The following is a 288,358-nucleotide window of genomic DNA, read 5'->3' on the forward strand; positions in this document are numbered from 1 at the left end:
TCCACAGCATTTATAATTTGTATATATTAACATATATTACCCATTTATATTTATTATATATTATATAATATATGCAATACATATTATGGACACATGTATGTTAATAAATGCTAGAGGATATTCATTTGAAACTAAAGGAATGACACAAAAGTTTAGATGTATTGAAATCATGTGGGCTTTTTTCCTGTATTTTTTACCTGTGGTTTTAATTTATAATTTTAATTGAGATTCAACCCTACTTTGGGGTTGAACAGTTAAAACTGTATTGATTTCCTATTTTTATGGTCTTAAAACATGAAAAAAATTCTCAATTTTACCTCTGTCTCTCATTACACTCAGTTTACACTAGTGGGTGTTCTGCCATTTCTTTCTTATGTCCAGTCAGCACAGTTACACAGTCAAGGTTGGAAGGTGGGTCACATGAAGAAATTAATGGTGGTTTTATAAAATACAACTGACTGATAGACTTCTAGGGCCATTGTTATTGAGTATGTTATTCCGTGAACTGATACCTCAGAATGCACAAACATCATTCCTAGTTTGGCATGTATGGTGTAAGTAGAATGCCTCTGGTAACGTTAGGTTGTAAAAAGTTTCAGGTGCATAAAGACAACAGTAAATGTATTATTTATTGGCTAATAAAAGCAATAATCCAACTTTTCATCTTAAGAAGCTAGAAAAGGAAGAACCAAATAAAGCCAAAGTATAGAAAGAAAATAATTAGGGTAGGAGCAGAAACCAGTAAAATACAATACAGACAAATGATAAAGAAAAATCAATGAAATCAAAAGCAGATTCTTTGAATATTAATGGAGGCAATCAACCGAGACTTATCAAGAAAAGGCAATGAAGGCACAAGCTGCTAATATCAGGAAAGAAACAAGGAGCATAACTACATGTACTGAATTCTTCAAAATTACAATTAAGGGCCTATTACAAGCATTTTTTTGTTAATAAATTTGACCACTTGGGAGAAATGAACGGAGTTCTTAAAATCCATAAATTAGCAAACCTGTCACCAGAAGAAACAGAAAACTAAATAGCCTTATGCTTGTTAAATAAATTATATTTACCATTAAAAACTAAGGGGAATTTCAATTCATTGATGGATTCTAGAAAATAATTTTAAGGAAGGAATGATAATTATCCTACCAAAAGTCTTTCAAAACTTAGAAGAAAAGGGAGCATGTAGTAGCCTTATTTTGCATTAAAACAAAAACTAGGCAAGAAAAGAAATTTATACACCAAACTTGAACATAGACACAGAAATCCTTAACAAGAATATTAGGAAGTCAAGTCCATTTATATATTAAAAATGTAAGCAAGATGACCAAGTAATATTTATCCTGGAAATGCGAAGATTGTTGAACTTTTGAAAATCAATGTCATCTACCACATTAAAACCATACAGGAGAAAATCCATGTAATTATCTCCGCAGATAATTATAACAACAGCAAAAGCATCTGACGAATGTCCACTTCATTCTTTTTCTTTTTCTTTTATTGTGGTTTAGTTGATTTATAATCCCACTTCATTCTTAACAAACAATTTTACACAAATTGCTAATGGAAGGCATTTTTCTTAATCTGTGGAAGGATACCTACAGAAAACTTAAAAAAAAAAATTTAAAACCATTATAAACTTACAGAAAAGTTTGAGGTACTTCACAATGAACTTTTCCATGAATCATTTGTGCATGAGAAGCCAAGCTGATGACTGTCGTCCTCAAACAGCTGAGTGTTTTTCATGCATGCTAGGAGGCTTTCCTATGCTGTTACAACACAATCATCAGAATCAAGAAATAGATACTAAATTACTACGATGCAATCTTCAGAGCCCATTCAAGATCAACCAGTTGCCCCGTTAATACCTTTTATAGCAAAATGATCCAGTTCGGAATCACATGCATTAAGAATCCCTATCTCTTCAGCTTCCTTCAGTTTGGGATACTTTCTAAGTCTTTTCTGACTTTGATGACCTTGGCACTTTTAAATATTTCAGGGCTGTTATGTTGTATTTGAAGTCTCTCAGTTGGAATTTGTCTGATGTTTCCTTGTGATTACATTCAGGTCATGCATCTTTGTTAGAAATGTCATCAAACGGTTACAATGTTCTTCTCAATGTACTGTATCATAGGACATGCTATTTTGATTAATTTCAGTATTTAATTTATTCATATTGATCACTTGATTAAGGTGGTATCTGCCAGCTGTGCTGTGTTCAGTTACCTCTCCATAATTAGTATTTTGTTGGGAATGTACCTAAAATCTATGCAAAGATACCATTTGTGATTAACCGTTTCATTAATTAATTGATCAATTAATATGCATTAACTCATATTTTCTTTTTTTTTTTTTCCATGGGTTGTAGTTCATTATTGTCATTATTCATTTTTAGGCTCAAAGATTTTCCAGAATTGGGCAGTGCAAACACATTCCGGCTGGATTCTGTGTCTCTCTGACACATCTCCATCATTCTTTAAACACTTCCATTTCTCTGACACAAGATAGTTCAATTGCATCCTACACTCCCTTGACCGTTTCAAGAATCAACTCTTTTTCAAAGGACCCATGGTTCCTTTCAGTTTGAAAATTATACGTAGAATCTAAGTTCTGGGTGTAGGAGATGCTGATTGCTATCAGGCTGTCGCTGTTCCTAGGACAGAACTTGGGAATAAATGTACATGCATGTATACGTGTAGGTATACAGAAAATAAGTATACGTTACAGTCTATGATGTACACAGTAAATGAACGTAAATACAGTACATGCACGTATGCACGTGTATGTATGCATTTGTACTCATCTAGACAGTTTGAAAGTCATTAGTTTACACGTACATGTTCAATTGCAATCTCACACCACAGGGATTATTTCTCCCTGTCTTAATATTTGTAAGTCCCATCTTGAACAGAGGGAAGCCTGGCTTCCATTATCCTTAATATATTTACTCATTTGATCCTTGCCCCACTATATAACCTTGTTGCCGCCACTCCCCCCACTCCCTGCACACGCTCTCTTCTCCCTGTCCGGGTTCTGAATCCCCATTCTGGGCCATCCCAGAGTGTGGATACTTTCCTGAAGCTCCGAGTTCCCATGACAGGTCGCCCCAGCACATGGATGCCCACGTCATCTTCTGCCCTTGCACAGCGCTATGGTGGCTTCCTATCCCTGCTTGGGCTCTGATTCCAGGCTGGCCCCCTTGTGTGGGTGCCCTTCTCGTTCTGCCTGGGCTCAGACTCTCACACAGGGTAGTCCCCATGCCTGGACACTCTCTTACCCTCTGAGACCCTTACTGCCACATTAGGCCAACCTCCACTGGGATGTGGCGTCACCTTACCTTGGCTCTAATGTCAAACACAAGCTGCTTTGTCCACATCACTGCCTTCCTAGTCTCGCATGGGCTCTGACACCCATGCCAGCCTGTCCTTTCCCAGGGATACGCTCCTTCCTTTCGCTTTGGCTGTGACATCCAAACTCAGCCTTCTGCTCAGAAAGATGCCTTTTTTTCTGTGCACTTGAGCAATGAAACCTCAGGCCCTCCTCACACTGCCTGGGCTCTGACCCCTGAGGCCAGAGTCCTGGAGGCTCCTCATTCCATCCCGGATGCAACCTTGTGCTACCCTACTCTTAAGACTGAATTTTTCACAGAGGTGCCAAAAAAAAAAAAAAAAAAAAAAAAAAAAAAAAGGAAAAGGGAAGAAGGTAGCAAGAACAAAAGAAAAGTAAGAGGAAGATGTCAACACCATGGTTAATGGTAAAAAACCAACAGACAAATCTGAGCATTTTCCCCTAATATTGGAGTAAAGCAATGGTGTCCACTCTCATCATTTCTACTCCACATTGTACGGGAGGTCTCTGTCAGTGCTGCAAGGCAAGAAAAAGAAATAAAGAGTATCCATACAGGAGAGGAAGAGGCAAAACTCTCTATATTCAGAGATTATATGCTGATTTTCTTGGTATAATCCCAAGGAATCTACAAAAAATCTTATTAAAATAATTGTACATTGAGTAAGTTTGTAGGATGTAATGTCAATATATTAAAATTAGTTATACTTTATTTTATTTTATTGGGTTATAGTCAATTTACATTGTTGTGTCAATTTCCAGCGTGGAGCACAATCTTTCAGTTATACATGAACATACATATATTCATTGTCACATTCTTTTTCACCGTGAACTACCACAGGATCTTGTATATATTTCCCTGTGCCACACAGTATAGTCCTGTTTATCTATTCTATGTATACCTGTCAGTATCTACAAATCTCGAACTCCCAGTCTGTCCCTTCCCACCCCCTCCCCACTGGCAACCACAAATTTGTGTTCTATGTCTATGAGTCTGTTTCTCTTTTGTAAAATCAGTTATATTTCTGTATACTACCCACAAACAATTGGACAATGAAGTATTAAAAATAGCATTTATAACAGGTTAAAATATGAAATACTTAGGGATATATTTAATGAATGAAATGTAAGGCCTTGCACAGAAATCTACAAAGTATTTCTGAGAAAAATTAATGATCTAAATAAATGGAGACATACAGAGTTTTCACAGATTGGAGGAATCAATATTGCTAAGAGGTCAATTTCCTCTAAATTTATGTATAGGTTTTATGTAAGACAAATTAAAATCCCATGAAGCTTCTTTATAGAAATTGAAAAGATCATTCTAAAATGTCTATAAAAATGCAAAACCCTAAAATAGTCAAAAACATTTTTAAAGAAGAAGAGCAGAGTTGGATAAATTATTATATCTGTTTTCAATATTTACAGCTACATTAATCAGAACAATATGGAGTTGGTGACAGAATACATGTATAGGTCAATGAAAAAGAGTAAATAAAACAGCCCCCAAACATACCCATACACATGAGGGCAACGGATTTTCAACAAAAATCTGAGTTACTCAATGGGGGAAAGAATATTTTTCAACAAATTGTGTTGAAACAACTGGACATCCACATAGAAGAAAAGAACCTTGACCCTTACTCAAACTGTCCATAAAAATTAGCTATAAGCATATCAAAGATTTAAATATGAATGCTAACTTTTTAAGGAAAACATAGAGAAAATCTTAACTCTCAATCAAGTGAAGTTGTCTTAGGTAGAATACCAAAATTCTGACCCATAAAAGAGAAAGACTGATAAGATGAACTTCATCTAAACTCAATTCTTCTTTCCTTTGAAAGACACTATCAAAGAAAGCAAACAGAAAGGCCACAGGTGGGAGAAAATATTCACATTACATACATTTGACAAAGGATTTGTATCTAGACTATGTAAAGAATTCATATCTCAATTTAAAAAAGACTAAGAATGCAATTTAAAATGGGAAAAATCTTTTATTTTCAAAAAGAAGGTATGAGAGGCCAGTATGCCAATGAAATACAGTTATTTATCATGAGGAAAATGCAAAGTAAAACCACATGAGATACCACTGTCTGCCCACTGGGACTGAGGAGGGTGGTGGTGTGGAGCAGCCACAATTCATATGCGTTGCTGATGAAATTTAAAATCCTTCAATTACTTTGGAAGAAATTTTAGCAGTTTCTTATAAAGCTGAACATGCCCTTTGCCACACAATTCAGCCATTCACTCTTGGGTATTGACCTAAGAGAAATGAAGCCATATGTCCACACTTTTTATTCAAAATAGCCCAAACTAGAAAGGTCTGCTGATAGATGAATGGGTAAACAAACTGTGGAATAGCCACACAATGGAATACTACTCAGCGAGTAAAAAGAAACAAACTATGGATGGATGTCAGAAAAATTATACTGAAGGAAAGAAGCCAGCCATACAATAACACATACTGGATATTTCCACTTGCATGAAATGTTGAACAGGACAAAAATATTTGTAATGACAGAAGTGAGGTCTGCACTTGTCTGGACCTGGAATGGCAAATAGGCTAAAGGATCAGGGGGGAGTTTTGGGAATGATGAAAATGTACACTGCTCTATACATTTTTCAAGAAACATCTAAGTATACATTTAAGTTTTTATTTCGTGTGCTATACTTCAAATTGAGATATTTTTAAAGAGTTTTAAAATCTATTGTCAGAAACTTGGATATTGTTTAAAAAGACAACTTGATTCTCTGTAAGTAAGAAGCAACTATGATTAAAACAGTTTGGTGACAGGCATTTGGGTCAGCCCGAATGCAGAGACACGGACGAGGCAAAGTGATCACGTGATGCTCTTCATCTGTCTCCTTCCTTTCTTCTTCCCACCTTGAGGACCCCCAATGGTTATTCTAGCCTGTTTAAAATCACTTCGTTAGGAACAAGATGGCATTTGTCTCCTTTTCCTTTTGATGTGACAATTTACCCATTGTGGGACTCCTAAAGCCTTTTTTTCTCTTTCTGTAACATAAATGAAAGTAAGAACTACATCAATAATTTCCTGCTGATTTGGCTAACACATTAGCACCATGTATGAAAATATTCTTGGTTTCAGGAATCCTGGCAAAGGAGTGGAAAGATGGGGGTACCTGGGGTTCAATGCTCATCCAACCTTCCAAGGCGGCTGTGGGAAGAGCTGAGACAGGAGGGCGGCCAAGGGTTGCATGCCCAACTTTTTTGGCCCATGTAGGTGCAAACTGGCCAGCAACTTTGATGAGCCACATGGCCTTATGTATCTTGATTATACCAGTGTACACTTACCACAATGTTTCTCTTTGACTTCACCTTCATATTATAAAAAAGACTGCCTTTTAGGTGACAGTAACAATTTGCCAATGGGTGGATGACTTAGTCTTGGCAAAATTTACATGCCATTGCTTTACTAGGGTGTGTAATGTTGATGAAAACAGGAGTGAAGGGAAAGGGGATCCAGGTGTGGAAGGAGAGGAAAAAAGAGAGGAATTATTACAGCAGCTCAGGACATTTCTTAGGGGGAACTGGAGGAGGAATCATTTATTTCCTGGCTCCCTTCTTCCATTCATCAAAGGCTCACCCCTTGGATAGCTAACTCGACTGCAATTTCAGATTGCTCATTTGCGAATACTCAGGTCCTGTTGCATTTGGACCTCATTGCCAACCGAGAAGCCTGAAGGTGAGAGCTGAGAGACAAGCTATGTGGACAGGAGGTGAGGGGTGTGGATTTGTTCCCGTGCAAAGCTGATCAGAGCTCTTGCAGAACTGCATGCTGAAGCAGCAACTGGAATTAAAAAATAAGGCAAGAGACTCAGGGTGGTTGAAGCCAAGATCTGAGGTGGCACGTGGTTGGATACTAACATTTGTAATGTGGTTTTCAAGTTTTAGAATACACAAGATAATAACAAGGGGGATCATTCTTGCTATGTTGTTGGCTTTACTCAAACACCTTATTCTCCTTGTGTATTTTCTATAGCTGTGATCCTCAACAGGGCATTTCTCTAAAAGAGGCACATGCAAACAGGAGAAATAGACTGAAACATGAATGTGGAGGGGAAGGTATGATAATACAGATCTAGTTTTCCTGATAATTCCATTGTACATTAACAGGACACAGAATACAAAGTAGTTGCAAACAGACTTTTCCAGGAAATAATTAGGGAGCTATATTTATCTCTTAATCTATCTTAATATCAACCTTTCAGGTTTCTGTGGTCATATTTTCTGTTCCAAAAATAAAATTGCTGACTTTTTAAAAAAGGCAATGGTATTTAAAATTAATGCCAGAAATATGCCAACTTGAGAACCAGGGTCTAGATTTAGATATTTACCTATATAAAGCCTTGATAATAGAAAAGAAAACCTTGAGCTTCGTACAAAAAATTAGTCAATACAGAGAAGCAGTTATCTATTATTAACCATTCATTAGGCCCTGGAATGGCCCAACGAAGTCTATTAAGCAGAAAGTGAACTTGATTTATAAGTTTTCTTGGCTGACCACAGGTAAGAATGTGTAACCACTTTCCTCAATACTAGAAGTCTGTAGCACAGAAAAACTTTGAGGATCATTCACTAACGAAAAACAGACAACCTAAGGCCATGGGTGAGCAAGTACCCTCAGGTACACAGTGGTGACACACAGCGCAGGGTGGACTGTGGTGGCATCAGTCTGTTTCTTGACCAAGGTGCCAGAGGTCTTCTAAAATGAGGACCAAAGGATGGGGGCCGGTCACAGTGTTAACGAGATTTCTTGTGTTATAGTAAGAACCACGGACAGCTCCAGATTGCATCAGAAAAGACACGTTACTCTCCCATCCCCGGGATGGTAGCCCAGGGTCTCCAACTCTGATTTGGACTCCAGTTTACTGATGATAAAGTGTGCATATTCAGGCCTCTCTAACATTCATCATAAATGGATTTATGTGAGTAGGGAGGGCCCAGTGCTCACGTGAAATGTTCAGGGGGTGAGGGTGAGAGACATAGTTTAAGGAATCAATTTTAAAAATGGTTTTAAATTGCATCAATAATTAATGGGGCCGCCATGCAAGGGGCTGGATGATGGGTCAGGCGGGAAAGCCCGTGGGTGGGGGCAGGGGCGGGGATCCCCCCCATCGCTGTTGGAATGCTCGGCGACTGTAGGGGAGAGCGGATCCCACCCGGGTTAGGTCGGAGGAGCAGCGCCATGTGCTCCGGGCTCCGGGCTCTCCTGCTGCTCATCTGGCTCTCCTGGACCCTGGGGACGCGAGGCTCAGAGTCCCGCAGGTGAGGTAGGGGCTTCCCTCGGGCCCGGCAGCCTCCCTCCCGGCTGCTGCGCGCAGTCCCCCGGGAAGAGGCGCTCAGCAGCATCTCCGGGCTCGGCCTCCGCCGCAGCTGGGCGGGGGTCGTAGTGAAGGAGTCGGCCGGAGAGGGGGCGGGGGGAAGCGGCTAGCGTTTCCTCCGCGGTCGCTGCCCGCGTCGCCGTCGGCGACGATCGCCTTCGTCCCGGAGCGCCAGGAGCCCAGAGCTGGCTGCGCGGCCGACCCCCGGCCCTGCCGCGCGTCGCGCAGCCGCGGCTCCTGCCTGCCGTCCCCCGCCGGGCTCCGGGTCCCGCTCCGCCGCCGCCGAGGTCGGGAGGGGGCGCGGAGGGCGGGGGCCACGCGCCGCGGCGAGCGCGGGGGCGGGAGGACCGGGGTGCGCGGCGCGGCGGGCTCGGCCTCCGGCTCGCCCTGCCTCCTCCCCCTCCCCGCGCGCCCGCGCACGCCGCTCCTCCTCCTCCCCTCCCCCTGCGCCCTCCTCCGCTCGGGGCCAGCGCGACGGCGGCGGCGGCGGCGGCAGCAGCAGGAGCAGCCCCGGCTGCGGGTCGCGACGGCGGCGGGGCGCCCCCTCCCCCGTGCCGGGGCGCGGCGGAGGGATGTGGGGCTTTGCGGGAGGAAGGCTTTTCGGCATCTTCTCGGCCCCGGTGCTGGTGGCGGTGGTGTGCTGCGCCCAGAGGTAGGGTCGCGGGTGGCTTGACGGGAAGCGGGCCGGGCGGCGGGCAGCGCGCGCGGCTGTGCACGCCGGGCGCTGGCGGGTGAGCTGCCGCTTGACCCGGCTCTCTTTTGCCCCCCGCCTCCCCCGCAGCGTGAACGATCCCGGGAACATGTCCTTTGTGAAGGAGACGGTGGACAAGCTGTTGAAAGGCTACGACATTCGCCTAAGACCCGACTTTGGGGGTAAGTAGGGTGTGCGCGGCCGCTGCGGGAAGCGCGACCCGCCGCGCCGGCGGCCTGGGTGGAGGAGGGAGGCGGGGGCCGCTTCCGCTGAGCTGCGGCGCGGTGGGGAGGGGGGCCCTTCGCCTGCGCCCCCTCCTCGGGTAGCCCCCGTCCTCAGAGCCGCCCGCAGCCCGTGCCCGAGCCCGGCTGACCCTCGTGTCGTGCGCTTCCCGCAGGTCCCCCGGTCTGCGTGGGGATGAACATCGACATCGCCAGCATAGACATGGTTTCCGAAGTCAACATGGTGAGTGCCTGCCCTCCCCCGGGCTGCCCCCAAGCCCCTGCCCGGCCGTCTGGGCCCACCGGCGTCCACAGAACCGGGCCAGAGGCCTCCTCTGCCGGGCCGAGCTTGCCGGGCCCGCAGCGGGAGCGGCGCTCTTGGGCGCCGGCCTCCTGCTCGCGCGGCTCCCTCCGCCCGCCTCGGGTGCGCGGGGGGCGTCGTTGGCGTCGGAGCGGCGCGGAGGGCGCACCCTTCCTGCCATAGGAAGGGGTCCTGGGCTCCTGGGAGGCAGGGCTTTCGCCGCCGCCCTGGCGCTCGCAGCTCCGCCCGCGGTCTGCCCCCTGATCCCGGATGCCTGGGTGCCGTCTCGCCTGCTTAGCAACAGGCGCTGGGGAGCGGGGGAGGCGAGGAGAGTTGTGGGGGTGGCTCATGTTCTAGGAAAGAGGTGCTTTAGGGTTCCTGTGTCGTCTTTTGGAAAGAGATGCTGGCCGCTGGAGAGAACGATGGACGGTGGTCTGCGTGTTCCGGGGGGTCTCGGGTCAGTTTCCTTGGTGTCAGCGGCTTTTCCGAGGGCAAGCGCGTGGCAGTGGAGGCCGGACCCCACTCCGCCAGCCCCTGTCGGGGATGCTCACGGCCGGGGGCTCTGGGCGCTGGAGGGCCTGTGCGGCCAGCGGGCTCGCCCTGCCTAGAGAGTCGAAGGCTGGGGAACCGAGTGTCACTTGGGGCTCTGGTGATGCTCACGGGATTCAGTACTCTGACCTGTGGAAAGCGGAGGTCCGCGTCCCGAGGTGCGAAGTGGGTGTCGCGGGCTTTTTCGCTCAGGATCCTGTAGGACAGCAGGGACCCCTTTCATTTGTTAATTGAGCTGAAATACCGTGGGATTTGGAAACAGGTTTAATTTTCCGTTGAGTGACACTTTCTAAATTGTTAAGAATGAGCATTTGGAAACAGTATTTTTGGGAAGGAATCATTTTGCAACTTTTCCTTCCGAGATAACAGCACCGAGGATATAATGAGGCATGAGATAGAGCCGACAGATGTCTCAAGTCTGGTGAACGTCAGAGTCACAGGAGCAAACTTGTCTTACATGTGTGTTGCCAGGCTCTGATTCCCTTCCAGCGGTGTGGAGTGGAATCTTGGGGTCTCTGCATCGAAAACTAGCACTTCAGAGGATTTTGAAATAGGTATTTTGTAGACAGCATTTTGAGAAACATTGCAGTAACTTAGAAATGTGGATGTTTGCAAATGAACTAAGACTGCAATTTTCAATACAGTGTTTCACAAGACGTACTTAAAAGTATATACTACTGTGGATTTTGTAGGAAGAAGTCTGACTACGTGAAACTATTTTTTATCAATTTTTCACTCTTAACCCAAAGATTTTAAAATTATAATGTGTGATTTTAAAAAATACCTTTCTTTCATTGTGTATCACTCAGGACATTTATATACAAGGCTTCAAAATAATAAAATCGTTAGCAAGAAACACAGAAGGAATATGTCTATGTAAAAACATCATGTGTACTTACTTCTTTGTAGTTTTATAAAAATACTGTCAAAAGTATGTTTTTTATAATCATAAGGAAACAAAGTAAATATATTCAAGATCTACTCTGTAATCTGTGATTTTCTTAATTGGGAACTTCACATACTATAGAGAAGACAGTTTTTGTATGGAAGTTAATTGGATATTTAGTGGATTTTTATGTCAAAAATTATTGGATGTGAAACGAAGGAGAAAATATACTGATGTGGCGCTTTAAGAACTCTCTACAACAGTAAAACAACCAGGGGAATGAGGGGAATGTCTTGTTGCAGACCATGGCACATTTTCTTTGAATTAATTTTTAAACGTGTTGAGTTGTGTAGGCATCACGCTGATACTTAGCACCTTTAAAAACTTCATCAATAGTTGCCCAATTCATGCACTGTGAACTGAGGGGCCCCGATTTTCTCTGGACCCAATAACAGACAAATTGAAGATACAATAAAGATTATTGAATAATCTTTAAAGTGCACATCCCAAAGCCAATAATTATGCTAATGTAGACATAGTATACTTGTATGCATTGTTTTTTTGCATTCTTAAGACGGTAATTTTTGTGGTTCCCTAAACATAGGTTTATTATAAACGAAAGTTAGGGGTTGATGGGATTGGAGGTTGGATACTGTTGGACAGATGGGCTGACTGGCATTTGAAAAATTTTCCACAAGTGGATTGGGAAACTCAGTCGCTAGAAAAATCTGATTTCCTGTAACTCATGATCAGGATCATAGCTCATGATCATACCTGTGATATCTGATCTATTTTATGTTAAAGGAACTGTGACTATAGCAATGGTTTAGTATTAGAGGTAACATTTTATAGGGAAAGGACGGAGAGTATGTGAGCATAAGGTTAAACCCGTTACTTAGTCATGTTGCTTAAAAACAATAAATTATACTTATGAGCCCCCTTAATCACTTGTCACTAGTTGCACAAAACTAAGTGTTGTTAGGTTATGAGACTAAATAAGAATGATCTTGCTTTAAGGATGTTGTAGCTAGTAGCGGAGATATCTCAAGTAGTTGTAACAAAAGTAGGTAAGTTGACAAGTTTATACTGTAGAGCACAGGGAACTGTATTCCATATCTTGTAGTAACTTACGGTTAAAAAGAATATGAAAATGAATACATGTATGTTCCTATATGACTGAAGTGTTGTGCTGTACACCAGAAACTGACACAGCATTGTAAACTGACTATACTTCAGTAAAAATACGTTAAAAAAAACTAAATCAAAGTTAAAAAAAAAAAAAAAAGACAAAAGTGGGTAAGTCCCAATAGAGGAACAAAAGAAAGGAGCAAGGCCAAAGAGAGAACGGGAAGGAGGAGGAGAGGGAGGCGATGAGGGCAGAGAGAGAGGGGTACTATATTGAGATTACTTCTGACAGGGAACGCATGTCCTCATGAAGGACATTAAGAAATGATCTTTAAGTTGGTTGGGTGAGTAGGGGAAATTAGAATTGTAACTGACACAGATGGAGGAGGATGGTCAGGGTTAGGGAAGAAATTGGCAAAGCTCTGGATGGGTAATAAACAGGGTAAGAGATTGTGAAAGAGAGACTCATGGGACGAGAGTGGAGAAGCAGGTCGAGCCGCTGTTCGCCTGCCCTTCTCCGCCTGGCCAAGGGCTTCAGACGCTCACTTTCACACATTAAGGAGCCCATAAATATTTTTAAGCAGGTGACTGACATGATTGAAGATGTGGTTTAGGACAAATGTTTTTGCTAAGATGTCAATTTAGACAGAGGAGTGAGGAGGATGAGGTAGAAGATCCAAGTTTACAAGAGAATTAAAGAGAAATACTCACGCAATGCTGTTCTTTGACATTTTCTTCTTAAATTTTCATAGATATATTTTTGAAAACAGATTTAGTAAAGTAAGTAAAAATCTGCTAATATTTGAAATAAAAGTATGTAAAGTGTGTATCTCAAGGTGGGACAGATATGTGCTTGTTGGTGAGCATTTTGGGGTGAATGGAAAGAATACTGTTACTTTTCTCTTGAAACAATAATAAAGCAATATCTTTACTAGTGGTGCATATAGTGCACCAAAGATGCCTCCAAAGAAAGCTTCTGACCTCAAAGAACTAAATGAATGGATACATTGTGTGCATCCATGTATATGTCATCACGCATTTAGTGCTTTGTATTGACAATCTAAGAACGGATTTTAGTATTTTAATATTTAACAGTATTTTGCTATGTTTCACTGATAATGGTGATAGTCTACATTTCCATTTTTCCTAATCTTCTGATTTTTCTTTTCATGCACTTATTTTTTTTTTAAATTAGCTGACTTGACAGCAATCAAATAAAAACCATTTTCTTTTACATAACTTCCCTTGTTCTCATAGGTCTTGTTTTAAAATTTCAGACAGTCTTTTAAAACTATGCATGGTTAAGTAATTATTGAGATTTAGTCTCCATATTTCTTCAAGTGAGATTGTAAAAGAACATGAAAGAACACGGTGTCTAACTGAAAACTTTTAGACGCATGTGTGATGATTCCGGTGCTTAGCACTGGTCCAAGTGTGTAATAAACACGTGTTGAATAGACAGATGGTGCGATGACTGAGTGGACAAAAATTATTGAAAATATAGGAAGCATAAGGAAATACTAAAAGTATAAAGCAATGAGAAAGTTTTAATTAAAAAATAATATTTTTACTGAGAGATAATGAAGTAGTCTTGTAACTCTTTAAAGACAAATTAATTAAAAAATAAAAACAATATTTTAAAGTACTCATGAGTTCTTTCTCATTTGAATTCTTCTAATAAGCCATTGTTTGATTCTTTAATTCAGAGGGAAGGTACACATAATTTTTATTTAATTAACTATAAAGTATTGAGGATATAAGACTAGACTCAAACTCTAGTGATACAAATACTGATTTTCTATGATTTAACTTGTACATTGTTATTACTTTATACTTAATTAATTTATTAAAATTAGCTCCTAATGAAAATGTAACTGCAGGATTATTTTTGCCTGATTTCATGCATAAATTCTTGTCTTTTTTTTTGGTTGTGAGTTCACTTTAGATAACATAAAATGTGTGTCTTTAGTTACTATGAGAGGTCCCTTATGCTTGTTGTATTGTATTCCTTTGTCATTTGTTGCATTTCTTCTTATAAAATCCACTGTTTTTTTTTTTACGGTCTCCAAGTAAGATAAGTGTGGTACATCAGAACATAGTTTGAGCACATCTCAACAAGCAGCTTTGGCGTTGCATCCCTGTAAATCGGATGCAGTCTTACCCATGCACACACATCTAAACATTTGCACTCATTTTGTCTTTCCCCTTTTCAGAACAGTAGGAAAGAGGAGAGGGCTGTCTTGGCTAGAACGAGTTGGAATTAGCTGGAGAATTCAGCTTGGAGGCATTTTTGATCAAACTTATGGTCATCGGCTCCCCTCTGGGTTGCTCAGCCGTTAGTGAATGCTGAAGCAGTCCCCGGTCCAGCACCTGGCCAGGTGCTTGGGCAAAGGAGCTGAATCCCAGGAGTCCAGGGCGTGTGCAGAGAAGAGCCTGATGGGATGGGGAGTTTGGGGTGCCGTTTCCAGGTTGACAGCAACATCTAGCCTTAGGCACGTCACTTAACACTTGGTAATTCAGTCCCAGGCTTCCCAGATGCCCTCGGCATCTCCGCAGAATTGCCAGAGCGTAGCACCCGGGGCTTATTAGCTTGACAGAAAACTGAGGTAAAGACACCCACATAGCCCCGGCCACACAAGCCCGTGTTAGAAAGCCGTCCTTAGCTGGTTTCTCCTCCAGGGGCTCTGGCAGCTCCGAGAGTCTGCATGCGAGTTGTTACGAGCATTTGAAAGGTTGGAAATGTGCTAATGCTCTTATTACCAAGTAAGCTGCGGGATGACTCAGCAGAGGGGAAAAAGTGCTTCTCTGACCCAGTTGGGTTTGGAAAACTGCTTACACGGAAGGCACTCCAGGGGTAAGGTCCAGCGAGCGCGCTGGCATTGGGTCCCAGGTTGCCGCGTTTGGGAGGTGAGGCTGGTTACTGAGGACACCGCTTTCCCCTGGCAGTGTGTTTTGTGCCTAAGTTATGATCAGGCCTCCGTGCTGGGGCGCTGGTAAGCAAGCGTGTAATGCTTCAGTCGGACGAGAACAGTCCCTTACGTAACACGCTCCTTATGAAGGGTGGTTTGTCTTTAATATTTGAAGGAATGGTATGGAGAACGCAGAGGGAATGCTTTTTGTCTTTCCCCTCAGGGAAGTTATAAAGCTTCTGTTGCTACATCTCTTAAAAGATCTTTCTTATACATGTTGTCCTTTTGAGACTAACCTCTTCCTTGAGCCTGGGCCAGGCTCAGCAATCATGTGTTGTATTGCACATAGAAGTATTTGGTTTGAATTGATGGCACAAAGCTGTTTCTTTACATAGTAAAAACGTTATGATTTTTACCAGTAAAGCAGTATGAATTCAATATTTGACTTTGTACAGTCTGATGTCTGTAATAGTGTTTCTTTTCTTCCCTTGGTAACAGAACCTTCCTTTCTCCCATGGGTTCTGTGCTGGATCGTACATACCGTCATTGTGTTTTGAAGCCCACTAAACATTTGGTCTGAATAAATAAAGCTGGTTAACCATTCAGAATGTCTGAAATGTTTTGGGAACACATGTTGATGTGTAACTTAGGGAGATGACAGCTAACCAGAGTCTTCTGTCATTTTGCAAACCTGACAGTCAACTTGCTGAAGTAGATACTGGAGGTAGGTGATCGTCTCATCCCTATTTTTTGGGTGAGAAAAGAGTTTCAGGGACTTGGTCCTACTCCTTCCTTTTGTCTGCTCCGTATGCTGCGGGGCAGTGCAAACCACGCTCTGTGAGGGCCCCTGCGACTTTCACTGCTGCCCCACTTGAATATTCCTATTTTACTTTTTGAGGAACTTTTAGTCTCTCCTTGTAATGTTGCCAAAAGAGCGGCCCCCATCCCTGACGAGCCGAATAACCCAGAGACAAAGTCTTGGAGCTTAGAAGAAAAGCAGCCTTACTGCTTTGCCGGGCAAAGGGGCCTCGCAGCAGGCTGGGGCCTTCAGAACTGTGAGCCCCTCTTGGGGACGGGGACGGGTAACTGCACAGCCATCGCTCAAATAGCAAAGCATGGGTAACGATCAACAGAATTACTTTCTTCTCATAAGACTCAGAGTGGGGCATGGTGTCTCCAGGCGACCAGGTCTGTAGAGGCGAGTGGTTGTCACTCTTTCCATCTCTTTATCTTGTAAGCACCCAAGGCTTGGTCTTTAATTCAGGCTATTTTGTAAGGTGACAGTCCTGTGACCTTCTCCTTGGAGAACGACTCAGAGACCTGGCATGATTATTACTTTCGGTTATTGGAATAAAGTAGAAACAGATCAATAGCTTTAGTGTTAACAGTGGGCCTGGAGCTGTGAGTAGCAACCTGTCGGTCAGGTTTGTTGACCGTCCTAAGGGCGAGCATAAGGATAAGCCATCTGTTAGCCTAAGAGCAGCCATTTTATTAATTCTCCTTCAGCAACACTATCAAAGTACTAAATATGAGCCTGGTGTGCTTGTTTGCTTAGAATCTTTCTTCTGCATTTTTCTCCCCCTTAGACTGTAAGCTCCGTGAGCCAGGTCTGTGTCCAGGAGCAGCCCTTCGTGGTGCCTGATGGGGTCATTCTTCGTATATTTTCTTTCAACCAGTGTCTAATTATTCACTGGTTCAGTGATTTTGGCTGAAAGAAAATGTATGAACAAAGAATGAATGAATGAATGAATGAATGAATGAATGAATATATAAGTGCATGAATAAATAGGTAGCTTGCCAGTGAAATATTTTTATAGCCCAGAATTTCGGCTCATGACCAAGAAGAACCTTTTACAGGCTAAACATGTTGTATATGTTTTTTACTTTAGGGGACTTAATTTGATTTTCCTTTAGGAAATTTGGGTAATTGTACACAGTGTCATACCATCAGCTGTCAAGTATTCCGTAGCTGAGAGCTTCGACGCGAATTTCGAAGCAGAAAGGAGGGAGGTATTGCCTTGGTCCTGTGACGTGCGGCCTGTGTAAGGGTTAGTGTGGGTAATTTTGTTTCTTGAGACTTTCAAATTATTTTTTATTAGGTAATCATATTTCATAACAGCTGTCTAGGCATACAAATACGTATATACAACTTTCTAACGTGTAAATAAAAGGTAGCAGTTTAGTATATCTGCTTGAATTCATATTATTCAAAACATTGCCAAAAATGTTTATTAAAAAAATCAGTAAAATTGTTTAACATGTTCTAAAAATTTTGCGGTGTGTGTATATAAACATTTTCAAGCTTGCTTTACCAAAAAAGAGTGCAATTTATATCCAGGTGTTCATAGTGACTTTCAAAAGGAGTTTAAAAGGGGGAGGAAAGAAGGTGGCCTTGCCTGGTATTAACTAAGCATCGAGTGAGGCGCGCCTGCCGGTGCCTCGGGGCGCGCGGAGCTTACGTCTTACTGGGACTGTGTGTGGGTTGGGCTGTTCCATGCGACGGGGACGTTTCGTTGGTCCTTATCCCGGATCCTTGGGGCTCTGCTGTCCCCTTCTAGCGGCCGCTCAGCGGTGCGGCTTGTTTGCCAGCTTTCCAGCCCCGGTCACGTCCGGGCCGCTTCTGCCAGCCGTGAAGAAGACTCTCGCGCTGCAGAATGTGGAAGACAAAGGCTACAGTCGGCCTCACCGCTTGGCAGTTTGCGCAGTCCCGTCAGTGCCAGGCAGAGCCAGCGCCCGGCCTGCGTGGCGGGGGATGTGAGGGCCCCGCACTCCCCGGGGGCCGGGGGCCTGCCTCAGGGAATAAGCGGTTCCCTCGTGGGGGCGTCTGTGGGGCCCGGAACATTAACCACGCTTTACACACGAGGATTCCTGTGAACTCGTCACAGAAAAAACATCTGAATTAGGGGAAGCGGTGTCATTTGCGTGGTCTAGACCAGGGGGTCCAACGGAGAGACCAAGGAGCCTCGTGTGGGGCTGGGGTGGTCGCAGGGCTCACGCAGCAAGCGTGCTCCGAGCACGTTTCTCATCGTTGGTGTGGTCGCTGCTCTGCCTTTCCAAGGCGGTGTGCACGCTAGGAAACGCACGGGGCAACTCAGTGTATGAGGATCAGGATTGAATGCGCTGCATCCATTTTATGGAGTGTTTTTTTCCTCCCCTCTGTTTTAAGAGGGGAAGGTAGTTATGTTTATTTATTTATTTATATTTGGAGGCGGGACTGGGGATTGAACCCATGACTCGGGCGTGCTGAGCGCACGCCCTACCCCTGAGCTATGCCCTCCCCCTGCGCTGTGTTCCTTTGATGCCCTTCAACATTCTGCGGATAATTCGTTGGTGTGAGGGTGTATTTGACTGTGCCATTGAATGAGTGTTCATTTCTCAGTTTTTCCTTTGTTTCGGCCCTGGGCACCAGAATTCCCTGTGAGAGTGGGATTTCCTGTGGTATGGGCTTTGTTGAAGGGAGTGCTGTTCTGGAGCAGGTCCGTACATCTGTGGCCCATAATCAAAGTGTTTCCACTCCAGCTATATCAGAGATTATGTTAAAGATGTAAAAATCGGTTTCTTTGCTGCAGGAATTATCAAACCCTTTAATATGCTAATGAGTTCTGTAAATCTTCGTGAGAGGGGTGAAGACGTTAACATTTAAAATTTATGTCTGGGGGTTTTTCTCTTTGGGAGGAGAAGGTGGACCTTGTTAACAGAAGTTTATTCACTGTTCATAAGGTCCATCATCCTTACTACTAACGAAGTTTCCTGTGGAACATTGTTTAGGAGATGGGGGCCTAACCCACTGAATTAGAATGATCTTTAATATGGAGTTCAAGTCCCCAGGAATGATGATAGCTGAGAAAATTATTGCATTAATAAAGCCTCTTTTGGGGACCATGTCCACAGCACAGAAGACACAATTTTGACTAAAAAAAAAATCTACCAGTGCAAATGGGAATGGGTAATATTTTCTGAAAATGCAGATTAAGCCTCAATTATAGTTAGGTAAAAAACACAGAGATTTTCTCCTACAATAATACTCTGTCACGTTGAAGAAAGGCCTGTGAGTTTCAAGCCTCCTTGTGTTCTTGTTAAGTAGGACAAGACTAAATGATACAGAGACAGAGATGGTTGTGTTGAGCAAGGGAAAACGCAAGAAAGGCTATTGGGCCAACAGCAGTGGGTTAATTCTGAGAACAAAATACGGCTCCTTGAGGTGACTGGGCTTGACCAGCAGCTTCCAGATGGTGGCCTTGGAAGGCTGGAGTTCCTTCTTGGGGCTGTGGCAGTGAGAACGATGCTGCGTCCCACTAGGGAGGGTTGACGCCTGTCTTTGAATGTATTACATTGTGTAACCAGATATTTATTATAATCTGCAGTATGTGTTATGTATACTATATATTATGTAATTTAGTTGTCCCTACTTATCTGTGAAACAAGATTCTCTTTAAAAATAAGATTTTCTCAATTAAAAAAAGAGCAATTAAAAAAAAGATTTTCTTTGGTTGAAAGGTTTTCTCATCCCTGGGAGTAAGTCATCTCTAAAATTCCCCATATGAATGACCCTCTACAGTCCTACGAAGAGGTTATACGTGTCCATGGGTGGTCAGTGACAGCAGCCCGCAGGGCAGATACATTTTCTGGACTGTTCCAGAGCTGCAGGAATATTACACAGGGCAGCGCTGCTCAGCCCTGCAGAGGCCCCACGGGGGCGCTGGGCTTGGCTGGTGGTCATGGGTGAGTAAACCAGAGTCCATCCAGAAATGTAAAGAGACTCAGAAATGTTAATTGATTGTAAGGGTAGTAGGTTTCTTTTTTTGTTTGTTTGCTTGTTTGTTGTTTCTGGCATTTGGAAGCACAGAAAGCTGGTTTTTAAAAAGGAGAGTTTTCACTTTGGCACTACTGTGTGTCTGTAGACCCTTTTCTCCTGTGCTGTGCTTTGTTTATCATGAAGCTGTCTTGTCTCAAAGTCTATCTAAAGATAGATGGGAGAGCTACTCTCTGAACTTGAGATGTTACTTTATTATAGTGAACTGTTAGGAATTTTTAATTATCTAGGTGATCTCCTCAGTACTCCAGGCTGCTTTACCTTTAGAGACCAGAGCGTCAGAAACTTGCAGAGCAGTGAAAAGAGCTGGTTGTCAGAACACTCAGATCCCAGAAGGGTTTGCATTAACTTTGGCAAGTCATTCAGACTCAGTGGTCCTCAGTCTGATCATCTTTTTAACAAGTATGTTAAGAATGGATTCTCTAAGCTGCCTTCTGGCTGAGTTCTCTGGTTTCTTAGGGTCTGTGAGCAGTTAGAAACATAAGGGACGTTCTGTTTGCCTTCCACTGACCACTGCTTCCTGTTGTTTGATGCTGCTTGGGGTTTAATTGGTGATCCAAGTGATGGTCAGCTGGCAGCTTGCAGCTTCATATTCAAAGCGTGGCCAGTGGGAAACTCAGGGCGCATCTTCCCAAGCTACCCGTGCTGTGCGCTTTGAGCTGGGGTGCGTTGTACAGGAACAGGGAGGCTGAAAGCCTGTACCCATGCTCATTAATTTTTGGATTTCACACACGGCGATGTTCACTTTTTTGGGGGTCTTAATTTAGCCTTACTAATTGATGAGTGAAAACTGTAATGGGCTGTTAAAATGCTCCTGTCATATCCAAAGCGTGACCTTTCCATTATCACCTAAGACACATAACTCAATCTAGCAATGTCAGTTAATGCTGCTGGATACCAAATTGTCCATATTCAGATTAAAAAAAAATGCTATGTGGATTTAATGCATGCAACAGTTTTGAAGCTTCTGGGGGTATTTCGGTGAGATAATTTTAATACTGTTTGAGTTCATAATCCAGTTGGCAAGGAGGAGGATGTGGGCTGAGTCACAGTCATGTGCACTGTGCTCTCAGTCCGATGGGGATGATAAGCCGACATTTAGTGAAGACAATTTTAAGCGTAGACCTCCAAGGTGGTTGCATATTGTGGCATCTCTACAAAAAATGAAGTTTTACCACCGTCTACCTCTTTCTTGATCCTTCATCTCACTCAGAACGAAATGATTCTACATAAAATGCGAGCAAGTAAACCTGGGTGGATATAGGAATAAACCTTGGGGTCACCTGAGCTAGAAATTGCAAAATGAGATACGTAAACTTGTTTAATTTTGTTCTGAACGAGGCAAAACGTGGACATGCAAGTCATTATGTAATTAGGAAACGACCTGTTTAGGATGATACAAATCCAAGAGGAAAGAGTGACTCAAACTTGGATGTAATCCATGACCAAAAAGTTACTAATGATTTCAAAGTGTTTGCTTCCTCTTTGTTTGCTGGAGGTGAAAAAGGGCTAATTATGGATTGTTGCATCTGGTTAGGAGAAATTGTAGCGCAGTCTAAAGACGGTAAATAAGTTATGCCTAGTGTAGCACTTTGAAACCGTGTGTCTGCAGTGGTAGCCTCACACGTAGATGCTTTTGAGATTAAAAAAAAAATGCTATGTGAATTTTCCCCCCTTTTTCTCTCCCAGAGCAATGGGGTATGGCAGGTGGTCTGAACCAGCAAAGTTCAGACATAAAAGTGGGAGACACTTTGTGCCAAGTGTCACTGATTTAGCACCTTGGGGAGCACCAGCTCCGAGGATCAGTGGGAGGGGGCGGGTCCTGGGCATCAGCTGGTTTACTGAGATGAAGGAGAAAAGGTCAAATGGGAGCGGGGGTCGATGTCCGTCACTGTCTCTCTGCTGCCCACCTGAATGAAATTTTCTCCCCTTAGGAGGTGAGAAGTGGGGGTTTTACCTACCAGTTTCCCTCTTCATTTATCCTTCAGGAATTTTGATGTTACAATTTAGATGCCCCCAAGCGCCAATTTGGTTCAGTGACTTTCCCCCTTTTATTATAGCTTTCCATTTTTAAAACTATTAAGGAAAAACCTTGTCTTCCCCAACATACTTCAGAGGAAAGTGGAATGAAATTTAAGGCTGACAGGAAAGCAGGCATCTATTAATTGACATCCAATTTCCTGATATGTCAACCTTTGCTGAAGACTGTACTGGATTATGCAATAACGTGCAAACAGAAAATTGGAATTTGCTCATGCTACAGTATTAATAGAAACTGTCATTTAATGAGAGGAAGCTCGCACATCACACATCAGCCTCAATATTACTGAACTATTTTCTGTGTGGTGTTTCTGCGTAAGTGTGAGTGTTTCTAGAACACACTTTGTTGAAGATTTTTTTGTTACTACCTACATTATGATAAAAATTACAATCATCACAGAACCCTGAAATATAAAAGAAAACATGGTAGAATTTCATCACACTGATAGTCGAACCTGCTGCAGTGGTAGAAAACGGGAGGGTAAGGGGCTGATTTTGTGAATATATGGGGCAAAGCACTGTTTCTAGTGCTTCGGAGCGAGGTGAACATCTAACTCACACTTACTCTAATGGGTTAGTCCAAAGTAAGCTGTGTACGTAGATTTTCAAAATTCCAGGCTTATCGAAGAAACTTGCATTTGTCAGTCAGCTCTGCAGCTAGTTGGAGAGAGGCCAAGCAATGAACTTTTCCTTTTTTATATTTCTCAAAATAACTGATATCACTTAATGATTCCTCTTGGCTTTCATAACTTGATCTTTTTGGTTGACCTGTTCATGTGCCGTCTCCTTCATTCTAAGCACTTGAGATTTAAGAGGTGACGTAACTGGTATGAAACTGCTCTCATAACCAAAAACAAAACAAAACAAAAAAAACGCTCAGCATCGTACAACCAAATGACAGCAATTGGGGCTTTATCACGTTTCTCCGGATCTGGCACACCTGGTCACACTTTGCCTCTGTCCCCCCAGCCTTGAAGCTCTGGCAAGCACTCCGTGCCACACGAAGGGGTCACAGAAACTCCCGAAGAGGGTGCCTGACTGAAGTCCAGGAGTGAGTGGGTCAAGGAGTATGTGGAGCGTGAATAGTCACCAGCCTGTTCTGATATGGGGGGCCCGTGGCAGCGAAGGTGGGGTCGAGGACAGGGTTGGTGCTGGGAGTGTTCCAAACAGGAGGAAGATGAAAAGCCCTAGATGGAGTGGAGGAGACTTCAGGGAGTTCTGGGTGGGATTAAAATAGCAAAAAAGGGTAAAATTGGTACAAGAAACTGGATTTTTGATTCCTTACATACTTGGGATACTGGGGCATTTGGCCACGTTTGACTGGAAAGTAGGTATATGACACTCTGTAGTGGGCAAAAGGAGATTAAATTGTTTACTTCTGCTCTTCTTCCATTTTCCTTTGAGAAACATGGAACCACTGAGGGCGGTTGAGTCCCTGAAGTGGCGCCCCCCACCCTCCTGGTGGCGGCCACCTCAGGTACAGACACCAAGGGGGTTTACCACCTGCCAGGAACTTGTGCTGAGGCCCCAGGTGTTTTCAGCGCTGCGGGTCTTCCCAGATGCCTGGATGCTCTTATCAGATGTGATGGGAGGCCGGCCAGCAGGGAGGAGAGCCCTTCAGTGAGAAGCAGTGCAGAAAGTCCCCCTCATGCGGCCGGGAGCTCGTAGAGGACCTCAGCACCCATGGAGCTTTCTGCGTAACACGTGGGACTCCGTGTTGACTCTCCGTGTTCTTTATCACTGGGTCAGGGCAGGCGTGTTCTCTGAAAAGAAGACCCTTGTAGCTATGGAAGACAGGATGAGTTTCTGTTGGGAACACGGGTACTCACTGCATCTTAACTGCTTCCATAAAATTTAAAAAAAACCATTATTTGCCCACTAAGAAAATTTAGAATATATAGAAAAATACATTTCGTTGTATTTTTTTTCCCATGCACATGTAACACGTATGGACTATTTTTGACACACTGTACATAAGTTACTATCATGCTTTTCTGTGTAGCTTTATGTTACAGGCACTTTCATGCTGTTCAACATATTCTACAGATCTTTTAAGCATTGTATGGTATTTCCTTGCATGGCTGAATAATATATTTTACTTAATATTTTCCTTTTGGCTATTTAGGCTACTTGCTCTGATTTGTTAGACTAAGTAGCATTTTGATGAATATCCTTGTAAATAGCATTTTGATGAATATCCTTTTGTGTAAATTATTATGTATTCTTTCCTTGAGAAACATTTCATTAAGTAGGATTACTGAATCGAATAGTATGAATATTTTTAAGGTGTTTGATGCACATAACCAAGTAGCTTTCATGAAAGGATCTCTTGATTTGGGCTCCCAATGATTTGTCTAAAAAATGTTTTATAGCTAATATTCTAGAATAAGTATTTTTTGGTGAATGGAAACAGAACTATAGCTTACAGACTATTAGAATTTAAAGCTAAAACTGAGTTCAACTCCAAAACCGTTCTTAACTTTACCATTACTCCAGTACAATCTCACCCAACAAGAAAAACATACAAAGAATTTGGCTTTCTACTAATATCGACTTCGTCTTAATTTCATATTTGGTATCCTGATATATGTGGAAGGCACAGCACAAGTTCACGTCACCGTTTTGGACAAATTAGAATTAATTCTAATTCCCCAAATAACTTTTACACTAGAATACTAGAATTTTCTCAGAAATCAGTCGTAGGAAGGTGGGAAAAAATTCATTGTTAGGGGCTTTGAAGTCACAGTTGACAGTTTTTATCTGGAGGCCCACAGTATCAGATTCTACCAAGACGTTTAAAATTCAATTTAGCCCTGTGTTGAATCTCAGTCCCCCAGGCGGAGCCCCGAGTGTGGGGTTGTATGAGTAACATTTCAGGGGATTATTTTCCATAGAGTTCACGAGGAAAAAAATCAGATATTAAAAATGACCTGCAGTTTGGTCTATTGATGCAGAGAAAAAAAAATTAAGTGATCATTAACATTTAATTGAAAGGGGAGTTTAAATGAATTTGGACTTTCCCACATCGATTATGAGGTGAATGGATAACCATTTTTCCTCACCAGCCTGGTTTTTAATCTTGCCATCATGTCCAGAAATAGCGTCTTGGTGAAAGCCATTCAGAAACAACCTTGTATTTCCTCAAAATTTTCCCCTATGCCTGAGCTTTATTTTATCTTATTTTATTTTTCCTTATTTTATGTTAATCCATTCTGTTTTACTCTATTTTGCAGTACTTTATTTTATTTTTTTACATCAAGGTCACACATTTGACCAAAGAAGCCATTTTGCCTTTGAGAAGACTCTTTCCACTGATCCACCGGCCTTTCTTTCCCTTCCTTCTGTTCTGGCAGAAATTTCAGGTTCCTTCCTCCATAAGCACTGGTTCTGCGCTCATCCTAGACACCAGAGAAACCTGTTTCCCGTCTCTGCGGCCTTGTAACCTCAGCCTGCCCTTCACAGCCACGTGGGTCAGAGTGCCACGAGCCTACCCACGTCTCCCAGTCAGTATCTTATTATTGACTCTTCTTGTCTTCACCACCCAGAGCATTCTCTCTCCCGATGGCCTCCATTCTCACGTCCCATCTTTCCTCGGAGTTGCTGAAACCACAGTTCGTCTCCCGCAGAGGATTAGGGCAGGATGCAGGGGCCCCTGCCCCCTTGTGTCTTTTTCAGAGGAAGATGTTTCTCCTCCTGTCACAGTTCGCTCTTGCCATCTGAGCTCTGCACTTAGGCCCACAGTCCCTTTCTCCTTTGCAACCTGCCTTCCTCCGTTAGGCTCTTTCCTGTAGCCTTCCTCTGGGGGAGAGACAGTATCTGCATGCGAAAGAGACACTCCACGCCCTTCCCTTGACTCGGCTCCCCTACCTGTTGAATTCTCTTTTCCAGATTTTCCTTGACCATGTATTTCTGGATTCTATTTCTGGGATGAGTATCCTCACTGGCAGGTGCTGGGGACTGTGTGTGTGTAAAATGTGCTCAGGGACCACTCTTGTATATCGTTTCATGCTTGGCTAGGCCTCCTGAATTGTGGTTTTCCACTGTGTTACTCAATCCTGAAAGATCATTTTCATCTCTTTCCTCATTCTCTTGTATTGTCTTGCCCAGTAATTTTGGTAATATATTGAAGATTCCTTCCCCCCACCCCATGACCCTAGTGTGGAGCCCTCAAATGCAGAGATCTGTGATCTGCCTTAAGTCTGCGAATCTCCTGTGTTCTGGTTCTGCTTGCACAACGTGATCACTCTGTTCTGCCTGTCCTTTCCAGGATGGGAGCCCTTACTGGTTCCAGAATGTCTGCTGAGTATAGTAAAAGAGTTAATGCCCATCATGACAGGAATGCTAAGCTTCAGGACCCGCTCCGGGACCTGGGGGCAAAGTGCCTGTGGGCTGTGTCAGTGGACACCTGCTCAGCCCTGAGGGAAGAGAGTGAGGAGGAGATCTGGAGCTTCTCAGCACAAGTCAGAGCCTTTGCCATGGGGTTAGTAACAGGGGCAAGATTTAGGGTTCTTATGAGAAAGTTCAAGAACAAAAGAAATGATGATCTGGAGTATGCACTCTGAGCTGGGAGGGAGGGCAGGACACTGGGGCCCTCGCAGAGTCTAAGAGCTGGGTTCGTGGCAAAGCTCTTACCTTGATGAGGCCGATTGGCCCTAAGTTTATCCACCTTCAGTTTATTCTGATGTTCAGCACAATGTTAGCGTATTTATTTTTCTTTGCTCTTCTGTTGGTCTCAAATTGTTTCACCTGTAGGTTTCCTCCCATTGCCATGTTGTAGCTTCCTTTGCCTCCATGTATTGCATACTGCCAGCCATAAATAGATGTGTTAACAATGAGTGTTGATAGCGATTCTGTTCTGATGGTGGAGATGGCCAGAGGCCGCAAAGGACCTCTTCTCTCCAAGGAAACCATCACTGTGAAGAAGGCTGTGGGCGAACGTGGAACCATTAAAAACCCTCATTAAAGGGAGCACACAGTGAGTGGTGAGGGCGTCCTTGTGGAACTGTGAGAGTCCGCAGGACACACGTCCGTGGACTTCTCTCGCCTCAAGTCATCACTCTTACCCTAGGTAACTGCATGGCTAACGAGGAGACTTGGAAGGAAGAGATGGAAAGAAAGAGTGGGTGTTTTGCTAGAGGCTCTTGGTCTGCTAGTTAAATAACGGTGTTGTTGATTTTTAAAAAATCTTTAACAGCATGCTTTTCTATATAGAAAATTGTATTTCTTGGGAGGAGCAAGGATGCTTATCTAAGCTAAATGTTTGTTTTTAACATGTACTCTTTCTCCTTGCCCAGTACCAGTTAGAAGTCAGGTTAGGTCGCCTATCAGTACATTAGGGATAGAGAGAAAGTTTTCTGAGTGTGGTACAAGAGCATAGCTTTTATTCCCCCCAAAATAAAAATCTGTAATTAGCTAGAAATGGAACAGATTTGACAGTTTGAAACCTAGAGAAGTTGGGGGTGAGAGTCATGCTTTGACCAAATTTCATTTACTGGATCAACAGCAGCACAGACCACTCAAGGAAGGTGGTCATGAGTTGGATACCTCAGTGAGTTTTTTTCAAGGAGCTTTGAGATTATTGGGATATGATGAAAATTAGGAGCCAAACATAAAATTCCAAATTTGGAGGAGGAGGTGGAGAGGTGGTTAGTTTAAGATCCTTTCTCTCATGACCTTCCAAGCTTCTAGAGCTATTTTACACTGAAGGGAACCTGATCACTGCTCTGTTATTGCCGTTGGGCCTGGTTCCAGGAGTTGGAAGCCATAGACTTTGGAACAGTGCACCTTTCCAGCTGCAATTGTTCTGGATACATTCTGGTACATTTCTAGTTTGAATTTCCACATTGTTGCCAGTGTTGTCAGTTGATATTTAAAAGGTTATTACGATATTTTAAATATTTGATTAACATGAGTTGTAAACTGTGGTTTGTTAAGGAAAGAAAGGAAGGAATCCCATGAATTCTAGATAGTTTTATCACTTTTTCAAATTTGCTAAAACGAAAAATACAAATGCTCAGATTTTGGAGAACTCTTACAGGAATGCATTATGTAAGTTTGAACCTTAGTAGTTCATGAATCTTCCATAACCTAGAAGGATTTCGAAAAACTAGAGATTTCATATTCCCAGCTGCTAGTTACATTTTATAATACATAATTTTAAAGGGAAAAAAGAGCCATATGCTTCATCATTCTGTGTTGAATTTAAGAAAAAAAATTGATCTATTGTAGTGAAGTCTGAAAATAAGTAAGTTTCAGAAAAGTTTTATAATTCATAATATTCCTGAGCTTCAGTACGTTCTTAGCAAAAGCCTTCTTTCCTTTTTCAGCCACTCTGAGCAACATTATTTTTGGCCTCTTCATGTTTCTAGCCCACCTGACAGGTGTCCATAGGTCACATCTCTGGCAGTTCCCTGCCATTCATGAGGTAAGCATTTCATGAAATTCTATTTCCTTAACTCAAGAGAGCCATTCAACTCTAAGACAGCTCCTTATGTTAACTTTTTTCCTCATAATCCACAATAGCTTATTTAAATCTGCTGTAAATTCCACATTTTAGTTAATCCTGAATTCACTTGTCTCTGTGTTCAGCCTGCATCTGATTATGTAATTGGGCATGCTGCAAAGATAGGTACCACTCCAGCTGGTCCCTCCACTGGGTACAAAGCAGAGCAATTTTTAACAGCATCATGTATATTTTTCATAAGGAAATAAGTTGACATTCCCATTTTGTCATGTAGTTTCCCAGTCTAGGTTGGAAGTTGCTGTTCTCTGAGCAGTTTCATCTAGAAAACATTTGAAGAGTGGTGTCGAGGCCGTCAGGGGGGCCTCAGGCATAGGGTTCTGCTGCTAATTGAGGGCTTGGGTTGGGTGGAAAATCAACAGCCACCGATGATTGAAAACCTCATTTTAGCAAGTAGTTTCAACTTCTTCTTTCACTGGACCTCTTCCAGTTTTGCTGACAAGTAGCAAAATGGACTGATTTTGAATTCTAGCTCCTTTTATTTCCTTGCCTTCTTTCTGGTGGAGGTGCTAATAAGCAAGAATGCAACTAAAAGACATGAAAACAGAAGGGAAGAATTGAGTGAAACTTGTTTAAAAACCTTTAAACAGATTTATAATTCCAGCCAAGATGGAGCAGCCTTGTTCCTCCTAGTCTTCCTTCTCAGCAACTGAAAACCCTGGTCATGACACAAAAGGCAAACACAGAAAAGTTCTGAAGGTTGAAAGAAGGTCTTGCGCATGGACCTCAGGACATGGGCAGTGGCTTGGTGTTGAGTCCCCTAGGTTTTTTTTTTTTTTTGCCTTTCATGTATTCCAGAGAGTGGATTGGAAAGTCTGCTGCCAACAAATCAGACAGAGAAAATAAATTCCAAAAATGCTTCTTAGCCAAACGATCAGGAAAAGGATGGCCTAAGAGAAACAGAAACTTTTTGATAATAAGTACCCTCGTTCAGACAAATACTAGTAAAAAACCACATACCTCCCTCTCCACGGTGCCAGCAGGGTCAAACTGGGGGTAGCCATCCACCCACTGCCCAGTAAAACAGGTGGCTGTGCTGCTTGGAGGCAGAAGAACTGAACATCGCCGCAATCAACGGGGTGTGATTGACATTTCAGGAACACTTTATGCAACAACAGAATACACATTCTTTTCAAGTGCCCACAGAGCATTGCCCAGTGTAAATCATGTTCTGAGTCATGAGACAAACCTCAGCATATTTAAAGGCATTCACATCATGCAGTGTACGTTTTCTAACCATAATGGAATCAAAGTAAAAATCAGTGCAGGAAAACAACAGGAAAATCTCCAAATACTTGGAAATTGAACAATAAACTTTTAAATAATCCAGGAGTCCAAGAGGATTTCTCAAAGGAGATAAAATACATAATACTGGGTGAAAAAAAATGCAGCATATCAAAATGTTTTGAACACAGTTAAAGCAGTGCTGAAATAGAAAGTTATAACAATAAGTGCTTACATTAAAGAAAGAAGGGCTCTCAAATCTAAGCCTTAAAAGCAAGAAAAGGCAGATCAAAATAAGCCCAAACCAAGGAGATGTGAGGATATTGTAAAGACAAGAGCAGAAATAAATGAAATTGAAAACAAGAGAACAGCAGAGAAAAATTAATCAAATAAAAGGTTGGATTAAAAAAATTAATTAAATTGATAAATCTTGGACAAGAATAACAAGAAAACACAAATTACCCGTATCAGGAATTAAGTGGGAGTTATCATTATACATCCTGCACTCATTTAATGGAAAATAAGGGAATAGTACAAACAGCTTTCTTTGCACGTATAAATTTAACAACCTAGGAAAAAAAGACCAGTTTCTTAAAAATCATAAATTATTAAAACATACCCCAAATGAATTAGATAATCTGCACATTCCATTAATGTCTAAAGAAATTGAATTTGTAATTAGAGGTTCCCAAACAAGAAACCTCTGGGCCCAAATAATTTCACTGTAGAATTCTATAGTACATTTGAAGAAGAACTAAATACCAGTAGTACACAATCTCCTCTGGAAAACAGAAGAGGAGAGAACAGGTCCTGACTCATTTTGTAAAGCCATGATTGCCCTGATACCAAGCCAGGGAAATACAGCACACAAAGGGAAAGTAAAGAACAGAATCTCTCAAGAACATTGGCACAGAAATCTTGAATGAAATACTTGCACATCAAATCCAGCAGTGTATGACAGGAGTTCTACACCACGGCCAAGTGTCATTTATTCTAGGCATATAAGGCTGGCTCAGTAATCAAAAATCAATACCATGTCAATAAGCTAAATGGAAAAAAAAACCATATAAAATTGACATGTTATATCAATAGAGACACAAAAGACACCAGAGAAATACAATACTCATTCATGCTAAAAACGTTCAGCAGACTAAAAATAGATAATTTCTTTAACCTATAAAGAGAATCTACAAAAAATCTGTAGCTGTCATCATGTTTAATACTGAATGACTGAATCTTCCTCCCCAAATCAGGAATGAGACAAAAATGTCCGTCCACTCTCACCTTTCTTATTCTAGCCACTTCAGTAAAGCAAGAAAGAAAAGAAAAGGCATATAGGAAGAAACATATTCTTGTTACTAGATGACACCATTATCTATGTAGAAAATCTCAAGGAATATACATAAAAAATCCTGAAACTAGTAAGTGAATTCAGCAAGGTTGTAGGATATGAGGCCACGAAAGTCAGTCGTATATCCATATAGTAATAGCAAACATGGAAACTGGGATTAAAATAAAAACACAGTAACAGTCAAAATCACTCCAAGAAAATGAAACATTTAAGCATAAACTTAATAAAACAGGCAAAGATCCTATGTGCTAAAAATTACCAGATACTGATGAAAGAACTGAAAGATCTAAGTAAGTGGGGGAATACATTATTTGATAAATTGGAAGACTCATCATAGGAAGACGTTGGTTCAAACTGATGTGTAGGTTTTATATTTTTCCTATCAGAATCCCAGAAGGATTTTTGTAGACATAGACAAACTTACTCTGAACCATATACGAAAGGCACAGGTGTAAGTAGAGCTAAATAAAATTATCTTCGAGTGGGAGAGGGTGTAGCTCCAGTGGTAGAGCACATGGTTATTGTGCACAAGGTCCTGGGTTCAATCCCCAGTACCTCCTCCAAAAATAAATAAGTAAACCTGATTATGACCCCCCCCCCCAAATTTTAAAAAATTATCTTCAAAAAGAAGAAAACAGTGGGAGGGAAGACTATACAGTGATTATGTTTACTCTGTAAGCACAAGTCAGTGGGTTTTGGTGGCAGGAGAGGCATAAAGATCAGAGGAATAGAACAGTGAGTCCAGAAATAGACCCACACGCGCACCCATACATTTTTAACAGGGACTCAAAAGCAAGTTGGTGGAAGAAAGATGATCTTTTCAACAGTGGTGATGGAGCAAATGAACTTTGACCTAAACCTCAGACATACATAAAAATTCACATAAAATGGACTTTAGAAGAACACATAGAACATCCTTAGGCTCTGGGGTGAGGGGAGGAGTTCTTAGACTTCACACCAAAAGCATGATTCATAAAAGGAAAAATACTGATAAATTGGACCTCACCAAAATTAAACCATTTGCTCTGCAAAAAGATTCTGTGAAGAAGATGGAAGGACAAGCTACATATGTAGAAAATGTCTGCAAGCCATGTATTTGGCAGAAGACTTGGCTCTAGAGGATATAAATTAGAAGTTAGAAAACAAATAAGCCATAAGATAAGCACGTGAAAAGATGTTCAACGTTTAAACTTCTATCAGGATGGCTATAATTTTAAAAATAAGTGACAGGATCCAATACTGGCTAGCACATATGGCCAACCGAGTCACTCATACTGTTCCTGAGTCCAAGCTCATACTGTTCCTGAGTCCAAGCTCATACTGCTCACCGCACAACAGGCCAATAAACTGAGAGACAAGTTGTTGGGGCTAGAAAATAGTGATTTTATTTGGAAAGCTATCAGGCTGAGATGATGATGATGGACTAGTGTCCAAAGAATCATCTTCCCCAAGTCAGAATTCAGGCTCCTTTTATACTGAAAAGGGGAGGGAACATGACTGGTTGTTGCAAACTTCTTGGTGCCGGAATCCTTTGTTCGTCCTGCTGTCCACATGGGTCAGGTCACGGTGTCCCTGCAAACCTCCAACAGGACAAATGTTCTTCTCTGTTCTGCTACATTTTCTCTCTATATGAATGGAAATGCGTTACACCCTTAAAGGTCAGAGCCTCCAGAACGGGCTCTCCTGTCTTTTTCAGGCTCTAGGCAACATTCTTGTACAAAAGTTGCGAAACCAGCTTGACTAAGCACAGGAAACAGAGCACAGGGTTAAAGCTAAAGAAACAGATCTAATAATGAAGTCAGGTTTGTTCTTTCCTTTTAGAATTCCCCACTGCCAATGTCTACTCCACAATCTTGTGGGAAAAGAGGCAACAACTGTATTGGCTACTTCCTTCTGAACAGGGCCGTTGAGGGGGTGACCATGGCATGGAATTGATCAGCCTTGGGCAGGGAACTTTCCGTAGAATCTTTAGGCATTGGTACAATCCTCTTTCTTTCTTTATCTACAACTTCTTAAACCTGATGAAAATCCATTAGTACTTTGTTGAACTTGGGATTTTTGTTCCAGTTCCCAATACATATCTGTTAATTTTACCTTTCCAGCTGGGCTGTAATTACCTAGATTCCTGTGCTGTTTATTTGGATAAGATTAACAAATAGGTTAGCCCTTCTCCAGCTACAATGAAATTATAATCTCAGTGCTTATCTTTTTGAAAGAGCAGCCTTAATTGTAAGGGTTCACAATTCCGTTGCTCCCCTGGGCCTCACAGGAGTTGGGTCATTTGCTGATGACAGCGGTGCTGCTTTAGAACAAGTGTGATGGATCCATAGCTTTACCCCAGCCAACCTGACAGATGAGGGGATGGTAGGTAATACTGCGTGTGGTCCTGTCCACTTTGCAGTCAGCTGATGCTCAGGTCTTAAGCAGGACTTGGTCTCTGGGTCAGAAAGGATGTCAGGCTACTTCAGTTGGACAGGCAGACCTGTTGGAGGCAAACTCATGAACAGAGGTTAGTAGGGTGCCCAAATTTTAACATAATTGGCAACTGCTAGGTCTTTTTGAGCATTTAGAGATTTTCCTGCCTGGGGAAGACACTTGAAATGGCCTGCCATTCAGTATTTCAAAGGGGCTTAATTTTAGCCTGCTTCTGGGAGCCACTCTGATACATCACAGGGCAACTGGCAAGGTCTAACTAATCCCAAGTTAAATTAGTCTCTGGCCATATTTGAGCAATACTCCTCTTTAAGGTATGATTCGTTTTCTTGGTTTTCCCTGTTGACCGTGGTCTCCGGGATGAATGTAGTTTCCAGTTAACTTGCACTACTTCAGACCCTTGCTGGGCTCTGCTGGAGACAAAGGCGGGCCTGTTGTCGCTCTGGAGGGTGTCAGGCACCCCGCAGATCGGGGGTGATTTCCCTAAGGAGGGCCTGAACCACCTGGGAGGCTCTTTCTGTCTGGGTGGGATATGCCTCCACCTCTCTTGAAAAAGTGTCCACACACCAGTAGCAGGTACCTGAAACTTCCTGCAGCTCAAGGCATTTGAGTAAACTCCATTTGCCCCTCCTCTGCAGGGCAGGCTCCTCTGTGTGGAGTCCCCATCTGGGGGCGTCTGATGGCAGTCTTTGGGTTATTTTTAGCACAAATCTTGCAACTCTGAGCGACTGGCTGGATGGTCTTAGTGGGTTAGGCCCTTCTGTGTACTTCTGGATCCGTCGTACGGTGGCAGCTCTCCCGTAACGGGTCCTGGTATGAACGTGCCGCAGCATGGTGCCCAGGAGAGCCTCGGGGAGCAAGGCAGGTCCTAGTGCACTGCGTTTCCAGCCAGGTGAGCTGTGGTCAAGAGTGAAGCCCCACTCTTTGCCTTCTCTCTGTCCTTTTCTGAATACACCAGCTGGTGTCATGACAAGTCAGTCTGTGGGAAAAGTGATCCTCTCATGACTTGGTGTTTGCCCTGGCAAATCATCCGCCTACTGGAGTAAAAGTCCTTCAGCCAATGTTAAGTTCCCAAGGTCTCTAGCCTTGGAATTCCCCAAACAAGGTAGGGGAATTCTTCAGTTCTTGAGACAGGGCCGTCCAAGCCGTCCAAGCTGGCCGGCCTGTGTCTCCGGATCCTGCCATTCAGAAGCAAATAGTTGCTGTGATTCTTCTGCAATAGGAATGCAGGGAAAAAAGCATCTTTTCAAGCCCCAAACTGAGAACCAGCCATATTTCCTGGCATAGTTGTGAGCATAGGGTGTCGTTTAGGCACCGAAGAGTGTAAGTCGTGGACAACTTCATTAATAGCCTTCAAGTCTTGGACAGAGCGGTCTTCTGCTGAGTTTGGCTTTTTGATCAGAATAGGGGTTGTAGACGGGGACCGACAAGGTGTAGTCAGTCCTGGTTTCAAAAAATTTTCGAGAATTGGAATTCCCTTTTGGGCCTCTTGCATCAGAGGATACTATTTTAGATTAAGTGTCCTAACATCCTTTTTTATTGGGTTATGGCCATGTGTTTTTGGCCTTCCCTGGCGTGCCATCCGCCTGCACTTCTGGCCTCACTTTTCCTAGACCTCCCGAGGGGAGGAGCACCGTCTCCTTTTCTGCGGTTTCCATGGGCGCCAACTGTAGACTTAAGCATGTTCTGGTGGGACCCTGATGTCAAGCTGCTCTGATGAAGAAGTTATCTGAGCATTCAGCTGGTGAAGGACAGTCCCCAAAGAGCAACTGGGCACCAAGGCAGATGTGCGAAACTGTGTTTTCAGGTTGAGGCCCCCAGTCAGCACTGCGGAGGTTGTAAGAAGGAATGCTTTCGTATTTCTCCGGAGAGTCTTGTGATCAGGGTGGTCTGGCATGCTTTCCATGCCACTTCGGTGTTTACCACGGAGTACGTTTTCCCCGCATCCATCAGAAGGTCAGTCAGCTCCTTCCCACTGTCCGTTTTACCCAGGGTTTCTGTGAGGAAATTGGAATTGGGGGCTGAAGTCCAAGGGAGCCCCCAGGCCTTTTTATTCATGAGTGTTCCTCTCTTTCTACCATGTGAGAGGCTCCAGTCTTTCTTTTATTATTTTCCTAGATCAGACTCATCATTAGGTGAAATGTACACGCTGAGGGGTACCAACCGTAGAACTGTGTATCAAATAAATGGCACCTCGTAGGCAAAGGATTGATACAAAAAGCCACCTAAAGGAGGCCCTAACATTAGTCCCAGGCCAGGAAAACGTCTCAAGACATCCCAATACTTGAGCCACGTTATTTGGAAAAGGCTTTGCAAGGATGGAAGATGCAATTACTGCTGCTTCCATTACTCTCGCTAGAAAACACATAGCAGTAAACACTGGTCCTGCTGAAACTGGGTCCAATACACCAAAGAGAACTGTAACTCCTCCTGAGACACACATGAATTTTGCTACAAACATAAATTTTGCTCCAATATGTACAAGGTATTTTCCAAATACCAAAGATTCCAGAAGTTACAAAACAAACAAACCCCCATAATGTCCAAAGATTATACCAGTAACTGTATTGCTGGCTTCTTTCTTTTCAGCCTTCTTGGGAAAAAAGGGTCCAAGGATGGAATAGCGCATCACGGAACCTAAGTTAATGGGAGCTGCTGGCATCAGTACAAACCTCTGTGCTGCCTGGGTGTCTCCCTTGCGTTTCCTGGAGGGTTATCACCTCTTGATTTGCAAGACTGGGGCAGATCCTAGGAGCATTTAGCATCCTACTGTGACCAAGTTTCCAAAAACCAGAAGCCACTTCCTTATATGTGGCATCTTGTCACAGAGCAGGCCCAGTGGGGGTGAGGAGCCAGTGCAGGACAGGGCCAAGCCCGGGAAGGCCAGTCCCGCATATCCAGCTGGTAAATTAAACTCCGAAACAGAGAGGGGCGGCGTAGGACCAAGGAAGCCGAAGCATGAGCTGAGCGGGGTGATGATGAAGGATGTAAGGGCCACCTTGGGCAGAGCGCTGAGTTTCCAGAATGAGCGTTTCCTTGTTGTTTAACATTTTAAAAGCAGTATCTGCCAGATGAGACAGGTTCATTCCAAATGCACCGTCTAATTTTACCATTCTAGCGTTTTCAGGAGCCTTGGGATCTGCTGAAGACCTGATAAATCCTTTCCAAAATTTGGAGTTTTGGTTTTTGCCGAATTTCTTTAATTTTGTTAAATTCAACCTGCTGGCTGTTTGCACGTAGGTCCTCTATGGGCTAATGGTGTAGGGGAAATTGTTTTGTGCCTGAAGTGTTTCCTGGTCCAAACTGGGTGCCCTGTCAGGTCTTAGATGGTAACACCAAGGTCCTTGGCCCCAGGAACTAACACAGGATTTTCTAATTGATCCCTGTGAGGGGGGGGAGCCAAGCCAACTGCTTCCCGAGCCCCGGTGTTGGGCACTGGGACAGCTGGCTCAGCTGGACAAGTGAGGATTTGCAGTAACATATCCTAACTCTGGTTTTTCTTATTTTCCCTGATGTAATGGCACAAATGCTTGCATGTAGGGGATTTCACCATTCTTATCTGCTTTGTCACAAAATATCTATAATTGCAGGATTGTTTAGAGCCCTTCCAAGGTCACCATTCCTCAGCATTTTATTGTAAAACTAAATAGCAACGGATCCTCTCTAACCGTTTTGCCTTGGCATCAACCAACCGGGCTGAACCCTGGGCTACGGCTTTTGCTGACTTTAGGAACTAAGTGCAGCCTTCCTGTCACGTTCTCAGAAAAGAACGTGTGTGTGTGTGTGTGTTTGTGTGTGTGTGTGTTCCTTTCCTCCATTTGACATTAGTAAAAGTTTTAAATATCACGAAACTGTCTTCACTGCAAATGGAGAACTGCTACCAAAACAAATGAAATGAAAAACCCAGAGGACAAAGAGAAAACCCTAAATAAACCCTCAGGCTTGGTCTTGGGGGTTCACATACACCAATACCATGATTAACACAGCAAGAGTGGCGGTATGTGGAGATGACCTGCACAAACCCCCTGTGGAGGCCTGGACAGGTTCCGTGGCCACACATTGTCCGTCTTCCTCTTAGGCGTGGCTGCATAGCTGTAATCAGACCACTTGTCCAAAATGCGCCTCAGAGGACTTTCTTTAGGGATAGTTGAAACACTCCCTATTTTTTAAAGACAGAAACGCAAGGCAAACAAAACACAAATGATGCACACACATGCTAGCATCCAAAGAAACAAAGGAACCGCTTCACAAATCTGGTATGTCCAGCAATTATTTCCTCTCTCCTATAGGGTACCACACTCAAATACAGAACAAACTGACTTATTCTGGAGGGAAAAAAAGCCCCAAAGGGAGAGGAATACAATTTCTGGCTGTGTACACCAGAGCGACTGACTCTGTGTACGGAGCCCGGGGACTCCCAGATGTCGACTCCTTGCTCCAGCTGCCAAGCGCTGGGGCAGCCGGGGCCACTCTGCGGAGTTCTGAAGGGCGGATACTCAGGACAGGTGGCCCCAACAGCTGCTAGAGCCTTACCCCAAGTTCCCCAAGGGGCCGGCTGGCCACGAGCAGCACGACAACGCTCCGGGCCAGCTCACCAAAATCTGTTACAAAGTCCAAGCTAGTGTTGCTGGCTGCACAAAAGGGCAGTAAATTGAGAGACGAGTTGTTTGGGTGAGGACTAGTGACTTTATTTGGAAAGCTAGCAGATGGAGAAGATGATGGACTAGTGTCCAAAGAACCATCTTACCTATCAAAATTCAGGCTCCTTTTATATTGAAAAGGGGAGGGGGTGCGACTGGTTGTTGCAAACTTCTTGGTGCCAGAATCCTTTGTTCTTGCTGCTGTCCACGTAGGTCAGGTCATGATGTCCCTGTAAACCTCCAACAGGATAAATGTTCTCTGTTCTGCAACTTTTTATCTCTACATGAATGGAAACGTGTTACACCTGTAAAGGTCAGAGCCCTGAGAATGGGCTGTCCTGTCGATTTGAGGTCATACACGGCATTCCTTTACAGAAGGTGCAGAGCCAGCCTAAGTACGGGAAACAGCGCGCAGGGTTAGAGCTGAAGGAACAGGTCTGATGAGAACGTCCTCCCTGTTACAGCGCACAGCTGGTGGGACTATAGAGAGGTACAGCCACTCCGGAAAATAAGTTGACAGTTTATTATCAAATTAAATATGCAGTTATGACACAACCCTGAAGTTGCATTCTTTGGCAAGTATCCAGAGGAATGAAAACCTGTAAACACAGAAAAACCTGTAAATGAATATCCATAGCAGCTTCATATGTAATAGCCCCAAACTAGAGACGTGCCAGGTACACGGGAAGGGGTGGAATGGTTAAACAAACTGTTCCACACTGTGGAGCACTCTTCAGCGGTAAAAAGGAGTGAACTGTTGATGCACGCAGCTTAGATGGACCTCATGAAGTTTGTGTTTTTGAAAAAGCCGAGTCTCGAAGGGTTACACACTGATTTTATTTACATAACAATTTTGAAACAAGTTGCAGAGAAAGGGATCAGATTCGTGGTTGCCAGTGGTTAGAGATGGAGAGAGAAGGGTGGTGGTGGGTGTGGCTATAAAGGGGAAGCTGGAGGGAGGTGTTTGACCATGGGACACATCTGTATCTTAATTGTGGTTACACAAGTCTCCACATATGATACAATTGCACAGAACTGTAACCACCACCCCCGCCCCCCAACACGCACACACACACACATGATGAGTGTTTATAAACCTGGTGAAATCTGAGTGAGGTCTGTGGGTTGTACTCATGTTCTTGGTTTTGCTATTACACGATAGTTATGCCAGATGGTGGCACCTTTGGGGGAAACTGAGTGATGGGTACATGGCACCTTCTAGTACATTTTTTTCCAATTTCCTATCAATCTGTAGTTATTTCAAAATAAAACATTTAAAAATTCTGAAAACTTACATGTGTACATCTGTATGCCTAAAAATATACACATGTAAATACACGCAATAAATGAAATGTTATTTGAAAATATAATTTGAGAATTGAAAATACAGGTTTCAAAGTCATGAGCTTGATACTGGTAATTCACATCTTAATGAAAGTTTCTGGTATTGTTGAGTTACGTTGAAAGTAATTTCCACTGTCGCTGATAACTATGTTTATTTCAGTAAGGAAGCATAGTTTAGACTAAGAAACAACACGCAGTGGAAAGAAATGGGAGTCACAACAGCAGTTAAATGCCCATACAGCCTGTCAGGTTTTCTAAGCGGACTCTCGGAGAATTGTCATGCTTGATCTTAGCATTAAGTGCAGTTACTAAATGCTGGAGAGGCCGTGGAGAAAAGGGAACCCTTCTACCCTGTGGGTGGGAATGCAGTTTGCTGCAGCCACTGTGGAAAACAGCATGGAGAGTCCTCAAAAACTAAAAATAGACTTACCGTATGACCCAGCAATCCCACTCCTGGGTGTGTATCTGGAGGGAACTCTAATAAGAAAAGGTAACATGCACCCCAGTGTCCACAGCAGCACTATTTACAATAGCCAAGACATGGAAACAGCCTAAATGTCTATCAACAGATGACTGGATAAAGAAGTTGTGGTATATTTATACAACAGAATACTCCTCAACCATAAAAAAGAATAAAATAATGCCATTTGCAGCAACATGGATGGACCTAGAGATCATCATTCTAAGTGAAGAAAGCCAGAAGAGAAAGAAAAATACCATATGATGTCACTCATATGGAATCTAAAAAAGAAAAAAGAAAAAGAAGACATGAATAAACTTATTTACAAAACAGAAACAGACTCGCAGACATAGTAAACTTATGGTTACCGGGGGGAAGGGGATGGGAAGGGGTAAATTTGGGAGTCTGAAATTTGCAAATGTTAACTGCTATATATAAAAATAGATAAACAACAAATTTCTTCTGTACAGCACAGGGAACTATATTCAATATCTTGTACTAACCTTTAGTGAAAAAATATGAAAACAAATATATGTCTATATGCATCACTGGGACATTGTGCCGTACACTAGAAATTGACACATTATAACTGACTTCAATAAAAAATTAAAAAAAATTAAGGAAATAAAACACTTTCAATACTGAAAAAAAAGGTGGTTACTAAATGGCTGAGCCCTAATCGGTACTGAGATGAGTGGAGAAGAGAATGTGGGCTGTGCTACTGTTCTTTGCCCCCTCAGAAAACCTCCGCTGTGTAGCCGTTTCTGCTCAGGTTGTGCTGAGCGTTGCTGGTAATTATACTGGGAGACAGTCTCAGACACACTGGAGGGGGAATTAAGTCCACAGGACTTTTGGACTTAATTCTTCTGGAGACCAGCACCATTTCCCACCAGATTCCTAATTAGTAAGTATAACCTCCTTCCTACTTAGGGGCAAGAGTGGAGAAAGGCCTTTGTTTCAAAGACACCTGAGCTGTACTTAGGTGCAGTGTGGAGTGCATGTGCACTGCTGTCCGCAGGAGGATGTGCAGTCGGTCATCGCTGGTAGTGACCCAGCCACTGGTTCAGAGTGGAGGTGGGCATGGTACAAGGTCAGTGTTCATCAGGAGGAGTGAATTGGTAGAGAATCATTGTAAGGCCAGAAAATGCCCTTTTCCTATTAAGGCTGTCACGTTGCATTTTGCTTAGCAGCGAAACAGAAAAGCTAAGAATGTGATGTTCACTTTTCCCACAGTTTTGAACTTTTCCGTTCTGACATGCAATATTCATAGCACTAATGAACACTGGGAACACTGAGTTACATACTTGCACCTCTCTGAATCAGAAAACACTGTAATAATACTGGTCATTGAGCAGCTGCAGCTATAAAGGTACAAGATTATACAGGTAAACCCTAACAGCCATCTTCCATTGAAGGAAACAGAGTTTGATTTCTTCAACCACATAGCTTTCATGGAGCCAGGATTCAGCCCCAACCTGAAATCTTTCTACTGTGGAACTGAATGCCTTTTGGGGTACAGAGCCTTGGATTAAGGGTCGTGGGAGGAATGGGGATGAGAGCAAAAGGAAAGGGCTATCCATCCCATGGTCCACATGGGACCATTTGTTTTTGAGGAAAATAGAGACCAATGACAATGTAATGATGGGATGGAAAGGCTTAACATTATATAGATCTTACTCATTCTCAAGTCAATATGTAATGAAAATAAAATCTCAGTTATAATCTGGCAATATAATTTGGTAAGAACATGATAAATTGATAAAGTTCAAGTAGCAGAATAAATGGGTGAGAGTAACAATAACCGACTGGGATTAATTATCAGAACTTTCCTTATGAGGTTTTTAAAAAGCAAAATAAAATGAGGTGAATTACAGCAAGGACGATGTAGTAAATCCACGGAAGAGAAGGGGAAATCCAATTGAAGACACATTCATTTTTGGGAAATGATGTTTCAAACCAGTGGTGAAAGGCTAATCTATTTAAGCTTTGGGGTAAAAATGTTTGATACTTGGTTTTCTACCTCATGCCATTTCTAAAATATCCTCCTGAAAAAGGTGTGCACATTTTAAAAAACAAACAAACAAAAATGTGTGAGACTATTTGGACTACATTTTAAGTTACAATCCTAGGTTAGTAAAGTTTTTTTTTTTTTAACAATACGTCAAGACTAGACACTATAAAGAAAACACTTGAAACTAAAAATTTGGTGAAATGTGGATAATACTCATGGCAAATGGTAAATGTCCATTGTATTAAAAGGACACACAGACTTGGAAGACATCAGAGAGCCAATTTTGGTAAATGATCCAACAGACAAACTAGAATCACGGGTGCCCATAGTGTAATGGAGAGGCAGGCAATACGGCTGACACTCTTGGGGAGATGCAAGTAATTTAATTAAATAACATTAGTAAGGCTGTAGGGAAGGGTTCTTCTGAGCACTTGTAGGAATGCATGATGGTACATTGGATAAGGGCCAATTTGGCATGATACAGCGTATTTTAAAACTTGCATACTTTTAACCGAGAAATTGCGTCAGGGAATTTCCCTGTGGAAACATTTGTTTACATGATACAAAGATAATTGCACTATTGTTTAGAATAGTGAGAAACTGGTAAGTAACTAAATGCTCCTAGTAGGGGAGGCTGGTTAAAAAAGGGTGGTTACTTTCAGATGGTTGAATACTGTGAAACCCATGAAAGAATGAGGTGGTCCATCCACATGGTGTGAGCCACAAACAGTTGCAAAACGGTGTGCATTGTATGAATCTAAATTTGGCAAAAAATACATATGTACATTGGACATAGCCAGGAAGGATTTTCATCAATTATGCTATGTGTTTCATTTAACTTTTTTGGAGAGTGTCAGGGAGAAGGGATTATAGGATACTTTCATTAAAATTTTTTTTCTAGTTTTATGGCTAAAAGGATGTTTTTCCTTAGTGGAGACTGAAAGTGCTGGGCAGCAGACTCTGGTGGGTCTCTGCCTCAGTGTTTGGTAACTCTTGTGCCCAGCGGAATGGCTGCAGTATTTATTCTCCTTCCTTCTCTGTCAAGAATCCTCAGAAATCACTGCAAGCAAGTGTTCCTTGTGTTACAGGGAATTCAGGTCAGTTCATCCAAGGCTTAGGCACTTTTCCTTTTGACCTTAAGCTTGGCACTGCAAGAAATAAAAGATAAATAAAAGAAGTAGCAAGAAGTGAAGACCATATATGTGGTGCTTGCTCTGTGCCAGGTACTTGCATAAAGTTCTGGTGTGCACACCCCCACCCCGCCCTCAGCCCCAAGAAGTAAGTGCTGCTTTCATCCTGCCCTTTTACAGGTGAAGACACGCGGGCATCCATGAGTTTCATATTGTCCAGAGCTGTAGGCAGGTGGGATTCAGACTCGGAGTCTGTGCTCCTGACCTCTCCTACTACCCCCACCCTCCACGTCCCTCCAGGAACGCACATCTGCGTGTCCAGGAACCTGGGAAGATTCCTTATAGATTATCATCCACTGGGAGGCTTTGAGAGGGGACGAAGGCACTGTTAGTAACCGTTCCCGGGCAGGCGGGCGGGAGCCAGGGCTGCCCTGTGAAAAGCGGGACTGCTGATCACCGTCATCAGTGGGGTGTGTCTCGTGCTGTGCTGTGTAGATCAGAAAGTGCCCTGCTCAGGAGGTGTTCGGGAGACGGAGAGCAGAGCCGGTCATAGGAAAAGGGGGGGTGCTTTGTGGGACACCCTCAGGCAGCAGCGAGGTTTTCCGCTCAGAGGGCACAGGGAGCGGTAGGGGTGGAGCAGCCAGGGTGCCGCAGAGGAGAGATGGGAGACGGACCTTGGGAGGGGACATCTGATGCACGTGGCTCCTTTGACCTGACCTTACACTGTTTCTCCTGCTAGGAACATGGGCTGGTCCTCAGGTTTCCAATGCAGCGCCCCCGTTATCTGCTAGGAGCCTTCTTGGGCCTTGACAGACCAGTGTGCTTTCCCATTTGTGGTGACTCACACTGAGGCCACCCCACCCGGCGCCCTAGCTGGTCGGTCTGCACTGTCCACGCTCACGGCTCGCTGACTGTCTCTGCCCTGGGGAGCAGAGATTACGGTGTCGTGCCCCTGGCCTGCAGCTCGAGCCCAGAACCTGGACATTAAGGGTGGTGGATGTCATTTGGTCAGTCCCAGGAAGCTACTGAACGCTGTGTGAGCGAGGGAGTGAAGACAGCAAAACTGACCTGTAGGAAGGTGTTTCGTTGGCGAGGTGATTGAATACAGGGGAGTCCTGCACTAGTGAACTCAGCTACAAAGCAGAACCAGACTCGCACACATGGTAGGCGATCTGATGGTTGCCGGGGGAAAGGGGGTGGGAAGGGATAAATTTTGGGAGTTTGAGATTTGCAAATGTTAGCCACTACATACTAAAACAGATTTAAAAAATTTCTTCTGTATAGCACAGGGAACTCTATTCAATATTTTGTAATAACCTTTAAAGAAAAAGAATATGAAAAACAAATACATGTGTATGTATGCATACTGAGACATTATGCTGCACAACAGAAGTTGACACATTGTAACTGACTGTACTTCTGTAACTGACTGTACAATTAAAAAAAAAAAAGGGGGAGTCCTGGGGACAGGGGCAGGTGTTGAAGCTGGAGGCAGTGAGGTCTGTGTTCAGATGAACATGGGCTGGAGGACAGCTCCTGTGTGCATCCCCTTCTATTTTTCTGAAGATTAAGAATAGATCTTTTTTAACCTCTTTTTCCCCTTTTTAATAAATTCCTCTTCATCTCTTTCTAATAAATCCCCATGCTCCACTTTTCCAAGTTTATGGTCTACACACACCAAATATTTATTACTGAGAAGTACCTGGTTGGTGCGAAAAGGCGGCTCTGTTCTGCTGCTCTGGTCTCGCCTGCACCCTGACTGTCCAGTTGGCACAGAACAGTGAATAAACTAATGCATTCATTCACTCAACAAATATTGATTGAGCACCTGCTAACCTCATAATAGATTTCTGATTTCCCAGCAAAAGAGTGGAACCACCAAATACTGTAAATGAGTAATTTCTGTCCATAGGATAAAGCTGTCTTGGTTTTCTTTTAAAGTTAACTCTTCCTTCCGCTTGTCCCCCTGACACAGACGCACACGAGAGGATGTTGTACCCAGAGCTGTATTTGTCTGGTCAGGTGCCCTTGTTGTCTGAGGACCCGCGTGTGGGGCTTTCTGTGGGCCGTGCTCTTGTTGAGTGTGACCCAATTGGTCACACTGGGTGCCCCCTGCCTCCCAGCGTCACTGGCAACCAGCACAGGGCACTGAGCAGCTGGGCCTCCTAGGCCACTGTGTTGCGTCCCTAAGCCCAGATCTGAGTTCCTGTCTTTGACAAGGGCCTCTTATGGAGGAAGTTAAAATTAGATTAATTACCATTAGCAAAGAATCTTGTATGTACTCAGTACATCCGAGGTCCTTCCTCCCCCTTCGTTCCTCTTCCTGGCACCGTCAGATGTGAAAACGCACCCTCTTACTCTATCGCTGAAGCCTTTGAATTTTATTAAGATACGTGGCTCATCTTTCATGGGTAAAGCCATCCCACCATCGGGATGTGATAGCTCAGGGAGTCGGGAAGCTTCGGGAAGCTTCGGGGGAGGAGGGGAGAGAGCCCTGGGCTCCTTGGAGAGCGAGACAGCCTCTCTCTGTCCCCTCCACACAGCTGCATTTGTCTGGGAGGGACTCCGAGGTGGGGTGGGAGCGGAGGGAGGAGGTGCCAGGAGGGTGATGTGAGGAGTGGGTACCAGGCAGCGGAGGCTCTCGGTGCCCTGGGGGGGCCGGAGCGCTCACCGCGGGCTTCCGGTTCTCTCCCTCCCCACGGTGTGTATTGGTTAGTGGGTCTGTTTAAGAAATTAGCCTAAAAAGGAATGATAGTTCTCACTGGGGACGGGGCAGGGACAAGGGCCCAGCTGGTGGGGTGACCACCCTGTACAGTTTGTGAGTATAAGACCCTGTGAAAAGTCGGTATCTTTGTCTAGTTATTTCACTTCCAGCAGTTTACGACAAAGAAATACTCGGAAACTTAGACAGAACTCCTGCCACATTCTAGTTTTAATAGAACAAGCAGAAACAAGCCAAATGTCCAGTAAGCAGAGTGTAAATAAATGATAGTACACATTGAAATAGTGTAATATTATATAGTAATAAAAATAAGTGTTTTCAAAACTATTTCCTGATGGAATAATATTCATGTAACATTAAGTAAAACGTGGGATATGAAACTGAATAAAATGTATGAACAGAATAATCCCAATTTTAAGAGATCAATGGATCTGTCTATCTTCATCCTGCAGTCAATCAAAATACTGGTGTTAGCAGGTGATGAGAACTGACCAGAAGAATCTCATCCCATTAGCCTGCAAGATTCATCTTTATCTTCAGTTTTCATCTCAATGAAAACATTTACATTGACTTAGCCAGCGAAACAGAATCTGTGTCTGTTTCCAAACACTGAAATGCTTGATTTTGCCGTCCTCTCAGTTTCCGTATCCAGCCTTATTTTGCACAGTGGTTCTTTTTCCCCTGGGCTGTCAAGTCATCCCTGCACTGGAGGTCCCAGCTTCTGAAGCGACAACGGAAATCACGCGGACAACCTGTTATTTTTATCATCAGACCTTCCACCAGGAAGCGCGCGCCGGTGGCCTCAGCTGTGTGTTTAGTGGGAACGACCGCGGAGGGCTTCGCTCCTCGTCCGGGGGAGAGCGTGTCAGTGTGACACAGCCAGTTCGAGGGCAGTGACAGCCCTGGGAGGCCTGGTGGTGACACAGGAGGCTAAGCGAGGAGATCAAGAAGATCACACCCAGAGGGAAAAGGGGGCACTTTGACAGCTGGAGAACGCGCCCTCTCCAGCCCGAGCCCCGAGAGCCCCGGGAGCGAGTGTGCCTGTGTGTCTGGGGTGTGCCGCGCAGCTGCTTCCTCCGGCCCACCCTCCTCTCCAGCTCGGGGCCTGTTGTCACTGAGTTCTCCAGTCCTCCAGTCAGCGTCCCCTGGGCACCTGCCACCTGCCAGTCTGTGATGTCGCGGTGGAAACACATACTGAGCAGCTGATCACTCTGCCTTAGGTCCCAAAGCTGTCCTGTGCACTTGACCCCCGACTTGCAGCTGTTGGCCTTAACAAGGAGGAATTGGCCTTCCTCCCAGGGGCCAGGGCTTTCCTGGGTGGACTGGCGTGGGCACATGCTTCAGTTACCCTCTGGGTGGGAGACGGCAGGTGGGAACACTTGGCTAACAATGTTCAGAGGGAGCAGTTCTCAAGACAGCGGTTCCTGGCATGCTCTGTTATTTCCTTCCCTGGAAACTAACTGTTGATCAAGGAACTTCCATTACACCTCATTTTAAAACAACGTATGTTATGCCTTATAATTTATCATGCGGCTGAATAGTGTATTTCTCTTGCCTGATACTGATGGAGGAATAACTGTAATTCCGCTGAGGATACTGGCTTATAGGTAAGTGGCTTCTATGCTTTTAAGGGTCTTCATACATTTTGGATGTCTTTGTGTTAATGAATACTTAGATCTATTCATCTGTTGATCAGTCTACCTGAAGTTGGTTTTTTCCTTAAAATCAACTAAAATTCTGTGTTGACCTCATTCTCGATACACATCAGTTCCCCATTTTAGCCACTTTGTGGCAAAGACAGAGGTTCCATCAGCTCTAAGAACACAGCTCAGTGGTGTGTGGGCTCGGAGCTGTCCTGCCCGTCTCTTCCGTGTTTGCTTGGTTTTGCTGAATTCTGACATAAGGTCTTAGCCGTTAGGATTACTGGTTGCAACATTTCCTGCAGACGTAGAAATACGCAGTGTCCAGAATATACATATGAGAAGAAAAAGGGCGTTAGGTTATGAGCTTCGTTCTGCTGCTTTGGTGCTTTTACAGGCGGGCGTGTAAATAGTCATCACGCTGGCCTGCGTGTATGTTGAAGGCAACTGTGGGCTTGTGTCTACCCTGCTCCCCAGACGTGTCCCCAGAAGGATCCACTGAGGTGAAAATCAACCCCTGTCTAAACTCCACAGTGATGTCTGGGGAGCCAGCAAAGCTCAGAAGGGTTTTATTCAACTTGAGCATTCAGCCAGGATGTTACTCTGATCAGAGCTGGGTACAGTGAAAAAGAATCATCTTCTCCCTGGAGGGAAGAAGTCCTTTGAAAACTTGAGTTGAAGTGAGAGGCTTGCCGTAGCGAGCACTGCTTGTTGGTATGAATCCAACAGTTTGTTTTTTCTTTGCTGTTTCTTTTTGTTTTGTTATTGTTGTTCAATGATTTCCTTCATTTTTTTATTTAGTAGTTCACAGTTTCCTACAAATAATGGCATTTTTAAAACAAAGTGGAAAAAGAAAGAAAGCAAGTAGAAGCGCGAAACCAATGTTGATCGCAAACGTAACTTTGGGATGAAAACAGTGTTACTGGTTTGTCCAGAAGTTTTAAAAAAGAGAAACTGCATCGTTCACATTAGTGGTGCTCAAAATAAAAGGGACTGAGCAAGAAGAGCCAAAAGGGTCACACCAAGAAGGCTAAGTGCTGAGCCCAAATTTTATACACGAGTGCTGGACGAGAGTGATGTGCCACTTTCTTTTGTAAGTGCTGTGCGTGTGTGAGTTCGTTTATTGCTTACAGACGTCCTAGGAGGAAAGTGTATTTTTATCAGCCCTTTTTTTAATCAGTGAGGAGACAGAGGGGCCACTGGGTAGAGTAATTTGTGCCACAGATGGAGGATTTAAGTTCAGGCATTCTGAGCTCTGCATATTTCTTCTTAACCTTCTGTATGAAGTCTTCTCATGAAGTCATTTACTAATACATGTATAAAACTGAGGCAAAAGTTTCAAAAAAATAAAACGGGCTTCAGGTGTAAAGGAAGGGCCGTGATCATGGATGTTGACTGTGAGTGACAGAAAAGTGGCCTCAGCCCCCGGCCACCTGCCGTTGGCACTCTGGTGGCCTCAGCTCGGGGTCCTCTGCTCTACAGTGGGCTTGCAGGGTGCTGGCAGCGCCCTGCGTGTGCGCGTGAGTGTGCGCTGGGGACGTGGGGTTTTCATCCTGTAAATCTTACTGTTCCGGATGCTCCTCATCACTGAATCAGTGGGTGTTTGGGTTTCAGGCAATAGGACGTCACCAACCGAAGACAAATGTACTTATTTTCCCAGCTTGGGCTGTCAAAGCAAATATTTCATAGACATCTCAGGAATTCAGTGGGCCTGAAAGCTCGGGTTTTTCTGATTTGTTTTGGGGTATCTTGGTGTCCCTTCCCTAAGTACGGAGAAAATGCTCTTTTCGCTGGGTAGGGTTGGCCATTTCTGTGTTCATTTGACACATTTATTTTACGATGTTTGGTGAATGCCTTTTAGGTGCCAGGCCTTGGTCTAGGTTTCCATCTAGGGTTATGTCGGGGAATAAAGTCAAGTTCCCGCCATGTTGTCGCTGACAGCCCGCGGAGACACGGACCACAGGCAGACATGTGAGTGGGGGCCTGAGTGTCCTCTGGGAACTCCCACAGGCGGCCGTCAGGGGAGGCCCCGCTTTGTGGGTACAGTTTGTGCATCTGGAAGGAGTGAGGGAGCAAGTCATGCCTGGAGGAAGGACACTTTGGGCAGAGGGGACGGAAGGTGTAAAACGTTTGCTGGACAGAAGAAAGCAGAAACATCCATTTTGGGCCCAAGGGGTTGTGGGGGAGAAATGAGGTTTTTAGGGAAGTGGAGAGTGCCCCGCTCACACACAGGGTGCTTTGGGGCCCGGTCCCCGGGCACCAGTCACCCTGATGGCTTCTTCTGCAGGAGCCGTATGCAGAGGTGGCAGGCTTCCAGGAACCCCGACCACTAGCTTGGGGCCTGTGTCCGACAAGGCACAGGAAGGATGGGTCAGGGGGCTGTCGGTGATGGTGCATCAGTGAGCCGCCGTCGTGCTCCCTGGTCTGCCTAGGTCTCTGTGCCCTGAGGAGGGGAGTGTCGGGGAGGGGCCCTCAGGGCAGGACTGTGAGACCGAGGGCCCCAGGCTTGTTGCCTACACGTCACTTCCGAAGCTGCAGGCGGCTGCGCTCCGCGGTCTGCAGGCTGGGAGCAGGGCAGTCCGAGCGCCCTGTGCAGCCAGAACCACCGAGAAGGTGGGGACCCTGTGCTGTCCATCCCCGCCTCCCCCCGCTGCTGGGCCAGCGGAACCTCTAGGAGAAGACCTAGAGCAGCAGGGGAGACCTCAAAGACTAGATTTTTTAAAAAGAGAATGTAAGTATGTCTCTTATAGGTAACTCACGGAAGGAGAGTTGCCTCACTCACGTACACTCAGTGTTAGAGGTGTTTCTGTGACACCCAAAGTGCGGACCTTCTTGAGGAAGTTCACACAGGAAGCTACGTTTTCATTGCACATTTCCGTGTTGTGTGAGCAAATGTGTATAACCAGATGTATTTAATTGCTTAGCACAAAGCCTGGCCTATATAAAGGGCTAAAATAAAAGTCACCTGCTGGTGTGATACGGGCTGCTGCGTCTAGAAAGGGCCAGAGGCATTTTGAAACGTGGCACACGAATGGAAATGTGAGAGTCCTTTGAATTTGAAAGATTCGGAACAGTCCTAAAGCACCTGTGTAGTGAGATCTGAAATAAATTAATGGTGACTCTTCTAGACTACTATCAGAGCCTTTTTGAAAATTTTTGTTAATATAAACTGATCTTTTTCTTATGAATACCTTGCACTGCCAGTGTGTGCGATTGGCCAAGGTGGGCACCTACTCACAGGTTCCTGGTCTCTTCTCTCCACACCTGCAGTCGACTACACTTCCCAGCCTCTCATGGTGTTAGGTGTGACCTTGTGCTTGAGTCCCAGTGGAAGGAAGCCCCTTCTGGCTGTGGTCCATCTGGACCCCGGGTACATGCTGGGGTGGAGACAGTGCCCAGGCTAATCTTGGAAGCCATGTATTTGACAGACTGTCCATATACTTGGGGACCCAGATGAGGGGAGGAGACCACTTGCCCAGTGCTGTCACACAGGAAGAATTGTATTTTGGTGGTGTTTAGGTTTGGGGTCTCGTTGATACAGCTTACCTAACTAGTTCACCTAACCTAATGTAAGCGGGATATGGTACACCGTTTGACAGAGCCCCCCTCATCTGTTCCCTCATAAGAATATCTCTCTTTTCTATTTAAATTTTATCTTTAAATACGTGGTTGAGGAGGGTAAGACTCAATCTAGCTAACTTTGGAAAACTGTGTTTTGACTGAAGACTCTTAAGGCAGTAACAACTCTACTCAAGCATTGTATTTTAGTTACTACAAATATCGTACTTTACTTTTTCACAGATGTATGGGCTAGACTTTCTGAAACTGCATATTAAAAAAATTTTTTTTAACTTGAAGTACGGTCAGTTACAATGTGTCAGTTTCTGGTGTACAGCACAGTGTCCCAGTCATACATACATATATTCCTTTTCATATTCTATGTGTGTTATAATTTTGAAGAAATAAGTAAATATATTGTGAATACTGAAGGCCAGGTTTCTTGTTGTCATAGAAAAGAATGATAGATGAGGACAAGGAAGACTAGAATGAGCCCCTGTGATCTATGAACACTTGGGTTTTAATATACACGCAGAGAGAGAGGTGCAGGAATGGATGCAGATGTGGGGGACGTGGTTGTGTGTGTGCGCGGGAGTGTCCCAGCTCTGTCCACTGAGAGCCCAAGAGGAACACCTTAGTAGCAGTGAGCACACCCAGCTGCCAGATCTTGGTTTCTAAATATTCTCAGATAAAATAAACCAGTATTCCTTGGACTGATTGCAAGGCTGGGGCAGGGAAAGTGCAAGATGAATGTAGAACGATTTGTATCCTGGTGAGTAAGAAAGTGCTGAAAAGTGGTGGGGACCTATTGAAAAAACATGGGAGCCAAGTTGAAGGGTCTTCCAGTGGCCAAATCTGGGGCAATTTGACCACCAAAGAACAGGCATGGATATAACCTGCAGGATAGGAGTCGCCCATAGAATAAGGTACCCATGAGTTCACATTGGTGCAAATAAATAATCTAATAAATAAAAGTATAAGTAAGTAAATAAATAAGGGAGGAAGGGTGGCTCTTCCATACTGTACAGTGATGGATTTAGAAAATTACCCCTTGGTAAGCATCATAGCAGCAACTGGTTTAGGCAGGAGTGACCTATGCATGCTCAAGTTAGTGGGAGAAATTTTAATGAGGAACAATATTTGTATCATCTCAAAGTGTCTCCTTACAAGATACTTTGTAATTACAAAAGGAAATAAATTTTTTTTTTTTTGAGACAAGGAATAGCAACTTTATTTGGGAAGCCAGCAGACTGAGGAGATGGTGGACTAGTGTCCCAGAGAACCATCTTGCCTGAGTTGGAATTCAGTCTTCTTTTATACTAAAAGGAGAAGGAGTAAATTCAAACATTTCTTGTTTCCAGTGAACCTCTGAGGGGATGCTTAACTTAGTGATGAAAGTTAACCTCTCCGGCAGTGGCACAAATACACATCCCCTGTCTCCTGGTATGATGCACTGAAAAGAGTGTGGCATTGCTTCTATGACCTTTTTTTTTTTTAAATTGATGTGTAGTCAGTTACAATGTATCAATTTCTGGTGTGCAGCACAGTGTCCCAGTCATGCATATATAGACGTATATTCGTTTTCATATTCTTTGCCATTAGAGGTTATTACAAGATAGTGAATATAGTTCCCTGTGCTCTCTTCTGTGATATTCTTGCCTGAAGCACATGACCTGAACTGAATCATGAGGAGACATCAGACAAACCCAAATTACAGATACTCTACAAGCTACCTTGCCCACTCCTCAAAGTGTCAAAATTGTGAAAGGCAAAGAAAGAGGGAGGAAGTGTTCAAGAATCAAGAGACGAAGGAACCAGAAGATAACAAGGTGCAGCGTGTGATCCTGGTTTGGATCCTGGCCCAGAGAGGGACATTGGTGGATTTGTAGCTAGAATGTGAGTAAGGTCAGCAAGTGGAAGTACCATTGTTGATTTCCTGGTTTTGGTCATTTTACTCTGGTTTTGTATGATGTTAACAGGGAGCTGGGCAAATGTTATATGGGAAATTTTTTGTACTACTTTTGCAATGTTGTAAGTCTGAAAGTATTTGAAATAACTTGACATGAAGAATTAAAAACCTTAAGAAATTAGAAATAATTCCTATGTAAGCGTCATTACCAGTTGCTTGCTATGAGGTAAAGCTCTTTTCTGTTTTGGAGGCATGAGCTTGTCTGAACATCTCATGTGGTACCAGCAAAGACGGCTGAAGTTACAGCCACTAACAACTTTGCCAGGAAAATATACTCTCAGTTGAAACTCTTCACAAGCCTGCAAGAATCCAGACTTACTTGTGTATGTGTGCAACCTAAAAGCTGAGAGTTGTGTTATATTCGGTGGACTTTCTGAGGACTCAAGCCTAGGAGGTGGCCTCTCGGGTTGCTCGCAGACACTGTTCCAAAGCGGCAAGATAGAAGCCAGGGTGCATGAGTTTTTGCAAAAACCAGGTAGTCAGAACATCAAAAGATAACTGTTAATGAAAGAAAACCAGATATTTCAAGTTCAGGAATTTAGTGCTTTTCTATGTGTGGGAGGGTCTGGGCTCATGAAGATCATTCCTTTGAGATGCACCCAGTATCTAGGGCCAGTGTCCTGTTCTTTCCCATCCTGAGTCCCTCAGGGGGCACTGCTGGGGGTGGCAGCAGAGGCTGGGCTGCCTGCTTGTCTGCATCCTGAGTTTCCTCCACTCACTGTTGGAGGTGGAGGTAGTGGCTGATGATTTGAGGGCCACAGCGCCCTTTATTTACTGATTGGCTGGGAATACTTTTCATTCACATAACCAATTCATTCTACAGATATCTGCTGAATGTTTGTCCTGGACAGAGTGAGAGGCACTGGAAGGGACAGGGGTGAATAGAGACGGGCATCTGTCCTCAAGGAGGTTACACTTTACCAGTTGCATTCGGCAGGTCGCAGCCAACTTCAACACTGTGTTGTGCACTAACCGCGCCCAGGTAGCCTGGTGGGGGAGGGGGTGGGGGAAGCCCTTGATGCTGTCAGATTCCTTCTGCAAGCAGAAGAGAAAGGGTTGCAGAACAAGTGTCATTTCAGGGGGATGGGCAGAATGTGCCCTGGGAGAGGCGTGTTCTCCGTAAGGAGCTCTGCATAAATAAACACAAATACAAAAGCTTGGCTTGTTGGAGAGTAGCCAGGAGAGCAGAGTGATTAACACGTGGACTGGGGCAGCAGACGAAACGTGAGAAAACCAAAAACACAGGAGGGTGTTTCCAGCTTGTGAGATGTGCTGCTGGGGCATCTGCTCATACCTTATGGCTAACAAGTTTGTTTCTGACATTCTTTCTTATTGAAAAGAAATGCAGAGGGGAACACTGGTGCTGTTCTTGGATATTGGTGTCTTTTCTGTTTTCAAATTATCAGTTGGAGCTTGTGAATGAAAAATACTGCCAGCCATATCAATAAACAAAGAATGCTGCGGCCAGAAAGTCATCAGCCACTACTGCCACCCCTGACAGTGAGTGGAGGGAACTCAGGATGCAAACAAGCAGGCAGCCTGGCCTCTGCTGCCACCCCCAGTGGTGCCCCCTGAGGGACGGGAAAGAACAGAACACTGGCCCTGTTACTGAGTCCAAACTTGTTCTGCTCGCTACACGACAGGCCAATAAATCAGGAGATGAGGTGCTGGGGCAAGGAATAGTGACTTTATTTGGAAAACTAGTAGACTGAGAAGATGGCAGATGAATGTCTTAGAGAACCATCTTCCCCAAGTCATAATACAGGCTCCTTTTATACTAAAAAGGGGAGGGGGTGTGGTTGGTTGTTGCAGACTTCTTGGTGTAGGAATTGTTTGTTCCTGCATCTGTCCGTGCGGGTCAGGTCCTGGTGCCCCTGCAAAACCTCTAACCAAAAAAATGTTATTTTCTATTCTTCAGCTTGTTATCTTTATATATGTGCAAAAGTGTTAATATCCTTAAAGGCCAGAGCCTTGAGAATAGGCTCTCCTGCATATTTCAGGCTGAAGGCAACATTTCTTTAACAAAGGTGCAGAGCTAGCAAGACTGAGCCTAGAAGACAGGGCGCAGGGTTAAAGCCAAAGGAACAGATCTAATATGGGGTCAGATTTGTTCTTTTCTGTTGCAGCCCTAGACAGCTAGGTGTGTCTCAAAGGAAATTTCAATGAGCTCAGACCTTTGCACCTTCCCATACCTAGAAAGTGCTAAATTCTTTATTGAGCTGTCTGGTTTTCTTTAGTTAACAGTGATCTTTTAATGTTCTGACTGCCTGATCTTTGTTGTAAAACTCCTATACATCCTGGCTCCTCCCCTGCCCCTTCGGAGCAGTCCCTCAGAGCGGACCTGAGAGGCTGTCCTCCCCAGGCTGAGTCCTCAGAAGCGTCCGCCAAATAAAACATAACTCTCAGCTTTTAGGCTGTGCATTTATTTCAGTCAACACTTTAGGAACCGTGGGCACTGGTTTGCCACATGGGCAGGAAGAGAGAGTAGTCATAACCTTGGTCCCCAGGGTCCTGGGAACAGTGACCATGGCTGGAGGCGGGGGGTGTGTCTGTGCTGGCCACCTCCATGCCCGTGTGTGTTCAGCTTTGTGTCTGCACGTGGGTAGGGATAATTATTTGCTTAAGTTAAACCTGAGAAGCTCATTCTTTGCCAAATTACAGCCGAGGAATGCCAAAACGTGGGATTTCTTAGTGTGAGAACAGCTACCCTCGGCAGGGATTGTATTCCAAGACACTCTACTTAACCAGGATGCGGAATTACGAAGAATGTCTACACCAAAGCAGGATACAGCGTTCCAAAGAGTCACATAATTTTATTATAGGAAAAGGTAAACGATGTGTATAAGGCTGTTCAAAGCACACATAATTTTATATCGCGACCTTGCAGAGATGCTAATGATAATACTAGTTTGACAGATTTCTTCTGCACGTTGAGTTTCCTGTGAGTTTCCCTTGCTCCGGTTCCTGTGAATTCAGGACTCCTCCCTCCCCTTAGTACTGTGCTTATCTTGGGCAGAACTTGAAATGCTCTCAGTGGAAGTACAAAGGCCCTTTTTTGAGTGACATTTTGGAAGCCGCTTGCTAAGTCTTAGGGTTGAGCGCTTTTGTATTATTATTAAAATGAAGTCACCTTCCAGGGAATTGAATGCTAAAATCTAAAATGCTGTGAAGCTGGTAGTCCCCTGAGGCAAAGCAGTGGGAGCAGAAAGGCAGTAGGATCAGGCTGAGTGAGGAGCCCAGGGGTGCAGGCGCAGCCGGTTCTGACACACGGGGGAAAATACCAAAAGCAAGCCCTTTGGCTCTACGAACCACATTTGAATGAACAGAGGCAGAAACCCCGAGTCCTCCGACTGTCTTCCTAGTTAGCCATTGTATTTCTGAATGAATAACTTTGCCTTGGGCTTTAGTTTCCACGCCTGTAAAATCAAAAGGGTTGCCAAGATGATGTGTAAAGACGTTGCCAACCTTGAAGTTCTGTCAGATGTGAGGGCTGAACGTCAGAGTTCAGTGAATGAATTGCCTTGGAATTTTCCCCTGCAACCCAAATCACAAGAAAGGAAGGTGCGAGGCCACTTTAAATTGTCACAGCTCATCTTGTAGTTTATATTCTACCTTGAGTGCCTTTTTCACCAAGACTCCGATTGACCCGGAAGGAGAACCAGCCAGAAGTCCACGGAGTCCTGAAATCTTTTAGTCCTGGGTTCTCAAATTCTGGTTATAAACAAGGAATCCAGTCAGTCACCCTTCTGCCTCCACGGTGTTGCCTGGATCTGCAGTGCCCTCAGCTTTCTTAGAGCTGATCCCGGTCGCCCCATCCACCCCCCGACTCGCAGCCCATTTCAGTGAGGTCCGGGGTGGGACCTTAGCCTGGTTGAAAGCCTGCTGGCTACTAGTGTTGAGAGGACTCCTTTCCTCAATGGGGTAAACTGAGCCAAGGGAGAAAGAAGTTAGATGGAGGAGTGTGGAAGATTTGATATCTGGGGCCTGCATACGCTGGGGCTTCATTAGAAAATAACTGCATTCCGATTTGAAGAATGCAGACCTCTTTTCTGAGTGATACTGAGTAGAGGCAGCTTGGGGTAGAGCTGTGGGTTTGTCAGAGCAGGCAGGTAGCTAGACATGAGCCGAGAAAGGGGGACGCAGGCCAAGTGGTAGGAATTTGGCAGAAAGAAGGGGCATGGGGGCTAAATGCAGAAACCCTACATCATGTAAGCACCAGGGGTCCCTGGGCAGAGAAAGAAAAGCAGGAACCTCTGGGCTGATAAGTGGTCACAGGTTTTGGGGTGACAGGTGGCCTGGAGGCCAACAAAAAAAGTGGGAAAAGGCAGGAATCTCCAGTGTCTGAATGTAAACTTTGCTCATTATGCCCTCATTACAATACAGTTAGCCTTGCAGATCAGAAGTACCCATCATGCACCGACGCCGTGACACTTCTGATCCAGCCTAAATAAGGACAAAAATCCCTCCTCCCTTCAGGAAATTGGAGCTGGGGTGGAAATCAGGGGACACGACCCCAAACCCTTCCTTCCCCAGTGAGTATTCCACCCATTCAGTTTTATACTCTATGGAACAAACTTGCCAAAGGAACTCAGGGCAGCCGCTCACCTGAGCCTGCCCACTTAAGAGTGTACTATCTAGATGTCCCTTAATAAATCCTCACTTTACTTTCTTAACGTCCGCATCTTGTCTCTGAATTCTTTCTGGGATGGGACAAGAACCTGGACACCGGTTACATCTACCCACAGCAGTTGGAAAGCTCATCTGTGAGCCTGCAGGAAGTGCTAATTGAACTCCGGCTGTGGGCGCCAGGCTTCTGCAGCGTTCATTCTGAGACATTCCCTTAAAACCCTCTGGGATGTGGAGGGCCCAGCCGACATCTGCCAGTTTGGCTTTTCTTGGTGTCTCAGCAAAATCGCTGAGGAGCCTTGAGTAATTAGACTGAGGAGCCCAAGAAGGGTTGCTGTGAACACATGGGGTGTGGACCCTCGAACCCAACCTTCAAGAGGGTTAGGATTTCTGGCCCCACCTATTGGGTCCAGCTGCTCAAGCACACGCGCGTCCACTTGGCCTCAGGAGTGCTGGTGGAGACTTCCTGATGGATGCAAGGAGAATGAAGCCCTTGAAAACAAACTGTTCCCTCTCCATTCAACATTTCAACTTTTGAGTTTTTTTTTTTTTTTAAATTTTTCCTGTTAGGATCTGGTTTGAATCCCACTTTTGAGTGCTTTGTTTGACTCAGTGATGAAACTGACATTCTTTGAACGCTTTATGATAAAAGAAAGCAAATAGATTCTTTGGAACGCCAGCATGACTTGACTCTGGGTTTATAGGTTTCATGTTTCAGTCTTTATTCCCAGCTTCTTTTTCAGTTTCTGATTTTTGAAGAATCTTTCTTCCTTTTGAAATAACTGGGAGATTCTCTGGGACTGTGTACTTAGCTGTCTGTCTGTGTGTAAAAAGGGTTAGGAAGAAATACTATAAAAATTCATGAATCGGAGAACTCTCATTCTTAAGAAAAAGTATTTGTGGTTTGAGGGAACCCTGATACCTTTTGGGTTGGGGGAGGGGAAAAGAGATTGAAAAGTTGCTAAGTAAAAAAAATATTTCTCTCTGGGTCCCTCAATACTGTGAAATAAATGCCAGCTCACTGTCATCTGGTCTCTGAGTCACAGCGCCCTGTGTTCCCATTACACGGTGAGGACCCCAGATTCTGTCATGTGTGTGATTGCAGTGGTAATCTGATAGCCAGGAGGTAAGTAATGACCAGGGCAGCTGACACTGGGTACAGACAGTGCAGAGTCTGATGATCCACTGGGCTGGGGAATCGTTGACTTTGGTTAGGGTATTAACTGTTGAATTGGATTTTGCTTTTAACCGCTTCTCTTCTCATTCTGACCATCTTCATTTCTTGAACTGGTTTGTGAAGTTAGTAATCAGGACCCGCCTTCCTGAGACTATCTGTGTCCAGACGGATAACCTGACGTATTTCACGACGGAGACAGCTGTCAGTATGGGGTAATAAGATGCAGTATGGGAATCATACGTTTACTCCTTCAGGCAATTTAAAACAGCGTTTGGAAGAAAGTAAATATTCGTTATCTAATGTTGTCAGTCATTCAAGGTTGGAGTAGTTTAAATTTAGCTTTTACATCCCGATGTTGCAAAATGAGGCATATTGAAATGTGACAAAAATTTGATATGAACAGTTTTCATAATACTCGACCATTGCTCGAATACGCACGCCATGGGTTTTCACATAACGGTCTCATGCCTGATTAGAAGTGTGAAATTGGAAGCAAGTACACGGAGTTTGTGGAGGGAGCCAACCTGAGTTCCTAGAAGGGTCCCCATACCTGTTGGTGGGGGTGTAGTGTCCTCGAATAGCCTGCACCCAGCAGGGTTGGTCCTTGGCTCCCTCTGGGGTCTGTTCTGCATTTGTGCTGCCCCCACCCCCGGACCCCAGCTCTATGCTGCATGCTGCGCCCACAAAGACCATGAGCCACTAGAGAGGAGGCGAGAGTCTGTGCCGCCAGGAGCCCGAATGGCATGTTTGGGGACTCGGGTGGGCTGGTCCGCGAGTGGTAGAAGAATTTACCAAAGGCAAAGGATGAGAAAGGGAAGAGTTCACTAGGTTACATTGCTGTAGACAGCAGCAGACCCCACAGGTGAGAGATGCCCATGTGAGCCCCGAGGGTCGGTGTTGGGGTCTTTTATGGGTAAGGGGTTGGTGAACACAGTGGGTTGGGGGCTGTGTGCGTGCACACGTCTTATTGGTTGTAGGTGAGGTAAGAGACTTAGGGTCTGAGAAGGGACAGTGGGGTTTGGGTTTATGACTCTGATCAAGAGCTGAAGCAAGCCAGCCTGAGCAGTTGCGAGACGAGGCATTACCTAGGGCCATTGTTAGTTCGTTAGGGCTAACATGCCCAGTAAGGAATACACTTTATCTGTTGAGGGATCACAGGCAGACTTCTGAGAGCCCAGGAATGGGGATGGTTGGACTTCGAGGGACACCAGTTGGCCCCACATGGTACATGGGGGGGCCGCACAGGAGGGACCACCTGGCACACCTGGGAGGTGGGTTCACGGGAAGTGGAAGGAGGGCCTGGGAGCGCCGTGGTGCTGATGGCTGGGTGGGGGCTCTAGGAGTGTATGGCTGCGTCTGTAAATAGGATCACGGGTCATGAGCATCCTTTTACCTGCTTTTTCTTCCTCGGGGCAGTTTCCACCTCCAGTCCAACTGGCACTAACACCCCCATTCAGGGGAAGAGGGTCAGCCTGTGGCATTTAGTTGCTGAAAGCTATTCTGCAGTTCCAGTCCCCTGCGGGCCTGGGAGAAAAATCAATCACAGCTTATGTTTCTATGATGACTTTTCTATTTCCTTCTGAGAGTAAGGGTATTGATTGACTTTCTTGTAGCACGGGTTGGGTGGATTTGCAGTAGGAGGTGTGGGGAATTCCTGCAAAGCTCAGTTTCCCATTCTACTCGAAAACCAGCCTCTACTTTCACAGTGGTTTGGCTTGTATTCTTACCATGGCTTGCTCCCTGTGGATTTTGCTTTTTGTGTCTGGAAGATGTGGCAAGTTTGGGCATTTAGAGCAATCTCTGGACCGTCAAGGTCATGTTCTATAGATTATAAACGATTGGCAGTAAAGCACGCTGGTATGCCAGGCCATGGACATTTTTTCATAGTTTACCGACAAAGACATCCACTTTGCATACAAGGCAACAAAAGATGAGATTCAGGCTTTGAAGACATTCAGAGTAATCCACTCGCTGTCAGTATATTACACATGATTCCAGGACCAAGAGACCAACCCATGTACATTAGCAACATCCTCTAGAGTCTCACTGTCAACAGCATACATGGTCTGCGTGCTCAGGACTGGTAGGAGAACTGAGTTTACAAACGGTGACTGTTTCACCATTTGTTCAGTGTAATTACCGGTGGTAAGTCATAGCCTCCTGGCTCCACACTTGGCACATTCATGACTTATTGTCATAACGTGGCATCTCTGTGAGAGTCTTATTACACTGTGTGGGTTTTCTTGCCTCTGTCTTCTGCGAGGCAGCCCATCCCACACACAAATGCAGGAGGATCCTCTCTGACTGTCATTATCTGTCGCCCTGTTCTCTGCTTGGTTCTTTGAGAGGCTTCTAAGGACCCTCCACACTCAAGTTTGACTTTGCAGTGTAGAGGACGAAAAATTTCCCCTTCTAAGTTTTGTGGCTGGTCTAATAATTAAATTGATGTAACACAGCCTAACAGGAGAAAAACATTTAATTTCCTATGTACAGAATTCCCACAAAGATATGAGACTTGAAAGCAGTCGGCCAGTGGAGGCTTCTCTGCCTCCTGAGCCAAGGAAACGGATGGGCTCTGGGCTTCACGGGAAGACGAGATGGACAGGTGTTTGGTGGACAGAGTTTGCCCTGCCGTGCAGTTGTCTCTCAGGGGAAAAAGCTGTCTCTAGAGGTAGCCCTCTTCCTGGTACAGACCCCTTTTCAGCTCTCTCAGGCAGTTTAAAGGGGACGTTAAAAGCGTTTCCTGACTTCAGCTCAAAATAATCCACCTGCCGAAGTGGCATATTCTGGGGTTGGTTTTTCTGCATCCTCTCAGCAGCTCAGCAGTGGTGGCTTCAGACAGTTGTTTTTATCTGCCCTTCTTCAGACCTTTCTGACCGCCTGTCTGTTTATTAACCAGCTCAGGTCTCCTGCATTCTGTCCTGCCTACGTCCCTCAGTGCTGGTCCGGGAGAGTGATGGCCTCTCCCCAGGCCACATCCCCCTCATCTTTCAGGTCACTCACACCTAGTCTCCTACAGGCTCCCCCGTCAGCCCTCCACCGGCTTTTTGCTGTCCTGTCTGCACGCCGTCAGCGCATCTAAATTTAACCAGAACTCTGTTTTTCATACCTGACGGCTGTGTGGCTTCGTAACTTTTCACATGCTGCTTTTTTGGGATGTGTTTTATCTCCCCTTGAGGCAAGTGATGGTTCCCTTTCTCTGTTCCTGGTGTGTTCTCCATGGGTTCAGATTTGTCCTGGACAAATGTTTGTCAAACTTCGGTGCACCAGCGACCGTCTCGAGTGACTTCATCGCTCACCACGTTGTCTGTACTAACAACAGTGCTGATAGCAGCCATCGAGAGCTGCTGGGGGATTGTTGTATTTCACACACTGGACTCAGCAGTTTGCAAGTATCATCTCATTTAATCAACACAATGAGAGTCTTCAGGACGATAGGCAGGTCTGTTCTGAAGCCGGGACTGTGTGTGAAGAAACTGAGGCTGAGGAGTTCCATAAGCTGCCCAGGATCATGCATCGGAATATTGCCAGCAGCTCCCTGGACGGCGTTCCCACGTGTTGCAGGGAAGGGCACAGCTGCCACGGTTTGCATTGCTGGCCTGTGTCAGGATTTCCTTCTGTCTGCGGTGCTCCCCCAGCCTCCCCAGCGAGCCAGCCTTGCAGGGCACTTCAGGCCTGTCATCAGCAGATGCCTGGACCTTTCCGCTGTACTTCTGTCCTGTTTTTGGCTAATTCACTTGATTTTTTTTTCCTGAGGCACAGCATGCCTGCAGGGAAGAGGTAAGGTGGACACATCTGGTGAGAGATTGAGGAAGGCGCACTTGCACAGGAGCGCCTGTCACCAGGGTCCCATCAGAGCGCCCTCAGCCGCGCCCACCACCTGATGGAAACTAGGGTTGGGGGGGGCGCGGCTTTTCCTGGAGCTCCTGCACCCCTGCCCCTGCCCAGGGTTAGTTCTGCCCTGAAGCGGCCACCACGTGAAGCCCTCTCTTGGAGACCCGTTTTGGTGCTCCCCTCAGGTATCCACCCACACACCCTACAGACCCTCAGTCAGAGCCTGTTCATGGCACTGCGGACCAGACCATGTCTCACTGCTGATCCACAGCCACTTGCTTCCCCTTCCACCGTCCCCTCTGCCACACAGAACCTTCTTCGTGCCACCTACCCGCGTTCCGGAGATGACCTTGCGTCTCACATCAGGAAGAGTAATGAAAAGGCTTTTGGGAGGGAGTCCCCATGGGTGTCCTCACGGCTTCACCGCCCTTCCTCTGCAAACATGCCTTCACCCAAGCAAGCCCTGCTCCTGCTCTCAGTGCTGCAACCCTCCCTCGGCTGCTCTCTGGAACTGAGCACCTCCCGTCTCCCAGCCAGAGTCATCCGGGACCGTTCCCCACTCATGCCCCCAAGGCCGGTTCGCCTCCAGCCACAGAGCCCTTTCTCTGCGCCCCACCCCATGACTCTCAGTGGTCTCCTCCTGTGGTCCTGTTCAAATCCAAACTTGATCTGCTTGCTGCACGACAGGCCAATAAATTGGGAGATGAGGTGTTGGAGCAAGGAATAGTAACTTTATTCAGAAAGCTGGCAGACCGAGAGGACGGCAGACTAATGTATTGGAGAGCTGTCCTACTCAAGACAGTATTCAGGCTCCTTTTATACTGAAAAGGGGAGGGGGTGTGGTTGTTTGTTGCAAACTTCTTCCTGTAGGAATTCTTTGTTCTTGCAGCTGCCCATATGGGTCAGGCCATGGTGCTCCTGTAAAACCTCTAACACAACAAACATGATTTTCTATTCTGCAGCTTATCTTTATAGGAGGGCAAAAGTGTTAATACCCTTAAAGGTCAGAGCCTTGAGAACAGGCTCTTCTGTGTATTTCAGGCTAAAGGCAACATTGCTTTAACAAAGGTGCGAGCTGGCAAGATTGAGCCTAGAAGATGGGGCCCAGGGTTAAAGCCAAAGGAACAGATCTAATATGGGGTCAGATTTGTTCTTTTCTGTTATAGGAGTTTAGCGCCCTGGCCCTGGTGTGACTTCCTTTGTGTTTCCCAGCCAGTATGGCCTGCAGTATAGCCTGCAGGGCATGGCTTCCTCTGCCCCCTGCCCACCTCCTCCAGTCGTGCTGGGGGCTCTTTGTGCTCGTCTTCATGTGTGGAACCTCCTCCCTAGCCTTCCCGAGCTCAGTGCCCGCCCTCTGCCATCCTTCCCTGGCTTTTCAAGGTCACAGGCACTCTAATAACATCACTAAGGGATAGTGCACGCCCCTCGTCCCGAGGGCCAGATTCCCATTCTAAACAACTCCTGGGGGGTTGAGTGCTTCAAGTCTGAAATGTCTGGGACAGAGCTCTTGAATCAGTGGTGTCTGGCTTCCTCCCTCTGCAGAGAAACCTGCAGAGTGCCGCCCACCACATCTGTACAGATGCGTTTTCTGCCGACCTGTCTTCCCCCACGGCATCCGGGCTGGCCTCTTTCTTCCCCTGTTGTTCCCTCTCCTCGCATGGTAGCTGGAGTGACTTGGAAATTAAGCACTATATTCCCCATTTAAATTCCTCTGATCCTTTATGTCCCCCTGGCCCTGCTCTCTGTCCCCTTCCCTGTCCTGCCCTTCTGTCCGCCTCCTCCACAGACCCAGTACTCTGACCTCCTGGACATCCTGACATTCCACTGGTGCATTAAGCTCTGTGTCCCTCGGCCCTTGACACGTGTCTCCTTGCCCCCTGTCTGTCCCCTGTCTGCTAGGGGCAAGAGCTTTCTCAGTATTCAAATCTATAATCAGATGCCTCCTCATCAGAAAGCCTCCCCTGTATTGAAAACAGCTGCTCCCCTCCATTCTGGTCCCTCAGAGAGTGTCCAGGTTACCTTATTTAATTATTTGTCTGTTTCTTTATATTCTCTCCCCCATTAGAATCTAAGCTTCACCGGGACAGGTGCTTTCTGTTGCTGCCTGCGGCCATGAGAAAGGAAAGGTCTTTCTCTGCACTTGCCCTGGTCGGAGCAGCCCCACCTGCTGCCCGCTGTCTCGCCCTGTGCCTGGCGCCGGTGGGCGCGCTTGCCCTGGCACTGCCCCACCTGCACTGTATCGAGCAGGGGTTAGCGGACCAGGTATAATAGAAAAGAACAAATCCAACTCTATTTTTGATCTGTTCCTTTAGCTTTAACCACTCTGCCCTGTTTTCTAGGCTTACTCTTGCTAGCTCTTCACTCATGTAAAGATAACTTGTTAGTTGCAGAATAGAGAATATTTGTTTTGTTGGAGGTTTTGCAGGAGCACCATGAGCTGGCCCATGTGGACAGCTGCAGGAACAAAGGATTCCTACACCAAGAAGTTTGCAACAACCAACTGCAACCCCTCTCCTATTTTTTTTTTTTTCCTTAATGTATAAAAGGAGCCTGTATTCTGACTGGAGCAGGATGATTCTCCAAGACATCAGTCTGCCATCCTCTTGGTCTGCCGGCTTTCTGAATAAAGTCGCTATTCCTCGCCCCAACACCTCGTCTCCCAATTTATTGGCCTGTAGTGCGGGGAGCAGAACGAGTTTGGACTCGGTAGCACGGTGAGCTTCCTGCCATCCCGGGCTTTGCTCTCTGCTTCTGCGGCCTGATTTCTTTGGGAGCCAGTAGGGATAGGACTTGCTTCTTGGAAATAACTCTCGTGTAGAACAATCCATTTTCGTCTTTGTTTAGATTACAACTCTAGAAGAAGAACATAGTTCTTTTTTTAATTTTCTTCTATGGAACGTCTCTGGGAATAGTATTTAAAGCATTTTCTTGGGGATCTCTGACCTGGCTGTGCATTGCATCATTGTCCAGGGATGCTCTTTTCCTCTCCTCCTCTGCAGCCTTTTCATTCAGTGTGACTCATGACCCCATTGTTATGCTGAAACTCTTCATACTGAAGCTGCACAAAACCACATACTTGTCTAAACTCTTCATGCGAAAATTGCCCAAAATCAGGAGATCTAAAGGGCAGTACCCACACTGCATCAGACAGAGACCCCTTGCAGCATCTGACACCTCAGTCTGTGGCAGTGAACCCCCAATTCCATCTGCAGGGGACAAGTGTGTCTTTCTCCACGTGGCTGTGTTGGAAGCATCTCAAATTTCACCATTCCCAGTAGCGAATGCATCTCCGAAATGGATGAAATAATGGAGGAAACTGTAGGCCTGCCGTTCCCATCACCCAAGACAAACGGGTTCATCCCTGACCCCAGCTCCCCCTCAGCCTGGACCTCTAGTTAGACATTCACTCTGATGGACTCAGCATCCTTGATACTTAAGTCTCTCTCCTGTTTCTCATCCTGAATGCCACTGTTTTAATTCAACATCTTGGCAATTTTCACTTGGACTTTTGTGGCCTTGCCCTTACTGAGTTCTCTGTTTCTGATCTTACCATCGATCCCCTAGGCTGACAGTATGACATTCCTTTAATACAAATCTTCTCTCCTAACTTCCTGACAAGAATATTTGTCGAAGCACACCTGTCCTGCTTCTCTATTAAGAACCTCATCCACAGCATTCAGTGCAAATATTTTCTCCATGAAGACCCTCTGGCTTCCATAGATACTTTCTTCCATGATCCCATAGCATCTGGTACGTTTTTGTTAAAAATAGGTACCATATGTTTGCAATCATGCATTCCTGTGCTCCTTTCTCCTTGACTGTGTGAGTCCTTCTAGGATGGAAAGCACATCCCGATTTTTCTTGGCATTTGCACGTTGCCTGGTGCAGAGCTGCAGCCTCAGCGCTGCTTCTTAAATACGAGTCCTCTTTTCCATTGGAAGTTGCACCCCCCCCGACTCACTGAAGGTACAGGAGGGCGGGTGGGAGGCTGAGATTCCCTTTTTTTTTTCAGGTAGAGATCTGGCTTCAAGAATCTCGATGAATAAATGTAAGAGTAAACCCAGCATTCTCTTCCTCCTGGAAAACCCTGTGGATGGCTCCACCTGGCTCATTGCTCTTACTTTCAGGTCTCTGTGTGCGTCATATTTATGTTTCTTCTACTTGTGCATTTGTTCTTATTTTCTACTTGTTTTAATTTGGTTTTTTTAAAAATTTTATTTTAAATGAACACCGATGTCACTATAAAAGGAGCAAACCTTTTTTCTTCCTAACTGCAGTTTGTCCATTTCTTTGTGCACAGTAGATGCTAAATGAATGCTTGGTAGAAGGGATGAACATGTTACCCAGTCATACTGTGCCATAAAATAAAAAGGAACAGAAAAAAAAAAAAGCCGTAAGTGAATATTATCTGGCTTCATGAAAAATAACTGCTAAGTATGAATTTCCAAGGCAAGTCTTCTAGGCTTTTTTGACACTGCTGTATGGAGCACTCTTGTGGGAAAAGCTGATGAGTAAGTAATCTGTGCTGCCTGAGTGGCTGCTTCCCACACAGTGGATGCTTTCCATGGCTGGTGCCCGGCTCACTTTTTGAGCTGAGACTCCCTGAGGTGTGAAGGTGGGTAGAGCCTGGGTGACATCTGATGCATTTTTTGGATTGAAATGCATTAACACTGAGTGGAGTAGGGCATTTTTGTTTTGTTTGGTTTTGTTTAACATCTTTTGTTGTTGTGGGGAAACCAAGTACTTTATCTGTCCATCCCTTACTTTTTTTGGGTATGTTTTTAAAAACTCCATTGAGAATGTAACTGACCTACCTAAACTGCATACACTTAAATTACACCATGTAATGAGCTCTTACGCGTACACTTGTGGAACCATCACCACAGTTAAGGAAATGAACAATCCATTCCCCGCAAAAGGTTCCTTGGGCTCCTTGGTATCCCCTTCCTTCCAGGCTCCCACCCCTATGCCCCATCTATACTGATGGGTATTTTCTAGAACGTTACATACATAACTCATATAGTGTGTACTCTTATTTGTCTGGATTTTATTACTTAGCATAATTTTTTGAGATTTATTCATAGTAAAGTGTGTATCAATAGTTTTTTTTGGTTTTATTGCTGTAAGTATTCTGTGGAAGTGTTTTTATCCATTCACCTATTGATGGCTATTTTGGCTCTTTCCAGGTTTGATTATTAAAGAAAAAGGGCTGTTACGAACATTCTTTCACATCTTTTGCTGTATCCATCTCTATTTCTTATTTTTGGACGCTGTCATTAATGGAGGTTTTTTTAAACTGCAGTCTCCAATTGACTGTTGCTAGTATGTAGAAATGAAGGTGGTTTTTGTGTATTGCCCTTGCATCCTGCAATCCTGTTAAACTCATTTGTTACTTCTAGTAGCTTTTCTGTAGATCCCAGTGGATTTTCTAGATAGGCAATCATATCACCTGCAAATAAAGAGAGTGTTACCTTATCCTTCCAATCTGGATGCTTTTTATTTCTTTTTCTCGCCTTATTACACTGGCTAGAATCTCTTGTTCAGTGTTGGTAAGGTGTAAGAATACTAATCTTGTCTTTTTCCTGATTTTTAAAAGGAGAGTGGTTCGTCTTTTTACCATCAATTATAATGTTTATAGTCAGTGTTCATAGATACTGTTTATTAGGTTGAAGAAGTTTTCCTGCAGTCCTAGTTTGCTGAGTTTTTTCAATGAGGAATTGATATTGAAATTTAGAACTAAGAATTGTTTCCTCTGTATCTATGGGGATGATAGTATGATTTTTCTTTTGTTAATATGTTGAATTACATTGATCAGTTTAAAAAATTACCTTAGATTGCTGAGATAAACTCAACTAGATCAAAGTATATTATCATTTTCACATGCAGTTGGATTTGATTTTTTAAGAATTTCACATGAAGTTTCAACGTGGATATTGATCTGTAGTTTTTTTGTGATTTCTCTGTCAGATTTGGGTATCAGTGTAATTTTGACCTTAAAAAACAAGCTGGGAAGCACTATTTACTTGTCAGTTTTCTGGAATCATTTGTATAGTATTCATATTAACCATTTTGGGTTTGGTAAGGTTTACAACTGAAAATAGAACCTTTGTGGGGAAATTTTACCTAACAATTTAATTTCCTTAATAGGTGTAGGGTTTCTCATGTTATCTGTTGTTTCTTGAATGAGCTTTGGTAGGTTACGTCTCCAAAGAATTTGACTGTTTCATCTGAGTTGTAGAATATCAGCATGAATTTGTTTGTAACATTCCCTTGTCTTTTTTTAAACACATGCAGACCCTGAAATGATGTCACCTCACTCATTTCTGATACTGATAATCTTTGCTTTCTCTGTTTGTTGGTTGGTTTTTCTTTGTCTGATAAAGACTGATTGACCTTAAAGAACCAGGTTTTGGTTTTATTGATTTTTCTATATTGGTTTTTTTCTATTTCATTGATTTCTAGTCTAATCTTTATTATTTCTTTATTCTACCTCCTTTGATCTCATTTTTTTTTTTCAGTTTTAGAAGGTAGAAATAAAGGTCATTAGTTTGAAAACTTACTTTCTAAAAATAGACATTCAGTGTTACAACTTTCTTAAGTGCTTTAGTAGTACCTGCAGTTCTGGTATGTTATGTTTTCATTTTCGCTCAGTTCAAAAAGCTTCATTACACTCTATTTTTTCTTTTCCTTTTCCCTCTGTAGTTTCTACTTCTATGTCCTCAGATTCATGGATCCTTTCTCCTGCAGTGTCTAGTCTGCAGTTACTCCCATCTATGTCTGTATATTTTATCACAGATACTGTAGTTTTCATTTCTGAAAGTTCAGTCTTTTTTGTATCCTTCACGTCTCCTTTTGAGTATATAATAGAATTATAACAACTTTTTAAATGTCCTTGTACCTTTTTTGTAAGTTCTGAGTCTGTCCCTGTTTGATTAATTGAGATTTCCTCATTATGGGTTATATTTTCATGCTTTTTAATGTATTTTATGTATTTTCATGGCTGGTAGTTACTGTTTGGATGTAAGATATTGTGCATTTTCACTTGCTGAGTGCTAGATAGTTTTTGTCTTTCTATAAAAATTCTTGGACTTTGTTTTGGGACACAGTTAAGTTTTTGAAAACAGCTGTATCTTTCGGAGTCTTGCTTTTACTTTTGATCAGCCAGGACTGGAGCGTAGCTCAGTCTAGGTTTAATTATTCCCCATTACGGAGGCAAGACCTTACGAGCACCTCATGTCGTACCCCAGGGAATCTTGTCCTGGTGGGAGCAGGCACGACTCCTTCCTAGCTCTGGAAGTTTCTTTTTAAGCCCTGACCAATGTTCATCTGAATATTTGTATTCCTGCTTCTCAATTGGCTTTTTAATCTGTTGATTTCCTTTTTCAACTGTTTTGATAGATTTGCTTAATGTAAACTCAGAAACTCATCACCCTGTATGAAGAATGACATTCTTGTTTTCCTTTGCTTTATTAAAATTTTGGCTATTTAATCTAAATTCGGTAGTTATGTTACTATTATAGAGATTCAATACAGCTCACTCAAAGATAAATGATACGTATTTTTTTTTGTTATGATGGTGGCGGTGGTTGAATCAGATTTACTACGTCAGCTTTCTTTTTCACAGTCCTCAAAACTCACATTTTAAGAGACGAAGTTTCTGACAGCTGACTCTCAAGAGAATAAACGTGCGTCTGTTGGACACAGGCGAAGTGGGAGTTTGGGGGAGATCTAGGGGAATGGCAATGATGAGCTTGAAAGAGGGAGGATTAGCCCCATGAATACCTTTTCCCCCTCCCGTTAGGCCCTCTCTTCACTTTTCTCTTCCTTTCCCTTTCATTCTTCTGCTGTTATACTTCTTCTCTTGATTATATCTATTTTTCTTCAGTTAAAAAATTTTTCTCTATTCTATTTTTATCTTTTTGCATAAGACTCTTTTAAGCTTTTTTCTTGTTGTGGATTGCTTCTCACTCTGCTTTTATATTCAGAGAACAGTCCCCTATAAATGTGTTATAATTGTAATTCCCTGAGTGTGGTCACATAGCGACCAATTGAATTCTAATAGATTTCACTCTGATATTCACAACCAGCTTGCAAGCGGAATGGAAGGCTATGCCATAGAGAATAGATACTTCTTTTTACCAAGAAACAAGCCGCAGTAGTCCCAGCCCTTACCTTCGTGCAGCATATGGGTATATACTCTTGTGTTTTCTCTGGGTTTCTGATTCCCAGAGGCAAATAGGCTAATGACATTAGTCACGTCAGCCCATCTGTCCCCCTCTCCTTCTGGGGTACAATCAGTTGACATTTCTTTGGCAGTCAGAGAGGCTAACCTGGCAGCCTGCTTTGCATCTGTCTTTTCTGCAGATTGCACGGGGGCTGTTTCGGCCCCTTTGCTGGGCGTGATTCATGGAGGCTGGCTTAGCTGAGGAGCTGGGGCTCCTGATCAGCGCTAAGGTGGGGAGGGAGGTGGGGTGAATGAAGTGCCAGATGATTTCCAAGTCCTTTCTCAGATCTGTCATGCAAAGAAAAAAACAAGCATTTGATGGCACCTACCTTGATCACGGCCCTGAATCTGACAGGAGTAACAGTGGAGATGGGGATTCAGTTGTAAGGAGAGCATTGTTACTCAGCCTTCAAGGAGCTTATATTTAGGGCCAATTTTCTTTAGCTAGCTTCTGCATGATTTACCAACTCATTGACTTGAAAACTGCTTGTACTGGGAGTGGGGTGAGATATCTCAGTCTCTGTTTGCAACCCAAGGGAACAGATTGAACTTTCTGCATCCCCTCTCTGAAACTGGGTGGTGGGGAGTGGAGGGTCCTGGAGTGGAAGTGAGAACTGACACGTTTGCTTCCTGCTTCCTGTTTTATCTGAGGTCCTGCTTCTCCATAGGATTTGAGACGTGCGGGAGAAAGTGTGCTGGACAGCTGGGTCTTCACGGAAATGCAGAGGGAGACAGGCCACTTCTGAGTGCTCAGGCGTTGGGAAGTTAGTTGACTAATAAGCAGATCACGCTGTATTGACTTTGCATCTTTCCCAAGATTTTCATTCTCAGGCAGAAGGCCAATAGTATGATTTTCTAAAAAAGCATATGTAAGTAACGTTTATTTCCAAGGAATTCAGAGAAGAATCACATTAATAGCGATAAATGCTTACACTTCTAGAACAGACCATTATTTATCCTATTTCAGTAGGATAACGCATTTCTTCAGAAGTATTTTTCCCAACCTTGTGCTTACAGATAATTGAATTTTTAGAATCACGCTTCCCATGCAGTGAGCATTCTGAAGGCTCTGTGGGGGCCTGGAAACTGCAAGGCCACCTGTTTCCAAAACATTGTATATCACAGAGATGCTTACAATTGTATGTGGGTTTGGGTAGGAATATATTTTAAGTGCATGTTTTGTTGTCTTGTCTCTTTTTCAATCCCCCCAAATTGGTTTTCTTACTTATGTCAACATTCCCTCAGATTCATTACTTGGTGCCAGCTCTGGGGTGCGATGTTATTGCGTAGTCAGATTTAGTCTGATAGACCTAAAGATCTCCGTGGTCAGATTCTCCATGTGCATGGTTTTCTGGAGAGTGTTTTGACAGCTAAGTCTCCCATCATCTGTGGTGTTCAGGCCCTGTTGATCGTACTGTGAACTTTGGTGGGACCCTCCGCAAGGTTCTGAGTGTGACGAATGGGCTGTCCTGCCACAAAGCAGTGTGAGTCTGCAACATTTGCTGGAGAGATGAGAGTCTGATTGCCTAGAGCCTTGCAGAGACAAGTCCCCATGTAGATTCAGGTAAGTGTTGATCCAGCGTGCGATGAGAGTCCATTCTGACTCAGTACATGGGGTCATGCCATGCATGATAGACATGCACAAACCCAAAGAATGCACCATTTACCTTATCAACTGGTATTAGCCTGTGGAAAGGAGTCTGGGGAGTGAGGGAAGGAGGGGTGTCCACAACTCAGGCTTTGAAAAGTTTGCTGTGGGGAGAAACCTCAGATAATATAAAATTTCCACTTCAGGGAGAAATAATACAAGCTCAAACACCGTTGCATTTTGTTTTTGTTTGCTTGCTTTTGTCTGTTGTCTGGGCTTCCCTAGAGACTCCTCCTTAGATAGAGTCCGAGCCTTTCAGTTCTTTGAGCTGTGATCCCTCATTATTATGCAGGAGCCCTGCTCCCGTGGCAGTAAGAAGCATTCCATAGCTTGTGAGTGCATCTCAGTCTTCTCATGGCCTGTGGCCCCTAGGCTGTGACCTCAAGTGCTTCTCAGCCTTTTTCTCCCCCTTAAGTGAAACAGGAAGGCTGGAGGGGCTTGAAGGGTGGTTTACCCTTCTCTCACATTGGCTGGGCTCTGGTAAAATGGTTTTCCTCGAGGACAGGCCTTTGTTAAGGGGAAAAGGGCACTCTGCATATTTCAGAATGGTTTCTGTTCCCTTCCCCTTGCCTGAAGCTCAAGGGAATTTTTCTGTGGTTGTCACCCTGCAGGCCTGATGGGGCTCCTGGTGGTAAAAACTCACCAGAGTACGGGAGCTCTCCTGAGTGGGTCCCCAAGAGTTTTTAATTCTCAAGGTAGTCCCTGTCCAGTCTCTGGCAGGTAGGCAGTGAGCTCGTTGCTGGCCACAGCGGTGGTTTCTACTCCCACGAGCTGTGATTCTCTGTGTCTTATCTTTCTGTTTCTCCCATTTCCAAGCAGCAGTTTGCCCTGTGACCTCAATTCTCAGAAGAATCTCAAAAGAGTGGTTGAATTTCAGTGTGGTCAGCTTTTTTCTCCTTGTGAGAACAGGAATGACAACTTCCAGGCTCTTTAATGCTGGACTGGAAGCCAAAAGCTCCCAGTAGGTTCTAGGGTCTCCCAGACGTGTTGCAGGAGTGTGGCTCCAGTGGGCTCCCCTTCCCAGGCCAACAAAGGCACCAGAAGCACCTGTGGATTTAGCACGATCCATATAGTAGGAATGACCTTCCCTTTCCTTCTGTGTGTTTCCTATTCCTATTTCAGTTTTCTTGAGAACGTTTGGAATACCAGGCTAGCTTGGGGTTCTAGCCTGTATCTACCACTAGTCAGCTGAGTGAACTGAGGCAACCCAGTAACCAAACTGCCTTTGGTTCCCTCACCTGTGAAAGCAGTTTCGGATACATGTTTTCTCCTGATTGTTGTGAGGATCAGAAAACAAACAAAAACAAACAGAAAACCAGTGTGCTGGTGCTTTTTAAAACTGAGAAATCTTAGGCTGTGAATTTCTCTGTGCTGCCTTATTTTGGCCAAGTGGAACTATCATGGCCTTAGCTCTTCAATATTTGAAATGTATGTGCATTTGGGGACAAGCAAGACTTTCCTGTGCAGCCCTGGTCTTCTTGGTCTCCCTTTGTAGTACATAGTTTTATGTGATCTAATAGTTCTTCTTAAGTTTAGAGTCTAAATCCTTTGCTCCATAGGAAAAAATTTAACCAAAATAAAATAAAATAAAATAAAATAAAATAATAAATAAATGAACTTTACTCAAATTGGAACCATTAAAAATGAGTTGAATAACATGAGATTCCTTACTTTGATTCTGCACAGTTGTGATTCACAAAGCACCACGTACACTTTTATACTTCTCCATTACCAAAGTATTACTGAGTCCAAACTCCTGCTCCCGCATGACAGGACAGTAAATCAGGAGATGAGGTGTTGGGGCAAGGAATAGCTACTTTATTCAGAAAGCTGGCAGACCGAGAAGATGGCAGACAAATGTGTTGGAGAACCGTCCTACTCAAGTCAGAATTCAGGCTCCTTTTATGCTAAAAGGGGAGGGGGTGTGGTTGGTTGTTGCAAACTTCTTGGTGTAGGAATTCTTTGTTCCTGCAGCTGTCCATGTGGGCCAGGTCATGTGCTCCTGTAAAACCTCTAACCAAACAAATACTACTTTCTATTCTGCAACTTGTTATCTTTAATAAGTGCAAAAGTGTTAATATCCTCAAAGGTCAGAGCCCTGAGACTAGACTCTCCTGTCTATTTCAGGCTAAAGGCAACATTCTTTTACAAATGGCACAGAACCAGCAAGACTGAGCCTAGAAGACAGGGCACAGGGTTAAAGCCAAAGGAACAGATCTAATGTGGAGTCAGATTTGTTCTTTTCTGTTACAAAAGCAGTATATATAATGTGGAAAAGATCTTCAAGTTTTTTTTTTTTTCTGTATCTTCATTGAAAAAGCTATTGCCAGAATTACATGTGAACCTGGTGACTAAAGTAAACATGCATATATCCTTCCCCGTGACCCTACATAACCGTCAGCCACATACGATGCAGAACGTAAGTCTTCAACTGCTTCCAGTGCAAAAGTCAGGAATTATTATCGTAATTGGATGCCATTCTGCTCTAACCTAGAGTCCAGCGCTTTCCTGAGTCTTGGAGGGATAGAAAACAATGTTTGGATTATAAAGACTTTTGTTCCACCAAATACTTTTCCCTGAATATTTCACAGGAATATAAAGGAGAGCTTCGTGATGTTCAAGCATGGGGACTGTTATACCTGAAGAGATTCTTGCTTTTCTCACTATCACTGGACCCTTTGCTCCATCACATCGCCTGGGCCAGTGTGTGGTGCACAGCGGCCACTGTCTTAGATGAAGCTGTGAGCTTCCAGGAGGCACAGGGAGTAGCCCAAGGGTCAGCATGAGGCAGTCAGGGACCCAGGGCTGCGTCCTTCCATCACATCTCCTGTTAAGGAAATGGTAGTATTTTGTCATAAATTAAAAGTGGAACTAAAAAATGGATATAACTCAGGCGGTATATACTTAATAAGATATGCTTCATTATATGATGCTTGGTATTTTTTTCATGACAGAATACTTGCTCAGATACTAATGTGCTCAAGTGTCAGTTCCTTGTAGTAAACTTGTGTTAGGAAGGGAATCTAGATTTTCATAGCCTCTGAGAATAGAAATCAGTGGTAACACTAGCGGACAATGAAGGGTGTTTAATTGCTCCTTATAACCTTCCTCTTGCACTCCTTCCACTTGACCTCTGTTTTTATTGACGTATCATCAGTTTACAATGTTGTGTCAATTTCTGGTGTACAGCATAATGTTTCAATTGTACATGAACATACGTATATTCCCTTTCATATTCTTTTTCATTACAGGTTACTGTAAGATATTGAATATAGTTCTTCATGCTATACAGAAGACATTTGTTTATTTTATATATAATAGTTAATATTTGCAAATCTTGAACTCCCACTTTATCCCTTCTTACCCTCTCTACTCCTTGGTAACCATAGATTGTTTACTATGTCTGTGAGTGTGTTTCTGTTTTGTAAATAAGTTTATTCATGTTTTCTTTTTTCTTTTTTTTTAGATTCCACATAAGAGTGATATCATATGTTATTTTTCTTTCTGTTTCTGACTTACTTCACTTAGAATGACAATCTTTGGGTCCATCCATGTTGCTGCAAATGGCATTGTTTTATTCTTTTTCGTGGCCGAGTAGTATTCCATTGTACAAATATACCACAGCTTCTTCATTTGACCTCTTATTTCTCTTTAATGTGAAAGTATATTTCAGTTGGACACTCTCACCTGCACTATGATAAACCAGAATGGGATTGTCTCTGAGAGGAAGGCAAAGAGGATACCTGGGACTTGAGGTCAGTCAGTATGGAGTTGGCCAGTGAGGAAAGTATTCAAGCAGAGGTTGGAGATGGGACCATAATGATCTCTTGAGTAATTTACAACTCTAATTTTTTATAGTTATATTCTCTTTACTCCAATTCACTGCAGACTGATTTGTAACAAACCACTGGGAAGAATCAGTAAATTCTGATTGTAACCATTTGGGCAGATAAGTAACAGAATTCCATGTAATTTCTCTTTCATAGAGTTTAGGTCATTGAACAGTCTGGGCTTGGATTCTGTCTCCATCCCTTCTCCCGAAACCCTGTGGTCACTCACTTCTTCTGTTGTCCTCCCCTTCCTGGGAAGCCCCCAGCCTGCTGAGCTAGCTGCTTGTGTACAGATGATGTAGTGCATGGCCGTGACACCTGGTGGGGCACAGGCGCCCCCAGGGACACAGCCACGTGAGTTCCTCTAGTCCCTTTCGCCTTCTGTTGCTCTGGCTTCTGTCTTCCTTCCTCCCTCTTTGCCTATTTCAGATGCTCTTTCCTTCTCTGTTAGGAACATGTGTAACTAAATCATCCCTTGCCTTGTGTTGTCATGAAACTCACATATAAGACAAGAAAGAAAATGGGGAAACCCATGACAGAGGGACACAAAGGCTGTGTGAGTAAATAGAAAAGCAGGGCAAAACCCAAAGGGCAGGGCAAGCTCTTCGGGCCTCAGTACCAGCTGAGAAGGTGCCTGTTATCTAACCAGGGCTGAGGCATTTCTGGAGAAAGAAGGAGGGGAGGGAAGGAGGAAGGGTAGAGAGTGGAGGGAGGAAGTAAAGACCCTCAGGGAGCAGGGAGGGGCTGGGTGATCTGGAGTGGAGAGAGTCTTCAGAACACACGCAGCTGGTCGGCTCTCTCGTGCCCTGTCTGGTGTGATCCCGTGTGTGATGGTGAGACTTTTTGTGTGATGCTTCATACCAGAGAGCAGAATGCTCATCCCCTCTGCTCATCTCTCAGGGAAGTTGGCCACCTGGTCAGCACTGTGTCCCTGTGTTTGTGCTGACACCAGTGGGCCAGTGCTGGGATCAGAGGATGATTTCTCCTTGGCTCAAGGCATGACCTGACTATTCCTCAAGAAACCATTTTTTTCTTCGTTGCCTAGAATGAAAATGATTAAATTTTCTTCCAATTGATTGTCCCGAAGTCTTGGTAGCTGCTTTCGTACAAGGGTTTCAGTGAATTCTCATTTTCTACTGAAATATGGGGAGAACAAACAGGAGTTGAAATCTCGGTCAACTTTTTTAAAGAAAGAAGAGTCTAGGAGTGTGACTCCTGCTTTAGAGTGTGGTAAGAAAATGAGGCTTAAGTAGACCTGAAAATAAAGCAGGAGCTAACATTTTATTACATGCTTGTGCTTGCAGTGCTGTCAACAGCTCAGCTTCATCCCAGGTAATGGGGCTTTATGCCGTCTAGACAGTTTAAGTTGTCTGATCATGTAAACCTTTTTAGGATTCTTTGAATATTAAAACATTCAGCATCAGAGGCCGACCATCAGTGGTTACTTTTATGTATCATCAAACATTTCATGCTCCTTGAAAGTGACTGATGTTTTTCCTGACCCATTGAACACATACAGTGAACGTGGTTCATGACAGATTTTAACCGAAATGACTGAAATCTGGACTGGACTAAGCATTCACTTGGAAGCTTCATCACAGAAACTCCTCAAATGACACGAGTGGCATATCTATGGCACTTGGTCTGTTAATTCCCTCAGCAGGGTCTTCTACTTCTCTGATTGTCTCATGCCCATTTCCCAAAGAAACACCAAGCAGAAACAGACGATGGCAAAACCAGCCTTGTCCTGGGGGCTGGGAAGCTTAGTCTGCTACCTAGCATCACACGTCAGACAAACACGCCTACTGAGATGTGCGCTGGGCGTGGCTGGATTGGTTCATGGAGCTCCCACTTCCTTCTGCTTGTCTGATTGACCACGTGGCTGATGTCTGTCCCGGGCCCAGCATTAGAGTTTGACCACCAAGATATGCAGGGGAAAAATGTATTGGGTGCATCTATCCCTGTCTTTGAACTATGCCATGTGTTAGTTTTAATTTATGATAATTAGCGATGGATTTTGAGTTTTTCACTTAAATAACCAGTCTTGTAGTCATTATGTAATAGAGAAAATGTCATTGTGTTACTGAGTCCAAACTCGTTCTGCTCGCCGCATGACAGGCCAATGAATCGGCAGACGAGGTGTTGGGGCAAGGAATTGAGATTTTATTTGGAAAGCCAGCAGACTGAGAAGATGGCAGACTAATGTCCTGGAGAACCATCCTCCCCCAGTCAGAATTCAGGCTCCTTTTATACTAAAAAGGGGAGGGAGTGTGGTTGGTTGCTGCAAACTTCTTGGTGTAGGAATTCTTTGTTCTTGCAGCTGTCCACTTGGGTCAGGCCATGGTGCCCCTGCAAAACCTCCAGCAAAACAAATGTTATTCCCTATTCTGCAACTTGTCATCTTTATATAAGTGCAAGAGTGTTAATATTCTTAAAGGTCAGAGCCTTGAGAACAGACTCCTGTATATTTCAGGCTAAAGGCAACATTGTTTTACAAAAGGTGCAGAGCTGGCAAGACTGAGCCTGAAAAACAGGGTGCAGGGTTAAAGCCAAAGGAACAGATCTAATGTGGAGTCAGATTTGTTCTTTTCTGTTACAATTGCCAGGTGTAGTTTCTTTGATTTTTTGACTCAAGATGATAATGTCATTAAGTCAGCCAGGCTTCCTCAGTAGTGGCTTGCCCTCTGGACACCAAAAGAATGTTCTGTGAGGATGAAAGTGATGTGAAGATTTGGTAACTTGTAACCTAGTAAATATTGAAATAATATGTGTTTATTCTAGGTAATTATTTGGTTTGAAGCAGGATTTCTTCTTTAAATACACATTCTCTAATGATGTGAAAAGAACATCCATCAGGGAAACATTTATTAAAATTCTGTCAGCAGGTGTAATTAGACAGGACCAGACATCCTACAGGATGGCAGTAGCAAATCTGTATGGGAAATGGAAGACGTGTCACACTTGTCTGTCAGACTTTTAACAATTAAATGTATCCCCCAAAAATAGGATGCGATGGTTGTAAATATTTTATGTTGTATATTTTCCCAGCATTCTGAGAAAAAATTGGGAAGGAAGAGAAGAGGAGAGGAAGGAGGGAAGGAGGAAGGGACGGAAAGGGGAAGGGTGAAGGAGAGAAAACACAAAGACTGAAGGAGAATGATGTGTGTGCGCCAGGTCCCTCCTGTTTGGGACACAGCATTGCAACTTTTTTCTTTCTCTGATAGCACTCGTGATTTCTTTTTCCCCTTTTGTCAAGAGGGAGTTGCTTCTGTTAGCAGTTAGTTGTATGAACGAGTTCATTTAATAAAGCACTTTGGAACTTGAAAATCGTCACTGAATTCTCAGTCCTACATATATATAAAATTAATTTTTTCAAAAGGTAGCATTGGTAAATTTCTTGTGAAGTAGCTTCAAAATAAATGATGAAAGTTAGGCTGCAGGAGGGAGGTGAGTGCCGTGACGTGGCTGGGACAGCCACCCAGCAGCCAGGAGCCTGCATCCCCTGCACCCAGTTCCACAGGGGCTGCCTGCAGGGTCCCTCCAGCGCAGCCCTGCGGTGCCCTGGGGCCGGGAGAGCTGCCTGGCCATCGGGTCTCTGGCTCTTTTGCTGAGGTGATCCATCCCACCTCAGCACTTTCCTGGGTGCACTGCTGTGGGTGAAGGAACTTCCGCTTAGTGCAGAAGAGTAACACTCCAGGCAGAGCTTTAGGAACCGTATTCTTTCCAGAGTAGCCTGCATGTGGTATGCCGTGCAGGGGCCCCCGGGCGGTCCCCGGGCCGAGCGCCGGGTGTCCAGCAGCAGGAGCGTGCCAGCGCCCCGACGGTGCAGGAGCTCGCGTCTCCCGGCGTGATGCCAGGGCAGCGGGGGCGGCCTTGCTGGCGTCTTACCCTGACTTTAACAAAATCCTTTGATCTGTGGTATGTTTTCACGAGCTATTCAGCTATTATCAAATTAAACGTTAAAGCCAAAGTGTGGCCATATAAACATCTTGGAGCAGTCACCATCTATGCTTTGTGAAAAAAAAATCTACTTTTTTAAAATTGAGGTATAGTTGATTTACAGTGTTGTGTTTCTGGTGTACAGCATAGTGATTCAGTTATATATATACACATAAATATTCTTTTTTTAATGTGGCTTATTACAGGATACTAAATGCAGTTCCCTGTGCTATGCCTGTGTAAGACCTTATTTATCTATTTTATATGTATATATATCCTAATTTATCCCTCCCTCATGCCCTTTCCCTTTTGGTAATCATAAATTTGTTTTCTATGTCCTTTGAGTCTGTTTCTGTTTTGTCCTATTTTAGATTTCACATATAAGTGATATCATATGGTATTTGTTTTTCTCTACCTGATTTATTTCACTTAGTATGACAATCTCTAGATCCATCCCTATTGCTGCAAACGGCATTATTTTATTCTTTTTATGGCTAAGTAGTATTCCATTGTTTATATATACATATATACACATATATATTCTTTTCTGTGTGGTTTATTACAGGACAGACACACACACACACACATACAACTGAATACTACTCAGCCATAAAATACACTCAACTTCTTTTTCCAGTCATCTGTTGATGGAATCAAGGTTGCCTCTGTGTCTTGTCTATTGTAAACAGTGCTGCTATGAACAATGAGGTATATGTATCTTTTCAAATTAGAGTTTTCTCCAGATATGTGCCCAGGAGTGTGTTTGCAGGATCACACATGGTAACTCTGTTTTTAGTTTTTTAAGGAACCTCCATACTGTTTTCCACAATGGCTGCCCCAATTACATCCCCACCAACAGTGCAGGAGGGGTCCCTTTTCTCCTCACCCTCTCCAGCGTTCGTCAGCATCTACTCTTAACTTGTAATCGAAGTTGCATGTCTTTTAGGGCTTTAGACGTAGTGATACACTTCATACTTTGTTATTTATCAATATAAACACTCTTGCTGAGGTTCCTGGAATATTCCCCACGACAGTGCGAACGTGAGACTCTCCTGAAAACTACAGTGGCTTCTCATCCTTGCTTGTTGTTGAAAATCTGCTATTTTTGCATCTTGTCTTTTTTCAAAATAGTGATGGTCTTCCTTTGCTACGGCATTCACTCACGGTTTAGGAACACGAGAACCACCATGCTTCCTGAGAAATGGTGGGTCCAACCCAGTATCCCAGCCAACAGCCAACACTGGCGGGTCTTTCATAGCAACGACCTTGGCAAGTTAGAAGTCTCTTCCTGTTACCTCGAGCTCCCTTTAATAATTTATTATTATTTCAGAATAATAACTTTTTATTATTTATTATTTCAGAAATTCATTGCAACTATTCTTGAACCTCATTACTTGTTTCATTCTGAGTGACCTCTTGAGATAACTTTCCCTGTTTGTTACCTAATACTGCTTAACATTTTCCCTAAATTATGTCTTTTAGACTCATATTCAGTGGTAGCACATGGCCAGGTATTTTCAGAATGTAGAAAACAAACCGAAGTTCACTTTCCCCTTGAAATTGTGCTCTTAGTGACCTGGATCAGAACTTTTTATCTTTCACCATTTAATTCAATAACCATTCATGCACCCCTTCCTCGTCTGCCATTGTCCCATCCTTTGATGGACTGGTTAACTTCTGGGTCTCCAGTTTCCATAATACTGGCTTTCTTGCCTTGGCTCCCCTAGAAGCAGACTCTGAACTGAAGATCCAGGCGCAAGTGCTTTTCTTGGGAAGCTGGCAAAGGAGGGGCGGTGATGTAGGGAGGGGAAGGCGGCCCACGAGCCTTATTATTCATCCACTCACCACCGAGGGTGACTGGAGCGTAATCCTCCGGGAGAGGGTGGGAAAAGGTGCTCACTCCTGCTTTACACTGCCTCACCCAAGTGAAGCGGGAGACGCAGAGTGCACGGTGGGGCGCTGCCCGGTGGCTGCGGGAAGCTTGTTACAAGGAATAAATCCACCATCGTGTGGGAAATACTTTGAGTAAATAGGCCCTGGTACATGGTAAAGCTGTTGATACCTGCTGGCGAGTCTGATTACTTATTATGAAGTTCTGTGATAGCTATTTCTAAGTGCAGCCCACATTGACTGAATGCCAGCTGTAGGCTGACACGCCGTTACATCCAAGAGAAGCCCATGGATGGTCCCATGGTCTCGCTAAGCTCATAGTGTGGTGGGGAGGTGGGCATGTGAGGAGACCAGAGTGGTCGGTGCCAGGACACGGGCGGGACAGGGGGCCCAGCATTCTGTGTGAGTGATGGACGAGGGCCTCACCTAGACCAGGGCTACAGAGGAAGGACTGCTCAGGGCTCCCCAGGGGAGGCAGACCACTGGCCAGGCTGAGGAAGGGCATACAGGGCTTCCGCAGGACACGTGTGCAGGTGTGGGAAAGGTGGCTTTTGTCATCGCGCAGTGAATTTAGAATACTGAAGAAAAGGGCCAGCTTCAAGGGCATGCAGTCTGTTATCATTTGAACCCCATGCTTGGAAGGGCTCCACACTTGGTTTTAAGGCTCTGCTCTCACCATCCTGAAATTCTTCATAGTTTTTGAACAATATTTCAGTTTTCTGTAGGTCCTGTGAGTCCTGCAGAAGAGTGTTAAGTCTGGGACAGATCATTAAAGGTCTTAGGATTCTGCTGTGGTGGTGAACTTTATGTGTCAACAGGACTGGGTGAGGAGGTGCCCAGATATTTGGTCAGACATGGTTCTGGGTGTGTCTGTGAGGGTGTTTCTGGTTGAGATTAACATTTGAATCTGAAGCTCAGTGAAACAGATTGCCCTCCCCAGTGTGGGTGGGCCTCATTCCATCAGTTGAAGGTCAGAATCGAACAGAAGGGCTTACCCTGCTTTGAGTCGGGGGAATTTCTCCTGCCAGACTGTTGGCTCTGCTTTAGACTCCAGCCTGCTGGCCTTCAGGCTGGAACTACGTCAGCAGCTCTCCTGGGCTCAGCTCTGTAATCACATGGGCCAGTTCTTTATAATCCCCTGTCTCTGCCTTTCTGTCTTGGTTTCTGTATCTATCTGTCTCCTGTTATTTCTCCAGAGAGCCCTGAGTAATACGTCTGCAGAAATGTTTCTAGTTTTCTGTAGTGAATGTCGAGCTATTTAAGTTTGTTTTTTTTTTTTTTTTTGATATAGGAAAGTGACAGGTACCCTAGAGAATAATCCAGAACCCAGAAAGGATGGATTTCACCGGGAAGAGGCTGGTGCATTTGTCCAGAAGAGAGGTGACGAGTGGTGGGAAAGGAAAGGCGTGCAGCTGGGAAGTCACTTGATGTGCAAGTTTAAGACAGCAGGCCTGAGTAAGGAGGAGAGGAGCTAAAACCCCCTCCACCAAGAAAATGTGGACTCCAGAGTCCTGGTGCTTCTGCCTTCCCACACTTGAGCATTTCCTTCCCTACCCCAGTCATTTTCCTTCTCCTCACCTGCACTGCCTCCAGCGACATTTTCTTATTCCTGCCACGTGGCCACCTAGCATCCAGGTACGGGTGGCAGTGTCGGGGAGGAGGGAGCAGATGGTCTGTTGAGTCCCGTTTTCCATCCTGCTGGGTGGGTCGAGGCTTGCATGCCCATTTCTGAGTGCAGAAAACATTAAGGTCTTCAGCATTTCTAGCTTCCTTTCCCAGGTTGCAAAATGAGAACTTGGAGCCATTCCTTTAGTAAATAACTACATTAACTTAGACTTGCGAGCACCGGAGTGCCACCTACTGCATCTTTGTTTTCTTAAATCCCACTCCCGAAGGTTCTGCTGTGGTTATTCCCACTAATTGGACCTTGTACTCCCCATGGCAACTTGGGAGCATCTGCAAACTCGGAGATGGACTTGTGCCCTCCTCCTCAGCTCGGGACGCGTCAGCAACCATCTCCCTGCCTCCCCACAGACTTCTTCCCACTTACGGGTCTCTACTCAGAGACACGCAGCTTTACTTCAAGCCTTTCCATCAGCCAGTTCGCTACTCACAAGTGCCTCGTTTTATACGGTCTTACGGTGGGTTCATTTGCTTCAGTCGGGATGGAGAAAGCTGTAAAGTCTAAATACATTAGAAGTATCGGGTTTCCTCCTTTTTTCAGACTCCAAGAGACAAGGGTGGCACCACGTCTTCTCACACAGACTAAGTTGCCAGGTCTTGTTTCCCGCGACACTCATCTTCCTGTACAGACGTCAGCGGGAGGTTGTTCATCTCGTTGATTCATTTATTCCACAGACACTGTAGCGTGTTGACCCCGTGTCAGGAGCTGGCCTGGGGCTGGCAAAAGGGCAGGGAGCAGACCGCCGTGGCCACTGTCATTCTGCAACTCCACCGGTGAGAACTGGCGACGCGGGATCGCTGGAGCTCCGGGTGGGCTGAGTCAGGCCTGAGCTGACCCTGACCCTCGGTCGTTTAGAGGAAGGTCTAGTTCAGATAGGCTGTTTGCATTCTTATTATTTTGTAATAGAGGGAATCTCAACAGAAAAGCCCTTAGAAACCACTTCCCGCAAAGCTCCAGCATTGGTAGGTCGTGGCCATGTGGACCCAGCAGTATTTCTTTTAAAAAAAATTTTTATTTTATTTGAGTTATAGTCAGTTTACAATGTGTCAAATTTCTGGTGGACAGCACAATTCTTCAGGCATATATGAACATACGTATATTCATTTTCATGTTCTTTTTCACCATAAGCAACTACAAGATACTGAATATATTCCCCTGTGCTATACAGTATAAACTTGTTTATCTGTTCTGTATATACCAGTCTTATCTGCAAATCCTGAACTCCCAGTTTATCCCTTCCCACCCCTCCCCCCTATTCTATGTCCCAGCAGTATTTCTTGGGGTGGCTTGCACCCCGCTGGCCTGGGAGCCCCTTTGGAAGCTGAGGGGGGAGCCTGCACCCCTCCTCCCTGACTCTTTCCTGAATGTGTGCCCACTACCCAGGGAACCTGCTGGGTCAGTGCCCCCTGGGGTTCAGGTGGCAGTGTTGCGGGAAGCTGACGTCAGATGAGCTGCTCCCAGGGCTGTGGGCCAGCCTGCTGGGTCTCTGCTCACGGAGGGCCGTGGGAGGCTGGCAGGCGTGTGCACCGGCCAGTCATGGGCCTGGTCTGAAGGGTGTCACCCACTTTGAGCAGGGGAATGTCCTCCCACCTCGTATCTGACAATGCCAGCTCCTCCAGGTGTCGGAGCATAATCCTGATAGTACAAATCTGTCACTCTCACATCCACGGAGGTGCAGGGTGGGGCCTTCCTCAGGCTTCCCTGCTAGTTAGGAGCAAAGCTGGGACCCAGCCTCACAGCCCCCTTGCAGCTTTGGGCTCCTGTGGGCAGAAGAGCAAGTTTCTAGAACATGGAATTGATTGATGCTGCTGCACTCAGGTAGGAGCTGGGAGTCGTCTGGGAGGCAGTCGGCTGCAGGAGGTTACGTGGTAGGTTGGGTCCCTCCTCCTTTTGTCCCAGGCCCTGCCCCTGTTTCATATGCTCCATTGTAAGACTTTATCTGCTTTCTGCCAGCAAATGATAATTGGCATTTTCTCCAAAACAACAGGAGAAGGGGTGTGTTTCCCTGGGAGTGGGAAGGGGAGGCGTGGATGGAAACGCCCCTTCCAGGACTGAATAGGAACCTTACTGTGCACATTGTCGATGTGAAGGTGGAGGCAGGCTTTCGTGCACACGGGTGAGTCATCACCAGCCGAGTGGTAGGAGAGAAGTGTAAGAAGCCAAAGTTTAGGTATTCGCGTCACACGTTATACAGATGGAACCGTGGGTGACGTATTTGAGCCGGTGATTTAGTGACCGTCCTCAGGAAAAGCACAAGGTCTCAGAAAGTGCTCAGAGAAAACCGAAGCGAGGTAGCAAGGAATTCTGATGTTCAAAGAGATTTCTCCAGGTGCTGTGGCGGTTTTATAACAAACGTGCTTTGACGTCACTGGAAATAACGTTTCCCCAGTTGCACAGCCAGGGGATGCCTGACGCTGATCAGAACCAACATCAACTTCTGGTTTCTGTTTTGTTCACGTGGGACGTTACCTGTATCCTGACATTTGCAAACGTAAACGTGGATATTAATCTGTGCTCCGGAATAGCTGAGACAAAAGGGCTTTCTCAGGGGTCCTGACTTCTCAGATGCTCAGCATGGCCACAGGGTCCGTGGAGACATGTTGCTGGTCAAATGGAGCAACTTGGAGCTGACATATGCGCGCTTCCCGTATGGGGAGTCGATGTTGGTTGGGTGTTATTTATGTTCGTAATGATCTGATTCTGAGGAGAGATGGGCGTTTAGAAACTTACATTGATTTTCTCCCTGAAGAAGTAATGGGCAGATACAGCCTCCCATCACCTGAATCCACCCAGGGTGCGCAGACCTTGCAAGTCTAGTTTCTGGACCAAGTGGAGGATGAGGGATCCACAGGATGGAGAACGGCTAATCTTAGAAATACCGATGGTTGGCTGGTTGGTTGATTTCGACTGGCTCCAAGATTTAAGGCTGTTCCCGGAGGCCTGAAGGGACCACGCCTCACTCTCCACACCTCACCGCCCCGGTCCTAAAGCCAGGCACCCCATCCTCACGTCGTCGGTGGGGGTGATAATCCCGGCCACTTCTCGAACGTTCCTCTGTCCAGTTGAAGGAAAGGTCTGAGTCAGTGGCTAACGAAGTCAGCTGCTAGTATGTGGTTTGTTCTTGACTCAGCCTGACTGGCTTTGCTTTTAACCTGTAGTGCTGTGAATGAGGGAAAGAACAAGCACAGGGGATTTTAGTTTGGATAGGAAGCATCCTCTCTGCCAGAAGGCACGTTGCACGGGGAGGTTGAGTCGACCTACGTGTGACCCTCTGTCCACAGCAGAGCCGCATCATTACCTCCGGCAGGGTCGGTCCCATGGCAAGGCGTTGTGGCTCTGGGTTGTGCATAGTGCAGCCCCTGACTGATGGCTCTTTCCCGGGGAGGGCTCAGTTCCACTATGGTGCTCCGAAGGTGGTAGGAAGGATGAAGTGCCTGAAAGCCATGTCTCAGGGCTTTCTCCAGAGACACAGAACCCATAGGAGGGGTACATACATACAGAGAGGTTTAGTTTAAGCAGCTGGCCTATGTGATTGTGGAGGCTGGTGAGTCTAAAATCTGTGTGTGGGCAGCAGGCTGGAGACCCAGAGAAGCTGATGCTGCAGCTTGAGTCCAGAGGCCATCTGGAGGCAGAATAACTTCCTCTTAGGAGGACCGCTGTCTTTTCTCTTACTACCTTCAACTGATTTCACCAGGCCCACCACACTTCAGAGGGTCACCCGCTTTACTCAGAGTCATCTGACTTAAATGTTAATCCCATCAGAAAAATGCCTTCTCTGCAACATCAAGACTGATGTCTGACCAAGAGTCTGGGCAACTTAGCCAAGTTGACCCAGAATCAACCATCACACCATGTTATGAAAGGAATGGAGGACAAGGCTAAGAAAGCTAACTGTCACTCATACATGGAATCTAAAAAAAAAAAAAAAAAAAAAGACACAAATGAACTTACTTACAAAACAGAGACAGGCTCATAGTCATAGAAAACAAACTTATGGTTACCAGGGGGAAAGTGGTGGGGAGGGATAAATTGGAAATTCGAGATTTGCAGATACACACTACTATACATAAAAAAGACAAACAACAAGGAACTACTGTACAGCACAGAGAACTATATTCAATATCTTGTAATGCCCTATAATGAAAAAGAATTTGAAAAGGAATGTATATATGTAACTGAATCACTATGCTGTACACCAGAAATAAACACAACATTGTAAATTGACTATACTTCAATTAAAAAAAGCGAGAGAGAGGGAAAAAAGAATGAAGATGACTGGCCCCTGGGTCAGGGCCTGTTTTCTCCACCCTTTGAAGGGCATCTTGGAGACCGAGAAGCTCTGTTTGTGCTGGGGGTGCTCTGGAGTGAAGAACCAGGCAGGACAGGTACTGGCCCTAGAGCGGATGTTGGTCTGAGGCTGGGAAGGGTTCTCTGCCCTGGGCCCTGGACAAGGCACTCTTCCTCGTCTCGGGAAGCTTTCTGGAAGCAGTTAGAGTGGCTCTGGGCTTTTGTGGAGGGAACTGTGTGAGGCTCTGGGTGGTCCGCAAGCCACTTCTACTGTTTGAAGAATACTTTAAGATTTTGTGGTCATCAGAAGGTCAATTAGGTCTTTCCCAAACAGACTCGAGTCGGTGTACCATGCAGCCACGCAAAGGAGGTAAGTAGGTCAGACCTGGATCTGAAAATGGCACGGTGAGGCGAGGTGGGGGCAAGCAGGGTGAGTGTACCATAGTCACGACGTCATATGGCGTGTGCTTAGCCAGGTCAGAGTGAAATCCTAACACGTACGTGTGAATTCTCAGGAGCCAGGGAGTGCATTTCTCACTGTGTTAGTCTGATAGCCCAGAGAGGGTGTTTTAGAAATGTGCTGTCAGCCAGCAGCTATCCTAATGAGCTCAGAAAACACGATTTCAGTGGACGGTGTGGCCACCGTGGTTAGTAAGTAAGGGGCTTGGAAGCCGTTACCGGAAGGCAGGGGACTTTCCCATGTGCAAGAGTTTCTGTGGTCATTTCTGTTATTCAGACTGTGGGAGATAAGTCGTCACACCCCATGTCCTGTGCAGTAGTGCTGGTTTCATCGCCAAGGATGCAGAAAGTGCCTGGCAAGGATGGATGCTAGCCTCTGGGTGGGTCCTTTGTGAGGGGTCCTGCTGCGACGGAGAAACCAGCTCGGTGGAGCTGCCGTCCTCTGCTTTCAAGTCAAGGCTCAGTCGCTGTGCGTGTGAACTCATACCAGCATTTCATGGGTTTTCACTTAGGGAAATTTGACAGTGAGCCCTGGGCTCATCTAGTTCTTGACCTTGACCTTGGCCTCAGCGAGCCACAGTTCCACTTGGGAAAGAGAGCAGCACAAGTGCCCAGACGCCCTAGAACTGGCCCTGGGCTGCCAGGAACCAGGGCTCCTGCAGAGCCGGTCCCCTGGAGTGCCCTCCTGGCCCCGCCGTGAGCGTGGTCTGAGGCCACGGCCACCCCAGGGTGAATATAGCACCTCGGTGCATCCCTTCTACGCTCCCTCTCTCTCCCCTCCCCACCTCTGTCTGCCTGTCTGCCTGTCTGCCTGCCTGTCTGTCTGTCTCTGTCTGCTTCTCTTGTCTTTTTCTTCTCAAATAAAAGGAGGGAAGGCACGGACCTGAGCAGGGTGTGGCCAGGATCCCAACACTCCGCAGTCAATTCATTGTCAATGCCCCGAGATCATAATGCCGGATGCAGTAACATCCCCAAGAGGGCGAAGGAGGTACCAGACTGTGAACTGATTCATTTAAAAGAAGAAGTTGTCAGCAGGCTGAGCACTGACAGCCACATGGCTAGCTCCTTCTCTCCCTACGATCAACCTTCCTGGGAGTCAGATCGTAATGGAACCACTGCTTTGGGAGATGAAGCAACCAAAAGAATTGGGTGGGTCTCACGCTCACGTCTTTCGAGAGCCTGAGTTTGCTGGACGTCCATTCTAGGGCTGGCTTTGCCAAGCCTTGCCTTAACTCTAACTCTGCTCACACTTTTGTTCTGGGCTGCCCTTTGTTTTTGTCTTTAGATGTGTTAATAGCATCTCTCTGGGATGCTCTGGGAGAGCCAACCCTAGTGCTTGATTGGAAAGCAAATTCTGACCTGCCCATTTACGGATGGTCGTTAAGGCTGGTAGATACTTTTTCCCGACACCCTAGTCGCCCTCCTGGTGTGCTGACATCTGGGTGAGGTTTGGAGGACATGGTTCCTCTAATTTTCAGATACTTCTGAGAACCTCATCATAGCCCTCAAATACTCACAAATAAAAAGAAAACAAACCATTAATTATTAAAGTGGTTCCATGAATCAGCTTCAAAGTAAGTCAGGAAGATCGAGCGCAGAGAGAGAGAGCGCAGAAAAAGGCGATGCTCTGTATTAACGTGTCGTTGCCATGTTGGGTCACTTTACTACAAATTGCCTTTTTACTCCCTTGGCATAAAGAAAGGAAACTGTTTCTACCTTTCCTTCCTTCTTCTGGGTCCCAGGAAATTGGGTGGGTGTTGTGACTTCCAGTTTGAGCCTTGGAATTCAGGAGAATGTGTAAGAGGTCTCTCACGTTTCCGGGGAGAAAGCCCCTTTCCTGGGCTGGGGAATGGCCAGGAGGCGGCCCGAGCACGTGGCTTCATGTTCTGGGGGATTTTCTGTATCCCAGAAAATGCACTTTTAGGAAAGGCTCTGATAAACACACTGTCACCAAGGTGTCAGCGAATGAGAAGACTTAAAAAGTCATTGATTGTAAGTAAACAAGCAGTAATTGTATTGTCCCTTTTGTGGCTAATGCATCTAAGTAATCCGTGTTTGAAATAAGCTAAAGGAATGGGGTTCTGCTGGGAGTTCGGGCGTCTTCCAGTGAGGTCGGGGGGTATTTCGAGGGCAGAATGGCCTTTCTAGCCCTGAAACCACAGCTGTTTCCTACCAAGCCCCTTGAAGGAAGAGCCTTCCCTTGTAGGTGTGTTAGATGAGGCTGAAAAAAAAGTAGTCTAGAGACCAAAGAGCCAGCTGGGCTAAAAGGAGTGGCTGTGGCTCCCTGCAGAGCTGACTCGGTTAGGGCAGAGGCCCTCCCGGCACAGGGCCCGGACCTGGACCACCACGTGTGCTGAGGGGGCCAGCCTGGCTGGAGTGGCCATGAGCCAGTTACTCAGTTCCTGTTATTTAGATCCGAAACTGCATCTTTAATCAAAGTCACTATATAAATGTAAAAAATATTTCTTAAGAGCAAAAACCCATCCATTAGAAGAAAAAATATTTAAGTATAGTATTTGGTATAATGTGGACATCTTAACCATTTATTTCATCTTTTAATTATTATTGTTCAATTGGGGCTAGTTGTGCCTACATCTGTGAGTAGAGAGCGTGAATGTGAGGTGTACATGATGGTATTAACACATTTTGTTACAGTTGTTGGAGATGTTCGATTATGGAGAATTTGGGAGAGTGTGCCTAAGATACCGAGAGAGAATAGCTCACCAAATCTAAGTTTGTTTTATTTTTATTTTAATAGGCTGAGCTTAAGACCCCTTTCTGGTAACGCATTGAACACTTCTAAAGGGATGGCAGGTAGGGGTGTGTGTGTGTGTGCGCACACACAGACACAGTGCCTTGAGTCTCTCTGGTCTATCCAGATAGTTTGGAAAACCTACCAGGTTCTACACAGTTGCAGGGTTGCCTCTGCCAACCTGGGCAGGTGAGCTCTCGGGACCCCGTCCACTCCGATCTCATCAGATGGACAGGTAGTGGCTGTGAGTCAGGCTTGCCAGGAGCAGAGCCAGAAATGAGAGAACAGTGAGACCTAAGGGTATCTTCAGAAACTGAATTTTGTGTAATTCAATCAAGTACTGGTCCAAAGTGAACTCAAGTTCTGCTTAAACAGAATGGGTGGGAACAGGTTCTAAAGAATTCATTATTTACCCAACCAGAAGCTTTGAGAGGTGCCCTCCGTAAGTGGTATAATTAATTGTCTTGATTCTTTTTTTTAAATAAAAATTAACTGTATCTTCTCAAAGATGCTTTCCATACTGTATTTATGCTTAAAGATTCTTTTCTTAAAGATGCTTTTCATACTGTCTACTTATGCTGATCTCTCTTAAAGCTCACAGACACACCCCACATATGCCCGTGCACACGCGCACGCACACACACCACATACCACATACGCCCGTGAACACGCGCACCCCCCCCCCCCCCCCCACCAGGCACGCAGGCAGGCAGGCAGGCACAGGAGAAGCCTCAGGGGCTTCAGGGTCTCCTGATCCCTCAGCTGCTTCCTGACTGAGTGGCATCTTCGCGGAGGCCCAGGTAGGTGAAGGCTTCTGCTCTGGAATAGGGCACGGCGCTGAGTCAAACAAAAGCTTTGGTTTTACACGCTGCAAAGGATCTGTAACATCTTTGTTGTTGTTGTTCAGAAAACTGGGGAAGAAGAAATGTTGTTCAGAAAACTGCTGTAAGAACTCAAGTCCTTAATCTCAACTGGACCCAGGGCTCTCGAGTGTAATTGAATATTCAGTGCCTCATTTAGAGACGCCGGGGCTCCTGGGATTTCTGAAAGCACAAGTAATTATTTCCCAGGAAGGCTCACATAAGCTCAACCCTACCTATTCCGTGAAAACAAAGCCGGGGCGTGGTTACCTCTGTGGCAGCTTGGTTCCATTTAGTACATTATGCCCTTGACCTCTGGAAGGATCAGTGCACCGTCTAAGAGCCGCCCCTTCCCTTGTGCAGGAGTGCAGCGTTGGGCCCCTCCAGCTCGCCCTCCTGGAAGCTGGGACTCCTCCGGCGGAAGCCCTGCCCGTAATCGTGCAGCTGCGCCCTGGTTCTCATTTCACTATTTTAGGTCCTCACTTGAGCACATTTCGTCAGTTCTCTGCTCAGCATCGTCCCCCCAGAGGAGCCTCGTCACGTCACTCTGTCCCCTCCCAAGGCTCTGGTTTTCTTGACAACGGTCTCTGTCACCGCACGGTGCATGTGTGTATTTTTAGTTCATTCGTTCAGAATTTCAGCGCCAGCAGAGCAGAATCTGAGTATGTTCCTTCCTGCCATGCCCACAGGATTGACAACGGTGTCTCGGGACGCGCTGACAAACCAAAATGCTGAACTGAATGCACGACTGAGTGAGTGGACACATTCACGTACCCATCCCTGAAACTGATTCGGCCTTTGCTGCCCACTAACATGTTTTACATATTAACAGTGTTATGAATATGTGTCTTTGAGAGAGGACCTAGATAAACTATGGTTAAGACGAAAGATAAAAATAGAGAAAGAAGTATGCTTTCACGTGGAGTTTTCCCTGTAATAGGTCATTAATTACCTTGTCACCTACTGTCCTGTATCCCCGGAAGTAAAGCTTTGGACGGAGTGTGTAACACGTTGGTGCATTTCTAGATTTATTGCTATGTGCTGGGTGGGGCAGAGCGTCCCCTCCCGTCGAGGACCCACGGTCTGGCGTGTGCACAGAGCTGTCTGATTTGCCCTGGGTGAGGATGCTTCCTGTGACTTCCATGGCGGCCGCTTTCATGGGCATCCTGCGTGGTGTCTTTGCTTCTGCCTTCTCTAGGAATTGAGGCATCGTGAGACTGATGGTGGCTCTGAGCACCAGTCAGCTCTGATCGTCCTAGTACTCCGGGTGCCTTAGGGGGACGAAGCAGCGTTTCGGGTGAACCAGTAAGAATGTTAAGCAACAGAGATAAGTAAGGTACCTGCAAGAACTCACTTCCCTAAGAGACAGCGTGAGGAGACAGCGTGAAATCCACTATTCCCTCTTCTAATGATTTACAAGAACCTTGTCACCAGTTTGCCTGCATCCACCCAACAAAAAAGAAAAGAAACCATTTACAGTTTGAACTTTTTTCTAATATTATAGATGTTGAGTTTGAGAAGTTAGTTGAGTATCAGTGCCCCGATCCAGTGCCCAGCTTGGTTTTTTTTTGTTTTTTTGTTTTTTTTTTTTCAGAATGAGAATTAATCCCAGGGAGAGTAGCCCTGGGAAAACACCATATGAGGTCCATTTTCAGCTCAGTTATGAATTAGTCTGATTTTAGCTTGAAGTGCAAAGTCTACCATTTTGTGTATTTTTAGGCATGTAAAAATGACAAGTGCTTAGACTTTGTATGTGTGTGGACTAGAGTTCAGGACGCCGTGAGCCAATTGTTTGCTGAATTCTAAGAGAACCTCTTTTTCTCTTCCTCCTTCTTTTCCCTTGAGTGTGTCTCTCTCTCAGCTCATTTTATCGTTCTTTCTCCCACCACTTAATTTTCATAAGCATCAGTGGTCGTGCTGTGGGGTCAGGGGTTCTTCCCACTGTGACAACTTCACGTGGAAAATGGAGAGTGAGGCCAAGAAAAAATTAAGTGGCCCTGTTTACAGTGTAAAGCATCCAGAGAACAGGAGGGAGGGGAAAGAAAACTGCACAAAAGGAGAGAAAACGTTAGTGACACGCAGGATGCAGTGTAAACATTCTTCATTTTTCTTGGTATCATCCATCCTTCCCACAGGGGCAGCATTTGTTGATAGGGATCAGAGTGAATTAAGAAATTTGCGGCTATGAGAATGAAAACTGACATTCTTCCTGTAGATGAAGTAAAACCAAACTCTTCTAGGAAGTGACTATGAAACCCGAGTTCCTGACACAGGATTTGCCCGGAGCCACCCCCACCTGTTCCGGGGGCCTTCGGGAGGGGGAGGCGGACCTGGGCGTCTCCTTCCAAACATCTCATTTCAGTTTTCTAATAGCAAAAAGGTAAGTGGAAAACATGCCAACCATAAAATTGACTAAATACAGTAAAGGCACTCTGAGACTCCAGCCGTAAAGCCAACCCAAATTAATCAAATTAGAAATGTTTAAGTCTTCAATACGAATCCCCGTAAAGCACCCGGCGTTTGTAAAGCCCATGTCCCTGTCACAAAGCCTGTGGCACTCTCGATGCAAGGTTAGAGAGCTCTGAAAACGGCAGAGAAAAGGTGCCGCCCTCCCCGAGAGAGCCTCTTCCAGCAGGGCTGGTTCAGGCTCTGAACTCGGGGGCATGTGTCCCTAACTCAGCGCTCACTCCACGTCCGCCGGCTTCCCCGGTACAGCACGTCCGGGGCCGCAGAACTCCCTGGACAGGGCGCTTTATTTTACTGTGAGTCTGTGAGGTGCTCACGTAGCATGATGAGCTCTGTTTATTTCAAACTTAGTGATGGAATTTTTCTTGAATTTATTTTCTTACGGAAACATTTTAAGAGATACCGAGAATCTGAAGGGGAGAGTGATTGATCATTTGCATCTTGTTCTGGGGACATTTTTAGAAATACAGTCCCTTCTTTTTCTTGATGAGCATGATTTGGGGGAACTACTGTATTGTCTTTATACATCTCAGCATCGCTTCCTTCATTATGTGACGTTGGCCTCACCCCTCAACAGGCAAGTATCTCGTAGAGGGGTAGAGAATGGTCTTTGGGGGCAAAAGCAAGGGCTGCAAAGGGAGGAAGGAAGTCCACTAAGAGACAGGAGAGCCCTGCTGCAAACAGCCGCCGTCTCCAGAAACTCACCCAAGTTCAAAGTCAGGCTGTGCCCCGATTCTGCACTCACTGATTCCATCAAATGTCTCAAAACTGTTTCTCCTCATAAATTTCTCAGTATCAATATTATCATCCTTTTAAATCTCAGCATTTTACTTTCCTTATGTCCGTATTTATTGGAGCTGGAGGTGTGGAAAACACAGTCACAGAGTCTGTCTTGACTTCGGCACAGTTTGGGGCGTTGGTGTGTTTTCACTTGAGCCCCGAGGTGTCACCACATGGCAGGGCTTGTCTTCAGCCCTCTGTCTCCTGCTCTTCTCAGTTCTGCTGTCTTCCCATGACATCCTCCAAACCCTCTGTGCCTGAGCCCCTCGGAGGGGACTGGTGACACGGGGCAGGTGCCCCAGACCCAGTCCTTTCTCTTTCCCTGAACTGCCCCTCCTGCTGCGGCTCCATCGCTCCGCCACCTCCCCGCCCGCCTCTTCTTCCCGCTGGAGATTCGGCCCTTCACCTCCTGGGCATCCCTGCCTGCCTTCTTCCTGCTGTCCCCACCCTCCTCTGCTTCCCAGCTGCAGCAATGACTGAAGTTAGTCTTTTCATGCTTAAAATAAAAATGAAAGAAAAGATGATCGTTCTTGACTGAGAGTTTCTCAGATATTTCCTTTTTGTTTTGTTTTATAGAAATATAGTTGATTTACAGTGTTCTGTTAGTTTCTGCTGTACAGCACAGTGATTCAGTTATACATACATATATTTTCCTTTTCATGGTCGTTTCCATTATAGGTGACTACAGGGTATTGAATGTAGTTCCCTGTGCTGTACAGTAGGGCCGTGCTGTTTATCTCGTTTACCTACAGTAGTTAGTATCTGCAAATCCCAAACTCCCAGTTTATCTTCCACTTCCTCTTTCTCCCTAGTAACCGTAAGTTTGTCTGTTTCTGTTTTGGAAATAAGTTCATTTGTGTCTTTTCAGATTCTTTTTCATTATAGGCCGTTACAAGATATTGAATATAGTTCTGCATGCTATACAGTAGGACCTCGCTGTTTCTCTCTCAAATACTAATTTGTGCAAGTGTTGCCCATATTTTCTGAGCCCTGGCTGCATGTGACGCACGTGCTAAACAATACCGAAAGAGGCTGAAGAGACAGAAAGCAGTTCATACTCAGGGTGCCTGGAATCCGCGAGATCGTCCTCAGTTAGAACCAACATGTGCAGGGGAGTTCTGCTCCAGGCTTTCTTGCTGTCTCCCGTCATCAGTAAAGGCTCCCGGCCGTCGGTGTTCAGGGGTTTGACGTTGGCAAATGATGATTGTTGAGGGGTCATTTGTTGTCGTCTGTGTCATAACTGACTTCGCTCTTACCCTACACTTTCTGGTAAGTTTGCACGGTCAGTCTGGAAGTTTGGGGTCGATTCATGAAACTGTGTGTGAAAAATCAACACGAATTGAATCTTTCTGCCCCAGATAAAATCTTCAGAAAGATGAGGCATTTGAGAGTCACGTCATATTAGGCTGGAAGTTTTAAAAAACCTTTTCCATTAAAGGTTATTACAAGATATTGAATATAGTTCCCTGTGCTCTACAGAAGATATTTGTTTTTAATCTATTTTTATATATAGTAGTTAACATTTGCAAAAGTCTCACACTCCTAAATTTACCCCTTTCCCCCAGTAACCATAAGATTGTTTACTTTGTCTGTGAGTCTGTTTCTGTTTTGTAGATGAGTTCATTAGTGTCTTTTTTCTTTTCTTTTTTTTAGAGTCCACATATAAGTAATAATCATAGTATTTTTCTTCCTCTTTCTGGCTTACTTCACTTACATGACGATCTCCAGGTCCATCCATGTTGCTGCAAATGGCATTATTTTATTCTTTGTTATGGCTGAGTAGGATTCCATTGTATAAATAGACCACATCTTCTTTATCTAAAAATGAGTTTTGTGATAAGCTTGCAGAAGTCTACTTACATAGACTCAGTTTAGATAGCATTTTGAAGTTTTTTGGACTAATGCCCATCTCCCCGAGGAACTCTAAGGAGGGGAGCATGGGGCTGTAGGAGAGCCTAGACTTAACCGTGCTTCCAAGTGTAACGTAAAAACTCTAAGAACACGTTGACTTGATGCTGTGAACTTGCTCCAGTCCCTCGTGGATTCTCGTCCTGGGCTGGGCCTGGTTGGTCTCTCCCGGCTGTTGGCCGTGTGGTCCAGGGCATCTGTCCCCGCTGGGCCCCAGTTCCTCTGGCACAGGGTGAGCAGGTGAGGTAGGGGCTGAGCCCCTCTCTGGAAGCGCTGTGTTGTGTTTGGACATTCATGCCGATGGCATCTTGTGTGGCACCAGGACCCTCTGGGGAGAATGGCAGCTGGATCTAGGGAGGGGCATCGCAGGAAAGGTACTTGACCCGAAGGAGAGGGGTCAGGGTGAAGGGTGGAAGATCCTGGGACAAGTCAGACCTCTTATAGGGACGTGCTGCTGGGTGGTTGTGGGAAAAAAGGCAAATATGGTGTGAAAACAGAAAAGAAGTCTTGGGCTAAGATTTAAGAAGATAAGAGACAACGTGAGGGGAGAGGGTATAGCTCAAGTGGTAGAGCACGTGCTTAGCATGTATGAGGTCTTGGGTTCAATCCCCAGTGCCTCCATTAAAAATAAATAAACCTAATTACCTGCCCCCCCGACAAAAAAAGTAATAAAATAATACAAAACAAACAAACAAACAAAAAAGCACAAACAGATTTTAAAAAAAAGAGACAGTGTCAAAGTGAGGGACATTGTCATGTCAGAATAGGAGTCCTGAAGGAGGGCAAGTTTGAAATAAACAGAAAGAGAGCGCTCTCTAGAAACTCTTGGGAAGAGGCTATGTGGGTCCTGAGAACATTGTGGAACCCCATCTTCTCCAGGGAAGGCGGGGTGATTCCCCAACAATGAAGGAAGTAATGTGATAAGTCAGCATTTACGGACACCCACCCCAACAGATGTCGCGCTGGGTGCTTTGGATGGGTTATGTGACTGAATGCTGACGGTAAATCAGTGGGGAAGGGACAGTTTTGATCCCCAATAAACAAATGAGGAAATTGAAGTTTGGGGATGCCACCTACCTAGGAATGTGCAGACAGGATTTGAATCCACATTGAGAATCACTGTCTTAGACCCTAGCACAAAGAATTAAAATAAGACTGTTTAGCGGGGTGGGTGTAGCTCAGTGGTAGAGCACATACTTAGCATGCATGAGGTCCTGGGTTCAATCCCCAGTGCCGCCATTAAAAATAAATAAACCTAATTACCCTCCCCCAAATAAATAAATAAAATAAGACTGTTGAACCAAATGGTTAGTGGAGATCACACTTTTAATAATGAAGAGAATATAATGTAGATTTAAGAATTTGAAATAAACCAGATAAAATCATACATTTTTTTAAAAGAGGAATGATGCAGTTTACACTAGGCAGTGCTGACCTCCTATCTTCGGGGGTCTACACATTCCAGGGGTAGCTGTGTCATGTTGCAGTCATTTACCATCCCTATCAGGTCCCTCATGGGGACTCTGCCCTCTGTCCGGTCATCGCATTCGAGCAGTTATGGCACAAGGAAGCAGGTGAAAGTCCTGGGGTGTGATACACCCCAGAGCTTCCTAGAGACGGGAGGACCCTGGTGCAGACACCCTGGTCTCCAGAAATCCTAGGAGGCGGCCCTGCTTCACAGCTCTCTCCTCCGGCTCTGGTGCTGGGGACTTTGGCTCCAATCCTGCCTCTGTTCTGACCTAGTGTGAAACCTGCAACTCTCCCCCTCCACTTTCTTTCATTATAAAATGCAAATACGTGCTGTTTTTGGAGGCTGCTGTAAGGGACTGTTCATGAAACACAGAGCAGTGTGCTTACAGTAAGACCTTATCCCATGATTTTCACACCAAAAGCGTCTAAAAATCCACAAATGGTGCTCTGGGGAGGGGACAAAAGCATGTGTTCTTATCCTGTGAAGGTCATTTTCAGAGGACGGGGACTGTCCTTGGCCTCCCTGGGAGGGGCTGAGAGGCGTGTTCTGAACTGGAGGTGGTGTGTGGAAGTAGTGAGCCCTGGTCCTCTTGCCCGCTGCTCCTGGGCCCTGAAGGGACTGGCCCTGTGTCTCCTCCTAACATGGCTTCCGTTTGAGGGCAGCCTGGCATCTAAGTTTTTCCTGGGACCATGGAATACTGTCTCTGCCAAACCTACTCTCCTTCCGGGAAGTGGGGCACCCTCGGCACAGGGTCCCCTAGGTGCCTCTCCCCTATAGGTGACCCCAGTCCCAGAGAGATTGCAAGTCTTGTAGACAAGGGAGCTTAGGAGTCCCCAAGACCTGCCCCCCTAGTTGCCTGCTTCCTGGTGCCATCTTTGCCATGTAATACTGATTAATGAGAGAACTCACATCTGTCAGGCTCTCTGTGGCTTGCAGACCACTTCCCACCCCTCTCCATTTGCCTTTTGCTTCTAAACTCCCTCGTGGAAAACGGCAGGTGGCCCACGACCTGCCTGTAATGGGGGTGCCTCCCTCAGCCCCTCCCCACTTCCTGCACAAACCTGAGTACCTTCAGCCCTGCACACGGGAGAAGCCCGGCGGGGCGGCTGGTGAGGGGAGACTCCATCAGCTCTAACAAATTACTTTTCAAAAAGAGTCGTGATAAAAATATTCACTTCTTACTTCCCATCTGCCAGGTAATAGAAATAAACCACTCAGTCACTGCCTTAAGAGTTGTGTGCCTGCAAGTAATACAGTGCTGGGGTAGAGCAGGGGATTCACGCTCTCAGCTGAGCAATTCATTTTCCCCTGAAACCTAAAAATTGCATCACACTTGGATAGATTTTGAAGAGTTTCACAGAAGCCGTTTTTCAGTACTATTGTCCTAGGTAAGCACGCTTTCTGTTAGGCACAGGCTTCAGGGTGAAAAGCAACAGCGTGTGTGTGTGTGTGTGTGTGTGTGTCTGTGTGTGCACACCCACGCACACGGGCGCTTGATAGAATGACAGTCCTGAGGTTCTGAGTTTCAGCTTTGAATTCACTGAAATAGGGAAAGGTTTTATGCTTGTAAACATTTGGCACAGTGGTTTCCTGTACCTGTGACACTGCCTTTTTTTTCTTCTTTTTTTCCAACTTTATTGAGGAATATTTGGCAAATAAAATATACATATATATATATATATATATATTTTTTTTTACAAGTTTGTTTGATTGGTTTTTGTACTGAGTTAATAGTCAGTTTACCATGTTGTGTCAATTCTGGTGCACAGCACGGTGCTTCAGTCACACATGAACATACATACATTCATTTTCATATTCTTTCTCACCGTGAGGATGCTCCCCCATTTTAACACGCACACATACCTTTTATCATTCTCATCTACTGAAAATAGCCATGTTTTTGTTTTTAGTATATATAGCCTTGTAACTTATCCTAATGCTGTCCACATAAAGTAGTTCCTTGGCACTTTCAGAAAGAAAAAAAAAAAAAGAAAACCTGCGTGGCAGTCAGATGAGGTTTTGGAGATGAGGAAGCCACGTCCCAGAAGGAATAAGGGACGGACCTGTCAGAAGTCCCCTGCCCCCCAGGTGCGTGTTGGCGCGAGTGTTCAGGGCTCTTTGTGACCCTCACCACCCCCTTCCAGCACCTTGTTTCCTAGGCTCCCTTTTGCTGTATGGGACGCAGAAGGCCACGGTAGCTGGAATACGGGGTCAGTATTAAAGTGCGGGTGTTCATCCTAAGACTGCTGCTACTTAGAAGCCACTTCCGTCCTCGAATCCCAGGCCTTTAATTTTATGTGTACAGCCAGCCTCTCAGGAGCAGTTGGCCTAACCTGTACTACCGTTAAAGGTTTCTATTAAGTTTCTGTTTTCTGTTTATAAAATGGGAAGACTTAATTCTGTGGTCTTTAAGATTTCTTCCCACACTGGGAGGTAACTACCCAGAGTGACCGAATTTATAAATGGAGACAAGATTTCCAGTTCTGGCCGAGATCGGGCAGCCCCAGCCCTCCAAGCTCCTGACTCTCACAGCTAAATCGCTAAACGTCATACACCGAGGCATGGAAAGACAGGGAAGGAAGAAAGAGAAAGAAGGCAGACTGCTTTGGACCTCAGTACTGGCTGTTTCGCAGTGGTGAGTTCCCGGGGTTTTTCTGTCTCTGGTGTATCCTGGATGCAGCACTGGAGAAGGCTGTAACCTGGGAGCATCCATGGACAAGGAGATAAAGTCTGTCCCCAGGCAGAGGACCAGGAAAAGGTGGCCTAACAGAACAGGAAATGTTTTGACAGCCCCTACCCTCATCCAGCCAATCAGCAGCGGGAAAACTGTCTTTCTGTTCCCCTCAAACTTGCAGGGACACTGGGGCTAGCTCGGGAGGTACCCGTCCCTACGCCTGGGATAGCAGAGCAGGCAGGCAACATCACTCGGGTTCCTTGCGAGGACTGATCAGCAGTCCACCCCTCGCTGGGCAGAGCAGACTGAGTGCTCCGAGTTCCTGTCAGGACGCGGTTGGCAGGGCTCAGCAGAGATCTGAGCCCAGGCTCCCCAGTGGGGTAGGGCCAGCAAGATCTGACAGGGGGCTAAACCTGCACCCTGACCTGGTAGCAACGAAATTCGCAAGGCAGTTTGACAGGCCGATAAGCAGGCAGCTGCTTCCTGCAGCGGCGGGGCTCAGCGAGACCCAAGCATCCGTTCCCATGTAGCAGCAGGAGGGCCGAATGAGGGGCTGTGAGGTGGAAACGATGGGTTCTCTGCTTCCCACCCTCTGTCATCACCTGCACCTTCGTCTCCACCAGCAACAGCACGAGCAAGGCAAGACTAGGCAGCCTGTCCCTCACTCCACCCGAGCCTGCAGGAGGGCAAGCCTCTAACCATCCTAACTCCAGGTGCAATGTGGTGGCAATGTGGTGGTTCAGGATGGAGCTAGTCTTCCCCACCCCACCCTAGGCCCCTGGGTCAGTGGGGCTGCCGGGAAATGAGTTTCCAAGCTACCTGCCAGCAGGGAGGTGACTCAGCCACCCATTTCCCCCTTCTCCCTGGACTCAGTGCCCAGCAAGGAGTAGGTGTTTTCACTGGGAAGGTGTTGGCAGGTCTAGGAAGAAGCTGAATTTATACCCACACGTCTGCAGGGAGGTGTCCTGAGTCAGAGAATGAGGCCAGGCAGAAACTCCTGCTGGGTAGGGCAGGTGGGGCTCCCCGGGGAGTTGAGCATCCAGTCCACCAGGACATGCCACACCTAAACAGGTGACTGCTTGTTATAAACCAAGATAGAGTGGAGCCCAGAGTTTCGCAACATAATATCCAAAATGCCCATTATGCAATTGAAAGTCACCAGGAAAATGACAGCTCAAATGAGAAGAGACAGCTGATGCCAATACGAAGAAGAATCAGATGTTGGAATTTTCTGACAATGCTTGTAAAGCATCAGTCATAAAAATGCTTCCGGGAGCAACTGTAATCAGTCTTGAAACAAGTGAAAACATAGAAAATCTCAGCAATTAAATAGAAGATATAAAAATAATCAAAGGAAAATTGTAGAACTGAAAAATACAATAAATGAAATTAAAAAAAAACCTCACTAGATGAGAGACTGGATATGGCAGAGAGAGGAATCAATGGACTCAAAGACAAATCAATAGACATTACCCAATCTGATAACAGAGAAAAAACAGACTGAAAACAAAACAAAACAAACCAGAACTGTGTTGGGGGTAACCACAAAAGACCTAAAAAGTGCATCACCAGAGTCCTGGAAGAAATGAGAAAATGTGGGGCTGAAAAGTTTAAAAATACAATGGCTGGAAATTTCCCCAAATTTGGCAAAAGTCATACACCAGCAGATTCAGGAAGCTTTGTGGATTATGACAGGATAAACCCAAAGAAATCCTGCCAAAAAAAAAATCATAATCAAACTTCTGAAAGGAAAAGAAAAATCTGAAAGCAGCCAGAGAGAAACGACATGTTACCTACAGGAAAACGGCATTTTTTTTTAATTAAGATATTTTAAAAATGATACAGCTTAGTGATAGAGTACATGCTTAGTGTGCACGAGGTCCTGGGTTCAATCCTTAGTACTTTTGTTAACAAAAACAAAAACAAAAACCCCCAAACAACCTAATTGCCTTCTCCCATGAAAAAAATAAAATTTGTTAAAAAGTTGAATAGTTTATTATTAAACTGCTCTTATTTTCCTGCAAGGCTGTTGCATCACTGTATAAAATAGCACCAGCAAACACAGTACATTGCAAAATTAAGATAGTGTCGTTCCTCATCCGACACTGTCCAGCTAACAAAAACTTCTCTGCAGCCAGTTATTTCCTCCTGGATGACAACGAATATCTTGTGTGAAACCGTGGAAGACAGGACATGGCACAGCAGTTTTCAAGTGCTGAAAGAAATGTCAGCTGTAAATTCTCTATCCAGCAAACATATCCTGGAGGAATGAAGAGAAAATAAAGATATTCTAAAGTAAAAAATAAAAGAATTTGTCCCCAGGCGACCTACCCACAAAGAATACTGAAAAGAAATTCTCTAAAACAAAGAAGTGATAACAGGAGGTTGGTGCATCAGGGAGGAGGATAGAACAGTGGACTGAGTTAATTAATGGGAAAGACAACATGCTGTCCTTCTCTTCATGAGGTTTTAAAACTGTGTTTGAAAATAGAAACAAAAATTATAGCGTCATCTGATGTGGTGCTCAATGAAATGTAGAGGAAATTCTTAAGATATTTCTATTTTAAAAGATTGAATGGTAAAAGGACCTAAATAAATGTAAGATGTTCATACTTTGCTCCAAGGAGTAAAATACTGATGCTCATTGACCCCGATGTTACATACATATATGAAAAAGACCTAAAGTAAACACTAAATTGCTATACTGAGAAAAATAATCAAAAGCATGGTAGATAAAATCAGACCAGACTTCTAAAACGAAAGACTTAAGATGGCAAGAAAAGGGAAATAAGATTAAAAAATGGAACAAACGAACAGAAAACAAGAAGCGAATTGTCAGACTTCAGCTCTAGTCGATCAATATTTACCTGAAATATAACAGGTCTAAACATGTCAGTTGAAAGACAACGATTGTCAGAGTGGATAAAATACATAATCCAAATATGGTACATACTTTCTACAAGAGTTCACGTCAAACGTAGCATAGGTAGGTCGAAAGTAAAATGTCAGGAAAAATGTATCATGTAAGCAATAATTTTATTTTTATTAACATTTTTAATGGTACACATTGATTTTTATAGGCTGTGTTTACCATTGACTTAGTCTAAAGCCTGTGTTTCTTCCAGTTTTATTAATATAACTGACATACGGCACTGTGTAAGTTTAAGGTGTACGGCATAATGATTTGACTTACATCGCGACGTAATTAGTTTAGTGAAAATCCATCATCTCATGTAGATACAAAATTAAAGAAAAAGACAAAAATGTTTTTTCCTTCTCATGAGAACTCTTAATGATTTCCTCTCTTAACAGCTTTCATGTGTAACATGCAGCACATGTTTTCATGCCACACATCACATCACTAGTTTTTATTTATCTTATAACTGAAAGTTTGTACCTTTTGACCACTTTCCCCTCTCCTCACCCCCACCTCTGATGACCACAAATCTGATCTCTTTTTCTATAAGTTTGTTTTTCTGTAGCATAACCTACAGCTACACAGTACTTCCTTGTGGACAACATAGTGATTCAGTATTTTTGTATATTAAAGAATGGTCTCCAGGATAAGTTAGTTACCGTCTGTCACCATACAGCCACACGCGTTACTTCCACGTCTTGGTTATTGTGTAGTATGCTGCAGTGAACACAGGGGTGTATATATCTTTTGGAATTAGTGTTTCTGTTTTCTTTGGAAAAATGCCCAGGAGTGGAATTTTTGGATCACAGGCTAGTTCTGTTTTTAATTTTTTGAGGAACCTCGCTACTGTTTTCCACAGTGGCTGCACCAGTTTATATTCTCACCAGCAGTGCACGAGGTCCCCTTTCTCCACATCCTCGCCAACACTTGTTATCTGATGATAGCCATTCTGACAGGCGGGATGTGGTCTCAGTGTGGTTTTGATTTGCATTTCCCTAATGCCCTAATGATTAGTGATGTTGATCCTCTTTTCATCTGTCTCTTGGTCATCTATATGTCCTCTTTGAAAAAATGTGTATTCAGATCCTCTGTCCATTTTTTAATTGGGTTGTTTGTGGGGTTATTGTTACTATTTTTTTGATACTGAGTTGTGTGAGTCCTCTGCTTGTTTTGGATATTAACCCCTCATTAGATATGTCATTTACAGTTATCTCCTCCCGGTCAGGAGGCGGCCTTTTTGTATTGTTCATAGTTTCCTTTCATGTGCAAAAACCTGTCAGTTTGATGTAGTCCTTTTTTTTTTTCACTTTTGTTTCCCCCTTCTAAGGAGATAAAACAAAACAAAACAAAATACTAAAACTGAAGTTAAACAGCATTCTCTAAATTTTCTTATAAGAATTTTGTGGTTTCAGGTGTTACATTTTGGTCTTTAAAATCCATTTTGACTTTATTTTTGCACACAGTGTGAAAAAATGTTCTTTTTTATTTAAATTTTTTATTGAAGTAGAGTTGATTTACAATGTTGTGTTAGTTTTCTGGTATACAGCTTAGTGATTCAGTTATACATATATGTTCTTTTTAGTATTCTTTTGCATTATAGGTTATTGCAAGATAGTGAATATATTTCCCTGTGCTATACAGTAGGTCCTTGTCGTTTATCTATTTTATATATAGTAGTTTGTATCTACTAACCCCAAACTCCTAATTTATTTCTCCTCCTCCTTTTCCCCTTTGTTAACCATAAGTTTGTTTTCTGTGTCTGTTTTGTAATGTTTCTATGTTTTTTGTAATGTTTCTGTGTCTTTTTGTTTTGTAAATAAGTTCATTTGTGTCATTTTTGTTTTTTTTTAGATTCCACATGTAAGTGATATCATATGATATTTGTCTTTGACTTACGTCACTTAGTGTGATAATCTCTTAAGTCCATCCATGTTGCTGCAAATGGCATTATTTCATTCTTTTTAATGGCTGAGTAGTGTTCCAATGTATAATTATACCACATCTTTTTTTATCCAGTCATCTGTTGATGGACATTTAGGTTGTTTCTGTGTCTTGGCTGTTGTAAATAGTGTTGCTGTGAACACTGGGGTGCATGGATCTTTTCAAATTAGAGTTCCCTCCAGATATATGCCCAAGTGTGAGACTGCTGGATCATATAGTAAGTCTATTTTTAGGTTTTTGAGGAATCTCCATTCTGTTTTCCATAATGGCTGCACCAAACTACACTCCTACCAGCAATGTAGGAGGGTTCCCTTTTCTCCATACCCTCTCCAGCATTTATCATCTGTGGACTTTTAAATGATGGCCATTGTGACTGATGTGAGATTATACCTCATTGTAGTTTTGATTTGCACTTCTCTGATAATTAGTGATACTGAGCATTTTCTTCATGTGCCTATTGGCCATTTGTATGTCTTATTGAAGAATTGCTTGTTTAGATCTTTTGCCCATTTTTGGATTGGGTTGTTTGTTTTTCTGTTATTAAGGTCTGTGAGCTGTTTGTATATTCTGGAAATTAAGCCTTTGTTAGTCACATCATCTGCAATTATTTTCTCTTGTTCTGTAGGTTGTCTTTTCATTTTGCTTATGGTTTCCTTTGCTGTGCAAAAGCTCATGAGTTTAATTAGGTCCCATTTGTTTATTTTTGCTTTTATTTCTATTGCCTGGCTAGACTGACCTAAGGGAGCATTAACCAAAAAGAAACCAACCTAATACAAAAGAAAATTATCAAACCATAAAAAGAAAAACAAAAAGAAAGGAGCAGAGTAGAAATATCAAATCAACTGGAAAACAAAGGTTAAAATGCAATAAACATGTATCTGTCAACAATTACCATAAATGTCAATGGACTAAATGCTCCAAACAAAATACATAGAGTAGTAGACTGGTTTATGAAACAGGAGCTTACAATATGCTGCCTACAAGACACACACTTTAAGATGAAGGACACATAAATTGAAAGTTAGTGGATGGAAAAAGATATTTCATGCAAATGTAAATTACAAGAAAGCAGGAGTAGCAATACTAATTTCAGACAAAACAGACTTTAAAAAAAGACCATAAACAAAGATAATGCAGGACACTATATAATGATCAAAGGAGCAATATAAGAAGAAGATATTTCACTCATTAACATATATACACCCAATAAAGGAGCATCTAAATATATAAAACAAATACTAATAGACATAAAGGGAGAAATTGATGGGAACACAATAATAGTAGGAAACTTTAACACCCCACTAACATCACTGGACAGGTCTTCCTGACAGAAAACCAGTAAGGCATGGAGATTCTAAATGACACAATAGAACAGTTGGACTTGGTTGATATTTTTAGGACATTACATCCCCAAAAAAGAGAATATACATTCTTTTCAAGTGCTCGTGGAGCATTCTCTAGGGTAGACTATATACTCAGACAGAAAAAGAAGCCTCAACAAATTTAAGGGAGTAGAAATTGTTTCAAGCATCTTTTCTGACCACAGTGGCATGAAAGTAGAAATCAACCATGGAAAAAACAAACGAGAAAATAACGACGACATGGAGACTAAATAATATGCTACTAAGGAACCAATGGGTCAATGATGGAATCAAAGAAGAATTTAAAAAATACCTTGAGACAAACAACAATGAAAATACAAAGACACAAAATCTAATGGGATGCAGGAGAAAGCAGTCCTAAGAGGGAAATTCATGGCAATATAGACCTGCCATTTTTTGACCGACTTGTTCGGTTTTTTTGTTGTTGTCGTTGAGTTGTATGAGCTGTTTGTATATTCTGGAAATTAAGCCCCTATCAGTCACCTAGTTTGCAAATATTTTCTTTTGGCTCGCAGGTTGTCTTTTTGTTTTGTTTATGGTTTCCTTTGTTGTGCAAAAAGCTTATAATTAGGTACCATTTGGGTTTTTTTGCTTTTAGTTCTATTGGCTTGGTAGACTGACTTAGGAAAACATTGCTACAATTTATGCCAGAGAATGTTTTGCCTTTGTTTATTCTAGATTTATGGTGTCCTGTCTTATATTTAAGTCTTTAAATCATTTTAAGTTTATTTTTTGTGTGTGGTATGAGGGAGTGTTCTAACTTCACTGATTTACACGTGACTGTCCAGCTCCCCCAACACCACTTGCCGAAGATACTATCCATTGGCTATTCTTGCCTCCTTTGTCAAAGATTCATTGACCATGGGTGTGTAGGTTTACTTCTTAGTTCTCTACTCTGTTGCATATGTCTGTTTATGTGCCAGTACCATGCTGTTTTAATTACTCTAGCTCTGTAGTATTGTCTGAGGTCTGGGAAGGCTATTTCTCCAGCTGCATTCTTTTTTCAGTATTGCTTTGGCAATTCTGGGTGTCTTGTGAATCCATATAAAAGTTAGGATTATCTGTTCAAGTTCAGTAAAAAATATCCTGAGTAATTTGATAAATCTGTAGATTGCTTTTGATAGATAGTATGGCCATTTTAACAATATTAATTTTCTAATCCAAGAACATGGGATGTCTTCCCATTCCTTTAAGTCCTCTTTAATTTCCTTTTTCAGTGTTTTATAGTTCTCAGCATGTAAGTCTTGCACGTCCTTGGCCAGGTTTATTCCGAAGTAATTTTTGGGGGGCATACGATTTTATAAGGGATCCTTTTTTTTACTTTCCTTCTTGATATTTCATTGTTAGTCTAAAGAAATGCAGCAGGTTTTTGTATGTTAACCTTGTTTGGAGGCTGCTGGCCTCTGTTGGGTCATGCTGGGACCCAGGGCTGCTTGCTGGGGAGTCCGGGGGAAGGTTGGAGCTGGTGCCAGCTCCCTGGTGAGGGCAGCTGGGCTCCGATGGGACTGGCTGCTTGGCCTGGGGGTGGGGGGTGTTCCTGAGACTGGTGCCGACCATCTGGTGGGTGGTGTTGATCCCGGTCCTAAGAGTCTAGAGGAAGAATTCCAAAATGGCGGTTGCCCACACCAGTGTCCTCGTGGCAGAACAAGCTCCTAAAAATGACTGTAGCTGGCACGTGTGTCCCCAGAGGCAGCCCAGGTGCCTCCTGCCTTTTTGGGAGGCTCTCCAAGGTCAGGAAGTGGGTTTGAACCAGGGATTTTTTTCAAATTACTGCCTCTGTGGGTAGGTATCCCAGTGTGTGAGATTTTTGCATGTGCCCTTTAAGAGTGGAGCCTCTGTTTCCCAGAGCCCTCCTGCTCTCCCGTCTGCTTGCACCACTGGCTTTCAAGCCAGATGCTCTCTGTGCTTGTCTTCCCGTTGCAGGCCCCTCGGGCGGGGGAGCCTGCTGGGGGCCGGCCCCCGTGCCCACTGGGGAGGTCTGCTGCCGTGGTGGGTACCCCCCGGTTGTGGTGCCCCCCGGTTGTGGGTACCCCCCGGTTGTGGGTTGCCTTCTGATGGGAGCGGGTCTTGACTGCTCCGCGTCTCTGTCCCTCCTTCCTGTTGTGTTGTGGTTCCTTCTTTATATCTTCAGTTGTGGGATATCTTTTCTTTTAGTCTTTAGGTTGTTTTCATCAATAGTTCCTCTGTAAATAGCTGAAATTTTGGTGTGCCCGTGGGAGGAGGTAAGCGCAGGGGCTTCCTTTTCCTCCGTCCGGGCCACTTCCCTGTGCAAACAATAATTATAAAAACGCAGACTTGCCTGTGTTAATAATGTTGATGCTTTCTGGGGTAATAGAGACATGTATTTTCTTTTTGGTGAAATGTGGATGAAGATTAAAGGGCATCAGTAAATCACCCGGGGAGATATATTTTTAATGAAGACACATCCTTTAATGTACTTCACAAGTTCTGAAGCCTCTGCTCATGCAAAGGGGTCATGTTTTGATAATTATTAAGGATGTCTTCTGATTAAAGTTAAGAAACAGTGGAGATGAGTTGACTACATAAGTTGTTGATTTAAAATATCGATGTTGTCATAAAGAAGACACGATTTAGGGGCGTATATTAGTCAGTTTGACGAACTCGTCTGAATTTACTTGAAACCTCAACGTCTATTATATAATCAATGCTTTTCATGTAGTTTGTGGCAGTTGGCAAGTACACGTTAGGTGTGACAACTAAATTAAGAGCTTAGCACCAAATGAGCTAATTCCGCGCCCAGCACGAGCACCTGGTGGATGCATTTCAGGCTGCTCCGTGCAGGTCTAGGCTCGCACTCTGCACATTCTCCACCCTGATGGATGAGCAGCTTTTCCTGTGGTGCCTGCTGCCTCTTCATGGAGTAGCCCTTTCCCATCCGCACCCTGATCTTTTCTGCATCCCTCGTGCACCTCCATCACCACACCCTGGACTAGTGTCGCATGTGCGTGCTGTAGGCACACCCTGGCTGTTTCTGTCTGCACTGCCCGTGGGCCTTGCAGTGCACCTGGCCCGGACTGAGTGCTGAATAAATGTTGCTGCCTGACCAGTGTTTAGGATGGTTGAAAGGGGTGATCTGTGCAGACATCTAGAAGGCTCCTGCAATACAGGTGCTCAAGATTAAAAAGAAACCCTAATTTGGTTTGGATCTGAGGCTTCACTTTACTGTGTCTTACTTAAAAATATATCAAGGCGATGCACAGAATTATGTGTGTGTGACACTTTTCTCCACTGCCTGAGGATTCAGCTGATCACCAGGTTCCTTCACTGTGATAATCTCAAACTACTTAGCCTACCTGTTTTTCACCTGCACTGATTGTCAGTGAGGCAATATTCCTCTAAGGGCTTTTCTGCTTGCTTACTCACATCGTGTGGTCACGCTGGCATTTCATCTGGACATCATAGCAGACGTGCGTGGTGGGTGTCGCCGGCTTTATCTCGCTTTGCGAGTTATGAAACTGGTGCTCCCAAGGGTGGGGACTTTTATGGCTAAAAAAGGCAGAACTAGACCTGGAACTCTCAGGTGGTCTCAGTACTGGGTGCGTTCCTCAAAATATCCCATGAAATTTGACTGCTGCTTGGAATTTCGCCAGATGTTGGGAATAGTTCTTACTGTCAGAGCTTTTTGGGCAGTTGCCAGCTGCTTTGCATTCTAAATTTGGCAACTAGTAACTCTGATATATTTATCCTCTTTATGGAAGTTCAGAGGAGCGAGATGAGGAAATTGACTTGGGATTTCAGAATTCCCTCACCATCTGAGGCCAGGTGGCTTTAACCACAATGTAACAAAACTGCTTACGACACTTACTCAGTTGCTGTGGACATGATCACATGTCTTGTCATCAGCTAGGTGTTGGGAGGGTCCTAGGCCACCCATGTGCTGAGATGTACCTTCTCCCTCCTGAGGGTCAGGTCTCCTGTCAGTTGCTGCTCCCTGAAGGGTGCGTTTTAAAGAGATTCCATCTTCTTTCCCCACAAGGCTGGCAAAACACTTCCTGAGACCCTCCGCACGTGCCGCCCTCCCTGTCGTCTCCTGCATGCACAGCAACGCCGGGGGCCGTGGCTCTCTCCTCCGGGGACTGCCCGGTTGTCTGTAGAAGCCCGTGCTGCTTCCGTTGCTGGTGAACCGCTGTCTTGACAAAGAGGATTTATACCCCTTCCTCATGTCCGTCTTCCTCTTTCCGCTCTTTCTCTCCTCAAACTACCAGGTGAACGTGTTGGAAGATGTGACACTTGAGTCAGTGTTGTTAACAATGAAGTTTGAAGATGATCAGCTTTTCATTTCAACATCATCGTGATACATAAATTGTTTTTAATTCGCTGTAATTTTTCAAACAGCAAATGAACCTTAAACAAACTAAAGAAGGGTGTCTTTTGAAACCTGTAATAGGGGACCCTTCACATCACTTCATCTGGCAGTGCTCCCCCTAGATGCACCTTTCTCCAAATCTCAGGCTGTTGAAGGCATGATGAAACCCGTACCCCAAGTTGTAAGGGCAAAATCCAGTGGGTGTTAATTTCGCTAAGTGGGAAAGTAAAAAATACATTCCAGGGGCAGGAATGGAATTGCTTGAGGGAACAGTTTGATCAATTTATTGGGGTGTCGTTATTCTCGCCTATGACCTGGTGTCCAAATCGGTGTTCTATGACTTTCTTTGTTGCTGAATTCTAGTTTTCAGTTGTAAACAGAGCAGTCCTGGAGATGTTTAAGATCAAAACAGCCAATCTCCATTTGAATTGCCAGTCAGTAGGGGAGAGGAAGACTCAGCGTTAGTTCACAGATGCGTGAGGACTTGCACAGGCAGCAGCATGCGAAACAAAGAATACATAGAGTGTCTGAGCATTTACGGTTGTTGTGTCATAAGTAACTTAATAAAACTGCATGAAACTCGGATGTCTAAGAACTAGAGATTACCTTCTGTTCCTCGCGTGTTTGCTGTGGACATTTTAATGAGATCACCTGTAGACAGCAACCAAGTGTCTGGGACATACCGTGTTCTCGTTAATACTCCCTTTGCTGGCCGTTAGCTCACTGTCTCCATCTGGGATTTTCCTCACGGTTGGATATATGGGTGGCTAGCTTGTCACCTAACACCCATCCCCATTTCTTCCCAGACAGGTCTGAGGTCTAGGGCAAGTTCTTCAAAGGTTAGCGTTTCATTGTCAAAATCACTTTGGATAATACTCTGCAATTGGGATTCACGTTGGAGAATTATAAACCACTGACTATCAGTTTTCTCTGAAACCATCTAAAAATTAGTGAGGAAAGAGAAGCCTTAACAGCTCAAAGGGGAGGAACGTATAGTTATTGAGTAAGGCACAAAATAAGATGTGCCTATCCACAGAAGACAAAAGGTCAACCACAGAGGACGTCCAAGCTGCTGGTCATAAACCCACTCCTGCCCATGGCAAACGCAGCACCTGGGGTATGTGTTAAGGTGAAGAGAGAAGTAATTCCTTCTCTAAGAGCACAGTGAAAAAGCTTAGAATGTACCAGAGGCTATGGATCCCCCACGAGAAGGGACTGTGTTCCCCTTCTGTCTAAATGCAAAAGGGAGGGTGTTGCTCTCTGCTCTGAGACCAGAGCTCCTAATGGCAGTCTCATTATCAGTGTGTGTTGTGTCCTGTCATGTGCTGGGAGCCAGATTGCAAGGATCTCAAAACCCAGACAACAATTCTTTCTGAAAATTCCGTGCTCAAGGATATCCAGAGTAAAATTAACAAAGGTTAACTGTGCTTAAGGACCTTAAAGAAAAATCTTACGTTGGCAGCAAACATAAATCAAGCCTCTGAGCTTTTCTGAGAGAAGTGCTTTTTCTGAGTCATTTAATTCTAATAGACAATATTTGTTACATAAGTTTATTAAGAAGAATGAACTGAGTTTTACTTCTCGTACTAACGCCAGGACACAGTTTATACTTTCGGAGCTGGGAGCGATAGGAGAGATGGACAGATGGCCGCCTCATTTTACAGACGCGGGAAGGTGCAGCCCAGGTGGGTGAGTCACTTAGTAACGGCAGAGTGGAGGCCTGGTTCACTGGAAGCCCCTGCCACGCTGTCTCAGGAGAGGCAGGCTTCCACAGGCCGCTGTGTGTGCTGTCTGCTCAAACACGCAAGTCAGAAGATGCAAGGAAGACACCACAGATGGAAGGCTGACTTGCCAAAATACGTCAGTTGGAGGTTAAATAACTGTCAGAGACAAAGAGTGCCATGGTAAGAATCACCCCAAATCTGAAGAGAAATCCAGGTAAAGGGCACATTTTGTCTACTCAACAGGTGACACAACTTATGTATAATTGATAATCCAGAAATTGCAAATGAAAACAACATTGGGCTTTATTTGGGGTCTAAGAAGCCAACACAAACTGCAGGTGCCCGAGTGGCGAGGCCAGGCTTTGCAGAATGGCCCCAACAGCTTCATGGGTACCCATGCTGGGCGGGTTTCTCCACATAAGCATAACTGGAAAATGTACATTCACTTCCACTGTGTATCCCACAGAGCAGTCGGTAGTGTGGACGCCTGTCTTTGTGTCTGTAAGGGTACTCATCACCATGTTATTTATAACACTTACAAAGGGGCGCAGGTTAAGTCAACTCTGATGCAGCCATATAAAGTTACCAACCTCACGTTCAGCTGTTCACCTTCAAAGGCCAGTCCACGAGAGGCAAGGGTCAGGAGAAAGGAAAGCTGCTTTAATCGGAAAGCCAGCAGTCTGGGGGAAAGGCGGACTCATGTCCCCAAAAACCAACTCTGAAGACTCTGTCAGTCGTGACAGGTTTTAAAGGGAAAAAATGGGGGGGGGGGGGAAGAATCTAAGTTAATCATTGAGGCAGAAGGCTAGGCTCTGTGTCATTTTCCATGGTGTGCAGGCTGGCTGGTTCCGCAGGCTCTTTCTTCAGATGTTGTCGCGTCCTTCCGTGGGCTGCCTGCAGGATTGTGAGGGGGTCCTGGGGGCAGAGCACTAGTCACTCTAACTGCTGAATTCTTCATTCCTGCTTCTTTTCCTCCAGGGGAAGAGTCAACAGGTTGGAGAGGCGCGGCGTGCATTCAGTAAATGTCGCTTGGGGCCCTCGTTCTAATAATTAGGTTCTTTCAAGCTTAGAGGGAAGCAGAAATGGGCAGACAGGAAAGGGGAGAAGAGCTGCTTTTAATAATAGTTTGCGAATGTAATAAAGTGATCTTCAAAGAATTCTGAATGCAGAAAGATGTTCAAAGTACAGTTTGACATGAAATGAAGCACATAGCACCAAATTCAGTGCAAGCGTGCTCTCAGTTATATTACATGGATCCATGTGTGCAGCATAGAAATGTAAGGCGGTTCACCCCAAAATTAATAGTAGGTATCTTAAGAGAGCAGGGATTTTGTCTTCTTTATTTTTTTCAAATGTTCTACAACAAATAGGAAGTATCTTTTATAGCCAGAAAGAAGAATATACTTACTTAAAAACAAGTTACACAGGTAAATTAAATTCAGACCCATTTTTAGAATGTATTGATTTGCCACAAATTTAAAAACGTTGGAGTCGCCAAACCCCATGTGCTCACGGCACGCCTTCTGCTGCTCCCATGAGACGGCCGTCCGTCTCACACCTCATACTGCTGTTATTACGAGGTGTTCTCTGCATCTGGGATTTATTGTTTGAACATTCCACTAGTTTATTAGTTTTAATAACTGTTATAGTCATGATCTGATTAAATGTTTTTTCAAGCTGCTTCCTACATTTTTCTTAAGCCTTGAAAAGAGGAATTTATCTAAATTCAAGTACCACAATTTATTCCTTCTCAGCTTCTATATACTTCTTATCAAAAAAAAAAAAAAAAAAAAAAGGCTGATGAGTAACATTTTTTCAGTGTACCAAGAGCCTGACATACATGGTTTTCTCTAGTCCTCATGTGATCGTCTTTTAAAGTTGAGGAAAGGTAGGCGCGAGAGGTTTTGTCTTCAAACTTTCTCTCCCGCCCTTTCATGCTTACTGCCATCCGTTTCCAAGTTTCTGTATCCTGGAACCAGAACAAATAAGTGTAAAAAATTATTTTAATTGTCACTATATAATGATTAGATTTACCCTCCATTTAGGATCCAGCTCAGTGATCTAGGAACTTGTGAAGCTGTGTGCCTTAGGTCCTCAACCCATGGATTGGAGGTGACTTAAGAATTTTCATCTAAGACACCTGCACCCCAGTGTTCACAGCAGCACTATTGACAATAGCAAGACATGGAAGCAACCTCAATGTCCATCCATAGATGACTGGATAAAGAAAATATGGTATATTTATACAATGGAATACTTACTCAGTGACAAAAAAAATTAACGTAACGCCATTTGCAGCACCATAGATGGACCTGGAGATGTCATTGTAAGTGAAGTAGGCCAGAAACAGGAAGAAAAATACCATCTGAGATTGCTCATATGCAGAATCTTAAAAAAAAAAAGAAAAGAAAAGAAAAAAAGAGGACACTAATGAGTTCATTATGAACTCATCTACCAAAGAGAAACAGACTTGCAGACATAGTAACCAATTTTATGGTTACTAGGGGAAAGAGGGTGGGATGGGATCAATTTGGGAGTGAGATTTGCAAAGGTTAACCACTATATATAAAAGCAGATTAAAAAAAACCAATTTCTTCTGGATAGCACAGGGAACTATATTCAATATCTTGTAATAACCTTTAATTAAAAGGAATATGAAAATGAAAAAAATTAGTTTTTATCTAGGCTAATGTTCACCTTTCTATTGACTGTTGACCCTCACAAAAAGCTTACAACTTCAATTTATATATTTCTATAAATACATTTATATTTTAGCATGTTTATATTAGACATAAATGTACATATTTATGGAGTTATGGGGATATCTATTTCTATGGAATCACCCAGTGGAAATTCTGGCGACTTTCTTTTGGTCGCATGGGTCATTTTCTTGGTCTCTGGGAAGGTGGCAGCCTTGGGAGCAGTAACACCACGCGTAAGAATTATTTCCTTTTATAGTCTACTTGCTGTTTTTGTTGTCTCCCTCCTTAGGTAAGAATGAGCTCTAATTGCCAACATTTATTCAGTTGGAAGCCAATAAAGGGAATTTTTAAATAAGGTTTTTGTGTAGTTCTGAAGATACTTAAATATTTTCACGAGTCGATACACCCTCTGATTTTTATCAACAGTAGCTGAATGCAGAGGGCTTATACCCATCCTGATGGAAAAGGAACTGTTTCCATTTACTTGTGAAGACAGAGGGCTCCTGACAGTTCACTTCTTCCCTTGCATCATTGTACAAAAGCAGTGCACGAATGTCAGTAAAATTAGATGAAGCACAAAGTGCTATTTGCTCTATATGTTTCTAACTAAATGCACTGATTACAGGAAAATATGTTCACATTGTTGCCAGAACTGCTCCAGGTCTTTGCTCAAAACCTGCCAACACCTTTAGCAGGAGTTAACAGAAATCTTTTAAGTTAGTGGGTCCAGGGTTAAGAAAGGAAACAACAGACAAAAAAAAAAAAAAAAAAAAAAAAAAAAAAAGAAAAAAAAAGGAAGGAAGGAAGGAGATGGAACCAGCAGCTGGGACCAAGATGAGGACAAATCTGACCTGAGGCAGACCCTGAGTCTCATTATGCACTGATTTTACTACATTAGCATATTAAAGGACACACCCACCGGTAGCCAAGACCAGACTCTAAGGACCAAAGGATAAACAGGGCTGGTACCCTATGCCCTCGGTGGGTTGGTGGGGAGCCTGGAGCCCCGCCCCTTCTCCCATAGACTAATGCATACACCTCCCCATCATTAGCCTCACTCCTCCTCCCTTTGTCTTTACTCTGTACAATTAACTCCCTCTCCCCAGGTGGGTGAGAAGTTGATCTGTGAACTTAGTTCTCCCTTCTCCATCCTTCGGCCAGTGGCTAAAGCTTGCACTGCGTGGATCTCAGCTTCGCTTCTGGGGTCCTTATTTGGTTGCTCAGTCGGAGATGGAAAAGCAGTCCTATCCCGCCCAGGGAGCCTCCCCAGGACTAGGGCCCGGCAGCGTCCATCTGACTTTATTCGGTAATAACAGCTCCTGTGGGTTGGGGGCGGTGGGCAGCAGTTACCCACAGCACAGCTGCCGGTGTCCCAGTTGGAATCCATGTCTTCATTTATTTATTTATTTTTGTGGCTGCAGCTTCCTCATTAAATGTCCTAAAAATTGGCAGCACCTCCTCCCAGGACTGATGTATGTGGAGAGAGAGTGGATGGCTGTGGTGCTAAGAAATCTACAGGACCCTTTCTCTCTGCAGATTAATTTTGTGACCTCGCCCTGCTTTGAAATTCACTCCTCTGTGATGAGACATAATACAGTCATTGAAGATACAAATTACCATAGCTGGGTGACCGGAGCATGGGGCCAGGTGGATTTGGGAGATTTCCTGAGGCTCAGGAAAGACAGGCAGAGCCTGTGAACTGTGCTGCCGGGGGTGACTGCTGCCAGCTGGGGAAGGGGTGGCCGGGCCAAGGCCAGTGCCCTGCAGGTGGGCTTGCCCAGGCCAGCCCCCCCCATATGCAGTATTGGGGGCGGGGCACCTAGTGAGCCCCTGGCTGAAATCAGCTAGTGAGCAGAAGGCTCTGGGATGAAATGGTGAGGCGAAGAGACAGAAAATAAAGATGGCTCTAGAGAAAAGCCTGGATAAGGAGCAAGTGACAGTTCTCACACTGGATCTGATTTATCAGATATGTATTTGGCCTGCCTCAAGCCCTCTGGCTCTCCACTGGGAATTTGAATCTCCTTTGCTGGATATCAAGTTGTAAGCAGATCTGCTAGGCTTTGCTGACAGATCCTGCGCGCTCACTGCGAGTGCCTGCGACAGGCTTCCTCTGGCATGCTGGCCTTCTCCGTGGGCAGCATGGCTTTGTGGAAGGACCAGGGCTGGAGCCAGAATGGGGGTGCCACTCAGAAGGTGTCGCTGGGGCCTCAGTTTCCCCAGCTTAAGAAGTGAGTGCCTTGAACAAGATACTGTGAATGAAGAAAGTCACCTGCCATGTCAGTAAAGTCATCAGCCGCTGCTGCCACCCCCGACGGTGCCCCTGAGGGACTGAGGATGGGAAAGAACAGGACACCGGCCCTCAATAGCTCGGTGCGTCTCGAAGGAATGACTTCCATGAGCTCAGACCTTTGCACCTTCCCACACATAGAAAAGCTCTAAGTTCTTTAACTTGAGGTGTCTTGTTTTCTTTAAGTAACAGTAATCTTTTGATGTTCCGACTACCTGGTCTTTATTGCAGAAACTCTTATACAGCCTGATTCCTCCCCTACCTCTTCGGAGCAGTCCCTCAGAGTGATCTGAGAGGCTGTCTCTGGGGCTTGAAGTCCTCAGAAAGTCCACCAAATAAAACAATTCTTGACTTTTAGGTTGTGCATTTTTTTTTTCAGTCGACAATACCAAGACTATGGTCCTAATGCTGTAACTGAGGAATAATTGAATCATTACAAATATTCTGATTCCTGTGGCATGAAGGGTTGTTTGGAAAATACCAGTGTTCACTCTGCAGAGCAAAGGAAAATGGTTCTCATGCTCTGTTTTTGTTTTTTTCAATTTTTTTTCCTTTTACCCTCTGCAGAGTCCTTTTAGGATTTGGATGTTGTAGGAGCCAGAACCACTGAAACATCAGTCAGCATGTTTTAGAGCAGTTTTGCTAAGTTATGCTTGCCTGGAGGCTGTTAGTTTTTAAGCGGAATAATCATTATTGGCTTTTAACCTGCATGTTCTAATTGGGCATTCTGAATATGGTTCCTCTTTGAGAACTCTGATTCTCAAAGGATTTCGAATGACTCAGTAATTTTCTTATAAATTGCTGAAGCAAAGGTTCTTTTTGTTCTGAAGGTCTTCACCTTTGATAAATATAAAATGCTTAACTATTAAACAGTCGCTCTGTTGAATAGAACTTTTGAGAAGGTATAGTATTACCTCTCATTGTTGAGGTTAATCAAATTAGTATTGTTTGGGGATAATCAAGAAAGGGCTAAAATGATTCCTTGCTCTGTTTGGTATTCTTTGTTATAAGAACACATTATAAACTATCGTTACTATGACAGTATGTCCGTATTTTCTTGATAGGTGAATTTCAAAAGTATTTGTTCCCTTCTGTCCATCATTGTTTCCTCTCTCCATCTGAGGGTCTGGGGCTCTGCATATTAGCCTGGCAAAAGACAAATTAGCAAGAAAAAAACAAACAGAGGTGTATTAAGGCATGCACAGAATCTCATGATGGGTAACTCAAAAAGGCAGTTGGAATGTGGGCTTATATAGGATTTTAGCAAAAGAACAGTAAATTTGCAGAGATTTTTTTTTTTTTGCATTTGATTAGGTTTTATTTTCAGAAAGGTGGCACTCATTCCAGTTTCTCTGACAGATTATATAATCAAGGAGTTAAAAAAAAGTCAATCAAGAAATTCTACCTTCATCTGCAGAAGTCAGGCTGTGCTGTACATACAGCCAAGACTATAAGCATACAAGTGTTAAGTCTGTCAGATAAGGTCAGGGAACAGGCTTCCAGGGCTGGCAAGTTGTGGGCAGATACTGGGGAAAGCAGTGGGAGCTAAGGGCTGGCTAGCAAAGCACCATCTCATCTCCCGCAATAAGGGTGATTCTCTTTCTGGTACTGAACGTGGTGGGAGGCGAAACACCTTCATTGGGGGAACTTTGTGTTCTGTTTTCAGGTAAACACAGGACAGGCAGAAAGCTATTCCTGTGTCTGCTTTTTCTTAATTGCCTTCAGCTCAAACTAATCCTTATACCGGAGGGGCACATTTTGGAGTGGCTTGCTCTGAACTCTTTCTCTAGCTGAGAGTGGATCAATATAAGGGAGGGACTACCCCCCATTTCCAGGAAGGCTGGAAGAGGGAGGGACAGGTGAGGGACAGGTGCACGGGCAGGTGCCCTGGGAAGAAGATTGGAGTTTGAGCCCAGCCATTGGCCCCCTTACTGCCTTGGCTTCCTCCAGAAAGGAGCCAGCCCCTGAACACTGAGGGCAGCCCCACATATGGAGCCTGCCTTCCCCGCGTCCAGAGCTGGGGGAGAAACTCCGTGGACAAAACGTGCAAGCTCCAGGATGCTGACAGCTCTCCTGGGACTGAGGGCACAACTACCACGGGGTTTTATGTCACTGGGAATCCCCTTACTTCCACTTTTTCTTCAGTTTTTTCCAAGCTACCGTCCTTCCTGGTGTAAAAAGTCTCACCCTTAGCTTCACCCTCAAATCCAGATCCATGAACAGCTCCTCTTAGTCCCCACCGTCCCCCAGTGCCTCTGGCCCGTTACTCTGGGCTGACCGTCCCCCTGGGAGTGAAATCCCGCATCCTGCTGCTGCTCTCAGAGCCTGCGCGGTGGGCGTGACCTGTGAGTCCGCCACCCTCTTGCTCTGTCTCCAGCCTCCCTGACTCTTGTCTTTTATCTTTTAGTGTTTCTTTTTTTTTAATTAAAATTTTGTTTAATTGAAGTATAGTCCACTTACAATGTGTGTTTCTGGTGTACAGCACAGTGATTCAGATATATATACATATATGTATATACACACACACACACACACATACACATATGTTTTCATATTCCTTTTCACTATAGGCTATTACAAGGCACTGAATACAGTTCCCTGTGCTGTGTAGTAGGACCTTGCTGTTTGTCTTCTTAATCGGTCCAGTGCGTCTAACTGTGCGCCTACCCGGCCCCTCGCCTGTACCTGTCTCCCCGCCTGGAACGCTCCCCCCTCGGGGCCCTTGATCACATCACCCTGTTCGGTGCTCCACCGTCTCCTTCTCAGAGTTTTGCTGTCCGCTTTGTGAGAGACAGCGCTTCCCTGCACATTCCTCTAGTCCTTCAGTCCACTTCACTTCTTCTCTGAAGCACTGGCCCACCTTGCAGTTCTCACTCGTGTCCCGTTGTCCCCGTGCCCCAGAGAGGGTCTTGTTGTGTCGGGTCTGTTACAGCAGTGCCTGGTGCACAGGAAGCCTCAACAGGGAGTTAAATGAAGTACCACCCGGCTTCCCTGCGGTGTGTGTCGTCAGTTCTCTGTGAAAGCTGTGTGTATACCTTCTTGTGAACTCCTTTCTGTCTGGTTCTCCTAAGTGTCAGTAACCCCTTCCTGCTTTGTCATTTGGTTGCCCCCCCCCCCAAACCTCCATGCTCAGGCACCACAGGAGGTTGACCAGGTGGCTTGCACACACGTGTGGTCCAGTGCCCTCTACTGCTCTGTAGTTGACACTGTCCAGCCGGGCCATCTCCCCATCTTTGTTTCTGTTACTGCCGAGCGCCAGAGCACCGGTCTGCGATTCCTGCATGGATGCAGAGCCAATCCCCAGTTGTCCAGTTCTCTCCACTCCTCAGGAGTCTGCAAATGCCGCTTCACCAGGGTTCCCACTCCGCTGCGGAACTGTGCAGACGTATCTGCATGTGAACTCCGTGGAAGCACTTGTTTCTTTATTCATTCATCAGGAAACAGAGGCCACGCCTGGGTGGAAAGCTGGGATCAGACGGACTTTTGATTGACAGCCGTTGTCCTCCGGGAGCTCCCACTCCACCCAGGGAGGACGCAGAAGGAAGGGACCATTTGGGACTGAGCTCCATGGAGGGTGCTCTCAGAAGTGCTGCCTTTGGGATCCCAGGGGCATGGAGGAGCCCAGCTAGTCCCAAGGGGGTGGGCACAGGGTGTGTGCTCAGGGCTCTCTGTGGGTCTTGTCCGACTGTGGCTTTAGAGACCCCACTCTGCACGCAGGTCCTGGCCTGGCAGGTTTAGGTCCGGGCACAACCATTGCATTTTTATCCTGGAAGAAGGACACCCTGGGCATTACATGGGCGTGCAGCCCGCTAGTGACAGCACCTGGCCCCAGAACATCCCACCTGGAGGAGGTCCGTCAGGTGGGCCCCTCACCTGCAGTCTGTTGAATCTGTTGAATTAGATTCATCAGATTTTTGTTCAAACCAAAGGTGATTTCATAATACAGAACCAGAGAGTGTACTACGCTTTTTGCAAATAGAAGTAGGGAATTTCGTATGTGATCTATGCTTTCTATATCCAGAGATGGGCTCGGCACCTTCCAAGGAGTGGTGGTACTGTTGTGGGTATAAAATACCTAACGTGGAGGAGGCCACACGGTGCCGACAGGAACCACCGAGGAGCCAGGCAGCCCGGGGTGCAGTCCCGGGGCTGAGGCTGCTCCAGTTGGCCCACTCCCTGTGGTCCTGGCCAGGGAGTCGGGTCCCTCTGGGATGCCCTGGTGCTTAACTGCAGGACTTCTATCATTTTTTAAATGCAGCTCCTTCCCCCAAGTCTTATAATAATGTAAGAGGTTATGAAACACGTTTTAGAAAATTCCATGAAGTTATAATATGTGAACTTTTGGAAAAATTGTTCGTAAGATAGGGTTTTATTAGTTGCTAATATTATAAATGAAAGAATCAAGTTTTTCTCTCCTTTCCATCATACTTGGTCACATATATATAACATCTATTTTATCTTTCCATATTGTCTTTATTTTATTTTTTTATTGAAGTATAGTTGATTTACAATGTTGTGTTGATTTCTGGTGTAAGTATAGTGATTCATTTATACATATATATTCCTTTCCCTATTCATTATAGGTCATTACAAGGCATTGAGTATGTTCCCTGTGCTGTACAGTAGGACCTTGTTGTTTGTCTGTTTTACACACAGTAGTTTGTATCTGCAAATCCCAAAGTCTGTCTTGCCCATGACGTACATTTGCACGCTATTTCACACACACGCTGTCATATGTCTGGTGGGGAAAAAGCAGTGTCTTTTCTCTTTACAGCTGCTTGTATTAAAATTGTCTCTGGCATTTCTGACCCAAACATAAATGCGTGTTCCTTCCACATATACTGTGTAAAATGCAAATTCATTAAAGTGCCACCCCCCTCCCCCAATATGTTGCACTCTTCTGAGTGTCCATCACCAAGTGGCGCTGGAGTGGCAAGGGGACGAGGCAGGACCCGCACGACCTCCCCTCCTGGCTCACGGGTCCAGCAAGGCACCGCAGCCCTACGTCAGCCACACCCACCATCTCGGGGACGGAAGGAGGCGAGCCAGGAGCGGGTGACTGCACATGGGGTGCCACACGAGGGGAGAGTGCCGGGCTGTGTCTTTGGATGGAGAGATGCAAGTGTATCTGTAGGTGGAGGGAAGGAGGTGGGCAGGAAAGAGATGTAGAAGCTGCCACAAGAGGCGTCAGGAGTAGAGGGGAGTGGTCTTCCTGGCTCCACGCCTTCCCTTAGGAGTGCCTGCTCCTCCTTGCAGCTCATTTCCATGTAAACGTGCAGGTGGACAGCTCCTGGATGACCTGATGTCTTCTGTATGGTCGGTTCCCGTGCTCTGTTTACTCCATCCTATCTGCTCTCTTCCAGAAGACTCAGCTGTCCTTCGGGCTCAGCTGAAGCCACTCCAAAGGCTCCCGTCGTGTCTCCCCAGGCGCCTGCCCTTCTGAGCCCCATCATGGCTCAGTGCACCTCCCCTTCCTGCCTGGCCGTGTAGTTCCCTGTGTCCCCTGCACAAGGGCGCCTTGGGGATGGAGCCCCTGGATTGGTGTTTACTTCAAAATCCAACTTGATTTCTGCCTCCTCTCTGGAGCATTTGGACCACCCATGCCCACATTGTTTTGGTTTTTTCGCTGACCTTTCAAAACTCATTAAAATGTTTTTTTCATCCCACCATAACTGGAAGTTTTCATCTTTTGATACCCTTCACTTGTTCCCCTGCCCCAGCCCTCGGTCTCTGGCAACCACCAGTCTGCTCTCTGTATCTGTGAGCTCTTGTTTTGTTTTGTTTTGTTTTAGATGCCACGTGTATGTGAGATGATGGAGGATTTGTCTTTCTGCATCCGACTCATTTCACTTAATATGACGCCTTCAGGTCTCATCCATGTTGTCACAAATGGCGAAGGTTCGTTCTTTCTTATGGCTGAAAAAGATGCCACTGGACCTGTGTACACCATACCTTCTCTGTCTGTTCACCAGCAGCGGTCACTGGGTTGTTTCTGTATCTCGGCTGTTGTAACTAACGCTGCAATGCACATGGGGGTGCAGAGATCTGTTTTTAGCTTAGCATTTTCCTTTCCTTTCCTTCAGACTGACACTGATAAGCTGTTCGAGGCTGATTTCTGTCTCCTCTCTGGAGCATCCCCACACTGATTTTACCTTTTCCTGACCTTTCCAAACTCATTTGAAAAAAAAAAAAGAATTGTTCCCCACCTCAGCACTGATCCTCGTCTATCTTAAATATTTCAGATATTTACAGCTGTCACCCCACGATCCTGTGAGCTCAGGGATGGATGGTCAGTAAGTGGCAGCCCTCGGCACATGCTTGCACAAAGAATGTCTTCCGGGATGATTTTATTCATGGGTGTATGTCTCATTGTTCCAGAAACCTCTAGAACCGGATATTTCAGTTCTTCAGTGTCCTTTCAAGAGTCCACTAGGATGCTAGACTAGATGGTTAAAAAGTAATCGATGTGGGTGGAGGTCCAGGAGAATGATCGCGTCTCTGTGTGTGTGTGTGTGTGTGTGTGTGTGTCCCTAGTGACAGTTATGTTGAAAAGGAGGTGGTATGTAGAGTGGTTTCAGGTGAAGTCACCCTCTTGTCCCTAAGAGAGGCGGGGACACATATCTGAGGAAGTAAACGTCTATGTTTCTGCTCAAATGAGCAGCTATGAGATTTCATGAGGAAGCTAAGAAAGCAAAACCAGAGCCATCCATCCCCTGGGGCTTATCCACCCTGTGGGATCCTGCAGGGGCTCCTGAGCATCCTGCAGTTGTTCAGACAGAACAACAAGGAGTCTGTTTGGAACTTAAATTTATTAAGGGAGCGTGTTTGGAACAACCACTGCCTGGTGAAACGGACGCGACTCTTTCTTCTCCTGATCGTATTTTGAAGTGTTTAGCTGGGTTGTATGTATGTTAGAGGTGCTGGCTTTGTTCCTTCAGCCCCGTGTTTTAAGTGACCGAGCGCTTGACTTTACATTCATTCTTTTTAATACATTAGCAGGCCCTTGAATCTTCTCTGAGTTCCCTTTTAGTAACACCTGAACATCTGTTTTAGATGAAAGCAATGACCTTGAGCCTCTGAAACGTTGTAGAAGAGCCTTATGTATGTTCTCAGGGAGGATTTTAAGATATCCACAAAAATATTTCAGTTTATAATTAAAAAATGAGCAATATTATAGGAAAGTCTCTTAAAATACTATGTGCATTTGTGACTCAGCTTTCTTGTTTCTGGATGTGGAAGGAGGGGAACCCATCTTTCATATTTAAAAAAAGTGAAATGATCTGCTTTCATTTGTATAGAATCAGAAAAATGATTTATTATTTAATAAATTCTCTTCTCCTCCCCAAAACATTCACCTCTGGGGTTTTGCGTGGCAGTTAAGATATTTGGGGTTCTGACTGAGACGCAAGCTGCCTGTGTCCCAGAAAGCTTGGCGTGGGGATCTGACATTGAGCTACACGCTCAATGCAACTGCGGCCGAAGGTTACATTTTCCCCTGAAAAGATGCTGCTACAGTTACACAAACAACCAGTTTTACACTTGGCAGATGCCATAGAAGGGAGTCACAGGCAAAGAGCTTGGTGCCTTTGTGATGGAAACAGGAGAGGCAGACGTGCGCACTGGGGACCCCTCTCTCTGCAGGAGCATCCACGTTCTCCTGAGCAGGTGCGGGGAGAGGGGAGGGCCAGACACACACTCTGACCCCGCAGACCTGCTTACCCCGGCTCTGGTGGGCACAGCCCAGGCTTCCCATCCTCGTGAGGGAGCCTATGTCTAACCCTTAAAATAATTTCCTCCCCAATTCCCTGCTGATTGTGTGGCGTTGCACACCCAAACCAGAGCAAGGGGTGAGCGGTTATGTGTGTGCCCTGGAGGAGGACTGAGCGCGCAAGATGTGAGCCTCCTGACAGCCCGTCTGTGATGCTGGCTGAGGGATGCAGGGCAGGGGCAGGGATGCAGGGGGGCCAGGAGCCTGGGGAAGCCCCTGGGTGGTGATGACCTGAGCTGGGACCGCCCTGCCCCCGGGTGACATCGGCTGCCACGCGGGATGGGCACCAGCATCGGGAGCAGGTCGAGGTCAGAGGGAGGGGCCTGCGCCCCTGAGGCTCCCGAGGTGTCCCGGGACCTGGAGCAGTGAGGCCAAGTGTAGGTGTAAGTTTCCAAGTCCTGACTCACCAGCTCCAGACACATGTGACACTTACTCACAAGGATGACAGCTACCGGGCACGTGTACTTTGCCGACCGAATTCCTAGCTCGGCCCAGCGAGGACAGGAGCCCTGGGGCCACCAGTCCTTCTGTGGCACTGTGGACTCACGCCTTGCTGATTCTCGGTGCACCCCTGTTTGGCTTTCTCAGTGTTTGCTGTGTGACACAAACTGTGTCAGTTGTAGGAAGACTGAGGACAAGATTCCGACTGGATTGGACGTGTGCTCCTAGCCGGAGTTCCACACAGTGAGACCACAGGGCTGTGTCTCCACCCATAGGCCCCCTCCAAGACGCCCAGCACCCCAGGGCTCTGCCTCCTGGGGCCTCCCTCTCTCCAAAGGAGCCAGAGGACAAGAGCGCCCAGTTGTATGTCGGCGATTCCAAACTGGGAAGACTGGAAGCAGGAGAGCCTCAACTCACCCTTGGGACAGGAGGCCTCTAGCTAAAAATCCCTTCCTAAGTTTGTAAAGCAAAGTTAAAGAACTAAAATGATGCTCCTTGACTCCTGTGTGTTGAGAGTGATTCCAGATTCCTTCCGTCTACACTTCGCTTCTTCAGGAAGACTGTCTGAAAGAGACAATTGCAGTGTGAGTATTTTTGTGGTATTAATTAATTTTTACGGCAGAATAGTGAAAGATTGAAAACAATTATTCCAAAAAGAAAAAAAAAAGTTGAGAATTGTGTTTACTCAACATTCAAATAAGCTGAGTGATTTTCAGATAGGCGGCCTGGAATGAATGTCATACGTTCTAAATCAAGGGATAGTATAAATATTTGGCTTAATATAAATTAGCAGGTAAGAGATGGCTTGAACACGTAGGTGAGGTGATTTCAGATCATTAGTATTAAGCAGAACGTTAAATAGTATGTTTGACTGAAGTAAAATAGATGACGATGAAGATACTAACACCAGCTTGTCTGTGTGTGTGGAGTGTGTGTGGGAAGGGGGCAGACCAGGCAGACGTCTCTCCCGCGATGCTTAGTGTCCTCTAAAGAGGACAGTTTCCACACCTAGAAGTATGGAACTTTACTGTAGGACATGCCTTTTTGCTGTTCATCTGTAATATATACTTGAAAGATAAAACTAACGCAACGAGGGCTCACATGTGCCTCGTAGAATAAATTAATGAGTAAGTCACTTGGTAGAAAACTGGGAAATTCTAAGAGCCAGTCAGAGGACTGACGAAAAGTATAAAACCTGGTTACTGACATTTTATATTCAGTCATCAAGCAGTACAGAGACAGCCTTGGTGATGCCGGTGGCTGGGCGGGAACATGAAGGCTCCCCCGACAGGGCTGTGAGACTGGGGGGCAGGACGTGGACCTCTGTCTGATCAGCATCACGGGTGATCGTGGGAGTCAGCTCGGCTGGAAAAGAGAGAAGTGTTTAAAGAAAACACAGAATCGTAAAATTCGGAAGAACATAGTTACATTGTAATGATTATGGTTGTAGACAAGATGGGGTAGCAAGGATAGGATTTATCATTCCATCTGAAAAAACGCATATTTTTGTGTGTGTGTTTTTTTCAGCACAAAAAACAGACTCACAGAGAAAAGAAAATTGTGGCTACCAAAGCGGAAAGGTGTAGGGGAAGGATAAATTAGGAGTTTGGGATTAGATGATGTAAACTACTGTATATAAAATAGATGAATGACAGGGTCCTACGGTACAGCACAGGGAACTATATTCAATCTCCTGTAATAAACCATAATGGAAAAGAATATGAAAAAATATATGAATATATATAACTGAATCACTTTGCTGTCCACCAGAAACTAACACAAACATTGCAAATCAAATATACTTCAGTAAAAAATTAAATAAAAGAAACCCTCAAAATAAAATATGAGAGACAATGGTTTTCAAGACAGTGGACTTCAGACAATAGAAGATTGTGACCCCAAAAGATGAGAAGAAAAGGAGTGAGCCTGATGGCCGCCCCAGCTCACTGCCGTGAGAGCCTGCAGGATGTGACGCGGAGAAGGCAGCCCAAGCAGAGACTGGCAGGGTCCCCGAATAGAGGACACAGAGCTGAGAGACCAAGGTGGCCAGAGTTTACAAGACACGGTACCAGTGGGTAGAGAGCAGCACAGAGTGAACCCCAGAAACCTACAGAGGATCCCCCTCAAACTTTCAACAGAGTGTTTGGACTCGTGCATGCATGTTTGGGGAGTACCTGAGGCTGGAGAAGGAATAGCCCAAAAGGAGCCTCCCAGCTCACTCAGGGCTGGGAGCCGCCTGTTCCTACCAGCCAGACTTGAAACAGCATCACTTACAGGGCGTCAGAAGCAGTACCGTGGAGTAGATAAGGGTTTTACTTCAACAAGGTTGAATGATCCGCCACAAAGTGAGCCCAACTCTGGTCCCACCTGTTGCGTCTTAAAAGGAAGATCCAAAAGGATCAAACTGTTTCAAAATAACTAAACAGCATCTCAAAAGAAAGCTCAAGAATATTTATAGGAAAGTAAGAATGCCCAGCACTCAGTAAGGTAAAATCGCAATGTCGGGAATCCAATCAATTTACTAGACAAATGCCTGAAAGGAGAGCCATTAGAAGGAGAGCAACTGACCCATCAGAATGGAGATGGATGCTGGAATTAGGAGCCAAGTTCATTACAACAGTTGTTACAGCTCTAAAGGTCTGACCCAGATGGAGCAGTCCTGTTCCTCTCGGGTACTCCCCATCACAGCTAAAAGCCCCTGGATGTGCTACAGCAAGGGAAGGCTCTGAAAGGTGGAAGGAAGAGGCTGGGCTGCCTGGAGACCCACAGTGAGATGCAATGAGATAGTGGGAGTAAAGGCTAGCGGCCCCTCTCCTGCTCTCTCTTCCGCACACTGTGCCTTTGGGGCCCCTAGTGAGGTGAGCATCCATAGCCACTCTACAGCAGTAAAGCAGAGTGAGTCACCTGCTGCTCCCCTCCACCTGGTGTCACTGGGTCCTAGCAGGACTCTGATTGTACGTCCCAGCTCGGAACTGATGAGGTGGTGTGAGTCCATCCCCCCTCCCCCCAGGAAGGTTTTAGTAGGACCAGGAAGGGAGCTGAGCATCTACCCTGACTCACCCTTCCTAGGCAGTGTGGCTCAGTACCCCACTTTGTTGGGATGCTGTAGGTGGGACCAGCGGGAAGCTGAACATTCACACCCACCTGTACCTGTCCATGGGGACTACCTGCTAAAAAAGATTAGATGGGATCCATAGTCTGCTAGCATAATGCCCTAAATACCCAGGGAATAGTAGAAAAATCACTCATTCCAAGAACCAGGATGATCACAAGTTACATGAGAAAAGGCAATCAACGGTTGCCAATACCGAGACGAATTGGAGAGTATGAAGATCTGGAAAGGATTTTAGAGCAGCTCTCATTTAAGTGCGTCAGTGAGTGGTGACAGACAGTCTAAAACAAATGAGTAAACAGACCATCTCACCAAAGAAACAAATGTTAAAATGTAGAGATTATAGAACTGACAAATATAACAACTGAAATTTAAAGACTTGCTGGATGGGCGCGATAATAGAGTGAGAATGAGAAAGAAGGAATCAGTGAGCCTGGGGATGAGTCAACAGAATTTACCTAGTTTGAGCAACAAAGAGAAACCATCCTAGAAAAAAAATGCGCAGCATCTCACGGCCCTGGGGGACAATGACAAAGGAGCTCTCATTCGTATCGAGGTCGCAGGAGAGGAGAAGAGAGAAAGTGGGCCTGAAATGTATTTGACAACATAATGGCTGAAACGCCCCCAATTTGGCAAAAGGTATAAATGTGCAGGTTGAAGAAGCAAAGCCAACCGCAAACAGAATAATCCCAAAGAAATCCATGCTGAGATATGTCATCATTAAACTTCTGGAAACTAGAAACAATCGTTTGAAGCAGCCGGAGAGAAATGTTGTACTGCTTATAGGGGAACTCCAATTTGAATGACAGCAAACTTCTCATAGGAAACCATGCAGGCCAGTAGGACGTGGTACCACAGTTTTCAGATACTGAAAGGAAAACTATCAACGGTGAATTTTGTACCCAATGAAAATATTTTTTAGTAGTGAGGGAGAAATAATACGTTCTCAGACGAGAAACAAGGAGAGTTTGTTGCTAGTAAACCTACCCTTTGAGAATGATTAAAGGAATTTCTCTAAATGAAAAGGACATGATGACAGAAGTAATGGAAATTCAGAAGGAAAAGAACACAGAGTCCCCTGTTTGTCATTACTGTCTTAAATCATGTTAGAGGCTGAAGCAAAAAATTGTAAATCATTTGATATGATGATCAACATGTGTGGAGGAAATACTGAAGAAAATTATGTACATACATATACTTTTAAAAACTTAATATGTTTTACTTAATCTGACATATCCAGAATACTATCATTCTAACATTTAAACAATATAAAAGTATTGAGATATTTTACATTTCTTTGTTTTGTTTTTTTAAAAATTAATTACTATTTTTTATTGAAGTATAGTTGGTTTACAGCGTTTCAGGTGTACAGCAAAGTGATTCAGTCATATGTATATATGAATCCTTTTGAAAATTATATTTTATAAGCAGGAGAATAAAGGCAACTAAATGAAAGTAAAGTTTCTCCCCTCTACCTGAGGTGGTAAAGTGTTGACACCGGTAGACTGTGATGAGTTATATTTCTATTTTAATATCTAGAAAACTATTAACAAAACATTAAAAAGTGATATTCTCAAGAGTGTTACAAGTAAATCAGCATGGAATCCTAAAGAAAATCAAATAACTCACTGGAGGGTTAAGAAAAGAAAGAGAGAGAGGGAAAGAAGAAACAAAAAGAAAACAAGTAATAAAATGGCAGACTTAAGATCTCATATATCAATAATTACTTTAAAAGTAAATTGTCTGAAAAAAACAATTAAAAGACAGAAATTGGCAAGATGGATTTAAAAACATATATATGGTTCAATGTATATGTTCTATATAGGAAACTCACTTTAAATACAGTTACGTTGCTGGGATGGAAGTAAAAGGAAGGAGAAGATGTACCATGTAGACATTAACAAAGAAAGAAACCAGGCTTTGTTATAGTACCTAATAAAAAGTATACTTTAGAGGAAAGAAACCATCTGAGACAAGGAAGGCTCTTGCATAATTAACCCACCAGAAAGATGCAACACTCCGAAATGAGCATGCCTCAAAATACGGAAAGCAGGAGCCTGAAAGGAGAAATAGATGAATCCACAGTTAGAGCTGGGGACTTCCACACCCCAGTCTAAATAGTTGGTAGAACTACTAGCAGAAAATTGGCAAGGATAGAGAAGAACTAAACAGCACAGTCGTGGCTGTTGGCACATACACAGAATTCCACCCAACAAAAGTAGATGCATGCTTTTTTCCATTGCCCATGGAACATTCACCAAGATAGACCATATTCTTGGCCACAAAGCAAACCTTACTGAAGTTGAAAGTTGACCACCTTTGAATCAAACTAGAAACAATAGCAGGATGACAGTGGGAACATCTTCAAATAATTATAAACTTATCAGCCTACTTCTAAATAACCCATGGGTTAAATTGGAAGTTTCGGAGGAAATAAGAAGCATAGAACAGAATAAAAATGAAAAACAGTATATTAGCATATAGGATGCAGCTAAAGCAGTGTTAAGGGTGAAATTTATAGCACTGAATGCTTACATCACAAAACCATGTAAGTTCCTACTTCAGGAAACTTACCAAAAAAAAAAAAAAAAAAAAAAAAAGTAAAATAAACCCAAAGCAAGCAGAAGGAAGGAATAATAAAGGTAAGAGCAAAAAAAATCAGTGAACTGGAGAACAAGAAATAAACAGAAAAATCAATGATATGGAAAGCTCCTTCTTTGAAGAAGAAATCAATAAAATTGATAAACAGCAAGACTGACCAAGATAAAAGGAGAAGGCACACCCTGTTAGTATTATGAATGGAAAAGACACAGCACCCTGGGTCCTGCTACTGTTAAAAGATTGATAAGGGACCCATACAAGCAGCTTTTCACTCCTTGAAAACCAGAAACTACCAAAAGTCAGCTGAAGTGACATGTGCAACCCAACAAACCTGTAACTACTAACGAAGTTAATGTGTAGCACAGAGCACCACCCCCAGGTTGTCAGGCCAGGTGCTGTCACTGGAGGAGTCTACCAAACCTTAAAGAAAAATTAACACCAACTGTGTACAACCTCTAGAAACAGAATAGAAGGGGAGGGAACATGTCTAACCCACTTCCAGGTCATTTCTGAGATTAGTCTTGCCTTGATACCAAAAACTAGAAAAAGTCAGTGAAAGACAGAGAAAGAGAGAGGGAGTGGAAGAGAAAGAGAGAGAGGGAGTGGAAGAGAGAGAGAGAGAGAGAGAGAGAGAGAGAGATGGAAAATTAGAGACCAATATTTCTCATGAACTTCCATGTAAAATCCTCAGTTGAATCCAGCAATATATAAAAAAAAAGATTATATACCGTGATGGAGTGGGGTTTTTTCCTGCTATAAGAGGCTGGTTTAACATTCAAAAATAAATCTATGTAAACTGCCATATCAACAGTGTATAGAACGGAAGTCATAGCATCATATTATTTGATGTAAAAAAATCATTTGACAAAATCCAACACTCATCATCTAATCTCTCAGCAAAATAGGCATCGAAGGGAAATTTCTTAACTTGGTAAAAGAGCATCTACAAAGTGCCTACAGGTGGCATCGCATTTAGTGGCAGAGGGCTGCACACTTTCCTGTTAAGGTTGGGAGCACGTAAGCTGTCTGGTCCTAATCCTCTTTTACAACCTGCTGTTGAAAGTTCTAGCTACTGCAGTAAAGTAACAAAAAGAAAGAAAAGTTACACAGATTGGAAAAGGAGATAAAACTGCCTGCATTTGAAAATGACATGATTATTTTACATAGAAAATCCGAAGAAACCTACAAAAATTATGCTACAGCTCATAAGTGAGTTTGATAAGTCACAGGACGCAACATCCAAAAATCAATCTGTGTTGGCAAACATGTGGAGGCCAAAAATAAAATCAGAATACTAATTGGATTTCATGACTCCAGAAAAGTGGAATATTTATGGATAGCTTAACGAAACACATACAGGATCTGTATGCTGAAAGTTCTAAAATGCTGATGAAAGAAATCAGAGAAGATTGAGATACATGGAAAGACATACTGTCTCCATGAATTAGACATACAGAGAAGATGTAAACTCCATTCAGACTGTTCTATAGGTTTATGCGATTTCTATTAAAAATGCAGCAGGGTGTTTTGTGGACACAGATAAACTTATCCTAAAGTTTATATGGACAGGCAGAAACCTTTCTTGAAAAAGAAAATAATGTAGCAGAATTGCTTTACCCAATATTAAGGCCTACCGTTCACTACACTAATCATGACTGTGTGGGACTGGCAGAGGAAGTGACACATTGATCGGTGGCAGAGGAGGGAACCCAGAAATAGACCCACACAAATGTGCCCAACTTTCTTCGCAAAGGTACAGAAGCCATTCAGTGGAAGATGGACAGTCTTTTGGAGCCAATGGTGCTGGAGCAATTGAATATCCATGAAGTAAAAACCCTCTACTTAAATATCACACCATATACAAATACTATCTCACATTTCACATTCACAGACTTCAACGTGGAAGCAAAAACCTTGTTAGAAAAATCTTCAGGTACAGGGCTAGACAACAAGTTCTTCAAAGAAAAATACGATAAATTGGACCTCAGCAAAATTCAAAATGTTTGCTCTATGAAGGACCTTCTGAAGAGAATGAATTAAAGATTACAAACCTAGGGAATAATACTGCTATCTGGGTATCTAGCAAAAGGATTTGTGTGTGTGTGTGTGTGTGTGTGTAATAAAAAACAAACAATCTCATTACACAATGGGGTCAAAAGACATGAAAAGACATTTCACTGAGGAGATATATAGGTTGCAGATAAACACATGAAAGGATGTTCAACACTGTTAGCCATTAGGAAAAGGCAAATTAAAACCAAAATGAGATATGACTATGCACCTAGCAGAATGGCAAAAATGAAAAATACTGACATCACCAAATGCTTGCGAGGATGTGGAGAGACCGGATCCCTCACACACTGCTGGGTGGAATGTGAATGATGCAGCCACTCTGCAAAGTAATTTGAAGTTTTTTATGAGAAAAACTAAACATGCATTTTCCATATGACCCAGAAATTGCAGTTTTGGGCTTTTATCCTAGAAGAATGAAAACTTATGTTCATGAAGAAATCTGTTCATAGCAGCTTTATTCATCACAGCTTAAAAAAAAAAAGAAGGAAACAACCTATATGTGCTCCAGTGAGTGTGTAGTGAAATAAATTCTGCTATTAGCCATACTTTGGAATGCTACATAGCAATAAAAAGGAGGGAAGTATGACGTAGACACAACTTGAATGGGTCTCAGGGGAATCAGGGAAAACCACCTACCTCAAAAGATTACAGACTGCAGGATTCTATTCATATAATATTCTCTGTGTGACAAAATCATAGATTCGGAGACCAGATTAGTGAATGACAGGGGGTGGAGATGGAGGTGGGGAAAGCTTTTGATCAAAGGGTATGAGTCATCCTTATGTGATAAAAGTGAAGTATGCTGGAAGTAAAGTAAAGACACTGAAGTATGGTGACTGTGTAAGTGTCAGCATCCTGGTTGTGAAGTTGTATTACAGCTTTGCCAAATGTAACCATCATGGGAAACTGGGTACAGGGTGCAGTGTTAACTCTATTATTTTTTATATGTGCAAATCTAGAAATATCTCAAAATAAAAAGAAAATTAGCAGTAGCAATTATAACTATTCCATGTGTTTGAAAAATTCAGTAGGGACATGGAGGGAAAAAAAGGCCCAGTGTTTGAGATGAAAAACACTTTGGAGGGGTTGAATGACACCTTAGATGGTATAGAAGTAAAGGTTAGGAAATTTGAAGCCACAGCAGTGGAACCTATCCAAAACGAAATACAGAAAAGAAAAAGGCCCAGAAGTGTCGTATAGAGTATTAGAGAGGTCAAAAGGAGAGGAGAAAAGGCAAATAGTAATAATAATATAATAATAATAATAATACAACATAATCACACAGATTTTCCAAATTTAAGGAAAACTATAAACCCAAATATTCAAGAACTTCAACAAATCTCTAAGAGAAGCATGAATAACCACATCATAATCAAATTGATCACATCAATAATAAAGAAAAAAACCTTGAAAGAAGCCAGAGGACAAAGGTGCACTGTACAGATACACAGACATGGTATCAGCAGATGCCTTGTTAGGACCAGTGCACGTGAGAAGACAGTGGAGCCACATTATTTAAGGACTGAAAGAAAGAAAAGAAACCAGCAACTCTGAATTTATATCCTCTGAAATGACCTTTCTAAGTCAAAGGCAAAATAAACAATTTTTTACACATCCAAGGTTTGAAATAATGCATTTCCAGCAGGACTGCAATACAAGAAATGTTCCAGGCAGTCCTCACACGGAAGAAAAATGACATCGGATGGAAATAGGGACTACGAAAAAGGAATAAAGAACTCAGAAATGGTCACTGCATGGGTAAATGTATGAGATCTTGCTCTTACTATTTAAATAATTTTAGTAGAATTAAAACTGAAAATGATGTATGTTGGGGTTGGGGTTTGTAAAAATGTACATAAGGAAAATGCATGAACATGGCATAAAGGCTGGGATTGAGAAATCAAAGTGTACAGTTGAAAGGTCCTAAAATTATTTGTGAAGTGGTGTAATATCACTTGATGTTTGGCTGTGATAAGTTAAGTAAATATACCCCATTAATCCTAAAATAACCACTAAATTAACACAATTAGGATAAGTAAGTCAACAAAGGAGATCCAGTGGAATCATGATCCAGATGAAGGCAGAAAAAGAAGAAAAAAGATGAGCCAAGAGCTAATGGGAAACACACAAAAGAGATATAGTATAACATGATAGATGAAGCCAAAACGTATCAATAATCAACGTAAAGTGTAACTGCCTCAAACATCCCGATTAAAAGATAGAACATAACAGATTAGATAAAAAAGCAAAACTCAACCTGCAAGAAATGCACTTTCAACATAAAGATAAAAATCATTTACAAGCAAGTTATTTCCAAAGTATGACACCACAAGAAAAAAAAAAAAAGATAAACTGGACTTTGTCGAAATGAAAAATTTTGCTCTTTAAAAGTCATGGTTAATAAAATTAAAAGATAAGCCCTGGGCTGGGAGAAAGTATTCGCAAAGCATATATTTGCTAAAGGACAGGTGTCCAGAATATCTAAAGAACCCCCAAAACTTAAAATAGCAAAACAAATAAACTAGTGGAAAGAATGGAGTAGAGACTTGGACAGATCCTCCAGCCAAGAGTATATGTGGATGATCAAGGAAGTACATGAAAAGGTGCTTTGCATCACTCCTTATTAGGGGAATTCAAAGGGAATATGTACACTTACCAGAACGGCTAAAATTATTACGAGATTGTGGAGCAACTGGAATTCTCATGCAGCTCTGGTTAGAGTGCAGAATGGTACCGCTGTTTGGGGAAACAGTTTGGAAGTTTTTTTTAAAAGTTAAGTATATATTTAACAAATGATCCAGCCATTTCATTGTTTGGTATTTGCCCAAGAGAAAAGGAAATTTTACATTCCTATAAAGATATACACACCTGCTCAGAACAACTTTATTCATAATAGCCAAGAGCTGAAAATAACCCACATATTTTTCAGTGGGTGGGATAAAGAAAATGCGTGGTTTCTCCGTACAGTGGATTACCCCTGAGCGATGAAAGGAAGGAATTCCTGCTACACATAATATGGATACGTCTCAAAATAATGATGTTGAATGAAAGAAGAAAGACAGGAAAAAAGAGTAAATATTGTATGATTCCAGTTATACAACATTCTAGAAGATGCAGACTTCTGTAGTGACGGAAAGGCAGCTCGATGGTTGCATGGGGAGGGGAGGGGAGGGGAGGAAGTGGACGGGGGAGGAGTGGGAGGCCGGGTCACCGAGGAGAATGAGGAAGCACTGAGAGGCTTTAGATAAGGTCATTGTCTTGACCTTGGTGATAATATGCCCAAACTCATCAAACCGTGCATTTTAATTGTATGTCAGTTACGCCTCCATAAAACTCATCTAAGAGTCAGAATGTCGTAGACCTCAGTGTGGACTGTCAGCCTGGAGAAGGATCGGGAGACAAGTGAGGGAGATGAGTTTCTGTTATGGCAATGGCTTCTTCGGGCTGTGAGGCTTTGCGGGATTTTGTCAGTGAACCCGTTGGTTACCTCTTGCTTGGTTTTGCCGTGTTTCACCATCATTCCTACCTGTGCCCTTGGTCCCCTGGAGGTCACTTCTACTAGCTGGCAGTGGTCTTTTTTTTAATCCCAAGAATATTCATTATACTTCAATCTTCACGTTTCCTTTTCTCTCCCCAAGTCTTCCCCTCCTCCTGAGCAGTGTGGGATGGCATTTGAGCTGCTTTCTGTATCTGCTGGTTTTAAGTTCCTGTGACCTGTTGGGCCGCTTGTCCGACTATACTTAGGGATGGACTCATAGCCACATCTTCACACATAACTTTGAGATGAACTGAGACCCTGTCGCTCCTTGGCTCAGAGGAAGTTACGGCCACAGTCCCTTCTGGTCTGCATGTGGATGCTGCAGCCATTTAGACTCCATGGATGGGCAGCTGCTGGACCAAGAGAACAGGGCATTTGGAGAGCCAGGCTCAGTTCTGGCTCCACCGGTGACTGGCTGGCCCGCCCTGAGCCAGTCATGTGACTCCCTTCATTGTTTTCTCTTACACAAACGGGGTTGATGGTAAGGCTGGCCTTGCAGAGGGCTGTAAGGACAAAAGGAAATATATGGAAATGGGGGTGGCTCGTGATCTGGAAACGAGACCACCGTTAGTTCTGTGGCTGTGTGCCAAGTGGGAAAGGGAGCTTCACTGAGGGCATGAGTCTACACCGTTCCCACCTCCAGTTCAGCTCCCTTCTCCCTGCGTGTGATTTCTGGGACATCCTCTAACACCGCCCCCACCCCATCCTTGGAGCTAGAAGGCCTACTCAGCATTAATCCTGGCTTCTCAGTCTCGGGGGTTGCTGACCTGATTGAAGCAGCCCTTCCCCAGCCTTCACACCTCGGGGCTGTGTCGTAATAGAGCACCGGGGGTGCCCCCCCATGCGATCTTTATCTGGTGTGACCCCTCCTAAGGGCCTTCATCCTGGAGAGGACGAAGTCCTACCACCCTGCCCTCTCCGCTGGGCAGGATGACTTACGTAGCAGAGGTGGAAACTGTGTGTCTGACAGATTGTGTGCCAGACACCAGGATGACATCTGTGACCTGAAGGCCTACCCTGGAGCTTTGCTGGGGGGAATCTGAGAATGTCCACGCAGCTATTTCCTGGAGGAGCTCACAGTTCCAGGATTCCTCAGATGAGTTCAAAGGGATGTGCTAAATGCAATCCAGGTTTCTAGAAAAGGGAGTAAGGAAAGAGGCCCTTGAGCCCAGCCTGGGATTTTGGGAAAACTATCGTGGAAGCGAGGATGTCGGGCTGCTTCAGGACGACCGGGAGTTAATCAGGCCAAGGAGCAAGCTGGGTGTCCCGGGAGAGAGGACAGTGCGGGCTGAAGCATGTGCATCTGTCACAGTGCCCTGTATAATTACCAAATGGGCACGGGGTCCCAAGGGCATGGGCTGCTAGGAGGGAACAACAGGGTCGGAAGTGATGTTGGAGATTTAGGGATGGTCTTGACAAGGATCTGGGGCACACGGGAGACATGGGAGTTAGCTATGCAAAGAGTTAAGCCAGGAGCCGTTCCTGCCGAAGGCAGAGTACGAGTGAAGGAAGGAACTGTGAAAGGGTTCTGAGAAGGAAAAACCAGCTCCGTTGTGTTTGAGAAAGCTCAGGGTGACAGGGCATGGACCGTGGATGCTTGTTGCAGGCGCTGAGTCCTAACATCCTTGGAGTCGTCCAGGTGAAACCGGCAGGGGCTGGCATTGAGGAGGGACGGAAAGGAAGGCGTTGATTGGTTTAAATGAGGGAGAGGAACACTTATGAGAAATCAGTTGTTTGACACTGTGGCTGAAGCAAGCCATAGCCCACGAATTCAAATCATTAACTCATTAAAATGGTCAACGCAGGAGGGCAAGCCGTGGCTTGGTTCCTGGTTAGGTTGTGTTTCAAGAGTGTCTGCGTAGTAAACCATCCTTTGGTTACTGGGAAAAGGGGATGGGAAGGGATAAATTTGGGAGTTTGAGATTTGCAAATGTTCTATATAAAAATAGATTAAAAGAAAAAATAAGTTTCTTCTGTATAGCACAAGGAACTATCTTCAATATCTTGCAATAACCTTTAATGAAAAATATGAAAAGGAATATATGTATGTATATGCATAACTGGGACATTCTGTACACCAGAAATGGACACATTGTAACAGACTCTACAATTTAAAAAAAAAATTGAGTGTCTGGTGAATCCAAATACCCAAACTTTGAGAGTTTGTTGGGAAGAGGAAGCCCAGTCGGAGGAGATCAGTGTGGATGTGTAATGTCTGTCAATACCGGATAGAGTGGGGTTGTGAATGGGTGGCCCCCACACAGCATTGGGGCTGCAGTGTACTTGGCTAGCATCCATCTTTAAGGGCACCCAGAGGGCTGAGGTCCCTGAGAAGAGGCAGAGGTGTGGTGGGAGGGGTTGTAGAGATTGAAAAAGAGCAGACACTGCGGAGCATGTGGTCGGCAGTAAAATGCATCAGAGAGGACGGCTTTCTTGGATGTCAGACGCAGCTGCCCTGTGTCCGGTGGTTATCCTCAGATATCCCAGAGGTGTCATTGGCAATATACTTGTTCTCACACTGTTGGAGTAACTTCCCGGGTCACAGACTCACAGAAGCATCCTTAGCAATCCCTCCCCTGGAAAGGGGCAGTGGCAGCAGGGACTTCTTTCCCTGGAGTCTTGTGCAAAGTCTCCAGTTTTTCCCCGTTGTTCACAAGCTTATGACAAAGCCCCTTGCTATGGATCGGGAGTTCAGAATCAGGTCTGGCCAGGCCCACCAGCACACACCAACGTCGCCAGTGCTGGAGAACCCGCACACCGCCACACTAAGAGTGGCTTCATTCTGCTCCAGCTGGACAAGGTCCAGTGTGCTCCCCTGAGAACAGGATTCCTCACTCGGAGCTGAGAAGGGAACGCACGCTGTGGACTTGGGGCTGTGAAGCTCACCGTCGCTGTGGAGGAGGCCAGACTCTACCTGCGCAGGTGGAAGAAGTGAGGTCAGGAAGGTGCAAGGGCGACGTGGCCAGCACCCTGGACGGCAAGGCACAGACCTGCACCGCCTTCCTCGCAGCGGTCCTTCGGAAAGCATCCTTTCCCTCCTGCCTCACTCAGCAGAACACCAGCGGGATGGCGAGGTCACAGCGGGATGCACCCCTGAAGAGAACACCAGATGTGGCCTGTTCTGGGTCACAGCTGGAGCCACTGCCCCTTTGCGCCTGTTTTTCATTCTTCTCCGTGTGGCTGAGGCCTGCTGATATCTTCCAGCCTCAGGCGCGGGCCACCTGGCTGGTTGATTTCCACCCCGCCACCCAAAGGACTTGCGGGGAGGTGGTGCCTGTTCACAGCCCTGCCTCCTGCCCGATGGCCTTTCGGTCGGAGTTCTCTCCCCCAGGGTGGCTGTCTTTCCTCTTGCTTGCACTCTGGGCTCGGTTTCCTCTGCGCACCCGGCACAGTCCTGGGGAGCCTCCTCCAGGCGCCCAGCTTGCTTTGTGAGGGGTTGCCTGGGGGTCTCCCCCAGGAGTCCGGAATCAGCCGGGAGATGTCCTGTTGGTGAGGAGGCCAGGCGGGCTTTGACTCATGAGCTGGCGCCAACGTGCGGGCCCCTGGGTATCTTGCACATGGGTGGCCATGTGCCCTGCGGTTTGTCCGCCCACGTGCTCAGGGTGATGTGATTTGTCTCCCTTGCAGACGGGGACATGTGATCTAGAAGAAGCCCCCAGCCCAGCCATTGAATTAATACCGTTCTGAGAATAGCTGCTCAGAAAGAGTCGTTTTTACTCCCAGGGCCTCACTGCTTCACCCGTGCAACGGCTTAACTAGCAGCTGGCCTTATTCATTCTATGTCTTAACTTCATGTTCGGATCTTTGAGACCTATCCATAAAGGGCAGCGTTAAGCCTCCGGTCACCTCTTTAATTATTTCAGCTGTGAAGTTAAGAAGACCTTCCAAAGCAACCTGTAAGTGGCTTTTCAAAAACTGATAGATGCATAAATATATATTTGTATGTTTACATGTGTACATGTATTTATATGTATAAATATATACTTGCAATGTGTAGTATATTATAGGTGATGTTTATATGTAAGTGAATATGTATGTAAATACATTGAACATGTAAAATACATATTATGTATAAATATATAGTGTATAAAGTATACAGCATATATAGTATAAAATATATAGTGTATAAAACATAATCTATTTTATATATTACATTTTATATAAGCATATATGCTTGTATATTATGCATTAACTTATATATACACATAATTTATATGTTTAGGCAAATATTCAGTTACAAAAGCACATTGCAGGTTTCTTTGGAAGATACTTAACGTTTATAGAATATGTACATATTACATATAAATATGTATGTTCTGCATTTGTGTACCTACACAGACATACACACACACAGATATGTGTTTCAAAAGGAACATGCCTTTCGATGTGTGCATCCCCTGTGTCTTGTGACCGTGTATGAAATTGGAAAGCACACAGTTTGGGACGGCAGGGCAGCAGGCTGGCAGGGCAGCCAGTGCCACTCAAGGATGACGCAAGCTCTCTCGCCCACCACGGCTCCCCTTTTTCTGTGCCTAGTCTCACTTGCCCTTCCTACTCCATGTTTCATTATTAGAAGAACAGATGGACTAAAGCTGGCGTGTAGTTTGAGCTTACTTTGTGCAAGCCAGTTTTTCTAAGCGCTTTGCGTGTGTTCTGCTCACAACGTCTGTATGAAGATGTCACGTAGGTGTCGGTGCCTGCCCACTGGCGTCTCCCTCCCCTTCTCATTTGCTCGTAGAATCCCAGTTGTGCTCATTACTCCCCTCGGGTGAGGAAACTCTTCCCTTTGCCTCAGGTGTAAATTCTGAAGTCATCGCACCCCATCCGCCTTGCTGCTGATTTGGTTATCTGGTGACCACGTAACCCACTTTTGACCCAGAGGGGTGAGCCGTCGGATGGGCTGCCTGGGAAGTCCGTCTGTCTTCTGGACATGTCAGGAGGAAGACATGCTCCTGTGTGGGAAGCTCTGGTGTGTCGTATGAGGTGGCCAGCTTGCAACTGGGGGATGCTAGCCTGAGGCAGCTTATGGGAAAAAAAGAAGAAGAAAATGATCTGAGGTTTTTTGTGACATTATTGAGCCACTCAGTGAAACAACTTTGAAGCAGTCCTACCTCAGTGCATCACTTAGCTTTCACCACCGTTATGCAGCATAGCAATCTGCCTATAATGCCGTGGTGCAGAACCACAGTTGTTTTTTCAACCTCACACGTCTACCGGTTGGCTGGGGGTTGACTGCTCGAGACTGTGCCTTGGTGGGTTTGGCTCCAAGCAGCAAATTGGGTCCAGACTTCCACCATGTATCTTTCATCTTCTGGGCACGTGTACTTGCCGGGAGTACAGGAGCGCAAGCCCAGCCGTGCAGGCGCATTTCTCATCTTTGTTTATGCCAAGTCCCCATTGTCACACTGGCCAAAGCAAGTCCTGGCCAATGGGCAGGGGAAGCCTGGTGATAAATCTCTGCAGAGACATCTGATGAACGATATGGATGCTGGGAGGGGTGAACAATTGGGAACAACAGCCCAGCCCTAAGTATTTAAGCCAGCGCAGAGCGGCTCTGAGGTGGCTTGTGGCCAGAGGCATCCAAATGGAGGCGGGTGTTCAGGTTTCCCGAGAAGCCCCGGGGTGGGGTCTAACCCCACAGCCGGTGCTTTTGGAGCTCTGTCGAGTAAATACAGGATTGTCATTTCTAGGACAGTGGCCAGGAGTTCTTTAGGATTATGTATTGACTCCATTTGCATTTGTATAGGTTTTCTCCCCAAAATGGCTTCTTAAGTATCACTTTGAGCAGTAAGGAAAAAGGCATATTTTAAAGGAGAGAGGAAGTGGAAAAGAGACAGTAACAGGATTAAAGACACACACAGACACACACACACACACACACGTGCGCGCGCGCACACACACACACCGGGTAATGATGGAACGAGATGTATGAGCTGTGCTGCATTGGTGGCTCAGGTATTACTGAGGGATTAAGAGGTCAGTAAAGCATCCCATTTCCCCCTCTTGAAACCAGCTGAGAAAGAAAGTCAACTGGCTGGAAACCAGAATACCAGGTTTCTTACTGGTGAGACCTGGCATGGAGGATACATCTTGGATTAGCAGGCATGCATCGCGGTTTCCACACACTCCTCCCAGCCGTAGCCGCGCCGGGAAGCTGCAGGGCTCAGGGGCTGGTGTCTGAGGAGAGAGAGCAAGGGGCCAGGCCCAGGGCACCCACACCTGCTCTGCTCCAGTGATGCCAAGTTAGCGTCGTTCCCATGGTGAGTCCCCATGGTGATTGAGTCAGTCCCTGCCCCCGTGGAGAGCTTCTGTCCAATGTGATTCCCGAGGGAGAAAAGGCTTGTGTAGAAATAAATGAAAAACTGAAGACTCAACTTAAACCTGAGTCTATCTTAAGATATAAATGACTTGTCTTCGATAAACAACAGGGGCGATTTTAGGAAGTCCTGTAATAATGATAGGGTTTAAGAAAATGAAACATGAGTAGGAAGGTGGATAGAAGATGAAATATAGGTAAAAGCTTCATACACTGCATTTTGAATCACAAGAACAACTAGATAAGCCAGAAACACAGGGCCTGCTCTGAAGTCTTTTTTTTTTTTTTTTAATGGAAGTGTAGTCAGTTACGATGTGTCAAACTCTGGTGCACAGCATAGTGATTCAGTCATACATATACACACGTATATTCCTTTTCATATTCTTTGTCACTGTAGGTTACTACAAGATATTGAATGTAGTTCCCTGTGCTGTACAGAAGAAATTTGCTTTCCATCTATTTTATGTACAGTAGTTAATATTTGCAAATCTCAAACTCCCAGTTTATCCCTTCCCGCCCCCTTCACCCCCTAGTAACTGCAAGTTGTTTACTATGTTTGTGAGTCTTTATTCGTTTTGTAGATGAGTTCATTAGTGTCTTTTTTTTTTTAGATTCCACATATGAGTGATGTCATGTGGTATTGAAAGGGGACCCTCCTACACTGTTGGTGGGAATGCAGTTTGGTGCAGCCACTATGGAAAACAGTTTAGACATTCCTCAAAAAACTAAAAATAGGCTTACCATGTGATCCAGCAATCCCACTCCTGGGCATATATCCGGAGGGAACTCTAATTTGAAAAGACACATGCACCCCAATGCTCTGTGGCCTTGAACTGGGGATTCCAGCCTCTGGCTGGGTTCCCCATTCTCTCTCCCTCAGTCCTCCTGTATCCTCAGCCCGGACATCTTCCTCCTCCCAAGCTTGGCCCCTCCCTCGACATCACTCCTCCCGCCCCTCCTTCCTTGTCTGTCTGGTAGGACTAAGGACACAGGGTCAGGGTTGGACCTACTTGGCTCCGCCTTTCAGTTGCTTAAGATTAAGCAAATTCATTAATCCAGGCCTGAGTTTTCTTGCCGGAGAGCTGATGTGACAGAAGTGTGAGCCTCGGAGCGGGGCTGTGATGACAAGTGTCTCAGAAATGTGCGGTCTTGGTGGTGTTGTTAGCCCAAGTTCATCCCCGCTGGACTGCTGAGAGGAGCTGAAAAGAGCCGCCGAATCCTGCTGACTGGCTCTTCTGCCAGTGTACAGTTTCCATCTCTGCTGGATCCTCCGAACGGCTCAGCACTTTGTTTTGGTTTTGTGCCCAATTATCTCTAAACATAGAATTGGATGGTTTTAGCACACTGATAAAATAGCCCCTTATAGAAAGTTTGGCAGCTGTACAACATGACTGAAAACCCCTGACCCACCTCCCAGAGATGCTCCAGTACTTCCACGTTTTAGTACAATTTTAGCGTATTACCTGTCAGTTGTCTTCAGTTGGGAAGGCTCCCCCTTCTTTCCACCCGCCAGCCACTTGTCCTCCGCTTTCCCCGCACTGGGGAGGAGCCATGAACTCTCCCTTCTCAGCTTGCCAGGGTGCCCCTGGACTTCTGGCTAAGGGTTCTGCAGAAGCTGTTAGCACAGGGTGGCCCACGTTCTCTGGGCTTCCCACACACCATGGCTTCTTCCCAGAGCGCCCTGCCCCGCGTCCTCTGCCGCTCTGTAGACTCTTGACTCCCTGCAGGTTCCTCCTCCTGGTTTTCCTGCTGCTTTCTCACAAATCCTTCTTCATGCTTTTTAATGACTGATTCCCCTCTGCCCTTTCTTAGGGACCATAGGGTTCTCACTCCACACCCTCCCTTTGGTTGCTTCATCTGCTTCAAAATCAACTGCTTTAATGTTTAAGCATTAAGACTCCTTTTTCCACATCATATTAACTGCTCCTCACTGCCCGGCCCCCGAGGCGTTTTCCAGATTTCTGTGAGCAAAACAGAATGTCCTTATCCTGGAGTATTCTTCAGCCTGAAAGAGGAAGAAAGTTCTGACACTTGTGTACCATGGATGGGCCTGGAAGACATTGTGCTACGTGAAATAAGCCAGACACCAGAGAACAAATGATGTTTGATTTTACTTCCGTGAGGTATCCAGAGCAGTCAGACTCACAGAGGTGGAGAGCAGAAGGGTGTTCACAAGAAGGTGGGGGAGACGGGAGTGGGGAGTCCGTGTTTCACGTGTACAGAGTTTCTGTTTTGCAAGAGGAAAAATGTTCTGGAGATGGATGGCGGTCTTGGTTGCACAACAATGTGAAGATACTTAATGCCGCTGAACTTAAAAATGGATCCACTGGTAAAAGTTTTCCAACCTGATTGAAATATTTTGACACATAACATGGGGTCAGTTTAAGGTGTACATCATAGTGATTTGATACATGTATATACTGTGAAAGTAAGCTGGTAAATTTCATGTGATATGTATTGTCCCATGATTAAAAAAAAAAATCCAGAGCGTCCTTCCTTCCCCTTCTGATTCACCCACCTCCCTTTTTCTCCATGGTGAATCGGCAGCTGCTCAGTCCCCCTGACCAGCACCGTGGGAGGCGCTGAGCCCCTGGGTGCCTTCACGTCACCCCTGCTGCTGACCAAGCCGGCTCTCCTGACAGCCTCATTGCTCCTGCCTTGGTCAGGGTTTCCTCTCTTCAGAACAGCTGCCTCTTCAGCTTACTCTGTAAGTTGCATCCCTCCAAATTTAAGCTGTATCACTTCTGTGGACGCCAGGCCTTTGCACCTGCATTTCTCTTTACCAGGAGCGAGTGCCCTTCCTCCTGTCTTTGACAAGCAAATTCATACAAACATGGTCTGCCTACAAAGTGCACTCAGATGGGTTCTAGACCTAAATGTAGGAGCTAAAACTATACAACACTTACAGAAAAAAAAATTGAGCTAAATCTTCCTGATCTTGGGTTCTGTTAAGATTTCTTAAATATGACATCAGAAGTCCAAGTGTTAAAAGAAGACATTGCTAATTTGTACTTAGTCAAAATTTAAAACTTTAGCTCTTTGAAAATACTGTTAAGAAGATGAAAACCAGTCCATAGCGAGGGAAAAAATATTTGAAATGAGTATAACTAACATAAGACGTATAGCTAGACTACATAAAGAAGTTTTACAACTTAATGATGAGAAAAACAAATTTAAAAAGTTGGCCAAGATTCTGAACAGACCTTTCTCTCAAAGAAGATAATGAATGGGCAGTAAGCAAAAAGAACAGTCAGCATCATTAGGTTTTTGTTTATTTGTTTGTTTTGGGGGGTAATTAGGTTTATTTATTTATTTATATGTAGGGACTGGGGATTGAACCTAGGACCTCATGCATGCTAAGCATGCGCTCTACCTCTGAGCTAGACCTACCCCCTCACCCCAGCATCATTAGTCTTTAGGGAAATGCAAAATAAAACCACAATGACATGCTATTTCATAACTACTAAATGACAATTTAAAAAAAAGAAAACAGCAAACGTTTGCAAGGATATGACGAAATTGAAACCCTCATACTTTGCTGGGGTGCTGGGGTGACTGCAAAACTGACGTGGCTATTTTGGGAAAGCAGTTGGACAGTTTCCTAGTCAGTTACCATTTGACCCAGGAATTCCACTCCTAGGTATATACCCAAGAGAAATGAAAATATTTGTCCAAAATCCTAGTACACGAATGTTCATAGCAGCACTAGTCATAATACCCCGAAAGTGGGGACCAGCCAAGCAATCACTGATACGTGAACTTAAAAATCCACGTGGATCAGCCTCTGATCCATACTCTGATCAGAGGCTGATCCACACTTGGAATGAATATTTGCACCAAAGAGAAGTGAAGGTGCTACGAAAAGATGCTCCACAAAGTCATCATGAGGAGGGAAAGAATCCAGTCACGAAATACGCCACATCGCGTGGGTCTATTTACATGAAACGTGCAGGGAAAAAGGCCATCCATGGAGATGGTGGGTTAGTGCCTGCTTAGGGCGACAGGGTGTGAGCCACAGGATCACTACACACGGGCACGTGGTGCATTTGGAGGATGACAGATATGCCCTGGACTTAGACTGTGGTGCCCTTTGTGAATATCCTTAGAAGTATTTAACTGCCCCCTAAAACAAGTGAGATTTTTGGCACGTAAATTATCTCTCACTTAGAGCCATTCCAGCAGATCTCATTATTTGGTAGGGTATGACTGAAATGTGGAAATAAATTTTAAGTACATTCTTAATTAAAATATCAGGCATGTAAAGGTGGTTTAATTTCTGTTCTGTTAACAAGTAATTATCATTGGGTACACATGTGTGCAGGTGCATACACACACACACGCACACGCACACGCACACACACAGATCCTGGAACAGAACAACAGGGAGTCTGTCCCTCAGAGGCCCCCACAACCCTGTGACGGCATGTCGGAAATTATACATCGACTCTCTCCTGTAACCCAGGATTGATGCACAGGGTGTTCATGAAACAAGTAGAATGACATTCTCCAGGGCTATCCATGTTGCTGCAAATGACATTATTTTTTCTTATGGCTGAGTAGTGTTCCATTGTATAAATATACCATGGCTTTATCCAGTCATCTGTCAGTGGATATTTAGGTTGTCATTCAAAGTGAAGTAAGCCAGAAAGAGGAAGAAAAATACCATATGATATCATTCATATGTGGAATCTATAAAAAGAGAAAAAAAGACACAAATGAACTTATTTGCAAAACGGAAACAGACTCACATAGAAAACAAACTTACTGGGGGGAAGGGGGTGGGAAGGAATAAATTGGGAGTTTGAGATTTGCAGATAACTGACTACTATGTATAAAATAGATAAACAACAAGTTTCTTCTGTACAGCACAGGGAACTATATCTAATATCTTGTAGTCACCTATAATGAAAAAGAATATGAAAAGAAATATATGTATGTCTGTGTATGACTGAAGCACTGTGCTGTACACCAGAAATTGACACATTGTAACTGACTATACTTCAATTAAAAAAAATAAGTAACAGAAGAAGAAACAAGTAGAGAGCAGTTACTTGGTAAACTGTCATGTATGGCTTCTGATGTTTCAGAGAATCATAGTCTTAGGAATCATGCTGGTCGCCCTCCTATTCTAGGCGAGGACCTAACTGAGCCCATAAAGCAGGAAAGAATCCAGGAAGGCTCCGTGGGGATGTATCCCTGGAGGGTGCTTGGCAAGAAGACGGTGTGGTGTGGGAAAGGCTTGTAAGGCAGGGAAACACGAGGAGAGCCAAGTGTGGAGAGGAGCAGGGCAACACAGAGGGGGTCAGACAGACTGGCCATGCTGGCGCAGGAGGGAAATCCACAACCAAGTGAAGGCGGACCAGCTGGAGGTTACAGTTCATGTGATGGGCAGGGAGAACCCTCCTTGCCTGGGAAGAGCAGGATCTTCAGCTCAGGCCGTGATGAGCCCAGTTTCAGGTTATTTACAGATGCAGGACAGGCAGGACCCTCCTGGCAGAGCCTCGAAGCCCAGAGTGAGGGGCACAGGGGAGAGAGGGTCCGGCCAGGACCGGGGCTCGGAGGGGACTCCTCGGGAGAGGAGATCCCCCTGCGAGGCCGGAGAGACGCTCCTCTGTCCAGCCTTGGATGCAAACCCACAACGAGGTGGGGCGGACCAGCCAGGACCAGAGACCATCATGATGAGCGGCATGAGAGCTGGCCTGAAGCAGAGGGAGGCAGTTTGCTGCACGACCCGGAGATGCGGTGACGAGGGCACTGGCCAGGCAGCCAGAAAGGAGGAAAAGGAAAAGACGGACCTTTGAACGATCTTCATGAGAGAAAAGACGGGCTTGAACAGTGACTTTAAATAAAAATGTTGCATGTCTTGGGCACTGAATCCACAGCAGATATTTATTCTGTGAGCTTGGCAGGGGAAATGTGATACATAAATGAATAGAAAATGATGAATGAATGAATGCAGTGACTGAATCAAAGTCCATGGATAAATGAATTGATTTAAAAAATGCCTGTCCGTTGGCTAACTGATCATCCTTCTTGCAAACAACCCACAATATTTAAAAATTACAGAGGGTATAGCTCAGTGGTAGAGTGCATGCTTAGCATGCGTGAGGCCCTGGGTTCAATCTATAGTACCTCAGTCAAAGTAAATCAATAAATAAACTTAATTGCCCCTCCCCCACCAAAAAAAGACAAAACAAAAATAAAAATTACATAACGGTACAGCTATCTGTCACTGCCTTGGGTATTATATATGTAGATAGATAGGTAGATAGGTAAAGAATAGGAGTTAGACTGTTTTCAGTGTGAGACAATAATCCAAGCTTCCATTATGTTTCTCATTCTTTCTCTGTGTGCATCCTGCCATCAGCTGTCCCTGTCAGCCAGGGAAGCCGAGTTCACCTGGCACCGGCCCCGCTGTGAACAGGCAGACTGGCATGCCGGGGACATGGTCACCTGTCCCCTGACACTTCAGTGTGGTTCCCAGGCTGTGCCGATGAAACTGACCAGAAGCGGATGTGAGCTCGCTCCCTCCCGGCTCCAGTGGCTTTAGTCGTGGACGGTTGAGGGGCAAAACTGTTATTCTGGAAACCCTAATTCTGACCGCCAGCTGGTATTCCGCGGGACGTGCTGACCCTGGATGCCAGTGCCCGTTTCCTTGGGCATAATCTTCGAACCTCAGCTACGCCAGTCAGTTCCCTTTCCTCCTTCCTTCCTGTCTTACCCTCGTCTGGCCAGACCCAGAGGGAAGGCACCCCAGCAGAGAAGTGAGGTCACTGGGCGGCTCTGCCAAGCCTGGTCCACGGAACCTCCCAAAATTTGCTGCCGCTCTGGGCAGTCCTCGTGTGCGGAGCCCAAGTCCGGGTGTGAGTTCTCTGGCTCCTGTCCTCACTGGAGGGCAGTCAGACCATCACAGTCGTCACCCATCCTAGACCATCACAGTCATCACCCATCAAGGTAAAATTTGATGATGGGCGAGAAGTGAGTCTTAGGATCTCTTGCAGATGCCTGTCGCTCACGGGACTGTTCTGTTTAACGTCACGCAAAGGTCTCTTTAGGTCAGGGGGTTAAATTCTGAGTCAGAGCGTAGCCGGAGGAGGCCAAAAAGGAATGCAGCTCTTGTGACATCACAGCCCTATACGTTTTAAGTGACAGCAGTTTCACAGCTTTGAAGGTCAATGTACAGCAAGTGAATCACAGACGATTAAATTACCAGCTGTTAATTATATTGCCAGTTATAAATTATACACTCCAATTCTGATGAACACAGCAGCTGACTCGCTGACATCTTTGGTTCTGTTATAACTGAATTTGGCACGCACAATTCCACAATTGTGGAAAGGAAAAAAAAATGTCCCTCTAAGCTGTGTCACGTCATGGCTGAATCCTGGCTGTGTGGTTCCTGAGAAGGCCCACAAAGGAACTGAGGAACATAAAAGGACACTTAGAATTATTGTCTCGTGCTAAAAATAGTGTAGCTGCTAGCCGACGTGAGGCAAGTCGCATATGGAAAACTTGTATTTTAATATCCAGCGTTACTCACGAAATCAGGAAAATGTACAATTAACTTGATAGTTGATGCTCTAATCAGAGCTTTGGTGAATGGCGACCGTTCGCTGCTTCAAATCACCACTTGGATGCTACATAAAAATGTGCTTTCAGTGGCAAGTCAGCTTTGCTGGCCCACAGTTCTGTGTCCTGACTTCCTTGGACTCATTTGAATACGAATAGGATCAGACATTAACGTTTAACAGGACATTGCCAGCAGAGGGAGGGTGCCTGCTTTCTTAAAACAATGCTTTTCCTTTGAAATATTTCAATAGTTCTTGTTTATTTACCAACTTCCAGAGCAAAATATGGGCGTTTTAACCATCAAAACCATCCTTTCACGATTCCTGTTGCCACGGGAGACACCTTCCCCTTCATGAAATCTAAATCTTCCATGTGCACGCACAAAGGGAGTAATTAGAAACATCTGTTTACATTTCCCAGGAGCAGATATTAAAGGAATTAAAATAAGCATAATCATCACACAGCAGCTTTAAAAACTCGGTATGCGAGTGTCTGAATACCACAAGGGTGCTGGATTTCTATATAAATACACTGTGCGAGTGCACCACTGTGTGAATACATTATATGACATGAAAAGATCTTTCAATAAGTGATATAAATAGCAAAGCAAAGTTAAGATGCATGAAATACGTACTCTGAAATACTACTTGTGTGAGTTTACTAAACAGCTCGCCAGCTTGGCAGCACGTGTCAGGTGGATGGTTCTTTAGGGCATCAGGGTCTGGAACGAGGCGGGACATCCGTGCTCTGAGGCCGCCCTCAGACCCCTGTGGTCGGAGACCCGTAGAACCAGAGCCCTGACCCGCGTCTCCCCGTTGTCAGGTCCACGGTTGCCATGGAGATGATGGGTTGTGTTCCAAGCTTCTTGAAGTGGTCTGAGTGAGAGGGCGCTGGCACCCGCTAGTATCTGAGAAGCCAGAGGGAGGCCTGTGCTCCTGCACCTCGCGGGGCACAGACCGGCCTCCCCGCGGCGGCGTGGGGCAGGCGCCGTCCCCGCACTGCGCTTCGCTCGGCACACGTGCATGCTTTTCTAAATAGAGAAATAAGAGTTTCCTGATTTTAATGAAGGTAAAAGGTCCAGTATAATTTGAAACCGACAGTGTGATCAGAGTATGAACTCAGGGTGTAAAAGATGAATGACGGGGCAAGAATGAGAATGGCAAATGGAGCTTTTAGAACACACCAGCGCCGGGGCTCTGTCTCCTGCAGTGCTGATCCGGGGCAGCTGGGGTGGGCCGTGGGATTGGACTGGGGATAAGGAAAAAGGATAAAGATATGACAGGGTACCCCCCAGGATAGAGCAGTCAGGAGAGTAGGTGGTGAAGGACTCAGTCAGCGCTCAGAGGGATAATTGGCAAAGAGTTAAACATCTTAGGAACCATGGAGGAGAGGAACAGGTCCAGCCAGAGGCGGGCACATTGAGACTTTGACGGGAGGGTCCCGCAGAGGACCTCTGAGCCTACAGCCAGCAGATAGAAAGGCCAGGAGAGTGTCTCAGGGGCCCAGCAGTGCCCGAGCTCCTGCTTCCAGCCCTGCTGCAAGCTTCCTAGCCAGATGAGGGCAAGAGAGTGCCCTCTGCAGGTCATTGGGCCACATTGCTGGGACCAGGCTGGAGACGGAAGCAAGTCCCAGGTGGACTGATGAAAGGATGGGGACTTCTGTGTCTAGCAATGTGGTTGATTAGAAATTCTAAAGAACTCTCAGCATAAAACCATCAGAAATTGTGAACGAATCACAATAAACATCATTTAAATGTATCACTTAATTCACAGGAAAATGAAAGGAAGTCCCAGGAAGGGCCAGAGAGTCTATTCGGAGAAAGAGCTAAGGATGAAAGTGTTGTAAGCTATACCTGAAGACTGGAAGCCCTGGGGTCATCTGCCCTGTGTAACCAGGTGGCTGGGTGTTAGTGGTCGGGCAGAAATAGGAGACCAAACTAAGGAACTCCACAAAACAGGGAGTAAAAACTGAGTCTTCATAGAGCAGCACACACAATTGTAGTGAAATAAGGAGGCACTGTATGGTTTTGAACACGGGAGCAAATGAGCTGATTTAAACTGTTTTTAAAAAAAATCACCTTGGATGCTGTGTTGCTAACAGGACCATCGAAGAAAACAGGTGCAGGGAAGCGGTCCTGAGGCTGCTGTAGCACAGAGGGGGAGAGGGAGGGTGTCTGCCCAGGCTGGCAGCCGTAGCAGTGATGAGAAGTGCCTGGACCACAGTCTGCTTTTAATGCAGAGTCAGCAGAATTTCCTGTGATCGATGTAACATGTGAGAGAAGAGAGGAGTGGAAACGATTGGAGGTTTGGGCCGGAGTTACTGGAAGAATGGTGGTAGACTGAGTGAATGGGGAAGATTCTAAGTGCATCTGTTTTGAGGATAACATTAGCAGTTCAGTCTGGGTGTGTTGAGTTGATTCTGGAGTTTGATTTAAAAACTGAGTTGGAGAGTAAATTTGAGAATCCTCAAGATAGAAATAGGATGTGAAGCCCCGAAGCTAGAGGAGATCACAAAGGAAGTGAGTGCAGGTAGCAGAGAAGGCGCCAGGGTGTGGCTGAGTGCGTGGGGAGATGGCGGCCCAATGTGAGGAGTCCTGGGCACTGTGGCCTTAGGAAGAAGAGGAAGGATTGGAAGGAGCAGCAGAGAAGATGGGCCAGTTGCGCAGGTAGAAAAGCAAGAGAGTGAGGGATCTGGGGTTTCACCCACAGTTCCCACGGAGGCTGGCAGGAGACACAGATCTCATGAGTTGAAGACAAAAGACAGTTGACTGCTCATGACTAGGCAGCTCCACGATTAGTGGGGCCCAGGGCAAGAAGCAGGAGCAAGAATGGATAAAGGACATGTGGTATACACAGATATGGAATGGAACACTACTCAGCCATAAAAAAGAACGAAAATTTGCCATTTGCAACAACATAGATGGACTTGGAGGGTATTCTGCTTAGTGACATAAGTCAAACAGACAATGACAAACACTGAATGATATATCACTAATATGTGGACTCTAAAACAAACTAGGGAATATGACAGAAAGGAAGCAGACTCACAGCTGTAGAGAACAAACCAGTCAGGGCGAGGGCAGTAAGAGACACAAACTACTGTGCATAAAGTAAATAAACAACAAGGCTATGTTGTGCCGCACAGATAATGCAGCCAATATTTTATAATAACTGTAAGTTTTAAAATGGTGAATCACTATGTTACATACCTGAAACTTACATAATATCATAAATCAACTGTACCTCAATAAATTTTTTTTTAAGCAGGAACCAAGTGTCATCCCCTCCTATCTAAAGGTGAGCCCTCGTGTGTCTCCCTCCTTGCGCACCGTGCTGGGTTGACTGTATGAAACCCTGCTCCCTGGTTTCCTTCTGACTGGGTGGGCTTTCGTTACAACAGCCCGCAGGCTGGGGCTGCCCCACGCAACTCCATGCAGAGATGCCTGTCCACGTGTTTCTGCTGCACTTAATAACAATTCAAAAACATTACCAAGCCAGTCTTTCTCAGCTATATGAAGTGTAATATTGTTAGTATTGTCATTTGTCTAATAGCCAGAACCTAACAAGTTCTGGGTGAAAAACCCAGAAATAGATTTGCTCTCAGAAATGAATGGACTTGCCTAAAAATAGCACATCTTCTTAGAAACTGGAAGGACTTTAAAATGCGTGGCATCGCCAGTCTACAGGGTTTGTCTTTGAGGAGGGGAAATCCATTGTTAAATACGGCTATTGAGGTCCGTATATAAAATCAAAGGACATTTGAATTCCCACAGTACCAGTTTATCAGAGGGGTTCTTGGTTTAAACTGGAAATCTTAATCCTTTATTTTAAGCTAAATAAATGCCCTTTTCTCTGTTGAAGCTTTTTTTTTTTTCTTTTTGCCTTTCTGCTCTCTTGAAGGGATTCAGAGTGACCCACAGTTCAGCAAATCTACTAATGAGAACTTATAAACCATGAAACCCAAGAGATGAGCATCACTATTTAAGGATGTAGAATTTTTAGCTTCACGGTCATCTGCGGGCTCCGTGCTCAGTCCAGGGAAGAGCACAGAGGCTTGAGAAATGCCCCGCAGTCAGAATGTGGACACATCACTCACATCTCCAGGTGTAATATTTCTCCAGCTCGAGTAGCTTTCAAATATGGAGGTGCTGAGGGCACCTTGCACTGGTGTATGGCTGTTTGTCACAGCCAGTTCTTGGAGCATCTTTGGATAGATGACACGTTCAAGAGTCATTGCACCCCCTTTAGAGGCCCATAAATCAGAGGTAGTTCCTGGAAAATAAAGCTGTGTGTCTGATTATACACACACACACACACACACACACACAATATTTCTGGAACAGTTTGGTGTCTTTAATGAGTATTATTCAGATAAATACTCCCTTAAAATAAAGGGGAATATGAAATGACTCCTCCCCAGTTTCTAAGCACATTCCAAAAGCTCATTCATACAATGTTTGTGCCGACTTAGAACATCTGTTCCCATACGGAGTGTGAGACATCTGATCGTCTTGTGTGTTCTTCTGTTTAACCCACAGTCTATCCGAGGTCTGGTGTGAGACTCAGCCTCCTCCAGACACCACGCACGGGAACACCTTCTTTTGGGCAGGGGTTTGGGAGTCGAGGGCTCATCTCTAACCCCTTGTCGTGGGACATCAGTGGAAACACTCCCCACTGTCCTCCGGCTGCTGCTAACTCATGACCCCGTTTTAGCTGTGAAAAGCCTTTAAGAAACAGGATCAACAGAACCCAGTGACTGAATGAATGTTGGATGTCGCATGTGAAAGAAAGAAGAGGTTGGTATAGAGCCTCGGTTTTTGGTTTGGTTGAGATAGTATGTATGTAGATGCTGTGAGAGAATGGAGAATAGATTTGGGGTAGAAAGAGGAGTTAACTTGAGACATGCTGAACTTGGTTTGTGCGTGGGGCATTTGGATGGAAAGATCCAGAAGGCAGCATCTCAGGGAAATAAGTGGCCCAGAGACACTGATGGAGGAACAAGGATCTGGAGGCTGCAGTTAAGAATAAGAGATGTTTCCTGCTCCGGGTGCCTCAATACTCAAGTTTGAGAGAATTAAAAGGAGCTGTGATAAATTAAGAGTTTGGGATTAGCAGATACTAAACACAGAATAAAGAAACAATAAGGCCCTACTGTATAAGGCACAGGGAACTATATTTAATAGCTTGTAATAACCTGTAATGAAGAAGAATATATATATATATATATATATAAACTGAATCACTATTCTGTGCACCAGAAGCTCACACAACATTGTAAATCAGCTTCAATTAAAAAAAGAAAGTTGGTGGGGGGTGGCCGTGGAGGGGACACAGTGAAAAATGTTCTTTGTATACAGAGGGGTCAACTGACTATATGATGGGGAGGGCTGGGGGGGAGGTGAGCCCTGGGGCCCCTGAAGGTCAGGTCAGCCACAGCGGGTCAGGCCCGGCAGGATGGCTGGTTTGATATTTTTATTAGTGCTGTAGCTACTTTAAAATTTCTGTTTAATTTTAATGTGAAATTTCAAAATATTTTCACAGCAGAAAAGAAATGTTTTATGGACAAGCTAGTGACCTGATACATTTCAGGAAACAAGCTTGTGTCTGTTGCATTTTGAATATTGACTAGAAGGTGGACCTTGGGATTTTAGAAGCAAAGTGTGAGGCCTGCTTTGTTCAGATGGTGCAGAGAATTCTACACTAAGGCGTCAAGCTGAGTCTTTCTTACTGGCGTCTTGGGATAATAGTGCACAGTGGGGGTTTTTTGGAGTTGGGTCTGTACTCCGTGGTGTGAAGCAAAGGGCTGGGGGCCCACCTAAAGAGGATCCCCTTCCATCGGGTGCTGGGGGCGCTTTTGAGAGGATGACTGGCCCTGCTCTAGGATCAAAGAACGGAATGTGTAATTTTCCACATGCCTTTGATGAGCCAAGCACCGAGTTAAGCATTGTTAGCTCAATTAATTGCTAGAGCACTTTTACAAAATGAGCATTTGTTCTTTCATTTTTCCACCAGAAGTTGCTGAGGCTGAGTGATTAGGTAACTTTCCCGGGTAAGGCACAGGGTGAGAAGCTGACCCGGTGGTCTGAGGTGTCCTGCCCACCACCCCCTGCAAACTCGCTCCGCTAGAGATTTATTTAACCGAGGGCATCACTCTTTTCCTGGTTCCCGTTGGTTTAGATTGAATTCTGAATTTCTTCTGATATGATGTATTTTTGTCCTTTGAATGTAGGCCAGTATAATCATTTTACATTTCAGATGTACTGGACTCCAGAAAAACATCTCTGGTATCTGTTCATATATGGAAAAAAAAGCATATTTTCAACGTGATTTCTGTCTGTGCCCGTTTTTCAGATGGCTTTAGAGGACTGGGGAAACTTGTAACTATTTTCATCAGCTTTTCCAGATTTCATACAGACGCGACTGGTTTCATTTCCTGAATATATTTAGTGCTTAGGTGGATGAATAAAAAAATATAGACTATGAGCCTTTCGGCAAGTATAATGGCTGTATGAAGACCAGAAGCTCTCAGTGACCTTCCTGCATATTCGCACATCAGCCTCCTTGCCTGCCAGCTTCAGACAAAGTAGATAGTCCTTAAATACACACTTCCTTTGGATTGGTGTACACGGCGTGGCCCCTGGGGTGTGTCCTCCGTGATGCTAAGCACTTTGGAGTGTGTGACAGGCGGACTTCCCGGGTGGGGAGGTGGGCTCAGGGCAGGGAAAGGCGCCCCCGTTTGCCCAGTCGGCAGGAGGCAGACTTGAGACTCGGGCACGTCTGAGTCCAGAGGGCCTTCTCCTAATCACTTTCATTTTACTTGGTTCGACTTTATGTCTGCTGTGGATCAAGAATGCCGCCTGCCATATCAGTAAACAAAAGATGTCGCAGCCATCAAGCTATCACCTGCTTGAGCCCGAAGGGAACTCAGGATGGAAGCAGGATGCCCACCACTCCCAAAGGTGCGCCCTGAGGAGACTCAGGATGTGGAAGAACAGGAGGCTGGCCCTCGATAGCGAGGTGCACCTCAAAGGAATGATTTCCATGAGCTCAGACCTTTGCACCTTCCCGTACATAGAAAGGTGCTCAGTTCCTTAACTTGGGTTGTCTGGTTTTCTTTGATTAACAGTAATCTTTGGATGTTCTGACTACATGGTCTTTGTGGCAAAAACTCCTCTCTATCTTGGGACCTCCCTTGCCTGGGCGAAACAATCTCTTAGAGCAATCTGAAGGCTGCTTCCTAGGCTCAAGTCCTCAGAAAGTCCACTGAATAAAACGTAACTCTCAACTTTCAGGTTGTGCATTTTTTAATCAACAGTAGATACTCTGTGAAGGCTTGGAGCAGAGGGAGGGAGGAGGAGAGAGGGGGTGGTCCTGCTTCCTTCCTACAGACCACCACTTGGACTCAACAAGTGGAAACCTAGGTACTAGTCACGTCTTTTGTGAGAAGGAAGATGGATGTAGTGTTAGATACCGTCGACTGAAAAAATGCACAGGCTGAGTTGAGATTTATGTTTTATTTGGTGGACTTTCTGAGGATTTCAAGCCAGGCAGAAAGCCTCTCAGATAGCTCTAAGGGACTGCTTTGAAGAGGCATGGGAGGAGCCAGGATATATAGGAGTTCTTGCAACAAAGACCAGGTAGTCAGAACATCAAAAGATTACTGTTAAAGAAAACCAGATATTTCAAGTTAAGGAATTCAGCACTTTTCTATGCACGGGAAGGTGCAAAGGTCTGGGCTTATGGAAATCATTCCTTTGAGATGCACCTCGCTATCTAGGGCCAGTGTCCTGTGATTTCTCACCCTGAGTCCCCTCTGGAGGCACCTTGGGGGTGGCTGCAGGAGCCTGGCTGCCTACTTGTCTGCATCCTGAGTTCCCTCCGGACTGACCTTCCAGGGCAGGTGTAGAGGCTTAACAGCTGCACCATCCTTTGTTTACTGATACGGAAGGCAACATTCTTCATTCACAATACTCATTCTTAGGCCACTAAAAGGAACGGATTAGAATTTTCTAAGTGAACTTTGTTAATAGAAATCCCAAGATTCCCCCAGCCTGATGTTAGTCTCAGAGATGCCTGCAAAGGAAGTTCCCACCACCTCGGGCTTATGTAAGCTTCTCAAACCCGTTTTCCATCTTCCCTGACTGGGGAACAGCTCACCTGTGAGCTTTTGTCTCATAAACTTGCTGAAGCAGATGCAAGTGCAGGTGTCCTGTGGCTTTCACAGCTGCGGTTAAATATTTAAATTTGGCTTGGAGATTGCATTTCTTTCTCGGGTAAGGAAATTGTTTTTTCATTTCCTGTGCTGAGGAAATCTAGTCAGTTACCTAATTGCAGAATAATGAGCAATATTTCCACTTTCAAATATGTATTCTTGTCATTTTAATGCGATAAATACCAAGAAATTTCCACAAGCGGGAAGAAACTTTGTTGTTTATCTCCTATTGCAGTTTATTGGAGCTGCTCGAATTATATCCTGAAAGAAGGGCTGAGGTTTTACTTTGTTCTTATTTGTTGTTATGGATGCTGTTGGTGTATACTGTCAGGAGATTGTCAAAGGACCTGCGCATAAATGCTTGGCTCCTGATGGCCTCATATTCAAGAATGCCTGTTCCCACCCCCAGCGCTTGGGGCTGCCCCTTGAGCTCTGAGTGCCAGCATCCTGTCCCAGCCCCCTCGGACTGTCCACCTGTCCCCTGTCACTGCCTCTCCCTGCCACACCTGCAGCTACCTCAACCCACTGTCTCCCAACCACGGGACCCTGCACTGGGCTGGTGTCTTCCCCAAAAACTCTGGCTTCTGACTCTTGCATGAAATGGAGTTTTATAATCCAGCATAAAATCTAACAACCCTTGTGTCATATTTTTGCAATGAGAAAACGTTATAAACAAATGACTTACAAACTTATGGAACTCCACCTGCTGATAGAGCAGGCAGGTAGCTAGATATGAGCAGAGAAAAGGGGACACGGGCCAAATGGCAGGAAACCATACATCTTGTGAACAACAGGGGTCCTTGGACAGGCCAAGAAAAACAGGAACCTCTGGACTGATAAGTCGTCATACGTTCTGGGTTGACAAGTGTCCTAGAGGCAAAGAAAGGTGGGATAAGACAGGACTCTCCACCATCTGAATGGAAACTTTGTTCATTATGACTTCACCTGACTTCCCGATCAAGACTAATTAAGGATAAAAAAACCCCTCCTTCCCCATCTAAGAAGGTGGAGCTGGGGTGAAGATCAGGAAAGACGACCCCAAGCCCCTCCCTGCCAATAAATATTCTGCCCATTCACTTTTACACCCATAAAACCAGCCTGCCAGAGAAAGTCGGGGCAGCTACGCACCTGGGTCTGCCCGCTCTTCCCTTGAGAGCCTACCACCCATCCCTTAATACATCCTTGCTTTGCTTTCTTGACCTCCATGTCTTGTTTCTGAATTCTTTCTGGGACAAGACAAGAGCATACTCACCAGCAACACTGCTGGTATCTGCTCTCCCCTTGCGAAGGCAGCGTACAGCCCGTAGGAAGCAGCCTAGCAGTGGACTGGAGTGTTTCATGCTGTTTGATTTAAGACACACACGTCAACAGAGAGAGCGAGGAAAGGACTCGTGACTTCATTAAGTTATCAAGGGACTTTCCCACCCCTAGAAGAAGCCTGGGGGAATAAATGGCCCTTTAATGGAATGCTTTTGTTTGTAAGGTTTTTTTAAAGACTACTTGCTTTGAGTACAGTCCCTCGTATTTCTTCATGCTGATCCCAAGTTCACTATAAACCTTTTATGATATGGAGAGAAAAAGACATTGTATATTACCTTATTATCTTGACGAACTAAAATAGTTCAAACCAACTATAACTGAGTAGCTTACCTTTATGTGTGTATGTTTATCCCCCAGAGAGTCCCAGTTCTGTGAGTGGCCCGGGGACTTCTGGATGAAGGTACCTTGGATTTTCCTCCACACTGCCTGACCGCTCTCCACTGAATCGCGTATCTTAGGAAATCGAAGCTTTTTCTCAGGGCCTCCCCAGTGTCCGGTGGCAGCCCCTGGATCTGTACCTCAACGGGAGACCGGGGGTTCTCAGGGCTCCCAGGGCTGTTGATACACCTGCTAACACAATGGATGTGAGTCAGCATTTGTGAGCACACAAGCAGTGTGTCAACTGATTAATTTCTAGGAAGGTATTTTATAAATACATACGTGAAGTACTACAAATCTCAGCTCTCACCCAAAGCACTGCCTTCTAAAGTCAAGTGATATCAAATTATAACCAAAAGGAGCTTTGTGAGCTAGATGCCCCACCAGGTCTGAAGAACGTGGGGGCAATGTGGGGAGCAGAGTCCGTGGGTGTCCCCCCTGCAGAAGAGGGGATCCTGCCGCTCTGGGACACGGAGCCTTGTGACCACAGCCCCTTGGCAGCTGCTGTTTCTGTAAGCCCTGCTCTCCAGGATGGTACCCCCTCTTTCCTCTGTCAGCACGCTCTGCCTAGATGTGCTGATGTGGCTGGTTGTGCCACAGCCAAGAACCAGTGCCTGGAGACCGCCTGCCTCTTCTCTGTGTGAGTCAGTCTAAGTCAGCCCCTGGCCCTAGAGAGGGGACTTCTGCTCCCCAGTGCCCACCACCCCCTCATGCCCGCTGCTCCCAGATCCCACTTCTCCCACATCCCTCCCCTCCTCACACTCAGCTCCTCCCTCCTCCCCACTCCTCCCCAATCTCTGTCTCCGAGAGCTTTAGTCTCCCTGCAAAAGGTGGAGGCAGGGAAGGAGGGGACAAGCAGGACCTCCTCTCACCCTGGCATCTGAGGGATTTCCATGCCTGGGACCTAAAGACTCCTCCTGGCACCCAGGTGGATCACGTCACAGAGCAGGAAAGGTGAAATGGACACAATGATCTTGACCAAGGTCCAGGAGTGGAGACCCGACTGCTCACCATCAATATCAAACCACTCACCGGTGCTGCCTGGTTCTAATCCCTGTGACCCTCTGCACACCAAAAGCCCTTTTTTGAGAAATGCCACTTCAGAGTCTCAGCCATGTGCACCCCCTTTCCTTCTGTCCTGGGTCTCTCTCAGCTGCACCACATTTGGGGGGGACACCCAAGGAACAAGGCAAGGAAGGCTCAACCCCTGTGGGGCTGTTGCTGGTGCTTAGGTTTTTGTCCTGCTGCAGAAAGAATTGAGACGAGACAGGGAGGTCAAGACAGTGAAGTGGGGACTTATTAAGGGATGGATAGTGCACTCTCAAGGGGAGAGCGGGCAGGCTCAGGTGAGCGGCTGCCCCGAGTTTCTTTGGCAAGTTGGTTACATAGGGTGTAAAAATGAATGGGTGGAATATTCACTGGGGAGGGAAGTCATACGTTATATTCCCTGATTTCCATCCCAACTCCACCTTCCTGAGGGGAGGAGGGATTTTTGTCCTTATTTAGTCTGAATCAGAAGTGTTATGGTGTTGGTGCATGATGGATACTTCTGATCTGCCAGCCTAATTTTATTGAAATGAGGGCATAATGAGCAAAAGGTTACTTTTGGATGCTGGCGATCCCTGCCTTTTCCCACCTTTCTTTGTCAGCCTCTAGGTCACTTGTCACCCCAAAATGTGTGACCGCTTATCATCCCAGAGGTCCCTGCTTTTCTTTCTCTATCCAGGGACCCCTGGTGCTTACATGACGTAGGGTTTCTTGCATTTGGCCCCGTCCCCTCCTTTCTGCCCACTTCTGCCATTTGGCCTGTGTCCCCCCTTCTCTGCTCATGTCTAGCCACCTGCCTGCTCTGACAGGGTCACCCCTTTCTCCACCTCTTCCCCTGCTTGTGCCATTCTGGGGCTCATCACATCGGTGGGGGAGTGGGGGACTGAGTCTGTGAGCAGCACTGCTGTCTGTCTCATTTCAGGGTCTCCTGCCCCAGTGGCACAGGGCTCCACCCCCTGCATCCCTGCCTCATCTCCCTGCTCCTTCTCATAGCGTGTTTCCTTCCAGGTGTCACCTGAGTCTACCTCCAACTTATATTCCCTGAGGAGTCCAGGGTCCCCCGCCTTCCACCCCTAGCCCACCGCCATCTAGATCTCTGTGAATTCCTGGATCTTTTACAGCCTCAGAATTCCAATCCTGGAAGACTCTCCATCCCACACAAAGTGCATCTCCTCATGGCTGTGCTCTGTGGTCCAGGCCACATCATTCCTGATGTGAAAACCAGCAACTTGTCTGGGACCCGTTGGAGGAAACAGACCTTCCCAAGGTGTCTGCCTACGTAGCAGCTCAGCTCAGTGTCTGCAGGGATGAGGGCTTTAGTGGTGCTTAGTTCTTACGGCTCCCCTTCAAAAACATGTTCCTGCACATGGCCACATTCTCCACTCTCCAGGGCATCTTTGCAGGTCTCCGCCACCAGGTGCTTTGTGTGTATGTGTGTGTGTGTGTGTGCGCGCGCTTCACAGAATCTCGCCCCAGAGCTGTGAGGCTGAGAGCCACTCCAGCTTCACATCCCACTTCCTATGGTTCCTTGTGTTCAGTGGAGTAGGGGGCGGGGAGGCCAATTATTTGAGCTCTCTAAATGTTACTTCCTTGAGACATTCCTGAGACTAGCCATAACCCCTGCCTTGTGTTGCAGTGAGCTGATAGAACACGTCGCCTGGCACCTGCTGTGGGTTAGAGCACGCTGACTGTTCATGGGCACGGTGCTCCCTACTGCACCCCCTAGAGTCAGCCCCATGGTCCCCCGATGGTGCAGCCTCCCTTTAGCTGCCCCCCAGCAGCACATGAGAGCAGAGGGGGCTTGTACCTGTCCCATCACCATTCCTTCCTCTGCCTCTTCCTTCTCTGCGGGAGAATGAAATGGGATACTGACCAGTGTCCCTGCGGGTGTAACGGTGCCCTTGCTGTAGAAGGCACAGCCCACACAGCAGATGTGGATTTAAGCACTCCTGCTTTTTCTCCCTCTGCTCCCTAAGCCCTCCACCCCCCGTCCACCCAAACCACCTCAGCAAACACCCAAGACCCAAATCAAGAGGTGGCCACTGATGGTGTGGAGAGCAGCAGAGCCCCAAATTAGACCCTGATCCCGAGCCTGCAGACTGTGAATGACAGCTGGGTTCCCAGGGCCAGCTGACACGTGGCGGTGCCTCCCGCCTCACAGCAGCCCACGTGAACACCAGCTGGAAGGGAGATGGGAGAGGAGTGCTAGACTTCACGACTCAGGCGTAGGATGAGGGCTTTGAAACCCAGAAGGAAGCAGATGAAACTCTTCTATTTCCATAAGAATGTCATTTGGAGGGTTATATTTAAATTGAACATCCTTTAGCTGCTCCTGCTAATGTGTTTCCATCTTGTTCTGCCACCAAAACTTTGCATGTTTCAGTTAAAGTGCATCACCAACCTGAAGTTCATGGTGACGTGGGGGCGTGACTGTGAACTTGACAGGCCGATCCACCTCCGAGGGTCTCTATCCAGCCTACTCTCTGTGAACTTCCCAGGACTTCCAAACCAGCACCCCCGTCCTCCGTCCTCCCTCATCACCACCAGTGAGCTCTCCCCCTACGTAGGCTCATGTTCCCTCCGACGCACTGAACTCACCGTCTGCAAAACTGACCTTCCTCATCCACAGCTTTGTGTTTAAAATCTAGATTGTATCATTCCTCAGGTGTGACCAGGCCAACAGAGCAGGAGGCTACTGTCACTGAAAAGTTTGTTACCCACAGACCCCAAGAGAAGGGGGCATGCCATGTGATGGGGAGGGGGACACCGGGAAGCACCAGCCACTTACAGGGCAGAGGTCTGCTCCTGGTCTCAACTGTGTGAAACCCCACCCCCCACCAATTAAAGATGCTCACACAGTAAGTGGTATTGGAGACAGGCCTTGGTTAGTTAGATACGAGGCAGGGGCATGAAAAAAAAATCACATAAGGATGTTGCTTTTACTGAATTGATGAGAAACCCTAAGGGGCACCATTGTGCTGGAACTTAGGGTGCAAGAGGAGGGAAGTCCCAGGGAGAGAACCTTTACCATACTTTCAAACATGGACAGAACGGGCATGGGCGAGGCTGGGTGAGCAGGCTTAAGACTGGCTAGTTTGAAGCACTAAAGTGGGTCTTGGGGCCTCGTCTATCCCTGGCTGCCTGGTGCCTGGTGCCTGGATGTGCCAACTGTGGAATGAGGTACTGGCCTGGAGTGTGAGAACCTGATAAAGAAGCCAGTTCAGGGTGTGAGCTCTGAGTTGGATGGTTTACATCTGAAAAGTACAATCCAGGGCTTGGCCGAGTTGTCTGCTGTCTCTAGGAACTGGAGAGTGTCCTTCCAGGGTCACCCAGAGCCCAGACGGTAAAGCATGAGAAATCAGGAAACGAAAGACATGGCCGGTAAACATGGTTATGTCCCTCGCTACTTGGAAATCTTCAGTGGAGTTCATCGGCTTTGGAGCTGGTGTTCGAGTTTTTCCACTTTCTGGTCATTGCCGTGGGGTCCAGCCCTGCCCACCTCTCTCTACTTTTCTCCTCTTGCACCCTAAGTTCCAGCAAAATTCTCTTCAGTTCAGTAAAAGCAACGCCCTTGTGTGATTTTTCATGCCCCTGCCTCGTATCTAACTGACCAAGGCCTGTCTTCACTACCACCCACCGTGTGAGAATCTTAGATTGGTGGGGGATGGGGTTTCACACAGGTAAGCCTGGGAGCAGACCGCCCCCCTGCAAGTGCCTGGGAAAAAGATCTGTGTTTCTCCTCATGCACTCAGATGCTACCTCTGCTCCAAGCTGTAGGTAAAACCCCTGCAAAGACTCGCCAGCCTGCTTGCACTGTTTGCTTCCCTGGCTCCTCTGATTTTTTACGGGCCATATATCTTAGAGCTTCTTTTGTTCGTAGCTGTTTAGCAGGTATTGGCTGTGTCACCTCCTTGCCTGTGGGCACCTGGAGCACAGCACTGGGTGTGCTTTTTGTCATTTCTGAGGCCTCTATGCCCCAGCACTCTTGTAATCAGTGATGCGGGGGTCAGGGAGCACTACTGCATTAGCAGGCTCTGAGAACCGCCCTTGAGGCAGCATGAATACTGGACGGGGATGTCAGAAGGCCTGTGTCTGGGATGGATTCTTCAGCGGACTTGCATCCCATCTCTCACCGCCCACAGAGCGAGGCTGTTGTAGACATGCCCTGGAAGTGTGTGCGCCCAGGAGCTCCTGCGCGTGTAACAGCAGTGATTTCTCCTTTCCTGGTGGGAGGGTTTCCTTGCTCATCTTCGGATTTTCAGCTTGGATCCTTCCACCATGGGGTTCAGGATGTCCCGTGAATATGACCGGATTTTTACACCTGTTCCATTCCGGACTTGAGCAGCGATTGCCAAAAAGAACAGACATTTCAAACTAGAATTTCCATGCCCAGCCTCTGATTTGTCTCACCCACCCCACTTCCTTGTTGCACTAACTACTTTGCAAAACGAAAACGTTGGGTCATCTGCTGTTTGCCGCTTACTTTGTTGGGAGGCTTGTGGGGGCTGCACCGTGACCCGGCTCCCTCCGCCCACATCCGGTTTAGCGCCAGGCTCCGTTTTCCGTAAATGTCGTCATCTCAAGACGATGATACAGCTCAGTTAGTGTAGAAATGGCCCTGGCCATCCAGAAGGAAAGGAGAATGTGATGTGTGGGGTACGGAGACCTCCCACAGGTCATCGTGTCTCCAACTGGTGCTTCTGTTCCAAAGAGTTTCTATTTGCAGCCGGCTCAGCGGGCAGAAGCGGAGAAAGATGCTGCACCGTGGAGAGTGCGTAGCTCGGGCTGGCCTGTCGTGGGCGGCTCGAGCCCGGGTCCGCTTGGTGGGATAAGCTGGTCGTAGGCCAGCGCACAAGCTCCCTGCCAGCACCCTGATCTTAAGATGACTCTTTTTCTGGCCTTTATTTCTAGGTTCTAAAATGCCAGTTTGTCTAGTGTGCTTCTTACCAGGAAAAACAAAACAAAACAAAACAAAACAAACGAAACAAAAACCCAGGAATTACAGACAAGATGTACACCTATTAAACCTGGTATTTGCATTTACAAAAAAGCGACCGCTGCTTCCTACGCGGTCTGAAAATGGTACCCATTTCTCCTGGATTCCAACCGGAAATGGGGTCAGCCATGCAAGAAACATGCCTGTGGCTGGACGCAAACTAACTTTCTTTTCTTTTCTTTCCTTTCTCCCCACCCCCCGCAGGATTACACCTTGACCATGTATTTTCAACAATACTGGAGAGATAAAAGGCTCGCCTATTCCGGGATCCCTCTCAACCTCACGCTCGACAATCGGGTGGCTGACCAGCTCTGGGTGCCGGACACGTACTTCCTAAACGACAAGAAGTCGTTTGTGCACGGCGTGACGGTGAAGAACCGCATGATCCGCCTCCACCCCGACGGGACGGTGCTGTACGGACTCAGGTGTGTCTGCCCTGCGGGGCCGGTGTCGTGGCTGCGCGGGGGCGCCGTGACCTTGACTTTTTCCCCGGAGGTGGTGGTAGTACGTGAGGCCATGCCCTCAGATTCATGACACCCGTGAAACACTTGGTGCTCTGCAGGAAAAAAAAAAATCGTATAAATGTAAGATTGGGGGCATTACTGTTACTATAAATAGACATCAAGCCAGTGAAAAACAGCCTTCTCGGGCTGAGTTTATATAACTGGGCTGCCGTATCTGAGGACACACGTTCCCTGAGGGTGGATTTCCCATATCATAGCCACAGAGGCTGGTAATTAATATCACCCCGGTACTTTAGAGGCTTTTTGGGAAGTTTCCCAAAGCCATTTGCAGGGTTGAACAAAAAATGTCTAGTTGTGCCCACCTACGGTGTCGTCCCCATGGAGTCTAGTGAGGTGGTGCCACCAATGTTTATGGGAACGAGTGGATGCGAGGCTTCCTGGTGAGAATCGTCTCTCACCAAGTTGCCTAATAAAATCACTTGAATCAGGAAAGCAGGCTGCTGTCTGGAACGCCGAGGAGGCCCTGGGCTTGCCTGGTTACCCTGGAAACCACCAGGCATTCCCGGGACGCCCCCACCTGGCCTTCCGGGGATGCCCCACCTCTGCTGGTGGCTAGTGATTGTGACTTTCACAGACGGATGCACTTAGCAGATATCTGTCTCTCGTGTTGATTTAGCACTGGGTTTTGTTTCCTTTTGTTTGAGAGTAGCGTATCTGTGTCTTTCTTGATCTCCTGGCCTGAAAGTGCCTGGAAACTCTCCTTCCAGGAGTGGCCCCCGTCTGGAGTGGGGCACGGGCGGCTATCTTGGAGAAGGGGTTTCTCTCAAAGTGTTGTGAATCTCTAACCACGGCTCCAGCAAATCTAAGTCTGCTCATAACACCGTGCATGTAAATGCACGCCGCCAGGACTTCTAGTGCTTCAGGGTGCTTAAAGGAAATTATTTAACATTCCTTAAGTGGAAAATGTTGAGTGACTTCCTCAAATGTTGAGTGACCAGGATATAGAATGAGTTGGAATTTTAGCAAAAATTAGATTTTTTAACTGTAAGAGAAAGAAAGTGGCGCTTGTCACCTAAGCCATGGTGTCACTCTGGAAAGAGTGTAGATTGATGTTTCTGTGGGATGTTTTCAGCATTTTATATTTTCACCCAGAAACGAGAGATACGGTTATAAAGTTCTGGAGGCTTTGACAAGTACAAACAGATTGGTTGTACAAAAGATTATCCAGAAACCCTGTGAGCAAAAATGAGGAGATATGTCCTTCCTAAAAGAAGTGAATAGAAGTGTGTGTGTGTGCGCGTGTGTGTGATAGCAGACGCACAGTGCAGGGGGAGCAAAAGGAAGCAAATAGCAATAAAAACCAGGCTAAGCCTTCTTGGCTTTTTAAACAAAACTTGCCCTTTGGGTTCTCTCCCTTTTTATTTTTGAATTCTTTTTTTTATTTTAAATCTCACAAGAGTCAGAGCACATTAGTGTGTCCAAGAGCAAAGAGCTGTAACTCTGTTAGGCTAGTGTCTGAGTCTGTCCGGTTGCTGTAACAAAACCCACCACAGCAGACACTGATTTCTGACACTCTGGACTCCAAGGTCAAGGTGCCTGCTGACTGCATGTCTAGTGCGGGCCTGTCCTCAGTCATAGCAGATAGCCTCTCCCTGTGTCCTCACGTGGTGGAAGCTGGGGGGTAGGGGAGCTCTGTGGGGTCTCTTTTATAAGAACACTAAGTAATCCCATTAACGGGGCTCCGCTCTCATGAGCTAAGCCCTCACCTCCCAATACCACCATCATTGGGGGTTAGGATTTCAGCATATGAATTTGGGGGGAACGTGAACATTTGAACCATAGCAGACAAAAACGTTATAATAGGAATGAAAGAACTGTAATTTCCAAACTCCATTTGAAAGTGTTGGATTTAACACTATTGAACAGGCAAGAATAAGAAAAAAACCAAGAGATTAAAACTGTATCTTTAGCTGATACGCTGCCTTAAATTTTAATATAAAAATTAAATACTAATGTAATAATAAGCTAGGAGAAACTTTTAATATTAAACTGTACAATAACCTAAAAAAAACTGGTGAAATTTACATCCATTGTACATCTCAAGTAACCTCTTAAATCTAAATGGATTTCTAAATATGTAGCTATTTTTACTCATCTATAGTCTCAATATACCCCTTAGATCTTTATTTAGAACCTCATATTTTTGCAACACTTCTTCCATGTGGACCCAGACAAGCTGTCAGGAAGAAAACCTAAGTAACAGACCACATTCCGTGTGTGCTTAAGCAGTCACACTGTGCCATCTGAATTCTTTTTGAAATTGGCTAATCTAGAAATTTCTGCCTTTAGATTTAAAAAAAAATACATGTATCTATAGAGATTAATTTGAATTTGAAGTCATTTGAATTTTGGGGCAAAAAGCATATCAGTATTTCAAAATACTGATAATTTTATTAAATTCGTGTGTATACATATTCTGTGTGAACTGAAGTCCTATTTGTATATTTTACAGGATACACACACATACATATGCATACTCTACATACCGCGTTTTTTTGATAAAAAACAAAATGTGAGTGTTCACATTGATGGACCACCGTCCATCCTTCCCTTGGCCCCAGACCCTACCCTCTCTCCCCTCTCTTTTTATTCTTGCCCTCGCTGGACCATGTTAGTAACATGGCCAGACAGGGATGGGTGGTGTTGTAACCGCAATGATACATTGCATCCTTTTGGTGTGGGTACCAGACGTGGACCTGGAGGAGGTCTGATGCAGCTAAGAACATTAGTGGGTTAAATTCCCTGTGGAGGTCCATGGAGCACTGGGGTTGTTGTTAAATCTCCTGCTTGTAAGGTATTGCTGATGAAGATGACCTGGCTCTGTCCTTGGGACCCTAAGGTTGAATTCTCACCACTGGAGACTGGAATTGGCTTTCCTGGACCCCAGTAGCTCGCAGTAGCCCACCCTGGGAGGTCAGTCACCACTTCACTCCTCCAGGTTCCTTTTCCCAGTCATGCCTGGCCGCTGCAGGACAGGATCAATGAGGGCTTTTGCTTTATCAAGAGCAGAGGAAGATCTCTGGCTGTGATGAGCTCTCCATGATGTAGGTTTGTACGTCATCTCAGACTTATTCTGGGAAATCGTTAATCCATTACTCCGATGACTCTGCAGAAGTAGCTGATGATCTCTCGCCAAGGCACTGGAGAGGGATCATGTTTTCGTGGTGATGAAAGGTTGTTCTACACCATGAATTATGTTTTCAATGACTCTTAGAGCCCCTGAGTATAAAACCTGGGCTAATACTTGCCTGGGCTTGGCTGAATGAGACCGTGAATCCAGCCTCTTGTGCACATCCACGTCACCCTGTGGTGGAACAGGATGCTCTGGATAGGGGACACATACCCTCCTAAAATAAAACTTGGGCTCTTGGAAAATTTCCTTTGGGCAGCGAAGCCTCTTCAGGAACAAGGAAAATCTTGGCTGCCCAAGAGGCTGACAAGTCTTGGTCCTGTTCCCATTGACAGCTCTCCTGTTTTCTTTGGTGCTGAGCTGAAATTTTCTGCTGTCTGTGAGAAGGCAGTCATTGTCCCTCTTCTGTCTCCCCATCTTTCTTTTTCAAGACCGCTTGATCACCTGAAGTCACTGAATATCCCACCTGCCCCACTGAAGACACTTTGCAATGTGGTCTTTCCTTCGGGCCGTGCATTTTGTGCCTTCGGACCTTCTCTCTGATGCTAGGAGTTTGTAATAGGCTCACGAAGTAGTATTTGATTTGCTCCAAAAGGCACCTGGGAGTTTGAGGTTGAGTCATCTTCTTGAAAACAGTGTAGTCATGTTGTGCCTGAGAAGCTTTTGGAAAATGTGTTGGAAAATACCCTGTGGAGTTCCCTCTTGCTGTTGAAAATTGCTTGAAATTGTGAAAGCTGCCATTCCTGTTCTTAAAAGGTTGAATGCAATGTTAAAATGAACCTAGGACTTATTTCAGAAGATTCACATTTGGTCATCCAATGGGTTTGACTGCCATCTTTTTCCAAAACTGTATTTTATAGAGTGGTTCTGGCCAGACACCTTTTCCCCCAGGAAAGATGTAAGCTCACAGAATTAATAAGGCTCAGTGTGATTTGAGTGCAGGTGGGCTTAATTCTCCAACTTGTCTGGTCGCTGCCTCCCAAGTACTTTTATGTAGGTAAAAAAAAAAAAAAAAAAAAACCCGATACATTGCTTTCCAAAAAGGATTATGCCAACTTTTACTCCCACCAGCAGTAAGTGACGTATTAGCTTCAGGGATGTGACACCTGCTTTGGGCTGCATCATTATTTCAGCTCCTGGAAATAACCTATTTACTCTATCTTTCGAGGCTGGAGAAAGTCCCCTGTCTCCCTCTAGATGCAGGCTCATAAAATTCTCTGCTCACCCCAGTCGCATTCATTCCTCCCCTACTTTGAAGGACTTGTGTACACCTTCACTTCAAACGTCCCTCCTCGCTCTCATTTGATGATGCTACCTTATACTTCGACTGAAAACACAGAAATTTCTTCACCTTCCCATTTACAAAAACACCGTCCCGCATACCTGCTGCTCGCCTTCGCCTCTTCTCTCAGAATGGAAAGTGAGTGAGTCCCTGAACATTTCAAGAATCAGCTTCCCCTTGGCATCCTCTCTCTGCTCCAGGGTTTGGTTCCTGCAATTCTAACCCCTCTCTTTTCACCACTGGTCTCCTCTCTTATCACGCTTCTAATATGCAGACCTTCCTTCTGCCCTTCAGAAATAACCAAGGATGTCCCTGTCTTAGGGCCTTTGCACATGCTCTTTGCTGAATGTAATACGTCGCTTCTAGATACTCATATTTTTAGCATCAGAGTGGAATCATACGATTGAAGACAGTTTACCGGGTCCTGCTCTGATCACCTATCCCCTTTCTGTTACACCGTCTTGCTTTATTTTTGTCATAGCACTTACCCACATCTGACATGATCTTGTCATTTTATTGCACTTCATACTTATTGACTCTCTGTTCCCATCCATGGCAGCAGGGAGGCCGTTGTGAGAATATAAACTCTCTGAGAGAAGAACCTGTTTCCTGTTTATTGTTACATCCCCCAAACCTAGGGCAGTGCTGGGGGGGAGACAAGGAGAAGTGCTAAATGTGGATTACGTTTAAATTCCAGTTCTTTCTATACTACTTCATTTTTAAAATTTTCCATTTCAATTTTTTTTTTTTTTTTTTTTTTACTTTTTAAAATTGAAGTATAGTCAGTGTACAATGTTGTGTTGATTTCTGGTGGACAGCACAATGCTTCAGTCATACATGAATATACATATATTCATTTTCATATTCTTTTTCACAGCGAGCTTCTACAAGATCTTGAATAAGTTTCCTGTGCTATACGGTATAAACTTATTTATCTATTCTATATATACCTGTCAGTATCTATAAATCTCGAACTCCCTGTTTATCCTTTCCCACCCCCTCCTCACTGGAAACCATAAGTTTGTATTCTACATCTGTGAGTCTGTTTCTGTTTTATATTTAAGCTCATTTGTCTTTTTTTTTTTAAGATTCCACATATGAGTGATATCATATGGTATTTTTCTTTCTTTTTCTGGCTTACTTCATTTAGAATGACATTCTCCGGGGACATCCATGTTGCTGCCAATGGCATTATGTTGTCATTTTTATGGCTGAATAGTATTCCATTGTATAAATACAACATAACTTCTTTATCCAGTCATCTGTCGATGGACATTTAGGTTGTTGCCACATCTTGGCTATTGTAAATAGTGCTGCTGTGAACATTGGGGTGCAAACATTATCTCACGTACATCTCAGCAATGTTCTCCTAGGGCAGTCTACCCAAGCAATAGAAATAAAAGCAAAAATAAACAAATGGGACCTAATTAAACTTACAAGCTTCTGCACAGCAAAGGAAACCATAAACAAAACAAAACGACAACCTACAGAATGGAAGAAAATATTTGCAAAAGATGAAACTGACACGGGCTTGATCTCCAGAATATATAAACAGCTCAAACGACTTAATAAGAAAAAAACAAACAACCCAATCCAAAAATGAGCAGAAGACCTAAACAAGCAATTCCCCAAAGAAGAAATACAAATGACCAATAGGCACATGAAAAAATGCTCAATATCACTAATTATCAGAGAAATGCATCAAAACTACAACGAGGTGTCACCTCACACCAGTCAGAATGGCCGTCATTCAGAAGTACATATTCTACAGATTCTTAATCCATCAGAATTTATCTTGGTGTATGAGAGGTAGCAGTCTCGTATTTTTTTCAAATGGTTAGCGATTTGTTCCAATACTTACCAGTTTATTCTTCTACATGAGCTTTAGAATCATTTGTTTTATCAAATTTCTGAAAAAATAATTTGAGATGTTGGTTGGCATTATGCTCATGAATAGGCCTTTGAGCAGAACAAATGCTGGACCATATTTAGTCTTTCCTACATAACCGTGGTCCATCTGTGTTCATTCATGTCTTCAGTCATGGCTTTTAGTAAAGGTCTGTCATTTTCTTCGTAGATAACCGCTCATTTCTTGATAAGGTTATTCCTGATTTTTTAAAACTGTGGTACTGTTAGGAATGGGGTCATTTTTACATTATCTCTCTGACTTTCACTGATATGTGGGAAAACTATTGATCTGTTTGTATATAGCTGTCTGTTGACGGATTTGTCCAATATCACATCCAGCCACCCAAATCGCATATTAGATCTAATAATTTAGTTAGTATTCTTGATGAATTTAGTCTTAGAATTATATTGCTTATGATGATTTTTTTAAACAGAGGTCGTGGGGATTGAACCTGGGACTTGTGCATGCTAAGCATGTGCTCTGCCACTGAGCTATTCCCACCCCTAGTGATTTTTTAATCTTCATTATTATTTCTGCTTTCTGTTGTATTGCATTAAATTCAACTTCCAGAAAATGAAAAACAGTAGGGCCATTGGTGTCCAGCACCCCTAGTTCTTTGTTGTGACAGGAGTGCTTCCCATGCGCCACCACGAAGGATGATTTGACTTGCAGTTTAACGGTTATGACTCATTCTTTTACTTCCGTTAAACAAATAAATACATACACACTCTCAGTTTCTGGGAACTGTATCATGAGTTGAATTACAGATGTCACCAATTTACAGAGTTTATAGGCAGCAACTAATTATAAATCAGATAGCTGACCCTAGATTGCTTTTTTACGTATCAGGAATAGAAATAGAGTTGATTAATTCTCTCTTTGTATGATCTTTTTTTTCTTTTTTAACCTGTAACTGTAACTTACTAATTTCCTACCATGATCTATCCTTGAATTCCTGAAACAAATCCTATTTTATCATGGTGGTCAGTACTCTTAAGAAATTATTCAATTTGCTTTGTCCATGGTTAGTTTACAGTTGTTCTTTCGAAAATCTGGAGATGACCAGTGGGTTGGTAATAAACATACCTTGTGATCTAGTTGTAATGCAGTTTTCTTTGTCCCCGGCCATCCCCTTAAACACTGTTCGGTGAGTTGTGAAATTTCTTTGCCTTGGGTAAACATACGGGGAGATTGCATGGTTTTCTATCAACGTTCTAGTAATAGTGTTTTTCCATCTTTATGTTACATAGGATTTCTTAGTTCAGTGTCTAACACTAAATTCAGATTTAGCATTAATGTCTTCCATTTCCACAGCCCAGCCCGATTTCGGGCTGGAAGGCTGTCATGGCAAAGGAAGGGCAGTTGACTTCTCAGCCTCTCTGTGTCTGCTTCTCCTCCATCCCTTCCCAGCCTGGCTTGGTGGTCTGCATATGTCCTCCTCTGGTTTTGAAGGTTTATTTTGAGAGGTGGAGGGAAATAAGTAAGAAAAGCTTTCCTTGAACTGTACCACTTTCTAGTAGCTTCATGCTCTTTGGACCTAGAAGATAATTGAAAATTGGCTCTTCTCTGAGCTCCACCATCAGGCAGCCCTCTCCAGCTGGTCCCTTGACCAGCACTGGGGGTTGGCAGAGTGAGAGAGGAGGATACGCTTCCATTCTATGGAGTCCCTTGGAGCTCTTCCCTTAGCTCTAGGACTCCATCCTTCACGGACAACTTCCATTTCTCCATCCATCTATGCATCCCTAGTTTAGAGGATCCAAGATAGCTCCTGGTCCTCCATTTTTCCCTCATAGCCCATGTGTAATCCACATGAAATCTACCTGCACTCCCAGTCTAACATCCAAGGTCCATTTCAGACTCCACTATCCTGCCACATTCCCTCCAGATGTGAAGCACCCACCATTCCTCTTAGAGTCCCAACTGGAAGAAAGTAATCTCCCTTAGGGAAGGCTGGGAACTCACCGAGAAATTATCCTCAAGTTCGTTCCCTCTCCTCATTACTCTGACTTCTACTAACATTCATAAGTTGGCTGAAGAGTCCAAGAACCATTGACCAATTCCAACAAAATTCACTAGTAAATTATCCAATGGCAAGGTGGTAATGTGGGGCCATCTCACACATTTGTGATATATCATATAGATTCTATTAAATATATTAATAGATTATATCTATCTTTAAATTTCTTTGTGTTTTGACATAATAGGAATCAAGAAGATTTCTATGTTTTTGTGTGTTCTGTAATAGATTATATCATATGGTAAATATTTATTCCTTGAAGAGTTGGTGTTGCTGTAAGTATTTAAAGAATTGACCTGTAGACATATATAGCTGACCCTTGAACAGTGTGGAGGTTACAGGCACTGACCCTCTGCACAGTTGGAAATCCATGTATAACTCTACAGTTGGCCCTGTGTATCTTTAGTTCAGCACCTGAGGATTCAACCAACTGTGGATTGAGTAGTACTGTAGCACATACTCATTGAAAGAAATCCACATATAAGTGGACTTGTGTGTTTCAAACCCAAGGGTCAACACATGAAATGTTTTTATAAAAATGGGTGTATGGTACTTTGAATAGGTCCTTGAATGATATTTTCCAGTTTGGCACACATGGCTTTAATTTCTATCATACTTACAGGTCTCTTTAGATCTTCTTCTTGTATCAATCTTGAAAATTCATGTTTTTCTGTAAAATATCCTTTTTATCTAGACTTTCTGATTCATTAACATGCACATATATGTTGCCCTCTAGAATATATCGTTATATTCTCTTCTTCATTCATAATTCTGTTCAGTAGCATCAAGAAATATTTATCTATTTTATATATATTTTTAAAGAGCTAGCCTTTGATTTTATATCATAAATCTGTTTTTTAATTTCTGCTGTATCTTTATAAACATCCTCCTCCTCTTGCTTTTAAAGGTCTCTTTACTGGGGAGTGATGTCAGCAAAATGGCAGACTTAGAAGCTCTAAGCTCTTGTTTCTCCACAGAAACATTACAAAACAAGCAGAAGCCGTCTAAACCAATTTTGTAGGCGTTCTGGAAAATACTCCCAGGTTTATAGCAACCAACCAAATGTCAAGTAAAGAAATAACCATATTCAAAAGAGTAGGAAAGTTTTGTGGCATTTTCACCTGCCATTCCCCATCCCCTCCCGGGTACTGGGGCAGTTTTGATCTGGAGTAGGCTGCAGCCCAGGTACCAGCCCTCCCTCTGGCACCAGAGGGGGCAGAGCAGACCTTGCTTGTGAATTATTGTATGCATATGTTCTAAACTGTTTGGAGAACACCTGAAGGACTGAAGCAAGAGTCTCATCTCTATTTTGCATAACTCATAAAGCAGACAGGAAAAGAGGCAGGTCCTACTCATAAAGGCTTCAACAGACCTACAGATACCTAGGGCAAGAGATTCTGGGTGGAAATGTAAAATAGACCATCTGAGGCCCAAAGGGGTAGGTAGGGTGAAACTCTTTGCAAATTAGTTCTTTCAAAAAGCAGCCATGTAGACAGAATAATTTAGGAAGTCATGCATATGCCTAAGCAAGACAGCTGCTCAGAAACATCCTGAGCAGATCTCAAGTTTCTGCCTTGGCTGATTCCTAGGCTCAGAGCCAACCTAGCTGAATGGGGAAGGAATGCACCATTGGACGAGGGGGCTGTTCTCTCTTTCTTGTTGGTTTGTGGGTTTTTTGTTTAAGCTCCTGGCATTCAAAGAAATCGCTGTTAAAACATTAGCTGAACATGTACTAATAGAACAGAGATTTTGCTGATTAAACTTGACAAGGAATAGTCTTTTTTAAAAAAAAGTTAGGTATACCTCAAAACAAATGGACTTCTAAAATGTTGCCCCCAAAAAGAGCAAACTCGAGGGAAAGGGAGAAAATCTGATTTCCAGAGTTAAACAACATTATAATAATAAAATGCACAATTTTCGAGAAAAAGATCACAAGACATAAAGAAATAGGAAAACAAGACCCATTCAAAGAAACAAAATAAACTGACAGAAACTGTTCTAGAATGAGCCCAGACATTGGACTTACTAGACAAAGACTTTAAATTGTCTGCCTTAACTATGCTTACAGAGCTAAGGGAAAACATGGCCAAGAAACTAAAAGAAATTGGAGAAATGATATATGAATAAAATGAACAAAATGAAGCAAAGAGATAGGCATTATAACAGGGAACAAAAAAAACCTCTGAAGGTGAATAATAAAGTAATTGAAGTGAAGAATTTCAGTAGAGGGGTTCTGAACAGGCAAATTTGAAGATAAAACAATTAAAATTATTGAGTCTGAGGAATAGGAAGAAAAGAGATTGAAGAATAGTAAACGCAGCCTCAGGGGCTTGTGAGGAGCATCAAGGGCACCAAAATATGTGTTATGAGAACCCCAAGAGATGGAAAGCAGCAGAGGGATTATCTGAGGAAACACTGGCCCCAAACTTCCCAAAGTTGATGAAAAACATGAATCCACAAATCCAGGCAGCTCGATGAACTCCAAGTGGGATGAAACCAAAGAGGCCCACATAAGACACGTAGAATCAAACAGGGAAAAGCCACAGACACAGAGAGAATCTTAATAATCAGGAAGGAAATACCTTGTCACATATGAGGGGAGCCTCACAAGATGTTATCAGCCAGTTCTTCATATGAAACCTTGGAGGCCAGAAGGCAGTGGGACAATTAAATATTTAAAGTGTTAAAAAGACAAAACCTGTCAAGAGAGGATTCTGTATCTGGCAAAACTGTCCTTCAAAACTAAGGAACATATATAGAGAGCAAACTAGTGATTACTCTTGGGGAGAGGGGAGGCGGGAGGGACAATACAGGGGTAGAGAAGTAAGAGCTACAGACTGTTAGGTATAAAATAAGCTACAAGGATATATTGTACAAGGAATGTAGTCAATATTTTATAATCACTGTGAATTGAGTATAACCTTTAAAAATTGTGAATGACTATTTTGTACATCTGTGACTTATATAATATTGTACAACAACAATACTTCAACAAAAATATAAGAGCAATTCATAAATTCCCAGGTAAGCGAAGGATGGGGGTGCCCCTTAAAACTATCACAACATTATAAATCAACTATACTCAATAAAAAAGAAAAAAATTTAAAGGGACCAAGTAAGAAATTAAAAAAAAAAATAAAAAAGCTGAGGGATCTTATTACCACTAGATCATCCCCAGAAGAAAAGCTAATGGGAGTCTTTCAGGTTGAAATGAGAGGATGCTAGACAGTAACTTGAAGTTGCATCAAGATATAAAGATCTTAAGTAAAGTAAATATTGTAGTTTGTGTTTGTAATTCCACCTTTTATTTTCCACATTATAAGTGACAAGTACATAAAAAGAATTATGAATCTATGTTATTAAGTACATAATGTATAAAGATACAACTTGTAATGTATATAACATGGGGGTGCAATGCAAATTAAGTATATGTGGTTAAAATAAAGGTAGTATCAATTGAAATTAGATTATTATAATTTTAGGATGTTATATGTAATCGCCATGGCAATCATAAAGAAAATATCTATAGAATCTACACAGAGGAAATGAGAAGAGAATCAAAACCGAAAACTCAACTAAGCGGAAAAGAAAACAAAGATGGAGGAACAAAAGGCTGTAGGACACACAGAAAACAAACAGCAAAATGGCAGGAGTCAGTCTTTCCTTATCAGTAATTACTTTAAATGTAAATGGATTAAATTCCTCATAGAAGAGCTAGATATGGGCATAATAGAAAAAAATAAAACAGGATCCATCTCTCTGCTGTCTATAAGATACTCATTTTAGATCTAAAAATTTAAAGATCAAATAAATTTAAAGTGAAAGAGTGGAAAAATGTATTCCAAGCAAATAGTAATCAAAAGGGAGCTGAAATGGCTATACTAATGTGGAATAAATAGGCTTTAAGTCAAAGACTAACAGAGATAAGGAAGACCACCAAATACTGATAAGAGTCAGTTCACCAAGAAGATATGACAAAGATTAAAAGATGGAAAATTATAAAAGCAACTGTAAATAAATACAATAAATAGCTAAGGGATAAACACGAAGATGTAAAATATGACACCAAAAACCCAAAATGTAGGGAAGGGGAGTGAAAAATGTAAATCTTTTAGAATGTGCTTCAACTTAAATGACTACCTGTTTAAAACAAGTAAATATAGCCTTAGGTCATCATATCTGGTGAACAGCACAATGCTTCAGTCATACATGAACATACATATATTCGTTTTCATGTTCTTTTTTGCCATGAGTTACTGCAAGATATTGAATATAGTTCCCTGTGCTATATAGTATGAACTTGTTTATCTATTTCATACATATTAGTATCTGCAAATCTTGAACTCCCAGTTTATCCCGTCCCATCCCCTTGGCCTCATGGTAACCATGCATTTGTTCTCTATGTGTGTGAGTCTGTTTCTGTTTTGTAGATAAGTTCATTTGTGGTTTTTTTTTTTTTAGATTCCACATATAAGGGATATCATATGGTATTCTTTCTCTTTCTGGCTTACTTCACTTACAAAGACGATCTTCTGGTCCATCCATGTTGCTGCAAATGGCATTATTTTATTCTTTTTTTATGGCTGAGTAGTATTCCGTTGTATAAATGTACCACAACTTCTTTATCCAGTCATCTGTTGATGGACATTTAGGTTGTTTCCATGTCTTGGCTATTGTAAATAGTGCTCATAGCAGTATTTTTCACAAAAATTTAGAAACAACCCAAATGTCCATTAACACATGAATGGATAACCAAGTATGGTATATACACACACTGGAATATTATTCAACCCTAAAGAAGTTACGAAAATTTAATACATGCTGCACTATGGATGAATTTTAAAACATGGTAAGTCAACTAAGCTAGATACAAAAGAACAAATACTGTATGATTGCACTTATATGAAATACCTAGCTAGTTAGCATCAGTAAAAATAGAAGTTGCTGGGTTACCGGGTCCTGGGGGGAGGGGCCGATGGGGAGTGGTTGTTCAGTGTGCACGGCGTTTTTGTTTGGATGATGAAACAGCTCTGAATATGGATGGTGGAGATGGTGGCTTAGCGCTGTGGGTGCAGGTAATACCATTGACCTGTACACTTACACACAGTGACAAAGGTCAGTTTCACATTATGCATCTTTTCCTCTGACTAAAAAAAGATGATTATTCTTCATTGTTTCATACTTTGTTCTATTTTGTTGACTTGAATGCTGTTTGGTTTTGCTCTCTTCATCTGACAATAAAGCTCAGTTTCCTGCCGATGTTCTGTCCTGGACCTATTATTTTCTCTGTGTTTTCGAAGCTCTGTCTTCTTCCTCGGCCCTTAGAAAGGTTTTACAGGTTGTGCGCTCTCCTTTCCACTCTGAGTGTGGTCCCCTGAACCAGCACAGCAGCATCGCTGGGGGAATTCAGAACCGCACACCTACCCCACACCTTCTGCTCAGATTCTGTGTGTTAACAAGATCCCTCGGTGGCTTGTGTCCCCTCCAGAGTTTAAGAAATCACCCACATCCTTCAGTGATTTTCAGCCATGTCAATTCCACTGTCTCTGTGTTCATTACAAATTTCAGTTCAGCAGGTGCTCTGGGATTCCGTGCCTTCTTTCCTCAGTTTTACATCGTCTATCTATAGATGCCTCTGTCTGTTCTTGTTTTAAAGAGAATTCATGCCCTTTGACAACCAGACATACATCGTCTGAATTTTTCAACTTTCATTTTGCGGGCTTGCAGGTTTTTCACGCAACACCTCTTTGTTTTATTCACCGTGTTTACCGTTAGACGGGCAGTTCCATTGGAGACAAAGTGATTTTCTGGTGAGACTTTGGATAGGGTGACTCTGGCCCCCTTCAGTCTCGCTCTCACGTTGGAAGCCTTTAGCCCCTCGGATGTGAATCTGAAGACCAGGTTAATGCCCTCCATTTGTTATATGTAATCGCCATTCTGTTAGGGTAGGTCCTTCCCTCCGACTGCTGGCGAACCCACTATGCCAGGAAGTCAGATGCAACGAACGGTACTTGGAATAGTCTTCAGTGACATCTTGCACTCTGGCATTTTGTGTCATGCCCTGTGGATGTCTGCCTCTAGCTCTGGGGGCTTTTCTTTGAGGTGATGAGTTGTGCGCATTTGACTGGGTACCCCAAGCATGTTCAACTAGGGAGTGTGTCCTCTAAAGCTGTGGTGGTGGGGAGGGGGAGAGAGGTGAAGGGGAGGGGGAGAGAGAGAGAGGGAGACAGAGACAGGAGCTGGGAGGAGCCGGGAGGTTGCGTTAGCAGGCAGGTCTGTCATTCCGCCTGGCTTAATGCTGCTTTCCAGCCCTTTTCAGTGGAATTTGTTGAGATGAAGGTGTTCTCTGATCTCTGCTGTCCAGTATGGCAGCCACCGAGCCGCACGTGGCTGCCGAGCACTTGGAATGTGGCTAGGGCATCAGAGGAACTGAATTTTAATTTTATTTAATTTTAATTAATTTAAAATTTACGTACAAATAGGCACATGTGGCTGGTGGCTCCCTTTCTAGACGTAGCCCCCTTCCCACCACCCATGCGCCGTCACAGATCCAGATGGGTAAGGAGACACCAAGTACTTTTTTGAGTCTTTCAAAATGTTTCCTCCCTTCCTCTTGAGACAGTTGAACTTGCGGTGTTTTCCTCGAGACCCTCAGTCATCCACCCGGACGGTTCTGTTCCTGGCAGGTGCGTGAGGATCTGGTATAAGCTTTTCTCGTGGTTTTGGTTTTCAGCCTGATTGCCACTTTGGGCCTTTGAGTTGCTTTAGCACCATATTGTTTGGAAAATCAGAAAGCGGCCCGTCTCATTTGCCTGATGTGACTGCTCATTTCACCAAGACTGATGTGACTAAAATGATGGTGGATTTACGCAGAAATTCAGAAGTAAATGCTTCTGTTTTGGGAGCAGGCTATCTACTGAGGGCTTTGTTGTCTGACAGCACTCCTGAGAAGTATCAGGCTGTGAGTCCCACTTATTCATTTTACAAACAAGTGGGAATCACACTGCTTTTCTGTGTGTGTAGTTACTCGTGTTGATTGTTGTATCTGTCACCTACTGCCACAATGTTGCTGTGTAACAAACAGCTACAAAGCCTTCATGTCAAATGGTAGTAAGTGCTCATTGCTTGTGAGTCTGGGTGATGAGTGAGCATCTCTGTGATTCTGCCCGGTTCACCCACAGGCCCAGGGCTAGGTGGCCTCTGCCCCCGTGTCCATTCTCTTCCTAGGACCAGCAGACTTACCTGAGCATGGCATTTTCACAGCAAAGGCAGAAGCACGAGGAGACCAGAAACACAGAGTGTTGCCTCTTGGGGGCCAAGCTGGGGACTGACACACACACTGTCGGTCCACACATTCTGTCAGACAAAGCAAGTCACAAAGTTGGCCCACATTCAGGAGGGGCAGACAGCTCCTCTTAAGGAGAAGAGTTGCCAACGACGTGGTGAAGAGGGTGGGTACTAGGAAGGGTGATGGAACGAGGCTGCGAACACAATCAGCTCACTACAGCCATCGTCCCAGGTGCAGGCTCACTTACTACAGCCATCGTCCCGGTGCAGCCTCACGTACGCTGCAGAGCAGAGGCCTTTGGACATTTCTGTCAACGGGTCTTCTTACATGTTTTTGTAAAATAAAACAAAAATCGGGGCAACTTAAATGTTGGCTTATGTCCTGTGCCTTCTCCACCCACTTGCTTCAGAAGGATGCTCAGTTGGTCTGAATCATTTGATTAGATCCTGAATCCTAGCATCTGGATTTCTTCTCTTGGAAAAGTGTTAGGTGCCTCCGCTGCCTGGTGCACCCGGGATGAAGCCAGGAATGAGCATAAGCGTAAGTTACCAGGGAGCAGCTGCGGAGGGCTGAGTGATTACCTGTAAGGCGGTGCCCCAGGTGTGCTGCTGGCCGCAGGGAACAACCATTGCCCAGAGCTCTTGGACATTTGGGCATCCCCGGTGCAAGCCAGAGGCCACACAAGAGGTGCTGCTAACTTGCTCCCGGTCCTGCTGGTTTGATGAGATTGTGATCAAAGGGCCACGCTCCCTCTGACGGCTGCGTTTTGCTGTGGTCCTCCCGCCACGGAAGCTGTAAAGCCCACAAGCATCCGCATCGACCTGCTAAGGGTTCATTCTGCAGTAGAAGGATGCACAGAGAACACCGGGCTGTCAGCACATGGAGTGTCATCCAAGCACCTTGACCAGTGAGCTCAGGGAGGCCCTCAGAGAGTCAGTAAGCATGCAAGGCCAGAGCTGCTGCTGGGAGTGCTTGCAAGAGGGCAGGGGTCTCCTCTGGCTCTTAGATTTGGGGCATTAATGCCAAGAAGGACCAAGCTACCTCTTTTTCTCTCCACACTTTGCTTGAGTTCCATGCTGTCTGTTATGCCTGGTCCCCGTATCTTCCAGGTCATTCTTGTTCAGTGAGTATTTACAGGACACCTGCGGTGTGCACGTGGCCGCCATCCTAGGCACTGATGGCCGTGGATGGGAGAGGAGGATGCCTGCCAGTCAGCAAATGGAAGGAGGCTCCCACTGTAGATGGTTCTTAGTGATAACAACGTGAAAATGGGGGTAAAGGGAGGAGAGAGGGCTGGGGCTGAGCCTTTAGTTCTAGAAGTTCTCTGAGAAAGCTTGTCTGTTCTCCCTGGCATTTACCATGAATCTAAAATATTTGTACAAGTGTGGAAAGAGACTGCGTGTGTTGCTCTATCATTTGTTATAAGCGTGGGTCGCAGGCCCTGGGTGTAGTTCACCTTTCCCAGCAAAGACCCGGAGCACTTTGGTACCTCGGCTGACAAGCGGATATTCCAGGCAAATATTTGTGGTGGTAAATGGCTTCCTGACCACCCCCCTCCCAAAAGCGATGTTTCCACTGCAGCCAGTGCAGGCCTCTGCGGAGAAACCTGCGTGTGTGCAGTGTCACGAAGAGTTTGCATCTGCCTTTCCGTTCCTTTTTAATTGGCGGAAATTTAAAAATGGAAGTGCTGACACCCAAGTCCATCCCCTAAGCTTAACAGTAATAATCGAGACACAGTGAGACCCCTTGGACGTGCTGAACGCCGTTCTTCCCAGGAGTCGTTTCTGGATGGTGTCTGAGGACAGCAGGTGTCTTACAAGAGGATTTTAAACTTGCTGGGGATAATGATCCCTTTATAAACTTCACGTTTATTCTGACAATTTCCTTAAATTTTCATACTCTTGACTGTTAAACATTATCTTTAGGGATGTAGCACTTAACAATCGTAGGATGACCTACTAAACTCTACTCTGTTCCACAGTGTGTGAAACGTCACTCCTGGTACTGCAGGGGTAGCATTAGAATATTTATTTCCTCCTTTTATATACTATGTTTCCAGCTTGTATGTATGAGACTTCTATACGTGTATATGTGTGAGATATATATATATATATTATATACACACACGTATGTATCATGTATATAACATATTTCTCTACCCTGTTTGTTCTTCTTGGAAAACAAGAGCCTCATTCCCTGAGTCAGCTTTAACAGTTGAATACATTCTGTAGTTGAAGGCAGAAGACGTGTCAAGGAGGTCGGAGAGTGAGTGTTGGATTTGAGCTGCCTGGATCTGAATGTGCCTTCCAGTAGCATTATAAACGTGCCCAACCTACTCTATCCGAGCCTCGGTTTGCCCATCTGCAAAATGGGAAGAATATTAATTCCTATATGATGCTTTTGTTGTGAGATTGAATGCATGAGTATTCAAGTGCTGAGCACGGAGCTGGGCACAAACCAAACTCCCAGCCGGCCTTGCGTAAAGTGCAGATACGATTGCATGCTGTGACCAAAAAAAGAAAAAAAAATCTAATGGAGAGAAAGCCTCAGCCAGTATTTCTTATTGACTTCACCATTATTTCTTAGAACTAGGAGTGGAATTTGTAGATTTCTGATGGTTGTGGAAGTGGAGCTACATGTTGGTTAAAGTCTCTTCTCAGGACAAATAAAATTCATTCAGAAAAATATGGAAAGGGATGTGTGTGTGTGTGTGTGTGTGTGTGTGTGTGTGTGTGTGTGTGTGTATGTGTGTATGTGTGTGTGTGTTGGGAATTATGCAAATTGAGCTCAGATTTCACTGGGGTTTCCCTGCCTTTGGTCCATCTCTATTAACTAGGCTTGACTTCTCAGTTCAGGAGACTATGAAATGCCCTCCTCTGGTTTCTGCAAAGTCCTAGGGGTGCAAAATCTGGCCTACTGTACCCTTTGATCTCTCTGCCCACCCCCTTTCTTTCTTTTTCTTTCTTTTTTTTTTTTTTTTTTTGCCTTCCTCTCCTGGTGGCACAAGGACCTCTTTCTTTCTTCCACTGTGTCGTGAGTAGGTCCTCATGACTTACTGTCCACCATAGGAGAGTTTCTATGTATTTCTTTCACAGGGGAGAAGAGTAATGAACAGATATTTATACCTTATTCCATTTGGTAGCCAGTGTGATACCAGAATGAAAAAACAGGACAATAGCTGTACTGAAGACACCAATTCCTCTAGCCGCATGCTCCCCTTCCAGTGATTCCCGTGAAACATTACGAAATGTCACAACACACGTGAGTCCCCCAACAATTTGGATGTGCGTGTGCATGTGCACTTACGCGCATGTGTTTTAAGGACAATAATCAGAAATCAATAAGGAAAAACAAACAAGAAACAATCATCCCAATTCTGGCCTCTCTCTTCAAGTGAATAGGTACCAAAATGTGGAGGAAAACTTTAAAAATTTGAACACTTCCAGTAGAGAGATCTTTTTCTCTTCGTCCGGAAAATTTATCATTTTCGCAGAGCTTTATTCTAATTTTGCCTTACAGGCATCCTGTCTGGATGTAGGGTTGACAGCCTGCCATACATAAAACATGCCAGAATTTCAAAAAGTGTGAGGCTGGCTCTCCAGTTGGCTAGGAAGTCAGACGCTGGAGAAAAATATACCCAAGAGCTCTGTGTTGACTTTGGATAGAATGTAACCCACTCTTTGGAACGATAACTGGAAGTGTTGTGACATTTGGGAAGGACACATTTTCATCATGGGTAGGAATCTTACAGCGTATGTCTGCGTGGCACTTGCACGCTATTTGTAGAGAAAAATTTAGCATTGATCCGTGGTGGCCAAAGGAGTTGACACTTTCCCTCACTCTTCTTCTCAGCTGTTGAAAAGTAGACCCTCTCTCAACCTGCTGTTTAGCCAGATGTTAATAGAAGGACATGCCTGACTCCTGTTCCCTTGGCCACCTGCATCTTGATTAAATGAGACAAGCCCAGCATCCTTGGCACATGCCTGGCGTTTTACAGGTGTCTTGGTGACAGTCTGCTGATAGGAGCATGACTTGCTCACGTTGCCTGAAGTATTGGTGTGACTGTCCCCAGAGATACCGGAATACGGGGCTTCAAGAGAAGGGGAGCCTAGAACATGGTTGGGAGTTCAAGGTCACTCTAGGGAACCTCAGGAGAAGACGTTCTTCCTTCTTCATTCTTACGACCCACCACTGAGTGAGCAGAGCCAGGGCTGCCAGTTGCAAAGCTTCCCCGTCTGCCGCGGGGACGCTTGCTGCCCCCTGAGCTGCTTGGGACGCTTCCTGCGAGGCGGTGTGTGGCGGTCCAGCCTCGGCGCCGCAGCCCCCTCGGCGTTGTCTCCCCCTGCTGCTCTTCCTCTGCCCCGCTCTCCATTGTGGAACCGGCACCACAAGTCTCTGCTTCATGAACTTGCAAGTGCAGCTCCCTCCTTGTCTTTAATTCGTTTCCATGGGAGAGAATCCCTAGCGCTCCATTCTGCCTTTTAACTCAGGCCACGGCACTGATTCTTCTTTTTTTTTTTTTAATGAATAAACTGTTTTTTAGAGCAGTTTCAGATTACAGATAATTGCTCAGAAAGTATAGCGTTCCTATATATAAACCCATCACCCAGCCAACCATTTCCCCTGCCACTTAACATCTTTTTATATATATATATTGAAGTGTAGTCAGTTTACAATGTTGTGTCAATTTCTGGTGTGCAGCCTAAAGCAATATTGAAGAAAAAGCGGATCATGGGTCCTTGATCAGCTAATCGTTGCCCGACCTTGAATCAGGGACCCACCCAGTCCGGTTCGCTGTGACCGTGGTGGAGGAGGGGCGGGATTCTAGGCAGAGAGAGTGTTGGCAACCTAATTGGTGCATTTTCAGCAGAGCCTTTGGGTGGGCTGGTCTCCCTACAGTGAGGCTTTAGGTGGAGTAGGAAATGAACCTGACATTTCCTGAAGTGTTTTCTGTGTTCAGGGGGTTGAACCATTGCATGGTGGAGGCTTGACTGTCCTGGGGCTGTGATAAAAATTCTTTTCATGGCTGCAGCCGACCACAAGGGAAGCTGACCCACTCAATTCTGATTCATAATCAATAACGGAGAAGCCAAACATTCTCTTTGAAAAGATGGATGATCTTGTGGTGAGAAGCCTGGGAGCATTAGAAGCCAGCCCAACAGAAAACTACGATAAAATAGGACCAAATGAGCAGCAGCTCAGCTCAGAGTTCCAAAGCGGGGCCTGCGGACTGGTAGCTCCTTGAACACTGCACATTGAAAGTCAGGGAACTCGGGGTGGGAGGCAGGGTGTAGCTCAGCGGTGAGAGTGTATGCTTACCATGCACAAGGTCCTGAGTTCAATCCCCAGTCCCTCCATTAAATAAATAAATCTAATTCCACCCACTTATGCAAAAAAAAAAAAAAATTAAAAATAAGTTTAAAAAAAATTTAGGGGGAGGGTATAGCTCAGTCTTAGAGTATTTGCTTGGCATGCAGGAGGTCCTAGGTTCAATCCCCAGTACCTCCATTAAATAAATAAATATAATTACACGCATATTAAAAAATAAGTTAAAAAAAAAGGAATTCAGGGTGCGGGTAGAGCCCAGTGGTAAAAGGCATGCTTAGCAGGCATGAGGTCCTGGGTTCAGTCCACAGTACCTCCTTTAAAGAGAAATAGATGAATAAATAAACCTAATCACCCCCCCAAGTTTTCTAAAATTAAATAAATTTAAAAAAATTTTCAATCTCAATCAGTGCTGCACCACTCAGAAGTTTTTCTCTGTGCTGTAGAGCTTAGAGAGCCACTAGACGAGGTAATAGCTTCCTGAGGAACCCCTTTCTCTGCCCTTGATTATCCAAAGGCAACAAGATTCCGTGAATAATGTGATAGGACTTCAAGTTCTTGTGTTGTTTCTTTTGATAAAGCTGGCCTACAGTTTAATGAACACTTACTCATTTAGTTTACACCATGAAATATGTTTAATCAGGTGTGCTTCGGGGAAGGGGGTCCCACCTGAGGGTTGCTCAGGGTTTCCTGAGAAGCAGTTTTGCTGCCATATTCCTATCCCCGTCTCTAACATCCGCCTTCCCTCTGTGTTTCAGAATCACCACGACCGCGGCGTGCATGATGGATCTGAGGAGATACCCCTTGGATGAGCAGAACTGTACTCTGGAGATTGAAAGCTGTGTGTATCTGCATTTCTTTTTCATCCACTTTGTGTTTTAGGCCTTCTTATCACTGTTTGACAGGCATACATAATTTTCTTGACATAGGTTTTAACTATCTTAAAGATGAGAGGTTTCAACCTCCGCTCTGCAAATTGCACTTCTGTGACAGGGAGAGGACCAGAGAGAAAGACAGAGACAGGGACTCAGCATAAAAGAGGTCTCTGTTCCGACCTGATTAAGAGAGCCTGTTTGCTGTGCTGACATTTAAGAGGACCAGTGCTCCCCATCCCCGTCCATTCAGTGAGAAGGGGGTGAACCCTGAGATGCGGTTTCTCCCAGCGCGCTCCATCACGCATGCGTCGCTGGACTCCCGGGACACCCCCCCCTCCCCCGGGCCGTTGACGTAACACTCATCTCTCTTCAGGAACCCGGCTTTCTAAGCGAGCTCCTTCTACATCTTGACAATTTTCAGTTTGAAGAGTGTTCAGATGCCCTTTTGGGAAACGGGCGCTGAGTCGTGCTCCCTGTGAGGGAGGGGGGCGGTCGGCGCATCGGCTGGTAACAGACGTCCCGCCTGCTTCCCAGACCGCGTCCGGGGGCGGCGCGTCCGGGGGCGGCCGCGGCCGCTGTTTATTACCCTGGCCTCCGTGGATAGCTTCAGCACTGGTCTCAGTTGGATTTAGGCTTGTCAGCGTTTATACTGAATTTGGGGAGACGGCAAAGAACTGACTTTGTAGCACAGTTGATGTATTTATGATGAGAAGTGCGGGTGGCCTTGTGAAGAAGCGTGCTGGGGGGGGCTTCCCCGGGTGGCGGGCCGGGTGTAGACCCCAGACGGGGCCCCCTCGCTGTGCCCCTCGCTTCCACACTCCATCCCTGCCCCGATTTCTGAGAGCTGTGCTTTCCGAAGGCCGGGCACGTGAGATCATGTCCAGCGATGCATACTGGAGTCACCTGAGGATTATTTAGCATGAAGGACAGAGGCTCAGGGGAGGGGGATGACGGGGTTCCTGATGGTTGGAGGGCTGCCTTAGGAAGCGAAGTGGATTCCATGTGGCCGGAGGACCCAGCTTCGAGGAGGTGAGAGTTTCACAGAGGCAGTTTTGGGATCCAAGTGAGGAAGCAGCTCCCGTTCCAAGTGTGGACGTGGAGAACGTAGGCTCTGAGGCTGCGATGTTTGGACCGAGGCGGAGGATGGGCAGGAAGCTTGTCAAAGCAGTTTCCTCAGAGCGTGAGTTCCCTCCCACCCCGCCCCGCTCCGGAGGAATCCGTGGTTAAAGCATTTGAATGGAAGAGAATTCTTCCAATTTTCTGGTGACCTGACTATACACACGTGCAAAAGGTTTTTATTAATAAGCTCAAGATGCAAACATACGTTAAGAGTGAGCCACTTGAAGTTCTGGGAATACATACGTCCCCTCGGAGGGCACCGAAGCCCTGGACACAGCATCCTGGTCTGAGTGGCCGCCCAGAGGGCAGAGGGGCTGAGCTGCGCAGACGAGGAAAGGTGCATAGATGTACTTACAACACACACAGGGGTTGATCTGTGGGTTTTTGAGGTCCTTGTAAGGAGCTTGGATTTGCTTTGTTAATTGCCTGGGGAAACATTTCGAAGATTTTAAGCAGAGGAACGGCTTGGTTAGAGTGTGTTTTACTAATGGTCGCTATGGTCGCTGGGAGTGTAAGGAAGTTGGAGGCAAGGGTGGGGACAGGTGTGACTGCCGTGATCCTGGGAGGAAGGGGGACAGCAGATGGGACCAGGGAGACAGCAGGAGCCGTGTGGGTCAGTCATCCCTACAGCTTTGGTCTGTTTGTCTAATGTCAAGTATTTGTTGTCTGCCTTTTATTGAATGATATGTTCAAATCAAAAAGTCTGTTGTAGTCATAGGTTTTTCTACAGGGGTGAGTTTTAATTGATCTTATTGCTTAAGTTGACCTAATTCTTTAGAAGACTCCTGGGTGCTGCAGGTAGTACCAGATGTGACTGTCCTGTTCGCCATTCTCAGGAAGCAGTGAATGGTGATGGAGTGAGCGTGAGCATTGTGCCAAGAGCTGGCCTTGTTGCCATGAGCCAGCTGAAGCGACCCCCTGCTTTTTGCCAAGACCATTGCGCAGATCTCTAAGGGCCAAGAGCGTCCCAGCAAAAGGCATCTCTAAGGATGGCAAAGCTTATGGCCAGGAACACTGTGAAACCATCCAGAAATGCCCAGAAAAACACTACTCTTGCTCTGAGTGTTTCTGCTGTTATCCAGCATCCAATGGGTGTATTTACCGCTCAGTGTTTTAACTTTTTAATAGCTTTGGAGAGAGCTGCCTTTCCAGAACTCTTCATCCTCAAGTTCTTTTTTTGTTTTTCTTTCAACCACCTTATTCAGTCCTATAAATATGTTTTCTTCAATTCATTTCCGTGCAAAGTCCAGACCAGCCCTACAGTTAGGCTTTGTAAACAGAACTCTGGTCAGAGCTCTGGGCCTCCCCAGTTTCTCTGCTCTTCAGCACCATCCTTGTCCAAATCAAACAGCAGAGGAAACACGAGAACATTTGAAAGTTAGTTCTTGCCTGATGGTCCTTCTCACGGACAAGTGCATTCAGCACATCTCCTTCAAATACGGGCCAGCTGGTACCTCCGTCTTACTAGTAATAGTTTCTCTAGACCTGCCTGTAGACCAAGTGATGCTCCATTTCCACCATGTCCCTGCTTCTCTCTCCTGGCAGATGGCTACACCACAGATGACATTGAATTTTACTGGCGTGGAGGCGATAAGGCCGTCACTGGAGTGGAGAGGATTGAGCTCCCACAGTTCTCCATTGTGGAGCACCGTCTGGTCTCCAGGAATGTTGTCTTTGCCACAGGTGGGTCCTGCGTCCACTCACACTCCCTGGAGGGGCTGCTGGCCGCCCAGGCCGTAATGCTATCATTGTGGAATGCCCTGCCGCTGACTTTACAGTGCAGGGCCATCCAAAGAAGGACCGTCATCAGTAATTCATCATCTTACACACCCTTTTTCTCTGTATCTAGAGGGGATCAATATGCTTTGATGGGTAGGAGGGACCAGGAGATGCTCTCTGCACTGGTTATTGAGAAGCTAAAAGACAAGGGGGGTAGAGGGGGAGGGCATAGCTCAGTGGTAAAGCACGTGCTTAGCATGCGCAAGGTCCTGGGTTCAATCCCCAGTACCTGCTCTAAAAATTAATAAATAAACCTAATTATTCCCCGAAACTGGGGGTGAATTTAAGCAACCCATAGGCCACTAATGGGGAGAGAGGAAGACCTGAGGGGGTAAACGCTCTTCTCTCAAAAGTAAGAGAGCTTCTCCCCACTGGGCTGGCAGTCGGCCTTGGTCCAGGAACCTGGGCCACCTGCACTTAGTGATGCCTCTAGACACGGCCGTCTGCTCCTAACAGTATCAGTGGGTTGCCCCGGCCTGGCTTTCACTGTCATCTTAGCGCCAACTGTCCAAAACCGAGAAGGTATCTTCAGCTCTGCTGTCTGTCCAGGCTGAGGTTTTATTAAGTTACAATCATGTATCTCACATGCTTTCTCGGTATTCTTACTGAACGCTGTGTGATAGCTGAGGTCGTGAACAAAAGCGCTGTGTAAACTGTGAGGTAGTATGAAGACCACAAGCCCCAGGTTGAGATTCTCAGTGAAGGCAGAGCGAGGACCTCCCTGCTGGGCCTTCTCTTCTCGGTGCAGCCGAAGCAGCACCGAGTGGGTGGGACTCCGCCCTGGTCGGGTACCAGCGTCCGTGAAGCCCACACGCCTGCCCGCCTGCCTGCTGCCTCTGGCTTCAGTGCCTGTGACCCACAGTCACCCTCCTCCCTTGCCCTGGCCACTTTCTGCTCATTCTTTAGCTTACTCTGCATGTGGTTTCCTCTGTGAAGGCGTTTGCCCCTGCTCTGCCCACACGCTGCCTGCCAGGCTGGGTCCCCGGCAGCTCTGCGTTCCCGTAGTCCTGTGTGGACCCCCGTCCAGCTCTGCGGTGCCTGTGTCCTCAGGAGACCCCTCCCTTAGGAGGGACCTGTCCCGGTCGTGACTTACCCTGCTCCGTGTCCACTCCTTGTGTGATGCTCGACACGTCACAGTCACACAGCCATCACTGGCCAGTGAGCAGTGAGCCAGGTGCCAATGTCCCTCCACCGCAGCCTCTAAGAACCAAGGGACATGCACGTAGAGACAGCAGTGTGAATGTTTAAGGTCCGTTTTCATGCGATGCTACTTCTCCTCGGTTGCACAGTGTCCTGCGGTCTTCGGAGGGGATGCGCGGGGGTGCTGCCCTAGTGTGGGTGGTGAGAGCCACAAGGATCACGGACTTATCATTACAGAATGGTTCCCACAGCCAAGAAGATTGCCCTGTGATGTGTTGAAGAAAATGATTTATTGCTTTTAAAACTAGGATTCCAGCTGTTCCATGCATCAAGTGATAAAAGAGGTCCGCTCAGAACATAAGGGTCGTCTTCTCTCAGTGCATAATCCTGCCCACGCCTGCCTTGTGAGAAGGCTGCAGATACGGCCGTTTGGGTACCGCCTGCAGCATCTTTTATTGCATCTTCCTGCAGCCTCCTCAGAAAGCCTGCTGAGAGGTCTGTGGCAGGTGTGATGCTTCCAGGGGAGGCCTTCCTGAATCCTCTTGCTCAAAAGCACTCGGGGCACTTTTTTCTACATGCTGTCTCTGTCTTTCTTTGAAGTACGGATATAGTAGAACATATTCTAAACACGTCCGGAGAAAAGGTAACTGCAGAAATGCGGGAGAAGATTTAAGCTCTGCCAAGAGCGATCAGGCCGCACGTGACGTCACGACTTCTCACCAAGTTTCTGCATTTGCAGGGTGTCGCCAGCGGCTCCCTGTCAGTCAGTTATAAACCCCCCATCCTGCAAAGAGCCTGCACTTTAAAATTATTCTAGTTCATTTATTTATGTAGAAACATCATAAGCCACACTTTTAAAAAACTACTTTAAAACTAAATATTATACTAATTTATTTTCCTTTCCACCAGTGTCCTGAACTAATGAGATTTCGATCAGTAAACTGGATTGAAGGAGTCTCTGGGCTGAAAGAGAATTCTCAGAAACGAGATTAGGGAAGAACCAGTGCTCTGGAGGTTTCCGGAGATACTCCTCAGGGTCATACAAGTGACATTTTGTGCCTCACCTACTTCTCCCTCGTCGTGCCTCCTTGAGGACTTCGTTGGAGTGGCTCCTTGCTGTGGTTGTCCCGGGGGTACAGTCCTAAATCCATCTCCTGGGAACCCTGAGGTTGCAGGCTACGGTCCTAAATATTCACTCAGTGGCTGGCGTGAACGGGGCGTGGGCCTGGCCCTGGGCTCTGGGAGGGAGCAGGGGGTGCCTGGCCCAGCGGGGTCGCTCACTGGCCTGTGAGGTTTCAGCAGTGCGCCCCGGACAGCATCACGCAGACTCTTAGTTGGAGGGGTGTGGAAGCAGGAAGCAAGCCACAGGAAGAGGGCTCTGTGGACGGGGTGTGGAATCTCAGAGCCTGGAGCCAGCGCTCCCGGAGCTCAAGGTCACACTCTGGAACTTGCTGGCAGTGTGACCCTTGGTGATCTCCTGGGTCCTGGTTTGGTAGGACTGTTGAGAGGAGTGCATGAGTTCATGTAAATAAAGAGCCCAGAGTGCCTGGCCCAAGCTGACAGCAGTTAGCTGCCATTAATCAAAATGCGTGGGTCCAGGAATGAGGCGTACTTGAGTCTGAGGACAGACAGTCTGGTGACTGATCAGAACTTTAAGACTGGAAAATGTGTGACATCATTCTGCTGGATTAGAGAGCACGATGTAACTGACTCCTAATTGCTTATCTGAGGGTTTTTAAGAATTGAGATTGTTTGGGGTTTGCATTTCTATCCCTAATACATACCCCAGCATCTCACCCACTCAATAGGTTGAAAACTGAATGGTTATTGAACTGAGAGAGGAGATTTGACTGTCATTACTAAGTATGTATTCAACCCTAGTCAAATGAATCGTTTCTGCAAAATAGATACTGTATAAAGTGGTAACATTGTATATTCAAATATTTAATGCATGAAAGTACTGTGTCTTGACAGGAAACTCTGCATAAAACCTCTTTATAAAATTAAGTACACCCAGAAGGAGGGAGTTTTATTCCATGAGTGTATTTTTATAAAAGACAACAAAAAAAATGTCTGAGTTTATCTCAACAAGTATTTAGTCAGTTTCTACCATGATTTAGCAAACAGGTTTTGGAAAAAGGATTTCAACCCCTTTCCAGCTCAAGTGGAAATGAAGTAAGACGCTTTTACTCACTCTAACTTCTAACCCTACCAGTGGCGTGCTGCGTTATAGCTCATAGCACCTTGTGGTTGAGTTGTTTCACTGGGGTCCCTGGGAGAATGGAACCTGACAAATAAATTCGCCCAAGTTGAAGTACAGGAAAACCGACCCTCAAGGATGGTAGTGATTTGACCAAATCTACATAGTAAAGCTAGAAAGGACAGACATGCATCCCCAAGGTTCCTGACAGATGGGAAGCCCTGATGGATTTTTTTGACAAAGATTTTAAAAATTAGGGGTTTTTTTTAAGCTTTATGTAAATGATCAGGTCCCCCACTTGTACATACTCATGTTATAAGGGTTCTTACAAAACCAATAAAGAGTTGCTGACAGTGTCCACAGCGTCTCCTTTACAATCTCACATTAATGTCTGTTCTTGACGAGCAGTGCTTTTATGCATGTTTCTAAAAACTGTTGTTGGGATTGGAGGCCTCCAAATTCTTTTTTATTTTTTGGCAGGGGAGGTAATTAGGTTTTTTATCTAACAAAGGTGCTGGGTCTTGAACCTAGGACTGCGTGCCGGCTAAGCCCGCACTCTACCACTCAGCTATCCCCGCCCCTGGATGCCTTCAAATCCCCAACCCAGGGACCTGGAGTGGATGAAGCCAATGTCCAGGAAGCCTGAGTGGTGAGAAACGGGCCTCTGCCTTCCAGTCCACCCTGTGCTTTGTTGCCAGCTAAGCAGCCACGCAACGCCATTTTCATTAAGCCGTTTCTCAGCTGCAGACCCTTGGGTGCTGGTCTTTGTCCGCAGCATAGGCTTGAGTCTCCTTCACCTTGGATCCAAGTCTGGGTCCATCCTCTCCTCTCCAGTTTCGCGCACAAGCATCCCCAACACAAAGCCTTTGTTTCAGTTGCTGCCTTCCAGCTCTTCCTTCCACTCCCGTGTGCTCCCTGCAAGACTTCCGCTGCTGCTCCAGACCTCGTTTGATGTATTTTCTTCCCCTTTTTCTTCTGTCCATACCCAGTACATTCATCCATGGATAGCTGAGCCACCAGCACCTCTGACTGGCCCTCCTTGAGCGTCTCTCCCAGTTACCTTGTTCCTTTGCAAAAGCTTTGACTCACACGCTGTGGTGTTCCTGTCAATTGCCATATGTTATTACTCTCACTCTCGTATGTATCTGGCATTCATTTAAAATCTTTTGAATTAATTTATGTGCTCATCACCATGTGCTCGGGATTCCCACAAAATGCCCCAACCTGAAATGCAGAATTCTCCTCGAAAGTCAAACAGAGAAAAGAAAAAAGAAAATTCTCACTTAGTCCCATTGTATATCACTCCCTATTTAAATACACTGGGTTTCTTGGAAAGTCCTGGATCTGTTACCAATATTCCTTCTTGATTCAGAACTACATTTTTCAATGAAGGACTTTATAAAGTGAATATTCAGATTATCCTTTGGCATCTACAGTCTATAGGATTAAGCCAAACCGGAAAACACGCCTGGGTGGCCTTTCCAAGAAAGGGGAGGGAGGTCAGATTAAAGAGAAGCGACCACTGAAGGGAGCAGCTTGCTGTCACCTAGATGTGAGCTCACGTGACCTTTCATTTCTGCTTTAACCATGGAAGTAAATTTTTTTTTACTGCAGTTCATTAATTTCTACTTAATGTGTGGTCTTGTTCTCTACAACTCATTAGTGATTTATGGTTAAATTTCGGGAAATAGTGAAAATATATTACAATAAGTGCACATTTAGATTAGTCTTTGAAATTCTTTTGATTGAAACTTGAAAAGACATTGCCCTTCTTCGTAAGTTTTGGGAATCATGTAAGAAATTTTTATTAAACTTAATTTTTAAACCTGTTCTAGATAGGCAAGCCATAAAAAATTGGGGTCTGAAATTTTCTTTCAAAAATATTTAATAAAGCAAATATTATATCTTTTTTTTTTTTTTTTTGGTGGTGGGGAGGCAATTAGGTTTCCTCATTTGTTTATTTATAGAGGAGGTGCTGGGGGTTGAACCCAGGACCTCGTGCATGCTAAGCACACACTCTACCACTGAGCTGTACCCTCCCCAGCATCATTACTTTCTGATTTCTGAAATTAAGCCAGTGTCTCAAGCAGGATCTCAATAAAGGAAGGATTTTCATTCTTTTATCTGATTTCTGTTTAGTTAAACATAATAAACATACAGGTATTGCTGAAGTATTTGGATGTGCCAGAAACACTGAGCTGAATGACCTTAAAGCAAACAGACCTCAATTCATTAAAAAATATTTGAGAATATTAAGTAAATTGTCAAACCTTCTAATAGAATGTAATTAATTCAACAACACCCTCCTAGGAAGGTTGAGAATTTTTCTCATGCTTTATTTTTAATGCCAGAACTTATGGATCTTTTTTAACTTAATCATAATTTTTATAACTTTTTTGAATGTGCACATACAGAAAAATGTAATATAGAGTCAAGTGATATATCAGAAAGCGAACAGTTGTGTAACTGCCATCAGGCCAAAAAGTAAAATGTTGTAGGCACTCCGAGATCCCCACTTTGACCCTTCCTAATTTCTTTTCATCCCTCCTTCCCGAAGGAAAGCACTGTCATGTTACTGTATAGTTAACTTTGTGGTTTTGAACCTTATTGAATGGGATAATAGAGTTTAAATTATTCAGTGACTGCCTTCTTTAACTGAACATGATGTTTGTGAAATCCATCCATATCACTATGGTTCATTTGTATGGTTCATTTGTTGTCCTTGCCAAACGACTATGCAGATACACCACAATTTGCATTCCACTCGTCTATTGCAGCTGGAGATTTACGAGTAATACCACTGTGAACATTCTTGGACTTGTTTTTTGTGAATTTATGCTCACATAAATACTGAGAATATACTTAAGTGTAATTGTGAATGGTCAAGATTAATGATTACGCCAACCTATTTTCCAAAGTGCTTTTTACCCATTTCCATTCGTAACAGTGACGTCTGAGTGTTCCTTGCACCCCATGTCCTTGCTGATGTTTCACATGGAAGTCACCTGCTGGGTGTTGGCTGATGTCTTGTGGTTCTAACTTCCATTTCTCCCAGTGCTAGTGAGACTGAGGCACCTTTCCCTAGTGGCTGTTTGGAGATCCTCTTCGGTGAATTGACTATGCAAGTCTTTTTCATAAATTTTCTGTCCGTAATTCGTTGGAGTTCTGAATTCTGAATGCAAGTTTATTACAGGTTATATGTTACAGAAATGTACTTTTTACACTGAGAGCTACAGTCCACCCAGAACTGATTTTTTGTGAGTGGTGTGACAGTTTCATTATTTTCCACAGCACCATTATTTTGCAGCAACACCTTTGTCATAAATTGTGTGTGTGTGTATCTGTTGTTGGAGTTTTCGTTCTGTACCATGGGTTTCTTTATCCGTGTTTGTACACTTACCTCACTGTGTTAATTACTGTAGCTTTAAGTAGAGCAGAACCTTCCTTCTGTTTCTTTTTATTTGCTATTGACTTGATTATTCTTGGCCCTTTACATTTCTGTATAACTTTTATAATCAGATCATTAATTTTCATTTTAGAAAATGGTTTGACTTTTTACTGGGAATTCATTAGTTAACTGAGAGAAGGATGACACTGTTACAGTTCTTTCAGTCTGCGTGTTTTATTTCTCCATTTCTTTCAGTCTTCTTTAAACTGTCTAAGCATTTTAGAGTTTTCTGTATAGATATCTTGCACGTCTTCATGAAACTTTCCTATATGTTTGATGTTTTTTGATGTTATTATCTATGGTAACATTTCCTCAGCATAATTCCGTTTGTTGCTGATATATAAGAACACAATGATCTTGTATTGAACAACTTCACTACAGTGTTTGTTATTTCTGCTAATTTATCTGATATGATATTTTCACATCTTCCCAAGCACTGCAGGGGCCTTTGCACACTTGGGCTCCATATTTCCTCATCCTGACTTACATATGCTACTGTCGTTATGTATCATAATTTTATATATATTTTAAACCCTATACCATCTTATTGTTATTAAATGCAGGAAAATTTCACTTAGGTGTAATTATAAATACCTTCTTTCTTTTGTTATTCATTCTTTCCTTTACCTCCAAGTCTATCTGAATGTTTCCTTCTGCTTGAAGAATTTTTTTAAAATATTTTCTTTGGTATGAGTTTCCTGATCGAATTTCTTCTACAGTTTTTTTTAATCTGTATATGACTTTATATCATATTTATTATAGGATGAATTTACTGGTTACAGAAAACTAGGTTGGCATTTTTTTCCTTTTCCATTTGAAGATATTTCTTCATTATCTCTAGTGTCTTTTGTTTCCATTGAGAAGACAGTTGTTGGTGTAATAGGTGTAACTTTCAAATTAATCTATTTTCCCTCCCCCTCAAGATGATTTTTATAATTTTTCTCTTTTTTTATTGAGGTATAATCAGTTTACCATGTTGTGTCAGTTTCTGGTGGACAGCACAGTGCTTCAGTCATACATGAACATACATATATTCATTTTCATATTCTTTTTCACTGTAAGCTACTACAAGGTATTAAACATATTTCCCTGTGCTGTACAGGATAAACTTGTTCATCTATTTTATATATACCAGTCAATATCTGCAAATCTCAAACTGCCAGTTTATCCCTTCCCACCTGCCTCCCCCTGGCAACCACAAGTCTGCATTCTATGTCTATGAGTCTGTTTCTGTTTTATATATAAGTTCATTTGCCTCTTTTTTTCTTTTTTAGATTCCATGTATGAGTGATATCATATGGTATTTTTCTTTCTCTTTCTGGCTTACTTCACTTAGAATGACATTCTCTAGGGCCACCCATGTTGCTGCAAATGGCATTATTTTATCATTTTTATGGCTGAGTAGTATTCCATTGTATAAATATACCACAACTTCTTTATCCAGTGATCTGTTGATGGACATTTAGGTTGTTTCCACGTCTTGGCTATTGCAAATAATGCTACTATGAACATTGGGGTACAGGTGTCCTTTTGAATTAGGGTTCCCTCTGGATATATGCCCAGGGGTGGGATTGCTGGGTCATATGATAAGTCTATTTTTAGGTTTTTTCCTCTGTTTTTTATTTCATTGGCATTTATGATGTACCAAGATAATAGTTTTCTCTCTAGTTATTCTTCTTGGAGTTTGCAGATCTTCTTGAATCCTTTGGCCTGAGGTCTTCAGCAGTTTTAGAGCACCGTTGTCACTGCTGATTGTGCTCCATGTTTTCTCTTCTCTTCTGCTTCAAGGTTCCAGTTTAAGTTCTGACAATTCCAACATTGCCTCTTGTCACTATATCTTTTGCATATCTCACTTTGCTTTCTGAATTTTTTTGGTTTTTTTTTTTTCTCTTCTTGCTTCACTCTGGAAATTTTCTTCTGGCTTATCTTTCAGTTCAACCATTCTTTCTTCATCTGTGTCTGATCTGCTACTATTATATGTGGAAAAATTATGGATACAGTTCAACAACTATGATGATGTTTTCTTTCTTCAGAGAAGATTTATGCTTGTCACACAGCTAGAGGCATTACCAATCCAGGACAAGCTGCATTTGCTTTCTGGGATCTGAGTGATTCTGAGTTCAGATTCATTTCTTCTGCATGTTTGAATCCTGATTAGTCTTTATGTCTTGGACAGAGCTCTTTGGAATCCTCACTTGGTGGTGTCTCTCTCCAGTTTTTGCTCCTTTTTTTTTTCTCTCCGTGAGCCTGTCAGATGTTCTATTCAGCTTCTCATCTTTCTGTTCTAGAAACTAGAGCTACCTGAAAGATGGGGCTCACCTCTCTGCAGTTCATCTCCCAAGCCTTGGCCCAGCTTTTTATGGGCTGGTTATCTGTCCAGTGCCTTGAAGGAGGTGTGTTTACATTTTGTCCATTTTTGCTAGTTGTTTCTAGTAGAACGGTTACCTATTCCACAGTATTCACATACCATGGCTTATTTTTCACTCCTCTTTATTTTGTTAGAAAAATTTACAGTTGTTTTGACATTTAATTATTACTTAGCTTGGACTATTAGTTACATGAGAGTAAAAAAAAAAGAAGGAAATTTGGGGTACATTTTTATGATCACATTTCAGAAAATACAAATCATTTAATTCTGTGTTTTTCTGGTAACATTATAGAAAGGAAACACTTACCCAGAATACTGTGCTATTGAGGAAAGTGCTGTAAAGCTCAAAGTCAGGACATCTGAGTCCTTGGTTGCAACAATAAGAAGCTGTGAAAATGTGAGCAGAGTACTTGAATAGCAGATAGTAAGGGGATTAGATTAAAAGAAATACTGTGTGACTTTTACCTCAGCAAGTATACCCAGCTAACCATCAAAGAGCCCTTCACATATCACTGTGGACCCAGCATCCCTGCATTGGGACTTCAGCTTTTGTACTGGTCTTGATTGTATATTCTGCCAACCCACAAAATTAGACATATACAGACTTGTGCAAAATCTGAAATTTATTTCTAACTTTTTAGTTTTCTTTGAGCTGAAAGACTGCAATTTTTGACAAATTCATGGAGAACTGATTACTTAATATACTTCTTTAATTATGTGGTTTTTTATTTCTCTTTTTCTTTTTCTGGATATATTTGAACTGATATATTATGACTTCATTTCAAAGTAATTCTGCCAAGATCAGAAGAAAGAAAAAGGATCTAAAAGTGAATGATGGTGAAACATTTCTTTTAGGATATGTGAATTTTCCATTCTTCAAAATCAACTTTAAAAATACTATTCCGCTCTTCGATTATGATTATGAAACAAATTACAAATTTTTTTAAATGTCCGCATGTCACACTGTTAATACATACATTTAATTTTCTCTAGATTCCATCTGTGAACTCCATGCTTTAGTTTTTTTTCTAAACTGAAGCCCTCTGATCAAATTATTGCTCATTGGGTTCTATAAATAACATTTACTTTTGGTCTAGAGACAATGTTAAGTGAAATGTTAAAGAAGGAATTATCATCTGTAGCTCATTGTCTTTTAAATTCTAGGGACAAATCCCTATTCTTTTCTTCCCCCATTGGCTTCTGTTAGAAGGATCCTTAGAGACAATCCACCTGTGCTTTCTAGTCAAATACTACCCCTAGTCCCTTAGTCTGAAACGGCAGAACGACAGCAAACTTACTCTCAGCTTAACTATCTCATCTTGTTGCTATAAAATAATTCTCCTTTAAGGGCTCTTGATCTATGAAATACATCTCACTATAGATGCCACATTTCTTCAGAAACTCATTGCTTCAAACCCCATTTGCAAAAATAATTCTTGTCTACCTTCATCTTTTGGAATTGCTCTTAAGATTTCCAGTTGTGTTATTTATAAAATATGCTCAATGTAAAAAAGCTTAGATTACAGAAGTCTGAGCACAGAAGGCACCATAGAATGAGAAAAGGGGAAGGAAGACAGAACTTACCTTTACTGAGTGTGTATTTTGGGCCAGATAGTATGTTTGCTACTTGATATGAATAAATTAAGCCATTTAGTTTCCAGTAAAATACATGTAGTAGGTATTCTTCTTATAACAGAGTTATTGAAATACAGTTAATGTACCATAAAATTAAACCATTTCAAGTATATAATTCAGTGGCTTTTTAATGTCTTTACAGAGTTGTGTAATCATGACCACAGTCAATTTCAGAAATTTCATCACCTCAGAAAGAAACCCTGAACCCAGTAGCAGTCATTCCCCATTTCCCTTAACCTGTCTCCCTGGGCGACCACTAATATGCTTTCTGACTCTATGGATTTGCTTATTCTGTACATTTCAGATGAATGGAATCATACAATATGTGGTCCTCTGTGACTGGCTTCTTTTCCTTGGCATGATGTTCTCAAGGTTCACCCATGTTGTGGCATGAATCAATACTTCATTCCTTTTTTATTGCTGGATAATATTCCATTGTATGTATATATCATGTCTTGCTTAACCATTCATCAGTTGGGCTGTTCACACCTTTTGGCTGTCAGGAATAAGGCTGCTGTGAGCATTCACGCACACAGTTTTCTGTGGACGTATGTTTTCATTTCTATGAGGCATGTACCTAGGATCATAATAGCTGGGTCACATAGTAACTATGTTTAACCTTTGGAGGAACTGCTGAACTGTTTTCCAAAGTGGCTGCACCATTTAATGTTCCCACAAGCAGTACAAGAGAATTCTGATTTATCCACATCCTTACCACCATGTGTTACTGCTTGTCTTTTGGGTTGTAATCATCCTGATGAGTAGGAAGTGGTGTCTCATTGTGGTTTTGACTTGCCTTCTCCTTGTGAGTAAGATATTGAGCATCTTCTATGTGCTTACTGGACATGAGTCTTATCTTCTTTAGAAAACTATCTATTCAGATCCTTTGCCCATTTCTAAAGTGGGTTGTTTGTATTTTTTGTAAACCTTCTTTGTATGTTCTAGGTACAAATTCCTTATCAGATACATGATTTGCAAATATTTTCTCCCATTCTATGCATTGTGGTTTCATTTTCTTGTGGTTCCCTTTGGAGAATAATAGTTTGTAATGGATGGAGTACCATTTATCTATATTTTTTTCTCCTTTCACCTATGATAGTTTTGCTCCAATTTTACATAAAAGGAAACTGAGGATCTGTGAAGTAGTCAGCTTTCTGAAGGAATATCCCAAGTAAATCCTGAGACTGAACTTGGCTCGCTCAGATGCCCTTGCCCTTTGCTCCAGGGTCATAGGAGAGGGTCACAGGATACAACATTCTGGCTTTACTGTGAAAGATGAGAGAGTCATTGCCTGTTTGATACAATCTTAAACTCCAGTTTTGTTTTTCCTTGTTCTCTCTTTCCTATTTCATGTATCTCCTCTTTCCTTTATGGAATTTGTGAACATATCTTAATTAAGGTGACTAGTAATGGGGGTGGGAAAATTAGGAACAGCATTCTGAACGTTAGGTTGTATTATAAAGTTATTAAGGTGGATGATAAATGGATGAGACAGTATGATAAAGACCCTAAGAGCAGCACTGAGCTCAAGACCATCATGGAAGAACCCCACGGTGGCCTCCTTGAAGGACAGATGTCTGTGCACAGGCCAGCTCTCCTGCAGTTGCTGAAGTATCAGCTTGTCACTTTATAGACACATTTGAGTAGGTCTTATCTCTCCGCAAAGGTGACATGGTTCTCCGTGTCCGCATTTTTATGAGTCCTTCAACAATACGAATGCCTCAGAGACTGCAATTAATTTAGGCTGGGTGAGAGAGCCAGGGCCCCGTTTCTGGCCACAACTTTCAGTGGATCTGGAGAGAAAGAGTTGAGATCAGCACCTTCAGTAGAGAGCTTTGCCAAGGAAGCCCTGAACCGGAACGGTGCACTCGTGTTCGGGGACTGCACCTTCGTCCGTCGGCCCGGCAGGTCCTGGGGAGCCTGCCCGCAGCTGCGCTGGCACGTGGCCCTCGGGGCTCCTGGGCCTTGCTCTTGTCATTCTGAAGCTTCTGTTGCTCTTTTGAAGGTTATGTCTTGGTGCAGCTGACTCGCCACTTCTCAACTTTAAGTTCTCAGCCACTACTGATGACCATTTGGGGAGTTTCCTCCTTAGATACAGCTTGCAGCATGACCTCTGCGGCAGCTGTGTGAGGGCTCTGTCTAACAGAGCTTCCAGAAGACTGTACATGCTCTCCAAGGTGCACATCGGATGGAAAAAGCCTTTGCCAGGAAGAACCGGTCTCGCCACCTCTGACGACTCTCGTGTTTGAGAACATCCTGAGGCCTCTACCTCATGGCATCTCGGAAGCCTTTTCTTCATATGGCCTTGTTGGATCCTTTGCCTTGGAGCTTCTTCTGCTTCCCTTCCTGTAAAGACTCTTATTTAACCAGGAGTAGCTCAATTCAGGTACCAGGAAGCCTCTCCCGTGTCACTAAATCCTGTGCCCTAGAATATTCGGTGTAGCCCTTACCGCTGGTCTACCAAGGCCAGGTCTGTATGAGTCTGTCCCTGACACGTTAGGAGCTAGTTGAGAGCATAGACTCTCCTCTGACTCATCTTTGTTGTCTCCCCGCCCCGCCACCAGTCCTACCTGTGGGATTGTGAGATTGGGATGGGGGTGGGGGAGCACATGGTGAATGCCTAAAAATTTTGTTGATCTGAAGTGGTATTTCACGTTCAAGAACCAGAATGTATTTACTAAACAAACGCACAAGAAAATGGTATGTTTTCTTAATTCTAAGTTCCATCGTAGTGAGTATCTTGGTGAATTCCCAAAGGTTAAGGTAGTTTTGCAGTCTGAGTAGTATTCCCTTCCTCAAGGTCACTAATGACCTTCCAAATGCTTGACTCTGCAGTCATATCATTGGCCCCATGTTGCCCGGGGCAAGGACTCCCACAAGAGCATCCACTGGACTCCATTGCATGGGTATCAATATTGGCCTCTGTCGGGAACAGGTTCCCTGAAGAAGATGCACTTTGGAAAATGTTAAGAAAGTTGACTCAGAAAATGGAAAGTGGGGGAACACGGGAGATTGCATTATTCCTCAAAAATTACTTGCTGCCCTTCCCTGGGAGAGGACTAGGCTCTGCTATCTGGTGACGTGAAGACTGACAATGAGACTTGCTCTGGACAGTGGAGTGTGGGGGGAAGTATGTGTGGTACTTCTCCCACGATGTCCAGCGCTGTTCTACATGCAGGAAGCTAAGTGGCTGTGTAGCACGAGAAAGAAAAATAATCTTCCTTGTAGAGAAACTGAGATTTGAGGGGAGTGGATATTGTGACAAATGGCTGGAGCATAGGGTCACAAATGCTAAGTGATGGGTAAGGCTTGAGATTGCCATGAAATTGCAAACTAAGATCCAATATTGAATTTACTTCAGTGAGGATGTTGAAGTTGCCAAGGCATTTCAAACTAAAAGTTAATACAGTTACTGTTTTGAGTATTAAACTTGCTAAGGAGTCCCATAAATAAACCCAATATTCCAGTTTTCATTCTTTCAGCACACAGGTGCGGTTATTAATAACCAAAGGTGGTGTAGACGTTTAGCTGGGTTTTACAGTGTATGGGAAATACAGTGCTTCGCAGACTCTGCCTAGGGGTTTGTACAGCTTACTAAGGAAGTTCTGACCTTGGTAAACATGAATAATTATGATTCTAAAGAGAAAGAAAATAACTGAAGAGGGTAATTATTTACAATTGGAGGGAAGAAGAAAGGATTTATGGAAGACGTGGCATTTGACCAAGGCCTTGAAGAATGGATAAGGGAAGACATTTTTAAGGGGAGAAGAGTAGGTGTGAGACAGCAGGGGCAGGTAATATGGACAATTATTTTGAGGTGATAAGGACACTTCTTGGCTAGAAAATGTTACGTTTAATGCAGAGACATGGTGGGAAATAAAATGCTAAAGTTAACTTGGGAAGATCTTTTGGAGAAACTAAAATTCCTGGGCGAATATTTTGACCTTTCTGGGAAAATAGAAAATATTGAACACTGGATGACTGTGCTTCTGAAATATGTGGATGGCATGTGGGGCCAGGGACCTGCAGGTGTCGAGGCCATGATGGGGCTTGGACCTGGCTTGTGAGCACACCATGTCTGTGACCCACATGGACATGGAATGTGATATAAAACAACAGAGTGTATCAAATCTTCGTCAAGGGAAGCTTCATTTCATAGATGAATGGAAATTGGTTGGAAAAATAGATGAGCTGGAAAAATTGGTTAGTTGTTTGTGGAACAAGAACCAATGTGCACATTGACTTCATATCAACCACAGAAATAATTGCCAGCCATCAAAATAGGTTTGTGGTTAGCTCTCTATTGTGAACTTATCTGAGCCTAAAAATTTTAAACTTTAAATATCATGGGGGAAAAAGAAATGAAATGGACAGAGTCAGCTAAGTACAAAAACTTAAGTGTTTCCATGCTCCCCATCTAACCTGGTATGTAAGTTTCTAGACAAATAACTAGGAAAATACTTGCAAAGAACACAAGCAAGGGTCAGTATCAAAGGAACTTACATGAACAGTAAAAGCAGTAAGAGGAACAGAAATTGAGAAAAATGAATGAATAATATAATTAGATTCTAAGATTAAATATTTAACAGGGGGAAAACGAACATTTAGGAGGTAATCAGTGAAAGAAAGTGATCGAAAGGATACATTTTTTCCCAAGGAAATTGAAAAGTTTTTTTTAAGAAATATTACGTCATATGGTTAGGTTTACCAAATGAGATAGGCACTTCCGTAAAGTGCGCCTAGTAGCGTGTACACCGGTGTGGGGGTGGGTGGGCGTGGGTGTGGGGGGGGGAGTGGGTGTGGGTGTGGGTGTGGGTCTTTTGCAAAGTAACTTGGGAATGTGTGGCAAAAGCCTTTACCATTGGCTTGGCAATTCCTCTTTTCGCCCACTCATCCTAAGGAAAGAAGTCTAACCATAACAAAGGGTCTCTGCTCAGAGATACTCCTAAGAGTATTACTTTAAGTTTTGTAAAAATGTAAATTACCTAAATGTATAGCATTCAGGAAGATGTGTTTATAAACTACAGAATCCATATGGATGTATTTGACGGAAAATTAGGACAAGTTTAAAATTGTACTCATAAGTAATTTGTAATAAGCATGAAAATGTTTATGCTCTAGTGACACTATGTTATATGCATTGGATCAGAGCTGTGTAAAAAAAACCAAAAAACAAACTGCACACACACACACAGGCACACAAAGAATTGGAGGAAATTGCCAGGTTGTCAGCTTTTAAATGCTGGGTCTACTAGGTGATTACTTTTCCCTTTTATATAATTTTGGCTAAAAATCTGGTTGATGCTAAAGTAGGAGCCCAGAGATTAAAGTCTTTAATCTTCTACATAGAAAAAGTAGTCAGACCAGAGAATCGGATTGACAAGGGGACAGAATATAAGGACAGAGAGGGATGTGAAGTCAGGGAAATGCATACGTTTGGGGGCAGGAGGGGCTAGGAACCTGTCAGGCCTGGAGCAGGAGGAGATCAAGACAAGTGGGGTCGAGGAGGCGAGGGAAGGTAGGTAGAGTGCTTGCTTAGCAGGCACGAGGGTCCCGGGTTCAATCCCCAGTATCTCCATTAAAAAAAAAAAAATAAGTAAAACCTAATTACCTTTCCCCCGGCACCCCCTCCCCTCAAGAAAAGAAAAGCGAGGTTTCCTGAAACTTTCCGTGGAGCAATCTCAGGAAGAGGGTACCATCTGTCAGTGAAGGGAGGAGGGGGAGACAAGGAAGCTGATGATCAGAGAAGGCTGACCTTCCAGCCGCTTCATTTGTGTCCAGAAAATTCAGAGCTGTGACATTTGAAACTGGTAAGGTGGACTATGGAAACGGACAGGAAGAACAGGAGGAAACAGAGGCCCCACTGGCCTCGCTCCAAGAAGAAAAACAAAATAAAACTTCAGAGGCAAATGTGTAAGTGCACGTGGTGTGAGTCAGCGGGCTGTTTTCTGCTCCGCAGCGGTGGCGGTGGCGGTGGGTGCAGAGGTGCGCGCATGAGGGGATCGGCACTGGGATTCGAGCACAAGGAGGTGGACCGGGTGCTTCTCCGCCGCCCGCAGTGCCTCTGTGCCTTTTCTGTGGTGCGAGCAGAGCATGTCGGAGTTCGCGGCTGCCTGCGAGCCTCTCCCGCTCTCGGGGTGTCCCCGAGCCGCCCGGGTTGGTCCCGGGTCGGCGCCTCGACAGCTGTGCGCGGTGTCGCTCTAGGTGGACCGACAGGGCATCCCCTGGTGAAAATCGTTTTCAGCGCCATCTCCCGGATCTGCAGTGGGGAGGAAGGGGACCATTAACTGAAAAATAAACAGGATAGCTGGCACTGTTCCCTAGGCGAAGCGAAAAGCTTTCCCTAAGTTTTCTCGGGGGTAGTTCTCAGCATCTCACCTTAGAAGAGAAGCCTCGTCGTGACCTCATGCGCCGACTGCAAATCATTCCTCTGCCGGTTTCTCTGTGAAGACCGTCCGGCAGACGGAGGGAGGCAGGTTGCATGGCTGTGGACCCCGCCCCGCGTCCTGGGCTTGCCCGGCGCCTGCCGTTGAGCAGGGCAGCCCTGCGAGCTCTCGCCCGCCGCCGCGTCCGCCCCGCAGCGTAACCCTGTCTGTTCCCCGCAGGTGCCTACCCTCGGCTCTCTCTGAGCTTCCGGCTGAAGAGAAACATTGGCTACTTCATTCTCCAGACCTACATGCCCTCCATCCTCATTACGATTCTCTCCTGGGTGTCCTTCTGGATCAATTACGATGCATCTGCGGCCAGAGTTGCCCTTGGTACGTGCTCTTTGAAAATGATACCTGAAATGGGAAGTTTATTTCAACACGGCTTTTCTGACCTCATGACACCAGTCTTGCCCACAGAGCCACTTTTTATCTTGAAACACTAATTTCATGCATGACTCCCTTGATGCGTATTTAATTAGAAGGCTCAAATGGGAACTTTCATGCCCACGAAAGGGAAAATATGCTTGCTGAATATTTGCATAATAAAACTATTTTTGATACTAATTTTAAAGCAAGGATTAACATCTCCTGTTCAAAATTATTATGTGGCCCAGAAAGAAGACTTGATTAATTGTGCATTCTTTTTTAAGTCAGAAAAAGTCAAATGTTATACCATATAATTGGAATTACACAAATTAATGAGCATTCAAATACGTTATTAGATGCTGAGAGAATCCCAAGAGTTCTAGTGACCTTTTCTGGTCACTGGTCATTTGACAGCTGGACTGTTAGCTGATGTACAGTGTGTATTGTGTGTTACAGTATTATTTCTAGTATTTTTTGATAATTAAGGGAAGGCTTAGATTTTTAGAAAACAGTCTTCTCTACTGAATTAATTGTTATGAACCTTCATGGACAAAATAATCATTTAAGTACATTTTAGTAAGTGCAGAGTGAGGAGCAGTTGTCCAGCCCATCCCTTCTTTGGGTAGGGTTGAGTTTATTTCCTGGAAGTGAAATCATCAATAATACCTTTCAGAATTGATGGGAAAGAATTACAACACATTTGCTGGGCACCCCACAGAGAAGCTTAAGAATCGGGGATCCAGTTGCTCCTGTTTCTTCCTCTTTCTATTTACTGTGTTTTCCCAGGAAGTGAAGTTGATTAGCATTTTGCTTCCAGGGGAATGTGTATACACGTGTGGACTGGATGCCTGGTTTAGACCCACAGATACATGACTTGCGCAGATTCAAGATCAGATTTTTTTTCCTCGTGAAGTAACGTACCATGGTGACCTGGATACCTATTTTTAAGGTGTTCGGTGAATATCAAAACACTGTAAGAAGAATAGAGTATTAAAAAATCGAAAGTGCTGTATTAATCATTAATCTACATCTAATGGGTATGGTAAGCTTTCTCCCAAAAAAAAACCTTCAGGGTTTTTTACAGCCCGCACATGTTACCTTGTAACATTGGTGTTTGCTGTAGGTTTTGCTTTTTTTTCTTGCTGATGTTATTAATATTACTAGATTACTCTTTGTCCAGCTGTTTTCTCTTCTCACCCAGAAAGTTCAGAGCTAAAATGAATTTGCAGGGGCAGACCCAAATTTTGTGGAACTGTTAGCTAATACAACATCAGAGGGGTCTCTTTAAGAAAAAGACTGTATAAAATCCACAAGTGCAGAATTTCTGAGACCCCCCTCCCCGAACCTGTAAGAGGCCTGAATTAAAGATCAGAAACCCAAAAGGGAGGGTGTAGCTCAGTGGTAGAGCACGTGCCTGGCAAGCACAAGGTCCTGGGTTCAATCCCCTGTACCTCCACTAAAAAAAATAAATAAATAAACCTAATTACCACCCCATCACCCCTCTTTAAAAAAAAAATAACGAAGATCAGAAGTTGATGTTCTGTGAGCTTTCAGTGAATCTGCCTCAGAGAATCCGTCATTTTGAGGTAATCACAGAATTACAAGTACCAAAGAACCATAATTATCTGGCATCACTGGAAGTGTGATGTACTGAAAATGTGAATTTCTCGATTTTCTAGATAATACAGACTCTATAGCTCCTTAATTGTAAAACACTGTCTCCCACAATATTAAAAAAATGATCCAGCTGGAGTGGGTTATAGTGGACACAACCTCATTATAGTGTATAAAAGTAGATTCCACTTTTTCTTAACAACATGGCATGATTACTATAAACCTAAATCATCCTTCTGTAGTTTTGCTGGGACAAAGAGATGGTCTGCCTATTGTAGAAAAGTGTGTTACAGCTCAGTGTTACAGCTCAGTTGTGACAGCAACCTGGATCCAAGCGAGAGACCAAGCAGCACTTGGAGGTTGGAGAGCTCAGGTTTATTAAGCCAGCAGGCCCAGAGGAGTTAACACTCCAAGCTTTGGACCCCGTCTGTAGGTTTACAGAGGCTTTTATAGGCTGCCAGTCTACACTTTGCAACATTTTGTAACATCATATACAAATAAGATATAACAAAGGTGACTAATTAGGAACAAGCTTTGTAGAAATGGACCAATCAGGTGTGAGAGAAATGGACCCATCAGGAATGAGCTCCAGGTAAATGAAGCACCACAAATGGACCAATCAGGAGTTACTTTAGAGAACCAATAGAATCTTAGGGGTAAGTTCCGCTTTCCTAGAAGTAAACTGTTTCAGAGTTTAAAAAGTGATATAATGCTGCTGGGCCAGGGAACCAAATGGTGCTGGCAGGACGGTAGTGGCCCTGCCTGGGGGTCCTGCCGTCATCTTCATGGAGCTTCCCACATCATGCCCAGGGTTGCTAAGGCATTACTGCTGGAGGTGTGCCGGGTTCTGACTGATGTCAGAAGTCTGGGAGGAAGACGTGAAGGCAGTAGTGAATGGGTGACTACCAGTATCGGGGTGGACCTGAGGCCAGGAGGTCTAGGAAGCTGTGATCTTTGAGCTGCAGTGTCTGGCCAGAAAGAAGTCCCACAGGCCCAGCTGTGAATGTGGGATGCCAGCACTCTCACTCCCTCTGTCCCAGGTTCTTCCCCCACAAGGCACGGTCCCTGAGCCTGGGTCTGTGCACAACTTGGGGAGTACCCGCTGGACGACTCCAGTTGGTGAAGGGAAAGTGTATCATGAACCCAGAGTAACAACAGCAATCATCATTAAGGCTGAAACTTACCAAATACCGAGGGGCCAGGTTCTCTGCAGGGCGGTGAGGGTGGTTACCTTATCCATCATGCAGGCAATCCAAAGCACGGTAGGCAGTGTTACTGTTCCCATTTTACAGAGCGGGAAAGTGAGGTCAGAAAGTGAGTCAGAGCTGATACAAAGCCTTGTAAGATTAAGTGTCAGAAGAGAGATTTTAATCCAATTTGACTCCAGGGCCCCCTCCCTTAACCACGACAGGTGATTCCTACAGTGTCAATAGACATGTGTTACACAGAAGCGTTATTTGGTTGTAAAAATGATGGTTTTTTTTTTTTAAATCATAGCAGAGAGTTATTATTGGTTATTCTGATTGAGGGGTCTCTCTGAATCTTTAAGATGCCAATGTGCTCAGTGGTTTTTGGAGGGGATATAGCCCTGGTTTGGAGGGCTTTGACTGGAGAACTCCCCCTCCCCCAGCCCCACTCCCATGTCTTGCTGAAAGGCTTTGAAAGGCTAAGAGTGCTGTTTGCCTTCATCCTGATTGGCTGCACAGTGGTGAGAGCTCCCGGCTTCTAAACGAGGTCTGAGATGAGGTCTGCGTGATGCAGGTCTGCACGGAGGGAGGCTCAGTGAAGACCCCGGGGCATGGTCCCTCTAGCACGGGCTCTGTCAGGCCTGGAGTTGTCCACGATTGTCTCTCTGTTGAGAAGGGAGACGCTGGCTCTTCACCCAGCTGTGCTGCGCAGATGCCCCGTGTGCTTCAGCATTTCATGCTTCTGCTGCCCAGGGTCTGCCCTCTACCTCTGTTAACCATTCGTGTTGGAAGCTACCAGACTGCAAAGTTGGGAGTTGTAATTACACGGTCTTCACGGTTTCCTCAAAACCCCTGAAGTCCACTTATCAGTGAATAATAATATTGATCCTTCTGGAAGTGGAAATTTATACTAAAATCACTTAGGCCACATTATCTTGATCATAAAGAAGAAAAACTATCTTTTGATTAAATGGTATAAATTATATTTTTATTATAAACACAGCTTTTCAAATATAATATTTCATTAACATAATATTAATGAGAAATAAACTGAGGCTAATAATTATCAAGACTTAACTGGTTGGTAAATGTTCAAAGAACGCAGAAGGGCACCACTTAGCCGTCTCCCGCTCTGCAGTCCGACAGGGTTCCCTTGGAGATCGGAAGTTCAAGGCAGTGCTGCCAGGACTGGGTCTCCTGCCAAGAAACTGGAGACTATCAGAGAGCGTATTTTTCTGTAATGCTGGCGATGATCACATTTGTCGTGAGTGTTAACGATGCCAGTTACCATGATCCAGTCACTGCTGTGTTTAAACTTCACAGCAGCTTTGTGGACCCATCAAGGCTCGCTCAGGTCGTGCTGCTGGGACGTGGCACAGCTGGGCTTTCTGGCTGGGCTGTGTGGTCCTACTGTCCAGGCTGTGAACCCCTGCTGTCCACCACAGTCCAGTTATCTGGATAGGAAGTAGGGTACCAAGCATCAGTGAATGTGTGGTCTTCTAAGCTGAGAGGTCTCATGAGCCTACCCTGGAAAGAGTCACCGCCAAGCCTTACTCCTCAGGGACTCCTGGAGCCGGGGGTGATGGGCCTGAGGCCAGCGTCCCTGCCCATTGTCCCCACGGCCACATGCACCAGGATGAGCGCCCGTTCCGTGTGCTGGCTGTCCCTACCCTGTGTTCCTTTAGCCCATTTCCTGGGGACATCTCCTGAGGCTTGTGTTAACACATACTCACTCAGAATAGTCAACTGGAGAGCCAAAAGCAGTGACTAAGGCAGGGCACTCTCCAAAGTCCATTTGGAAGGAAAAACAAAAATAAGTTGTGGCAACAACATTACAAAATTTTTGAAGGCTGAGAGAGCACCTAATTTTGTAGCATCTGCATGGTGTTTTGCTTGTCTTTGTAAACTGTGATGATCGCATTGCCATTTTCAAATTTTAAAAATCCCCAGGTGCACAGGAATTTTATATTAAAGGGGACTCTTAAAATACCGATTTCCTTAGATTCCATCAGTGGACATTGTTGGCAGTCAGAGGTAAAGACAGTTCCATTCTGCACTTCCCTCCTCTTTTACAGCAGGTCAGAGCCGGGTGGAGGGAGCACGTGTTTGAGGACAGAAGCCTGGCCTTCTTGCCTCTTTGTTACCGAGGGCAAGTTCGTGCACCCGCTGCACCATGAGGCCAAACAAACTGAAACGTCAGAGTTTGGAGCAGAGAAAGGTTTACTGCAGGGCCGAGCAAGGAGGACGGGGTGGCTCGTGCCCAAGAAAACCCCGAACTCCCCGAAGGGTTTCAGCAAAGCATACTTAAAGGCAGGTGAGGGAGGGGGTGTCGCAGGGCACCTGATGAGCTGGCGCACAGTCCTCTGATTGGTTGATGTTGGGGTCACAGGGCATTAACACTGTCAACCCCCGGGTGCCAGAAGGTCTGGGGGCCACGTGCTCTCAATCAAGCAGTTAATGTCTTCCTTTTGGTGGTGGCTTTCAGCATGTGAAAAACTCAGGAAATCTACATGAGATACTAGTATCTGGGTCCTTCAGAGAGGAGCTGCAGCAGAGGATGTGGCGGAGGGGTCTGTCCCGGGAAGGCCCCATGGGGTCCTGCTCGGTTACATCTTCTCCAGGGGGGCGTGAGTGCGGGAAGCTCTGCGGCCTGGCGCTCCTCCAAGGGTGGTATGGGAATCCAGAGGGCATCAAAGATGCTTAATAAACCCACCCTCTCTCCTGGAGAGTTGGGTGGGGGTCTGGGGAGTTGGAGAAATGGTCTGGTGAGACTGTGCGAAGAGGGGGATTCAACCTCTTGGGCCTGCATGATCTTCTGGTCTTGGTGACATCATTGGTTTTTTGAGTTACTGTGACCAAAGGACCATGGCTGAGGCTCTCACCTTTTTGAGGGAAGGCCTGACTAGCAGTGACCCTCTCCTTTGGGTCCTGGAAGGCACGTGAGTAATCGCATTCCATGGCATGAGCTGCCTGGGTAGAAAAGAGCTGACTCTTTGGAGCTGCCTTGCTTTGGGGAGGCATCTTAATATTTCAAAAATACTGTGTCAGAAAGAACAGGCCAGCTTCAGTAATGCCCATCCCACCAAGAAGTGAGTGGTACAGCCCATTCCTCCACGTGTGTGTGGCTTCACTCAGCTCAAAAAGCTCCGGTCACGTCACCAGCCAGCGTGTCCTCTGCTCTCTGTGGCTTCAGGTCATCGATGTGGAATCTTTGTTCACCAAGAACATGCCCAGTGCTACGGGAGAATTACAAAGTTTGTTCCTTGCTTGTTGTTAGAGATAAAACTTAGCTCCATTAGGGAAAAATGAGATTATTCACACGATACTATCTAGAGAATTCAAAATAATGACATGAAAAGGAAAAAAACCCTAGGATCTGATCAGTTGCCCGAGAGCATGGTAAGATGCCGTGCTTTGAGTCAAATCATTAACCCTTGACCTGTCCTGAGCATATTATGTACCCTCTGTCTTAGTTGAGAAGGGAAGTCACTCTGTGAGGTCATCTGTCCCCAGAGGCTTCACTCAGACATTCCCCGTCTTTGCACTCAGGGCTGGATCATGTCCTGAATGGTTTTAAGTCATTGCCTCATTCCCCTTGCTTCATATGGCCTCGTGGCAGTGTCACCCCAAAGGGGGAAAGGAAAAAGACCTCGGTTCTTGTCTTACCTGAAAGAGAAGAATTCAGACAGGAGACTTAAGTGCTGTGTTGTGAAAGATTTTAAAGATTTTATTAATAGAGCCAAAGTACACCTGCAAGAACTGGCGGCGGGCTGATCCGAGGGCAGATGGCAGTGCTCTTTGCCCCTTCTCTTAGACCCTCACTTAGAGGTGGTCTCTTGATTGATTGATGGCTCTTGTCCCTGGAGGGCTTAGTCATGTCTGTCCCCTTTTGCACATGTCCTTACCCATGAAGCACACAGAAAAAACCAGGGGTGGGTGGGTCCTAAACCACAATGCTAACGATATCACAATGAGCACTGGGTTACGTCCAGTTAGGTCCTTGTCGCTCCCATGCAGTCATGGCTGTCAGGTCCTAACGAGTTTCTTGCTGGCACTCACTTAGAGGAGGTAAAGCCCCTCTATGCTGGAGGCGGGCACACTCCATCTGTCTGCCTGGGGCTCTCACTTATTTAACTAGCTAACAGGAAGAGCCGTTTTCTTCTGATGGGCAGGATCACGGATCCCCACTCATGGCCTTGCCTCTCCCATCATGCCTTACATTCTTAGATTCTTCATAGATTCATTCTTCCTGGAACTTCTCATCCAGACATGTAGTGTTTTATGATAAACTATGGGTTTATTTTTATTTCCTCCAGCTTTCAGGCAGAGCAGCCTCTGCTTTGCCCCAACCCTTCCTCATCCATGGGCCAGATGTGCTGGGAGGTGTTGCCCTGGGCTTAAGAGAAGTCAGCTCCCTGCCTGTGGTGTGACCTGCAGACCACACAATGCATTTTGTATTCTATTGCATTTTTTTATTGAAGCATAGTCAGTTTACGTATGTCAGTTTCTTGTGTGTAGCATCATGTTTGTAGTATGGTCAGTTTTCAGTATAGTCAGTTACAAGGTGTCAATTTCTGGGGTTCAGCATAATGTTTCAGTCATACATATACATACATATATTCCTTTTCATATTCTTTTTCATTATAGGTTTTACTATAAGGTATTGAATATAGTTGATCACCCAATAATATTCAGTCCATTATTTCCAACGACTTCAAGCTGTTTGAGAAAATAAAGGAGAGTGAGAGGTGAGGACCTGGGGGAGGAGGTGCAGCCTCTCACCCTTCCATTTCTCTTACAGGAATCACCACCGTGCTGACCATGACGACGATCAACACGCACCTTCGGGAGACGCTGCCCAAAATCCCCTATGTCAAAGCCATTGACATGTACCTCATGGGCTGCTTTGTCTTTGTGTTTCTGGCCCTTCTGGAGTACGCCTTCGTCAACTACATTTTCTTTGGAAGAGGCCCTCAAAGGCAGAAGAAGCTTGCAGAAAAGACCGCCAAGGCGAAGAATGACCGTTCAAAGAGTGAAAGCAACCGGGTAGGCCTCCCCTTCTGGGCCCCCCACCCCACCTTTCCCGGACCCCCTGCCCCTGCAGCTCATCAGATGCTCCAGCTGCATGACCTTTGGGTCTCAGGCATGTGGGCTTGTGGGTCACAGCCTGCAGTGTTGCCTCTGCAAGTCACCAAGTTGGATATAAAACCAAAATCAGTGCAGAAGTTGGAGAAGCCAAGAGCTTCCCAGTTTCCTATGAAAAGAAAAAGACATGTGAAGATCAGAATGAATGAAACTCTGGGGCCTGGGACCTAAACTTGACAGACAAAAACATTTTTCACCAGGGGGAGAATATATCTCAGTGGTAGTGTCCATGTCTAGCATGCACAAGGTCCTGGGTTCAATTCCCAGTACCTCCATTTTTTAAAAAAGTATTTTTCACAGCATTGTAGTATTCCTTTAGTGTCCAGTTACACATGTGATTACCCAGCATGCCGCAGCCCTTCTCCTGTCCATCCTCTGGCTGGCCGCCATGGTCCCCAGTGCAGGGCAGGAGCAGTGGCTGTCCCAGGGCTCCCGTGGATGTGTTCAGCAGGATGCCAGGGCCAGCAGACCCTGCTCTAGGTCCCATGGGCTCCGTACCCAGAGGAGGGCATCAGTTAGGTCCCCCTCCAGCCCACCTCAGCTTACTCTCTACACCCTTCCAACTACTAACTTTGCAATTTGATGTCGTTTCAGTGTAGTTTTTTAAAATAAAAGCAATATGTTATTACGATTATAAACAGTACCTCAGTGACAGCACACTATTGTTTCTATAAAACTTTATCTTTCTATCTCTTGCTTCCTTTCAAGTCCTCAGAAATACGCTTCCACCCATCTCCCTGCTGGGCTGGTCCTTCCATTTCTTTACTTTTAAATTCTTCTTGCTAAACTTACTATTTCTCAAGCCCATAAGGTTTCCTTGTTCTTTGTGGGGCTCTTGGTGCGTGGCCGGCTCGGAGCTCTGCAGGAACAAAGCACCACCCTGGAGCAGTGTTGTGTCCGTGGCCCCAGAATAGGTCCCTAGACGTTCATGAATGAATGAATGGCTCTAAGTAGTTCCCATCCTTTCAGCAAAACGTACATAGAGCTGGTCGGAGAAACCAGAATCTGTGAATAAAATCAGGCTTCCACAGGCAACATGATAGGAATTTCTTCCTGGAAAGTAGACTTTGTACTATACTGGTATGTTTCTAAATAGGCCCACCTCTTACTATGAATACACAATATGCTTCGGTCATGCTGTTTCCAAGGCAACTGGAATTCATCGTATCATTATTGTTTCCATCACACAGACACATGCACATACGGTACTGCTCTTCCAAATTCCCTCATTATTTAAACGGATTACCAATTTATTTCTTTTCTTCTAAATGAAACTCTTTTAGAAAGGTCGAATTGTTGTGCTACAGAAATACCTTTTTGTATGTGAAGCTTATATTTTAAAACAAAAAGAGACAACACCCAAACCTCTATATATCCACAGAGAAAATTAAGCAGCTTGTAGAAATATACATTATAATATGTTATAAATCAGATGCAGAGGGAAATTCGTGAGTCCATTTTTGATTGTTTTTCTGAAAACTTCCTTGTTTCCCCAGCAGTTTTGTTAAAGCCTGTAACATACTCACATTTTAAAAAACCTGTAATTGTAGATATCAGCCCTGACGGTTTGACGTTAACATCCACCTGCACGTCTGCTAGTTGTAAATGCATATTTGATGCTCTCAAAGATAAACAGGAAGATTTGTGGCTGACTACTCCTAAGAATTCAGTGATAATTTTAAAGTAGAGATGAACCTCCCAAAAGTTCATACCACGTGGCACAGATGTGTGGTTTTTTTGTTTGTTTGGGGGGAGCTAAGTAGGTATTTGTTTATTTGGATGGAGGTGCTGGGCATTGAACCCAGGACCCTGTGCGTGCTAGGTACGTGCTCTACCACTCAGCTATACCCTCCCTGTTTTAAAATTTTCTTTTGTTTGTTTGGTGTTTTGGGTTTTTTTTTTTTTTTTTTTTTTTTGTCAGATGGTACAGATGAATGAAAAGAAAGTGAGAAAAGAATCACAAATTTAATGCAGAACGGCACAGGCCAGCAGCTTCTGGAGTCCTTTGTAATTACAATTATTCACTTATTCACTCTCGGGGCTGTGTCTCGGGGCTGTGTCTCGGGGCTGTGTGTCAGTGCAGCCAGCAATGGCCTCAGAGAGCCCCTCTGTCCTACACGGGAGCCCCGAGGCTTGGGGGCTGCAGCTGTCCTTGGATTGATGGACCCTGGGTGACAGGAAGGGCTGGGGCTGTCATTGTCTCTCCTGAGACCACTGTCCTTGTGTCCTGAACAGGATGTCAGGGCAGTGTCCTCAGGGGCCCTGTCAGCCACCAAGACGACCTATGCCACCAGCAGCTGCCTTTGGGACCACGGCACTGCTGACCCCACTGTCAAACCAGGAGTAGGTCTTCCTGACACTTAGTGGCTGAACTCTGTTTTAACTTAGTACTTAATTCATCATCACACGGTCACTTAATTTCCCTTCAGACTGGCAGTGTGATGAAAATCTTGACCTTAATTTACGCATGCTTAACCTCTGTTTGTTCCTCAGTTGCTTCTGTACCCAAGACTTAGTCCTTGGTTGCAATGCAGGTACTATGGTTACAAGCCTTGTGATATTTCACAAATTGACCAAATGGTATTTGAATTTCATGAAGTGGCAGAAAGTCATCATTCTTGCCAAGGATTCAGTGCCGCAGGCTTGACATCATTCCTCGTATGACACATCGTATTTTCCTAAAACTAGAGTATTTTACTTATTTTGAAGCTTGAAGGTAAGGAGGAAATGAGACATCACCAATGTGCCAGTCTGGTGACAGATTCTTGAAAAAAGCGAGTCCCTCTGGGATGCATTCCACACGAGATGTTTGTCATCTTTGAATGTTTGCATGTGTCCAGGTTACAGGGCAGGAAGAAAAACCTTGTGGAAATCAATGAGGCTAATTATCCTGGATATGAGACAAAGTCCCCAGAATAAGGAGGATCCATGAAATGCTTCAGAAATCACACGTCCTCACCTGCCATTCTACACAGGGCATTTCAGTTGTGTGTTTCACTCTCAATCACCTCCATCTGTTTTAAGAGTTAAATTCTAGATAGGGAAAGAGTATCATCTTTTCTGGAAATATTTGTTTACAATGTTCAGTTTCTACGGTTTAACAGATTTTGATAGTCTTTCATTCTTTCAGGGAAAGAAAACCCACCTTCTAGTAATTTTGGTGGAAATTTTCTACACATGGGTTTCATGTTTAAATGAAAACAATGCAGACATAAAACTGTGTCATAAGCAGCCGAACTAGATTGCTCGAATGGCTTCCTTTCAGCGTGACTGAGTCATCGGAGCTGTTCACTCGCTCTGAAATGGAGTGATGGGACCGTGGCAAACAGCCACACGGCAGCCACGGTGTCAGAGCACCGGGAGCACCCCGCTTTTGTAAACACTGATGACGCTGAGTTTGGCTTCCCTCAAGTGGGTTTCCTTTATGACAATCCAAGGGCACAGACTTAGACCCCACCCTCCTCAAGTCCTTTCCCAAATGCCCCAAACTGGCCACAAGGGACGAGGGAAGACAGGATACTGATTTACACAGATTTGTCAGCAAATCTTGAAAAATCAACTCAACGCTCAGTTGACCTTCCTTCTGGTGTCCTCACTCTCCCTGCGGCTTCCTGGAATCACCACACACCTCATGGTCTCCTGGCCTTTGAGTCTCTCTTCCCAGAACCCTCTCTTGTCCTCCACGTCTTCCCCTCCTTCAAGACCTGAGCCGGGCGCCTTCTCCATGATGTTGTCCTCATTTTCCTACTGCTTGTTCCCGTCCCACCTCTGTCACTCCCCGCTCCAGGACGCGGGTCTTGCCCCTGTTCTCCCAGCCTCCAGGGCGCACGCCCTGTGCTGGTCGCATTTCACGGGGCCACCGTGCCCTCTCTCCTAGGCACCCCCTGTTCTCTGCATCCACCAAAATGTGTGCGCCCTGGCTGGGACGTGGGAAGTGCTCAGAGAATGCACGTCCACGAATGAGTGGTGTTTGTCATCAGTTAGGTCCCACTGCACCCATGCGTTTTCTCACTGTCCTAGAGGGAAGAGGGGACAGTTCATAAACACACCTTTTTATAAAGTCGGGTGAGACACTGAGTCATTAGAACCATCAAAGTCCAACCTAGTAAACGTGATACAAAGTACTCCTTTAAGAAAAGACATTTCTTTATTTAATGTTTCTGTTCTATACAGTCATTATCAGCCTCTAGATTTTGCTTTCTTGCTTTCTTTTCTTTCTTTCTTTCCTTCTTTCTTTCCTTCCTTCTTTCTTTCTTTCCTTCTTTCTTTCCTTCTTTCCTTCCTTCTTTCCTTCTTTCTTCCTTCCTTCCTTCCTTCCTTTCTTTCTTTCTTTCCTTCCTTCATTCCTTCTTTCTTCCTTCCTTCCTTTCTTCCTTCCTTTCTTCCTTTCTCTTTCTTTCCTTTCTCTCTCTTTCTCTCTCTCTTTCTCTTCCTTCCTTCCTTCCTTTCTTCCTTCCTTTCTTCCTTTCTCTTTCTTTCTTTCCTTTCTCTCTCTTTCTTTCTTTCTTTCTTTCTTTTCTTTTCTTTTCTTTTCTTTTCTTTTCTTTTCTTTTCTTTTCTTTTCTTTCTTTCTTTCCTTTCTTCCTTCCTTCCTTCCTTCTCTCCCCTCCCCTCCCCTTCCCTCTTTCCTTCTTTCCTTCTTTCCTTCTTTCTTTCTTTTTTTTCTCTCTCTCTTTCTCTCTCTCTTTCTTTCTTCTGATAGAGGTACTGGGGATTGAGCCCAGGACCTCATGCTTGCTAAACATGTGCTCTTCCACTGAACTGTCCCCTCCCCGTCCCCCCAGATCTGGACAAAAGGAGCTTTGCATATGGTATTTTTGATAACTAGAAAGAGAGATGGTATTGTTGACATGTATTTTAAAACATGCATAAAGGGCAATGTGTGATACTTTAAAAGCTGTATTTGCTGACAGTTTGAAGCTCTCACCTGCTAGACCCCCGTTACTTAGCAACAACCATCTCTTATGGCAGGAGCACAGGGCACGGTCCGGGGCAGGTGTGCGGTGGGGCTTTGCACACACACCCAGGAGGAAGGACCCAGAGCCTTCGTGTGCTTTCCAGTGAGACGCACCCCTTCCCGAGTGGAGGACTGGGCCCTCCCCCATGGCAGTGTTGTACTTCGTGTACTGCTACATAGAATATAGAGATTTTCAGAGCTAAATAGTGCTTCCTCTCTTTTCTGCCTTCAGGAAAACAATTTCAGTCTTCTGAGGGTTGAATTAATATGTAGAAAATCGGTTACCATTAAGAAGAATAAATTCTACATTATGACTTAAAAAAAAACAAGCATCTTCCCCCTTTGGTTATTTTCTGACTCAACTTAAGATAAATTTTATTTTTAAACATATTAGCTCACCATTTAAGTAACCCTGTTTAAATGTTGGACATTTAAATTAAATCTAATTGGGTGGCGGGGCTGGGTAGAGCTCAGTGGTAGAGGGTGTGCTTAGCATACACGAGGTCCTGGGTTCAATCCCCAGTGCCTCCATCAAATAAATAACCCTAATTACCTCCCCCCCAAAAAGCAAAAACAAAACAAACAAAAGTTAAATTAAATCTAATTGAGCTAATTTGATAAGTGGTCTCGATTTATTAAATCTCTTTAAGTGATAACCTAGTATGTTTTCTGCCATGATGGAAAAATCAGGAATGTGGTGGGATGTCCCACATGTGCACCTCCATCCTAAAATAACTAAGTCAACAGGCTTGCCCTGGTTGGCTCCCTCTGCAGGAAGACCCTCAACTCCATCCCTCACCATCCAGCTCACTCCCTGTGGCATAAGGCACCAAGGAAGGTGCGGGAGGTGGGGGGCGGGGGACAGAGGGATAAAAAATAGAAGAAGAGAGGGGGAGGGTAAAGCTCAGTTGTAGAGCGCGTGCTTAGCATACACAAGGTACCGGTTCAACCCCTAGTACCTCCATTAAAAAACAAATAAATAAACCTAATTACCTCTACCCCCTCCAATGCAATAAAGTAAAAAAAGTTAAACAAACAGAGGCTTCTTTCTGCTCCAGTCTTGCTTTCAACTCTCTTCAGTGTAAAAGCCAGCTCTTCTGACCCCATCACACTCGCCTCCTTTTTGCCTTAGGAGCGAGCTGACCACAGCTTCCGAAGCAGGTTCTTAGGGAGAGTGGCTGCTTCCCGGGACCCCAGCACGCGCACAGCCCCGGGGGTCTCTGCAGGGGACCTGCTGTGCCTGCTGCGTGGCTGGCCTTTCCTTTGCTGTCCTGTTTCAGCCACACCTTCATTTAACTGTCAGGCTGCTCCTCCCACGTGACTCAGTCTCCAAACCACCGGATGCTTCATCGATCCTCAAAACAAGAAAAAATAGTTTTCTGTTATGAGAGTCTTGCAGCTAAACATTCGAGGACAAGGTAACAAAAAGAACAGAAATAGAAGGCTAGTTGCAAACTCTTAGAAAGGTCTACCATTCTTAGTACTTTCAAGATCCAAGCCCCATTTGAATTTTTCCCTCCAGTGAATTAAAAAAAAAAGAACAAAGCTCTAGTGTTGTTCTGTCAGTGCTCTGCTCCTTGCCCAAGCGCGAGTCCCTGAGAAGCCTCTCCCCAGTGAGTACGCTGTTCTCTTGGTCCATCTGCACGGCCCAGCATCCCCGGTGGGCTGGCTACAGGAGACCATGGACCGCGGTCCATCCCCACTGGGCACTCATCACTCATCACGCGGGGACACTGGGCACAACCCAGGCTAACGCTGCAGTGCCCTGTGTGGACCTTGCAAGTGTGTCTGAAGGAAGCTCGGGAAGGGCCAGGAAACCAGGTGGGAGCAGGGTGGTGAGGAACTGCACTCCTTTCCCACCCTCTTAACTGCAGGGACACAGACTGGACCAGGTGGTGTCAGAGCATCTTCGCTGCTGTGGACATGCCAGGAGTCTGGCGTGGCCTAGAGGAGATGCTGAGATGGGTTTCAGTGGCTGGTGGAGGGCAGGTAGCGCCTCCTGGCGTTTCACTCCCAGGCTGCCCTTAAGGGAACGGAGACCAGTGCAGGGGACTCCAACTACGTTCCCCCTCTTCCCTCTCTCCTCTCAAATCCGTCTTTTATTCCTCATCCTGCCGCTTAAGCGGGGTTTCAGAAATATGTCACTTTGTAACCTAGAAATCGCTTCTATTTCTCATTACCTAAAGGGTAAAGGTCAAACTCCTTTAATGGCTTGACTCTGATCTGCTTCCCGTCCATCACCAGGTGGACCTTCCGGTAACCATAAGGTGACAGGCAGATGATGGTGGCAGCGTTAAGAATGACAGTCCTCTCCTCCATCTCCAGCTTAGCACGTGCCAGGAATTGAGTGTGTGTCTCCATTCTTTCCAGGACTTGAGTCCCACTCACCTAGCCGGCCCTTCTCAAAACACCTGAGTCATGCTTCAAGCCTTTGCCTGAGAACTTCCTCCTCATTCTTTGAGGCCCAATTCAAATGCAAGCCCCCTCTGAAATGCTCCCTGTTACCTCCTAGAGGAGTTAGGATTGCTGCCGTAACAAATGACCACAAACACCGCCACCTAAGACAACACGCAAAGATTGCCTCATAGTGGGAGGGACAGTGGGACGTCTGGGTGCAGTGGGGCTCGGCTGGGTTCCTTGCTGAGGGTCTGAGGAGGCTGCAGCAAGGGTCCAGTTGGGCTGTGTTCCCTTTTGGAGACACTAGGCGTAAATCTGTCCCCAGACTGATTGAGGTTGCTGCCCATGGTTCCTTGTGGTTGTCGGACTGAGGCCCCGTTGTCTAGCTGGCTGGCGTCTTTGCTCCCAGAGGCTGCAGTCCCCTCAGTCAAGGGCGAACCCAGGTCTTCCTGCGCTTCAAATCTGTCTGGTTTTCAACTTCTGCCGCATCTTTCTTTCTTTTTTTTTTTTTTTTTTCTAATTTCAACAGTGTTTTATTCTTACAGAAGCATATATGTATCTGTGTCCTTCCCCCATTTCCCCCACTCCCATCTTTCTCATTTTCTTTTCTGCTTCCAGCTGGAGAAAGTTCTCTATTTTCAAGGTCTCCTAGGTTAGATTGGGCCCATCTGAATAATTCAGGCTAATCTCTCTATTTTAAGGGCCATAATCTTAATTACATTTTCGGAGTCCCTTTTGCATGTCAGGTATCGCACTCTGGGGAGGAAGGGGCAACCTCCTGATGGCCACACCTCTCCTTCCCCGAGCAGAACTGAACGGTATTCCCACACTTTGGGGCAGGCAACCTCTGAGTCTTTTGGTGCCGGAGCCCGAGTGGCCCCTGGGTATTTGCAGCCGCTCCTGTGCGTGGGCCACTTTGGGGTCTGGAGCCATCCCTCCTGTGGTCCTGACACTGCTCCGGGATGAGCACAGGCCCCCAGTCTTCTCTCCCCACCTCATCCCTTGCACATCTGGTGCCAGCTGCAGACCTGCTCCATGAACGTTTCACGGCAGATCAACGAATCACATGGACCCCTGGCGTGATCATGGAATGTCTGAAGCTGTATTTAGCACAGGATAAAATGTTATTTTAAAGTTTGGCTCCAGTGTGAGAAGGGACTTAAGCTTATCCTAAACGCAGATCCTAAGAAGGAGGCCTCCTGCCAGGGCCTGGACTGGGCGAGACCGTATCCGGGAGTGGTCTTCAACTACTCCGCCAGAATCTTCAGGAGTGTCCATTCATCACAGCACTCACTTGTTTCTTCATGGTGATTTGGATATTTTTGTACCATCAGAAAAGGGGACATCGTATGTGGAATCTAAAACAAAAGAAAAAAAGGGATACTATAAACTCATCTACAAAACAGAAACAGACTCTCAGACACAGTAAACAGTCTTACAGTTACTGGGGAGGAGGGGTGGGAAGGGATAAATTTGAGAGTTTGAGATTTGCAAATGTTAGCCACTAGATATAAGAGGGATTTTAAAGTATGGATTTGTTAAAAGTTTCTCCTGTATAGCCCAGGGAAATACAGTCAATATCTTGTAATAACCTTTAATGAAGAAGAATATGAAAACGGATATACATATGTATATGAGTGACTGGGACACTGCTGCGCACCAGAGGCTGACTCACTGTAACTGACTGCACTTCAATTAAAAAAGAAAAAAAAAAAAGAAAAAAGGAAAGAGGACAAGCTGACTCCAAAAAGGAATGGGAGAGTACAGTTTCTCTCCAGTGTGTCGTTGTGGAAAATGGTTCTAATACCTAAGTTAACCTTGTGAAAGGCATTTGCACTTTGATTTTGTCGTCAATAAGGACTTGTATTCATAACGTGAAATTTCAATTTGAAAAGGACTTCCTGATTTTTTGCAATTTTCTATGTAAGTTTTTTTTTTTTTTTGGATAAAATTATGGTCTTATTCGGATTGTTTTGTTTGTTTGTTTGTGTATATTTTTTACGGCAGTGCAGCCAGTGTACAACGTTGCGTCAGTCTCTGGTGGACAGCACAGTGCTTCAGCCGTGCATGAACACATACCTGTTCGCTTTCACATTCCCTTTCACCGTAAGTCACTCTACGTGAGAAATTTTAAATCAAGGAAATAACATCTCTAACCTGCAGTTAAGCCCACAAGATGACACTTCTCACTAACACAAAGCACTGGGTTTGGCAAACGTGCGGTTTCTCCTAATGTACAGGCCGTGACAGCGTGACGTCAGCCTGCCCCGGGTTTGCATATGCAAATGAGGTATCCCGGCATGCTCGCGGCTAACAGGGTGTGTTTTCCCATCAGGTGGATGCTCATGGAAATATCCTGTTAACATCGCTGGAGGTTCACAACGAAATGAACGAGGTTGCAGGCGGCGTTGGCGACACCAGGAATTCAGCAATATCCTTTGACAACTCAGGAATCCAGTACAGGAAACAGAGCATGCCCAGGGAAGGGCACGTGCGGCACATGGGGGACCGAGGCATCCCGCACAAGAAGACCCACCTACGGAGGAGGTCTTCACAGCTCAAAATCAAGATCCCCGATCTGACGGATGTGAACGCCATAGACAGATGGTCCAGGATCGTGTTTCCATTCACTTTTTCTCTTTTCAACTTAGTTTACTGGCTGTACTATGTTAACTGAGTGACTGTACTTGATTTTTCAAAGACTTCATTTAACACTGAGTGAAATATTACTCTGCCTGTCAAGTTTTTATACCTGTACACACACACAGACTCACACACGCAGACACACACATATATACATACGCAATTGTATATATATGTGAACTTTCTCAGCATATATATAAAATACACGTGTATATGAGGATGTATGTGTATATGTTTATACACACAGGCGTAAGGACCCATGTGTATGTAAAACAAATACACATACATATCTACATTTTGCAGCTATGGACAATTTAACACAGGATGCATATTAAAGAAAGTCATAGTTTTTTCTTTTTTAATTGAAAGGGACAAGCATCGTCGAAATAGTAATGCCTTGAGAATGAGGGCGTGAAACACAGTATCATCCCCAAGTGTGTCTTTGACTATCATAAGTTAGATGTTTTAGTTTAAAAACCAGAAAGAAACTCTTAGTTGTTCTTCAAAAACTCATGCAGTGGTATTGCTAGTTTAGAATGAGTCGCATACTTCACATCCTCTCTTTCGGTTTATTAAGCGAAGGCTTTTGGCTTGAAAGGTGATGGGGTTTGCTTTCTCCAGGCAAACTTCTTCTGTACTGGGTCAGTGGATGATGTGAGCCCTGGCGTGGGCTCACCTGTTTTCTTACATGTAGATACAGCCCAGGTTGGTGTCTGAATGTCCATCTTTTGCACTGGGAACAGATGGCATCTCATTGTAAGTACTCCAATGTACAGTGTATCTTTTCTGTTCACCTGGAGTGGATCCAGCTTACGTCACATGCGAACACAGTGGCACATTTTGGCGATCTTTAGTTGACATTTCAATCACTGGAAATGTGCTCCACATCTCTCACAGATTTCCAAGCCCGATACCTAACAGAAAGCTTAGACGTCTCAGGTTATTTGAATAACTCTAAGGTCAGGCCGTCTAGGATGATTTTCCCCCTTGTCTTTGAGTTATCGACCACTTATAACATTGTATGTTCATATAAAATATATTTGCATAATATGCATATCCATGTATATTTACCGAGATTTGGCTTCTTCTGCTTGCTCTCACGGCAGCATGTGAGATCAGATTTTTCTTTATGTGCTGTACCTGCTTTCTGTTCTCTAGAATTAAGATTGAAGCTCAAACACTTCTGTTCAGTTTCAGCAACCGAGAAGCATCCTCACGCCTTTATTTCTGTATCTGACATCTCTCACAAGCACATCCAACTCCTCCTAGTGGAGCTGGGACCCTGCAGGAACACGACCAGTACACACCATGTATCACCCGGTGACCCATGACCGTTCTCTTGAGGCCAAGGAGAGCAACCTGACCACAAACACAGTCACTCTGGGTTCTTTCTGATCCACAGCCTCATCAGTATTTGGACTTTTTAAAGCTCGTAGAAACAAGACAAGGTGCACCGGTTTCATAGATGCAACCTTAACTTACTATTTAGATGAGATCTTTCTAAAGAAAAAAAAAAAAGAGATGATATATTTTTTGTAAACAATATTTCTATCACAGGCATCCATAAACTGAAATGACTACAGATTGTGCAAACAGATGTCACAGTAAAGTTAAGCATTTGGAGAAAAAAAAAAAAGCAAAATATTCAGGAAAGAACTGCGAAATTAAGACTTTATCCCAAAACGCCACACATGCCTCACCCTCTCTGTTCTGTCCAAAACCAGTGACCAGAGTCTCGTCCAGCGCTCTCATCTCTGGCCCGAGTTCTCTCCCTGTAGATAGAGGCACCCCCACCTCCCTGCGGGTGTGGGTGCCGAGGGCTGTCCCCAAGAGCGACCACTACTTGCTTTTCCTTGGCGGCTAATGACAACCTTGAACTTGCGGGCATTGGTAACAGTCCAAACCCACCGTCAGGTAGACCCGTCCACAAAATCTCATGCTAGAAGCAATGGCCAATTTTTATTCCCTTTCCCCTCTTCCATTCTTACCTTTTTTCTGCATCTTCTCCCAACCGCTGGTTTTAGTTTTGTCTGGAGACTAGCCAGTGATTTCTTGTTCTCTGGCTTTTCTCTGACAGTTTTTTCCCATGGGTAACAATGGGGGATCCTAACAGTTAAACAGATTGGGGAAAAACCTTGTAAAGTGGCCTTATCACTGTTAACATGTTAAAGAAAAAAAAAAAAAAAAGACATTGTGAAGACCTTACCCCTTTCAGCACTTCAGGTACCTTTTCCTTGTATCAGCGATTTCAGGCGTGCGCTCCACATGCAGAAAAGGGACCCAGACTGCACATGAGCGCCGACAAAAGTGTCAGCGGCTGCTTCAAGTGTAGGATTTACATGTTCAAAACTGTGACATTAATTCTTTCTGGGAGAAAAGTGATTCGAAGTGTTTTCGATGCACCGTTGAGGTACCCAACTCTCAACGGCAGAGACCCCCGGGGGCCCAGAGGAGCTGCAGTCTCCCTCCCAAGGTTTTCCGGATATAAATTTGCATGGAATAGTCATGATAGCTTTTGAGCTTTTTATATGCATTTGGCACCAAGACTGGGATCCACAACTTTGTAGACACTGCGATGACGTTAAACATAATAGCTATACTATAAATAGTGTTTGTAACTACACACACACACACACACACAAATACATATATTCTGTAAAAAAAAAAAAAAAACTTTTTAAAATCCTTGGATATGTGTTTGCTTTACTCCATTTTAGAAGAAAATTACTTTTCTTCTAATAAAGTTATTTTATAGCTTCTCCATTTTTAAAAGTTGTCCGAAATACTGAGAAGCAGAACTCCGTGCTGGCAGAACAAAGCAGAGTTTGGTTCTCTGCTCGGTTACGACGCCCTCTCATTTTTACTCCAGAGTAGTTATGGGAGCCAGTGAGTAAGGCATGTTGATGAATTCTGAACCCGGATCCCTGACATTAATCTGAGGTGGCTGTTACCCACATCCAGACTTCTCGAGTCAGGAGAGAACAGTTGAATTTGGAATATAATGATCTCTCTTTCTCAACACCTGAACGTAATAAAAAGTTGATTTTCTATGTAGTCCTGTCTTTCCAAAATGCTTCATGGGGACTCAAGGCATGCAGAAAGATCTTGTGATAAGTTTGGGATTACCCCTATTCCGATACACTGGAGACAGTTCCAGAGCCCACTACATACATCCCTACAGAGAAAGACGGAAAAGACCGAGGAATCTTGAAACAAGTTCTCGTTCACCAACCCCAGGACTGTAGAGGCTTTCGCTGTCTATACCATGAGATGTTCATTTCCCTCTGAATCTTAAGTGCACTAGGAAGTATGTCACAGTAGTAGCCCCGCTCCACGTGCATCCTCACTATCATGTGTTTGTAATGCCAGCACCCAGAACTTCTGCCATGTTCAGCCATTCACATCAGAGGCACTTCTCCCCTGGCCAGCTATGGAATTAACATTCTCACCAAGGAGATCTTCAATTCAGAGGTGCTGCCAAGCCCGTTGGGACTGGTTTTAAGGGGACAGGCACACGGCAACTGCAGGTGTTCATTTTCAGCCTCTAGTAGATAATCCCACTGGTGTTTGTCCCACAATGGTGTGTTCTAAAACAGAGGACGTGTCCGACTTTGAATCTCCTGGCTTGAAATGATAAACCATCCCATAATTCTTACTTTAACTCGACACCTGAAAACCAGTTCATATTTCTGGCCATTTTTCAGTAAGCGAAATGGAACAATTAGCGAAATGTTTTGTTACTCGTGGAATTGACTCTGGTTCTCATCTTTTGTGAGCCGTCGTCGGTCAGGGCAACACTGAATCGTGGGGCAAAGAGCTGCCCGGGTGGGTTAAATTTTCCCAGGACACAACTAGTGTGCCTTGGATCGATTATTACCTCTTCTACTGCATTGAAAGGTGCCATGTTTTCCTGAAATACTCAATTCCCAACCCCTGGGTAAACAGTGACCTCCCAGAGCGTGACCCCTGCACCATGCCTCTCCTTAGGACGAGCCCCAGGAACCGCCTTGTCATTCTTGTGTCACATTTCTACTTCACAAGTCAGTGAGTGTGTTCAAGGTAAGTACAGGATTATTCTAACAGGAATAGGCGACTGCTGTCATGATCAATTCCCATGTTGATTTCATTTCATTGTAAAGATAAATTAAAACCCAATTTTGCTTAAGCACATTGATGTAATTTTTTTGGTATTATTTGACATGAAAAAAAAACAGCCAAATTGAGTGATAGATACAATATGAAACTTGTTGATGAATGAATTCAAATTTATTAAAAAAGGACTAACTGACTTAAATGTGAAGGCGGATACAGTTCTTCTTCCTTGTCTACCTGTTGTTGAAATGGGGTGGTTACTTTCATTCCGGGTATTTTAGTTGCGCGTGCCCATTTAGGTTATGCTGAAAGTAGAAAGAAGTAAGCTCAGAAATGACTGCCTGTGAGACCTGTTGGACCCTGACTTTTTTTTTTTTTTTATCATGATTGATTCTGAACTTCAAAGGCCAACCAGACACACAGAGATCCAACTTGTCCTTGTCTTTAAATAAGTGTTTTAAGAGAGAAATATTTTTATATTAAAGGTCAGACACAGGTGGTATGGTTCCTACTCTTTGGTTCTTGGGAACCAAAAAGCAATTTTCCTCATTCCGTCTCCAGTGAGAAAGTAATGAGCAGTGTCTGTTAGTGAGTGAGGGAATGAATGAATAAATGAATGAATGAATGAACTAGCTCAGATCCTCAGACACCTCAAACCAGACAGAAATCTTGTTGGGAAATACATCTCTAGACCCCTTGAAAGGCTGCCGGCTCATGTGTGCACACTGTGAAGGGAAAGCTCCCCACGGTGGTTGTCAGTCTTAAAAATGCCCTCAGCCAGTTAAGATTTAATGGAGGTTGGATTCAATGGAATGTAATCGCCTTCCATTGTGCCTGCTCTGAACAAAGTAATACAAACTCACCAGTAATTCCTTACAGTTCGTGTTTTTTTTTTTTTTTAACCTATGGACGAGTGTTTTACATCCCTAGTCCACTTGGTCCCGACCTGGACCTATTTCACACGAACTCTTTGTCTAGGACTGGAACGTCACTATGGGGACAGCTCTTACTTAATTGGGCTACAATACTATTCACTCAGATGTCAAGTTGAAATTACCAATAACTACAGAAAAATAAAGGATTTTCAAATTGTCATCAAATTTCTTAAAGCTTCTTTTAAAAAGCATCCCACCTTTGGTTGACCAAGAAAGCCCCACTGAATGCAGGGTCCATTATACGTGAGCGCCTCTACCCAGAATTTACTCACCCCTGGTCCCCACGGCTGCCATGGGCCACAAACACTTTAGGCATTGTTTCCCACAATTCTCTCCCACCTCTTCACCAGCTTTTAGAGGACAGGGATGGTCAGATCCCCTCTGAATGGGAAAATTATTCCTCAGAGAAGATTGACTCTTTGGCCCCTGTGATAACATTATTAAGGCAGGACGTTTAGCCCTTGTGGGGCTAAAGCAACAATGGTTAGCGACTGAAACACTCCTGGCATTAGAGGGACTTACTCTGTGGCCCTTGCCTTTTCCGTAAATAGGTTCCACTCAAAATCCACAGGCAAGCAATGCACACGGAATTTGTAAGCAAAATGTCGTCCCCAGAAACGGCCGACTTCACATCACGTCTGGTGTGGGTGTGGGTGTGGGCGTGGGCATCTTGAAACCAAAAAGGAAGCTAGTTAGTGGCCCTGGTAATCAGTGATTACAAGAAAGTATCTTTCAACTTAAATCTCCATTTCTGATTCCCCCTGGGTCCAGCAGCAGTCACCTGACCCTGTTATTTTAGGGAAAGGTGTTCACACCCCAGTTCTTCATGGGTTTCTCTTTTCCTTTCCTCACCTTCCATCTTCTGCTAATTGTAACTATACTTTAAAAAAATTTGGGGGGGGGGAGTAATTAGGTTTACTTATTTTCTCACTTTTGAAGGGAATTGAACCCAGGACATTACGCATGCTAAGCATGCACTCTACCACTCGAGCTATAACTTGAGCTATGCCTTCCCCACTATACTTTTACATTATCAAGGTTGAAAACATTTACATTTTGCCTACCATCATAAACTTGCATTTTATTCTTCGATATGTTTATAGAGTGATTCCAAATGTTGAAAAGTAGTGAACAGCTCACATCATTGAGCTATATACTATGTAAGTGCTCAAGGTTTAGGATCTGAGTTGAGCACATAAAAATACGTATTAGAAAGAAAAAAACAGAAATACTATAGTTAAAATTATTTCTGCTTGGAAAGCAGGATCAATTGACAATGTGTGAGAAAAGAGATGCTCAACTCTTACTGCATCGTGGAGGTTGAGAATTTTGTCATTCAGCACATGACTGTATTTCAGCCTTCAGGATTTTACTTATAAATTATTCTAATGTTACAGCAAAGTGTTACAGCTCAGTGTTACAGCAACCTGGATCCTGGCAAGAGACCAAGCGACACTTGGAGGGTTGGAAAACTCAGGTTTATCACACCGGCGGGTCCAGAGGAGTTAACACTCGAAGCTCTGGACCCCCAGGCTTTTATAGGCTACCAGTCAAGACTTTGCAACATTTTGCAACACCATATGCAAATAAGGTGTTAGAAATGGACCAATAAAAAGTGAGCTCTATGCAAATGAGGTGTTAGAAATGGACCAATCAGGAGTGAGCCTTGGGAAACAATAGGATCTTAGGGGTAAGTTTCACTTTCCTAGAAGCAAGTAGTTCTACAAAAACACAAAAGGGAGATAATGCCTCTGGGCCAGGGAACAGGATGGCGCTGGCGGGAAAGTAGTGGCCCTGCCTAGGGGTCCTGCCAGTCTTTTCATGGGGCTTCCCACCTCACTAAAAGTTAAAAAACAATGAAAAACCTTGAAGTTGTTAAGTATACAAATATCATTCAGAGCAGAGCTAAACAGTTTACTCAGATGGATTTAGGATGATGTCTTTCTCGGGCTATTTGAAGAATACTCCTAAGGTCTGGATCAAATGAATTACTTTTTCCTACACTGCTTCTATTGATCCAAACCATATAGCCCATCTCTTTGCATCAAGACTCTCCTAGGTTTTAGTCCCTCCCAATCACCCACAAACACTCATTCTCGAGTTTCTAATTTGGATTACTTTTTCTTAATTAGGGAAGAATGGATTCTTTCTTACTCATGTACATAACATTACCACCTTAGTCATTAAATGTATTGTTTGTTATTTTTTCTGTTTTTCCTCATGAAAATATTCTTCTTGACATTGATTGTCTTCCGATAGAAATTAAAACTGCTTGCTTTTTGGACCTACTGCAAAACTCTCATCCTCTGATTTCTGAATTAGTTTCAACATTTTTAATAGCCCATGGCTTCCCCTTTCCTGGTTTTATTCTTTTTGCTAAAGTTCATCCTCAGTTAATGTCCAAGGAGCAGGTGTGAGACAGATGGTTTCTGAAGGCTTTGATTGCAGAAATTCTTTCCTTAGTTCTTTATGTTTAATTGGTGGTTAGCTAGGTATTGACATGAATTGGAGGTAATTTTCCTAGAACTTTGAAATCATTGTACCATTGTATTTTTATCATCTAGTGATGCTTATAGCAAGTTTGATGCTGGCTGGTTTTCATTTACTTATATGGACTCACTCCTAGCTTCTCAAGCTCTTACTCAATTGCCCCTAAATTAAGGGAAATTTTAGGACATCTTTCTATCAAATATTTCATAAAGGTGCATGTAGCATGAGTCTTTTCTGTATAGTGTGTTAGATCCTGGGTAAAACTCCAAATAAATCTAAAGATATGTATCTCTGAGCTCTTAACACTTTTCTTATTTTTTTAAGAAAATATTCTCCACCTTTTTTTCATATGCTTCTATTAGTCAGATTTTGTACTTAATGGTTTAATCCTTATTATATAATCTTCCTCTCCTATTCTGGCTTTTGTCTGTTAGCTCTGCATTCTAGGTGATTGACTTTATCTTTTAGCAATCTGTTTCATTGTTTAAATATCTTTTTAGAAGTATATATGACATATAAAAACTGTACATATTCAAAATGGGTCACTTGATAACATTCAACATATGCAAAACCATCATCACAATCAAAAGAGTGAACATATTCATTTCCTCTTAAGTTTACTTGAATCTCTTTGTAATATCTTTACCCTCTAAGACACCCAGTCTTGTCCTGAAGCAACAAATGACACTATAGAGATTGCTTTGTAGTTTCTAAAATTTTATATTAATGAAGTCAAACAGTATGCCCTTTTTTTATGGCTAACATCTTTCACTCAGCATAATTATTTTGAGATTCACCCATATGTGGTGTGTTTCAATACTTCACTGCTTTTTTTTATTGCTGAGTAGTATTCCATTGTACAGATGTTACCAAGTCCAAACTCCTTCTGCTTGCTGCACAGCAGGCCAATAAATCAGAAGACGAGGTGTTGGGGCAAGGAATAGTGACTTTATTCAGAAAGCCAGCAGACCAAAAGGATGGGAGACTAATGTCTTGGAGGACCATCCTACTCAAGGCAGAATACAGGTTCTTTTTATACAAAAAACAGAAGAGGAGGTGTGGTTGGTTGTTGCAAACTTCTTACTGCAAGAATTCTTTGTTCTTGCAGCCGTCCACGTGGGCCAGGTCATGGTGTCCCTCTAAACCTCCAGCAAAACAAAGGTTATTCACTACTTTGCAACTTGCTGTCTCCACATAAGTGCAGAAGTGCTGACATCTTTAAAGGTCAGAGCCCCTAGAATAGGCTTTCCTGTATGTTTCAGGCTAAAGTCAACATTGTTTTACAAAAGGTGCAGAGCTAGCAAGACAGCCTGGAAAACAGGGCCCAGTGGGTAAAACTAAAGGAGCAGATCCAATGTGGAGTTAGATTTGTTCTCCTCTATTACACACATATCCACAATCCCTCTACTTGTTGACAGACATTTGGCTTGTTTCCACTTTTAGAACGTTCATATACAGCTTTGCCTAGACATGCTTTCACTTTTCTTGGGTGAATATCTAAGACTGAGATAGGTGGATTTCATGGTGGTGTAGATCTTACTTTTCATGAAACTGTCAGACTGTGTTCTAAAGTGGTTTTACAATTTTACATTTCAACAGCTGTGTTTGAGGGTTGCAGGTTCTCCACATCATCTCCAACACTTGGCATGGTCAGGCTTTCTAGTTTTATCCATTCAGTAGTTACACAAGCGTATCTCCTTTTGGTTTTAATTTGCATTTCCGTATTGACTAATGATGTCGAGCATCTTTCCATGTGTTATTTGCTATCTCTTTGTCTTCACTAATAAAGGGTCTGTTTAAATCTTCAGTTCATTTTTTTAAATTGAAGTATAGTTGATTTACCTCATGATCCAGCAATCCCACTCCTGGGCATATATCCGGAAAAGGTGACATTTTAAGGTTTGTTTTCCTATTGTGCTTTGAGAGTTCTGTATATAATTACATATTTCAGATACAAACCCTTTACCAGATGTGCTTTGTAACTATTTTTCTCCCTGTCCACGCTTGTCTCCTCATTTTCTTAATAGCTTTTCAGAAAGCATATGTTTTTAATTTTGATAAAGTTCAATTTGTTTTTCTCTTTTACAGATCATATGTATGGAATTGTTTCTAAAAAGGTTTGCATAATTTTAGGTCACAAAGATTTTTCTTATGCTTTCTTCTAGAAGTTTTATAGATTTAGGTATTACATTCAGACTTACAATACATTTCGAGTCAATTTTGCATATTTTGTGAAATATAAATGAAAGTTCATTTTTTCCCATATGCATCTTTCCAATTGTTCTAGCACCATCTGTTAGAAAGGCTACTCTCCCCCACTGAATTGCTTCTTTATCCTTGTTGAAATCAGGTTACCATGTATATGTGGGTCTATGTCTGCACTTCCTAGTCTGTTCTGTTGATCTATTTGACTATGTTGAGTTGACAACACACTGTCTTGACCACTATAGTTTTATAACGAGGCTCAAAGGCAAATACTATTAGTTCATTAAATACATTATTCTTTCTCAAAGCTTTTTGGCCTACTTGAGGACATTTTCATATAAATTTTAGAATCAGTTTGTTACTATACAGACATTCTGATAACTTGATTGAGGTTACAATGGATTTATGCACCAATTTGTGGAGAACTGTCATCCCCACTGTGGGTTCTCATTCTTGGTGCACTGACACTGTGGATCACATACCTCTTTGTTGCAGAGGACTGTTCTGTGCACTGTAGGATGCTGAGCTTCCTCCCTGAGGCCTCTGCTCACTAGACTCCAGTGCCAAAATCTGCCTCCCGAGTCCTGTCAACCAAACATGACTCCAGTCACTGCCAGATGTCCCCCAGGATGGACAATTGGTTGAGGACCACTGCTTTAAGTCTACCTTAATTTCTCTTAACAATAGCTTTTGGTTTTAAATGTAGAGACTTTGCACATCTTTTGATGGGTTTTTCCTTCTCATTTAATATTTTTTGTATGATATTGTAGATGGTGTTTCGGCTTAATTTCACCTTCTGATTTTTTATTACTAGTCAGTAGAAATGCAACTGAGTTTCATTCACTGATCTTTGTCTTGGCTCAGGATGCTTGATTTCCTTAAATCTCTCTGAGAATAGTAGCAGCTTTCTTGGATTCTGAAAGAAATTAAATTTTAATGCTAATTTTTGTTTTGTTTATTGTGGTTATTTTTTTTTTAATGCCTGTAGTTTTCTTTCTAAGAAAGATGGCCTCTTGTGAGATATTTTGTGAGTTCGCTTTCTCTGGTGTTCTTTGTATCATACCTCTCATGTGGTTCTCCCGTACAACCAGGCTTTTCCTATAAATATTAAGCCTAAATAAGAGGTCTGAGTATGTTTCTGGGATTCTAGTGGGAATATTTTATTTTAGAGTGAGCAAACAGAGAGCTGACCTAGATGCTAGGCACCCCAGTGGCAAATTACAAAGGCCCTTTCTTTTCTGGGCTCCTTCTGCCTTCTCTTGGAGGCTCGTTCTCCACAGATCATTATTTGTAATGCCTTTATTAAAGATGTCTGTGCTTCGTTGTTGCTGTTGATGATGTGTTCTATCCTGGTGATAAACTACACAGTGCCTGGGCAAGGGGGGAAGCAGGTGGAATGATGGAGAGTGTGGCATCCTGACGGGGGTAGTTGTTCCAAATACAGCTTTGCAGTAACCCCTCAGCTTTTTGGACAGCTCTTTCTCATTCTCCTAGCCTCCTTTATGTCCATGCATGGCCTGTAGAATCTCAATCATTTACTTTCTGGTCTTCACAGGAAAAAATTTGCAGACCCCTGCTTTAGACGAATCAGAAGCAAATGATTTGGATCCCAGCTTTCTAGATACAATCACATTCTCGTCTTAGGTCCCCAGAGGCTTTTCTCCTCAAATAATTATTCTTACATTATTATTATGGATGGAATGTGTAGAAGTTTCCAGGACACTACATTGAGTTAGCAATAGATTTCTTTTTCCATCAAACCTGTATCTGGTCATAGCTTTAACCAGGAACTTCACTGATGGTTCCTTTGCTCACTTTCTGAGCAAAGTTTCCTTCAGAAGATTAAGTCTAATAGTAAGACTTGGAAGCAAAATGCAAATTTTGTATTTTGAAATACATAAATAAAAATTATTTAGAATTACTGCTTCAGAACTGACATGATCTTACTGATCTAAATGAGCATTAAAAAATGGCTGGACACATCAGATTGATAGTTCTTCACTCTCAAAAGAATCTCTCTCTTAATAGAAGGAGGAGAAAATTCCTTCTGTAGGATCTATTATGTTGAATTATTTACAAACTTTAGGTACAATATTTTCACAGAAAAAAATAGTAATATTTCTCAAACAGTAAATAAATGTGAGCTAGGGGGAAACAAATGAATTTTAGAGCCATGAGTCCTTGAAATATAATGTTCTCTTTCCATGCCCTGTCCATTAAGGACAAAAATGACTATTTGTGGAGATGTACCCCAAGACATCAACTTTTACTCTGAATATGTCTCTGGGGATTACAAATAATTTAAATAAAGCTGATTATCTTTAATAATAAGAATTAATTTTTAACACAGAAAAATCAATGAAACCAACACTTCTTTAAAAGATCAACAAAATCGACAAAACTGCAGGCAAATTTACCAAGAAAAAAAGAGAAATTAGTTAAATTGTTAGAATTAGAAATTAAATAGAGGGTATTTCTACTGACCTTACAGAAATAAAAAAAAGATTATAAAGGAGAACTATGAACAACAGTACACACACAAAAATTGGATAACTTACATGAAATGGACAAATCCTTTAAAAGCCATAAACTACTAAAACAGACTCAAGAAGAAATAGACCTATATAATAACACACGAAGAAAGTGAGTGAGTAATTTTTAAAATTACCCACAAAGAAAATTCCAGACCCAGATGGCTTCATTGTTGAATTCTACCAAACATTAAAAGAAATCATTGTAAATCTTCACAAACTCTTCCAAAAAATAGAAGAGAACACTTTCCAAGTCATTTTATGACTTCAGTATTACCCTTACGCCAAAACCAGGCAAAGGTAACACAAGAAAATAAAATTACAGAACAGTGTCTCTTGTGAATATGAAAGTAAAAATCTTCAGCAAAATTCTAGCAAGCTAAACTCAGCAATATGTAAAAAGAATTCTATACTATGACCAAGTGGAACTTATCCCAGAAATTCAAGGTTGGTTTAGCACACAAAACATAAAATTAATATAATTCATCATATCAAGAGAATAAAAAACAGTATCACACGATCATCTCAACAGATGCCAAAAAAGTATTTGACAAAATGTAAAACACACTCATGGTAACAAAATTTATATTCAGCAAACTGGAAATAGAAGGAACTGCCTCAATCTGATTAAGGACACCTACAAAATCCCACGGCTAACTTAATACTTAATGGTGCAAAATCAGATATTTTTCCCCCTAAGATCAGAAGCAAAATTAGGATGTCTTTTCTTGCCACCTTTGTTCAATATTGTGATGGATATTTTAGCCTGAACTAAACTGAATTGATACAGCAATTCAACTCATAGATACATGCTCAAGAAAAATGAAAACATATGTCTACACAAGAGTGTATATGTGAATGCTTATAGTAATATTATTCTTAATAACCCAAAGGTGGAAACAGTGCAAATGTGCAATAATGGATGAATGAATAAACAAAATGTAGTGCATCCACACAATGGAGTAGTATTTGTCCCTAAAAGGGAATGAAGTACTGATACATGCTACAACACGCATAAACCTTGAAAACACTTATGTAGGTCAAAGAAGCCATTCACAGGAGACTGCATACTAATGGTTCCATTCATATGAGAGTCTAGAATAGGAAAGCGGATTGTTGGCCCCTCAGAGCTGGTGAAAGGTGCCGTGGGTACACAGCAGGGTGGTAACTAAAGCATATGGAATTTCTTTTCGAAGTAATAAAAATGTTCTAAGTTTCACTGTAGTGACAGCTCCATATATCTGGGGATACACTAAGAACCATTGAATTGTATGCTTATTTTTTTTTTATTAAAATAGAGTCAGTTCACAATGTGGTGTCAATTTCTGTTGTACAGCATAACGTTTCAGTCATACATATACATACATACATTCCTTCTCATATTTAAATGGGAGAATTATATGGTATGTTAATTATATCTCAATAAAGCTGCTAAAAATTGAGTTTGGTAGCCAAAAAATTAAAATGAAATAACAGTAATTTGAGTAAGATATGGGTTTAATTTTCATCGTATTCAGATTTGGAAGCCCAGAGCAAATTTGACAGTCCGAAGTTTCAAGGACCCAGGGTCCTTCCATCTTATTGTTCCTTAGGTTATCTTAGCCTCCCCTGGCTGCCGATGCCAGCTGCACTCTCTGATGTTTAAATAACAGGAAGGAGGAAAGGGGATGAGGAAGGTCAGGGCTCTCCCCCTTTAATGACACTTCTCAAAATTGTACACACCACAGCTGGCTGCGGTTGAGTCATGTGGCCATACCTATGTGAAAGTGAGGATGGGGAACGTGGTTTCTACTCCAGCAGACCATTTAGTTGTTATTAAAGGGAAGAACAATTGTAAGCAGGCATCAGTGATCTCTGTCCCGTTAGCTGAGTAAATCTGTGGCTCAGGGTGGCCATAAAAAATGTACTACTCTACGGAAATCTGAAATGACTTCGTTACTGAGGCGTGAGGGGAGAGAGAACAATTAAAAATAAAAATTTAATTAAAAATACAAAAATAGCAATTCCATATCAGAGACTGTGAGTGGCATTCAGTCAATATAATCAATAATCAAAAATAAAGGTTTTTTAATAAACTCCAGAGAACCAAGCCTGAGATTCAAGAAAGCAGCTGATTTCAAGTTGGCCCTGAAGTTACAGGAAGATAGATGAAGTTTGGTCTCTTTACAAAAGCAATTAGATTAAAAAAAAATTGAGTAAAAGGAAGTGCATTCAGATCAATTAAAAGTTCAGGAATGAGATGTTCCTTTTTATGTCCCGTCTCTGTCATCATGAAACAGAAATATATACTAGGAAAAGCATTTTGTGCATGATGACATTTGGAAATAAAATCTTTTAATTTTATTGTGAAATCTTGAGAACCAGAATAAAGCAAGTGTTGGTGCTGTTAAGAAAGCAATTTAATCTACAGTCCTCATTTTTGCCTGATTTTGAATATCAACAGAGTCAGTGGGGTGTGGGGAAAATTCAGTAGCTACACGTGTTTATCTGGAATTCATAGTCTGCGCCGTGGGGTCGATGTTGGCCTCACTTCCGCCAGCTAGTGTAGACAGCTCATGGGGTGCTGATAGTTAATGTGCTGGCATTTGTAGTTGCATACTAAGCCAAGTAGAACAATAGGTTTTTTATCCTCACACTTAGACATTTAAAAATAACTATCCTGATGAAAATAATCATAAACATTGCGAATGAGGGCTTACAATAATACAACTTTGGAAATAGAAGGAACTCAACCACAGAGCTCACTTGACAGTGTATAGAAAGAGAAGATAAATAGTACATAAGGAGAAAAGGAAGGAACCAGATTGCCCTAGCTCTTCTCTTGCTCTAGAAAGATGTTGCTAGAATTATATGTAAGAACCTTTGATGCACCCAGAGAGACCTAGACTCAAAGTCACTTTCTGCTGATGTTGCCTTGGAGAAGTTCATTAGCCTTTCTGCGCTTTACTGTCTCTGGTACAAACCGTAATCGTCTTCGTCTCATAATGAGAGAGGATTATTGGTCTTCGTCTTCTAATCAGTATTAACTACCCCCCTCCCCAGTCTCCTTCTTTGCTCCTTTGTGCAAATGTGTCAAGATCACCAGTAGAATAGAAGACGCAAAACCCAGTCATGTAGGTGTGAATGAAAAGCACTGCCGGCCATGTCAGTGAACAGAGGGTGCTGTGGCCATCGAGTCATCAGCCGCTGCCTCCACCCCGACAGGGAGCGGAGGGAACTCAGGATGCAGACAGGCAGGCAGCCCGGCAGCCACTCCTAAAGGTGCCCCCTGAGGGGACTCAAGATGTGAAAAGACAGGACCCTGGCTCTAGAATCAAAGGAATGATTTCAGTGAGCCCAGACATTTGCTCCTCCCATAAATAGAAAAGTGCTAAATTCTTTAACTTGAGATGTCGGATTTTCTTCAGTTAATACCTACTACCTGGTCTTTGTTGTAAAACTCCTATATATCCTGGCTCCTCCCCTGCCACTTTGGAGTTGTCCCTTAGAGCCATCTGAGAGGCTGTTATCCTGGGCTCAGGGGGTTCGAGTCCTGAGAAACGGCTGCCAAATGAAACATAACTCTCAACTTTTAAATTGTGCATTTATTTCAGTCAACATAGGCCACATTCCTGTTTCCCTTAATTGGTGCCCAGATTGGTCTTTGCTGTACAATCTGGTTGAGGGTAATAGTTGATAGAAGATGCCACGATTGAAGGGGGCTTTCAGCTCACGCTGGTCCTGGAGTCAGCCCCACGTAACACAGGCTATTCCTCATCTCTCAGTTTTGTGTCCCAGGACCGGGTGCATCCGTGCCTCCTGTGGGCCTCCTGGTAGCCTTGGAGCTGAGCAGACCGGTTAGAAGTAGAGGAGCCAGATTCCCGTCCTCTCCTGCCCGCTGGCTGGCTGGGCTTCTGGGGGCCCTGCCAGACTTTCCTTTCTCTGTGCGGTGCTAACGACGGCCACAGGACTAATAAGCACGTCCAGGGGAACAACTTAATAATTTCTCTCCCATCAGCTCTCATTTATCACAGCCAGATCATTTGACTTTCAGATTATCTCCAAGAAAGCCTCCCTTTTGAATATTTATTGACATTTCAACAACACTTCTTAATTAAGTACTTTATTGGAATGAGCAAGATCTTTGTTTACTTTAGTCGGGCAGATGCCTGGAGAGTCAAAATGACACCATCCCGGCCCTGCAGGAGACGTCAAGAACTTCGCGGAGAAGTCTTTGTTCTGCTTCAGATGGGCTTTTTGTTCACCTGCTGGCGGTGAGCAGCACGTAGGACCTGGACGATCCCGGGCTCTGGGCACGCGAAGATGAAAAATACATTTGCTGACCTGAGGAAGCTGGAATCTCCTGGAGGAGGCAGACGTGCAAACAGTAATATGCAAAGGGATGTAACTCTCGGAAGGCGCAGTGGCGACCAGGTAGAGCATCTAAACCAGCCTTGTAGAACCAAAGATAGGACAGGGGAGATGGTGCACTGGTGGGACATTGAGGCAAGGGTTCAGGTTTGGGCGGCAGTAAAACTGGGAGAATAAAGAGCAGTCCTTTGTTTCTTTTTCTTTCTTTCTTTCTTTCTTTTTTTTTTTTAAATTGAAGTACATTCAATTACAATGTGTCGATCTCTGGTATACAGCATAATTTCCCAGTCATGTAAATACATACATATATTCGTTTTCATATTTTTTCCATTAAAGCTTATTACAAGATATTGAACATAGTTCCCTGTGTTATACGGAAGAAATTTTTTTAAAAATCCTTTTTTATATATAGTGGCTAACATTTGTAAATCTCAAACTCCAAAATTTATCCCTTCCCATCCCCTTTCTCTGGTAACCATAAGATTATGGAATCTAAAAAAAAAAGACACTAATGAACTCATCTGCAAAACAGAAACAGACTCGCAGACATAGTAAACAATTTTATGGTCCTTTGTTTCTAATGGAAGTTTTCTGAGCTGCGATGCAATCCTTTTCCAGCAGAGGCTGGATACAGAAGCCCTATGCCCATGGTGGTTTCAACTCTTTTAAGGTAACATGTGAATCTTCAGAATATCATAATTTGATGTTAAATAAATCAAAATAATTTGTCTTTGTATATTTATATTTATATGTATTACTTCAGGTATTTCAAGTTGCTAATGATGGGTTGACGGCATTCACTGCTGTACCTTCTTGGCCTTCATTTGAGTTGTTATGCTGTGCAATTCTTATTTCAGTCATAAAGCACATGCATACTCTGGTTGCCATCTGAGCAACCATGAACACAGATAATAATGGGTTCCATGTATTAAATTTTTACATGCATTATCCCATTAAATAATATACAGTAGTGAATACCTTCAGTTATGGTTATTTTAAAATTTCAGTAAGTCCCTTTGCCAGCAAAAGAAAAATATTAAAAATTTAGCTATTTTTCATTAGGCAGACTTTAGTTTTTTGTACATGAAAAGATTTTCTTTTAACTGAACCAATAATTCTATTTTGGTTTTGTATGATTTATAAATGCACCAGTAAATAACAACTGTTTCCTTAGCATTCATCATACTGTGTACCTTATGTATTTCCTGTTTTCAATGATTAAGGAAATTTTTAATCTAGAAACTGTTTTGTGAAAATGATTGAAGAATAAATGTATATAAAGTCTAAACTCATTCACAAGGAATAGAGACATTGTCTAGATAGCATCCTGGGAGTCAGAGCAGCTTCACGTGATAATAGAATTTAAAGTTCATCTTTCCCTGCACCTACCCAGGGCGAGTCACTTTTTAAAAAGCCAATCTGAACAAAAGGGTAGGGAAAAAGCACTTCTCTGGGAGTGGAAGTGATGGCCAGGTGGACGGTGTCATATGGAGTCTGCGAACCAGATGCCACCTTAAGTTGCATGAGGATGTTTTCCCTTGACTTTCTCTGCTCTCCATCCATTGGTTTCTTCCAGGATGGCGGTGGAAGTGGGAAGAGGACAGTCGTGCACCTCACCACAGCCTGGGTACCAAAATGGTTCTGCATCTTCCTGATCTTCTGACCCACTGATGTCAGACCATTCTCCCTGCTGTTGGCAACTGCATAATGCATAAATTACTTCGCACTCTCCCTCAGGATGAATATTAACTCTAGATCTTCAGTGACAAAAATGAAATCTTTTAAAGCAGAAAACAAAGATCAAAACAATACTATCTGATTTGCTAACAACGAACAACTTCAGGCAGAATATTCCCCTGGCTTTAAACTTTTAAAATGTTATTGTCTTGTAGTTATAATGTGATACCTAAATTCTCTTTTCGTTTATCTTGCATGTAATTATATGGTGTGGATGCTTTTCTTAAACAAATTCATGTAAAGCTCTGCTTTAACAGGAAAGTATATTAGCTTCTGTTCGCCAGTGAATATTGAGGATTAGGAATACAACTGTTCAAACAATGGTGCAGCTCTGTTGAAAATCACGTTCTTTATTTTCCAGTTGCCTGAATTTCAGAATTAGTTGACATGAATTGAAAGAAGAAGCACATACTGTTGGTGGGAATGTAAATTGGTGTGGCCAGTGTGGAAAACAGGATGGAGTTTCTCAAAAACTTAGAAATAGAACAAGCATATGACCCAGCAATTCCACTCCTGGGTATGTGATTGAAAAAAACAAAAACAAAAACACTATTTCCAAAAGATACATTCACCCCACTGTTCATAGTAGTGCTATTTACATTTGCCAAGGTATGGGAGCAACCTAAGTGTCCATCATCAGATGAATGGATAAAGAAGATGTGGTGTATATATATGTGCAAAGGAATACTACTCAGCCATAAAAAGAATGAAATTTTGTCATTTGCAACAACACGGATGGACTTGGAGGGTATTATGCTAAGTGAAATGTCATACAGAAAAAGATAAATACTGTATGGTATCCCAAATTGTGAAATCTGAAAAAATTACAACAAACTAGTGAATATAACAAAAAAGAAACAGACTCACAGAAATAGAGAACAAACTAACGGCTCTCAGTGGGGAGAGGGAGGAGGGAGGGGCAATATAGGAGTAAGGGATTCAGAGATACAAACTGTTAAGTATAAAATAAGCTACAAGGACATATTGTACAACACAGGGAATACAGACAATGTTTTATAATAACCATAAATGGAGTATAACTTTTAAAAGTTGTGAATCACTATATTTATTACATACCTGTAACTTATATAATATTATATATCAATTATACTTCAATAAAACAAAACTTTTAAATGACTAAAAGAAGGGCCACAGAACAAAATGGAACAAAAATCTCATAATGGATTGGGATTCTATTCCTTTAAAGACATTCTTGATCTTGTCTCGGGCTGGTTGTCTCTATAAGCAGAGCCAGAGACAGGGATTCAGGTGTGGCTGACTTACTGTGGGTGTTCTCAGTTGGAGGGATGTCCCAGTGCAGGCTGGTTTCTCTCCCATCCTAGCTGGTGTGCAGGACCTCACTGGGGAAGGGGCTGGCCTTCACACTCATGTCAGTCACTGGCCCAGTTCTAGGGGGACATAGTCCTTTTTTGGAAGAGGCTGGTTCCCCAGAGGATGGAGGAACAGGAGGGGCAGTGCAAACACACCCGCCTTCCAGCAGTGGCTCAGCAGCCACCTGGAGGTAGGAGGCATGTGGATTCATGAGCAGCTGTGTTAGATGCTGTCCCAGAGGTGACCTCCAGCTGGTCCTGTGGCCTCTATAAATTGTGCTATTGATACCTTGGGAAGCAGAGACATCCCTGGTATGACTTTCCTGTAGAAGCTCTACCTAAAGGGCTGCTGTTTGGTGGATGAACCATGGACAGTGCCAGCAGTTTCCCCCATGGATGTCAACCCTTCCAGCCTTTGGAATGACACAGCTGAGAGTAAATTAACACTGCTGAGTAAAAGGAGAATGACCCAAAAAGGAGACTTGTTTAACAAGAACAAGGGGAGTCTCTGGGTCCCCTGGGTCACAGAAAACTTGCCCTACTGTTACTGAAACATGGTCTCTGTACCCTACTTACCAAATTGAGGCTCCAGGACAGAGTTTTAGATGAAGTAGAAAAGGCAGCTTTCTTTCTTTGCAGGCAAAGGAGGTCACAGTGGGCTAACACCTCCAAGACTGTGAGCCTGCTGGGGAGAGAAGGCAGGGGGTTTTACAGTAAAATTTCAAGAGTTCAAGGGGCAGAGCTAGTTTCCATAGAGATCACATACAGGGTAGCAAATTGTTGCGAAGTTGTTCTTATTTTTGCAGCTGCAGTTTCACCTCTGGCTTAGGGACTCCCTTAATATTCTTGTACCTAGAACAAAGGATACATAGGAAGAGGGCCCCTGGAAAAGAGGTCTAGAGAGAAACTTGTGAAGTTTAAAGTCAGGTAGATAAATGCCTTTAGCCTTTTAAGCAGGCTGAGGGCTGGGACCTCCTACTGCAAGCTGAGGACTGCAGCCCAAACAACAGGATGCAAGGAAACCACAAGGGGGAAAGAGGAGGGCACTGAGCATGATCCCTGCACACAGCACCACACGGGGGTTGGGCGGGCCACCCAAGCCTCCCTCCTCTCCAGCCCCACCCTGACCAGCAAGAGCATGAGAAAAGTGCTTTAAACCATCATGCAGTTAAGCAGTTACAGACACCATTGCAGATATCAGGTGGTCACCGATGATGATCGTAGGGTCCTGCTCGGTTACATTATTTGCTAAGCAAAAGCCTCCCACCCCCTGTGCTGTGGCACACCCCAATGCTTAACTGTCTGCGTGGAGAGGAGGCAGAGGCCTCCTGCCCCAGACCCCAAGGTCTGGGAGGCCTGGGGGAGTCTCCCCCTTGGCCTGGCGGTCAGTCGTCACCAGGTGGAGCAGCTGCCGCACTGACGCTCCACAGGCAGGACGGGCACTCATTCCACTCCTCCCTCTAGTATTTCTGGGATAGGGATGTTTCAGTAGGAACTTTACCAGAAATATGCTTAACACACTTTACAACATTTTGAACGAGTTAACACACACCACGGCCCTACCCTTGGAGATGTGCCTGCAGTCAAGTAATGATTTCTGCGACGTCTTTACTAGGGATGACCGCATCCAGCACTGGCGGCTTTCACAGGATGTGAACAAGCAAAACTGACTCGAGTCCTGGTGGCCTCCCCAGGGCAGCACATGAGTTTCCCAGGTGATGGGGAAGTAACGGAAAGGAAGACATGTCTGTGCACTGGGTAGACTGGAGCGATGAGAGGGAGGCCAGTTAGGAAGTTATCACAGTGGAGACCCTGAGTTGCTGGGGGTGCCCAGTGGTGGCTGCGGGCTGGAGGGAGCCAGACGGTCCCTCTCACTGATGCTGACCTCAGTCAGTAAGGCTTTGGGTCCCTTCTCCTCCCATGAGGGGAGCCGACGAGAAGCTCCCTGGTCCTTCCACCAGTGCTCAGAGCAGAGCAAGGGCTGTGCGCCACCCTCCGAGAGAAGCAGGCGTTAAACAAAGGTTAGTGCTGTGGGTGTAACGCAGTGCTGATGTCTCCGTGGGATGAGTCGGCAGCTCACAAGTGCCTCTCCCATTTCCCAGCAGTAGGAAGGGGAAAGGGATGTTTTCACAAAGGGGCTCGTATTGGTGCTGACTCAGGCGGCCCCACGCCTTGCCTGGCAACCCTCACAGTGTGGGAAGAGCCAAAAAGCAAATACTCTCAGACACTGACTCTCCAAGAGCTTTCTGGGCCGCCTCCCACCTCCCATTGCGTTACCAGCCATCAGTGGATCCAGAGCAAGATGCCAGGTGGTGCCTGCTCTATTCTCACATTCCAATGCTGTAGAGGTGTTTCTGGGCTTCAGATGCAATGCCTGAGTCAGTTGCAAAGAGGTGGAAAAGCAATTAAAAAATGATCATTGGAGATGCTTCTGTCAGCTGGATGCTGTGCCTGGCACTTTCATATTCATGTTTATTGTTTTCTTGAATCCTTAAAATGATTACAGGAGAGAAGAATTATTAGCTCCACTGACAGGTGGAAACCGTATAGAGGCTTCAGCAAAGTGACAGAAACTGAAGAGAGCTAAGCTGGTCTAAATTGAATTAGATGGTGCTGGTGGGTTCAAGGTGATTGATTTACCAATGAACTCATTTGTTCATATGTAGTTAGAAAGTCAGAGATTATGGGAGCAGAGAAGAGAGGACTGAGGCCAGTCTAAAAGAGGAAGAAAGATGACCATGTTTGTAATTCTTGATGTGCCGCTCAGACCAGTAGAAAGGATTCTGTTACCTGATGCTGAAGGTCTGAACAGGTACCTTATGATTAAAGGAGTAAAGGAGTCTCACCTCAAGGCAGCAAGGATTTGGGGGAAAATATATGTAAATATATAAAAATATATATACGCACACATGCATTTCCATGTTGGTCAGTTCCCCTAAGTCTGGAGGAGGGACACTGGGCATGTGCATCTGTAGCACAGCTGAGCACCCTGGAGCTTAGGAAACCTAAGATCTCATGAGACGCCCCCAGGAAACCTACTGCATCTTGTTGCCCTGACCAGGGGACAGATATGCCCTCTGTCTTCCAAGGATGCCACACACCATGGCAACCTGCCTGCTGGCCAGATAGTGCCTGTTAGATGTGAAAACTCCAGGGCCTGGTTGGCCAGCCTCTGGATGGGAAAGGGACTCTCTGGGGAATGTTTAACAGGACATCAAGTGATTCTCTGAGAAGTTTGATGTACCTCAGTGCCCCTTTGATTTTTTTGTTTTTTACTGAAGTATAGCTGATTCACAATGTTGTGTAGAGCACAGTGATTCAGTTATACATATATATAACCTTTTTCACATCTTTATTATAAGCTATTTTACAAGATATTGAATACAGTTCCCTGTGCTTACCAGTAGGACCTTGTTTATCTAAGTTACGTGCAGAAGAGGTGCTGATGGACAGTGGCCCTGCACATCCACGGGCTGGTGGTCAAACTGGCAGGTATGGGGACTGTCTGCACCACACCGTATGGAAGTTGGGCATCTGAAGGTTTGGGTATCCCCAGCAGTGAGGGGCTGTCCTGGAACCAGTCCTTGCAGACGCCCAGGGACACCTGTATCTGCAAATGGGAGGTTTCCTCTAGCTGACCCACATATGGATTGCCTTTTCTTAACTGCATAGCCCTTGAGATAATTTTATAACAGTGATCTCATGGATGTACAATCTCTCCTTTTCATTTAATTTCACCCAATTATAACATTGGAACTGCAGATGACAGTTCTGACATTCATAAAACGTAGTTTTAATTAGCATGTTGATTACTTGATCTAAAAAGCCAGATGCCTAAATATCGTGAAAGGTTGGTCTCATAGAACAAACCTTTAGTTTTCAATTCGATATTCTGATTTTATTGAATTAAAAGTGATTTTATTTAGCTCTCCACCATGCCCTTTAAAATTTTTATTCTTTAGATAATTACAGAAATTCAAATCTCAAAAAAGAAAAAAGAAAAAAGAAAGATTATGCAAATCCTACCCATATCAGCTTTCTTCCCTTTTTCTTTCCTAGTAGCAAACATTTAAAATAAAAACTCAGTGAATAGAAAATTGGTAACATATTAATATATGGAAGAACTATTTGCTTGATGCAAATGATTAAGAAGACAAATTTGAATAGAGTTTCATTTAGAAGGTGGTTTTAATAAAACTATCATTTTGTCTCTACCTTTTTCTCAGTGTCTCATAGATTCCATAGATTTTAGTAAAATTTTATATATTGCAAAATGAAATCTTCATTTTATTTTTCCTGGTTTTGGAAATTGTATATACACCCCATGTACAATGTGTTTTGAATGCAACTAACTCCTTATCAACAGTCATGTGTAAAACTGTAAATAATCATGATAGATTTTAAACACATCTCTAATAGGTTCTAGGCTGTCATTACTTCTAGTTTTCTTGTGCTTGTATTATCGGAAGTAAATATTTTTGAAACTTTGATGGTTCCTAGTTTAAAAAAGAATAGTTATCTTCTTTATACTCTAGTTGCAAACATTTTTATTTTTGGATTAACAACACCAACCACAACAATCAGTACAAAAACTCTTCATTTTTACATTATTTATTTCCTTCCAGTCACCTTTGCATATACACCTGCCTTCATAATTTTTCCACTTAAGAACTGTATCAAGTAAATAACAGTGCACAAACATCATAAAAGACAAAAGACTACTGTCACCCATTCTTTAGCAAACTAGGAAGTTCCAGATTTCTGTCAAAAAATATTGTGAAGTCTTTACAGTTAAATGACTAGCTGAAAATGCTGTATTTTCTTTTTGTCCTTATAAATGTATTGTTCACCTATTTGAGAAAATTCATCTAGGATATTGCCATCTAAAGACACATGGTTTAAGATTTTGCTAATATGATCAGTTTCATCGTTATTGGCGCAATCTAGAGTGTTGCTCTGTGTAGCTTTGAATTCATCTTTTAATTCATCCAATCAATGTGAAATGTTTTCCCTTTAACTAGATTTCAATACAGGTCTTTTTTAAAAAGTGATTACAGTGATAATGTTTCCAGACTTGTTTTATACTTTCTTTAAAAATCATGTGACACTCCTGGAAATACAAAAAAAAAAAAAAAAGATAATTTCCCCATTGCATCAATTCTTGCAGAGAATGGCATCTGTATTAGTTTTCTGTTTCCACCACAACAAATTGCTACAGAGTTAGCATTTTAGAGAAACACTCAGTTACTATCTCCCAACTCAGTTGGTCAGAAGTCTGGGTGCAGGGGGGCTCATTGAAGTCCTCTGCTTAGAGTCTCATGAGAATGAAATCAGGGTGCGGAAGGACTGCATTCCTTTCTGGAGGCTCCCAAGCTTATTCAAGTTGTTGACCCAGATTAATTCCTTGTGGTTGTAGGACTGAGGTTGGTGTTTCCTTGCTGGCTGTCAGCCAAGGGCTGGTCGTGCACCTAGAGGCTGCTGACCCCTTCTCATGCTTTCCATGTGGCTCCCGCACCTCGGTGTTGAATCCCTCTCACACTTCAGATCTTTCAGTTTCTCCTTCTGCCGTTTCTCTTCGACTCTAGCCTAAGAAAGTGCTCTGCTTTTAAGATCTCATGTGATTATGTGGGCCTGCTTGGATAATCCAGGAATTTCTCCATATCTTAAGGTTCCTGGCCACTTTTGTCACATGATGTAAGACATTGACAGGACCTAAGGTTTAGTGTGTGGATATCTTTGGGAGCTCATTCTGCCTGATACATCATCTTTCACTTTCTTTTTTGTTGTTGTTGTTTTTTGGGTTTTTTTTGTGTGTGTGTGGGAGCAGGTAATTAGTTTTACTTATTTATTTTGAGAGGAGGTACTGGGGATTGAACCCAGGACCTTGTGTATGCCAAGCATGTGCTCTACCATTTGAGCTATACTCTCCCCCCTTTCACTTTCTTAATTTTTTTTAGCCTATAATTTTTTTTAGCAGAGTTGGAAGTAATTAATAGGCAATGATGAAATAATTCCTTGGGTGCTTAAAATATAAATAATGTTTTAAGATACAGGAAAAATTAAATCACTAAGATTCCATACTGTATCTTAGATTTATTAAAGGACCCAAGAGACCCACATATTAGTCATAAAGGATGATGCTCTTCTGTGCCAGTCCTAGCCTATTAGTAGCCAGCATTGGGGCTAGATGGGCCTTTGTGGTTCTTACTATGACTGCAAGACACCCTCAGCAATAACCATCAGGGAACTTTGGAAGAATAACAAGGTTTATTATCCACCCGTGCTGAGAGTACAAGGTGTTCTGGGGGTAGCACAGTGAGATCTTGGCAGGAGAGGGAGAGAGAAGGCAGGCCTGGGGCTCTGCTGTTATTGGAGTCCAGGCTGGGAGCGTAGGGTTTCTCAGGCTCACTCTCCATTGATGAGTTTAAAACATAAGAGCTGGAAGAAAACAGAAAAGAAAACAAGAACCACCACCACCACAAGTAGACAGTCAGTTACTGAATCAACCAAAGACCTTTCAGCAAAAGAGCTTCAAGGAGGTGTAGTCTGACCCTTTGTCTAGCCCTGTGGCTGGTGGTGAGTTTATCTGAGACAGTTGTCTTTGAAGGGGAGACCTCAGCAATCAGAGTCTCAGTTAGGCACTGGCATTATGGAAACAAACAAAAAACAACAAAAAGAAACCCAACTGGCAGGGCTTACACTACAAATACTGTTTATTTTATTAAAAATAAGTAAAACTGCTCTTTTTCTTTTGGATGGCTTCTAAGAAAAGGTGAAAGTCTTGTAAAATGTAAATCCTTAAAAATTCCTTGTTCACCGAGATTGGGTCGTGAATGTTGTTAGCGAGGCTGCCTGGCATGATGAACAATGTCCATAAAATTAGAAAATTAGCTCCTAGTCAATGTCTCTACTCCGAGCTGTATGATCTTGCTAATCACTAAAGCCATGTGTATTTCACAAAGTTGTAATGGGTCATAATAAAATGGTGGGGCCATCCATGCTTTGTATTGTGGAATACAATTATTAAATAGTAAGAAGTCACTGAGGCGTGCTGTCCCCACTCATTTGTCTCTTTCTTGGATGTATGCATTCTTATTTTTTTTCTTCATGGGATTTCCAAGATTCCTGTCCACTGCAGCAACATATATATGAACTCACTTTGCTTTCCCACTTTCTCTCCTTGTCAGATATCTTGGCACATAAAATCAGTAAAGTCAGTCAAGTGCGAGTGTCCTTCACGTCAAATCACAAGGACAAATCTACATCACCTTGATAGGACAGAGTTATGTCATCAAGTGAGAATTTCTGATATTACTATATAGGTTGATATTGTTTTTCTAGTTAATGATTCAAACTCATAGTTATGGATCTCCTTTCAATAGGTTAAACATAAACAAGAAAAACACTAGAAATATACATATTTCAATTGTTAATTTTATGTGTCCAGTTGACTGTGTCATGGGTGAGAAGATATTGTGCCTGAAGAGTGTTTCCTGATGAGGAATCTCCAGATGAGATGGGCATTTGCATGCATGGGCTCGGTAACTCAGATGCCTTCCCCAGCGTGGGTGAGGCTCATGCAATCCACAGAGGGCCTGAACAGAGGAAGAGGTGGAGGAAGGAGGAATTCACCCTTTTTTCTGCATCCCTGTTGAGCTGGAACAGCTCACCTCCTCTTCTACCTTCAGCCTAAACATCCCAGGTTCTCAGACTGTTGCAGGAAAATGTGGGGCGAGAGGATGGCTATGTCCCAGGTCTGGGTTGACCCCCTGGGAGGCACCCTGCCAAGTGTGGGTTCTTAGCTTCACGCAGGAAAGAATTCAAGAGCGAGCCACAATTGAGTAAAAGTAGATTTATTCAGAGAGAGAGACACTCCATAGACAGAGTGCAGGCCACCTCAGAAGGCAAGAGAAAGGCCACAAGGCATGGGGGTGAGTGTTTAGTTTAAAGTAAAAGTCTACGCTCCATAGACAGATATGTGACTTGTCTCACTCGGAAGGGACAGCGGCCACAGGTATGGGGGCTGTTAGTTTTTATGGGCTCAGTGACTTCATATGCTGACAAGTGGGAGGATTATCCCAACTACTCTGAGGAGGTGGTGGGGATTTCCAGGAACTGGGCCACCCCCACTTTTTGACCTTTTATGGTCATCCTGGGAGCCGTCATGGTGCCTGTGGGAGGGCCACTTAGCAGCTAGTATATTACAATGAGCGTATGATGAAACTCAAGGTCTACTGGGAGTTGAATCTTTCACTATCATGGGCCTCAAGTTCTGTTGGGAGTTGAATTCTCCACCATCTTGGTGTTAATTGCTGTGTCCTTCCTTGAATGGCTGTGCCCTGCCCACTTCCCTCCTGTCTCAAGACCTTCTGACTCAGACTGAACTGTACCACTGGCTTCTCTGGCCCCCAGCTTGCAGATGGCAGAGAGAGAGAGAGAGAGAGAGGGAGGGGGGGAGAGAGGGAGGGGGAGGGAGAGAGAGAGAGAGAGAGAGAATCACATATAATAGGAAACACATTGGATTTTATTTTTCTTCTTTATGTTTTTAATATATATTTGTATGGTGTTTGTGGCAATGTTTTTAAATAATTTATAACCCTGGCCTTAGGAATTATTTTGCCTCCACTTGATAGGAGTTTGTCGCACAAGAGTTGTGGATCTTTGGGCAGGAAACTAAACCTTCTAACATCAATTTCTTTATCCAAACAATATTGTGAAGATTAACTAAAATGAGGCATGTAGAAGATCTAGCTTCACTGACAGATGGAGTAAATTAATCTGTCTTAGAATGTTTAATATTGTGTGGACATGCGAGTTATAGTGAAATCCCAAAGTGTATGGGTATTTGTAAAATGAAAAAAAAAAAAGGTTATATTTAGTTTTATATTGTGAAAAATTGTGCTGTATTTTTCAAGATGTCCTGTTTCAACATTGTGTGGCATGAGAGGTAAATTTTCAAAATAATTATTCCTCTTTACTAACTTTAATCACTTGAATGAGGAGGGTCATCTTAAATTAAACAACGTGGGTAAAAAAAGAGTCAGGAATTTAAGGATTCAGGTGACTGTGTGCAGCCGTGGAGGACTTGGCCTGAGGCATCTTCAAGTTATATCACTCGGCCCCTCATAACAGACTTCTCTGTAAGTTACGTAAGTGTTTACGGAGTTATAAATGCTAACAAGTGTGAAGTGTTACAGAAATAGAAAGGCTTACTTCCAATGATGAGCGTGCTGGAGTTTTGTGGAAATTCAAATTATCACACATTCCGGGAAACAGTCAAATTGAAATGCAAACTTCCAAGATTTTAATCTTTAAAATATTAAAGTGAAATAAACTTAAAGCCTAAAAAGGAAGCATTTTTAACTTCATGAGATGTTGAACACCACACCAGACGAGAGGTGTGGCTGGCCATCTAGGGTGTTCAAAACCACTTGATATTTGTCAGAAGCAAATGAACAGGTGTCATCCTTTCTTCCCAGGTTGGCTGTTGCGGGACCTGTAAAATGCAGAAAGAACTCTCTTCTCTTTCCGCATCATGACTCAAGTCCAAATCACTGTAACCTGTAGAAGATGAATACGTCCCTTCTCTCATCTTTCTCAGCATCTGTGGACCAACTTCAAGCCTCACAAAGTGAAAATTGTGTGTAGTGTTTGTAGGACGCTTTGTTAAGTGACTAAATGTTTTTGGAGACATCAAATTATACAAAGTTCCTAGCTCAGCATGATAATAGTAATTTCAGAAGGTTCTTATATTCATCTTACCCAAGCATTTCTTTAGTTAACCTTTGGTTAGCCACTCGCTGACTTATTCCATTACTTCATCTATTTGGTAGCAAAGTTTCTGTTCTTCCCAGTCTAATCAATCAGAAAAGCTGTCTACCACATAAAATTATTATGACAATCTATCGGTTACTCACTCTGTTTTAGACTGACAGTGCTAACTGATTTGTCTCAGGTTGAGTCTCCAGATTATTTTGGATACAATAATATATCATAATTATTCCACATAATAATGGATTTATTTAAAAATGAGGGAAATTTGAAAATGCCTTTACTGTCTTAGTTTTATAGGTAAGAAAACTCATTTATTTAAGAAGTACCATGCATCTCTTTTTAAAACTTATTTTTTGAAATAATTTTAGACTTAACAGAAAATTGCTGCATTCCTGCACGCCCTTCACTCAGCTTCCCTAAATGTTCTCTTCTGTGAGCCTGATAAATTTATGAAGAGTAGGATATTATATCACAAACTTACTAAACTCCATACTTTATTCACATATTACCGGTTTTTGCACTAATGTCCTTTGTCTGTTCCAGGGTCCAGTCCAGGGCCTCACATCCAACCTGGCATTTAGCTGTCATGTCTCCTTAGAAAGTCTTCTTCACTCTGGGATGCCTCCTCAGTCTTTCCTCATCTCCTGTGACTTCAGCAGTTTTACAGGGTACCAGTCACAATTTGGGTTTCTATGATGGTTTCTCGCGGTTCCACTGAGGTTGCCCTCACTGTTTAGGGCATCACACAACCATGACACATGAGGTCTTATACTTACTGATCACCTGGTTACAGTGGTGTCTTCTCCATCCCTTCTTGTCAAAGTTACTATTTCCCCCTTTGAAATTAACAGTCTGCGAGAGACACTTCAAGACCACGCACATAGCTGGTTTCTCCTTTCTCACTGATTTTAGCATCTATTGGTGTACCTTGCTGTGGCGATTTTAGTTTTGTGCTTGCTTCATGGTCATTTCTCTCAAACCTTCTACACTCATTAATTGAAATGCTTCTGAAATGAAGAGCTATCTCTATTTGTTTATTTAATAATTTATGTATATCAGTATTAACATAAGCATATTTATTTTATCTTATGACTTACTATTACTATTCAGTTTCTTAATCAGATTGTTTCAGTTTTGGCTACTGGGCATTCCTTTGAGCTGCCTCCTATATCCTTTCAACATGCCACCATTATTATTTTAACCTTTTTTAAAAAATTGAAGTATAGTCAGTTTACAATGTTGTGTCCATTTCTGCCACCACTGATTTTTGAGCTCTGCTTGCTGGCATCACGAGGTCCTCCAGGCTCATCTTCTATTTCTGCTGCCCTAGACTTGGAATCAACCACTTCTCTAAGGAATTCTGGCTCCTTCTATTAGGAAACCATCGTAGAAACCAAGATACAGAGGCTGAAATTGAGTGCTAGAAACTTGATGAATTATAGTGAACAAACCCTTGTCCATCTAGAGCTTGCATTCTAGTATGTGTGGTGGGAGAGCAGTGGAGGGGGGTGATAAATGTCATCTTCTGAAAGAAGACACTAAATGCTGAGGGTAAAATTCAGTAGGAAGAAAGGAAACAGAAATGCTGGAGACAGAGGGGATGTTGATGGCAGTCAGAACGCAGTATTAAGGAGAAATTAGAATGTGCCTTGTTGAAAAGGTGACATTTGAGCAAAGACTTGAGGAGGTGAGGAAGCTGTTTCAGTCAGCATGGGCTCTGCTCTAACAACGTACCATGGACTGGGAGGCTTAAACAGCAGACATTCGTTTCTCACAGTTCTGGAGGTTGTAAGTCCAAGATCCAAGTGCAGGCAGATTCAGTTCTTGGCGAGGGTTCCCTTCCTGGCTCACAGACAGTCACCGTGTCACTGTTTGTTCACGTGGCCTTTCCTAGACATGCACCATTGGAGGAGATCCCTGTCTTCTTATAAGGGCGCTGATCCCATCATGAGGGCTCCACCCTCATGACCTGTCTAAGCCTAATTACCTCCCGAAGGCCCCATCTCCACTATCACATTGGGTGTTAGGGCTTCCATATATGGATTTTAGGAGGACACAGACATCCGGTCCATAACATAGACTGACTGCCAAATATCGCGATAAAGCATATTCAAGGAAGAGAAAGTCAGTGGAAAGCAGTTAAGCATGAAAAAGACTGTGTGCTATAAAAACACCAAGAAGGCCAGAGTGACTGGAGGGAAAAGGGCAGGAGAAGGGGCCCAAGAGTTAAGGGAGGGCTCAGGTAGAGCCTTGGGACCGCAAGGTCACTGTAATCCAGAGGCTTCAAGCAGAACTGAGAACGGACAGTGAAGTGGTGAGGGCGGGGGGATGTAGGCCAGGGGATTGCAGAAACCCAGGTGAAAGATGACGGCAGCTCAAGGCAAGGTGGTTTAGGCAAAGGAGGTTATCGGAAGCAGCTGGATATTTGATATACCTTGATGTAGTGTCCACAGTGTTTCCTGTTGGGCTAGATGTGAGATTTATGAAAAAGAGAGCTGAGATTTGGGTTTGAGCAACTAGAAAGATGGAATCGTCATCCACTGAAATGAGGAAGACTTTGTGAAGAGCAGGTTTGGCAGAAGGGTTGGAGCCTCCATTTTCTTACTTCTTAAAAGTCTGCCCCTCACAATGTCATTCCCATGATTAAATGATGAAACGTCCCCAGGGTGCACAGCACAGGGCCTGGCACACAGTAAGAGCTGATTAGATGTTAGAATTATTTCATATTCATGGGTGAAATGTTCACCGCCATCAGCAGCATCACCCCTGAGATGCCCCCGAGTCTAGGACTCTCCGGAGAAGAGGGGCTGACAAAAAGAGCTGGGGGTTTCTGGAAACAAGTCACTTGTTTAACCCCCTAATTTTATAAAAGAGAAAATTTTGAACTGGAGTTGTGAAAAACTCTCCCATGATGCTCCAGTTTCTGTTTCCTTAGTGTAGACATTGACAGGAAAAGAGATGCTTGTGTGTTAAAGCCCCTGAGATTGTGGGACAGTGTTAATAGCTGTGTGAGCTTAACCCATTCTGACTAACAAGCAGATGGTTTCCTGATGCCTGGCTCAGAACACCTCTGATGAGGCTATGATACGTGATTACGCAGTCCAAACTGTTCCTCACTAACTTATGATGAATAGATAAAACAGTGTATCTGAAGAAGGCAGAAGCTTGGGAGAAATGGTGACTGGGGTCACCAATTTTTCTTGTGGGGGAGGGTGGTAAAAAATTTGTCTGTGACAATCATAAATTCATTAGCCATGTGGTGGTTGTCCATCCGGGAGTCAGGGTCTGGGATACTGTGAGATGGAGGAGGAAAGCCCTCAGGGCCCTTAGCTGGGCTCTAGATGAGCCACATCTGGGAAAAGAACTTCACCTTTGCTTTGGACAACTGTGCAATCCCAGAGTGAGGTGAATTTAAATAGGAGAATTATCTAAGAAATGTTGCAAGACATTAGAAATCTCTCTAATTTAGATTTTCTTTTGTCAATATGTGGAGAAAAGGGAACTCTCCTACACTGTTGGTGGGAATGTAGTTTGGTGCAGCTGTTAAGGAAAACAGTATGGAGATTCCTCTAAAAACTAAAAATAGACTTACCCTATGATCCAGCAATCCCTCTCCTGGGCATATATCCCAAGAGAACTTTAATTTGAAAAGATATATGCACCCCAATGTTCAAAGCAACACTATTTACAATAGCCAAGACATGGAAACATCCTAAATGTCCATTGACAGATGACTGGATAAGGAAGTTGTGGTATATTTATACAATGGAATACTATTCAGCCATAAAAAGAATAAAATGATGCCATTTGTAGCAACATGGATGGACCTAGAGTTTATCATTCTAAGTGAAGTAAGCCGGAAAGAGAAAGAAAAATATCATATGATATCACTCATATGTGGAATCTTAAAAAATAAAAATAAAAAAAGGATACTATGGATTCATCTACAAAACAGAAACAGACTCACAGACATAGAAAACAGACTTATGGTTACTGGGTTGGGGGGAAAGGGATGGGAAGGGATAAATTGGGAGTTCGAGATTTGCAGATACTAACAAATATATATAAAATAAACAACAAATTTACAGTGTAGAGCACAGGGAACTATATTTAATATCTTGTGATAGTAATCTATAATGAAAAAGAATATGAAAATGAGAAGAAAGATGGGTTATTATTTCTTTAAAAATAGTCATATCAGGAAGTTATGTGTTCACTGCAATATTTCCATTACTTAAACTACTATTAGGTCATTAATTTGGAAATTTGGAAATTGTCTCCAGATACAATATATAAGTTACAAGGATAAAGTCCTATTCCTTTAAAAAATATATGCATTCATATAGTTTAAAAGAACCTTTTACAAGGCTTATAATTGCAAAAATACTGTCTAATATACTCTCAACATCCTATTCCACAGAGTCCTTACATTTTTAATGTTTCTTTTGGTTTCTATTTTTATAACTCTGTATAAGATGTTTATATTGCCATTTCTTGATTTTTTTAGTTTTGACATTATCTATGAGAAGATAAAGTTTTGACTCACTCCTGCTGCTGCCAACACACACATGCACATATACACACCCCATTTCCTCCAATGCTCTTAATATAATTATATTTTAGTTTAAATCAGTATTTATTGTTGCCATCATTACTGTTATGTAAATGTTATTCATAGATGAGCCAATCGGCATACTACCATTACTTTCCCTTTTTTGCATTTATAGTTTCCCCAAAATTAATTGTCTTTTTTCATTCGCTTAGTGTCTTATGAACTTTTCACTATTCCAGACCCAAACCCTCCAACAAATGATTAAATCTTATTAAAATACATTAATTCCATGATCTTAAAGGAAGCTCTCCGAGAGATTTCAGGCCCGCTCCAGAATCCCGGAGGTGGGGGTTCGCCCCAGCCGAGCCTGCCCTCCCCCCTTACCATTCCCCCAACCCCCATGTTTGAGGATGCCCTGGGCCTGTACTGAGCTCCCTGCATCCCGGAGGTCTGGGCATCACTCCTGAACCATTCACTTGTTTTGGTGTTGCTCTTTTTTGAGTGGCTTCTTGAGAAAAGGGAGGTATCCTGGTGTTAAATAGATCATTTTTATGGGTTTAAGGTTGGAAGCAAATTTTCTTCAGAATTTTGTAAGTTTCACTGTGTTGTTTCCATCTTTCAGTTTTGCTGTTGAGAAGAACAAAGCCATTTTTTTTTTCTTAATCCTTTGTATCTGACATTTTCTTTTCTTTCTCTTAAAAGCTTAGGAGTCTTCCCAGAACTGTGATATTTTACAATGCTAGGCTTGATTTAAAAACATAATCTATTGTGTTGGGTTATTTATCAGCCTTTTCAGGTTTTAAAATTCATGTCCTTTAACTTTGGGAAATTTCACCGAAGATTTAAAAAATCATTTTCTACTCTCTTTCAATGCTTGTTGCTCAGTCTGAAGCTTCTTTTATTTGAGTCTTGGATCTCCCGAACAAAATCTCTAATTTTCCTGTCTTTTCTCTCCTATTATCCATACATTTGACTTTCTGTTCTACATTCAGGGAAATGTCCACGTCTTATTTTCTAACGCATTTATTGAGTTTCCTAAATATTTAATTTTAATTTACTAGAGCTCTTTCTTGCCTTTTAAAAAATAACGTATTTTTGATCAACATCTTGTTCATGTTCCATGGATGCAGCATCACCCCTCTTTTGTTCAGGGATGCTGTGATAATATAATATAACAGTATTTTTATTATTATTGAGGTTTTATTTCCCTGCATGGTTTCTGTTTTCTTTAAGTAGACTTTCCCCAATGGGTAGGTTTTAATTTTTACCTTTGAAATAAGAAGCTTTTGTCTGATATCTACTCATTTCTCTCCTCAGAGGATAAACTGGTGGACTTCTGTTGGGCTCATCTGATTGTGTGAAGTGTGTGTGTGCACATGTGTGTGTATGTGTTGTTATAGGGGAAGAAGGGATATCTGGTAAATTGACAGTTTCTTAAACAGGGGTTTTAACCAATTCTTTTTATTATCTGCTTTCATTTCCAAAGCCATTTTCAAGGCAATTTATTACTTGGGTGGTTCTGACAATACTTTAAGCCTGAGATTCTTCTATTATAACACAGGAATAATATTTCCAATTTTGTCTAAAGGAGTCTAGCAGAGTAAACACATAGTAAATTCCCAACAGATGTTGGTTAATTTGGATGTTAGCTTAACACAAAGTGGTATTCACCAAAATTGCACCCCAGTAATCACAAAAACCTACACAAGATTTTTATTTTAATTTTGTTTTTAATCTTGCTGGAACCTGGATGTCAAGAGAGTCTCCTTGAACTTGCAGAGTAGAGCAAAGAACCCACGCTAGGCATGTCTGCATGGTACCTTCCCACAGCGCCCACATTCGAGAAGCGTTCCAACTCGGCCATGAGGGTCACCTGCTGGCCCACACACCGTCTCACCAGCACCTGCAGGGCAAACCGTTGTAAACATGTTTGCTTTCCTTCAGGCCAAACTTACAGAGATCTTTGGGGTGGTTATAACATACCATTGCAATTAGTGCTTAAATGTGACCTAAACCAGTAATATTCACGCTACGAATGCCAGGAAATCACTTTGCAAAGTACACAGAGTTGAAGGTTTTCCCCTCCAAATCACTAGAATAAATATCATTGTATGACAAACACTGAGCTTTGGGAAAAGTTGGGGCAAAGGTGTTCTGGGGGTGGGAGAGTCAGAAATGTGGGCCTACTATGTCTCAAGTTAGCCTCACTGAAAAGTCTCTGTCCTTCATTCCACAGATTCACTTAAAAACATTACAATAAACCTACATTGTTGGCCTTTCATGGAGTTGTTGGCTGATTTAAAGCAGAGGTTTGGATAAGGATTGGCTTATAGTGTATTCTAGGCTGTTTGACTTCCCACCATGGCTGGTCCATGAAAATTTCTAGGGAAGGCCAGCAAATGCTCTAAGCCACACCTCACCCTTTACCCCACTTACAAGTTCCCGTAAGATTGCCCTTTCTAGAAACTGTATGAACCTGCGTTAAGAAGGACCACTTAGTCTCTTCTGAAGTATCACCTGAGTCAAGATGGTCCATCCATCGTCTTGGAAACCTAGTAGGCAGGGTGAGACACTCACGTGCGAAAGCCCCGCAGTGGGGCTCAGGCAGCTTCCCCATCCTGACTTCCCACCCTTTTTCTCTAGGACCTTTGTGCCCTTCAGGGTTATACTCCTGTTTGATTGCTTCAGTCAGACCTTCCTGATAAACACTGTGCACTCAAAAAAAACAAAAACAAAAACAAAAACAAAAAAAACAAAAAAAACACACTGTGCACTCCGTTGCTGAATTTCTGCAAGATCTGGCAATTTGAGTTGCTAAAAATGTAGCATCTGCCCCTTGCTGGTTTGACTGGCTTGTGGCCCAGCGAGAGGACTGGCAGGGAATGTGACTTGTGAGACTTTGAAGGACAACCGAACAAGTGAGTGAGGGGACACATCAGGGAAGGGACTCTCTGTGTTATTTAGTGCATATTACCTGGCACAGAATGTTCTCCAAAGATTCTTGGCAATGATGATGATCATTGACGTTAGCTTGACCCAAGCCCTGGAGAGAGGATTTTACAAGGACTTAGAAAGGAAGGCTTCCTTTCCAAGAAATGTAATGAAGTAAAAGCTCTTTTCTTTGGGAAGAAATTGTTCTACTGTTTTAATGTCAAATTCTTATTGCTTTATTTTAGCATGTGACTTATCTAAACAGAAGATAAAAAAATGTGTGCTGCTCAGAGAATTAAAAAACAGATACTAGGCTATGAAGACAGCTAGTTACAGATTTGTATGGATCGCCTTTCCTTCTGCTAAGAACATGAGGCTCTAATACTCTCTGAGTCTGGTTTTCACCTTTGTTACCTGGAACCACAGCACTCACCTGCGCCATGAACATGTTATTTCCTTTTCCTTTAGCGATCCAAACAAGCACCATTATCATCAGCACAGCTCAGTGAAGAAGTGATTCTCCTATTGTTTCGGTCCTAAAAAATGTTTCTTCTATTATGGTAGTCCTTATTCTTAAATGAAGCTACAAACCAAACATACCAAGATACACAACCTTCTCTGCTATGTGCTGGCTTGGTTTTCTTTTCTTTTTTAAAAACATTTTTTTGTTTTATTTTATTTATTTTTGGGGGGAGATCATAAGGTCTACTTACTTATTATTAGTTTGGTTTTTTTGGGGGTGGAGGTACTGGGGATCGAACCCAGGACCTAGTGCATGCTAAGCATGTGCTCTACCACTGAGCTCTACCCTCAGTGCCTTGGTTTTCTGAAATCTAACTCTGCATATTTAAGAAATCAATGACTGGGAAGTTTTCAGACACATTAAAAATGCAAATTGCGTGTTATGTCAAAATTACTTTAACATAAATATAAACATAAAAAGTTCATATTTATCATTTACAATTAATTCAGGGTTACATTTTTCTACTTTGGAGAGTCCCAACAGTTATGAAAGAAAATCAAAGAAACATTAGCCTTTGTAAATAGCTGAAAACAGTTAAAGCCAGGCTGCTGGTTGAGTGGTTAAATCAATGCTGAATAGGGCAGTGATTAATCCTTGTCAGCCTGGAACAGCACTGAGCATCCAGGGGCAGGAGAGGTATTCCCAATGGACCTTTCATCTTCTTCCCTAACCTTTCTCTAATTTGTCCGACCTGTTTTCTTGCAGGACCTCCCTGTTATCAGAACCTTATTCATTTTTACTCTGTTTTCTTTATGAACTGATTTCCCAGTGCTCCTTCACAGAGGATAAACTCATCTCATGTGAGAAGTACAGAAGTCTTGAACTGGGAGAACAAAAGATGTCCTTGAAATTCTCTCAAGAGCTGAGAAAACAGGCAGGTGTGTTTAGGGCAAGATCACAGAGTGAAAAGTCTTGAGAACGCTCTATTGGCGGCAGGCAAATACTCTCTCCCTTTTGGTCAAATAGCATCCAGCTCCAGAGAGTGTGGGTTAGGGTGTGGGCGGCGCTGGGCGTGTGGTTCTTGCCTTTACAAACATGGCAGATAGAGAGAAACTTCCACAGACCTGGGGATTTTTCTAAACACCTACCTGAAATGCTGTTGTCAACATCTTTTTCCATAAGATCATGAAGGAAGACAAATGTACAAATTAGTTCAAATTAGATCGGCAGCAGGAGTGAGCTCTGTATTTCACCTGGGCTGAGCAGCTGCTTCCTCATTCAGCAGCTGTCAAGTCTAGTTACCACCAATTCCAAGAGGCAACTTTTTCACTGTCTATTTTCACAGAAGAACAAGAGGTTAGGTAACATAGCTGATTACAGTGGGATAAGGACATCTGTGAAATACCGAGCAGTGAATGTGGTTAGACTTCGGTGTGGATCTGGTTCCTCTTGTTCACACAGTAAAGGTAACACCTGGTAAGTCTCTCTTACTCAAGCTTACGAGGGCTTGTAGTTTGGCAGGTCTTGGTGTTTGCAGTATTCTTTAAATTTAAAAACATCCTAGTGTGGTTTAGCACATTTCAGCAAAAATGCCTATTCTTGAAGGTCTTCCTTTCTTTCTTTCTGCCTCAAAAAAAAAAAAAAAAAAAAAAGGCTAAATTGAAAGAATTTGGATGTCGTCAGTGTCAGGAAATGGAACTCAGAAGCCTAAAGTGTTATCTCACTTTGGTCTCACAAGAAAATTTACTGAAAATCTCATCATGTCCTTAAATAAGATTTAAGTGCCCAGGCCCAGGAAAAAGTCTCCACATATTGAAGCCCATTTCAGAACATCCTTAGGGATGATTTTTGCATTGCTCCCCCCAGATGAGGGGAATCTCACAGCTGCTTCTATGGAAAGGGAAGGGCGGGCAGACAGTGTATAAGCTGAGAAGCAGTGAGCAGCCCACAGTGTGGTAAGGGATTTCTATATACAGTATCACGTCATCTGCATAGAGTAACAATTTCACCTCTTCTCTTCCAATTTGGGTCCCTTTTATTTGTTTTTCTTGTCTGATTGCTATGGCCAGGACTTCCAATACTATGTTAAATAGAAGTGGTGAGAGTGGGCATCCTTGTCTTGTTCCACATTTTAGCAGGAAGCCTTTGAACATTTCACTGTCAAGTATTATGTTGACTGTGGGCCACAGTGCAGTAAGACTGGCTTCCCTCATACACTCTGGGCAACACAGGCCCTCTTCACGTGAGTGCGTCCTTCTTGTCTGTGCAGAAGGGAAGAGACCAGGATAAACATTTGTATGAGCTGGGTTTTCTTGTGCCAGTCTCAGCCTATTGATAATGATACTATTGGCTAGAAATGCCTGAGACATTCACCTGGGCTCTGGTTTCCTTTCAGGACCAATGTTGTGTCTGGACTGGTCTTTGTGGTTCTTATTATGATTGTAAGACATCCTTGGCAACAACCATCAGGAAACTCTGAAGGAAACATGATTTATTGCTTACATGTCCTGAAGGGTACACAGCATGCCTGGGGCCGCACAAGGAGGTCTTGGGGAGAGAGAGTGTGCAGGCATAATGTTTATTCTTCCTGGGATCAGGAGTAGGGGCCTAGGGTCTCAGGGTTCACCCTTTATTGGTGAATCTAAAACATAGAGTAGGAATTAAAGTTGTGGAAGAAAAGAAAAGGAAAAAGTGACCCAAAGGGCAGTTATCAAAATCAGCCAAAGATCTCTAAACAAAGGGGCCTGGTATGGAGGTGAGGGCAGAGGGGGAGGCCTGGCTCTTTATCCAGTCCCGTGGCTAGCAATCAAAGCTTAAGTCATGCACTTGCGTTTCAGAAAAGAAAAACCAACTGTCAGGGCTCACACTACTGGGGTACAAAGAAAGGTGGTGCATTTCACAGGGATTGTTGACCAAAACTGACACGTTTGAAAAAATAAAATGACAAATTTAATGTTTGTGCCCCCCTCCCCCGAATTCATACATTGAAATCCAACCCCCAGTGTGATGCTATTAGAAGGTGGGGGTCTTGGGAGGTGATTAGGTCATGAGGGTGGAGCCCTCAGGAAAGGGATCAGTGCCCTTGTAGGAGAGACAAGACCCCATCTACCATGTGCAGATGTAATGAGAAGTCAGCCGTCTGCAACCTAGAAGACAGACCCCACCAGATCCCAACCATCCTGATCCTGGTCTCCAGAACTATGAGAACTAAGTTCTTGTTTAAATCCAAACAGACTAAGATAAGAGTCCACTGGGAAATTTACTTTCCAGGTAGAATGTATTGTGCTATTTTTCAAACTTTCTCTTACAACCTGGACTTCCACTTTACAGACTGGGAGAACTTCTCTCTGGGCAGGAAGAGGAAAATATGCTATCACATGAACAGAGTTTCCAGGAAAAAGTTGTCTCAGTGTGAATCATCTCTGAGAAGGGAAGATTCATCTAGAAACACGGTCAGGCATTAAACACAGGGATGAAGTCAAGTTCTCTCCTGCACCTGACCTTTCCTGACCATCTGACTGGCCTGAGGTGTCTCCAGGGCTGGGGCACTCTGCAGTTCCCCTTGGCTTTCAGTTTTTTTTTTTTTTCTTTTTTTCCCTCAACATCTCCAGGTCAGTGCTCAGATTAGCCAATAAAAACCAGGTTTTTAATAATTTAGGCCTCTCTTCCAATCCCTTCTTACAGTCTTCAAAATCCAGCCTTGGAATTTAATGAAAGCAATTCTTCCTTGAGTATAGTGACGGAATGTTCTGCATTGTTGAGGAGCGGATAGTCCTTCCAGCCTTCCCTCAGAAGCAGGTGGAGCCTTGGCCTTTCTTCAACCTACAACTCTAATATGGCCTAAGGAAGTTCTCAGAATTCTGAAGCTGCCTAAAAGATTACTGTATACTAAAAAAAAAAAAAAAAAAAAAAAAAAAAGCTAAATTATGCCCTAAAACATATGACCAGAAATTTTCATAATTCACTTGTTACCATGTCTTTACAGGAAGGAGAAGCTTACCAGCTTGTGCACTGTGATGTTATGCTTCGTGACGGTCACACTTTGAGTCTTCTCTGTCCAATGCATGAGAAAAACTTTGCCCCAATGTCTCCCAACACCAGGCCAGGGTGGTGAAAATGGGTAGCACCCAGGCCCCCTGCTGACCCACCTGTAAGGATCAGGCTTCACTGCTGACAATGGAGGTCACTCCACAGACTTCAGTCAGGGATTGAATGGTCTGATACATGGAAGTGGATTCTTACCCAGTAGGTGGAATGGCTGAATGGACGGCATTTCAGCTGGGCCTCCAGGAGAGACTCCCAGAACAACATGGATCTCACTCACAAGGAGCTCACTTCCTCTGAGGACACGAAACGCTGCCTCTGTGTTGTCCCCACAATTGCAAACTGGGCATCACGAAGCTGTGTCACCACAGCTGCCTCTCCCTTCACCAGGAGTCAGAAGGAGTGCATGGGGAGGCCAGCTCCTGCCGGCAGCTCCCTCCTCCCGGCGCCTCACTGGCCCAGGGTGGGCCTCTGCCACAGTGTCTCTTTCAGATCTTATGCAAGTTCACCTAATTGGCTGGAACTAATTAACACGCTGAATCCTAGTTGCAAGGGAGTCTAGGAGACAAGAGTTTTAAAATCTCCAACTTCCCCAAACAGAAATCAGGTGGAGTGTGAACTGGTCCATAGCATCTTCTATTTCTCTGCTTGAAGACAGAAGAAGCAGCGGCAGAAAAAATGACACGTGTGAGGTGCTGACAGTAACCCACGCAGCTCAGGTTGGGCAGGGAGCTGGTCAAAAGGCAGCAAGAACAGCAAAGCCCACTGGCCGTCCTTGGGTGCCTTGACCCCGCATTGCCAGGGGGTCAGGGAGGTGCAGAGCTAGGTCCTGGCTGAGACTCTGCCAAGATTCAAACTGTCACCCACAGTGCCTCACTGATGAGTCCCCAGGCCAGGCGGAGACCTGCCTTGCTCAGTCCCTTAGCGAAGGTGGGGCAGGGAGATCACAGAAGACAGATTATACATGAAAAGTTCTGTCTGGGGCTTAGTCGCTGCTGTAAGGACTCAAGCCAGATTGACTAAGAAGTAACTTCACATCTGCTAGTAAACAAAGCCTGCCACAGTGCTACCCAAACCCTCAAATCACTGAAAGGCGATGGTTTGTTTTCCATATACATTGAAACTCACATTTTTGGTGTAATATTTGACACAAAACTGTTTTCCCATATTAACAATGTCATTTCTTTTTTTTTTTTTTTTTGATGTCGTTTCTTATAAATAAATATTTTCTTTCATGTGGCTTATTTTAATGGATGGGTGACATGGGAGAGGTTAGTTCTATGACAGGCATTACCCCGAAATAGAGGCGACAGGTGAGTAACGAGAATGGCATTTCAACGTCTTTGACTGCTAAGCTCCAGCCTCTCGGCCCTTCTCTCTATGAGTGAGGCTGTTTTCAAACGAGAAAGAGATGCTCAGAGAATTACTTTCCAAACAGCGTAATCAAGTAGGAGCCTTGAAATTTCCATCCAGTTGAGTTATAACTAGAAAGTTGTTTGATCTCTGTTCCTTCAAAGAATCCAGAGTATTGGCCAGACAGCCAACAAGTGCACAGGGCAAATGTGAGCCTAGGTGATGAGGACCCTCAGTTCCAACAGAGGTGCTGGACCAATGACCTATGGCCTTAGTGACAAGGTATAACAGAGTCCTTTCTGAATTGTCTGCTTCAGAGCTCAGAGTTCCTGCAGATTCAGACCCAGTGTTCCTCCAGAGCCTCATTTCACACTGGGAAACACACCATCCTTTGTAACTAGTGGCCCTATACGTCTCTGTCTACCTAATAACCCCATGTTATGTGGATTTCTTTCCTTAGTAGTCATGGTTTTCCTTGCTCTGGAGGGAAAGTTAAGACCTGAGTAAACAGGGCTCCTATCTCAAAATGACTTCTACTCTAACTTGGTCTCACCTGCAAACAAAGAGCATGGTGCCTGGTGTCTGCACCAGCACCCCAATGTGGCCAAATCAGAAAAAAGTCAGCAAACAATTGGTTGAGCCTTCACACAGGATGTTTCTGGGGTGTGTGTGTATGTTTCTAAAATCTCTTCTCTTCTGCACGCTCCTCAACCCTCTGATTTCCTTTGCATAATATCCACCCCCTCTCCCAATGCCCAGTTACCAGATTTCCTTTCTGGAACCAGCTGTTCACACTGGCTACCCGGCCTCTGCACCTCCTGCCTATGCTGGGGAATCCTCCCCTTCTGCACGTTGGTGGGAGGCAGAACAAACCCCCACGTCTATTCTGCGGAAGCTAGACACACCTGGTGGTCCCTTTCAGCATTCTCTGCAGCAAGATGCAGGCTCGGGCCATCTCAGATGCCCAGACTCTGAATTAGAATCAGGGAAGCAGGGCCGGCAGCAACACTGATGGCTGGCAAATGATGCAGAGAGAACAAGTTTCTGGGAGTATTGGTCTGTGGGGCTAACGAGATGCCACAGCCTGGTGGCTTGAAGATACTCATTTCTTGGGCGGGTAGGGAAGTCAAGACCCAGGGTCCTCTCGAGACCTCTCCTGGGCTTGCAGACGGCTGCTTTCTCTCGGTGTTTCACGTGGTCTTTCTCTGAGCACACATCTCTGGTGTCACCCCCTCTGCTAAGAAGGCCACCGTCCTCCAGGATCAGGGCCCCGCCCTACGACCTCATGTGACCTTAGTTACTTCCTTAAAGGCTCTGTCTCCAAACACAGTCACATTGAGGGGGTAGGGCTTTGATGTATGAATCTTGGAAGGACAGGATTCAGTCCAGAACACTGGGCAATAAGTCTGCTGTCCACATCCAGTGCCCAGGCCAACCTGCCGCAGACGGTGCAGAGGCCGCTGCCCTGCCGGGTGGGTGGTGTCTCCGCTGGGCCCGCCCTGCCACATGGTGTGGGGCACGGTCCTGGCCCATAGCTCCAGATCTAGCTCTCTGGCCCTTCTGGAGAGAATTCTTTTCAGTGTCACCCAAGACACTGAACGAGGGAGTGATCCCTTACCCTCACCCTGCTCCCGACTTTATAACGGCAGCTGTCACTTTGAAGACCATCTTGATTTTCTCAGATCCTGCCTGGACTTCCACTTAGCCATAAGCCACCCCCCCCCCCAATTAAAAAACACTAAACAGGTTGGAAATCACGATTAGGCTCTAATTATGGAAATTTATAGAAACTAAATTAGGAAGAGCGTTTGTCAAAGCGGGTGCCTGGGCAAACAGCACGGCTGTCACTTGGGCACTGAGCTGAGTCGCAAGTTCTCAGTCCCACTCCAGACCCTGGAAACTCAAAAGGCGGAGCCCAGGGAGCTGTTTGAGCAAGACTCCGGGCTACGCTGACGCCCAGTCTAGTCTGAGAACCACTGCTTAAGAGAAACCTGAAGTATAAACACTAGGGAGAGAAACCATAGCAGGAAAAAAGCGTCACAGGCATCACCGTGAGCCTCCTTGCCCCGCATCCCCCCAGCCCCTGTGCTGGCATCACGATGCTGCTTATCTGTCTAAAACTTATCATGCATTCATGTGATTACAAATGTGTCCTCTACATATTCAGGACTGTGATGTTGAGCAAAAGTGTGTCTATTTACTGCACCAACTGTAATTTAGCTACATGAAACTGTCACCCTGGGACCATCCTTCCACACAAAAGCCTGAAGCACCTGCCGGGCAGTGAAGGAGGTTTTCAGTGCTCTTCAAAGGAGGCGGAACTTGTCACTGTGGCCACGGGCTCACGGGGCACGCTGCCTCTGTCCCTGAAACGCCGCACACCTTTCTGGTGCCCCCACTCAGTGAGAGACATCTCCTGTGGGAACATGCGTCAGAAGACCATGAGTTTCTTCAGCAGAAACATATTTTTCCAGTTTGAAAATGGGTCCCACCCTGTGCTTGGTTTGGAGACCACAGGTTGGGAGAAGCAAGGGTTTCGCTCCTGCAGCTTCAGGACCCCGTCTCTCCCAAACTCATCTACTGCCACGTGGTTGCGCACAGCCGTGAACACTTGTGAACTCAGACTCTGGGAGGTGACTGCGCGGCGGCTGAGGAAGCGAAGGCGTGGGAAGCAAACTGACCAGCTGGCTTCCCGGCCATGACGCTCTCCACTCCCTCTACGTTCTCTGTGAGAAGAGCTCCACCCCAGAAACTATGCTCCAGGAAGGAGGTGATGAGCAGGAAATCTCAGAAGAACAGACAGACTCTCGGGAGTTCCTTCCTGATGCAGGGAAAATTTCATCGAGGTTAAGAGGAATGTCACACCCTGTAAAATGCCCTGGCTGTTGGCACCTTTTCTGCTCCATCCAGTTTTTCTATAAAACCTCAAGACCCCAAAACCCTAAGATGGATCCAGTCTCTAAGGCGTGAGCCCACAGTGATCCCCCGCCTTTGCCTGGCAAAGCAACAAAGCTGTTCTTTTCAGATTCTCCCAAAACTCTGCATCACAACCCATCTGTCGGGGTGCAGAGGCCGGTTCTGCGGCAACAGAAGGCTCCGGGAGCAGAGGCCCGTCCTCTCTGGAGGCCTCCGTGCCCCCCCCCCCCCCCCCCGTCTGTGAGGCGGAGCTCATCGTTGTTCCCGTTTCATAGCGCGGGGTTAGGAGTCAAGGGTGCAGCCGCTCTCAGCCCCGGCGCATCCTGAGTCGAAGCCGCTGATTCGCACGAAGCCGGCTGCTGGGGTCGAGGCCCGGCTGGGAGGCCCTGGGGGGCGTTCTCCGGAGCTGCCTTTGGAGGCGCGGGGCATTCTGTGCTGGTTTTGAAAGGGGGAGGGAGTAAACATCCACATCAGGGGACAGGGAGTGGATGCCAAAGCTCTGCGCGCCCCCCACCCACGTGCTAAGTGAGGTCTGTATTCAAGAGAACCGTAAAAAGAAATAAAGAATAATAAAATGGGCAGAGAAGATCTGTGTGGAGGCCGGACCGGGTGGTTGAGGACCTGGAGGAAGAAATGCTGCCTGGGGCGAGCACTGGCTCCCGTTTGGAACACCTGCTCTCCCCTCGCTGAGGCTCCATCGAGCCCATTAGACCCTCCTGGGCCTCTTTTCATTTCTACACAAAAGAGGAACACAAGGAGATTTCTAAGTTTATTTCCAGGGTAGGATTCTAATTTTTTAAAAAGTAGCTAAAATCGTTTCTTCCTTTTTTTTTTTTTTGTTCACAGGAAATCTATGGGCTACTGAAAAATACTTTTGCCTAAAGACAGAGGGCATGAAAAACCTTTTGGAGGTGACGGATGTGTTTATTACTGTGACTTTGGTGATGGTGTCACAGGTGTGTGCATCTATCCCAAGTCATCAAGATGCACATATCAAATATGGGCAGTTTTCATTTTTAATATGTGTATAATAATATAATAAACATAATAAATAATAATATAATATACTAAGTGACACTAGTATAACATAATTAATATAATGTAATAATACAAAATATAATAATATAGTAAAATAATATAATTAAAATTTTGCCTCTCCATTTAGACAACGTTTCCACTGGCAAGACTTCATTGGCTGAGTCTTTGTTTTTGTATGCATGGGAAAGGAAATTATAACTATACAATTTTAAATAACACATTAATTTAGAATCTCTTATCCTTATCCTTTAATCCTTACTAATGTAGCTGTACAACGTTAGTTGTAGCCATGACACTTTTTCAATGGACAGTTCCAATCATTTTGTTCTATTTAGATGGATCGTTGCTCTACCAGTGTAGTTATTAATTCTTCCAGTTTGGTTTAATGAAAGCCATAGCTCTTCAATAAGACGAGAAACTTAAATTCTCTCGTGAGTTGTTCAAGAAAGTAATCATTTCAAAGTTCTTGGTAAAAGCAGAAATGTTTCACTAAATGAGATATAAAGTACAGGCCATGTTCTACGTTTAAGTTAATAGAACTTTATTTTCATTAGAACAAGATGCTATGGAAACCAGACATCTCTTAGTATCAGATGTCTGTTTTGGTAATGAGGATTCTCAGTGATAAATTTTCATGGTGCTTCATTTACGGGACCCTTTCAGTAACAGAGGGACATGCTGCATGCGTCGTTATGGAGACGATGCCACATACTGATTGATGCGATCATCAGTGTTTAAAAAAAAAGCTGACATTCTCAGAATGAACAACTTCCGCTCAGGACACCATCAGCAAGGGTTTTCTAAAGCACTCATTAGAGCAATCTTCATCCTTACAAAGAAAGATGTAGATGTGATCAAACAAGGAAATTAGTGGTACAGATGGTAGGAAAAGGGCACTTGGTCTTCTGTGAGTGCTCTTTGGGGTTTCATGTATTTGCTTTAGTATTTTTTTTAATTGAAGTAAAGCTGATTTACAATGTTGTGTTAATTTCTGGTGTACAGCATAGTGATTCAGCCATACACACATACACACATATTCGTTTTCACATTCTTTTTCATTATAAGCCATGACAAGGTATTGAATATCATTCCCTGTGCTGTACAGTAGGACCTTGCTGTTTATCTATTTTATATATAGTAGTGTGTATCTGCAAATCCTGAACTCCCAATTCATCCCTCCCAACTGCCTTTCCCCTTTCCCCCCAGTAACCATAAGTTTGTTTTCTACGTCTGTGAGTCTGTCTCTGTTTTGTAAATAACTTGATTCATGTCTTTTTTTTTGTTTTTTCAGATTCCCCCTATAAGTGATCTCATATGGTATTCCTCTTTCTCGTTCTGGCTCACTTCACTTAGAATGAGAATCTCCAGGTCCATCCATGTTGCTGCAAATGACATTATTTTATTCTTTTTTATGGCTGAGTTCCACTGGAGATATATATATCTCCTCCACAACTTCTTTATCCAGTCACCTGTCAATGGACATTTAGGCTGCTTTCATGTCTTGGCTATTGTAAATTGTGTTGCTATGAACATTGGGGTGCTTATGTCTTTTTGAATTAAAGTTCCCTCTGGATATATGCCCAGGAGTGAGATTGCTGGGTCATGGGGTAATCTATGTTTAGTTTTTCAAGGACTCTCCATACTGTTTTCCATAGTGGCTACACCAAACTGCATTCCCACCAGCAGTGAAGGAGGGTTCCCTTTTCTCCACAGCCTCTCCAGCATTTGTCGTTTGTGGACTTTTGAATGATGGCCATTCTGACTGGTGTGAGGTGATATCTCATGGTAGTTTTGATCTGCATTTCTCTGATAATTAGCAATACTGAGCATTTTTTTTTTCATGTGCCTATTGGCCATTTGTACGTCTTCATTGGATAAATGTTTGTTTTAGTCATTGAAAAAGCATTGGAAAGAAATGACTTCCCAGCTTTGCTAAGGAAGTGAACCAGCAGGTGCATTCTAGCGCAGGTAAGGACATGAGGGTGGGCTGCTGTCTTTGTTAGAATAACCTCGGGCAGAGGGAGTGGGAAGAACCTGCCTTCCTCGCCAGCCTCCTTCGGAGGCTTCTGCCTCCACTCTTCTTACCCATTGGCCCACGTGCTCACGTGTTCATTTCTTCTACAAACAATTGTTGAGCACCTCCCGGCTCTAGGCCTTGGGCACTGGGGACAAGCAGTGTAAAAACCCAAATCAGGGGCTCCCACCCTAGTCACTGAAGTTGTCAGAGAGTAAAAGTACTCTCCCCGGAACTGAAACGATGCGCTGCCCCTGACTGTGGCGTGGGTGGCTGTGAGGGCTCCCTGCTGGCCCAGTGACGTAGCCTGGCTGCACGCCAGCCCCCTACCCATGCACAGAGCTGGGCAACCTGGTGCCGAGACCGCCCACTTGCTTCCGAAGAGCCAAATACCAAGAGTCTGGGGTGGGCAGTCCAGGAGAGTCCGTATTGGCCCTTTGACTAAAACTGAAAAAAAAATTAGAGCTGGCAAGGGCCTTAGAGAGCTTGTCCAAACTCCTCATTTGCACAGAAGATTTTAGACACTCCTACCGTTCAACAGTTTTGAAAGACTACTGGAGCTTCAGAAGCTTATAAACCCCAAAGGACTGCTGAGTTATTTCACAGATGCATTTAGATCCACGGAGCCTCCAGGGGCCTCCCTGACCCTGCAGTGCAGAGGCTGTCCCCCTTGGGAGGCTCTGTGTGCACACTCCTGTTGGCCTCTGAGGAGTGGAGGACCCCAGGGCCCCTGCCCTATCTCCTTGGGGACCACCCTCTGCTGGCACTCTGGCGCCCTCTGCACAGGCAGGACCCCCTTGCTGTCCGTCCTCAGTGAGCATGCTTTTATCCAGCCTTCTCTAGCAACTCTAACAGCCCGCGTGTGTCAAAAGACACTGAGCTCAATATTTCCTTGTAAAGACAGCTCTCATTTCTCTGTTTCCCATATTTAAAATGCACAAAAGCCACCCCATGGGAAGGAAGGGATTTGTGTCCCATCTTTGGGAATGCCCTGTGCTCCCCTGAATAAAGCTGAGCACACACCAGCGCGTGTCTCCTTTGCAGAACTCCAGCTCTGACCATCCCTTTTCTGCATTTGACACACACTGTGTTTCACTACAAAGAGCAGGCATGAGGGCTCTGCTTATCTCATTTCACCCACAGGCTTGCTTCAGGTACAGCTGGCAGTCAGATTCAAAAGCAAAGAAGGGGTAACAGCAGGAATTTTTAGTATCTTAAGTACAACAGATGAGAAGATGGGCTAATATATCAAAGTCTGGTAAGGTCAGGAGATGAAACCACATAAATATATAAACGCTTAGCACATGCTTCCAACCCCTCAGTGAGTAATTGCTTTAGAATAGATGAATCCTTGCAACTACATGGTTGGACCCTGAGGGCATTATGCTAATTGAAATAAATCAGATAGAGAAAGACAAATACTGTGTGAGCTCACTCAGATGTGAAATCCAAACAAATAAAGAAAGAAGTAAACTCCTAGAAAAAGAGATTAGATTTGTGGTTACCATAGGCAGGGCTGGGGGGATTGATTGGAGGAAGGTGGTCAAAAAATACGAACTTCTAGTTATAAGACAAATAATACTGCGGTGTAATGTATACCATGATGACTGTGGCTAGCGCTGCTGTGTGGTGTATTTGAAAGTTGATAAGAGAGCAGATCCTAAAAGTTCTCATCACAAGGAAACATTTTTCTTTTTTGCGTCTATATGAGATGATGGATGTTAACTAAACTTAGGTGGTAGCCACGTCGCAATACATTTCACAGGCCGTTATGCTGGACCCCTTAACCTTATACAGTGCTGTTTGTCAATTACATCTCAATAAAACGGAAAGAAAAAAAAAGATGACTAAGTACTTCTGAGGCTCTAATATATAGCATGAAGACCATAGCTAATCATATTGTATTGTACAATTGTGATGCAGGAAAACGGGTGTGGGGCATGAGGAGGGCCGTGTCCCAAAGAATAGATAAAAACCTGCTGCATCTCATCTTCCACGATGTCTACCATATAGATGAGAGCGTTGGACCGGCCTGGGCAATCTTGTGTAAAGGATTTTTATTCAATCACGCACTTTGTGAATTTAGGTATCCCTGATGTAGGCACTTAGGGTAGGGGATCCCCGGAAGAAAAGATTCAGACTTGGCTCCTCTTTTCTCGACGTAAGAGAAACTGCTTTGGCCTAAGCCATTTTGTGATCTAAGCCTGGCTGCCATGCTTGCCTTTGAGCAGGTCTCAGTAATTAATGATCAAAGAAATGCTGGAACAGAAAAGAAGGGGGGGGCAGTCAAACAATAGTGCAGGGATGGAGCAGAGTCCTAGCTCCTCCTTGAACGATGCACATAAAAATATATCCTTGAGTTCTGCAGGCGCCAAGGCCCCCACCTAGGTGGAGGACAGAATGTGTTACCAAAAAATCAGCCTCTGCACACTGAAAAATGAATTCAAACTTGGAGGCAAAGTTTGGGAGCAAAGAAAAAAGCAGCTGCATTGCTTTGCTGGACAAAGGGGAGTCATAGCTGCTGGTGCCTTAGAAACTATGAATCCATCTTTGATTGAGACTTGGTGATTACATAGGTAAACGGGACAGGGCGCAGCAGTGGTATCAGTCAACAAAGATCTTTTACAAGAGATCAGCAGGCATCAAGAGAACTTCAGGTGGTCCACCAAAGGGCCATCTGCCCTTGACCTCTCCTATCTTGATCTAATCCATCTGACATCCTGGGGGCTTCTGGAAGATCTGATCATTTTCCTAAGTTTGTCATTCTGTGACCTTCTTCCTGGAGGACAGCTTCTGGTTTTAGGTGCAAATTATTTAGGGTGAGGCATAAACCACAGGGTTGGGGTTGCCATGCACGTAATCAGTCAGACCAATCAAACAGCAGTAGTAGCAGAAGGGAGAACAGGTTAGTCAGAAAGAATTTTAAGAAAACAAGCTAATCAATGGTAGTATATTCTTCGAGCTGCCTTAGCCTCAGGGAAGCCATTTTGACTCCTTCGAATGATGACATTGACCCTCCTGACTCCAATAAACTAAAGCTTGGACTCTATTGGCCTTTGCACCAATTCTATGCTGAATTCCCCTCTGCTGAAGCCCCTTCATGAGTATGCATTTACCCTTAGCGTAAAACTTCCCCAAATTTGTTATTGGGAAGATGCTGCTCTGGGTAGGATTCCCGGTTTTCTCCTTACTTGCTGCAAGTAATAAATCCTCCCTTCTCCTGCTCTTTGGCTTGGAGGTGTCTCCTGATGCAACACTCACCAAAAGGTGAGCCTTGTTTTTGGGTAACACTGCTTTGGTTTATTGTATGTTAGCTCAACAGTCTAACTCTCAAAAATAATTCTTCCTTTAAATACTGAGTTGACATTTAAAAAATCTCCCTTCCGTATCTCCTATAGAAGGAAAAAGTAAAACTGACACTTGTTGAGGGTCTGCTGTATTTTGTACATAATCTCATCCGTCTTTACATTAACTTGGTGATTGTGGGCGTTATTATTCGTCTTAACATGTGAGGACATTGACACTCAGGGTGATTAAATGCACTGCCCAAGGTCACATATTAAGTGTCTGAATTTGAATTCAAAACTATGTGTTGGATCTCAAAGTCTAGACTAGTCCGAGTTCTGTGGCCCCAGGATCCAACGGAATGCTTTTCCAATGTAACAAAATGGCAGTATCAATATTCAAGGGTCATTAGCTAATATTTACGTGCTTTATGAGAAAGGGGACTATTTAGAGCAATATTTATTACAGCACCTAGGTATAAATATCTATTGAACAACAAATATATAAAATCAGTTGTGTTAAGTCCCATCAGGGATATGGGATTTACAATCTGATGTCCCTGTGTTATCAGAAGATACAGGTTCTTGTCTTGCACAGGAAGGAATTCAACAGTGAGCCATGGTAAAGAGAAAGTAGATTTATTCAGGGAGATACATACTCCATGGACAGAGTGAGGGCAGTCGCAAAAGGTGAGAGGTGGCCCTGAGGTGTGCATGTTGCTAGTTCTCATAGGCTGGGTAATTTTATATGCTAATGAGTGGGAGGATTATTCCAACTGTTTTGGGGAAAGGGAATTCCAGGTATTTGGCCCTATGTCCACTTTTTGGCTTTCTTTGGTTAGTCTTGGAACTGTCATGGCACCTGTGGGTCTGTCATTTATCATGCTGATGTATTACAATAACTGTAATGAGGCTCAAGGTCCACTGGAAGTCAAATCTTCAGCCATCTTGGGCCAAGTTGGTTCTAACCAGTTTATGTTATATCCTCAATTGCTGTGTTATTCTTTTCATGGTTGTGCCCTGCCCTCTTCCCTCCTATCTCACCAAGGTCAAACAACTGTTCAATGTAAGGATCCTAGAAATGCCTTCAGGTATAATCTGCTTAAATAATAAGAATAAGGTATGAGAATTTGAGGTAGCATCCGCTTGAAATGGTGACGACAGCCTTCAAGGGCACAGGGGATATGGCCTGGATCTTGAAGGATTTAGGAGGCAGAAGAAGAGTGGTCACTTTCCATGGTCTCAGGACAAACTCCATAAGCTTGGAATGTGGAACAAGACCACAGTACAGATAATGAGCAGCCCTTCTCCTTTAAATGCCCACAGTTGTAGGTCCCTAGCTTCTTGAATTTCTGCCTATAGGGTTCAATGCATTTAAGGAGGCTTCCACCTGTTCTGGCTCTGACTCTCACAAAACTTCTGGTTGAAATGCAAATGACCCCAGCCCAGCCTGTACCACATCATTTCCATAAGAAAACAAATGTTTGCGGTCTGCTTCCAACTCCTGATTCCAACTGATTTCTCCTCTCTGTACCTTCAAAATAATTTTAAAAATTAGTTTTAGATCTTTAAATTGAGATACAGTGGTTATTACACAATGAGAAATGTGTGTTATATATTGTGTTTGTAAAACTACTTTCAATTTTGCCTTCTTTGGTTCAGTGGGGACATCTCTGTGTGAACCCAATTTCACTCTGAAAACTCCAGTAGTAATTGGACAGAAATACTGCCTTTGACTCACACAGTCCTAGTAAACAAATACATTAAAAAAAAAAAAGCATATTAATGGGATTCAGGACACACTACTCCATAATATGGTGCCTGGCAAACTGAATACTTTAAGTCAACTGAATTTGAGAATTCCCCTACTTTTCATCCCTGGAGCAGGTCATAAAATTTCCCTGTACCTGGAGGAAAGGAGCATCCTTATCTCTAAGGCAGGGACACCAGGAAGAATCCAAAGGAACAGGGCTTGCTAAGTTTCCCCCAAGATACTACCCTTAGTTCATATCCTTTTGTCTTATTAGATCTTTCCACAACTTTTCACTCTTCATCAAACCTAGCTCAAAAACACTCAGGCTTAACTATTTCTTTAGGTCTCCATTTCCTTACAAAGACTCCCCTGAGCCACATGACTCATACTAAATAAGTTTGTGGGCTTTTCGTAATCTGCCTTATTAAAAAACAAAATTCAACTGAGTACATTTTAAAGATCTTATGGGCTCTATTCAATGATTCATGAATGGAGCAGTATCCAATTTAGCAGACAAGAGCTCTGAGGGGAGGTACAAAATGAAGACTTTTATAGGCAGAAGGGGCCAGAAACAAGGAAGTTACACGTGGCAAAACATTGGGTGGGCTATCGTATGATTACGCTCCTTTAGGGGTTGGCAGAGGTCCATCAAGCAGATAACCTCACTAGTACTGATTAGGTGATTCCTGATTGGCTGGCTTAAGGTTCCTTTCTGGGAGAGCAGACAAGGTAATTCAGTTGTCTCAGTTTGGTGACACAAGACTTGGTATAAGCAGCTCTATTTTGGCTTTGTTGTCTTGTTTTTAACACTGGGTTGATAGAAGGTGGACTTACTTTATTTTTCTCATTTTAAAGAAATTTAAGGGTGGCAGTAAAGTAACCAGGAATCCTTGTTTCCTCCAGCTCTCATCTGTCCACCCTTATCTGTGGTTCTCCATCTCACATTACAAGGTAGCTGGAGGACTTCAGCATCATGACAGAGAAAGAAACAGAGAAGGGAATCCAGCCTCTCTTCAGGGAGACTTCCTGGAAAAAGAGGTAAGATTTCCACTCCAATAAACCTAGACACAAGGCCAGCTTCAAGTCAGCCTCGGAAAGGGAGGCTCTTTCCGGAGGAACAGTGTTCCAGCTAAGCCCCGCCTTTGTTTCTGACTTAGGATGGGAGAATGAGTACTGAGCGACAGGCAGCAGCGTCCACCTCCTGTGAGATGTTCTGGGCTGGGACAGAGACTTGTGCTTCCTTTTGAGAAGGAGACCTCTGCTTGCAGTGAAGACCTCTGCTCTTGACCTCATGGTAAACGGCTACGGATTGTAAGGATCAGAGATATTTCCAGGTAACTTCAGATGAACACTTTTTTTTTTTTTTGTAAGAGGACACAGAAAATAAAGGAAGGCCTCTAAACAGCCACACCATTTATCATATTCGTTACTGAGTAACCAATAAGTGTCTACTGCTATGCCAGACGTGACGCTAGAAACTGCATATTAGTTCGGTGTGATCCCTGCCATCTCAGAATATACAGGGTTGATGGAAGCATATGTATATAAACACAATGCAATGGCATGTGAGTGACAGTGGAAGAAGTCTACGGGGACCCAAGGGGGACAATTATATCAGACGTTACAGGGGAGATACATAATTTCTTCCAGATGCAACATATGAAGAAGTATTACAGGAAGAGAAGGTGATGGGGTTCAGGACATGCTACCCCCAAAATCCGTCACTTTGGCATGTTGAATATCCCAAACTGAAGGAACTGGGAAAATGGCAGAGGTGAGAAGGTCACTCTGACCTCCCTGCATCTCAACTATCCTCCCTGAAACAAGCCGTAAAACTCCCTGTGGAGGGCGCCCTCCTGCATCAGGAGGAGGGAAGGCATTCTTGCCATCAGAGATGGGGAGTTTGGGCCCAAGAAATCTGTACACACAAATCTTATAAACTCACCCTCATCTTCCTCGTTACTTCTTCACCGTTTATTCCCCAGACTCGAGCCCCTTTGCCCTGTCAGTTCTTCACAAACGTGTTGTTTCTTTGTCTAAAAGGTATAAAAGCTGCCTGCTCTGGTCACTTCTCTGGGATCTTCACTCTCTGGTGAAGGTTCTCATGTACATGTGAAAATTCAATAAAATGTGTATGCTTTTCTCCTGTTAATCTGTCTTTGTCAGTTTAATTTTTGGACCCAGCCAGGGACCTTAAAGGAATTGAGGAAGACTTTTTGTTCCTCTACAAAGCACCAGCTGTGCCAGTGAGGAGGGGCTGTGGCTGGAGTGTCTGTGGCCCCTGCAGACACACAGTGAGGAGCAGCTGAGTGGGTGCTGGTCTTCACCTGCCACAAGGCAGGGCCTCCCAGATCTGGGCCCTCTCTCATGACCTCAGGCTCCTTGATTCCTTGCACTGAACTTCTCACTGCTTCTGCTGAGGGTGTTAGCTCTGACACAGCTCTGGCCAGACTCTTCAGGATACTAAACACAGATCCAGAAGGGGCATTCTTTCAAAACCTCGACTTCCTCTCCTCCTGTCCTCTCAAACCTCTGCCAGGCAGGTTTAGTCCTCACCAACCCACCAAAACTGGTCTTGTCAAGGCCAACAATGACGTCCATCATGCCACATCCAGAAGTCTGCATCCTCCTGGGCAGCATGTGGCCCCACTGACCCCAGGTCCTCTGACACCCACACAGCTTCTTCCCTCAGTGCCTTCAGGTCTCCACTGGGATGCCCCTGGCCCCCCTGCCCCTCTCCCCTCAGCACACAGCCCTCTTCCTCCATTGGCTCCCCTTGTGTCTGTTAGTGCAGAGGCACAGCACCTGCTTACCAAGGAGGGGAAGAGAGACTTTCACCAACTTTTCTGGGTTTGATGGCTGGGTCTATAAAGCAAATTGTCAATAGGCAGATTAACAGGAGGAAAGTATACACATTTATTAATTTTTGATATTATATGCTTGGGGGCATCAGAGGAAACAAAAGCAAATATCCCAAAAGGTGTTAAGATTTGAGAGATTATACAGGGGAAGGGGAGAAGAGATACAGACCACTTAGGGGAGAGTAAATGATTTGGGGAAAGAGAAATAGGCCCTTTAAAGAACAGATGGGAGGTGTGATAGTTTGTGACAAAGACTTCTGGTCTTCTCTCCTGTGATGAATCAGTCTTTCTTGGTTGATGAAACTCCAGGAGCTGGGGGGTCTATGACAATCCAGTTCCATCAGAAGATTGATCTTTGGGCAGATAATGGAAGTTCAGAGAAAGCCTCTCCCTGCATTTGGTGTTTTTCAAGTGCCTACAGCTCAAAATAACCAACATACCAAAGCAACCTACTTTGGGGGTGGTATGTCCTGAATTTGGACCCCTACCTCACATCATATAGAAAAATTAACAAAAAGTGGACCATCCACCTAAACATAAGAGCTAAACTTTAAAATTTTGAGAAACACACAGGAATAAATCTTTATGATCTTGGTTTACATGATGAGTTCTTAGCTACAACCCTCAAAACATAAATGGTAAAGAATTTGGGTAAGTTGGACGTCTACAAAATTAAAAGCAGTTGTGTTTTAAAGGACATCATCAGGAAAGAGAAAAGAAAACCCACAGACTGGGAGACAGCATGTGCCAGCCGTACACCTGTGATCAGGCTTTATCAGAACATATGACAAAGGCTTACAACTCAATAAAGGAAAGATAAAAACCCAAATGAAAAATGGGCAAAGGATTTGAATGGACATTCCTCCAAAAATATATATGAATGGGTAATAAGCACAGAAATATGCTCAATATCATTGCTACTTAGGGAAGTACAGATCAAAGGCATAATGACATGGCTCTTCAGACCCGCTAGGATGGCTCAAATAAAAAAGACAGACAAAGCAAGCGCTAGGGAGGATTGAGAGAAATTGAAACACTTATATGCTAATGATGGGAATGTAAAATGGTCCAGCCATTTTTGGAAAACAGTTTTGTGGTTCTTCAAAAATCCTAAAAACATTACTATATGAACTGGAAATTCCTATCCTAAATACCTATCCAAGAGAAATGAAAGCATACGTCAACACAAAAACTTGAAATTTAAGGTTTATGGCAACATTAATTACAATAGCCAAAAAAATGGAAATAAATCAAATGTCCATCAATTGATGAGTGGGTAAGCAAGAGCTTATCCCATGAGTGGATAAGCTCTAACATTTAGGTGAATGGTTGACATTGTGTTAATTTTTCTATACTTTGTAAGGTAGAGGTCCAAATTCATTATTGGTATATCCATGATGGAATATTATTTGGCAATAAAAAGGAGTGAAGTACTGATATATGCTGCAAATTGGATAAACTCTCAAAATATAATGCTAAATGAAATAAGCTGATCAAACGATACCACATATTTTATGATCCCATTTATGTAAAATAGCTAGAACAAGCAATCCACAGAGACAGAGGAGGATTTGTGGTTGCCTGGAGCTAGTGGAGAGAGCTAAAGGCAGGGAAGATGGGAGGAACATTTAGGAAGTACAAGGTTTCTTTAGGAGAGAATGAAAATGCTTAAAAATTAGACTATGGAGATGGTTTCAAAACACTATATATACTAAAAACTATGGTGCAATTTCAATGGGTGAACTTTGTATGTGAATTACATCTCAATAAGAATTTTAAAATATATGCAGAAATAATGTATTATTAGACAAACAAAAACCAAGAGAATTCCTTGTAACCAGACCTACTCTGCAAGAAAAAGGGAGTTCTACAGGTAGAATGTACAAGGTATAGGTTAGAAACCTGGATCCACCCAAAGAAATAGAGCATCAGAAATGAAACCAATAAAGGTGAGATAAAATATTTTTCTAATTTTAATTTGTCCTAGTATATAACAAGCACTTAAAGCATTAACTTTACATGCATCGTGTGTTTAATACATGCATAAAAGTGAACTGTATGACTACAAAATAAGTGATGAGAACACAGAACTGGAGAGGCACTATTATAAAAGGTCTTTACAAACAGTGTGTTACAATGTTATGTGACGGAGTAATACATTTAATAGATTTAATTTAATAATAAATGGATAAATTGAATAATTTAACAGTCTTTAAAAATGGATATTTCAGACCCTTGGGCAATTACTAAAAGCTATTAAATAAGAAACATAAATAGCTTAATAGAGGAGTTAGAAAGGAATCATAAAAATTATCCAAATAAACTCAGAGAAGGCAGTAAAAGAGAAACAAAGAAACTAAAAGAAATGAAACAAAGAAAAACCAGCTACCAAGAGACACATTTTCCTTACAAAAGAATTTCAAATAGTATATGTAGATACTTCCCTCTCCAAAAGATGAAATTCATTCTCCTTCCATTGACTATGTCCTACCAGTGTCTTGCTTCCAAAGAACAGACCAAAAAAAAAAAAAAAAA

At 44.1% G+C, this 288,358-nt stretch overlaps 1 protein-coding gene and 1 non-coding gene across 3 annotated transcripts; both read left to right on the top strand.

Moving 5' to 3' along the window:
* The first annotated feature begins 8,534 nt into the window (after window positions 1–8,534).
* Window positions 8,535–230,674, top strand: GABRB3 (gamma-aminobutyric acid type A receptor subunit beta3). 2 transcript variants are annotated; one of them, XM_031440437.2, is made up of 9 exons: window positions 8,535–8,641; window positions 9,479–9,570; window positions 9,786–9,853; window positions 168,598–168,818; window positions 190,627–190,709; window positions 193,408–193,545; window positions 211,038–211,190; window positions 218,829–219,073; window positions 228,862–230,674. In XM_031440437.2, the coding sequence occupies exons 1-9, from the start codon at window positions 8,562–8,564 to the stop codon at window positions 229,201–229,203; spliced, it is 1,422 nt and encodes a 473-aa protein (XP_031296297.1). In that variant the 5' UTR covers window positions 8,535–8,561; the 3' UTR covers window positions 229,204–230,674. The 2 variants fall into 2 exon arrangements, with proteins under 2 accessions (XP_031296297.1, XP_031296296.1); XM_031440436.2 differs by lacking the exon at window positions 8,535–8,641 and adding an exon at window positions 9,175–9,349.
* On the top strand, window positions 212,610–212,682 carry TRNAA-GGC (transfer RNA alanine (anticodon GGC)). The gene has a single exon. It is a non-coding gene; the product is annotated as a tRNA-Ala (tRNA).
* Window positions 230,675–288,358: the final 57,684 nt, after the last annotated feature.

Source organism: Camelus dromedarius, chromosome 29 (assembly GCF_036321535.1).
Source record: "Camelus dromedarius isolate mCamDro1 chromosome 29, mCamDro1.pat, whole genome shotgun sequence".
Taxonomy (NCBI): domain Eukaryota; kingdom Metazoa; phylum Chordata; class Mammalia; order Artiodactyla; family Camelidae; genus Camelus; species Camelus dromedarius.

Coding starts and splice junctions, on each gene's coding strand:
- GABRB3 (XM_031440437.2), top strand. CDS start 8,562: ATGTGCTCCGGGCTCCGGGCTCTCCTGCTGCTCATCTGGCTCTCCTGG. Junction 193,546..211,037: donor GAATGTTGTCTTTGCCACAG/GTGGGTCCTGCG, acceptor TGTTCCCCGCAG/GTGCCTACCCTCGGCTCTCT. Junction 211,191..218,828: donor TGCGGCCAGAGTTGCCCTTG/GTACGTGCTCTT, acceptor TTTCTCTTACAG/GAATCACCACCGTGCTGACC.